This window comes from Bubalus kerabau, chromosome 1 (assembly GCF_029407905.1).
Source record: "Bubalus kerabau isolate K-KA32 ecotype Philippines breed swamp buffalo chromosome 1, PCC_UOA_SB_1v2, whole genome shotgun sequence".
In the NCBI taxonomy this organism is placed as follows: Eukaryota; Metazoa; Chordata; class Mammalia; order Artiodactyla; family Bovidae; genus Bubalus; species Bubalus kerabau.
The window spans coordinates 206,334,290-206,608,466 of NC_073624.1; the positions used below are offsets into that span (position 1 = coordinate 206,334,290).

At 39.0% G+C, this 274,177-nt stretch overlaps 2 protein-coding genes and 1 long non-coding RNA gene across 15 annotated transcripts; 1 reads left to right on the plus strand and 2 right to left on the minus strand.

Annotated features, from left to right (window-relative positions):
• Positions 1 to 22,784: 22,784 nt before the first annotated feature.
• On the minus strand, positions 22,785 to 214,283 carry COMMD10 (COMM domain containing 10). 6 transcript variants are annotated; one of them, XM_055550795.1, is made up of 7 exons: positions 214,129 to 214,282; positions 212,336 to 212,426; positions 204,212 to 204,322; positions 202,566 to 202,721; positions 181,933 to 182,043; positions 25,436 to 25,495; positions 22,785 to 24,687 (listed from the first exon to the last, which is right to left on the minus strand). In XM_055550795.1, the coding sequence occupies exons 1-7, from the start codon at positions 214,167 to 214,169 to the stop codon at positions 24,649 to 24,651; spliced, it is 609 nt and encodes a 202-aa protein (XP_055406770.1). In that variant the 5' UTR covers positions 214,170 to 214,282; the 3' UTR covers positions 22,785 to 24,648. The 6 variants fall into 6 exon arrangements, with proteins under 6 accessions (XP_055406770.1, XP_055406778.1, XP_055406784.1 ...); XM_055550803.1 differs by lacking the exons at positions 22,785 to 24,687; positions 25,436 to 25,495 and adding an exon at positions 59,396 to 59,534 and having other exon boundaries at positions 214,129 to 214,283; XM_055550809.1 differs by lacking the exons at positions 22,785 to 24,687; positions 25,436 to 25,495 and adding an exon at positions 145,857 to 146,489.
• A 2,527-nt stretch (positions 214,284 to 216,810) lies between these two features.
• Positions 216,811 to 240,531, minus strand: LOC129642124 (uncharacterized). 7 transcript variants are annotated; one of them, XR_008709545.1, is made up of 5 exons: positions 240,432 to 240,531; positions 239,420 to 239,525; positions 238,012 to 238,131; positions 222,307 to 222,424; positions 219,362 to 221,625 (listed from the first exon to the last, which is right to left on the minus strand). It is a non-coding gene; the product is annotated as an uncharacterized LOC129642124 (long non-coding RNA). The 7 variants fall into 7 exon arrangements; XR_008709550.1 differs by lacking the exons at positions 238,012 to 238,131; positions 239,420 to 239,525 and adding an exon at positions 216,811 to 217,723 and having other exon boundaries at positions 221,386 to 221,625; XR_008709546.1 differs by lacking the exon at positions 239,420 to 239,525.
• Positions 240,532 to 263,296: 22,765 nt separating this feature from the next.
• Positions 263,297 to 272,672, plus strand: ARL10 (ADP ribosylation factor like GTPase 10). Of its 2 annotated transcripts, none has more exons than XM_055550821.1 (4): positions 263,297 to 263,595; positions 264,227 to 264,428; positions 267,411 to 267,586; positions 269,226 to 272,672. In XM_055550821.1, the coding sequence occupies exons 1-4, from the start codon at positions 263,413 to 263,415 to the stop codon at positions 269,397 to 269,399; spliced, it is 735 nt and encodes a 244-aa protein (XP_055406796.1). In that variant the 5' UTR covers positions 263,297 to 263,412; the 3' UTR covers positions 269,400 to 272,672. The 2 variants fall into 2 exon arrangements, with proteins under 2 accessions (XP_055406796.1, XP_055406805.1); XM_055550830.1 differs by lacking the exon at positions 269,226 to 272,672 and adding an exon at positions 268,724 to 268,917.
• The last annotated feature ends 1,505 nt before the right edge of the window (positions 272,673 to 274,177 follow it).

Below are 274,177 nucleotides of genomic sequence, written 5' to 3' on the forward strand. Positions count from 1 at the left end.
TTTCCCACTGGCAGGTCCATCTTTTCAATTTTTCAAGTTGTAAGCAGCCTAGTTGAGGGTTTATACCTTCTCGACAATTTACTCCAATGGACAAGTATTTTCTATGCATAGCATGATGTGAAAAAAAGTTTGGGAGGCACTGAGGTGAGTAATGTATGACAATAGTAACACTTGGTAAAAAGTTAACATTTCCTTAGAGGCTATACTGAATTTTGCTCTAGCATGCTCTGATCAGGGGAAATTCTATAGTTCTGGGAAAAAAAAAAAAAAAAAAAAAACCTGATGCTGGGAAAAACTGAAGGTAGGAGGACAAGGGGACAACAGAGAGCAATGGTTGGATGGCATCACCGACTCAATGAACTTGAGTTTGAGAAAGCTCCAGGAGATGGTGAAAGACAGGGAAGCCTGGAGTGCTGCAGTCCATGGGGTCTCAAAGAGTTGCACATGACTGAGCAACTGAACAATGAAAAAACACTTCCTAATTAAACAGTTACAATAATGTAGAAAATGTTTTAATAATAGCTAATCTAATTCCTAAGGGGAGTCTGCTGCTGCTGCTGCTGCTGCTGCTAAGTTGCTTCAGTCGTGTCTGACTCTGTGCGACCCCATAGACGGCAGCCCACCAGGCTCCCCAGTCCCTGGGATTCTCCAGGCAAGAACACTGGAGTGGGTTGCCATTTTCTTCTCCAATGCATGAAAGTGAAAAGTGAAAGGGAAGTCGCCCTGTCGTGTCCGACCTTGTGCCTATTCAGCCACCACAACCGTAAAGATTCGGTGGGGACAGTCACTGATCCTAAAGCAGAGGAACTGTTAATAGGTTCTAGAAAGTTCGTCCCTATAACTAAGAAAGCTTTTAATGATGAAAAATGTCACTTAAGGAGAAAGGAAATCTTAACTGTACTTCTTAAATCCTCTAGTCACGCAGCCTTGTGTTTTGGACCCAAAGTGTCCCGACATTTGACTAAAAGGCCAGAGGGTGGGAGAGTCCTTTTATCTCTGAAGCCCCAGAACAGTGTCTAGAACCATGATGCTTGCAGAATCCTTTATCAAATCATAAACAGCTCTTTGGCTTTTTTTGTCCTGGGACTCACTTCCTGGATCGTTAAGGAGGTGGCTGTTTTCAGTTTCATATTGTTGGTTATCTCACCAGCACTGACACGTAAAAGGTGTTTGCTTTTTTTTTTTCCCCTCTTTGAATCTTTTCTAATGTAAAGAGTTAACAGGGGGAAAAATCATAGTGAGACTTACAGTGCTAAAGCACAACAGCCAAATAACAAGCAATTGCACATATTCCTGTTCAAAACATGACCTCCTGGGCTTTAGGGGGAGGAAAGTCACACAGGCCCTTCCCATCCCACCCTGTGATTCCCACATGTGGGGAGAGCCTGGAGACCTCATGAAGGTCAGAGAAAGGAGACACAAAGTGCTACCTTCAGGCTCATTTCTTCCTCCTCGTTCCCCTCACTGTTAGGAGCTGTGAAGATATTATCTGGAGCACTTTCTTCCACAGTGGTGCCTTTTCAAGCTTCAGATGCTTAGAAGTGTTCACAGAGCACTGGTTTCTTTATACACTCAAACAGTAAAGAATCTGCTTGAAACGCAGCAGACACTGAAGACCTGGGTTCCATCCCTGGGTTGGGGAGATTCCCCTGGAGGAGGAAATGGCAACCCACTCCAGTATTCTTGCCTGGAGATCACATGGACAGAGAAGCCTCACAGGCTACAGGCCATGGGTCACAAAGAGTCGGACACAACTGAAGTGACTGAGCAAACATTCTCAACTGTAGGAACTGGTTGGCCCTGGGTACCTTTTCTGTGGAGAACAGGCCTCAGAATCTTTCTGGCTGTATTCAAATGAGAGCTAATAGATAATCTTTAAAAACATTACTCTGTACCTAACTCAGCCTTCACTGACAGATTCTCAGAGGCAGTGAAATAAACCTTTATGAGGCCCCTCTGTGAAAAGTCAGTAAGGCATACTTTTCCTCAACTAAGAGCTCAGGTGGATTGTGTGCCTTACTGTTTTTTGTCAAAACCAGAAATTTTCAGAATTTTTTCATTTTAAAATCCCTCTGCTTTGATATTAGGCTTACTTATTTCAATGTAAATTATTAAAATTTCAGTATTTTCAGCCTCAGGATATAGAAAGCAAAAGTCCTTGAACTGGGTAGCCTAGTGAAGCACCTTCTTCAGGCACAAGTTTTATTAAGGGGATTCTGCAATCAAGGTACATAATATTACACTGCATTATTTTTTAAAACTAATGCAAAAATTTTATGATAAAATATCAGAATTTTAAATAAAGATCAGTAATAGTGCTATTCTGAGCTATACTAAAACCTGAAGCAAATGAAAAACTCAGCATACTTTGTTCATCATGAACACATGAGGTCTTTTTACAATGTACAAAGACATGAAGAAATGACTGAAACCAGACTCAAGTATGACACAGATGTAACTATAAGACAGGAAGTTTAAAGCATTTATGCTAGAGATGCAGATTCAATCCCTGGGTTGGGAAGATCCCCTGGAGTAGGAAATGGCAACCAACTCCAGGATTCCTACCTGAAAATTCCATGGACAGAGGAGCCTGGTGGGCTACAGTCAATGAGGTAGCAGAGTCAGACCCAACTGAGCACACACACATGATTGATACTGTTAGATGCCATAATAAAAAAGGTAGATATTATATAAGATCAGATAGACAATGCCAACAGAGAAATGGAAACTATAAGAAAAAATACATGGCAATGGAAGAATAAAAAACAGAATAACAGAGATGCAGAATGCCTCCAATAAACCCATCAGCAGACCTAAAAAAGTCAGTGAATTTGAAGATAAGTCAACAAGATTTATTCAAAGTGAAACACAAAGACACAAGAGCATGGGAAAGAAAAACATAATTAGACATCAAAGAGCTGCGAGACACTACTAAATGGCGCAAAATTAGAATTCCTCAAGAAGACGAGAATAGGTCAAAATACTTGAAGAAATAATGTCAGGATTTTTCAAAATTAGTGACAGACATCACACCCAGATCCAAGCAACTCAGAGAACATCAAGTAGGATTATAATAAAAACAGAAACCCAAAAACCTGGGCATATCAGTCAAACTTCTGAAAACCAAAGACCAAAGAGAAAATCTTAAAAGCAGCCAGAGGAAAAAAGACACACTGCCAATAAGGGGACAAAGGCAAGAGTTAGAGTCAATGTTTTGTGAGTAACAGGCAAGCAAGAAGACAATGGACTCACCAAGAAAGCTGTCAACTCACATACACTATGAATTAAGCACGATATACTAATCCTATACAATGCTGCTAACTCACTTCAGTCGTGTCCGACTCTATGTGACCCCATGGACTGCAGCCTACCAGGTTCCTCCTTCCATGGGACTTTCCAGGCAAGAGTACTGGAGTGGGGTGCCATCGCCTTCTCCATCCTATACAATACATAGTGACAAACCTGGGTTTGTCCCAGAAATGTACATTTGGCTAAACATTCAAAAATCAATGTAAATCAATGTAATCCATAATATCAGTAGAATAAGAAAGAAATAAGACATAATTTCCTCTTAATGAATGCAGAAAAAGTATAGGTCAAAATTGAACATTCATTCATGATAAAAATTCTCAACAAAGAACTTTCTCAGTCTCGTGAATGGCATATGCCAAAAACTTAAAGCTAACATCATAGTTAATGGTTGAAAGATAAGAAACAAGGCAATGTTGTTTGTTCTCATCATTTCTAGTTAATATTGTCCTGGAGCTCATAGTTAATACAAGAAAAAAAAACTGTAGAGATCGGAAAGGAAGAAGTAAAATTGTCATTCATTCTCCCCAGACTACATGATCACATGTGCAGAAAATACAAATGAATTCTCAAAAAGCTACTAGAACTAATAAGTGAGTTTATCAAGGTTATAAAATGTGAGACTGAAATAAAAATATCAGTTGTATTCTTACATATTAGCAGTGAACAATTAGAAACTGAAATACAAAAACACCATTTAATATAGGAATAAAGAACAAAATCCAAAGGGATAATTTTAATAAAACAAGTATAAAATGTGTACCTTGAAAATGACAAAACATTGTTGAGAGAAATTTAGGAACTGAATTTAGTATTGTTAAAATGTGATTTTCTTGCAAATTGATCTATAGATTAAATGCAATCTCAAAATCCACTGCTTTTTGTTTTCCTTTGAGCAATTAACAAGTTCATTCCAAAATTTAGAGACAAATATAGGGAACCTAGAATACTCTGAAATCTTGAAAAATTATAATTAAGTTTATTTCATGATTTATTCTATAGCTACAGTTATCAAGCAGTGTGGATTTGGAGGATAAACATGTACATGGGGCCAAACAGAGAGTCTAGAATAGATGATCATGATCAATGGTCAATGTGGAAAAGATATTCTTTTAAACAAATGATGCTGGCAAAACTGGATTTCTATTTATAGAAGAAATGAACTTTGGCCCTTACATCATTTATCAATATTATCTGAAGATGAATTATAGATTTAAACATAAACACTAAAATTACGAAACTTTTAAAAGAAAATACAGGAGAAAATATTTGTGAATTTGAGGAAGGCAAAGATTTCTTAGGACACAGAAAGCACAAACCATAATAGAAAAACATTAGTAAAGGTAGACTTTTTCAAAATTAAGCTCTCTGCTTTTGAAGGCAAGCCACGGACAGGGAGAAAATATCTTCAATAAATATATCCGACAAAAGAATTGTTTCCAGAAAATACAAAGAGCTCTTATTCAGAAGGCAACCTAATTTAAAAAAATGAGCAAAATATTTGAAAGGACAATTCTTAAAAGAATGACCGACAAGCACGTGAAAAATTGCTGAGTATCTTTGGTCATTATGGCAAATTAAAACCACTACACACCTAGGAAAGCTAAAATTAGAAAGACTGACAACACCAAGTGTTGGTGAGGATGTGACTTAATGACGGTCCTCATGGATGGATGGTGGGAATGTAACATGGTACAATTGTTTTGGAAAACAACTTGGCAATTTCTTATAAACACACACTTTCCATACTGTTTGTTAGTTCACAGGCATTTCCACCAGAAAAATGAAAACATGTGTGCTCCCAAAGACAGGCATAAATAGTCACAGCAGCTTTACTCATAATAACCCCAAATCGGAATTAATACAAATCCCATCATAAGGTAAACATTTTATGGCGTATCCATACAATGGGATACTCTTCAGCAATAAGAAGGAACAAACTTTGGACACATACATAGATAAATCTAAAAAAATGCTAAAAATAAATAAAATCAATAAAAGTAAAAAATATGCTGAATAAAAGAAGCTCGACACAAAAGAACACATACTGTATGCTTTCCATTTACATGAAATACTAGAACAGGCAAAACTAATCTACAATGACAGCAAAGAAATCAGTGTTGTCTGGGACTGCAGAGATTGACTGCAAAGGCGTCTTTTGGGGATGATAGATATATCTCTATCTATCTGTCTCTTGACTGGAATAGTGGTTACATTGTGTACACATTTGTCAAAATCTATTGAACTGTTCAATTAAAATGAGTGGATTTTACTGTATGTAAATCATTTGAAGGCAGGAGGAGAAGGGGATAACCGAGGATGAGATGGTTGGATAGCATCACCAACTTGAAGGACATGAGTCTGAGCAAGCTCTGGGAGTTGGTGATGGACAGGGAAGCCTGGCCTGCTGTGGTCCCTGGGGTCACAAAGAGTCGGACATGACTGAGCAATTGAACTGAACTTAAATCAAATTTCAAAAAATTTAACTAAAAATAAAAAATAAATCCTAGTTACTTTTATATTTAGTTTTTAGACAGAGGGATCTTAACATCCAAGATGATGTGCTGCATGAAACAAGCTAGGCCATTCTAAAGCCTAAGCTCTAGCCAGCTGCTGGATCATAGCCTTTCTTTCAAAAACATTAACACTCCGCGTCTAGAAGTCAACTTTTTGGAATGTCTCTGTTTACAGAATCCTATCCTAACTGTTAGGAAAGGGTGATGGGGACTTGGCTAACAAAGAAGTGCCATGAAAAGCTATTGTATTCCTAGAGCTTAGCACAGTGTCTCTTGATGGAATAAATAAGACAAAAGTAAAAGAATAAAGGCATACCTCATTTTATTGTGCTTTGCTTTACTGCGCTTCACAGAAACTGCTTTTTTTTTTTTTTTAACAAATTGAAGTTTTGTGGAACTCTGCATTGAGCAAGCCTGTTGGCACCATTTTCCCAATAGCATTATTTTAAAATTAAGTTACTTACATTTTTTAAAAACATAATGCAATTGCACACAATATAATACAGAACAGTGTGAACATAACTATTATATGCACTGGGAAACCAAAAAATGTGTGTGCTTTGCTTTATTTTGATATTCACTTTTTTGTGCTGATCTTCAAGTTAACCTGCAGTTTCTCTGTGGGATGCTTGTATTCCCAGAGACTCCTTAGATTTCTAGAGCAGTACATATGCAAGGACTGAGAGAGTCAGGGGTGGAGAGAGGGAAGAAAAACAGTGACCCTGAAGACAGATCACCAGGCCAGGAAATGCCTCATACTGGCTCTTAGAGCAAGCACAGGTTATGAAGTGCAAAATACAAGCATTTGCAAATCTGGGCAGTATCCTTCCTCACTGATCTCATGGGCCAGGTAAAAAGAGCCATCCTCACTGTAGCAGATTGTGTGTGTGTGTGTGTGTGTGTGTGTGTGTGTGCGCGCGCGCGCGCGCACGCAAAGTCGTGTCTCTCTTTGTGACTCCATGGACTACAGCCTTCCAGGCTCCTCTGTCCGTGGAATTTTCCAGGCAAGAATACTGGAGCATTGCAGATTCCCTAGTGAGGGAAATTTTATTTCCTGGGTACCTGTAACTCCCAATAAAATGCAGCTCCAGCCAGAGACAATGTACAAAGTACAACTTGCATTTCACCGTTACTCCTTGCAGAAAACCTGGCCTCTCTCAGGACACTCACAGGTGGGACTGTTTTCTCTGGACCCATGTTGTCTCTTGCTTCCCACCACAGAGGTGTATGCACATCTGAAATCAACTAACCAGCATGGGCTCCTTTTCAATGACAGCCAACAAAGACAGTCAATACGTGGCTTAACTCACACAGCTCTTGTTATGTCCACATTCCCCCTTGGTTCATATGTGACCCATCTGCTAATGAAATATTAATGACACACATGTGTCACATATGCCCATACACTCATTGTATTAATAGAATTCAAGCTAGAAATCATGCTTGGGGGAAAGCTGTAGAGGAGCATGTAGAACAGGATCTGATGGCGCTCCCCCCGCCCCTTAGTAAATACCTTGGCTCCCTGGATGAATACGTGATTAGAAATAGCTAAATGTCCTGCTAAGTAAACCAACACGTCAAAGGAAAATCGTTAGGACAATTAGGCAGCAGATGTTGGAAAGGAGTGATGGAGAGGCTTTCTGTGGGGGTGTAAGACCACCTCAGAAATATCAGTGATGTTTTGAGGAGGGTAGGACACGGAACATTTGGGTTTCCCCCAAATGCTCAGGAGGCTGTGAGTTAACAGGTGGACAATTACCTGGAAAGGTATCAAACCCTAAATTGAACGTATTTGATAGTCTGCTAGTTGCGTTCCAACAGGTAAAAGCATTAGCAGGGCAACTTCTTGGATCCTCCAAATCCAAGAAGTTAGTTGGAAGTTAGTTAGACTCTTTTGAACCAACCAGGTAAGGGACAATCATTTGGGGGGTATTTCCCCACATCCCCTGAGATGGCGGTGTATATCACCACTCCTTCTCACCTCACATGAAGAAGCAATGTGATGGCGAAGGACCATGAGACCTGCTTTCTGCTCTGGGCTCTACTGAGCAGGGGCCCCGTAACCTTAGGTATGTCACTTACCTTCTCAGAACCTCACAAGTGGTTAGACCACTTGGTATTTCCTTAGTTCCTCTGGGTCCTTCCATGTTGTTTTTGTTCATCTTCCAGAATGATCTTTAGCTTACCCTCCAGTAGCAGCCATTTCTTGGCCTCCCAGTTGAGGGTCAATGCTGCTTTTCTGACCTGCCCTTGGCGCCAATGCTGTTCCCAAACAACATCTGATCAAGTTCATTGAACAAACGAGTGAATAATCACATGCATAAACAAATTCATGACTCCTTCCTGCATATTAGCTCTCTCAGTGGACTGCTATTACTTCCATCAAACAGGGATGTTAAAATTAACTTAAAACGTGCTAGTTAATCAGTCCTTATGCAGGGTCTTCTATGCGTCAGGCATCAAAATAGGCACGTTTATAGTGATCAAAGACAGATGACAAGATCTGGCCCAAAAGAAACTTAAACTATTTCTTGGATCTTGTCTGTGGCTCTACAGCAACAGTTGGTGAGTGTATCAATCAGGAGAGAGAAACCACACAGTGATTTAAATTGGGTAAGATTAACATAAAGAATTACCAAGTTATAATAAAACAGTAACTCTAACATATAAGACAGGGCTTCCCTGGTGACTCAGTCAGTAAAGAACCCACCTGCCAATGCAGGAGACTAGGGTTTGATCCCTGGGTAGGGAAGATCTCCTGAAGAAGGAAATGGCAACCCACTCCAGTATTTTGGCCTGGGAAATCCCATGGACAGAGGAGCCTGGTAGGCTACAGTCCATGGTGTCACCAAGAGTCAGACACGAATTCACGACTAAACCACCACCAAGACATAAGAGAACTTTATAGGGTACCATAGGTTTGAGGATTTAGAAAAGGCAGAGGAACCAAAGATCAAATTGCCAACATCTACTGGATCATCCAAAAAGCAAGAGAATTCCAGAAAAAATATCTACTGCTTCATTGACTACACTAAAGCCTTTGATTGTGTGGATCACAACAAACTGGAAAATTCTTCAAGAGATGAGCCACCTTACCTGCCTCTTGAGAAATCTGTATTCAGGTCAACAAGCAACAGTTAGAACTGGATATGGAATGACAGACTGCTTCCAAGTTGGGAAAGGAGTATGTCAAGACTGTATATTATCACCTTATTTAACTTATATGCAGAGTACATTATGCGAAATGCTGGGCTGGATGAAGCACAAGCTGGGATCAAGATTGCAGGGAGAAATATCAATAACCTCAGATATGCAGATGACACCACCCTTATGGCAGAAAGTAAAGAGGAACGAAAGAGCCTCTTGATGAAAGTGAAAGAGGAGAGTGAAAAAGCTGGCTTAAAATTCAGCATTCAAAAAATGAAGATCATGGCATTCGGTCCCATTACTTTATGGCAAATAGATGGGGAAACAATTGAAACAGTGACAGACTTTATTTTGGGGGGCTCCAAAATCACTGCAGATGGTGACTGCAACCATGAAATCATAAGATGCTTGCTCCTTGGAAGAAAAGCTATGACCAACCTAGACAGCATATTAAAAAGCAGAGACATTACTTTACTGACAAAGGTCTGTCTAGTCAAAGCTATGTTTTTTCTAGCAGTCATGTATGGATATGAGAGTTCAACCATAAAGAAAGCTGAACGCCAAAGAACTGATGCTTTTGAACTGGTGTTGGAAAAGACTCTTGAGAGTCCCTTGGACTGCAAGGAGACCAAACCAGTCAATCCTAAAGGAAATCAGTCCTGAACATTCATTGGAAGGACTGATGCTGAAACTGAAGCTCCAATACTTTGGCCACCTGATGAGAAGAACTGACTCATTGGAAAAGACCCTGATGCTGGGAAAGATCGAAGGCAGGAGTAGAAGGGGATGACAGAAGATGAGATGGTTGGATGGCATCACCGACTCAATGGACACTAGTTTGAGCAAGCTCTGGGGGTCGGTGATGGACAGGGAAGCCTGGTATGCTGCAGTCCAAGGGGTCGCAAAGAGCCGGACACATGACTGAGCAACTGAACTGAACTGAACTAACAGGCTTGAGGGAGAGTTCAAGGAAGGATGAACTTGGAAGGGGAGGCCCCCATCCACCTCAAGGCTAAGGTTCATACCTTGGAGAAGGCAGCTGATGTCCATTGAATGGAAGAGAAATTTGTTATAGGCCAGAGCTTGTCTACAGTCACTGGGACAGCAGGAAGCTGCCCTCTGGGAAGTAAGCTACAGCCAGTGACCACATGTGTACAGCTGTAGAATGAACACCATTGTTTACAGGAGGCTTGGGACACGCAATGTCAGGAGGGCAAACTTAAGGGGCAGGGGGCCTTGGGTGAGTCATTGCCAGGGGACAGGTGAGCGGGCATGCAGAGGAGCTGGAGGTGATGCTGTGGGCCAGAAGCTTAGCGATGTAGTATTTTGTTGGGAGAGCCACAGGAGACAGGCTAGCCACAGGCTAGGCCAGGGCTGTAGGTGGCTGAAGGCCTGTGTGCTCTGCAGCCCTGACTGGGGCAGAGCACAGACCTCCAGAGACCCTCACACCCACATTGATGACCAGCGGGTCAGCTGGTGGAACCCGCAGAAGCCTTTTCTTCCCACCTAGTCCCTCTAGAGCCCTTCACTGAGAAAGCTGAACACAGTGCTCTCAGGAAAGGAGAAGAACTTAGAGGGATTCCAACCATTATTGCAGAGCAGGTACTGTAGGGGACATTTGGTGGTGAGAGGCAAAAATTGGTATCAAAAGAACCCCAAACCAGGTGTCAGAATTCTGAGCACAACGTATAATCTTGGACTAGTGACTTAGGTGTCTCAGTTTCAGTTTATTCATCTATAAAATGGAAATACCACTTGTCCAACTGACTAAATAAGAATACTGTGAGGATCAAATAAGATGAGGGGTATGAAGGACTTTGTCAACTGTAAGGCGCTGCACATTTCCAATGGGCATGGCTGTTAACTGTACTCAGTATTTCATGTGTTGTCCCACCAAGGGGCGATATTCCCCTGGTATTAAGGCCAAAGAGATGAGACCCTGTCTTGTTTCTTTTGAACTGGCACAAAGTAAGGAGTTAACTGAGGAACTGAAGCTGAAGGTAAAGCTGTGTCTGACCAAGCAAGGACCAACCTCAGCTCCTCAGAGTGGCCCCCACTGATATTTCCCCATCTTTCTTCCTATTGTCAGAAAGCTTCTGGAGCAGTCAGTAGGGAGAGCCTCTTTGCCCCCTCCCTGATCAGCCTCTTCCTGAGGTCCGGGGGTAATGCCTTTATGGTAGTATCAGCTCAAGGAGCTTCTAGAAAGACCTCACTTGCTGGCCTATTAAATAGATGGAGGATAACTAAAGACATAAATGAATGAATAAATAGGCAGAGTTGCCCAGCTAAGGTCTTGTCAGAATCCTACTTGAATATGATAACCATAGGGCCAGCAAAAGCCATTTTTCATTAAATACAACATCTTTAAATGCACATATGCACACAAGCCATTGTGCATTCCTTTCTCCATTACTTCCTTAAAAACATAAACAAATGAAGAAATTAGGCATATATGCATAGCAACTGCTAATTTACTCATTTATTTATTGTACTTTTGCAGCAGAAACCTCACAGCAGCACAGACCAGAGCTCTGTCTGGATACCATGGGCACTGTTGTCTGAGGTCTGAAGAGTCTCTGCATAAAGGGTCCGTTCCTGGTGGTCTGTGGCCCCCACCCCAGATCCTAAGACTGCTGTGGATTGACGTGGAGAGGAAGCTGGGAACAAGCTGGGAACAGCTGGAGGGGACGAAAACTGAGGACATGCTGACTGTTCTGGGAGACAACTTCCTGCCATCTGCCTCTCCTTCCCCACAATGGCAGGCCTGAAGAGGAAGAAAAAGCAAGCAAGTTTAATTATTCTGAACATATCCTGGGACATTTCAGAGTCCCCTACAAAGGAACTGAAATGTTGCATGCTCTTTAACGCTAAACGTCACTAATGAGAAATTGTTGTTGTTGTTGTTCTGCCTGTAAGACATTTTGTGGATGACGTCCGGCCAGTCAGCACTTTCACAGACGTGGGCATGTCAATGGTTAATTGTTTGAGGCAGAAACCACTCGGTGTTGCAAAATCAGTTTGCGCTGCTTTTGACACACACTGGTATGGGTTAGATACTTCAGGGTGAAACTAATACACGGAATAAGTCTTTAATTCAGTCATTCCCCCTACCTGAGGCAAATCCCATGGGTTTCATATGATGTGAATCATCCCCACTCAGAGATAACTAAACACATTAAGAAAAGGTAGCTCTGAAGTGGCTTGGACATCTGTTACTGGAGCACATAGGGTAACTTGATCAGTCAATTAATATCTCATAGCTCAGTTTCCTACTTAGCTGTGTTGCTTTGTCATCGCTTGGTCTGGAAAGAGAGGAGCCCTTTTCAATTGCTCTTTTTCCCTCCACAAATTCAGCAAATGGTCAAAAGACAAAATCATATCAGGCTATCAAAGGTACATTCCATACCTCTTTAGCTTCCTAGGGAGTTGCAAGGAGAGGCTGAGGTTCAAGTCTTTAGAAACACAGAGGAAGTCGTGAGTGTTGAGGTCAATTTCCATCCTTCAGTGAACTGGTTTCACTGTTCTATTGTGGCCTTTGAAACTGACTTAGCAATGTCTCCCCTGTTTTCAGAGACATGGGTATTTTATTAGGAATGTCAAGCTGGTCTTCTTCAGAGGGAGTCAGCTATTAACTTTAAAGCCTTCTCTCACTCAACGCCTACCTGAGAGTTAAGGTATGGATGATGCCTTTCGTATTTTGGTCCATAGCTCTCTACATATGTTTACCACTGAAAAATAAGACATTTGCTAAGAAGAGTTATAAGGGACAGAGGAGAAATTGTGATTGCATTTAGTGGTGCGCACACACACACAGAAAGACTGATAGCAAATGAGAAACAAAGAGACACTTTAGTATTACCTTTCAGAGCTTATTCAGACTGGGTTAGAGTACATGGTTCACTCTTAAGAACCCTCCCCACCTCCCCCCAACACCTCAGGTTCAGCTCAAATTCTGGACGATCACTAGTCCCTGCCCACCATATAGCACAAAACTACAGCAATGATGCTTTGTTGAGGCAGAGAAGCAAAGGCTAGGCCTTCTTTCTCCAGGTGCTGCTGGCAAGTCCAACCCACAAAGTGAAAGCAGGAAGTGCAAGAGAGGACCACCACCACACAAACATGGGCTTTTTATAGCAGCCTGCCCATCCGTAAACATCAGCCAGGATTTTACAGTTGACCAAACAGAATGGCAAATCCTTCACTCTTAAAGGCTGTGGGGGAGCTAGAAAGGGAGACAATAGCAAAGTAGGTAGAGAAACATTCCTTTCCCTATAAAACATTCACTCTCTACCCACAAACATGTTCTATTTGAAAACCTATACAAAGAAGCTTATGAAATAGAGGTGGCTTCTTTAGGAAAGCCTAACGCAGGTCAGGAAGCAACAGTTAGAACTGGACATGGAACAACAGACTGGTTCCAAATAGGAAAAGGAGTACGTCAAGGCTGTATATTGTCACCCTGCTTATTTAACTTCTATGCAGAGTACATTATGCAAAACACTGGGCTGGAAGAAGCACAAGGTGGAATCAAGATTGCCAGGAGAAGTATCAATAACCTCAGATATGCAGATGACACCACCCTTATGGCAGAAAGTGAAGAAGAACTAAAGAGCCTCTTAATGAAAGTGAAAGAGGAGAGTGAAAAAGTTGGCTTAAAGCTCAACATTCAGAAAACTAAGATCATGGTATCCAGTCCCATCACTTCATGGCAAATAGATGGGGAAACAGTGGAAACAGTGGCTGATTTTATTTTTCTGGGCTCCAAAATCACTACAGATGGTGACTGCAGCCATGAAATTAAAAGACACTTACTCCTTGTAAGGAAAGTTATGACCAATCTAGGCAGCATATTAAGAAACAGAGACATTACTTTGCCAACAAAGGTCAGTCTAGTCAAGGCTATGGTTTTTCCAGTGGTCATGTATGGATGTGAGAGTTGGACTATAAAGAAAGCTGAGCACTGAAGAATTGATGCTTTTGAACTGTGGGGTTGGAGAAGACTCTTGGGAGTCCCTTGGACTGCAAGGAGATCCAACCAGTCCATTCTGAAGGAGATCAGTCCTGGGTCTTCACGGGAAGGACTGATGTTGAAGCTGAAACTCCAATACTTTGGCCACCTGATGTGAAGAGCTGACTCATTGGAAAAGACCCTGATGCTGGGAAAGATTGAGGGCAGGAGGAGAAGGGCACGACAGAGGATGAGATGGTTGGATGGCATCACTGACTCAATGGACACAGGTTTGGGTGGACTCCAGGAGTTGGTGATGAACAGGGAGGCCTGGCATGCTGCTGTTCATGGGGTCGCAAAGAGACGGACACCACTGAGCAACTGAACTGAACTGAAAATACATGTAATTCAGTCTTAGGTGATAAAATAAGGAATAATCATTTAATTATAGGAGGATTTTTAACTTCTCAAAAAATATGATTCTGTGGAAAGAAAACGACTTTTTGAGGTCCAACATTTTCAAGTAGATACTTTTGTAACCCTAGACCCCCCAGCATAGACTACAAAGCTAATTATAAGAAATAATAAAAACATTTTTGAGACCACAATGATTATAAATTTAACTGAATGTAAAGCCCAAAGGAAAGGGATCCAAATGCATTTATGGAAATGGCATTAACTCAAGGAAAATAATCCAGGAAACTGAGACAGGAGGAGAGGTTCCCAGAAGCCAGTAGAAAAGAACCATAGCACTATAAAATCAGAACATGTGAGCAATTTCTCCCTGAGTGCCTAGAAGAATAACCCTACAGATGGTGGTCACACCCTGCTGACCCACCAGCCCAGGGCACCTACCAGTGCATCTGAGTCAGTCCAGAAGAACTTTATAAGACCGCTGACCCAAACATGTACTCAGTCAGTCATGTCCAACTCTCTGCGACCCCATGGGCTTTAGCCCACCAGGCTCTTCTGTCCATGGGATTCTCCAGGCAAGAATACTGCAGTGGGTTGCCATGTCCTCCTCCAGGGGATCTTCCCAACTCAGGGACTGAACCTACATCTCCTGTGCCTCCTGCATTGCAAACATACAAGGGAGGTTAATAGCACATCTGACAGCGGGGGCCACTCCCAGAGGCCTCAAGCCTGCTGAGTAGGGACTGCCTGTGTTGGGTGATTTTCAAGTCCAGAAAGTGGGTGCACCCAACCGGCTGATGATGTATCACCATCCTAGTTCTTCCAGGTCACACAAGTACAGGACATACTCTGTAGTAAAGAACACCAACATTCTGACACAGAGTCATGAGTCATTTCTCTGCCATGAGGTAGAAAAATCAGATGCTATAAATCATGACTCTATCAAGAAGAAACTGATCCCCCACACTGGGATTCTACATCTAAACACACAGTCTTGGAAACAAAGGGAAATTTTTAACTGAAGTGTTACTGAACAGCTTTCTACTGAAACTTGCTTGCCTTCTGCATTATCTATATGAACTTTTTCAGACTTCTGTTCTAAGTGATCACAAATACAAGCTGGACAATCTGTGTTGTGTAAGGGGAGATGCCTTTCTAAAACTTTGTCACTGAACTGCCCAGATCAGTGGGGAAAGCTTCTTTGTAAACAGGGTGCTTATATGTATCTTTAATCAAGACAACTTTTTCAATAGGAAACTGAAATCTGGGTAATGAGCTCACAAAATCTATACATACTTAACAAACATCTCAATGTCAGAATGTTGCCGATGTCTTTCTGGCATGCGCCATTTGACCCTGTCACATAAATCACCTCTGAATTTCATAGGAACATAATTGTTTCTCAGACTTTGTAGCAACAGTAGCAGAAGCATGTCTAAGTCAACTTCATGACCACCATAAATCTCGTCCCAGCAGCGGGAGAACTTGCTCCAGCATTCTGGACAGGAGAAATCTGGGTCTCTAGCAGGTTATCAGGCTTTTATTCTCTTCATATATATTTCCTGTGTGGTGAAGGAAAGAATCAGTGACTTTAGGCAACCCTCCCCAGAAGAGAAGTGGCTACTCCCTAAGCAGATAATCAATATATTTGGCTAAGGCTATTTGAAACCTACTTGTGTAAATCTGAGGTTTATGATGGTTTTGTTTGTTTTTAAGAATTCAGATAGCACAGTGCAAATAAGAGAAGCAGAGGGAGAAGAACTATTAGTGGACCCCATTTGTTCATTCAGCCAACCTGTCTTTAATACCCTGATGTTCACAGGACTACTTACATCAGCACATAATAGAGAGGCTGGAGTGCAAACCAGAGCACATGGTCTGGGATGCATGAGTCACTACTTTATCTGATCATTTGGAAAATTACTGTGCTCTGCTGCCAGAGCATAACAGCATTCCTGAAGGAGGAGAAACGCTGAACCTTCCAAAGTTGAAGTGTGCTACAGCAGCCTGTTCCTGGGGACAGCCTCTTGCTTTGTTCGTAGGTTGCCTGGTTGAACCTGTAGGAAGAATCTGAACTGTGGACTAGAAAGAGCACCAAGAACATCTGGTTATTCTAGAAGTAAAGAGACATGGGAAACAACCTTGAGATATCACTGAGCTCCACACTTCCCAGAAAATCTACATTAAAGATGAGAAAAACCCGTATCATTGACTTTTCCTTAAACAATTCAGGAAGGATGTATTGTATTATTCAAAATTTCAGAAATAAATTCAACTATTAAATTTACTGTTAAATGCTTTCCCCTTCTTTCCTTTACCTAGATTCCTTTGAAGAAAAAATTTTTTAAAATCCAAGTCATTTATAGAATGAGATTCTCATACTCATTAAAAGATGCTAAAAATGACTGAACTCTAGTTTTACTAAGGGAACATTATTATCTATTCATTATTTTTCCAGCTTTGGAGATTAAAACAGTTTCTCTAATCCTGTAACCTCCTCTTCCTTACAGATACACAGCCTGGACCTGCTTCAACTTTCTTGTCTTTGCAGACACTTCTTTTGAAATGAAAACTAATAACTTTCTATTTCAAATAAAACAAAGAAAGCAAGCAATGAAAACTCTCAGCACTCGGATTTGGATCATAGGTCTTGAATCAGCTAGTACAACCTTATTACACTTCAGACAAAAGCAAAAGACCTTTGATAAGATTCTAGAGTATGTTTGACAGGGGTAGCAGGGAGGGAGAAGGAAGGAAGCAATGAAAAAGCCTTGAAATTCTCCAAAATTATAAATCCCATTAAGCCTTACTATAAAGTCCCTCAAATTAATGTGCTCCTAATATTAGCATTAAATGAGGTTGGTGTATTGAGTAGAACTATTTGCATAATGATGACAAAAATCAAAGTTTTAGGGAAGCAAAATTGACTCATTTGAAACTTAAATTCTAATTCCTGAGCAGTTTCTGACTAATGAGCCTGAACAAGTCAGAACTGTCCTGGCCCTCTTCTTCAACAGTGGAAAACAGATTATGTAAAATGTTAGGGGAAATTTAGAACATACACCTATGGTTTCTTAAACTTTTCAAATAACCACACTAGGGAGGGATTCATATATCCTCCAGTAGTCCTAAGAGCTTAGCCTGAAGTTGCAGGCTGCGAGCACAAAGTTTTTTTGGAAATTTCCCATTTTCTCTGTAACTTTTTACGTACTTCCAACTAGACTGTTGTTGTTTAGTTGCTAAGCTGTGTCCGACTCTTTTATGACCCCATGAACTACAGTCCACCAGGCTTCTCTGTCCATGGGATTTCCCAGGCAACAATACTGGAATGGGTTGCCATTTCTTTCTCCAGGGGCTCTTCCCGACCCAGGGGTTGAACCCACGGTCTCCTGTGTTTCCTGCATTGGCAGGCAGATTCTTTACCACTGTGCCACCTGGGAAGAGCATTTCCAATTATATGCTATAAAATATTCATCTCTCTTTAAAAATACACAAGCTCTAAATTACTGGCTAATTAAAATCATGGTACCCCCATTTAAGCTACCAGCTAAGATGCTGTACTAAAATGACACCAAATACAGTTGTTAAAATGCTTCCCTCTCATGTAAGGGTCTGGAGGCAAAAGCTTGTCAAGGGCATATTAGTAGTACTGCCCCATAAACACATTTAGGGACTAGCCTCCTTCCATCTTGTTGCTCTCTATCCCTTTAGGCATCATCCTTATCTTCTCAGTTAAAACCGTGTGTGTGATAGTCACTAAGTCATGTCCAACTCTTTGTGATCCTATGGACTGTAGCCTGTCGGGCTCTTTGGTCCCTGGAATTCTCCAGGCAAGAATACTGGAGTGCGTTGCCATTCCCTTCTCCCATCAAATCTATGTTTTAGTCAGAATGGGCAAAGAAAAGTGAAGATGAGAGACCTAGTCACATGGCTGCAGTAGACACAGAGTGTGAAAAACCACAGTGTCTAATTGGATGGCCATGTGGCTGGCAAAAATGAAAATAAAAGTGATGCTACAGAAATCTGTCTTACAAATTTATGTACCTACCAACTGCAATATTCCTCTAGGGATACCTTGAAAATGTGTGATATATAAGAAATGGCTCTGTAACTGTTTCATGTAAAGAGCCAGGTAATAAATATTATGGGCTTCCCATGTGGTTCAGTGGTAAAGAATCCACCTGCCAAGCAGGAGATGTGGGTTCGATCCCTGGGTCGGGAAGATCCTTTGGAGAAGAAAATGGGAACCTACTCCAGTATTCTTGCCCGGGAAATTCCATGGGCAGAGGAGCCTGGTGGGCTGTAGTTCATGGGGTCGCAAAAGGAGTTGGACACAAGTTAGCAACTAAACAACAAGTAAATATTACAGTCTTCCTGGGTACATGCTCTCTGCTCCAACTACTTAACTCCACTACTGTATTGCAAAAGCAGCTATGGACTGTATGACTATATGTAAATGAAAGAACATGACTAGTTTTAGTCATCTATTACAACACAACAAATTACTATAACATTATAAGTTTAAATTGACATGCATTTATTACCTCACAATTACCATGGATCAGGTCCAGAGTCAGGGTCCTTCATATAGGCTCTCACAAGGCTGCAATCACAGTCAACTGGAGTATGCTCTCATCTGGAGGCTTGACTGGGAAAGAATCTACTTCCAACCCACTCCGGTTGTTGGAGGATTTATTTCCTTGTGGCCGCAAGACTGAGGGATTAGGGCCTCAGCTTCCTGGTGGCTGCTGGCTGCCCTTAGCATCTAGAGGTCACCTGTAGTTCCTTGCCATGTGGTTCTGTCCAGAGCCCCTCTTACAATATGGCAGCTGGTTTTTTCAAAGTCAAGAAGGGAGAAAGTCTCTAAATGAGTTTGGTATCATGACAGAATTTTATGTAATGTAACAGTCACAGGAGTGACATCCCATTACCTTTGTCATATTTTATCGGCTAGAAGCAAGTTAACAGGTGCTGCCCACACTCAAGGGGACAGGATTTGACCTAGGTATAAATATCAAAAGACAAGGATGACTCAGAGTTTGTCCACCAGAGCTGTGTTCCAATAAAACTTTATAAAAACAAGTGGTGGGGATTAGGCCCACAGGGCATAGTTTACAGACACCTGGTATAATAAATAAGGTGTAGAAGCCATTGTTTAAGGTGAGAAGAGGTAAGAATTCATTGAATAGAGTTAGAGAGGAAGAATCCTCAGAGCTAGGAGAGCTATGTAGAAAGATGGTACTATCTCATAACATACCTATTACCTCGTTATTAAAAAAAATTAAGAATGTGATAGATGGGCAATATGCTCAAATCTAGTTATCATAAGATAGAGTTGTTATTAGAACACTAATTAACTACAAAGTGAAGGGGCTTCATAGTAAGCTTTCTCCAGGTTTAATTCACACTTTACATGGAATAATTTCAACAGAAAGCCTAGTCATTTTCTTAGTGATTATGAAATGACAGCAAACACTTATATGATTATTGTAAATCAGGAATTATGATAAATGTTTAATTTGAAATATCTCATTTAATCTTCATAATAATTCCATGTAATTATTATTCCCATCACAAAGATTAGGAAACTGAGCTTAAGCAAATTAAGTAGCACAAAAGGCAATAAAACTAGTATATGACTCTTAGTCTGTCCTGAGGTTCTGAACACTCAAATTTTTCTTGGAAGTTTAATGGGAAGTCTTTGACGTTTTAATGCAGGAAGGTAGTGTAAATTAACATGGTTAATGTTTGTAGTGATAGGGATGGAGCCAGAGAGTCATACAAAGTGAAATGAGCCAGAAAGAGAAAAATATATATCATATATTAATGCATATATATGAAATCTAGAAAAATGGCACAGAGGAACCTACTGCAGAGCAGGACTAGAGACACAGACATGTGGACACAAGGGGGAAGGGGAGAGTGAACTGAACTGAGAGAGCTGCGCTGACATATATGCTGTACATACACAATGTCTGTGTACAACAGATAGCTAGTGGGAAGCTGCTATATGGCACAGGGGGCTCAGCTTGGTGCCCTGTGATGACCCAGAGGCATGGGACGGGGTCGGAGCAGGGGCAGGAGGGAGGTTCGAGAGGGAGGGGATATATGTATATGTATAACTGGTTCACTTTGTTGTACAGCAGAAACACAACACTGGAAAGCAATTATACTCGAGTAATAATAATAAGAACATTAGCTCCGTGTGGAGGCTGGACTAAAGTGGGGCTGGAGAAAGCAGGGTAGTCAGGGCAAAGATGATGGTAGCCTGCAGAAGGCAGTACCCTGGGGATACATGTGTAAGACATTAGGTGGCAGCTGTGGAAACAGTGGCTGACTTTCTTTTTCTGGGCTCCAAAATCACTGCAGATGGGGACTGCAGCCATGAAATTAAAGACGCTTGCTCCTTGGAAGGAAAGTTATGACCAACCTAGACAGCATATTGAAAAGCAGAGACATTACTTTGCCAACAAAGGTCCGTCTAGTCAAAGCTATGGTTTTTCCAGTGGTCGTGTATGGATGTGAGTTGGGACTATAAAGAAAGCTGAGCACAGAAGAACTGATGCTTTTGAACTGTGGTGTTGGAGAAGACTCTTTGAGAGTACCTTGGACTGCAAGGAGATCCAACCAGTCCATCCTAAAGGAAATCAGCCCTGAATATTCATTGGAAGGACTGATGCTGAAGCTGAAACTCCAATACTTTGGCCACCTGATGTGAAGAGCTGACTCACTGGAAAACACTCTGATGCTGGGAAAGATTGAGGGCAGGAGGAGAAGGGGACAGAGAATGAGATGGTTGGATGGCATCACCGACTCAATGGACATGGGTTTGGGTGGACTCTGGGAGTTGGTGATGGACAGGGAGACCTGGTGTGGTGCAGTTCATGGGGTCACAAAGAGTTGGACATGATTGAGCACCTGAACTGAACCGAAAACCACTCCACTATTCACTTGTCATGACACTCCAACCACACTGATCTTTGGTTCTTGGAATGTGCTGAGCCTTTTCCAGTCTTTGGGATTTTGCATCGGCCATTCTATCTACAATGCTTTTCACTCTATTCTGCTACGGCCTCATTCTAACTCATCCTACAGGACTCAACCCAAAACTCACTTCCTTTGAGAATCCTTCCCTGATGCCCCATATAAATTTGGTCCTATCTTTTATTTTCTCTTAAGAGAATTCAATTATTTTTCATCCCATACTTGCTCATAATTTATTACATTTTGCTTGTTTTTATACTGACTGTCTAACACACTACACTTCAAGAAGCCAGGAAGTGTATTCGTTTTGTTCATCATTGTTAGCACAGTACCTAGAGTACACACAGTTCCTGCCACCATAGGCAGTCATACAATATTTGTTGAGGAAGGAAATAAATAAATAAATGTCTGACTTCACTTAGCTACTGGGCAACTGTTTTTCACATTTCCTGATTTTAGAAGAAATTTTCCTCTTCTATTTCTCTGGAATTATCAACATAATATATGCCAAGTAATTAGTGACGCTCCAATATCCAACCCACTCTCACTCCACACTCTTCCCAAAACCCACCCCAAATTGAAAATAATGTTGAGAATGAAACGTACAGTAGGAAGAAGGGCTGATTAAGTTAGCTTGAGGCAGGTGAATTTCATTTATTGTTGGTATGAGCATAAACTGATATGAAAGTAATTTGGGAAAGTAATTTATCAGTATGCAAAAATGGCCTTAAAATAAATATAAATTAAAAAAACAAATACAAAGAGGGATGTGTGTTTACATTTACATGAGACATATGAAATGATAAAAACCAAATGTTTCCAATGAGTTAGGTGGGTACTCCTGGGGAGAGACCTTTTTTTACACATTTTAAAAAAAATAGGCAATTTTATATTTACAATAAAATTCCATTAAAAGTAAAAATAAAATCTTCATACCTTGGGCATAATAATCCCACTTCTAGGAATCTGTATTAATAATAAAATAATGAAAAAATGTGGTCTAGGGTTTATTTATAATGATCACCAGTGAGTTCTTTAGTATTTTTTAAAATTGAAAATCATCTAAATGGCCAACACTGATAGACTGGATAATAAATAATAATTACCCATTCAAATGAAGGACTACTTAATGATAGAGAAAGATATGTGAATAGGAAAAAAAAAAATAACCTTCAATAAAATGTACTAAAATGTCATTAATGGCCATTTCTGAAAAATTAGAGTATATAACTTTAGGCTACTCCTTTATGATTTTTTGGTGTTTCCCAATTAAAAAAATCAGATTTTCTAATCAAAGAATTCAAATATTATTTGCAATACTTCTTTCTAACAAGTAATTATATTTTTATTCAATCCTCATGACAAGCATTCACATAAAACATGTTTATCTGCTGAGAAAGAAGGTTTCGGTTTCCACTTATCACTCCACCCACCTTATTTCTGTGAAAAAATAACACACAATAATCTTTGGGAATGATCTTTTTTATTTGTGTATCATAACAATGGTAGTGGCTGAAGAAGTAAAATTATCTGCAATTAAATATGCTTCAAGAATAATTATGTTCTTAGCTGGAATTAGACCTCCAATGACCTATCCTTCCTTTAATGCCTTTGGTCAGACTTTCCTGAACTAAACTAATGGAGAGAAAACTATTTACCACTATTTTAAGCTACAATAGAAAATTTCATTATGAAGTGTCACATTTCACTTAGACACCTACACTGGGAATTAAGTCAGCATCATACCAATGAAAATGTCTACCTATTCATATGGTCACTGTCAGGAAGGCCTAACAAAGTCAGCTTGAAATGGTGGATGTCTATTTGTACGTAAGAAGAAGTCTGAAGGAATATTTACCAAAATGTTTATAGCAGTCAGGTACGTTCCTCTGGGGACCAGCAGAACAGTGCATAAAAATATAAGACAGGTCCTGCAAGCTATATATGGAAACAAATCCTGTTACATTATAAAAGTGTCTTCTAGATATGCTATCGATGGAAGTTTAACAACTTTTCAAATCAATCAACTATGGACAGCCACTATAATATTTACATTCTGAAATAATCCAAACACCCAATCCTTCTAAGCAACAACATACAAACACACATATAAATAAATAAGGGCATAAATTCCATATACTGAACATTTATTTGGGAGACATTTAACATTTGTATTACTCAGATACCTCATGTAAGGACTGTGATTTAAATCCAATGGTTCTGTTTAACCATAGGCTATTTCTGAAATCAAATTCTTTCATGTGAAGTCATATTTGAATCTCTCTGTTGTTCTTGCTTTCCCTCATTTTCTCCTTCTCTCCCATTTTCCTTCTTTCCTCCCTCCCTTGCTGTCTGCCTGTCTCCCTAGAAAAAATACAGTACAGACTTTTCATTCATAAAAACTTCAAGTGATTACTTTCTGCTGCCAACTATACTCATATGTATATATAGCCATAGCATAAAATACTGTGCACTTAAGTTCAACTAATTCTAAGACATAAAAATCTCATTGATTGAAATTAATTAACATATTTACAGAAAGAGAATATAAAAATGTTTTTAAAATTTAAGGATATTCATTTAGCACTCTTATCTTTTTATTCATGATCTGAATCTGTCTCCCATGCTATGAATTATTATTAATTTGCAGTACAAAAAAAATAAAAATAAAAAAATAAAAAGATCATCCATTCTAAAAGGCAAAAAAAAAAAAAAATTTGCAGTACAAAGAAGAGCACACAAAAACGTAAACTGTTATTAAATCATTAAACTCAGAGAAAAAAATTAAGCACACAGAGAGGCTCATTAGAGTTGACTTATAAACTAGTACTAGCTTTCTTTAAAATTTCAAAATATACTCGTTATATTAAAGGAAAAAAATGCCATAATGTATTTAATTGAATGTGGCTACTGTCTTATGTTTATTAATGTAATTAATGATATTATGTGTTCTAAGGTACACATTATATTGTATCCATGGATCCTCCTTAATACACCAAAGTATCATCAAGTATGTAAAAAATAAACAGGTCAGGCAATAAAGCAAAAATAAGCAGTAAAAACCACATGATAGCCACTTTTGTTTCCTTTAAAACAATGTTCTTAAACAACTGCTTGCTTTTGGCACACAGAACTAGAGAATGTATATTAGAACATCGGTACTCAGAACAATGATCTTCCTCGGCTGTTATTTGTCTAAGAAGCAATAAGCCATATAATTTACAAGGAGAAAGCGACTGAATCCTTCAGAAAACAGAACCTGGCAGTTAATCTTCAAAGCAAAATAAGGAGGTGGCAGAAGTGTGATAGAAAAACCAGTCTTCAAGAACATCATGTAAGGGAATCCAGCTGTGCTTGTATGGTCTCTAGCTGTTTACAGAGACAAAAAAAAAAGAGAGAGAGAGAGTTGGTGAAGGGAGAGAAACTCATATGAAGTGTTGTTTAGAAACATGCAAATGAAGGAAAAGAATGCAACTGGTAGCTCTGCATTTTAAATCCACTCACAGAGCAATAAATACACCACTTGGAAAATTTTTCTTTTTATATGAAGCTATTAGAATCCCAGTTTGTGAAGTTTCCAAATTTGTAAAGAAGGATTTCTAAATACTATTGTTTAAAATGCACCTAGCTGTTTTATTTTAAATGATCACTACATAAGATTTGTAAGGGGTTGGAGGAGAGGGTGGTAGATGGAACAGTGCATTTTCCTGGGTTACAAAAATCAGCATTTAAAAAGAAACATGAAATATCCTCAAAGATAAATCTTTACAGGCCTGGTTTGTTCCTTTTCCCTTGGGCCAAGAAATTAAAATATTTAACATTATCTAAGGGCCAGTGTGGCTAGATACTACACAGTTTATTACTTAATGCTTTACATTAAAACAACAATCCTATTGCTTTAATTACAACCATATCCATTTTCTTCCTGATTTAGTCTGTCAGATCTTCTTCATCTCAGCAATGCTTCCTACTGTGAAACATGAGGTATTCACAAGGGAAGTTTAAGGAACTCAAGCTCCATAGCTCCATAATAGGGCATTTAAAAATAAGAATTCATGAAATGGAGGAAACATTGTGAAAAACCCCCATATAGGAAATTATTGAAAAAAATATATACCTTGTTATAGAAATCAAACAATTCCTTGTGACTGAATTCCACAAGAACTTTCTGCAGGCTCTGTAAAGAAAAGAAAGGAAGGAAGGGAGAAAGAAAGAAAAAAATTTAGAAAAAAATTTAGTTTTATACAGTTTACACTGCATTTCTTTTCTCTCCAGCTAGCCTCAGAATATGCCATATTATTCTCTGAGTGGTTTAAAAAAGGAAAAAAAAAAAAACAAAAACCTTACCTGGTCTACTCAACCCCACTGTTCCAAGGACTCAAAAAATACATTTAATAACACTCCACTGTAACAAAAGGTTTCAACTCTACAGGGGTATCTGTTCTTTAAGTTGATTTCCACAAAGGTTAACAAAATACAGGCCAACAAGGGAACACTTTCATTATCTATTTTTTTCAAGACAGAGATAATACATGAGATTATATTTCATCTTTCTCAGCAGTCCATTTGAAATCTGGTAAATACCATTACACAAAGACACTGGCGGCAGCACATGTGATTGAACTCACCCAGCCATTAATGCCGCACACCAGCACAGCTGCTGCCTCCAAGCACCAACTCACGGTTACGATCTTAACCTGCTGAGATGGCTACCTTTTTAAATGCACAGACTCAGCACAAGTTAACAATCCACACAACAGCTTCAAAGCTGGGACTTAAACATGCTCCTTCCTTTCCCCTCATATGCAATAGAGAACTCTTTAAGGATGCTACAGATACTGAGAGATATTATGTATGTACACAAGATGGTGGAGTAGAGGGCAACATTTAACTCAACCCACCCCAGTCTGCTTGGGGTTGATTTTGTAAACTGAGGAAACAAACTAGTTTCTGAAAAGTGTTCCAACATGTTTATTTTACTCAAGGTACCTTTGGGAAGTGAAAATTAACGAGGAGAGAGCATCAGGAATGTGTTGCCTGCTCCGACCACGCTGTCGTGCTCATGTGACGTAAGAGGCACCATGAACTGAACAAGTGGAAAACTGCTGCCGACAGACGTTGATTCGTGTGCTTAACCGCCTACAGTCATTCCAACGTTATATTAATTCCAAGTTTCTAGGCTCACTGTTTTTTGGTTTTACTTGTTTTAATGATTTCCATTTCTATTTAGAAAGCCAACATTTTTCAAATCAGGTCTTCTCTAGCTAACTTCAGGAGAGTCAATGGGGCTCTGCTCAGAAATGGCACTTCCCTTTGTATGTAGCCCAAGCACACAGGCTCAAATTCCTTTCTTTGGTTTCTCTTACACACTCACATAAGTACTTAAGTTTTAAAATGAATGAAGCAGCATACTGGCTTTAAAGCTGTATCCTTTACAAATGATTTTTTTAAAACTATGACTTTTTCAATCCTATTAGAAAAATCAGTTGATTAATTGGCTCATAACATGAAACCTCCAAAGGCTGAATCAGCATTATCCAGCTATGCCATATTTCCTCCAGCAGTTAAAGAGATGATAAGCCTAGGTTTACCCTAGGGAAAAGTGAAGCAAGTTCATTTCTTTACCCCCACAGCCAAAAGTTAGGAGAGACTGAAGATTGAATCAGCGTGTAAACAACTGATTTGCTGTAACTTAGAGGTAGCAGCCAAGCTAGGCTCTTGTTTCCTCTATTTTGTTTTGCCATCTTTCAAGGTAGTATTTTCTAGTCATGTTACATTTAGGAAAGGAAAGGAAAGTAACTTAAAAAAAATACTTCTTAAAATAACAATATCTAAAACAATGTGTGTGTGTGTGCATGTGCGCACATGAGTGTGTGTATATATACAGAGATGTTTATTTTTATACACACACATCCATCCATAACAGTAGACTCTAGGTACCCTTGGGAGACTGGATCCAGGACTTGCTGTGTATACCAAATTTTGTGGATGAAGTCCCATAACTGCCCCTGCAGATCTGCGGCTCCCAATCTTAGATTCAAACAACTGCAGATGATGTAGTGCCACAGCATTTATTGAAAAAAGTCCACATGTAAGTGGATTACATGTGGATTTTTTTCATCTGCACAGTTCAAACCTGTATTGTTCAAAGGTCAACTAACTTGAGCATCTTGCCTTACTGAAATAGACCCAAGAAGGAAAAGAATTGATACCTTGATATAAAACTCCCTATGTTTGGCATAATAACTGGTAGCTATTAACTGTGATCATTTCCCATTAGACACACAATGACTTAGAGAAGACCATGAGAATATGAAAAAGTGAGGGAATGGTTTTGTTTCATGTCTATATGTAAGGAGGATTATCCTCGATTTTGAGAATCTGTGTTTACCAAAGGGGTAGCCAGGGGCAGTGGTTAAAAGTTTTAGGGAAATAAGGAAGGAGATGAGGTGTGTAGGATAAAAAGGAAAGGGGGGTGGGGCTGGTCAGGGTCCAATTTCCCACTATGTCATGTTCTATCTAACATGGAAGCCCACAGAGTCCAAGAAGATTAAATGCAAATCTGACCTTTCAGGACATTATAGAAGTACTTTACTGAGAAAAAAGTATAGATCACACTTCATTTAACAGTTTGGTAGCTTTATTTATGACTTTAAGTTTAGAATGAACGATGGCCTCCCTTTTTACTCTTCCTTCAGGTTCCACAAATATTATGAGTACACTTGATCAAAATCTTTCCTGGGATTATACCATTTTTAAGAAGAAAACACACACTTGAGCTTTCCTTGAGAATATAACCAGAAAGTCACAAATTTGCTTATCAAACGAGAATAAACTCTTTAATTTCATTGTTTACTCTTCAGAAAATGTACAGAAGGTTCAAATCATTATGTTGTACACCCAAAACCAATATTATGTTATGTAAATTATATCTCAATTAAAAAAAAAAAAAGTCACATGGGTGGTAGCATTTGGCTGGAGAGAAGGAGCAAATCATCAGGAGACCCTTAGAGGCCAAATTTGATTTAGCCAGTGTGAATGATATGAAAGCCTGGCCAGTGATGGAATGCAAGGACTGGGGGTGAGGGACAAATAATTAGGAACAGCCTTTTTCTTGGGAGGTTTCCTGGAAGTTCCCCTAGCTGAAAGGCTATTCATGGGCAGTCTGGACTGACAGGCTTGATCTGATTTTTTTTTTTTTTTTTTTAAAGAGCAACAAGAAGACTTGAATAGGCACTTGCCAGAAGAGGATATCCAAACAGAGAAAAACATGAAAATATATGTTGAAAGGGATAAAATTATATATAACTATCTTGCAAACTTGTCTGGAATTATTTACTAAAGCTGAATATTTATATACATCCTATGACCCAGAAATTCAGTCCTAAATGTTAATATTGAGCTCAATAGAAATATACACATTTGGGCACCATGAGATAGATGCAAGAATAGTGACAGCATCATGATTCAAAAGAACCAAAACTGGAAATAATAAAAATTTGTTTCAACAGAAGAATATATAAGTAAATTGTAGTACAGGAATACAATGGAATGTTATTCAAACAGATAACAAACTACAGCCAAATACAGGATCATTCATGACTCTAACAAAACCATGTTGAACATTAGGAGTGGGCACAGAAGAACATGTGTGACTAATTTCGTGCATAAGAAGATTCTAAAAAAAACAACAGAAAAGGTTTTAGAAACACTTAGGTGGTAAAACTGTAATGAAGCAACAAAAATATTATTGACGTATCACAACACTGATCACCTCTGGGTGACTCGACAGAGGAGGCAGTAACTAGGAGAAAGCATAAGGGAGGCTTCTCATTTCTTCTGATTATTATTATTACAAATTAGGCAATAAATATTTCTTGATCTTGGTGTTGGATATAAGGGTGTCTCCTTTTTTTGACAAATTACTGTGCTATTTTTCTGCATGTGTGCTATATTTTACCAATTAAAAAAAAAGCACTGTTATGTGTTAAATTCATGCATTTTTATTCAATAAGTTTTTATTAAAGGTGTAAAAAGTCTGTTCTAGGTACTACATAAATAGCAAGGAGCAACAGAAATCAAAATCCCTCACATTCTAGTTGAAGAAAGCAGACAATAAATAAGAAATGTAATAAAAAAACAATAACAACAACAATAACAAAACTATCACCATAATTCACAACATACATATAGAAATGTTTATTGATGACAAGTGCTGGGAAGAAAAAGCAAGAAGTAATGTGTGTTTGGGGGTAGGTAGGTAGAGATTCAAGGTTACGTGGTCAAAAAGGGTCTCAAAGGGATGATAACATTGAAGATTTAAGAGAAGATTCTATCCCATGGAATAGGAGAAAATATTTATGAATCATTATCTAATACGAATATGATACCCAGAATATATAAAGAAATCCTATAATTCAACAATAAAAAGAAAAACCCCTGTGGGTGGGTCCTAATCCAATATGACTCCTTTCCTTATAAGAAGAGATGAGGATACAGACACAGAAAGGAATGGCTCTATGAAGACAATGGAGGAAGGTGGCCGTCTATAAGGCAAAGAGTGAGGCCTTAGAAGAAATTAATCTTGAGGACACTTCGATCTCAAATTCTAGCCTCGAGAACTGTGGGGAAATAAACTTCTGTTATTATAAGCCACCCAGTCTATGGAACTGTTATGGCAGCCCTAGCAAACTAATACATCGTCTCTTCTGGGATAGAAAGAAGAGAAGATCTTTAGCCTAAGAGCAATGGAAAGTCGTTGGAGAATTTCAAGAATGATGTAACTGTATTTACATATTAGCAACTCACTTCAGCTTTTATTTGTAAATGGATTAGAGCTGGACAAACTAGATGTGGAGAATCAACTAGGAGGTTATACTGCATTCGTCTAGGCAAAGATAGCGACGGCAGCAGTGATAGAGAAAAGCGAAAAAATTTTTTTAATGGTTTAGAGGTAGAAGAGATAGCATTCCGGAACAGATCTGGGTTGGGGAAGGAGGTGAAGGAAGGAGGAGTCAGAATGACTCTCAGGTTTCCAGCAAGAGAAACTGGCGGATGCAACTGAGATAGGAAACTCTACAGAGGAGCAGATTTGAAGGGAGACTCAAAAGTGCAGTTTCAGACAGTTAGTCTGATAGTCTGTGATATTCCCCCAAAATATGTGAAATAAGCCTGGGAAGCCAGAAAAAGAAACTAGCTAAGAGATACACACTTGGGAGTTAATGATATATTGCTATTTAAACCAAAGAAGACTGCCAGGAGAAGAAAGCAGTGTGAACAGGGAGGGCAGCCTGGGACTGACCCCTTCAGAACACCGATATTTAGGGTAAGTAGGTGTTCCATAACTGATGATTATCACCAGGTTCATAAATGTTTTTTGCATGGCATGTGAAACTGGAGGTATTTATTACATCAATCCAAATAATTTAGTAAGTTGGCACACAGGCAATAAAACTGGGTGGCCTGCCTTCAATGTTCCAGTAAGACTCATTAAACTCACTAATACTGTTAACTAAATACATACAGACTAGAAGATTTACTCTCTTTCTTCTGCTTTATATATATGAGAATATAACCAAGAGCCCATTTAGGAAATGCATGACTTACATTGTCTACGCTGGTCTCATGCATTAATACCAAACAGACTTTCCGCACCCTATCTGAAAACACTGCAAAGTGAAAACAAAGGTGCAAAGACTGACATTCTGCCCATTCCTGAAAAGAGAAGGAAAATGTATTTGTTCACCTATTTCCTCTATTTTTAATTTGTAATCCTGTCTATGAGTACCTAGATAATGTTGCATATACCCATTAGCAAAATTCCCATGGAAATAAAATTTAGTAAGGTCTTCAGAGAGGTCTAACTTGATGGAAGCTGACAGGAAGAATATCATTTGCTTTCCCATTTGTTAGAAATTAGGAACATATACATATTTTTCAAGACAGAAATGCATTAGTCTTATCACAAATTATCTAATAATAAACTCTAAATAATACAGACATAAACTAGATAAGAATTAAACCAAATTTACATTGCTTAGCTTTTAAAGTTAAGTAGGACATCAGAATTAGAAACCATACAATTATATTTATACCTAGAAAATCAGGAGTAGAGGATTCCAGTAAAAGAAATACTACTAATCTCTTGTCTTAGTTAAACCTAAAAATAATTTCCTAGGTACTTAAAGAAATTTTCTTCTTCTCAGCTACAGAAATGGACAGATATAAAATTTAAATAATATTTTAAATTCCACTGAGCAGTTTATAAAACAAAAATCATTAGACACCACTTTTTAAATAAATATATCTATAAATTATACTCTATATAGTTACAGACCACTATAAAAATATTCCAGTGTCTCTTATTATTTGCTGACTATCTACACTATTACTGAATAGTCAGTGCCATTCTACTCATATATATGAGCATTAACCATTTCTACCACCTATAATATTCAGTAATTCAATACACATTTAAACAGTACTGATGCAGAAATGGATAAGCCATAGGAATGAGTACACTCTTGACCAAAGAAAGATCCTTTTCTAGGTAGGCAGGTTGTCCTTTATAGCTAAGCTTCCAACTATAAGAATGTACATAGAATAGTGAGAAGAAAAGGATTCCCTATCCATTATCAGATCAATGGAATTAATCCTGGCAACAAAAGGGGTACTAGATGTTATAATCAGCTTGATTCAGAGGATGCCAGCTTGAAAAGGTGTGAGTAAAACATTCTAGGTAGAATGAAAGAGCAAATTTCCATTTTTCTGCAAGGTGGTTGAACTATACAATTGCCCAAGGTTCTTATCAATTCTATGACTTAAGGATGCTGACAGGCAACCTCCATAAACAAAGTAAACTGGGGAACTGAGGTAGAGGACAACAAAATGTCAGTAAGAAAAAGCTTTAGCAGTAACCTAACTCAACTATCTTATTTAATAGATGAGAAAACTAGTCTCACAAAGTTGAAGTAACTCATGCAAAGTATACAGCACTGGAACTAGTCATTGTTCTTTCCATTACATTATTATGGTAACAAGATAAAATAGCACTTTCACCTATATATCAAGCTAACTTACAGAAAAAGATTTCTCCCCATGAATTTGCACAATTATTTCCCTTTTCTAATTCATTATATACAGAAATACATAAATGCTCTACTGAGGGTAAATAAATAGTTCAGTAAACATGGCTGATAAGGTGCCAAGTAAGAGATGTAAAATGTGAGGTTCAGTTCAGTTCAGTTGCTCAGTCGTGTCCAACTCTTTGTGACCCCATGAATCGCAGCACGCCAGGCCTCCCTGTCCATCACCAACTCCCAGAGTTCACCCAGACTCACGTCCATCAAGTCAGTGATGCCATCCAGCCATCTCGTCCTCTGTCGTCCCCTTCTCCTCCTGCCCCCAATCCCTCCCAGCATCAGAATCTTTTCCAACGAGTCAACTCTTCGCATGAGGTGGCCAAAGTACTGGAGTTTCAGCTTTAGCATCATTCTTTCCAAAGAAATTCCAGGGCTGATCTCCTTCAGAATGGACTAGTTGGATCTCCTTGCAGTCCAAATGTGAGGTTAAGATCTTAAATTTCTCAAAAATTTCCAGAAAAAAAAAAAAAAGCAACTCTTTGTCTCTGTTATATTATTTTTAAAAAAATCTACTGTGAAAATTTCACAAAGTTAACATAATTGCCATGTTTAAAATTCTAATTCCAAACATATAAACAATGTCGGTCCGAAACATACAAACAAACTATGTTAGCCTGACGAATATAATACGTCATACAGAGAAACACAGCAAGAAAAATTACTACTTTCACCTGCATATGGAGCTGATTTCTGTTGCTCCCTCAAGTCCTGTGATTCCAAAGTCTCTTCTTTACAATACTGCCCGGCCTAGCAGGATCCAAAATCTCACAGGCATTGGCCCCGCTGTTTGAGGAGGGCAGTGGGCAAACTGAAAACCCTGAGCTTGTATCCAAGTTTGACAGAAGTTACAAAAGGACAACTGCAACAAACACATGGAATCCAAGCCATGAACAGCATCTCCACAGGGTCAAACCAACCTAATTATAACTTGTCTTCTTCCAATCTTTGCAATGTAAGGTTTGACCAAATGCTTATCTGTTTAGGAATAATGGCAGTATATAAACAGCGAAAGCAAGTTTCAAGGTCATGAGCATGGCATTCAAGACTTCCACGACCTGACCCATGACTCCACCTCATGTCCTAACATCCTCCTCACGTACTGCATGCCCCAGCAGTAGCTGTAGCATTCTGCGTGCTTCAGGTCTTTGTTCATGTTGTCCCCTGTCTTCTCCCAGTAATGCTCCCAGTTGCTCTTGGGTGTGCATGTGGACATACATACATGGACATATACCAGCTATTTCATTTGGCTAGATTCTTTAATACTCAGCTCAGTTGACACTGCAGCACCCGATGTATATTTCTATCTTTCCCTTTCCCTATTTTATTTTAAAGGGTATCTCAGGTGGCTCAGTAGTAAAGAATCTACCCGCCAAAGCAGGAGATGTGGGTTTGATCTCTAGGCTGTGAAGATCCCCTGGAGAAGGGAATGGCAACCCACTCCAGTAATCTTGCCTGGGAAATCCCATGGACAGACGAGCCTGACGGGCTACAGTCCCTGGGGTCGCAAAAGAGTTGGATACAACTTAGCAACTGAAACAACTTTTTTAACTCTTTTATATTGTTTTGACGTACAGTCAATTAACAATGTTGTGACAGTTTCTGGTGGACAGCAAAGGGACTCAGCCCTACATATATATATGTATCTATCATTGTTGTTTAGTCGCTAAGTCATGTCCAACTCTTTTGCGACTCCATGCAGTGTAGCACACCAGGCTCCCCTGTCCATGGGATTTCCTAGGTGAGAAAATTAGAGTGGGTTGCCATTTCCTTCTCCAGGGGATCCGCCCAACCCAGGGACTGAACTCACATCTCGTGCCTGTCAGGCATATTCTTTACCACTGAGCCACCTGGGAAGCCCACACATGTATCTATTCTCCCACAAACTCCCTTCCCATTGTATGGAATTACTTACATTTATATTGGGTTGGCCAAAAAGTTTGTTCAGATTTTTCCGTTATCTTACAGGAAAACCTTTTGGCCAATCAAATACTGTTGATGGTATGCTGTTCAAGAGAGGGGCTTGCCCTTATTTGCATCTAACAGCTTAGTACAGTACTTGATCATAGTACTTAATAACTTAATAGATGTTTATTAAGCTTAATTTTAAGAAGGGGAGATTGCTAAATTTAAATATGTTCCCTTTCACCCACTGGGAATGGGAAATAATATATATGGAGAGTATCAGAATAAATGGATTTTGTCTAACTGACAACAACGTTTTCCAAGTATTCTACAGTGTTTGCCCCCTATGCTGAGAGTAGTCTTCCAGGTCTTATAACTCTCCCATACTCAGTAAATACGTGGACCAAGTAGTACAATAATTAAATTCTAAGAACTGATTCTCTACTTAGCTTGAAAAATGGCCTCTCATACTTGAAGGCCTCTTCCTCAAACAAGTGAAAGCTGAAGATAGGAGGTTCTGTAAATACAGACTTAGCTAAAAACACAGTAGTTGTGGCCCTCAACATAACAATGAACCATTTTTGGCCAGAAACTTTTATTCAATATAAAAATCATGTAAAATATATACGAAATATTGTCACTAAATGTTTAATCAGGGATATATACTGCAGCTTTTATAACATTTACTCTGTTATCTGTATATGCTTTCTTCATTCTGGCTAAAATATTACTTCATTCTTGTGTAGACAAAACAATATGCTTGGCAATCATATCATCACCATATTTTTTCTCCTCTTAAAAATTAACAATGTGCTATGCCTGAGCAGATCACAAACTTGGAACCAATCAAAATGTGGCTCCTATAGTATTCATTAACTATAATTTATTATGTGTATGCTGATATGTCACTATGATTTTCAGCTTTGGTATTGAAATATTTAGCTACGGTTGCTGAATATAATCAGCAAGATAAGAGGTTTTGAATATGATTACATGAAGCTTCTTAAATACAGTAAGAAATTATGTTAAAAAGAGCACTGATAGCAAAAAATGGAGCTTTTTTCCTGTAATAAATATTATAGGTGATGTTATCTTTTTCTGAAAATTATACTTTATTCTAATTATAAGTACTTATCTGATTACTAAAGCATTATCACTACAGATTTAGGAGTAGTGACATTACTTAATTTCTCAAAACATATGCTAGCATCCTAGCTGAGGGATTCCGGGTAAACTAGATACCAAATGGAAATCATATTATGTTTTCAATGTGTAGTTTTAAAGACTATGAGCTCAGTATCCAAGTCTGGGTTTCTCCTTTGTTCATAAAGTCACTTTACCATACTGAGAGTAAATTTACAGAAATTTGGATGGTGTGTGTGTACTTTCAGCAGCTACTGCACACTTTACATCTTAAATTAAGCAACCTAACGTAATTCACAGTGCTAAAAAAAAAAAAGGCAATTAAAAACATATGTTGGTTTAATTTTTTTTCCATCTCATACTGTCAGGTCAGTTGTCAAGGTTTTAAAAAAGAACCAACATGTGCACCTAAATGAGCATTAATTTCACAATTTAGTTACAATTTACAGTTCTTACCACCTAGCTGGAAGCTCTGTGTCTGCATACTAAAAAGTGTAAGTTCAACATTTGTTTCATGTTATGAATGGCATTGGATTCATCATTGGATTCATGTAAGGGGCATCTGAAAACCTATTGTTAACCTGCAGCATAATAATAGGAAACCCCTATTTCACCCTCAACACATGTGGGCCCCAAACCCTAAAGACAGGCAGGCACAGTAACTAATTTGATTATGAGGTTAATTTAAGGCAACAACCATCTAGAAGAAATTGTTAACTTGTAATCGTGTTGTTCCATTACAAATTTTTAACTTGTAATGCTGACAGATGAAGACTGAGCTGATTTTTTCCCATCCACATTAGTTCCCTGCTAACCTAATTACCTGATTATAATTTGCAAATTCCTTTTGGAATCATCAAATGAACTAATAATGCATATTCTAAAAACGAAATGGTTCTAACAAGCTGGTATTTTTCTATACTCCTAAGTATATCTGGAGTTCATAAATAAGATTTTCATTTTAAAATGTAGTGTCCGGGGGTTATTACTATGAATTCAAAATAGATAGCACTGGGAGATTGTTCAGTCTGTACTATGGTACTTGAGTAAAGGGTGGAATGTGAGCTTAATTTTTAACTTAGGAAAAATAACAACATTGGAGAATTTAACTTATAGTCTTTTAACAGCCTTATGGAGATGATCATACATCATTTTGTGTGTGTTCAGTCACCCAGTCATGTCCAACTTTTTGCAACCCCATGGACTGCAGCACTCCAGGCCTCCCTGTCCCTAATCATCTCCTGGAGTTTGCCCAAGTTCATGTCCATTGCATCAGTGATGGCATCCAGCCATCTAATGATGCCCTCTTCTCCTTCTGCCCTCAATCTTTCCCAGCATCAGGGACTTTTCCAATAAGTTGGCTGTTTGTTTCAGGTGACCAAAATACTGAAGCTTCAGCTTCAGCATCAGTCCTTTCAATGAGTATTCATGGTTGATTTCCTTTAAGATTGACTGGTTTGACCTCCTTGCTGTCCAAGAGACTCTCATACACCATTCAATGCACCCACTTAAAGTGTATAATTCATTGGTTTTTTAGTATATTCATAAAACTATGTAACTATCACCACAATTAATTTTAGAGCCTTTTCATCACCCCAAAAGGAAGCCATGGGCCCTTCGGCTATCATCTACCAACCCTCCCTCCTAACCCCTTGTCCCAACAGCAATCTACTCTCTGTGCCTACAGACTGCCTATTCTGGAAACAATATAAAATATAAACAAATCGATTCCTAATGCACGCTAATATTTAAGGAATTGGCTATTAAAAAAAAAAAGTAGAGCCTTGCAAAAACAAAACCTGACAAACGTCTTGAGAGGTAGGATAAAAACTCAAAAAGTGCTATCATGGACCCTAAAGAAAGATAAAAGAGTTTTAAGAAGGAGCAATTCAAGTGTCAAAGGCTCCCCAAACCCAACTGAGAAAAGGACTAGGAAGTTTTTATTTTAGACTCAGTGATAAGGAAGATGCTACTGACATTGGCCTAAGTATTTTTGGTGTTTTGGTAAGAAGAAGCCAACACCAGTGGATTAAAGAGGTGCATAGAAAATGAAGAATTCAAATGAATGTAGACCAGGGGTTGGTAAACTATAGTCCACAGGCTAAATGTGGCTTGTTGTCAGTGTTTATACATCAAGATTTACTGGAACACAGCCACACTCATTTGTTTATGTATGGTTTATGTACGGTCTGTGGTTGCTTTTGTGTTAAAAAAATATTTACTATTTGGCCCTTTGCAGAAAAGATGTTTGCCAATCCCTACTGTACACAAATGCCTCAAATTATTAGCTCTACTTAACAAAAGTGACCTAATAAGCATTCCTATTCCAAATTATGTTCACTACTACTAGTTTAAAAGGACCTGTTGTTTATATGCTAGAAGAAAGTAAAATCAGCTGTACTGAATAAAACATAAGTATTCATTCCAAGGATGAAATTTCAGGCCCTCTTCACTACCATTTGATACACTGCTGTTTTACAGGAAAAGCTAGAGACAGCTACAGACTGTTAGATCGTCTCTTCGGAATAAACAGAATATATCACTTAGCAGCTCCTATTTATATAAATTTTCAAACAACAGTAACATCTCATATCATGCAAACTTCTTTAAGAGAAGAAAAATGTGATTTTAAAATTGGTAGTTTTAAAAAAGTAAATTGTGCCTCCAGGTTTATCCTTTATCTAAATTTGATTAATAAAAAATGTTTTGAATGAGTATTTCCAAGCATTTTAATGAATTATATATTCATATAAAGTCTATAAAATATGCTTGTGTGTCAATTTTAAAACTCTATAGTTTATCTACAAAGAGAAATAAAAGCCAAAGGTTTGACTCAGAAACATTAACCCTGGACTGTTCGGCTCTCGCCTGTTACATGTGATGTCTGCCTGAAATGACTCATAACATAATAAAGCTATACAGTCTGGTTTAACATTTTGTATCTGTTGATGATTAGAGAAGCTATATGCCTCAGAAGCCTAGTCATTAATCTTAATGAGCTTTGTGACCTAGGCCAAGTCAATAAAACAAACCTTTAAATAACATATTAAAAAGTTCTCAATAGTAACTGTGAACCTGAAACCGTTTTATATAATTTCTAGCATTTCACAGTTCTAGAAAATAAACAGGGGTTTCAAAGACATTTCTTAACCTGGACGAGAAAAAAATGACAGAATGCTAAGAGTATCCATCAAATATCACTTTTTTTTTTTTTGACAGGTCACATACAGCTGCTTCAAAAATCACAGATTAATGGAACAGGGAATTAAGACACAGATTATTCCATAGGTGACTGGAATATAACTTTATTTAAGAACAGGTTAAATTTCGTGTAGCTCCAAAGTGATAAGGGCCTTAAGATAATGGGGCTTAAGAAGCATCACTATGAACAAAGCTAGTGGAGGTGATAAAATCTCAGTTGAGCTGCACTCAATATGCCAGCAAATTTGGAAAACTCAGCAGTGGCCACTGGACTGGCAAAGGTCAGTTTTCATTCCAATCCCAAAGAAAGGCAATGCCCAAGAATGCTCAAACTACTGCACAATTGCACTCATCTTACACACTAGCAAAGTAATACTCAAAATTCTCCAAGCCAGGCTTCAACAGTACATAAACCATGTACTTCCAGATGTTCAAGCTGGATTTAGAAAAGATAGAGGAACCAGAGATCAAATTGCTAACATCTGGTTAGATCATCAAAAAAGCAAGAGAGTTACAGGAAAACATCTACTCCTGCTTTATTGACTACACAAAAGCCTTTGACTGTGTGGATCACAACAAACTGTGGAAAATTCTTCAAGAGATGGGAATACCAGACCACCTTATGTGCCTCCTGAGAAATCTGTATGCAGGTCAAGAAGCAACAGTTAGAACTGGACATGGAATGACAAACTGGTTCCAAATTGGGAAAGGAGTACATCAAGGCTGTATATTGTCACCCTGCTTATTTAACTTATATGCAGAGTACATCATGAGAAATGCCTGGCTGGATGAAGCACAAGTGGGAATCAAGATTGCTGGGAGAAGTATCAGTAACCTCAGATACGCAGATAACACCACCCTTATGGCAGAAAGCGAAGAACTAGAGAGCCTCTTGATGAAAGTAAAAGAGGAGAGTGAAAAAGTAGGCTTAAAACTCAACATTCAAAAAAATAAGATCATGGCATCCAGTCCCATCACTTCATGGCAAATAGACAGGGAAACAATGAAAACAGAGAAAGACTTTATTTTGGGGGGCTGCAAATGGTCACCATTGTGACTGCAGCCATGAAATTTAAAAACGCCTGCTCCTTGGAAGAAAAGCTATGACCAACCTGCTGCTGCTGCTGCTAAATCGCTCCAGTCGTGTCCGACTCTGTGCAACCCCAGAGACGGCAGCCCACCAGGCTCCCCCGTCCCTGGGATTCTCCAGACAAGAACACTGGAGTGGGTTGCCATTTCCTTCTCCAATGCATGAAAGTGAAAAGTGAAAGTGAAGTCGCTCAGTCGTGTCCGACTCTAGAGACCCCATGGACTGTAGCCCACCAGGCTCCTCCGTCCATGGGATTTTCCAGGCATAAGTACTGGAGTGGGATGCCACTGCCTTCTTCTGACCAACCTAGACAGCATATTACAAAGTAGAGACATCACTTTGCCAACAAAGGTCTATCTAGTCAAAACTATGTTTTTTCCAGTAGCCACGTATGGATGTGAGAGTTGGACTATAAAGAAAACTGAACACCAAAGAATTGATGCTTTTGAACTGTGGTGTTAGAGAAGACTCTTGAGAGTCCCTTGGACTGCAAGGAGATCCAACCAGTCCATCTTAAAGGAGATCAGTCCTGAATATTCATTGGAAGGACTGATGATGAAGCTGAAACTCCAGTACTTTGGCCACCTGATACGAAGAACTGACTCATTGGAAAAGACCCTGATGCTGGAAAAGATTGAAGGCAGGAGGAGAAGGGGATGACAGAGGATGAGATGGTTGGATGGCATCACCGACTCAATGGATGTGAGTTTGAGCAAGCTCCGGGAGCTGGTGATGGACAGGGAGGCCTGGCGTGCTGCAGTTCATAGGGTCGCAAAGAGTCGAACATGACTGAGCAACTAAACTGAACTAAACTGAAAGTGATAACAAGTGATTTTCACTTTCAAGTCAGCTCTAACAAATATAAAATCAATAAGGCTGGTGGAATTTACCCAAGAGCTGTCAACAAAGACCGAGTTGTGTCATGTAGTTGGAAAAAGTTAATGATTTTGTAAAAATACAGATTATTTGTGTGGAGCAACGTTACCTAAGGTGGGGTGAAACAATCGTTTAAGAGTTTCTCTTTTAGACATTTATGAAGACACTGGCTTAAATAAAAGTTTGCAGAAACTTGTAGAAGTAGCCAAGGACAATGCTGCAAATCAGAACTCTTCCAAACAGACAAAGGCTCTTTCGAGATGGGCCAGACTAATTGGAAAGCATATTAATGGTAACAGAGCTAACTGATGCCCTTCATAAAAGATGATCTTTCACGTGGGTGGCTTAGGATTAAGAACCACATTACTGATCATGCTCTCAGTTTGGTCTTGGTTTGAAATGGAGAGCACTTACATTTATGCAGCAGGAACTAGATATGAGATAGGTTCTGAAGTATATGAAGTACATTAGGCAGGATTAGTAACACTTGCATTTGGGAATGCTTACCAACATTATTATATTAAAGAAAGCAGCAACCCTTCCCCTCTCCTTCCCATTCCACAAGCCACTACTTGGTCTAAACACCAATTTCTCAAAAATTAGAAAGCTGTATTTGCATTGCTTCTTGACCTTTTGGTTAAGATCAAGTGTAGAATGTTGAATTTGCATACATTTTTTTCTTCAATCTCATCATTCTCTAGATTATGCTAAATACAGATGCCATATTCAGTTTTTTAAAGTGCCACTTTTATCAAGTTGCTCTTCTAATAAAAATGGTCAGTATCTCCCTCATTACCAACACTTAAAGGTCTATCTTTTTTTGACTAGAAGTCAAAGCTCTCCATAAACTTCTCCCAGTATACCTTTTCCTTTCTAACTATGAAATATTTAAAATTTACAGGGACTAACAGAGCTGATATTCAAGTAATCCAACACCCAGATATAATTTAGGTTCCCACTCTAGTCAAGGCTATGGTTTTTCCTGTGGTCATGTATGGATGTGAGAGTTGGACTGTGAAGAAGGCTGAGCGCCGAAGAACTGATGCTTTTGAACTGTGGTGTTGGAGAAGACTCTTAAGAGTCCCTTGGACTGCAAGGAGATCCAACCAGTCCATTCTGAAGGAGATCCGCCCTGGGATTTCTTTGGAAGGAATGATGCTAAAGCTGAAACTCCAGGACTTTGGCCACCTCATGCGAAGAGTTGACTCATTGGAAAAGACTCTGATGCTGGGAGGGATTGGGGGAAGGAGGAGAAGGGGACGACAGAGGATGAGATGGCTGGATGGCATCACTGACTCGATGGACGTGAGTCTGGGCGAACTCCGGGAGTTGGTGATTGACAGGGAGGCCTGGCGTGCTGCGATTCATGGGGTCGCAGAGAGTCGGACATGACTGAGTGACTGAACTGACTGACTTTGCCCACAAAAAGAGTAAATAAAGAATACAATTAAATTTGCCATCAAGCATCTCATCTCTTTACCTTTAGAAGAAGGATAAAACTGGCAGAAACAAAAATACAAAGAAGGAAATGAGAAACAAACAAAAGACTTAAAAATGTAAAAATATAAATCTTAACTACATCAAGATTAGAAGAATGATTTTTTAAATGCCCTCTAGTTATTAACCTTAGATTAGAAAGTTGAAAATAAAGGGGAAAAATGGAAATTAATATCTTTTACCTTCACTTCAAATTTGTAATAGAGGTAAAATTAGACCTAGTATTTGGAGATGGGACTTGAATATACAGAAATGGAATAAAGAAGAGTATTCACTATTTCTCCCATTCCTGTTCCTTATTTCTCTAGGTAAAAAACTAACACTGGCAAGACACAGATCATTAGGGGTAGAAGATCATTATCTTCTTTAATAATCTATGTGTATATGAGCAAAGATGGATTACAATCTAAGGAACCAAAATAATTGTTAAAAAGCATTTCTCAGTACATAGCACATTCATGGAAAGTTGAGAGGGAGGTGCTTATTAGGAAGAGGCTAAAATAGCTGAAAAGAATCAACATACTGTATTTAGAGGTGCTTTTATAAAAAGATAAGGGACAAATCTAAAATTAAAAAGACATCATTTTATTACATAAAAATCATAAAAAGCAACATGAAAATGTCTGAAAAAAGATACTGGACAAAAATATGGTTCAAAATAATTCATTTTTTTCTAACTTAATCTAAGTAAGATGTTTTATTTGATTTACTGCCTGAAATCCAAAGGTCAACATAACCTATAAAGTAAAATGTGAAAATCATTAAGGAGAAATCACAGTCTGCATAATGACCTCAGTATAACTTGGTTCACAAAATGGGTTAGGAAATCACAAGTTTGGTGAGTGGCCCAAATTTCTCCAACTGTATCAGCCTTCCAACTGGCAAGCATGTAGGAAATCTTTCTTCTAGAAATACTATGTTCAGAGAACACTATTACACTGCTTAGGAGTACAGGATATTCACGTGTGACCACTCACATGCCTAAAAATGAAATTTTGTTCTGAGTACAACTCACTTTAATGATGTACTTTAAATGTTGTCAGGTTATAGAAAGAGATTTAAAGAGCATAATAGGAGTAGTTCTTTAGAAGGTAGATTTATTTCTGTTGCATCAACTCAGACCTATTTCTTCAGCTTAAAGGAGTATCTTCTAAGATAGATATAAAACACTAAAATCTATAAAATATTTTATAACATCATTATAAAAAAAAGAAATGTTAAATCTTGTTGAGATTTCATTTTGGATAATCACTTTCCATTCAAATAGTATCCTACAGTTAAAAAAGAAAATGTAACAATTCCATTTTTAAATACTCTATAATTAAAAAAAATAATCATCTATAATTTGAAGGTGGTTCAGGCAGTAAAGAATCCGCCTGCAATGCGGGAGGCCCTGGGTTCTATCCCTAGGTTAGGAGGATCCTCTGGAGAAGGAAATAGCTACCACCCCAGTATTCTTGCCTGGGTAATACCAATGGACAGAGGAGCCTGGCGGGCTACAGTCCATGGGGTCGCAAAAGCAGAACACAACTGAACAACTAACACTTAGACTTTTGACTGATATTTTGAATCTATAACTTAATACCAGAAAATTGAGTTTTCAAGTTTAAATGAAAATCTACGCATTTTATTTAAGGGTCTGTGTAAACACAAAGATTTTTATTTTCCACATATTCAATTTAACGATGGCCATCTTAAATTTTCATTTAGTTACAGAGTAAAAATATATTTTAAATATTCGATGCAATTACTAAATATGCTCTCTGCCCATGTTTCAATGTCTTATGGCCATTCTTCTCTTCCTCCTTCAAGCCATCCAATTCTGATCATGAACTTCTTTTCTAGAGTTTAGACCCTCCAAAGATTCTTCACTATTCGCAAAAGTTCAAATTTCCCAGGTTGCCACTTTAATCTTTATATAATGCAAGTTGAATCATCTTCTTCCTGCTCCCTCTGCAAGGATGCCATACAAATGTGCCAATTACTACCTCTGAACACCTGTGTATTTTCTCAAATCAATGCCTTTATCCCTACTTCCTCTTCAGTGAGAATGTACTTCTTTAACTTACACATGGCGAAATCCTGCCATTCTTCAAGGCTCAACTGAAGCCCCTCTTACATGAGGCCTTCCCCCAACTCCCAAACAGGTCTCCTTCTGAGTTCTTCCCACACTTCAGCTAGGGGTGCGGCACCTAACACATTCTACCGTGTACTGTACTTTCCCTGTGAATGTACCATCATTTGTCTAGCAGGACGAAAGTTGCTCTAGGATAGGATCTTAAGTGTGTGACCACTTAAGATCAAACTGCTTGTGTTTCAAAGCCATCTTCAGAAGTCACTATCTTGAACAAATTACGAAATGCTCTCTGCCTGTCTCCTCATTTGTAACATGGGGGTAGTAATAGCACCTACTTGATAGGGATTCAGTTCAGTTCAGTTATGTCTGACTCTTTGCAACCCCATGGACTGCAGCACACCAGGCCTCCCTGTCCATCACCAACTCCCGGAGTTCACTCAAACTAATGTCCATCGAGTCGGTGATGCCATCCAGCCATCTCATCCTCTGTCATCCCCTTCTCCTCCCATCTTCAATCTTTCCCAGCATCAGGGTCTTTTCCAGTGAGTCAGCTCTTTGCATTAGGTGACCAAATTATTAGAGTTTCAGCTTCAGCATCAGTCCTTCCAATGAATAGTCAAGACTGATTTCCTTTAGGATTGACTGGTTGGATCTCCTTGAAGTCCAAGGGACTCTCAAGAGTCTTCTCCAACACCACAGTTCAAAAGCATCAATTCTTCGGCACTCAGCTTTCTTTATAGTCCAACTCTCACATCCTTACATGACTACTGGAAAAACCATAGCTTTGATTAGATGGAACTTTGTTGGTAAAGTAATGCCTCTGCTTTTTAATATGCTGTCTAGGTTGGTCATAACTTTTCTTCCAAGGAGCAAGCATCTTTTAATTTCATGGCCACAGTCATAATCTGAAGTGATATTTGAGCTCCCCCCAAAATAAAGTCTGACACTGTTTCCATTGTTTCCCCATCTATTTGCCATGAAGTGATGGGACCAGATGCCACAATCTTAGTTTTCTGAATGTTGAGCTTTAAGCCAACTTTTCCACTCTTCTGTTTTACTTTCATCAAGAGGCTCTTTAGTTCTTCTTCACTTTCTGCCATAAGGGTGGTGTCATCTGCATATCTGAGGTTATTGAAATTTCTCCAGGCAATCTTGATTCCAGATTGTGCTGGACAGGGATATGAGGATGAAATACGTATTATGTATAGAAGCACTTAGGTCAGATGCCTGGCCTGGTATTCAGTAAGAAATCAATGATCCTTGTCATCACCATCACCCCATCATTTTTCATGTTCTACACATGGACCTAGCCCAGGACCTTGAATATAACAAATGTTTAATAAAATGCTTATTAAATTGAATGGAATCTTTTTTGTCTTTTCAAGTCAAGTGGGAAATAAAGCCATGTGGAATATACTGATCAGGGAAAACCAAAATCTCTCTTAAATGTAACATTTTCATGAGCAAGTATTAATAGTAGATTAATAATTAAATACTCAGAGTTATGTAAACATTGACAAGATAAACTGCATTTTCAGTAAGGGTGTAACAACCTTTAGATCTCACCTAAATGCGGGTTACAATTCTGACAGCTATTTTCATACCTGTGGGCTGTCAGAGAGGCCCTTTCCAGATACATTTACATATACATTAGTTGATCCTTCAAGGACTAGGATTTGAACTAAGCGGCTTCACTTAGACATGGAGTTTTTTCAATCACTATGTAGTCGGCCTCTCCATTGGAGGGTTTCTATCCATAGGTTCTGCACCCCGAGGGTTCAGCCAACTGCAGATGTGGAATCTGCAGATACTGAGAGCACACTGTGAGACTGGAGCATCCTCGGAGTTTGGGAGCCGCAGGGAATCCTGCAATCAATCCCCCATTGATACCAAGAGACAACTGTACTATAATGAAGGTCAATTTCAACAGTACTATCAGAACTGCATGAAAAATCCTGACTTTCCAAGAGAGTGATAAAAAGCCAGTAGGTAGAGAATCACATTTTAGGCAGGAGTATGTGGAGGATAGGTCTCCTTTCCCACATAACACTGAAAGTGAAAGTCATTCAGTCATGCCCAACTCTCTGAGACTCCATGGACTGCAGCCTGCCAAGCTCCTCTGCCTATGGAATTTTCCAGACAAGAATACTGGAGTGGGTAGCCATTCCCTTCTCCAGGGGATCTTCCCAACCCAGGGATTGAACCCAGGTTTTCCATATTGCAGGCAGATTCTTTACCATCTAAGCCACCAGGGAAGCCCAAGAATACTGGAGTGGGTAGCCTATCCCTTCTCCAGGGAATCTTCCTGACCCAGGAATCGAACTGGGGTCTCCTGCATTGCAGGCAGATTCTTTACCAGCTGAGCTACACATGATACTGGTTCACACTAAAACCGCATCTTCCAGTTATTCTTAGATGTAATGTCTTCTGTATACAGACTACCAAACAATGCAAAAGTGTGTTACTGTTTTGTGAAGTAGATAAAACGTCTTGAATAGGATGACTCTATTTAGATCCATTTTCACTGGTGACCTAATCCAGAGATTAAAACATAATGATAGTATAAGAAATATTTTCACTATGTGTTTTCATGAATATACGAAAACAAAATGAAATGCCAAATACTGTGAACATAGTATCTTAGGTTTTTAAGACATGAACTCATGTATGGTAAGCACTATGTGTCATTTACATAGTACAGACTTGCTTTCAGTTCAGTTCAATTCAGTTGCTCAGTCGTGTCCGACTCTTTGCGATCCCATGAATTGCAGCACACCAGGCCTCCCTGTCCATCACCAACTCCTGGAGTTCAAACTCATGTCCATCGAGTCAGTGATGCCATCCAGCCATCTCATCCTCTGTTGTCCCCTTCTCCTCCTGCCCCTAATCCCTCCCAGCATCAGAGTTTTTTCCAATGAGTCAACTCTTTGCATAAGGTGGCCAAAGTATTGGAGTTTCAGCTTCAGCCTCAATCCTTCCAATGAACACCCAGGACTGATCTCCTTTAGAATAGACTGGCTGGATCTCCTTGCAGTCCAAGGGACTCTCAAGAGTCTTCTCCAACACCACAGTTCAAAAGCATCAATTCTTCTGTGCTCAGCTTTCTTCACAGTCCAACTCTCACATCCATACATGACCACTGGAAAAACCATAGCCTTGACTAGATGGACCTTTGTTGGCAAAGTAATGTCTCTGCTTTTGAATATGCTATCTAGGTTGGTCATAACTTTCCTTCCAAGGAGTAAGCGTCTTTTAATTTCATGACTGCAATCACCATCTGCAATGATTTTGGAGCCCCCCAAAATAAAGTCTGACACTGCTTCCACTGTTTCCCCATCTACTTCCCATGAAGTGATGGGACCAGATGCCATGATCTTCATTTTCTGAATGTTGAGCTTTAAGCCAACTTTTTCACTCTCCTCTTTCACTTTCATCAAGAGGCTCTTTAGTTCCTCTTCACTTTCTGCCATAAGGGTGCTGTCATCTGCATATCTGAGATTATTGATATTTCTCCCGGCAATCTTGATTCCAGCTTGTGCTTCTTCCAGCCCAGCATTTCTCATGATGTACTCTGCATAGAAGTTAAATAAGCAGGGTGACAATATACAGCCTTGACGTACTCCTTTTCCTATTTGGGACCAGTCTGTTGTTCCATGTCCAGTTCTGTTGCTTCCTGACCTGCATATAGGTTTCTCAAGAGGCAGGTCAGGTGGTCTGGTATTCCCATCTCTTTCAGAATTTTCCACAGTTTATTGTGATCCACACAGTCAAAGGCTTTGGCATAGACTTGCTTTAAAGAAGTAAATATTCTTTACAATGGCAAGACAAATCATTCAACCAAGCCTTAGAGTAACAGGACTGACCGTGTTTTGCATTTAGATGACACATCTTCCAAGTTGCTGAAAACGTTTTGCAAAATCTCACAGAAATGTTCTCTCTCCCCACCAAGCTAACTAGGCAAAAAACATGCTAAGAAAAGCAAGTGAGAAATTAGCAATATGGTGCAAGGCCCAGACCCAAAAGTCATAAAGGAGATCATAATGCTGTGTCCTGTTTGCCAACAGGTGGGGCTCAAGATTGCAGGCTTGTATTTTCAAATTAAACTTTGATTTGTCTTTTACCTGGCACTGCAGCTAATGCCCTCTTCTCTCCTGATAAGACAGGAGACTGAGAATAGTAGAAAATCAAATCTTTGCATGCTAAGTGCTATGGTGGAGGTAACAGTGATGTGTGGTGCTGTGGAATGAATTGTAACATGACAGAGCTAGATTTTAATGAAGAAATATTCTGACTAGTGAACTTTCACTAAGCAGTAATTTTTTTAAATACTAAAAAGAATGAACTAGAATATTAAACAATATTATGGCTTCAAACATACATTCAAAATTTGACCTCAATTACTGTTGAATAAATCTGCAAAATAAAACCCTTCTTTTCCCCCAGCACCATGGCCTGCATTTTAATCACTAGGATTCATCCAAGGAAAACGTATACATGAGAAAGCAGAGCCAGAAGGATCCTAAATGCCAGCAAGTGGTTGGGACCTGAAACTGTTAATCTGATTTAGGGACCATGCTATTATTAGTTAAAGGCTCTGAAGGCGGTATTTGAAACACCAGGGTATAGGCTCACACTCTGGACAATGTCCAGCTCTCTCTACTCTTAATCGTCTCAAGGACTATTTTAAAGTAAGTCAAATATATCCAGTTTTTAAAACATGCTTTTAAAAGTCCTCAAAGAGCAAAGTAAGAACTACTCACTTTCTAAAACGTGTGTGTATATAAATAAAAGCCTGCTTATATATTACTAAATTTCTATAAAAACACAGAAATTTTTAGTCATGACAGCCAACTATGAAAGCTTATTTCAAGTTTTTTTTTCCTCGCTACATTAACTGTTCCTATTACAGTGACTAAAGAAATAATTTTCAAAGCACTGTTTATTAATTTTATACTCATTTTTTAAAAAGGAAACAATGGTTCCTGCTAATACATGGTACATTTTAAATGCAAGGTTGTAAAATATTTGACATAGAAATATTGCCAAATATTGTATAAATGGGCCTAACTCGTACCTCAAATTATTTTGGAAATAAGCACTGAAGTCATAAAAAATTATTTTCTTTCAGTTGGTGCAAAATGTAAAGAACAGAATTCATTGGCATTTTATCTTCAGCTCAGTTAAAGTAAAAGACATGGGGATGCAAAGCCAAGAACTTGACAACCAACATTTAGACAATCATCCATTTTATAATGAGTTGAGTTATGCACTCTCAAATAATTAACACTGAGAAATCTGGTCCTAAATTCAGTCTCCACAACTCTAAGAAGATAAAATTTTAACTGCTAATGATGAAATCTAAGCATAAAAATGTCTTGTTATAGTACTGGCAAATAGGAAACTGAAGAATTATGGAAATGATTAAAAAAAAAAACCTATAGAGGTCACTTCTGCATCCTTTTAGGTCTAACTTTGAACTCTTTAATGATTGCTCTCTTAAAATTTAATTTCAAAGGACAACAAAAATAAATTTTTCCATAACTCCAAGTGGGATGAAAACTCCATTAACTGCTTCTTGGACAGTTTTGAGGAATACAGAAATACTTAACATAATAGGTAAGAGTGGGAGAAATGAAACCATCAACACCCAGATTCAAACAGAAAAGATGAGAGGAAACACTGATTATGAAAGCAATGTAACATCTAGAAGTTGAAAGTATCAGCTCTTGAGTCAGACTGGCCTGTGTTCCAATCCTGGCTCCCTCACGTGTTAGTTGAATGGCTTCACCCTAAGTAATTAATCTCTCAGTTCCTCACTTTCCTTTTCTGTGGCTGGGAATAATAAGAGTAACTAATCTCAGGACTGCAGCAATGCTTATATGACATGAAAAATGCTTGGCATAGTGAACGACACAAACTAAGTGCTCAACAAATATTACCTAAAGTTATTATAAAACTATGGAAAAAAGAACATTTCTGAAGTCAAAACACTAAGAAAGACTGGCCAGAAATACCAGAGGTTGATGAGATATCAAGAAGATGCAGAACAGGAGTACTTGGTTTGCTGTAACTATAAATAAGAACAATTTAAGTTAATAAGTGAAGATAAAAGCCAGGCACTAAAAAATCCATGCTGGTTGATAAGAATGAAGAAGCCAGAGATATGGATGTATATAAAATATGTCCATATTTGTGGAAGTTAAAAATCAAAATAAAAATGAGAAAATAAAATAAAATGAGAAAAGGATACAAACAAAGAAAAGAAGAGGCCAGAGTCAAGTATTTTGGTCAATAATCAGAAAGATGGCAAATAAATGCAACGAAATGAAAAAACTTCTAGTCATGATAATGTATTTTTGGAAATACTCAGCTATAGGCTATACTGATCAATTTGATAAAAGAGTTTTACTAAGATATGATAAGAATACACTGAACATTACTCTAATCTTACTAAAATGATAAATGTTAAATAAAAGCACCACCATCCCCCTACCCCAACAAGAATATCCTCCCCAAACTTGTAAAAGAACCATTTATACTTGGTATTACCCTAGAAAGATTAGTAAAACCTTAAAAGGAAATAGCAATTGTCACATCAAGATTTTCAGATTCAGTATCTCCATAGGCAAACCTTTTATTTCTGATTGTATCCAGCTTTTCTGTTCAATAAACAGTTTTGAACATTGTAATCAACTTCTTTTTAATCAAAACCAGTCATATTGACAAATTAGGTAGTACTGAGAAATGTGATTCATTATGGCAGTTTTCTTTTTAAGTATGTTTTTAATCAGTTTTGGATGCAGGTGCACTTTCAAAAGAAAAGCAACAAATTTCTACAAGTTACTGAGGTCTCTAAAGTAGGAACTGGTTTTGCTAAAAAAGTGTAAAAGACAAAAATAAAATCATGAAATTCATATACAAAAGCAATCTTAATGATTTGTTAATAATTTCTAACTTTTAAAAGAGAACGCTACTCCACATCTTCCTATTTTTGAAGAATTTAATGAAAAAACATATAGTACATATACAATAAATAAAACACAACTATATAAATAAATTATGTTTATTCTCTTCTAAACACTTATTAGCAAACTTTGTTTCAAAAACAATTATGAAAAATATGACATTCAAGTCCTAATTTAAAATTACATTCATTTTCTAAAAAATGTGATTAGTTAAAATGAGGTTATAAAAATCAATCTTTCCATTTTAATAGGTAGTTAATTTACTTGTACAGATGGTTATTACTTTGTATGACTATTAATATAATACCTGATTTTTGTTTTTTACTGAATCTTGTCTAGGACAAAACAGTAAAGTTCTTTTATAATCCCCATTAAACTTCCTAAGGTTTACTTCTTTTAACATTGCTAAGTTAAAATTCATCAATAAAAATGCTGACAAGCCATCGACTTTTGAAAATAACATGTCTACTTAATAAAATGGGTCAATACTGAATATAGCAAAATGATCCATTTGTTACCATAATAAAAATACCACTTATGCAAGTTCCTCTTAAATAGGATGATGAACAATAAACATTGCCCAAGAAATTACTCCAAAGTCAGTAAGCTTTGATTTGTTTTCTGGGGGGAAGAAAAATGAACTCATGAAGAAGGTTAATGATAAATAAATGGCTTTTATAAACTCATTAAGTACTATAAACATTCAGTACATTTTCCTTCTTTTAAAATGTTGATTAGTCTCCATTAAATAGTTTTATTTTTTCAGTCTGTCTTCATTTTGAAATCTGTACTTTTAACAAAAAATAAGGACACATTTACCTCTTCCCCTTTCCTTCAAATTGTACACACACAAAAAATATTTTTTAAAGGAAGAAGCATTGATAGTGCAGTAAAACAAGAAAGAATACCACTGTAGGCCAGAAAATCTGAGGAAATTCTATCAACTAAAAAATCAGAGGAGATTTGATTAAAAGAAAAAAAAAATCAAATCAGCAAAACTAAATCTAAAACAAGCAAAAAAGAGTGTAGAGGCCCAGAGAAACATAGAGCTTATGGCCGACAAAAGCATGTGTGTCTTTTCTCAAATGTGATTTCTATCTGTGCAGAGTCCCAGAGTAGATGGTGGAATGAGAGAAACAAAGCAAATAAAGGCAAGCAATTTATGGGAAAACACTCCCAAACCTACAGGTCAAAATCCTGCAACGGGAACACCCTGCTCAGCAGTGCTTCCTCCTTTCGCCCTGCAGTCACTGGATGAAGGCTTCTGTAATAAGAATCTTATTACCCGCCCCCCGCGCCTACCCCACCCCCTGCGCCCACCCCCCCCTACCCCCCGCCACCCCAAGGGATGGAGTCTCATCTGGTTGAAGAGTATAAATATTCTGCAGCATGAAAACTCCTCCATCTATGCTTTCAACCATACATACTAATAACTAAGAATCACTAACCATTTAAAGAAAAATTAGCAACAAAGCCATTGAATTTAAAATGAGGAAATATCATTCAGGCGGAATAGAAGACACAGAAAACTTGAAATATAGTTGGCATTCTCAGTGGAATAAAAAGACTACATCAACAACAACAAAATAACAGGCTATTTTGAAAAAGAGTTATATGTAATTAAAAATGTGCCTGATAAAGCAATGATAAAACAAAGCCTAAAAAAACAGACTGATAATTTAAAGGGTTTAGCTAAAGGAAAAATTACTGCATTAGACAAGGACAAGAGATCCTCCATAACCAATGTAAAATGAAGAAAACATATAAAGAAAGAGAAATGGAAGGTAGATTTAGAAGCTCCAGTAGATTTAGAAACTCCAGTAAAATTACCTAGCAGAATGACAAAACAGAAAGAACTGGATGAAAAAGTACTCAGGGAAATAAAGGAAGAAAAGTTCTTCTTACCTAAAGATAGATTCAGGGGCAGAGGTATCTGAAGAACACTAACAATTAAAATTAATAACTACACTTAATCACATCCTAAGTGTACTATCAGGATGCTATGGATATAAATTTCAAAATCTTCAGTGGGGGGAATAGGCAGAAGGAAGGAGAAAATGGTTATTTACAAAAGTATAAAAATCATATTGCTATCAGAATTATTTCTAGCAAAATCAGGTAACAGAAGTCAATAAAAAGTGAAAGTGAAAAGTGAAGTCGCTCAGTCATGTCCGACTCTTTGCAACCCCATGGACTTTAGCCTACCACGCTCCTCTGTCCATGAGATTTTCCAGGCAAGAGTACTGGAGTGGGTTGCCATTTCCTTCTCCAGATGATATTCCTGACCCAGGAATTGAACCTGGGTCTTCCACATTGTAGGCAGACGTTTTATCATCTGAGCCACCAGGGAAGTCAGAAGTCAATACAGGAGTCTTCAATTCTCAGACAAAATTATTTATATGTAGAATTTGGTCAAGCCCTATTAGAAATCAAGCAAGAGATTAAATACACAGTTTTAGTCATGCAAAGACTCAGACCTCTCTGGTGGCTCAGCCAGTGAAGAGTCTGCCTGCAATCCAGGAGATATGGGTTCAGTCCCTGGGTTGGGAAGATCCCCTGGAGAAGGAAATGGCAACCAACTTCAGTATTCTTGCCTGGAAAAATCCCATGGACAGAGGAGCCTATCTTCATAGGAACTCTCCTATGACAGAGTTCATAGGGTCGAAGAGTTGGACATGACTGAGCGACTTCACTTTCTTTCTTTCTTTCAAAGACTCAGACTAGTTCAAAACCTTCAGGTACAATCTAAATGAATTATTGGAATCCCTTGGTGGTCCAGTGGTTGAGAGCCCGCCTGCCAGTGCGGACTCGATCCCTGCTCTGAGAAGATTCCACATGCTGTGGGGCAACTAAGCTATACACCACCGCTGCTGAGCCCACGCTCTAGAGCCTATGAGCTGCAACTACAGACGCCCACGCACCCTAGAGCCGGCACTCCGTAAGAGGAGTCACCACAACCAGAAGGGCACATACCACAATGAAGAGTGGCCCCGCTTTCCACAATTAGAGAAAGCCAGAGCACTGCAAATATTTATTCACTCAGCATGGCCACAAATAAATATTTTTTAATTGAAAAAAAAATTATTAAATAATCAATTCTAGAAAACCAAACAAAAAATGAGGAACATGTAAAAATATAAGAAACTGTAATGTCCCAAAGCAGTAAAACCAAATTTACTAAATCACTAAATTAAATTTTGTAAAACTAAATTTAAATCATAATGTTAAAAAGAAATAACAATCTGAAATTAAAGTACAAAAGTACTTTAGAATGACTGTCAGGGAGGAATACAAGCATATATATTAAAATTCCAGACATTTTTAGAAAAGAATAAGAATACAGAGTAAGAGAAAAGCTTTTGGATGTTCTCAAAATATTCCTTTTATTCATTTACACAAAGAGATACTTGACAATAGAAAAAAGGATCTAATTTCTATGCCTTTAGATTTAATATGAATTTGCTTTTCTTCACATATACCCATACTTGTACATCAATGAGCCCTTACTGGTGAGTAAACGTCACCATTGGACTGTTTCAAAAGGTTCTAAACCCTCTTTAAAACTAATTAGACCAAAATGGTTATATATGGCTTTGAATATCCTATATGGAATGGAACCATATAATGAAATCAGGTATATGAATTTCTAACTCAGAAAGTTTCAGTACTAATTCTTGGAAAATTACTTCCCCCAAAGTTCATATGACCACAGAAGCTTTATATTAGAGTTACATTATGTTGAAACAGTCCATATATGAGAATATTCAAACTATCTCTTAAAATTTTCCCATTAGAATTGACCTGAATCTACAATAGTTTTCATTTTGTTCAGTAAATAAATTTGATGTCTTATTTTTCTTCCTAAGAAATTTACCTAATTTTGAAAAGAACTGGTATTTACAAAAAAGAACCCGAAGACCTAAACTGGCACTGTGATCTCAGGCAGAGGGCCCACTGCTAAGAATGCTCATGAAAGTTAATTTTAAAGATCTAAACAAGCCTTCAATTTGCAATGTATTCATTAAGGGCAGGCCAAGTGTCAAAAGCTGTTTTGTCTTCTTTGTTTTGTAAATGTGCCCTCTTGTGCATTTTCCTTTCGTAAATTTCAGATGAAAATAGATAAATGTTTCTACAGCACAAGGCATCTGGAAATGGGTTGATACAGAAATTTTAAATATTAAATAGAAGAAAAAAGATCTTTCTACTCAGTAGACAATAACAAGCCATATTTTCAAGTATCTATTAAGGGTCTTCACAAGATCTAAAGAACTTGTTTGTATCTTGTTTCTAAAGTCAAAATAAGACAGAGGGGGGAAATGCCTATCCTCCAACTTCTTGAAACATAAAACTAAGGACCGTTTATTAAGACTTTTCAGATCTCAACTGTTGTGAGAATGCATAGGAATGGTAATTTCTATAGCACCCAAAGTACAGAATACAAAAGTCTATTACAGATTAAAACCAATATCGAAAATACACTTCAGCAAGATCATGTCCATGTTTACTGACCTTTAGGAACAACTATATTTTTCATACACTTAATAACTCCAAAATGAATAGAAGTTGCAAACTACCATATGAAGTTTCCACAAGTCTCCAAGGTCAGTCTCATTCAGTGATACAAGATCATTTTGGACTTTTATAACAGTATAATTTACTTTCTTTAAATTTTAGATTCTTTCTTCTGATCATATATCCATCCAGAAGCTAGGTACAACATTTAAATCAAGTAAAATATTATAGACTTAACCACCCTTGGGATATTTTTCCAATGCTTTTGGAAATTTTTATGGAAGGTAATTTCAGTCATGCATAGTTGGACTAATTTATTTAGCTGAAAATGAACACAAATATAAGTCCATATGCATAGCCACGAAAATTTAAGGAAATGAGAAAAATTAAGATTGAGTCTAACTGCAATTTTCTGAACACTACAAGTCAATTCACATTACTAAATGTTTTAAAGACAAGAAATATGTTCTTCTCTTCCACTTAAGGAGATCAACATTTTTCATTGCTTTAATAAAGCATTCTATATCTCTTATAGGCAAAAAAAATGATATAACCCAAGAGGCCAAATAAATCTGAATAATATGTGCACATAATTAAATATCAGTGTTAGCTTATGCTATCATTAAATTTAAGCTAAGATTATGAAATATAAAGACTAATTGTTCCTAAATCATATCCTACTAATATATTAGCAAAATTAAAACATCTTGGGAGGAAAAAGCAGTTTTTGGTAGCTTTCTAAGACTGAGTTACCAAAAGTGAGTTACTCTCGAAAAGAAAATCTGCTTCCATTTGTGAAAAATCTGTCACATTGCGGACAAATATTCAATGAACAATCAAAATGATGATAAGAACATAGAAATTTAAGTGCCTGTAATAATACAAGGGCTTCAGAGACAATAGACACATAATAATGAAAACAGATTTCATCTGTCTTCTTGCCTCCTTGGCAGCATTAACTTGAGCTCTGTATACATCAGCGTGTTTGGACATAGGCAAGCTTCACTCTAGAGCTACAGTGAGCGTGCAGGAAGCCAGCTGTGAGGTTGCAGTTCCTCAAAGGCCAGAATAATGCAGACTTACTTGTAGAGTGCCAAGATGCACAACAGAAACCTTACTCCTTCCCATATGGTTCACTGCCTTCCTTCTGAGATGAGGCTCTGGTTTCTGGCCTGGGGATGAGAAGTGCAGCAGGGGAGCCAACTGTTCTGGTTTCATGGACAGACCTTTGATTAATCCTCCTGTTTCAGCTCTATATCTTCTTCCTGCCCGACTTCATACTTGGCAGATTCTCAGTTCAGAGGCTCTTTCAGGCTCAGACAGGCTGGTCAGTTTCCTCTCACCTCCTCTGTAGCCTCCTCGCAGCTTGTTTCATCAGTCCTCTCACTCCCATCTTTCCTTCTCCCAGTCATTTGTTGAAAACTTAACAAGTACTAGTGAGTCTCTGATTTTCTTTGCTTCATCAATCTGTTCTTTCTGTGCTTCTACGCTTCTATTTTAGTGACGTCTCAGGAGGGACAGGAAAATCAACATGTGTGCTCAGGCCTCCATCTTACCCTACGTAGGACTACTTTTTAAACTTTTCAACGAGACTACTTCCATCTGGTGAATATAATTATACACAAAAACCTTACCTGTTCACTTGTATAAGAGAATAGCTAACTTTTCTGAAATCCACAAAAATTTTAAAATTTCACAGCATTTCAATTCAATATAAATTGTCTACAAATGGGAAATTAGGCATTTTATACCTGAAGGGTAAAAATTTACTATTATGATACTCAGTGCTTAATTAAGAAAACCTAATCCATGTACTGAATTTCAAAAAGACAGTTTCTGTTTCAAGTTCAAAGGATTCCTTACAAACTAAAAGATAAAATGCATTTTTTTCCCAATTATCGCAAGAACGGAATAATTATCAATAAGCTGCAAGATAATGAAAACTAGATGTCTGAAAGTAAAAATTATGCTTCCCCCACCAAAAGAAGGCATGAGTAAAAAGGATCAACTACAATTGCTTAGGGAAGTTTGGAGGAATATATAGTATCATTATTCATAAAATCAAATTTGAAAAAATAGCAATAGTACAATCCTTAAAAACTGTGGAAACATATTAACTTTATGACAAACATACCACTGAATAACAAATATGACTGTTAAGTGACTTATGTGAAGCACAATTAATTGAATCAATATGTTGATTTAAACTTTACTGCCGTTGTCTCATTGCTGGTTCATAAAATCAGATGTGGAACTGGTCTTAAGCCCAGAAACCACAAAGAAACAAAAATATAATAAGAAGCACAAGTCATCTAAAGGCAGCTTAAAATCTGCAGTGTATTAAACACTTTAAGATTTTAATTAAGTATAGAAAGAGAAAAACTGTTTTTTAAAATCACAAAATAATATAGTTTACTTGATGTAAATCCACAGACTGTCTCAGCCACACTGGAATATCTTTTAATCTTTAGAATTCAAATTTTATGCAGTGGAGAGGGAGGGAGGGCCATGGTGGGACTGGGGAGAGGGGATAAACTGACCTCAAGTATCTTCCTCATTCCAAAATTCTCTAGTCAACTTCACATTCTCAATTCTTTATTTACTAATACTTCAACAGTTTATTACCATTACAAATAAAAGTTACTTTTTACTTATATCATGGTAACTTCAAAATCCTACATCAGACAAATATGTTTAGATTTAAAACCCAATGTTAAGACAAATGAACACTAGAATATGAGACTCAGCAGTTCACCATGGCCAGGTCATCTGATCTACCCAGATGTCTGACAGATGAATGCCAGGGCACAGTAATCACTGGAATAATGTTTCGGAACCTACTTGTTGTCATAAGACAAAAAGTAAAGAATTTTTCAATAAAAAGGAAGGACCTGTAATCATTCATATATTTGACACAGCCCCAACCACACGAGTCCTGAATATACTAAAGTAAATAGAATAACATGGTAAGAATTTTGACTTTAAAGGAAGAAGATAATGAACTAACTAGTCTAATATTCCTTCACTACAAACAATAAAAATTGATAAAGACAGTATTACTGAAATTTACCACAACATAAAATTGTAATAATGAATATTGTACTATTTTTTAGTTTTTGTTTTAGTGTTGTTTTAAAAGATTGGTGGGAAAGTAAAAAAAAGAAAGATGACTTGCATAGCCATGCTACAACAGTTCTCAACTTCGACTCTAACAGAACCAAAAATTGTAATACAATTTTTCTGTCCTCCGAGCCACTCCCAAAGATGCTGTGAATCTTGAGGCCAGGGCAGATGTGTTAAGACAAAACAAAATTACATCGACAAAAAAAAAGCTGCAGAAGGCTATCCTGATGCCTATCTAGGAGCAGGCACACCTGGTCCAACTTATTTTCTCTTACCCAAGTCTTTGTTGTAAAAATCTCCATTCTGTGTCTGTCATCCAGTTTCCCTTCCTAACTTTCATGTTACATTTTTTCTAACTATTCCTCACAGAGGTGCCTTGCAGTTCATCTATACCAGAACTGAAACTTTCAGTGTTGCCCCAAAGCTACATGTTAGTCAATTTATGCACTCTAAACTTTTATTTATGGAGAATTCAAGGTCACAGAGGTATAACTGTTTAATGAATATTCTGATGTGAGCACAGGACATAGGGGTAAATACTCAGGTTTTGATCCTTTATTCATTGAAGAAAAGCAATACATGACAAAAAGCATGAAATTCTGGTGAAAAGTAGCGCAGGTGAATTCAAAGACAGATGGGTTTATACCTGGCAGATTTCAGTACCCCAAAATATACTGGTTTGAAACAATCTGAAGGAAAAAAAAAAAAAACACAATTTTTTTTTTTATCAAAAGCAATCTCTCAGTGATAAGAAGTCTTCATCAGTTATTACAGGAGATCTCTTACAGTGGCCTTTCATGAGCACCCCTCTTTGGAGTTAAAAAAATTACATGGTCTAGAAATGGCTAGATGCATTGTAGTTCAGTTTGAAATTCGTGTTTCCAATCTGTCTTTTACATTTTTGAGATACTTACAATGCTTTTCCAACAGATTTCATTTTACTTCAGTAATTCCTAATTTCTTACCTATTTTGCAATTAGTAAGCTCACTATCCTAATAACTGCTACTGCTCTTATGACACTAATACACACAATTTACCAACTTTCAGACGATGTATGAATATTAACAAAATATATTATACTCTAGAAGTTGCCTTTAGTACAATAAATTTTAACCATATCAAACTTTTGCCTTTGTTTTCCACTCTTTACATCCAAACTTAAAACTTTTTACTCCAGCTCAAATGCATTAAAATTGCACCTCCTCAGAATTCAATTTTTCTGATAACTGTGTAACCACTTTTAAAAACTAATGGCTAATATGGCAAAAATCATCACAATGATGTAAAGCAATTATTCTCCAATTAAAACAAACAAACAAAAAAAAACTAATGGCTACATAGTGGAGGTTATTAGGAAACCAGATGCTTGAATAATTCCAGGAAACCTATCTCATTCTTGATTGTTTTGAAACCTAATTGCTGCTAAGTCACTTCAGTCATGTCTGACTCCGTGAGACCCCATAGACGGCAGGCCACCAGGTTCCCCCATCCCTGGGATGCTCCAGGCAAGAACACTGGAGTGGGTTGCCATTTCCTTCTCCAATGCATGAAAAGGAAAAGTGAAAGTGAAGTTGCTTAGTCGTGTCCGACCCTCAGGGACCCCATGGACTGCAGTTTTCCAGGCTCCTCCGTTCATGGGATTTTCCAGGCAAGAGTACTGGAGTGGGGTGCCATTGCCTTCTCCGTGAAACCTAATTAATAGTAAGGTATTCTTCAAATTGTTTTTCTTGGGACCTTACATTCACATACAGGTTAAAGAAAAAGTTTATAAGACTTTATTTTTGATACAGAGGAATATTCTAACACTAAAAGGATAATAATTTAAGAAACAGAATAGCTCCTTATTTTCCTTTTTTTTTGCTGGGGGCAGGGAGGGAGGTAAAGATTTCAAATTAAGTTGTCAAGATATGTATAGATTAGAAGGTCGAATAAACAGGCAAATCTGAGTGTTTAGAGCTGCATTTCTTTTCTTTTAAAATATGTCAATTCTTGCAGAAAAAAATATGTGATCTAATTCTAAAACATAATTTAAACAGTCTAATATGGGGACTGCCAATCCCACATATAAGAAGCTTTGTGAGACAGAGAGAGAGAGTTGGAAGATATTTATTTGGCTTAGTGACTAAAGCCATCTTAAACCACAAACTTACATACTGAAAAATAGAACAATTTAAAAAAATTTTTTAAGTTATTAAATAAAAAAGATGGAAATCTGTGCAATTTGTATTCTTTAACTTTTTGTGATTAGTTTCTATCTGAGCAAATCTTATAAAAATAAGAAAACCTTTAGACAAATATTTAATGTAAGGAGATGTCTGTTAAATTCGAGAACTCAAAGCAGGGAAATAAAATGATTAAATCTACATTTTGGAAAAAAAAAATCAAGTATTTGCTGAGTCTGTCACATGCTTAACTAATTTGAGACCTAAATTATGGTGTGTGAAAATTGAGGAAATAAATGTTCTCTATAAGGCAGACAGCCTTATAGAAAACATGTTTTCTCAAATTTATATCAATTAAAAATTTCCAAATAAAGTATTCTGATTGGACTATCAACAGGTTAAGTTTCCTACTCAACAGTTTAAATAACTTACTTGATAACACTATTTGATTCTAAAAAGGCTGACATAAAATGTAGTGTGTATAAATCAGAAAAAGCATAATACTGGCTGTATCATAATACTAGAATGTGGAAAAAAGGACACAACTCCTTACGTACTTACCTAATTATTTTCTATTTTCTTTTTTTTGTTCCTCTTCTATGTAAAAGTGAGTATATTGTACACATATGATCCATATAAATAAATTACATGTATATAGAAGGGGGCATACACCTAAATTTTTATTTATATAATCAGGGAAGACTGGAGTAATACAATAAAATTTTCCAACTATAACATTGGAAAATATTCATGACAGAAGATTGTAATTACTTCTTAAATAGGGCACAGAAAGTAGGAGCCATGAAGGAAAAGATTGAGAAATACATCAGAGAAATAAGGTCATATTAAAATTAAAATTTTCTCTTCCTCAAAAAAATGCCTTAAGACAGAAAGCAAGCCACAAAGCATGAAACAATAATCTACAATCAACAATGGGGTAGTGTCTAGGATATCTACAAATGAATATGAAAAACAGACAACTTGATAGATAATAGACTTGAAAAAGCACTCTATATAAGTGGGTTTCTAAATGGTCAATATACATATCAAAAAGTGCTTAACTCACTAACAATCAGGAAAAGCAAATTGAAAGCTCATTGCAATGTCTCTCTACAAACTCACCAGAATGGCTGAAATTAAACACAGTGATAATATCAAGTTTTGGAGAAGAAATGTATCAACCACAGCTCTCATACACATCTGGTAATAAGCAAATTCGTATAGCAACTTTGGGAAACTTGATTATCTACTAAAATTGAACCCATGATCTAACAATTCACATCTAAGTATATGTTCAACAGAAATGCATGTGTATGTGCACCAATCATAGTACAAACTCAAATTTCCATCAATATGGAAAATGGTTACACACAGCATGGTATGGTCACACAATGGAACACTATGCAGCCAGGAGCGAAACTGGTGCTATACAAAGCATGGAGGGACTACACACATGCCATGCTGTGGGGAAAAAGTGCCCAGAGACAAAACAGGGAATTCTGACTCACTCAATTTATATAAAACTAATCCACGATATGAGGATAGATGGGAGAGTGATTAACTTTGGGAAGCAGGAAAGGGGCAGTGGTTAGGAATCAGTAAGAGGGCTTCCAGGCATGCAGATAACACTTTCCTTCTTCAGTGGTTGGTGGTTACACAGGAGTGTTCATTTTGTGATAACTTACTGAGCTGTATGTATGTTATACTTCCTTAAAACATACGGAGACCAAAAGCTAACTTTAGCAGCTTTACTCTGAAGATGAATTTATTATTTTCTTAAACATGGGCAAGTTTTTCTTCTAACTTTTCACAGAATCCTACCAAGAGGAAAGGCAAGAATTGTTTTAGTATAACAGCTAAAATGTCCTCATGCTTTAAAAATCATCATTAGCAAGTATAGTATTTATTTTACTATATAACTTAAAAAGTTTATATAAGTCTTTTTAAGTCTATATAACTTAAAAAGTTTCCAAAGAAATCAATTGGGAAATAACAGTTGAACCTGAATACTAGAATAATTACTTGAATATAATACAGAAACTAAAAAATAAAGACGATAAAAACGAAATGTTTTTAACAGAAAAGTTCAGTTGGAGATATACAGAACTGTTTGAGATATATAGAAAAATAATTTCTTCTAAACTGAAAGAAAGGCAATGCAAAAGAATGCTCAAACTACCGCACAATTGCACTCATCTCACACACTAGTAAACCAATGCTCAAAATTCTCCAAGCCAGGCTTCAGCAATACGTGAACTGCGAACTTCCAGATGTTCAAGCTGGTTTTAGAAAAAGCAGAGGAACCAGAGATCAAATTGTCAACATCAACTGGATCATAGAAAAAGCAAGAGAGTTCCAGAAAAACATCTATTTCTGCTTTATTGACTATGCCAAAGCCTTTGACTGTGTGGATCACAATAAACTTTGGAAAATTCTGAAAGAGATGGGAATACCAGACCACCTGACCTGCCTCTTGAGAAACCTATATGCAGGTCAGGAAGCAACAGTTAGAACTGGACATGGAACAACAGACTGGTTCCAAATAGGAAAGGGAGTATGTCAAGGATGTATATTGTCACCCTGCTTATTTAACTTATATGCAGACTATACCATGAGAAATGCTGAGCTGGAAGAAGCACAAGCTGGAATCAAGATTGCTGGGAGAAATATCAATAACCTCAGATATGCACCGCCCTTATGGCAGAAAGTGAAGAGGAACTAAAAAGCCTCTTGATGAAAGAGGAGAGTAAAAAGGTTGGCTTAAAGCTCAACATTCAGAAAACCAAGATCATGGCATCCGGTCTCATCACTTCACGGGAAATAGATGGGGAAACAGTGGTAACAGTGTCAGACTATTCTTTGGGGCTCCAAAATCACTGCAGATGGTGACTGCAGCCATGAAATTAAAAGACGCTTACTCCTTAGAAAGAAAGTTATGACCAACCTAGATAGCATATTGAAAAGCAGAGATATTACTTTGCCAACAAAGGTCCGTTTAGTCAAGGTTATGGTTTTTCCAGTGGTCATGTATGGATGTGAGAGTTGGACTGTGAAGAAAGCTGAGCGCCACAGAATTGATGCTTTAGAACTGTGGTGTTGGAGAAGACTCTTAAGAGTCCCTTGGACTGCAAGGAGATCCAACCAGTCCATCCTAAAGGAGATCAGTCCTGGGTGTTCATTGGAAGGACTGAGGCTGAAGCTGAAACTCCAATACTTTGGCTACCTCATGCGAAGAGTTGACTCATTGGAAAAGACTCTGATGCTGGGAGGGATTGGGGGCAGGAGGAGAAGGGGACGACAGAGGATGAGATGGCTGGATGGCATCACCGACTCTATGGACATGAGCTTGAGTGAACTCCGGGAGTTGGTGACGGACAGGAAGGCCTGGCGTGCTGTGATTCATGGGGTCGCAAGGAGTCAGACACGACTGAGCAACTGACCTGAACTGAACTGAAACTGAAGGACACTCCCTCCAATGCAAAGAGGTTATCTTAATCAGTGGTATACAACTGTGTCAAGCTAAAAAGCCCCTTCACACTGAACTGAATTGTATATGGGAGCTGGAGAACCACAGATTTCACTGCCACATTGCAAAGGTAGCAACCCTATTTCTGACATGACACAGCCCGTCAGGACTGTACATTATATTTCAGAAGTCCAGGTTATGTTTGCATATTTGTTTTGCTACCAGCAGCAAGTAAGTTTAACCTGCCCTTTGTGATATATCTGTTGTCATACTGGTTTGAACCAAACTGAGTCAAACCAAAGCAACTGTGATTAGAAACGAAGGGCTCTGAGGTATCACAAGTGGGGGCCCAGAAGCGGGTATATACTGAACATATACAAGTTGAATATCTCTGTTCTAAAAAAGCTTTTTATATTAAAGTATCAAAATCATGATTTAAAAATGGTATTTGTCTTTTTCCATCTAGTTAAAAAAAATTCAATCCCTGGTGTTGAGACTTCTCTCTTAAAACAGCCTTAGCGTAAATATTCAGAAATAACAATGCCAAGTAAGCTGAAAGAAAAGACAAAACCAACTTTGACGTTGTTGACCATTTCCTTAATATCAAATTATAGAGTACTGTGTGTGCTGTATACTATTAAAATTGCTTTACATACATTAATTCATTTCATCCTCAAGCAACCTATGAGATACAGAATGAGACAGAGAAATTAAGTACTTGTGCAAGGTAACAAAAATGACATTTGAACCCAGGCAATCTGATTGTAATTTCTGCTCATAACAGAAAAGACTGGTCAACTCTAGCTAAAATGTATATCCATATAAAATAGTGAACACAGGAGCATTTATAATATTCATTCATTCAACAAATACTTAACTGAGTGCTTAAGACAGGCCAGGCATTACTCTAGGTGTTTCCAATTCAACAGTTTATAAAACTAAAGTTCCCTGCTCCTGTGGAAGTTTTCATTTGGTGGAAGCTGACAATAAATAAGTAAAATACATAATCTGTGTAATAAAACGTATGGCTTGTCTGAAGCCATGGGGCATGAGATATACTGGGAATATGCTGCACTGTTATTCTCAGGGTGTAAAGAGAAGGTTTCGCTGATGAGGTGACATCTGAGTAAAGATCTGCAAGAAGTGAAAGGATAAACCATGAGAATATCTGGGAGTGGAACGTTCTAGACAGAAATATCAACAAGTACAATATTCCTGAGGAGAATGTGTGCATGGTATCTTCAAGAAACAACAAGGAGACAGGATGTCTGGAATACAGTTAAGTAAGAGGGAGGCGATGCGGTAAGAGGGAGAGGGAGAGGCTTTATTCACATAAAGGCACTGTGAGACTTTGGCTACTGTTTTCAGATAGGGAGCCATTTAAGGGATTTGCACAGACAACCAAGACTGAACTTGGGGCTTTCAGGGTTCTAGAAGAATCTGTGGTAACGGGAGAAATATTTTGCATTAACGTTAAGAGGTGAAAAGTAATGAACAAAAACAGAAGGGTCATAATCAGTGAGGTTAACATTTCTAAAGGGTCAGGGTCTTTACTAAAGATAGAGAGAAAGAGAGAGAGAAGAGGCTAAAATTTCCACCAGCACTGTGGCTGGGAAGAATCCAATCTGAATAACATCTGCTATGGAAGCCAAAGAGACAATGGAGGCAGACATGACAAAGGAAGATAGGGAAACTCCCAGCAGCATTAGAATCATGTAATGGGTTCCTCCTGGAAATACTTACAGGGAAAGACAGAGTGTGTCACTGAACAGCAATGCCAATCAACAAGGCAGCTTTGCTAGCTAACACTTGCAAGCCAGGCATTTATAAGACTTGCCTGCTTTAAAAACAGGCAAAAAGTCCTAGATAGCATGGAAAAGAATACAATTTCAATTTTGTAATAATCATTAAAAGAAGGTCACATAAAGAGAAAAAAATACCCTCAGTTCACATATAAATTCTCGAGGGAGTAATAATCTAATGCATATTGTTTTGAAGATGAGTAAAATTATTACTTTAATACCATAAAACGGATGAGTAAGGAATGATATAAGCTGCTTATGCAAATATATTTGAAATGAAGTAAAATTCGGTGTTCAAATGGAGAAGCTATTGAAGTGTCCAGTAATGATACATTTAAATAAGGCAATTTGGCTGGAAGTGCATTCATCTGTAAATAATTTACACACAGATCGAGTTATTAACTAGCTAAAAAAATAAAAAGTATGAGTTCTGAAAGCATACCCAAAAGGATAATTTCGGCTCTAAGGACAAAGAACGCAGATTTTAAAAGGGTCTTAGAGTTCCTTTCAAGAAGAGATTCTTTGAAGTATAAATGGCTGGTAGGGGCACAGGAAGAAGCTGACGTGGAGCCTTGGGAGTGCTGGGGAAGAGAGGACACAACTCTACTAACTCAGTCACTCAGCAAAGAGTCTGGGTCTCGGCCATCTCTGCAGGTCTGAGACTTATCATTTTGCTGGAAAACCCTCCCCTGGTCTAACCAACTAACCAACTGTCTACATCCCAACCGTGAACTTCCACCTTGAAGGTACTATTTTTGTAAGATGACACAGAGGTCAATCATTTCTATATTTCAGATCTGTGCTTTTTATACATATTTTGCAGTTTTCTCCGTTTGTGAAATGTGCCAAAATCTACTCATCTACTTAAAAAAAAAAGAAAAAGAAAAAAAAACACAGGTACAATGAAGAAGAGAGAGTATGAGCTAATAATAAGAAGCTCATCAGTTAAAAACATTAAATGGAGAACAGGCTGATAATGAATACTTTTAATTCCTTTGAGGAAGCTTTCTGGTTCTTCAGGATTCAGCATTATAAAAGCTGTAATTCCCTTTGACTGCTAATCATAGGATTGCTGCTTGTTTGTTAGATTTTGAGTTTCAATTCGAATCAGTTGCCTTCCTGGATAATAACTGCTTACCTGTCACTTACATTTTTGGGGAATTTCACTGTATACTCGGGCTAGAGTCACTGCTGCTTTCCTCTCCTCTTATCACCTACTATGTTTTATTGGAGATGCACTTTTAGAGTTCTTGCAAGTCTGCCTCATCTATCTTTGCTTTCACATTTCACAGACAGTTTAGCTCAGTATATAAACTCCTAGTTTCAAAATCATTCTCCTATAGCACCCTAACAACATTTTCTCCACTATGGCCTAGTATTCAGGGTTGCCACTGTGAAGTGTTAATAACTGTCTAATTCAGGGGTTTTTTGTTCGTAACTTATTTTTCTCTTCAGGGTCTCAGGACTTTCTTCTTCAGTGTCAGTAGACTAAAATGCCAAAAATATGCATTTATAAGGGAGTATTTTATATTCATTCATTCTGTTTGATACTCGCTCAGCCCTTCTATCTAAAGATTAATACCTGTCTTTAGGTCTTATGATTTTGTAATTATTATTTCCTTAACTTCCTCTCTGGATTTGACATACATTATTTGTGCCCATTCATTATCTTTGAATATGCTTCTGTGTTTTGTTCTATTTCACACTTTATGTTCTTTAAAAATAAGAAAATGTTACAGTTTGTTAGAAAGTGAGAGATGCTACTGAAATGAGAAAGTGGAGCAGAGTAAGTAAGTTCAGGTGCTGGAGGCAGTGGGAGAGTAAAGGTTGTGATTTTTGAACAGGAGGATCAAGGCAGGCCTGCCTAAGAAGCTGACGTGCAAGCACTGGGAAAAGGCTACATGGCTGTCTGATGGAAGAAGATTCCAGCGAGAGATGCAACTAGTACTAAGACTCTAAAGCAGAAAGTTCCTGGAAGGTTGGAGGAACTGTAAGACGACTAGCGCAACTGAAGTAAACTCAGTGAGGGAGACAGGGTGGTAGAAAACAAGACCAGAGAGAAAACCTCGAGGGGACCATGTCATTTAGGATTTTGTAGACTACTGCAGAGACCTCCCAGTATGTGAAAAAGGGACTTCCCTTGTGGCTCAGCTGGTAAAGAATCCGCCTGCAATGTGGGAGACCTGGGTTTGATCCCTGGGTTAGGAAGATCCCCTGGAGAAGGGGCCTGGGGAATTCCATAGACTGTGTAGTCCCTGGGGTTGCAAAGAGTCTGAAACGGCTGAACAACTCTCACTTTCACTGCATGGTAGAACAGTAATGGTTAAATTTGAGCATTTCCCCTTTGACTGGTAGTATTATTAAAAATAGATTTAATGTTCCAGTTATAAAAATTATGATTTATTTTTACTTTATTTCCACTGTAATTTCAGGAATTTTGGCAAAAAACAATACCCCATCATGCTTTTATTCTAAACTATAGATGTTACAAGAAAAAAAAATGTATGCAATATTTGAAACTTAACTACTCTGAGAAAATATTCCCTGCTTTTTATTACATGGTCAAATTATTATCTAGTAAAGTTCATTTGGTTATATTTATTTAGAAAAAAAGACACTTTGCATTTCTTGTAAATCAGCAGTGATGCTAAATCCTACATCTCTCGATTTGTACCAATACCATCATCTCCTACTGAAAAGAGAGGATAACAGGAGAAACCTTGGGAAAGATTAAATGACAGCAAAGCTAAGGGGTCAGAACAGAATATCTTAGTTGTTTCAAAGCAATTTTCTCGGTTGTAATCAAAATAAATTTAATAAAACTAAAAACAATCTGCCCCTAGAATGTTATATTCTCCTGTTTTGAATAAATTCATATTATCTGGAAATCAATATGGCTCATGTTGCACACAAACAAGGTCCGAAAATAGTAACACCCCAGAGCTCCAACAGGATGCCATATCCTTGAACTTTTTAGATCAAAATGAAAGGCTATTTCCTGGAAGAAGTGATGCTTCTGAGCAAGACATTTCTTAAAATACTACTTCCAGAATTACTTGCAACCACCATAATGAAACATTAAGTCATCAGCCTGATTGTTAACAGCACTGGTGACATAGAGAAACTGCTCATATTTACTGGACCACATGACAATTAAGAACAGAGCATTTTTATGATTAATAGTTTAAAAGGCAGGAGTTTTCAATGAACTAACTGGAGCAACTTTCAATTCTTTGATGATTGCCCTGACCAGTTTTAACTAGATTAAAGTAATTTGAAAATGTTTCTCTAAAAGTTACATCTGTTAATAGTTACAAACCAGCTTAAATTCCCATTAAGTTTTATTCAACAAATCTCAAGATTCTGCTCTGAGAACCTCGTAAGTACCCACTATTCTGTAACAGGATTAGCAGTGCATTTCCACATTATGTTGGTTTGGAAAAATTTTTTAATGTGTAGGCTCCCTAGGAGTTCATTTTCAACCAAACAATATCAACCCACTTAAGCCATAAAGACCCATTTCCACTGGCAACAATATGAAAACCAAAACGTATTACATGGGGCAACTCCCAGGGAATAAGCCCAGCAAAGCACAGAACCAGGATTGGGAGGGAGACTGAGCTTTAATAAAACACCACTAAATAATACTTAAACCAGAAATCATTTCTGTTGTTTACAAATACAGATCTGTTTAACGTCTTCAGTTGTTTAGGCTAACCATTTAGATGATCCTAAACTTGCTTGAAGCCTTTGCATTTAGCTTTCCAAGTATTTGGTTCTGGTTTTGCTTCAAGCTTAAAGTAATTCTAGCATCCTATAGCAACACACTGCAACAACAAGTTGATTTTTAACAATGTCTTCTATATAGAGATCTATGTTTTTAACTGTTGTCTCTTTAAGAGAAGGCAACAGTAAAGTGTGTCTTTAAATGTCACAAACATATTCTCAGTCTGTATGAATCATGGCTTTCAATCAAAAATGTGATACTAACATAACTCTTCATGCAAGGATCACAGTAGATTTTATATACTTGTAGTTAACAATTCTCACAAGATTTACAAAATTACATATTTGTGTAAAACAAACCTCTATTTCTCCCATCCAAACTTATTCCCCTTCAACTTTGTTTCATAAAAATGAGCACAAGGAAGGGCAGACAAACAAAAAGAGATCACTACATGAGACAGGGCATGTACGTTCTTACATTGTACAAAGGGAGGACAGAATGGCAAATGAATGAAGTACATCAATGTGAGAAAGGAGCTGAACAGAGGCGAATGCAGAAAAATAGGGGAGGAAATGGAAGAGGTAAAATGCAGAAAGAAAGATAGATAAGCGGAAAAAAAAACACGGGAAGAGAAAGGAGAAGTTAGTAGGGCAAAAAGAAAACAAAATGAAAAAGCGGAAAGAATGGAAAGCCTTCAGAAAATATTTGAAGGTCCATTTAAGGTGGACCTTAATAAGCTGAAAAAATTCTGATTAAGTTGAAGGAACTCACTGTGAGCCACATTTGATGAAACTGCTTGAATTTTCAAATACTAATTAAAATGTTTGTTCAAAAAAAAAATGTTTCCTTTAATCCTCTCATTAATGTTTATAAAATAATGCTATAGACAGGAATTAAGGACACAGCCAGCAGTGACTATGATATCCAAGAACTTTTGGGAAAAAAAAGAGAAAAAAACTTGTCATATTTTAAAATTATAATAAATACTAACCACACTCTGTATAAACTGAGAAAAGTGAAGTTGTAGCTACTATATCGGAGAAGGCGATAGCACTCTTGCCTGGAAAATCCCATGGATGGAGGAGCCTGGTAGGCTGCAGTCCATGAGGTCGCAAAGAGTCAGACACGACTGAGCGACTTCATTTTCACTTTTCACTTTCATGCATTGGAGAAGAAATGGCAACCCACTCCACCATTCTTGCCTGGAGAATCCCAGGACGGGGGAGCCTGGTGAGCTGCCGTCTATGGGGTCGCACAGAGTCGGACACGACTGGAGCGACTTAGCCGCAGCAGCTACTATATCCTGCAACACACAGTATCCTAGATATGATTTCGGAGCTTTTACGACTACTACACTAAGGCTTCCCTGGTGGCTCAGTTGATAACGAATCCACCTGCAATGCAGGAGACCCAGGTTCTATTCATGCGTCAGGAAGACCCCCTGGAGAACGGAAGAGCAATCCACTCCAATATTCTAGCCTGGGAAATCCCATGTGCAGAGGAACCTGGCAGGCTACAGTTTATAGGGTCAAAAGAGTCAGATATGACTTAGTGACTAAACCACCATACTACAGTTAGAAGAAAGCCAAAAACCATGTGATCAGGGAAAGCATAGTTAACAAAAACACAAATTTAAAATTTCACTCTTTTGAATTGAACTGGAGAATTTCTTATATTCACTGCCAAGAAAAACCACCTAAGAAGTGAAAACTTAGATACCTTCATTGCTGAAATACTGACTTTGAAGAAAATACAGTTCAAAACAATAAAACAGAAGAATTCCATTTGCCAGAGAGGGTATGATTCTCCAAATAATCTGATGTTTAAGAACTTAAGAAATACAGTTGGGCCAAAAATAAAGTAGCTGACACTAAAAAACTCTTATTATGAAAAACTGCAACAGAAAATTCCAGATGAACTAGCAATTAACTATTTCAATTATAGTTATTTCATGTCAATTATATTTAGCCAAAATTATAGCACTATATCTACCACGAATAGGCTGTGGAATCAGCTTGATCTTATTTTACGAGGCTCTAAGAGCTGGCTTAGAAAAGACCCTGCTGCTGGGAAAGACTGACAGCTGGAGGAGAAGGGGATGACAGAGGATGAGATGGTTGGATGGCATCACCAACTCGATGGACATGAGTTTGAGCAAGCTCCAGGAGTTGGTGATGGACAGGGAGGCCCGGAGAGCTGCAGTCCATGGTGTTGCAAAGAGTCAGACACAACTGAGCAACTGAACTGAACTGAAGAGCTGGCAAAACCATTTTTAAGAGTATGGAGTAATGGGGAGTACTATTCCAAGCCAGCCTCAGAAATTACCTTAAAAAAAAGGAATTAAGGACTAAAAAAAAATTTTTTTTAATGCAATTTAAAACCGTATCTGAAATCATTAAGTGGTAAACTGGGAGGAAGGCAATATCAGTTAAGACTTGAAAAGCTGTTTCTAATGAGGATGATATACCACACACATATTATACCTACATATCACATTGATATTTGAACTGATTCAAGTAACTTCAAGAACTGTTGATGGTGTGGAGAAATGAACAACACAGTTTTTCATATTAGTTTTCTTGGAGAAAATTATATGGTAGAGATGGGGCTGTAAAAGAGGTGGGCTTTTTATTTTTAACTTGTATACATCATTGGATCTTAAAGATCCATATCCACTGGACATTTAATGATAGGAATGTACCCCATGTTTACTGTAAGAACTAAATGCAATAACAGATGTTTCCAGTTCAGTTCAGTCGCTCAGCCGTGTCCGACTCTTCGCGACCCCATGAATCGCAGCACGCCAGGCCTCCCTGTCCATCACCAACTCCCGGAGTTCATTCAGACTCACATCCATCGAGTCAGTGATGCCATCCAGCCATCTCATCCTCAGTCATCCCCTCTTCCTCCTGCCCCCAATCCCTCCCAGCATCAAGGTCTTTTCCAATGAATCAACTCTTCGCATGAGGTGGCCAAAGTACTAGTATTCTAATAAATAACAAATTCATATATTTTATTCATCCTATAAGTGTTTAAGAGTCTACGATGTACTGAGAAATTAGTGAAGTTCTAGTGATATGGTAAAAAAAAAGTCAAGCTAATGAATCAGACAGATTAATTTATTAAAACATATTAAAATACAATGACATAAGATAAATGTCCAACAGGTCTGGAGGGACAATGGAGAAATACCTAATGAGAGGCACAGAAGAGAGAAAGCTTCCCAGTCAAAGCTGAGTCTTAAAAGTATCTTAAGAGCATACTAAAGGAAAAAGTAAAATTATCTGTTTCCAAATGACTAAACTCTAGAGACTGCACAAAAAAAACTGAAGAGAATAAAGAAATTGAATAAGACTGCAAGATTAAAAAAAAAAAAAACCAACATGCAAAAATCAGTCACATCTCCATACACTAAAAAGGAACTATCCAAAACAAAAACTAACAACAACAACAACAAAACATATATAATACCATCAAAAAGAATAAGATAGTTAGGAATAAATTTAACCAAAGAGGTAAAAGATTTGTATACTGAAAAGCACAAAGCATGATGAAACAAATTAAAGAAGATACGAATAAATGGAAAGACTTGGAACATTTAATATCATTAAAAGGTCTGTGCTACCCAAGGCGAGTCACAGATTCAATGGCATTTCAAAATACCAATGCAGTCTTAACCGAAATAGAACAAACAACCCTATAATTCGTATGGAAACACAAAAAACCCTGGAGGCCCAAAACAATCTTAAGAAAGAAGAACATGGCTGAAGGCATCACATTTCCTGATTTCATAATACATGATAAAGTTACAGTAACTGAAACAGCAAGGTACTAACATAAAGACACATATACAGACTGATGGAAGAGAACAGTGAGTCCAGAAATAAACCCATGTATATATGGTCAACCAATCTTCAACAAGGGTACTAAGGAGAAAAGGAGAGTCTCTTCAGTAAACTGTGTTAGGAAAACTGGATATCCAAATGCAAAAGAATAAAACTGAGTCCTTATCTTACACTGTACACAAAAATCAACCTGAAAGGAAGTAACGCTTTAATCATGAGACCGAAAAATGTAAAACTACTAAAAGAAAATTCAGGAAAAAAACGCTTCTTGGCAATAATTTCTTTAGGACACCCAGAAGACTGGTAACAAAAGCTAAAATGGACAAATGCGGCTACATCACACTAAAAAGCTTCTGTACAGTAAAGGGAGGAATTGAAAAGTGAAAACAGCAACTTACAGAATAGGAAAAAATATTTGCAGACCATGTATCTGATTGAGGAGTTAATATTCAAAATATAAAAGAAACTCTAACTTACTAGCAAAAACAATGAAACAGAAAACAGGACCCCAAAACCATAAATTACTAATTAAGAAAAAGGCAAAGGATCTGAATAGACATTTTTCTAAGGAATACTTACAAATGACATGGACGGACCTAGAGATTGCCATACTGAGTGAACCAAGTCAGACAGACAAGTATCACATATTACTTATATGTGGAATCTTAAAAAAAAAAAAAGGTACAAATGAACCTATTTGCAAAACAGAGTCAAAGGTGTGGAAAATATCTGTGGCGGGGGCGATAAACTGGGAGACTGAGATTGACATGTGCACACTACTATACATAAAATAGATAACTAATAAGAACCTACTATATAATAACACAAGGAACTGCACTCAACACACTGTAATAAACTATGTGAGATAGACTCTAAAAAAGAGTAAATCAATTTATATGTATAACTGATTCACTTTGCTGTAGCACAGAAACTAATACAACCCTGTAAATCAATTATATTCTAATAAAAATTTTTAAAAAGAATACTACAAATGGCCAATAGGTATATAAAAAGATGTTAAACATCACTAGTCATCAAGGAAATGCAAATCAAAACCATAATGAGATGGTTAACAATACTGTATTACACACTTAAAATTTGTTAAGAGAGTGGATCTCACGTTAACTGTTCTTACCATGATTATCAACAACAACAAAAATCTTCTAGACCATTACCACTGAGAAAGCAATAAAAAAATAACATAAACAGAACGTAATGAGGCTGCTTTGCTACATGGTCTCATTACACAAAGTTAAGCAGATGATTGTGCTCTTTGAGGCCTACTTTCTAAAAAATACGATCCAGAATACCTAGATATTGGAAAAATGAACTGCATTTAGAATATATAGAAGACTTAATGCAAAAATAGAGTGAATGAATTTTTAGGATATTAGAAGCAAAGAGAGAAGGCTATTTTACTTTATGTCACCACACAGAATTTCACATCATACAGGTATTTCTTTTCACATGCTGGACAAATAACTGTGCTTGTATTTTTGTTGCACAAACAAATCCACACGTGATTATATATTGTCATATTTTGTTGTCCAGCTGTTTCATATATGAATGACTTGTCTCCCAAATTACATGATAAACTTCTTTAGGGCAAATTATACTGTCTTTTCCTTTTGTGTCTATTAGCAGCTAACACTGTGTTGGGCTATAGAACTGCTCAATAAATGCTTGTTGAATTGAATGGTACCCTTAATCACTGCCATTTCTTTTCTCTGAAGTACAGTTGAATAGATTTAATGCTGTGGTGCTGTCAGCTTTTATACTTCATCCTGCTTCTGTGACTACCTTGCTAGGAAAAGGCAAATTCAATCTTCACATTTGTGCAATCAATGCTGCTCCTGCCAGGATTATCAACAACAATGACAATCAATGCTAAATCAAGCAGTGAGTTTTATTACACATGAATATCCATCACCTAGAGATTGAACCCAAAATATCTACGTTAGAGTCATTATTAGTCTGTACCTGATTCAAGACAAATGATCAATCTTAAATATAAGTTCACTACCTGTATCTCATTCTGTAAGTAGGAATAAAAAAAACAGTAAAAGGGGAAATAATAAAAATATTTTTTAAGTTAATAAATTATAAATGTCCTCTACATGCTAGCATTTTTATGCCTAAATTTGAAGACAAATTAGTTTCTTATAAAGTGAAATTCTTCTACTTTAAACTGCAACATCTATAAGTACACATTTATTTTATACTATTTCACAGGAAGATAAAACAATCAACCTTAATCCTATCAGAAGTTGGAAGTCAAAATCAAAAGTATGATTCTCAAGTTAAGTTAGTCTTCAAAATATAAGATATGTCTTCGCAAAGAGTCAGACACGACTGAGTGACTGGACTGAACTGAACTGAACTGAATGCTTATTTACTGCAGTGAAGAATTTTTTCTTTACAAATGCAAAGATTAAACTGAATTAAATAGTTAAAGCTTGTATATAATCAAGGCTAAGTTATAATATATAACCTGTAACTAACAAAGAGATAATCACAGTGATCCTAGAGGTCCTATTTTAATAAGCATGAATCAGAAAAGCAAAAGGAACAGAATCCAGACATAACTGTCATTCACAATCCTACAATTTATGACAAATCACAATTTATGCAACCATGAAAAGATTCATTTAAAATCATAGTGGGACTATATTATTTCCTCGGGTTTAATTGAAACTTTGAAGGAAAAAAAGAAGTATCGGCCTATTAAAGGTTCTTTGACAAATCTATTTTACTGAACCTTTTATATCTATAATTCTTTCTCTTGAAATAATGGGAAAAAATTACTATATATGAACATGAAAAATGAGGTATTTCCTTTCTTCATTACTTTGCCTAAATAATTTAAAATTAACATCTAGTTAGTGTTGTACAAAATCAACAACAATGAATAAAATTTTTTTTAAACTCTGGCCTAGAATATGAATAATGTTAATATAATATCAAGTGGTGGTTCTGTGGCTTACATTAGATCTCACTTCTCTTAACACAGTTTTTAAAGGTGAATTGGAAATGTATTTTTCTATCAAGCAACTACAATGATTTGGCTGAAAAACTCTTATCTATACTAACCTCCCATGGCAAAACTGAGAATTTCTTTCTAATTTAAGGTAACCAGGGATGAGGCCAAATTGAACAGTTAAGAAAAGAGTCACAGTGACAGTAACTATATTCATATTTATTGCTACAATGAAAAAAACACCCTTCTAATCCTGATTCCCATAAAAGATTTTAAGTTCCATTGAAATATAAGCACATGTGTATTATTCTGATGATATTTTATTCCCTCTCTCACTATGTTGACATTTATAACATGACCTAGTTGAGCTAAAATTACCACAGTAAAAAAGTAGCTGCATTGTGATAAGTGATTTTACCTAGACATGCTGTCTGGTTCCCACTGGTATACACACACTGACATCCTGGGGTGAGAAAGACTAATTCCTTCTACTTGTCTTTTTCATGACAAAAGGCACTGATAATGACTTTTAAAGTTTCTTGCTTACTAACTGAAAAGCTATGAATGTTCAGTATCACCAAGCAAATCAGAAAGCTAAGCCCTTCAGTACCACAAGATAAAAAAAAAAAAAAAAAAAATCCTGAGGCCAATACCTTGCAAAATGAAGATAAAAGAAATGAAATCACATAAGTGGGTGGTCTTAGTATTTCGGGTCACACTCCCTACTTCACAACAAGTAATAGTGGACCTGCGTCTGGGAGGCATATGACACAAAACATAAATATGGAATTTCTTTTCATTCCAACCCCAAAGAAAGGCAGTGCCAAAGAATGTTCAAACTACCACACAATTGCACTCATCTCACGTGCTAGCCAAGTAATAACTCAAAATTCTCCAAGCCAGGCTTCAACAGTACGTGAACCCAAAACTTCCAGATATTCAAGCTGGATTTAGAAAAGGCAGAGGAACCAGAGATCAAATTGCTAACATCTGCTGGATCATTGAAAAAGCAAGAAAGTTCCAGAGAAACATCTACTTCTGCTTTATTGACTACATCAAAGCCTTTGACTGTGTGGATCACAACAAACTGCGGAAAATTCTTCAAAGATGGGAATACCAGACTACCTGACCTGCCTCCTGAGAAATCTGTATGCAGGTCAAAAAGCAACAGTTAGAACCGTACATGGAACAACAGACTGGTTCCAGATTGGGAAAAGAGTATGTCAAGGCTGTATGTTGTCACCCTGCTTATATGCTGGGAGGGATTGGGGGCAGGAGGAGAAGGGGACGACAGAGGATGGGATGGCTGGATGGCATCACTGACTCGATGCACGTGAGTCTGAGTGAACTCTGGGAGTTGGTGATGGACAGGGAGGCCTGGCGTGCTGTGATTCATGGAGTCGCAAAGAGTCGGACACGACTGAGCGACTGATCTGATCTGATCTGATGCAGAGTACTTCGTGTGAAATGCAGGGCTGGATGAAGCACAAGCTGGAATCAAGATTGCCGGGAGAAATCAATAACCTCAACTATGCAGATGACACCATCCTTACGCAGAAAGTGAAGAAAAACTGAAGAGCTTCTTGGTGAAAGTGAAAGAGAAGAGTGAAAAAGCTGGCTTAAAAGTCAACATTCAAAAAACTAAGATCATGGCATCCAGTCCCATCACTTCATGGCAAATAGATGGGGAAACAATGGAAACAGTGACAGACTATTTTCTTGGGCTCAAAAATCACTGCAGATGGTGACTGCAGCCATGAAATTAAAACACGCTTGCTCCCTGGAAGAAAAGCTACAACCAATCTAGACAGCATATTAAAAAGCAGAGACATCACTTTGTCTAGTCAAAACTATAGTTTTTCCAGTAGTCATGTAAGGATGTGAGAGTTGGACCATAAAGAAAGCTGAGGACCAAAGAACTAATGCTTTTGAACTGTGGTGTTGAAGAAGACTCTAGAGAATCCCTTGGACTACAAGGAGACCAAACCAGTAAATCTTACAGGAAATCAGTCCTGAACATTCATTGGGAGGACTGATGCTGAAGCTGAACCTCCAATACTTTGGCCACCAGATGTAAAGAACTCACTCACTGGAAAAGACCCTGATGCTGGGAAAGATTAAAGGCAGAAGGAGAAGAGGATGACAGAGGATGCGATAGTTGGATAGCATCACCAACTCGATGGACAAGAGTTTGAGCAAGCTCCAGGAGCTGGTGATGGACAGGGAAGCCAGGCGTGCTGCAGTCCATGGGGTCGCAAAGAGTCAGACACAACTGAACAACTGAACTGACTGACTATTCTATGTTAAATTATCAGGGACTATGAACTGAACAACATTTCTGTGCTGATAGTACCAATTAAAGATATAAAATAAAGGAGTCTTTCAAAGATACTCTGAAATATAGAAAAAGGCAAACAGAAGAATATCTATAATGAACTGCTGGAGAATAAAGAGGATGAGTAATCACAATTTGCCAGAAAGTTATTAAAACTACTAGTAGGAATAATAATGTCTTCTCAAAGGAATCCAAGACATGTTGATTGAAAATGCAAAGCTCCATTAATGAGAAAATTAGGTAAGAGGCTCAGTGCCCTAAAATAAAGAGAAAACCTCTTCTGTCTGTGGACTGGATTCAGTACTTAAGTAAATACTTTTCAAGTATCATTCTAACTTATGCCAAGGATAAGTGAAACTGTAATACAGATATAAATGGATCCCGTTTACCACTGCTGTCAACTAGGAAGGCTTTTTAGAGTGAGAGGGAGGCAGATAGAGTATGCGTTAGAGCAGTAAATTTACCTGTACCTTGGCCTAGGGCACAGAAACAATGTGAATCTGTGTGCAACAGATGTGAAATTAGAGAAAAATCTGAAAATAGTGTTCAATGTTTAACTGTCAAAATCAGCAATGTGCCTATATGTAAAGCCCCTAATACCATATTAGGGATTATAATCAATCATACAACTACTATTCTCATGAACAGACACAGAATTTAAGTGCTAAAGTTACTTTAGAATTCAAAGGTACCTTGATGTCTATAGCAGGATAGTAGAGCTGGCGACATATATAAGCTGTGTGTACTGACCTGACTTGCACAGGGACCAGAAGCCTAAGGGAAGCAGACTTGACAGCAGGGTGGTAGGGGAGGGTAGAGAAAAGATAAGGCCGAACCTATGGGAATGTCTATGTCTACAGACTATGTTTATGTCTATGAATCTATAGCAAAAGTTGTTTTCAGAAAGGACTCTGTGAGACATGGAGTTCAAGCATAGTTATGATAAACTATGATAAATATAATGCCATTTTACATGCTCCAGAATTTATATCTGTGAGATTATCAAGAGACAGCATCTCTAATAAGAAAGCAGCTACACAGGGCATACAGAGGTGGTGGTGAGGGTGTGCCCTCACGCAACTGCAAGAGAAGACAAGAGTAAAGGAACGTGTGGAGCCTGTGTGCACTCGTGAGAGAGCCCTGGGGGCTATCAGAGTAAACTAGGGATACTTTACAGGAAGGCGGATGCCTTGCATCATTCATGCAGGACATGAGCCAATATAACTGAGTTATTACCATTAACATGACTGTGCATGGATCTCCAGAATGGTGAGGCATGGAGACACTGAGGTTGGGCATAATGTATGTCTTGAACCTCTGAGAATGTTCTAATCTGACAGATGTGACAAAGTTAAAAGGATGATTTATAAAAGAGTAGAAGTCAGGGAAGGAGTACATACCCTATAAGAGACGTATTATTCCAGAATGCTTAGAAAAGCAGTCTTCTCCTCTATGACCACTTGATAGCATCCTTAATGGTACTGGCGGTGGGGTGGGGGAGGTGGTGAGGAAGGGAATGGTTATCTTAATGATGATGACAGCCATAACAAATGATATGTGCCTAGTGCCAGCTGCTGTGAAAATTATTAATACTTTATTATTCATTAACTCAATGAATTCTCACAATAATGTTATGGTGTTGTTGGTGGTGCTATTATTAAACTTCCTTAATTAATAATGGAGCTGAGCTTAGAATTTACCTTACATAAAAGGTAGGTGGTGGTGACAGCAGCTTAGGGGCATTCTGGCAGGACCTCTGGCAACCCAGTCCAGTATTCTTGCCTGAAGAGCCCCACGGACAGAGGGGCATGGCGGGCTACAGTTCATGAGGTCGCAAAGAGTTGGACATGACTGAACAACAACAACAAGAGCCCCAGAAGCATTCTGTTCGGCAGCTTCTCTGAGAGTGCACAGAGGGGAAACCTGAGCATATCATCAGCCAAAGCTAGAAGCAGCAACAGAGCTATGAAATTAAACCGTGAACTGCAAGTGCCCTGCACAGAGCTGTGTAGTACCTAAAGTGTTTCTGCTATATGCTGCAATTTTCCAACTTTTCTACCCCATACCAAGAGGAGTCAGTACTTTTCAGAAAAAGGGCAGAAGATGAATTTGCTCAAATTCAAGTTACTCAGAGTGAGGGTAAGAAAGGAAGATCACTTATGTCTTATCGGGCTTACCTCTTGTTTCTCCTCAAACCTTAGGAACTCAACATTCCACATCTTGAATGAATGAATGAGAGGGTGGATCCCACAATTTCAAGATCCTCTCCACAACCAAATCACACTAATATACCCAACTGTCTGTATCCACTTCAAACCCAACCACTCCTCAGCTTCTAAAAAAGTGAAAGTTAGAAAATTATTTATCATTTGAATTATAAAAACTCTCTTAGTAGTCCACAGGAAACAGACTACACAACAGCCTCAAGATAAGTAATAAATGATAAGCATTCATGACACAAAATGCTACAAATGAGAAGATCAAATACAAAATGGTCAAGCTAATTTATGCACAATCATTTAAAAATGATAATTCTTTCACCTTTAAGCAACACAAAAATTTTTCAGTTGATAAGTAGTCTGGAACACTAGCACTTAAAGTTTTAAGACACATTTATAGTCTAATGTTACATTCTGAATGCCAAATTTAATAGTGGTAAAATTAATTTATGGCCACATCCAAAATATAAGACTAGATGATTAACTTTTATAGGTTCTTTCAATTAATTAATCATATTTTACAAATCCCCTCCCCCCCCACCACACACACATAGACTCTAGCTTAAGCTGAGCTACTTGTCCAAAAACTTTAACTTTCATTCAAGCAGTTGGTAAAAGCCGAATGCTTATCATGAAACTGACAGTGTGTTTAGGGTCTTTTACTCTCATGAAATTTGAATTTTAGAAAGACAAAAATACAAGGAAATAGGCAAAGTAAGTGCAAGCTGGTAAAAAAAAAAAAAAAAAAAAGAAGGAAACTAACAATGAACTTGGACAGGCATGGTGCTCAGGGTATGCCTCTTTAAGAATATAAGATCTGAGTTGAGAAAGTGAGAGAAGTAAACCATGTGCAAGGCCAGAAAAAGAGTTCCAGGCAGATGAAAAAGGATGTGAAATAAACTACAGAAGAAAAATACTACCATTTGAGGAACTACAAGGACATCAATGTGATTGTGGTCAATGAACAAGATCAGGCTAGGGAGCTAGAGAATTGGGCTCAATCATAAGCCACAGAAAAGAATCCAGTTATACTAAAGACAATACAGAGTTATTGAAAAGTGTTCTATGCAGGGAGTAATGTGATTCAAATAACATTTTAAGAAAGTCAACTTTAAACTGTGTATAAACTGTGTATAAACAGATTAGAGGGGCTCCAGTAGGAGTCAATGGCACCCCACTCCAGTACTCTTGCCTGGAAAATCCCATGGACAGAGGAGCCTGGAAGGCTGCAGTCCATGGGGTCGCCAAGGGTTGGACACCACTGAGCGACTTCACTTTCACCTTTCACTTTCCTGCATTGGAGAAGGAAATGGCAACCCACTCCAGTGTTCTTGCCTGGAGAATCCCAGGGACGGGAGAGCCTGGTGGGCTGCCGTCTATGGGATCGCACAGAGTCGGACACGACTGAAGTGACTTAGTAGTAGTAGGAGGAGGAGTCAGGAAAGTTAAACGATGATACTTTGAAATAGGTGTTAGGACATACAAAAAGATAAGAGTAGATTCAAGACAAAATTTGAAGAAAGAAGAAATAAAGCTAAAAAATGAATAGAGATACAGAAAAAAGGACATAAGGAATAAATCCTACTTTTTTGCCTTGAGTAATTTTAAGGTAATATTATACCAAAAGTTCTTGAAGACAAATATCCAAGTCCTAACACACTCAAAGTGTCATTTAGGAAAAGAAATAAGATTTAGAACAAGTATTTTAAATAACCCACTAATTAAATAAATAAGGATGAAAGGAAGGAGGAGGAGGAAAGGAAGGGGACAAAAGGAGGCAGGAAAGGAGGGAGGAAGGGAAAGAAAGAAGGAGGGAGAGCGAGTGGAATCCCTCCATCATTTGGGGAATTTCAATGTCCCCACCATATCTCACAATCATGTCTAAGCTGATTCCTGTTACTTACTTGCTCATCTCCATATTTATTTTCCATTTACAGATAATTTACATAAAGTAAGCATGCTCTAAAATGAAAATTAATGTTGGAATTAATTTCTTCTACAGTTGTTAGAAAAACCACAAACTTACTGACGTTTCATTCTAAGTAAAAGTTTAAAATATGAACTTGCAGGATTTCCCTGGTGGTACAGTGGTTAAGAATCCACCTGCCAGTGCAGGGGATAGGAGTTCAATCCCTGGACTGAAAAGATTCCACAGACTGCGGGGAGAAGGGGTAAACTAAGCTTGTGCCCGCCTGCCACAACTACTGAGCCCACACACCTACAGCCCATGCTCCACAACAAGAGAAGCCGCCGCAATAAGAAGCCCATGCCCCACAACTAGAAAATAGCTCCTGCTTGCCACAACCAAAGAAAGCCAGTATGCAGCAAGAGACTCAGCAAAGCCAAAAACAAATAAGTAAAATGAATAAATTAAAAAAATATGAATTTCCAGCTTATAAATACTCTGAAACCTGAGAGAAAGGGAGAGAAAAAAAGGAGCTATATGTGCTAATCAAATCTAAGTAAGAAAATATTTTAATTGTGGGTGAGATGGTTTCTTGAAATGGACATGAAAGTTTCTTAAAAGTGACAGTGTTATAAGTTTCTTGAGGATGGAGTAGAATTAGATGTAGTAGAACAGTTAATGAAGCAAGGTTCAGGAGACTTGGGCTCAAGAATTAGTTCTAATACTGTATATTAATATTAATATTTAAACAAACAAAGTATTATTTAACTTGCTTGTACTTTAGTTTTTCACCAATAAAGTAAGGAGGCTGTAGTAGTAATTATTTGTTTTTCTTCCAGCACTGAATCCAACACTTTTTATGAAACTACATTAACCGAGGTAACATGTTAGACAAGCTGAAGAGACAAAAGGCCCACTTTCATCAGAAAAGCACATTCCCACATGTTAATGGGGGATTAATCTACATCAAATACTAAGGATAGTAACACACTGTTTACTGATTTAAACTGGGAGTAATTCAATAAATTGATTGCATATTAGTAGGTACAAGGCTAACCCTAGAGAAAATATAAAAATGGTTTTGAACTCTGGTGTTGGAGAAGACTGTTGAGAGTCCCTTGGACTGCAAGGAGATCCAACCAGGCCATCCTAGAGATCAGTCCTGGGTGTTCTTTGGAAGGACTACGTTCAAGCTGAAACTCCAATACTTTGGCCACCTAGTGGAGAGTGAAAAAGTTGGCTTAAAGCTTAACATTCAGAAAACAAAGATCATGGCATCTGGTCCCATCACTTCATGGGAAATAGATGGGGAAACAGTGGAAACAGTGTCAGACTTTATTTTTTTGGGCTCCAAAATCACTGCAGATGGTGATTGCAGCCATGAAATTAAAAGATGCTTACTCCTTGGAAGGAAAGTTATTACCAACCTAGATAGCATATTGAAAAGCAGAGACATTCCTTTGCCAACAAAGGTCCATCTAGTCAAGGCTATGGTTTTTCCTGTGGTCATGTATGGTTGTGAGAGTTGGACTGTGAAGAAGGCTGAGCGCCGAAGAATTGATGCTTTTGAACTGTGGTGTTGGAGAAGACTCTTGAGAGTCCCTTGGACTGCAAGGAGATCCAACCAGTCCATTCTGAAGATCAGCTCTGGGATTACTTTGGAGGGAATGATGCTGAAGCTGAAACTCCAGTACTTTGGTCACCTCATGCGAAGAGTTGACTCATTGGAAAAGACTCTGATGCTGGGAGGGATTGGGGGCAGGAGGAGAAGGGGACGACAGAGGCTGAGATAGTTGGATGGCATCACTGACTCGATGGATGTGAGTCTGAGTGAACTCCGGGAGTTGGTGATGGACAGGGAGGCCTGGCGTGCTGCGATTCATGGGGTAGCAAAGAGTCGGACACAACTGAGCGACTGAACTGAACTGAACTGATGCGAAGAGCTGACTCATTTGAAAAGACCCTGATGCTGGGAAAGCTTGACAGCAGGAGAAGAAGGGGACGACAGAGGATGAGATGGTTGAATGGCATCACCGACTCAATGGACATGGGTTTGGGTGGACTCTGGGAGTTGGTGATGGACACGGAGGCCTGGCATGCTGTGGTTCATGGGGTCGAAAAGAGTTGGACACAACTGAGCAACTGAACTGAATTGATAATAGAAGAAAGTGTCCAACAACACAGTGTGACACAACATGTTCCTTTAGGAATAAGAATATTTTCACTGTTTTTTAACTCCCCCAATTAATATCACCAAGACCAATGCCAAGCAACTTTGCAATCAAATGCCTAGAAATCTGACAGAGGTGAAGAATGAACAATGACCTTAATTAATTAGACTATTAAACACACATGCACACACCTGAACATGCAAACAAACACACACATACAGACACACCTTACAGAAACTTAAGAGTCTACCAGCTAAAATACAAATTTGCTGTCCCTTAAAAGTATATAAACTGTCAACACGAACCTGGGAGAACTGAGGTGTAAATGAATATTTAAAAATGTCACTCAAAGTTCACTGAATGTTTAGCAGCTTTAAAAAAAAAAGTATCATTAAAAGCAATAGAGATTAATATGTTCAACTTCTGGTCACACTAAGTGCCAGAGATAACACTGATAAAATATAAGATTAATACAAACAAACAAACTACATTAAGATGCTGGAAAGTATTCAGAAGCATATATAAGGCTGAAGACCGTTCATTTTAATTTTGAAAAATGAAAGGAGAATGGTTAAGAGTTCATGGCTTACTGGTTCCCAGGCACTGATCAAGCTTCACAGCTACAACTATAGTTGCAGAAAATGGAGGGGAAAAGGCAGCCACTCTCGCTAAACATGTTAGAAATTAAGAGTTTAGGGCTGGAAAAGCAACCGAAAATTTAAAGAGGAAATCCTGACAGAAAGTCAACCTCAGACCCAAATTCAGAACGTAAGCTACACAAATTCCTGGCTGGTATCAAAATTACACATGAACATAGCAGGCCCGTGAAGCCTGATAAAAAGAAGGAAGAGAAAAAAGTCAGATTTTTCTTTGTAATGATACTATTAACCGAGTTAATTCATCAGTTATTTGTAGTCCGAGTGTGAGAAAGATGACTCTGGACAGACTTAACTATCAGAGGAGAGAGCCCAAAGTCATCGCAGCTACTATCATTTAGGAGGGAACCCTTAGAAGCAAAGAAACAATACAAATGATGAGCACCATTTTAGCCCAAATCTTGGGGCTAATGGCCAAAGTCTGTAGTCACAAGAGAGACCTACAAGGGTTTGGGGTATTTAAAAACAACAACACCACCACCAACAGGAAGCTGTAAAATGCACAGAAGACAATATTTGCAATTTCAATTCAAGCAAGCCTGCATGCTTAGTTGCTCAGTCATGTCCAGCTCTTTGTGAGCCCAGGCTCCTCTGTCCATGGGATTCTCTGGCAAAAACACTAGAGTGGGATGCCATTTCCTACTCCATCAAGCAAGCCTACTGGTTCAAAAAATCAAGGTCCTCTAAAGAATATGACAGAAGGCAGAGTTACTTCAACATAGAACCTACAATATCCAGTTTACGAGCAAGAATTTCCAGACATGCAAATTAATACTCAGCAAAAATGTATACCCTGGTCTCAGATGGTGAATTTAGCAGATAAGTAATTCAAAGAAGTTATGATCAAGAAATTTAAGGAAAACACGCTATTAGTGAGTGAATACAGAGGAAATCTCAAGGGGAAAAGGGAAACCAAGAAAAAAGAGAGAGAGACTCCAGACCTGAAAAGTATAGTAACTGAAATAAAACACTCCCAAATGAGCACCACAACAAAGTGGAGATGGTAGGGGAAGAGTCAGTAAAACTGAAGTTGGAGTGATAGAAATTACCCAAGCCAAAGGTAAAAGAGAAGAAAAGACTGAAGTAAAATGATCAGAACATCAGAGGCCTATGAGATAGTACGAAATGATCCAATACATGTAACTGGAATCTCAGCAGGACAGGTGATAAAAAGAGAAAAAAAAAAAATCCAGAGATATAATGGATGGAAAATTACCAAATTTGATGGAAAATATAGTAGGCTAAGGTAAACACAAGGAAAATTTTTACTAAAAATAACACAGTCAAACTGCTGAAATGCAAAGATAAAAAACAAATCTTGAAAGGGGCCAGAGAAATTCCATAAATGGGAAAGTGATAAGACTGACAGCTGAATTCTCTTCAGAAACTATGGAGCCAAAGATACTGCAACAACATAGTCAAAGTACAGAAACCAAGAATTCTATTTCCAGGAAGTCCAATCCTTCAATAATAAAAATAAAATAAGTACATGTTCAGACAAAAACAGAGAATATGTTGTCAGCAGGCCTGAATAACAAGAAACACTAAAAGAAATTCTTCAGTCTGAATGACTGAAGGCAACTCAGGTCTACAGAAAAGACAGGTATGAGTAAATATATAGATAAAAATAAAAGAGTATGCCAAAATTTTCTTTTCTTCTCTTAATTTAAAGAAAATATATGATTATTTAAAGCAAAAGTTACATCACTGTATGGAGTTTATGTTAATAATAAAGTTTTAATATTGGTTCATCAGTTGAATCAAATGCACTCACTAAAGCAAGATATTAAAATAGGAGAAACTATTCAGGGAGAGAGGGAATAGATGGAAACTCTACTTTCTGTTCAGTTTTTTGATAAACCTAAAATTGCTCTAAAAATAAAGTCTATAAAAATTTAATTACTGACATAAGGTAATATAATGGTGATTATATCATGACTCCAATTTTTAAAAACCTGGTGCAACAGCAATCCTAACATTAAGCAAAATCATCTTTAAAACAACAACAATAAAATGTCTGTATTCTCAGACATATGTAAAAACTCCTAAGAAAGTTTCAAAACCAAACACTAGAACCAGTAAATGCATTTAGCAAAGTCACAGGCTACAGGGTCAATATTGAAGTACAAACTGGGAGAATGGGATTGACATATACACACTGCTATAGAGATAATAAATAACTGAGAAGAAACTACCATATAGCACAGGGAACCCTACTCAATACTTGGTAATAATCTATTCGGAAATAGAATAAAAAAGAGTAGATATATGTGTATGTATAATTGATTCACTTTGCTCTATGGCAGAAACTAACACAACATTGTAAATCAACTATACTCCAATAAAAATTAAAAAGTAAATTATAGTGCTATATACTACCAACAATTCAGAAGTGATATTAAGAAAATAATTCCACTCACAGGAGCTTTAAAAAAATTCCTTAGCTATAAATTTAGCCACAAAGGCACAAGATCTACACACTAGGAACTACCAAACATGATTAAGAGAATTTAAAGAAAATGAAAATACCTACATTCCATGAAAATAGCTACATTCCATATTTATACACTGAAAGACTCAATATTGTTAAAGTGGAAAATTTCCCCACTTCATCTGATAAAATGCAATCTCTAACAAAATCACAATAAGTATTTTTTGTAGAAATTGATAAGCTGGTCCTAATTTATATATGGAAATGCTAAAAATGTAAAGCAGGCAAAATAATTTTGAAAAAGAAGAACAAAGTCAAAGGAATTACACAACTCAATTGAAGAAACTTGCTATAAAGTTACAATAATCAGAATAGTGTGGAACTGGTCTAAAGATGAACTTCTACATCAATGCAGCAGAAGAGAAAGTCCAGAAACAAACTCTTTCATTTATGTCAAATTGATTTTAGACAAAGGTGAAACCCAAAATCATCTGGAGATAAGGTTAATTCATGTAAACATCTAACTGTTCCAACATTCCCTGTTGAAAGACTACCTTTTCCTCTATAAAACATCTAGAAGAAAATATACATACAAGAAAATCTTTTCGATCTTGAGCTAGGCAAAAGTTTTCTAGATATGACGCTAAAAACAATCATATAAAAGAAAAATTTGATAAACTGGACTATCAAAGTTAAAAACTTCCGCTTTTGAAAAAGACATCACAAAGAAAGCGAAAAGACACACCACTGACTGGGAGAAAATATTTGCAAATCTGATAAAGTACTTGTATCCAGAATATGTAAAGAACTGTAATAATTCATTAATAAGAAGACAGTGCGAGAAAAAGTTAATTCCAATACTCAAAACTAACTTTTTTAAGATCCACATAAGCTGTCTTACTATTTATTCTTTACAACTTTGGGAATATTTTCACGAGAACAAAGAGGTTTCAATTGGACTTAACTATCACTAGAGAGTAAGTCATCATAATTTCTTAATTGTGCTCTATGCCCTCCTCAGTATCCCAGGGAACATTAACATTTTCCTTCTCCCTTTCACCATCTCTCTCTTTGGAATTATCACACACTTATCAGTGCTGGCTGATGCACTGAGGCTTGCCCACATTCACCTTCTCGCTAAAGGGCAAGCACAGATCAACGGACTCAGTACATCTTCTCACAAATCCGCTACACAATTTTTTTTTTTTTTTTTTTGGAGAGGGGTTGAACTGTCTTCCTGTCTAGTTATTTTCTCTCTGGTAAGAAAAACTCTGAAAAATAAACAAAAGACTCCAAAAATTCACCCTTATTTGCTTCTTGACTTGCTATCCATTTAAACAAAGAATGGTGCCCAGAACTAAAACATTACATCCAAAACAATCAGCTGGACCATCTCAAAGAGTTTACTAAACTGAAAGTATGAAAAAAAATTAAGAATAATTTTATAAAAGCAGAAGATATGTCATTAACTTTCAAAATGCAGCAATATAAAATTCACTATGCACAGCCCAAGGTCAAAAGATGCAGATATCCTTACTTTTTCAGTTAAAGACTAATAATTAGTACTACAAATCTAGGAACGCTTCTTCATAAAACTTTTAAGGAATCTTGAACACAGAGGCTCTGACCAGGAGTTTGACTGACTAGCAGTGTAAACAAGAGTGACAGCCTAACCATGAACATCCTCAACAGTAAGATAAAGCAACTGGTGTTTAATTAGAAGACAGTCCCTTTAAAACAAACCAAAAATTTACAAACTATCATGGGATAGTAGGCAGGTTAATGGTGCTTCAAAACATTAACAACCAAACATACCACAAATTTTAAAAATATAATTTTTCACTTGATGATACAGATTTTTTAATGAAATAATTTTGCATATTTGAAAATCTGGACTAACAGGTGAATGTTAATATTATTTTTTTAGTGTTGAGATAAATGCTTGGGAGAAGGGGATGGCAGAGGATGAGATGGTTGGATGGCATCACCAACTCGATGGACATGAGTTTGAGTAAGCTCTGGGAGTTGGTGATGGACAGGGAAGCCCAGCATGCTGCAGTCCATGGGGTCTTAAAGAGTTGGACACAACTGAGCAACTGAACCGAACTGAAGGCTTGGGTTACATATGGATCCATGGATCCTCAGTAATATCTCTCTCTTGCTTTTCTCACAGAATCCAAGGCCACAGTTCAGAAACTCTGATCTACACAGACATTTTTGTATCATCCCCTAACATTCCCAAAGTTTATGACTCTATAATGCCTATAATTCCTATGATTCTCTCCAAAAACAAAAGGGAAAAAAAAGAATCAAAAGGCAAAGATAAGTACGGTCACCTTGCAGTCATTCACTCTTAAGTGGCTTAGAATTCCTTGGCTTCCCAATTGAATGTTTCAAAACCCATGTAAGTCTCCTAAAGAACATGAACACAGTGGAATATGTTCAAGAAACTCAGTTCCTGGGTTTCTTATATGAGACTGTAATACTTGACTCTTGTTTCATAGATAACTATAGACAACTATTAAGTGCACTGTTATGTCTTATTTTCTAAACTACCCCTTTCATGAGGCTTCTACTGATTAAGAACCAACAATAGCTCTCACAATTGCCTATATCAGAAGATTCAGCTTTGATGTCTGGCTTTCAAAATTAGGATAATCTGGATTCTAGCCACACATTCAACAAATTTGAGATAACCTTAAGACCAAAACTTGACAAAAAACAGTATAAAAAAGGAAAAATAGAGACTAATTTCATTCCTTAATTAAAAAAAATTCTAAGTAAACTAACACATGTATACCTCTGGTGGATTCAGTTTGATATTTGGCAAAACTAATACAATTATGTAAAGTTTAAAAAAAAAATAAAATTTAAAAAAAATAAATAAATAAATAATCAGAAATATAAATTGAGTTTACCCAAGAATACGATGATGGCTCAACAAGAGAAAAATAACCAACATAATTCCCTACTTCAGAAAATAAGAAGCAAATATCACAGGGCACAAAATCCTAAGACTGCTTCAACAGATGCTAAAAATTATTTAGTATTTTTACTAGCTATTTGTTTTAGTTTCCTATGGCTGCTGTAAAAAATTACCACAAACTTGATGGCTAAAAACAACAGGAATTTATTCACTCACAAAACTTGTAAACAGTGACACGGAGCCAACATCGAGGTGTCGGGGGGCTATGCTCCCTCCAGGAATCTATTTCTTGCCTCTTTCGGCTTCTACTGACGGACAGTATTCCTTGACTTGTGGCCACCATCACTCTGGTCTCTACCTGAGGGACACCACCAGCTTCTCTTATGTCTGCTTGTGTCAAATCTCCCTCAGCCTCTCTTATAAGGACATTTTTTTACTGTATTTAGGGCCTATCCAGACGATCCAGAATAATCTATCTCCAGACATTTAACTTAACACTACAAAGATCTTTTTTCCTTATAACATTACAGGGTCCACAGATTAGCAACTAATCTCTTTGGGGACCCATTATTCTTTAAAAAGAAAAGAAAAAGCAGTTTTACTCTCTATTAGTTGGTTAGGGCTATCATAACAAACTACTGCAGATTGGGTGGCCTGAACAACAGACATTTACTTTCTCACAGTTCTAGAAGCTCAAGATGTAGGTGCCAGCATGGTTGGTTTCTATTGAGGCCTCTCTACTTGCCTTGCAGACAGCTGTCTTCTAGCTTGGTCTTTTCTCTGTCACATGCATGATCTCTTCTCTGTGTGCATGCAATCCTGGTGTCTCTTCCTCTTCTTATAAGGACACCTCTTATATTGGTTCAGGGACTCACCCTTACAACCTCATTTAACCCTTTAAAGCCCCTTCCTATCTTCAAATACAATCATATTAGAGGCTATGGCTTCAGCGTATAAATTTGGAGGGAAAAGAATTCAGTCCACAAAGCTCTCTAAGAAGGTTCACATCAGGGAGGAGTCAAGGACCTACTCAAGGCTAGCTAAAATTTTCTAACCACAAAAGAATGAATGGAAGTTCTATTTGAGTCTTTATTACTTTACTACCCAAGATTGGGCCTAATGGGTTCTTACGGTATCTATTCCTTCTTCTATCCTTGTCTCATTAAGATACTGCTTCCTGGAAATATGGTTCCACTTTTCCTGTTTTCTGAAAATGTTTCCCAAACCTCAATCAGAAAAACTCCTTCCTAAAGCTAGCCCATATTCTGTTCATGAACTTTCAAATACAAATACTGTAGGTTTTGTCTACCAAGTTGGGTCAATTTATTTAGAAAACTGTGTTATGTTGTCATTAGCAAGTATCTTCAGAAACTGTGTAAAGCAAAACCATTTTTGTGAAAATTTATAAACAACCCAAATCTACATAGGAATCAAAATCTGTAAGTTCACTGTTAAGCAGTTGATTTTGGGTGGTAGAATCAGAGTGGATTTTTTTTTCTTTTATATCTCAGAATTTAAAAACTCTTTCATAAAAATATACACATCTTTGGGTTTTTTACATGGCTATTTAATGACTATATTTACTCAAAAGGACCTTCAAAAGGATCTATTAAAATCTATCGTCTGCACCCCCTCTGCATCTTTCTGAATCTTAGTCCTAATTTAAATGTTCATCTTTTTTGTACTAAAGATACAGCACAGAAATTATAAGCTATAATAAAAACTTAAATAAAATATAGAGCTGCTATATTTAATTTATATCCACTTTAGAAAGTTCTATCTGGACATGTATAAAATTTACTGGTGATTATGAAGTTTGTAATAATTTTGGTGAAAATACAAGTCTTAATTAAAAACACAACCTAATATTTTGGAAATTGTTTCAATGAGAACATGAGATTTGTCTTATGTTTCTACTGAAAGCATAAGAACAAAACTTTCTGGTTCATATAAATATTATATACATGCTATGTGTATTTTATGTGATCAGCCTTTCCTCACTCTTGTAGAGTATATCATTCAGAAATAAAAAATTTCCTGAATCAACAGAAAATCTTACTAACAAATACTACAAAATTTACACTAAAAATTCAAATTTTCCCCTCAATGTAAAATCTTCTGATCAGTTTGCTATCTATTCCTTTTCCAACAATAAAAACTTTTACATAATGGCTAAAAATATAAATCTAAGGAAAAAGAATTGCCTTAAAAAATGCTTCTTCTATATGCAAAAACCTTGTATCAAAAATACTGGACACTGTGTTCTTTTATGATTAAACCTCTAATCTAACTGGGAAAAGTTATCAATGCTACAATGGTCTGGGTCGCCTCACTTTGAAACAACTGTCCCTGTGGCATCAATTTTGTAAATGATAAGGCTTCTCCTTCCCCAGGGGCAACTTCAGGACTGACTTTTCCAGGCTAAGCTCTATATTAAACAAGAAAAAGACTGTTTTTCTTCTATATACTCAGTGTACCTTCTAATACTCAACCAAAATTTCCTTCACAAAGGAAATCTTCATTTGAAATAAAAAAAGATCAATCTATACACTAGATTGACCTAAACAATTAGGCCATATTAAAATAGTGATTATAAGGAAATGAGAATAAGGAAAAAAGCCATTTATTTTTAAATACAGCACCAGCACTACATCTGCATAGGCTTCCCTGGTGGCTCAGATGGTAAAGAATCCACCTGCAGTGCGGAAGACCTGGGTTCAATCCCTGGGTTGGGAAGATCCCCTGGAGGAGGGCATGCAACCCACTCCAGTACTCTTGCCTGGAGAATCCCCATGGACAGAAGAGCCTGGAAGGCTACAGTCCATGAGGTCACAAAGAGTCGGACACAACTGAGCAACTAAGCACACACCTGCATAAACAAAATATGGTATCTTCACAAACTTTTAAAAACTGCTCCCTTCTATAAAAGTTAGATGGAGTAGGGTATCACTTAATAGTATTTTCTATCATATTCCCTTCAACTAAATGAACTTTGACTATAAGGCACTAATACTAGCTATAACATTTAAAATATGCTGAGGTATTATCTATTATATAAACTTTCTTCATAGGCTTAGATCTTTATAAAATGCTCATTATACAACATTTTCATTTCTTTTTCTCATATTCCACAACACACAAATTTGATATCACTCACAGAATTAACTAACCACTATTTTAAAATGAGGTTACAGCAAAATGAGAGAGTGCAAAAGTAAAATTACAGTATATCTACAAAATATACTCTCTCCAAAGAAACCAAACCAAGTAAAAACTATATTACAGATGGCTTAACTACCCAAATTATTAAGAAAAATAAGGAACCATCTCTAGTGACAAAAAAAAAGCTATATAGAAAAGACCTTCAGTATTTCAACCAATTTTCAGTCTAGTAATTGGTGATGAATAAGAAGAAACAGAGGTATAAGAAATCTACTGCACTCACTTTTTACACAGAGTTATGTAACAACAGACTGGTTCCAAATAGGAAAAGGAGTACGTCAAGGCTGTATATTGTCACCCTGCTTATTTAACTTCTATGCAGAGTACATCATGAGAAACGCTGTGCTGGAAGAAGCACAAGCTGGAATCAAGATTGCCGGGAGAAATATCAATAACCTCAGATATGCAGATGACACCACCCTTATGGCAGAAAGTGAAGAGGAACTCAAAAGCCTCTTGATGAAAGTGAAAGAGGAGAGTGAAAAAGTTGGCTTAAAGCTCAACATTCAGAAAACTAAGATCATGGCATCCAGTCCCATCACTTCATGGGAAATAGATGGGGAAACAGTGGAAACAGTGTCAGACTTTATTTTGGGGGGCTCCAAAATCACTGCAGATGGTGATTGCAGCCATGAAATTAAAAGACGCTTACTCCTTGGAAGGAAAGTTATGACCAACCTAGACAGCATATTGAAAAGCAGAGACATTACTTTGCCAACAAAGGTCCGTCTAGTCAAAGGTTATGGTTTTTCCAGTGGTCATGTATGGATGTGAGAGTTGGACTGTGAAGAAGGCTGAGTGCCAAAGAATTGATGCTTTTGAACTGTGGTGTTGGAGAAGACTCTTGAGAGTCCCTTAGACTGCAAGGAGATCCAACCAGTCCATTCGGAAGGAGATCAGCCCTGGGATTTCTTTGGAGGGAATGATGCTGAAGCTGAAACTCCAGTACTTTGGCCACCTCATGCGAAGAGCTGACTCATTGGAAAAGACTCTGATGCTGGGAGGGATTGGGGGCAGGAGGAGAAGGGGACGACAGAGGATGAGATGGCTGGATGGCATCACTGACTCGATGGACCTGAGTCTGAGTGAACTCCAGGAGTTTGTGAGGGACAGAGAGGCCTGACGTGCTGCAATTCATGGGGTCGCAAAGAGTCGGACACGACTGAGCAACTGAACTGAACTAATGTAATATAGATCACATTTCTCCCAAATGATAGAAAAGCTTGCTGACAGGGTGGCACGTATTTCACTGGGAACATTTCTGTGTTATATATATCAAGGCCTGGGATCCTAGACCTTGATTTAACCACAGATAAATGGAGAAATGGAAACACTGAAAGGGGAAGGGATCAGAGATTCACAGATACCACTGCAGTTCAACTTAACAAATACTGAGCACCTATTACTGCCTGGTTTTAAAGGTCTCAAAGAACACCTTGAACAAGCTACTCTGTTTCAATTTCCTCATCAAAATGGCAGTATTATTTATCTCAAATGAAGTGATACATAAAAGTGCCAGTAACAAGTCAACACCCCTACTAATTCTAGTATTTTCACTAATTAACATAACCATTGTGCTCTCTTTGGTGACAGAATAAAAATTTATTGTCTTTAAAATTTTAATTCCTAAGTCAGCAAAATAACTCCACATTTGCTCATTAATGTAGTGATAAATTTTATGACCTTGGGTGTTGGAATTTTGAAATAAATTACTCATTGTCTAATTAAAAATATTAATTAATGTCAGATCATAATTACATCTTCTAATCTTGTTCATCTTCAACTCTAGAGTTCCACTTTCTAGGAAGTTTGTTTCCCTTTAGGCAACACAAAGATCCAAGGAGCAACAGCTAAGTTTTAAAGAATTCTGATTCTATCACCAAGTCCAGTTCAAATAGGACAAAACATTCACATACCCTCATAATAATCAACCATGGTTTAGTCTATATATGATACTACCATTTTCTGTATGATAAGATCCTATTTCTACAGAATGTGTTAGGGTTTAGTACTTCCATAAAAGCCAGTATTTTCTTTATAAAAAAAAAAAAGATAGGTATTTTCTGAATATGAAAATTTTACACAGTCCAAAACTTTTTTAAAATTGTTCTACTCCATGAAAAAACTACATGTAAAATATGATAAATTCCTTCTTTCCCCCTTTAATAATGAACTCAGGTACATAAATAATAAAACTATGCAAAGCATCATTCACATTTTATCAATCACATTCACTCAGTGACACTGTATTTGCATTAAAATATGAATTCACATAAAAAGAAATACCACTATATTATGAAAAGGCCACAAATTTTCTGGACTGTAAAATTAAAATAAGATTGATAAATAAACACACGTGGTATCCTCATTTCTCCAGAGGTACATGCTGTATATCAAGGAAATGAGATGGCAAACGTTTACTCTATGTAAGACACTTCTGAAAAGGTTTCAAAATGAACCCACTGGTACTTAACCCTTCTTTAGTTACAGACTTGATAGTACTCATAAATGATACAGACATCTTCTCAGAAAAAAAATGTATATGTGCACATACACAAAATGTAGCAATTTCAGGACTTCCACAGACCTTCTGGAGACAGAACCCATACAGATTAAATATCCTTACACAGACCTTTGATATTCAGTGAGTATTTTCACAGTGAGCCAAAGGGTCAAGGCCTGTGGTAACTGGCCATTTTGTAGAGGCCCACATTTGAATCAAACTAAAATAAAGCTGGAAATGGATATGAAATAGCAAATCACCCAGCTAGTGAAGGAGCCTGGCATTCACCTCTCAGTTTGACTCTGGCATCTTTACAACTCATTATTAGTAGAATAAATATCAAGGAGTGCTTGGTGCTAATCATTAATATATTCAGAAGGTCTTTGAACTTCTCACAATAAAAAGAGTACACTGTGCTTTCATATCCTAAGCCTCCTTGGCAAGTAATATCACGACGAGTCTCTAAAAGATAACAAGAAATAAAGTATACGATCTCCATAGATAGCTATTTGTTAACATATTTATTAAATTCACATCCTCTAGAAGGAACTTTAATCATAGTGTAATTTATAGAGATAAAAGATACAAACCCAATCTTCTAAGAGAAATCAATATGATACACCAAGTTTATTCCTGAAAACACTGACCACAAAGAACTGTGTGACGGATATTTTATTATAGACACCCTAAAACAATTTAAATGTCAGATATATTTACACAATTCTTTATTTCTTATAAAGTTCTAATTGGGTTTACTGATAGCCTTCAATGTCTGTTCTAACTTACACAACAATTTCACATTAAAGCAATTAGAAATCCATTTAATTTTCTTAAAGAAGATTGGGATGAGAAAATGTGATATGCTGTACCGTGCTTAGTCATTCAGTCATGTCCAACTCTTTGCAACGCCATGGATTGTAGCCCACCAGGCTCCTCTGTCCATGGGGATTCTCCAGGCAAGAATAGTGCCTGGAGTGAGTTGCCATGCCCTCCTCCAGGGGAGTCTTCCTGACCTAGGGATCAAATCCAGGTCTCCCACACTGCAGGTGGATTCTTTACCATCTGAGCCACCAGGGAAGTCCAAAATGTGATATATTCATTATCTATCATAATTTCAACAAAATACCAAGAGTATTTCTTGAAACAGTGTACAGTTGGAATGATTATTTTTTAAAAATTAGAACTTCTATTACACCTATAACCCTGGCCTACCATTTTATATCTTCCATTACTCACCTCCCTACCCCAAGATCCTTTCCGCCAGGACAACATGGTACTTCAGTGCCTCCTGTCACTGGAACCTCTTTTTTTAATCTTCATTCCTCTTATAAGCCCCATGTTGCAAAAAGCCCCAGCCCCAAGCAAAAAGAGCCACCAGCAGAGGCTTAGATATGTGGGTATATTCATTCTTACTCCTCACAAGATAGAAGGGTGCCTGGGGAGAGGATTATCACTTTTACTCCTAGAACTTTAAGAGGGGAAAGTACAGTTGATCCTCCATATCAGCAGGTTCTGCATCTGTGGGTTCAATCAACTCCAGATCAAAACACTTGTAAAAAAAATTACAGAGAGTTCCAAAAAACAAAACTTGAATTTGCCATGCACCAGCAACTATTCACATAGCATTTACATTGTATTCATAACCATTTACATAGCATTTGCATTCTATTAGGTATTAAAAGTAATCTAGAGATGATTTAAAGTGTATGGGAGGAAGAGTGTACGATACATGAAATACCACACCTTTTTATACAGTGGACTTGAGCATCCGCAGATTTTGAAATCCACAGTAAGTCTGGTAACCAAAGGACAAAGTTTAGGGCTTTTCAAATTGAAACTCTAGCTATATTTTTCCATCAAACCACTGCTACAGATGCTTGTTTCACTCCAGGTACTATTTATATTACTCTGAGTTACATTATGAATCTCATCAACTTTGAGAGCTAAATCAGAAACTCAAATCATATTTATCTAATTGTTTTTCAGGAGAAAGAAGTTAGAATTAAAATATCGATGTCTTCCTGAGTATGCTGTGTAACTGTACTAAGTAGTTTACCCAAAATCTCATTTAATCAACAAAATGAAGTAGAAATTATCTCTATTTAACGAGACCTAAGAAAACCAAGGCTTAAATGGGTAAGTTATAACAACTTGCCAGGGCTAGAATTCAAATGCAGTTCAAATCTGTGCTCTTAGCCACTACACTTCATTATCTTATATGTATATTTAAAGTTTCAAATATCACTGTATAATATAATCTTATATCATGAATTGTTGCATGCAAGTGTGTATATAAAATGCAGTTACAAACAGATATGCATCTAACTTTTCTGACCTTCAAAATCGATGTATTTTAAAATTTCCACATATTTGAAAAGCAACTGAAAAACTTCATCTATGTATGTGATTTGAACCTCACTAGAAATTCCTTTACACAAATTTATATTAATACACTAATGAATAAAAATAGCAAGCTAAATAATCATTACCAAGCTCTTTCACATAACATGATTTCCTGGTAATGTCCAGTTCAGTTCAGTTGCTCGGCCGTGTCCAAGTCTTTGCGACCCCATGAACTGCAACACACCAGGCCTCCCTGTCCATCACCAACTCCCGGAGTCCACCCAAACCCATGTCCATTGAGTCGGAGATGCCATCCAACTATCTCATCCTCTGTCATCCCCTTCTCCTCCTGCCAGCATCAGGGTCTTTTCCAATGAGTCAGCTCTTCATATCAGATGGCCAAAGTATTGGAGTTTCAGTGTCAACATCAGTCCTCCCAGTGAACATTCAGGACTGATCTCCTTTAGGATGGACTAGTTGGACCTCCTTGCAGTGCAAGGGACTCTCAAGAGTCTTCTCCAACACCACAGTTCAAAAGCATCAATTCTTCAGCGCTCAGCTTTCTTTATAGTCCAACTCTCACATCCATACATGACCACTGGAAAAACCATAGCCTTGACTAGATGGACCTTTGTTGACAAAGTAATGTCTCCGCTTTTGAATATGCTATCTAGTTTGGTCATAACTTTCCTTCCAAGGAGTAAGCGTCTTTTAATTTCATGGCTGCAATCACCATCTGCAGTGATTTTGGAGCCCCCAAAAATTAAGTCTGACACTGTTTCCACTGTTTCCCCATCTATTTCCCATGAAGTGATGGGACCAGATGCCATGATCTTCGTTTTCTGAATGTTGAGTTTTAAGCCAACTTTTTCACTCTCCTCTTTCACTTTCATCAAGAGGCTCTTTAGTTCTTCTTCAGTTTCTGCCGTAAAGGTGGTGTCATCTGCATATCTGACATTATTGATATTTCTCCCGGCAATCTTGATTCCAGCTTGTGCTTCTTCCAGCCCAGCGTTTCTCATGATGTACTCTGCATAGAAGTTAAATAAGCAGGGTGACAATATACAGCCTTGACGTACTCCTTTTCCTATTTGGAACCAGTCTGTTCTTCCCTACCCAGTTCTAACTGTTGCTTCCTGACCTGCATACAAGTTTCTCAAGAGGCAGGTCGGGTGGTCTGGTATTCCCATCTCTTTCAGAATTTCCCAGTTTATTGTGATCCACATGGTCAAAGGCTTTGGTATAGTCAATAAAGCAGAAATAGATGTTTTTCTGGAACTCTCCTGCTTTTTTGATGATCCAGAGGATGTTGGCAATTTGAGCTCTGGTTCCTCTGCCTTTTCTAAAACCAGCTTGAACATCTGGAAGTTCATGGTTCACGTATTGCTGTAGCCTGGCTTGGAGAATTTTGAGCATTACTTTACTAGCATGTGAGATGAGTGCAATTGTGTGGTAGTTTGAGCATTCTTTGGCATTGCCTTTCTTTGGGATTGGAATGAAAACTGACCTTTTCCAGTCCTGTGGCCACTGCTGAGTTTTCTTGGTAATGTATCAGGCATTAAAACTGAAATTTTGCTTAGTTAATGGCAATTTCAAATAACATAAACTTTTATACTTCACTTTATTTCCCCAAATCTCCAGTTATACTCTTGCAGAAGAAAGAAACTGTAGTACGGTATTTTCTCAGTAGAGATACTTTATAAGGTATGAGAATATTTTAGTCTTTATACTTTCATTGAAGGCAAAAAAAGAGGATGGCAGAGGTTCAGATGGTTAGATAACATCACCAACTTTGAGCAAACTCTAGGAGACAGTGAAGGACAGGGAAGCCTGGTGTGCTGCAGTCCATGGGGTTACAAAGAGTTGGACATAACTTAGCAAATATTTTCATTACATTAAAAATGATTACTACTGTTATAAATTTTTACACAATTTTTGTTTCTTTGCAATTTTTCTTTTTAATATGCACTGATTTTTGAAATTTATTAATCTTGGCAAGATGGAACTGTCATGTTACCATTCTGATTGTTATATGATGTCAACTTTTAAAGAAACCTACTTAACCAGCTAGAATAGGCCATAATACAGTTTCACTTTGTCACTATTGCAAATATAACAATCATCCTATTATTACTGAACTCAGGTTCAGCTGCTCACTGCTCAAAAGCCAATAGTGGAGAGGCAAATGTTGGCAGAAAGGAAAGTTACTTTAATCAGAAAGCCTACCAACTAAGGAGACGGTGGACTCATGTCCCCAAAACCAACTCTAAAGATTCTGCTCAGCTATGTGATTTTTAAAGGGAAAAGGGGGAAGTGATCTCAGTTAATCATTGAAGCAGATGGTTAGGTTCTGCATCATTTTCCATTGCGTGCAGGATGGCTGACAGTTAACTATCTTTCTTCAGATGTTATCATGCCCATGTGGTCTGCCTGCAGGATTGCTAAGGGGGCTGCTGGAGTTAGAGAGCGAGTCATTCTTTAATTACTTAATTCTTCACTCCTACTTCTTTCAGTCGAGGGAAAGAATCAACAGGTTAGGCAAGATATTGTGTGCATTTAGTAGAATGTAAATCAGGAGTTAGGTTAAATGTTACCTAGTGATCTCATTTTTATACTTCAGGCTTAACAGGGACAAAAACAGACAAACAGGAAAGGGGCAAAGAGCTACTTACAAATCCCTACTTGTCAGACATCATTTCATTTCTATGGGATTAGGGGAAAAAGTCCATCTTCCATAATTTCTTCACACTGACATATGATGTTGTATAACTAGAGTGGAAGACAGGTCTGTGGTGCCTCTTTGCTCACAATTTTAGTTGCCTTCTTATATATACAGGCAAAACAAGGTATAATTATTTTGATGCCCATTAACATATAGATTATTAAGAGCAATTGTGTTAATTCCATTCTCTGAAGATCAGTTCTTCAAACAGTGCTAGCTGTAGATTCAGTACTGCTCACGATGGAGCAGCTTATGTTACGGTTACAGTTTGGTCATGGTGCAGTTAGCTTTTTTCATCTGATGGTGGTGATAGCATTTTTAAAACAACTAAGGAATGTGCATCAGACACTGAGTCTGTTACTCTATTGTCCCAACCATTAACTGCTCAAGCCCGCTCTTTTGTGACTCAGGGATGACTGAGAGATTTCTGTTTCTCTACAAACAAGAGGCCAGGGACAAACCGAAGCCTTTGTACTTTGGGGAGTCCTGCAGGGTTCTGCTCAGTCCCACCATACATGTACAATATTTGCTCAGGTTGACATCTGGAAGGATAACCTGCTGGGCCATAGGGTTTGTGCATCTTCAAACTTACTAGGCATCATACAGCTGCTTTTCAAAGAGGGCTGTACCAATTTACATTGACACCAGCAATGTATACAAGTTCTAATTTCCCTCCATAAGTATTTGGCAAATATCAGACCTTCACATCGGAGAAGGAAATGGCAACCCACTCCATTATTCTTGCCTAGAAAAACCCGTGGACAGAGGAGCCTGGTGGGCTGCTATCCATAGGGTCGCACAGAGTCGGACATTATTGAAGCTAATTAGCATGTGTGCATGCCTTGGAGAAGGAAATGGCAACCCACTCCAGTACCCTTGCCTAGAGAATCCCATGGATAGTGGAGCCTGGTGGGCTGCCATCTATGGGATTGCACAGAGTCAGACACAATTGAAGCAACTTAGCAGCAGCAGCAGCAGACCTTCACATCTCTGTCAATATGATGGTTGTGCCAACACTATCTCATCCATGTTTGTCACCCGACATTCCATTGGTTCATCAATGATATTTATTATTGATATAAAATTTTATTTTTCTTAGTGCTGACACTATTGTAATAGTGTTTACATTTTTTATTGATCACTTCCAACTTGCTGTGATTCAAAAACATTTAAAAACTCAGTTTGTAACTTTTGAAATAAAATTTCTCTCTCTTAAGGAATGTTCTAGTTTGCCATAAGTTATGACAATATCTGTTAAAAAGAGTTTATAACCTCTTCGTCATTAAATTACCTGGTTTTTGAGAAAACTATTAAATAAAAAGAAATTATTTCATCCTCTGCTCATTCAAAGCAGTTTACACATCAGTTATTTTACTTAGCCTAATGTTAGCTGCTCCTTCATTAAGTTAATTCTTTTAAGGCTAGGACTGTCATGTTGCACTAATGGCATGTTGTACTATCTTTAAGATATAAAACGCCAGAGCACCCTAAAAGTCCCTCCTCAGTCCCCTTCCAGTGCCATCCTTTCAAGGATAAACACTATCCTGACATCTAAAAACAGATCTGAACTTTATATAAGTAAAATTATATAATATGTGTTATTTTGCCTCTGGCTTCTTTCAGTCAACATTATATTTATACAATTCATTCACAGTCTAACAATACTATACTTCATATATTCTCAACGATGTACAGTATTTTGTTATATGACCATACTACAATTTATCCATTCTACTGTTTATATGGGCAGTTTCTACACTTGCGCTCTCGTGAATGGCATTGCTATGGACACTGTCATTCATGGCTTTTGGTGAATACATATTTGCATTTCAGTTGGGTATATACCTAGAAGTGGAATTTCTGAGTTACATGGTATATGTATGTTCAATTTTAGTAGATAATGACAAATAATTTTTCCGAAGTGGACTACCAAAGCCTAATTTTTGAGTTCATTCATTCACTCATTCCCTAATTTAAAAAAATATGTTAAGTAGAAAATTGTTAGATGGCTCACATCAAGTTTCTGTGTCTCCACAGCACTTGTTCCTTCCTGTATTCATTTTCTTAAATACCTAAGGTGTGCCAAGCACTGTTCTACATTTAGTGACCACTGGATTTATAAGACAGATTCCTCACCCTCATGGTACTTACATTCTAATGGGGAACAAACAATAAATCACAGGTGATAAATAAGTTTTTTAAAAAAGATATAATATCAAAAAGTGGAAAGCTCTACTAAAAAAAATAAAATGGAATAAGGGGAAAGAATGTAGAGATGGGAAACAGGGTCCCAATTTTGATAAAATGTATCAGGTATCTCTAAAAAAAAGTGAAATCTGAGTTGAAGTAGGTGGTAGTGAGAATAATTACATTTAGCACATATTCTGAAAGTAAGGTAACAGGATTTGTTGACAGATTTGATATGGGTATGGTGTGTGAATACAATAATTATGATAGTTATTCATACATGTTTGGATGAATAACTCTAATAATAAGTCTGTAGTATGAATACATGCCATCAGATACACACTCATTTATTAGGTGGTTTTTAGACAGTTGTTAAAGTACTGAGTATATCTTCTATAGTAATACTTAGAATGTATTTCAAATCTTCCTCTGTTGTCATTCCAACAATCAGTCAACAATAACTCTGTAAAAAAATATTCTTCTTCTTAGAGGAAAAAATTTACAAATAACACAAATAAACATAGACCCCACTCCAGTACTCTTGCCTGGAAAATCCCATGGACAGAGGAGCCTGGTAGGCTGCAGTCCATGGGGTCGCTAAGAGTCGGACACGACTGAGCGACTTCACTTTCACTTTTCACTTTCATGCATTGGAGAAGGAAATGGCAACCCACTGTTCTTGCCTGGAGAATCCCAGGTACAGGGGAGCCTGGTGGGCTGCCGTCTATGGGTCGCACAGAATCGGACACGACTGAAGCAACTTAGCAGCAGCAGCATGTCTGTATGTATTTACATATATATGTGCGTGTATATATGTATGTGTGTGTGTATATAAAGATTATATACCTATAATCTTAATAACATCAAATGCTTAGAAGGTTTCTTTGTTTTGTTTTTTTTTGGCAGTGCCACATGGCATGCAGGATCTTAGTTCCCTGACCAGGGATCGAACCCATGCTCCCTGCAGTGGAAGTGCGGATTCTCTCTTTTTTTAATGTTGATAGTCATTTTACTTATAATTGCCAAAATCTAGGCTAGGCTTCAAAAATACATGAACCAAGAACTTCCAGATAATCCAGCATATTAATCCACGCTGGATTAAGAAAAGGCAGAGGAACCAGAGATCCAACATCCACTGGATCATAGAAAAAGCAAGGGAATTCAAGAAAAACATCTACCTCTCCTTCATTGACTACACTAAAGCTTTTGACTGTGTGGATCACAACAAACTGTGGAAAATTCTTCAAGAGATGGGAATACCAGACCACCTTACCTGCCTCCTGAGAAACCTGTATGCAGGTCAAGAAGCAACAGTTAGTATCGGATATGGAACAACGGACTGGTTCCAAATTGGGAAAGGAGTGTGTCAGGGCTGCGTATTGTCACCCTGCTTATTTAACTCATATGCAAAGTACACCATGTGAAATGCCAGGCTGGATGAAGCACAAGCTGGAATCAAGATTTCAGGGAGAAATATTAATAATCTCAGCTAGTGCAGATGACACTACCCTTATGGCAGGAAGTGAAGAGGAAGTAAAGAGCCTTGATGAGGGTGAAAGAGGAGAGTGAAAAGGCTAGCTTAAAACTCAACATTCAAAAAACTAAGATCATGGCATCCGGTCCCATCACTTCATGGCAAACAGATGGGGAGACAATGGAAACAGTGATAGACTTTATTTTCTTGGACCCCAAAATCACTGCAGATGGTGACTGCAGCCATGAAATTAAAATATGCTTGTTCCTTGGAAGAAAAGCCATGACAAACCAAGAAAGCATATTAAAAAGCAAAGACATCACTTTGCCAATAAAGGTCCATCTAGTCAAAGCTATGGTTTTTCCAGTGGTCATGTATGGAGGTGAGAGTTGGACCATAAAGAAGGCTGAGTGCCAAAGAACTAATAATGCTTTTGAACTGTAGTGCTGGTGAAGATTCTTGAGAATCCTCTGGACTGCAAGGAGATCAAACCAATCAATCCTAAGAGAAATCAACCCTGAATATTCATTGGAAGGACTAATGCTGAAGCTGAAGCTCCAATAGTTTTGCTGCCTGATGCCAAGAGCTGACTCACTGGAAAAGATCCTAGAAAAGACTGAAGGCAGGAGGAGAAGGGGATGACAGAGGATGACATGGTTGGATGGCATCACCAACTCAATGGACATAAGTTTGAGCAAGCTCCAGGAGATGGTGGAAGACAGTGAAGCCTGGCATGCCATAGTCCATGGAGTTGCAAAGAGTTGGACACGACTGAGCAACTGAACAACAAAAAGGAAAACAAGTATCCTTCAACAGGTGAATAAACAAATGGGTACATTTATAAAATGGAATACTTTCAGCAACAAAAAAGCAACAAACTACTGATTTATGTAATGTCTGGAATGAATATCAAGAACAATACACTGGAAGTGTGGATTCTTAACCACTGGACTACAAGGGAAGTCCCCGAGAAGTTACAAGGGAAGTCCCCGAGAAGTTATTTTTTTAATTAATATGTCACTATTTCAATGAATGAGTAGCTAACAAAGACTGACAAACAGATCGATCAATAAAAAAAAATTTTTTTTAAGTACAAAATTACAAATCCTTTAAGAGGTACCTTGAGGAAGTTAAAATTTTAAATGTCTTAATGAGCATACTATGACTTAAGGTAAAATTTCACTCCCTGTGCTAATTACCAATTGCCTCTGTATTTTTAATGTTAACTTTTTCTCTTAGTGTTTTTATTTGAATTCATAACAATCCAACAGGAGATAAGAAATTTGGGTTGAGATTCAATAATACCAACACATAGTAGCCTATATTAACCATATGAATGGAGAAATAACACATAAGTCTTTTTAATTATCCTAGTCTATTTTTTGCTCTTAAAAATGAGAATTGTCTCGCATGCTACATCCTAAGAACTAAAAATGGCACAGAGTGCTCTATACTTGGTTTTGTGTTGCCAGGAAATACTAAGTGGAAAATCAGTCTTAACAGACAGATTTGTCACATCAAACTGGCATCTTATATGATTGGTAATCAGTTGACAACCTTTTGCTCTTTAAAAAAAAAAAAAAGCAATGAAAATATTAAGGGCCAAGTCAATGGCACCCCACTCTAGTACTCTTGCCTGGAAAATCCCATGGACGGAGGAGCCTGGTGGGCTGCAGTTCATGGGGTTGCTAAGAGTCGGACACGACTGAGCGACTTCACTTTTACTTTTCACTTTCATGCACTGGAGAAGGAAATGGCAACCCACTCCAGTGTTCTTGCCTGGAGAATCCCAGGGACAGGGGAGCCTGGTGGGCTGCCGTCTATGGGGTCGCACAGAGTCGGACACGACTGAAGCAACTTAGCAGCAGCAGCAGCATACAAAGTCTTATGGGCTTCCCCAGTGGCTCAGCGGTAAAGGATCTGCCTGCAATGCAGGAGATGCAGGTTTGATCCTTGGATTGGGAAGATCCCCTGGAGGAGGACATAGCAACCCACTCCAGTATTCTTGCCTGGAGAATCCCCGTGGACAGAAAGCCTGGTAGGCTACAGTCCACAGAGTTGCAAAGAGTCGGGCAAGACTGAAGCAACTGAGTATACATGCACACACATACAAAACCTCAGGATGTACTTATTTGGAAAGTTTTACACTTGATCTCCAGTTTTTGTACAGGAAGAAAAATAAATGAAAATGAAATTTTCCATACAGAATTATAAGCAGGAGACTTAATCATTTATTAAATGAGTCAAAATAAAGCATATAATATATAAATTGCAAATAAAAAGGAAAAAAGAAAATATGGCTTAATTATAGGATGGTCAATAAATGTAATCTAATTGTAGAGCTTCAAAAGGCTTCAGAGTAAGACTTGGAAGAAAGCAAGGGGCTATGGGAAAGAAGTCAAAAATGAGCATGCTAACATCACAGAAAACAGAATCAAAAAGCAAAACAAAAGCAAAAAATTTAGAAAAGAAATTCACAAAGTTTAATCCAACAAATGAGCTACACTGGAGAAACAGTACACAGTTGAAACTGTAAAATACAGTCTAAACTGTGGACGCTTAAGAATGAAAGAGGTTAATTCATTTTACAAAGGGTTCAGTTGAACTTGGTACACCCCTGCATCTAAAGGCTAAGACAGTAGAACAATTCTGATAGTCCTATTCTCAACCACACAGCCTGGTGAAAGAAAGCTATATTCTCCTCTACTGAGAATGGAAATTGTTTCAACTTATTTCAGTTATTAAATGTCTACTGTGCAGACTGCTATGGTTTCCTCCCTTCAAGGTATTTACAACAAGAAACAGATAATAAATAACTGAAAAAGATACCCAGGAGTCACACTTCAAATAAGCAAATGAACAATCCAAAGAAGCAACATGTCAAGGAAGAAGTAACTGTACATCACTGCCAGCATGTGACAAGGGTCATGAGTGTTACATGGATAGAAATGTCTGGCCAAGACATGTTAAATGAGGAAGCTTCCAAGACATGATAGACTTTCAGGAGCTTTTTGAAACAGAAAAGTTGACCAGAGTATATTTCAGAGGGCACTACACTGGGAAAAGGCTCTAAAAGTGAAATAGAAACATTATAACCAAATAAATAAAGCTAGTCAAATCACTTTTTTAAACAGGGTTAGAGATAGTGAACTGTAAGTTTCCTCTCCTAACATCTGTGCTAAATGTTTTACATGCATTACCTCATTTAATCCACACATTTTTCTCATTTAGAGCTGTTATATTCGTTTTAGCAAGAAGGAAATCGAAACCAACGATGAAGAGACTTGTCCAACATTACCAGGAAGTGGTGCAACCAAGAGTAAAACCCAGGCAGTGGGACTCAGGAATCCTGATTTATGGACCTTCTCTACTAATGGTCCATAATGGCTAAAATAATTAAGGTCACTTATTGTCAGAGCTTTGTATAATGTCTGGGTCACAGTAGGTCCCTGATAAATAATGGCCAAAAGAAAGAACGGGAATGATAAAGGTGGACAATGTGATACAGAAAAACTACTGATTTCCCTCTCTCTCTCTCTCTGATAATGCAATGTTCCAAAAATCAATGAAGAAAACCTGATGAATAAAACACCTGTATTATCTTTATGCAATCTCTTGAAAGACTATAAGAAGGATCAAGGAAGTCAAGAAATCTCTAATCTTACTGATGTCCTTTCCTGATATAGAGGATTATTCATTTCAGTGGACTGACTTGGATATACAGATATATCTAAACTATTAGTAAAAATAAAATAAAATACAATTCACATAATTAAAAATACAGTTATTGTTATTTGTAATGGCTAAAAATGAAATGTTTATTCCAAGATTACAGGAGTAAAAAGACCAAGTATTCTAGACTGCATATAATACAACAGACATGGCAATGCAATAATTGCATCTAATTCGAGTAACTCAACTGAAAGTCAAAAAAAACTGGAAAAGTACTTTTAGATTCTCAAGTTTGCTAACTTCAATTCGACAGCAAAAGAGATACTGATGTATAGAACAGTCTTATGGACTCTGTGAGAGAGGGAGAGGGTGGGAAGATTTGGGAGAATGGCATTGAAACATGTAAAATATCATGTATGAAACGAGTTGCCAGTCCAGGTTCGATGCACGATACTGGATGCTTGGGGCTGGTGCACTGGGACGACCCAGAGGGATGGAATGGGGAGGGAGGAGGGAGGAGGGTTCAGGATGGGGAACACATGTATACCTGTGGTGGATTCATTTTGATATTTGGCAAAACTAATACAATTATGTAAAGTTTAAAAATAAAATAAAATTTTAAAAAAAAAGCATATTAAAATAGGAAAAGGGAGAAGCTAGATTGTATCTCTGCAGTTATTTGGACACATTTCTATTTATAATTTGGGGGAAAGGAAGGGAGAGGAGAGGGTGATTGCGTCCTCATGCCTGCCAGCCCAACACCACAGGTTTCCTCTGCTTTTCAAAGAAAAGTCAAACTAAATACTCTACTGTGGTTGGACTAAATCCCTGATTCAAACATCCACCAAAGAGGTTAGTTTGCTTTTGACAGTCTATCTCCCTTAGGGTGAATATAAATTTTTATTTCACCAATTCTGCTTTCAGAAAAGCTCTCCCCAAATATTCTCCCTCCTTCGAATACAGAGCAAACATCCACTTTCTACATTTTTCCAGTGCTAGAGATCAATGATAAATGTATGCGTGGGTTCATTTACCCATATGGGAAATGGAAACTGCTGTTGTGACTCTAAGACTACTCCATGGAACAAATGGATTAGGAAGTTTAGACAGTTCCACTGACCATAAATTCATGATAAATCTGTAGAAAATGCCCTATTGAATTCTGCGAAATACGCAACCATAAGCCCACCAGAACTCAATGTGAAGTGTCTGGTGACTGACATCCTGAATACCTGACATGCAGATAACTGGGCAAGAAATAATAACCTCAGTAAACAATCTCCAGAATTAAGAACAATAAAATGTTATTCAACTTTATGTCTAAATTGCTTTTTGTCTTTTAGATACTACCTTGTAAGTGATGTACATAAACAACGGAGGGAAAAGAATCAGTGGAGGGGGAAATCAAAGTGTTTTAGAGAAATAAAAAACCCTGAGAATAACAGGAAGCAAATATGTAATTGAGCAGGTCAATAAAACAAAATAAAAAACAAATAGATGCTAAAAATTTTTTAAACCAAATTAAAAGTCCTCAAGTTTTCTTAGTATCTGTGATGTTAAAGGCAAAAAAAAAAAAAAAAAAAAGTGGTTAAACAACTTAATTTATCTTCACCTTATTTTTTTTGGTTATTTATATTTTCCAAGGTATGAAACAGAATAGTATTTGGAAAGGAATATTAAGTATATACATACAAACAAAACACACACATATGCATGTGTGTATATATACATATATGTGCATATACAAATACACACATATCCAAATGTATATGTATACATATGTGTATTTTCTCAACAAATCATCTTAACTGAATATGTAACTTTTTCCCCAACAGTAGTACGGCTAATTAAGATTTAATGTCCTTTCTGCTTCAACAATTAAATGAGAGGAACTGCAGGGAATTGTTTTGTACTGCTAGGAAAACCATACAATGGTCAGAAATGTGAAAATAAATTTCCACGAAAAATTCTGTTTTCTTTCATAAGTTTGAGGAACATTTTCACTTATGAATAATCCTCCTCCTCCCTTTAATTTGGAATTTAAAACTTATGTTGTAGATTTGAGTGTTTCAGAGAAAGAAGATTCTGGACACACCAGATGTATGACCATCTAGGAAACTGATTATTTAATGGAATAAAAAGAAGAACTACAGAAGCTAGGCAGCCATTTTATTAACATCTGATTTAGCAGCATCTAACAAAGATGACAAGTTTTATCATGCATTTTTAACCACTAAATTCACAAAACAAACAGAAGGTTTACATGGGAGGTACAGAGTGATCAGACTATATCCTCTAGTTGTTACTCTTCCAGTAAAACAGCATGTGTTGTCTAAAATTGCTATGGGAACGTGGGAGCTCATAAGAAAAATGAAGTTTTAGTCGAATGTCTTCTTTAATATCCTATACTACGACCTCTATAGTAAATGAAAAGTTTACATACAAACAACCATTATGAGTAAGATCAAATATTAACATTAAGATGGAGTACAATGATGTTCAATTTTGCAACTATGGTGTTGAATCTTTATTAAGCATGTAAGCAGTTTCACCGCATGAGGGTTCTGTTTGCATGTTACAATTGACTTAACATATTCTGTTATTCAAATGAATTTAAGAGGGAAAACATTTATGTTCCAACTCTCCTTCTGATTATAATATAGAGAATGATGGCAGAGATTTCTCTAAATAATCAACATAATCAGGAATAAGATCCAAAAGAAAACTTAAAGCAGAAGGTACAGAAAAGAAGGGATGAGAAAACATCTAAGTGAATATGAGATAAGAAACAATAACTTAAGACTCATTGTAAATTTACCTAATATGAACCATTCATATTACTGGTAGCTCAGACGGTAAAGTGTCTGTCTACAATGCGGGAGACCCGGGTTCGATCCCTGGGTTGGGAAGATCCCCTGGAGAAGGAAATGGCAATCCACTCCAGGATTATTGCCTGGAAAAATCCCATGGACAGAGGAGCCTGGCAGGCTACAGTCCAAAGAGTCAGACACAACTGAGCAACTTCACTTTCACTTTCAAGAAAGTGAATTTAGTGCAGTAGAAAGAGAATTTGATTGAGAATGCAAAAGTTAAGTTCCAGTCCCATCTCTGTTACTTACAGGCAGGGTAACTTTGTTGCTGTTGTTCAGTTGCTCACTAGTATCCAACACTGCTTTGGGACTCCACTGACTGCAGCATACCAGGCTTCCCTGTCCTTCACAATCTCCCTGTTTGTGAAAACAGGAGTTTGCTCAAACTCATGTCCATTGAGTTGGTGATGCCATCCAACCGTCTCATCCTCTGTCATCCCATTCTTCTCCTGCCTTCAATCTTTCCCAGCATCAGGGTCATTGCCAATGAGTCGGCTCTTCCCATCAGGGAGCCAAAGTATTGGAGCTTCAGCTTCAGCATCAGTCCTTCCAGAGAATATTCAGGGCTGATTTCCTTTAGGATTCACTGGTTTGATCCCCATGCTGTCCAAGAGACTCTCGAGAGTCTTCTTCAACACCACAGTTCAAAAGCATCAATTCTTCGGTGCTCAGCCTTCTTTATGGTCCGACTCTCACATCCACACATGACTACTGGAAAAATCATAACTCTGACTATATGGACCTCTGTTGTCAATGTGATATATCTACTTTTTAATACACTCTCTAGGTCTGTGACAGCTTTTCTTCCAAGGAGCAAGTGTCTTTTAATTTCATGGCTACAGTCACCATCTGCAGTGAATTTGGAGCCCAAGAAAATACAGTCTGTCACTGTTTCCATTGTTACCCCCATCTATCTGCCATGAAGTGATGGGATCAGATGCCATGATCTTAGTTTTTTGAATGTTGAGTTTCAAGCCAGTTTTTTCACTCTACTCTCTCATCTTCATCAAGAGGCTCTTTTTTGTTCCTCTTTGCTTTTGCCATAAAGGTGTTGTCATCTGGTTATCTGAGGTTATTGATATTTCTCCCGGCAATCCTGATTCCAGCTTGAGCTTCATCCAGCCCAGAATTTTGCATGATCTACTCTGCATAGAAGTTAAATAAGCAGGGTGACAATACACAGCCTTGACTTACTCCTTTCTCAATTTGGAACCAATCTGTTGTTTCACGTCTGATTCTAACTGTTACTTCTTGACCTGCATACAGATTTCTCAGGAGGCAGGTAAGGAGGTATGGTATTTCCATCCCTTTAAGAATTTCCTAGTTTTTCATGATCCATACAGTCAAAGGCTTTAGCATAGTCAATGAAGCAGAAGTAGATATTTTTCTGGAATTCCCTTGTTTTTTCTATTATCCAGTGGATGTTGGCAATTTGATCTCTGGTTCCTCTGCCTTTTCTAAATCCATGTTGTACATTTGAGTGTCTCGGTTCACGTACTGTTGAAGCCTAGCTTGAAGGATTTTGAGCATTACCTTGCTAGCATGTGAAGTGTTGCAACTGTGCGGTAGTTTGACCATTCTTTGGCGCTGCCCTTCTTTGGAACTGGAATGAAAACTGACCTTTTACACTCCTGTGGCCACTGCTGAGCTTTCCAAATTTGCTGGCATGTTGACTGCAGCACTTTAGCAGCAGCATCTTTTAGGATTTGAAATAGCTCAGCTGGAATTCCATCACCTCTACTTACTTTGTGGAGTATAGTGATACTTTCTAAGGCCCATTTGACTTTGCACTCCAGGATGTCTGGCTCTAGGTGAGTGATCACACCATCACATGGTTATCCAGGTCATTAAGACCTTTCTTTGTATAGTGCTGTGTATTCTTGCCACCTCTTCTTCACATCTTCTGCTTCTGTTAGGTCCATACCATTTCTGTCCTTTATCGACCCATCTTTGTATGAAATGTTCCCTTGGTATCTCTAATCTTCTTGAAGAGATCTCTAGTCTTTCCCATTCTATTGTTTCCCTCTATTTCTTTGCATTGTTCACTTAAGAAGGCTTTCTTATCTCTCCCTGCTATTCTCTGGAACTCTGCATTCAGTTAGGTATATCTTTCCTTTCCTTCTTTGCCTTTCGCTTCTCTTCTTTTCTCAGCTATTTGTAAGGCCTCCTCCTAGAGCTATCTGTAAGACAACCAGTTTGCTGTTTTGCATTTCTTTTCCTTGGGAATAGTCTTGATCCCTGCCTTCTGTGCAGTGTCATGAACCTGCTTCCATAGTTCTTCAGGCACTCTGTCTATCAGATCTAATCCCTTGAATCTATTTCTCACTTCTACTGTGTAATCATAAGGGATTTGATTTAGGTCATACCTGACTGGCCTAGTGGTTTACCCTACTTTCTTCAATTTAGGTCGGAATCTTGCAACAAGGAGTTCATGATCTGAGCCACAGGCAGCTCCTGGTCTTGTTTTTGCTGACTGTATAGAGCTTCTCCATCTTTGGCTGTAAAGAATATAATCAATCTGATTTCAGTATTGACTATCTGGTGATGTCCACATGTAGAGTCATCTCTTGTGTTTTTGGAAGAGGGTATTTACTTTGACCAATGCATTCTCTTGGTAAAACTCTGTTAGCCTTTGCCCTGCTTCATTTTGTACTCCAAAGCCAAATTTGCCTGTTAATCCAGGTATCTCTTGACTTTCTACTTTTGCATTCCAGCCTCCTATGATGAGAAGGATATCTTTTTTTGGTGCTAGTTTTAGAAGGTCTTGTAGGTCTTCACAGAACCATTCAACTTCAGCTTCTTCAGCATTAGTGGTTGGGACATAGACTTGAATTACTGTCATACTGAATGTGTAACTCTGTGTAAACCAAAAACCTTCCTGGCGATTGCTTTAAAGACTTAAAACCAAACAGCAAGCTGTCATTCTTCTCACTTAATTCTGCAGTGTAGTCAGAGTGTCAGTTCATGACATTAAAATGATTTCCACAGCCAATCAGTGTCAACACAGTGTATTTACAATTCTTTATATTCAGTCAAAGGCAAGAGACTGACTTCTAAAGGTAATCACCTACTAAAAGCATACACCTCTAATATACAGCAAGGAAAATACCAAAATGTACTTGAAATTACCCTGCTCCTTCTATGTTCCTCTTATCTCTCCAGCTACGACTAGTATTAATGTCTTTCTCTTTAAGACAAGCAATGGACATTTCTGAGGATAACTTGACTTAAGGCTGTGAAACGAAGTTTAAAAAAAAACTCATCAAAACTGTAAAAGGTAATGCATATATGTGGTTGCAAATATATACATATATACATATGTATGTCTCAAGCTAAGACTATGCGTATGAGAGAGAAGAGAAGGTTAGAGAAGAGAAGCAAAGAGATCCATCTGAGACAACTCTCTTTACATCTCTGGTAATCAAGCCTTTCACACAATAACCACCAGGAAAGCATCCATGGCTCTGGCTCTGAGCTGAACTGACTTGGGGATTAGAGTCTATGATAATGGAGCAGGACCTTATGCGGCGTTCCCAAGACAGAACCTCACCCTTATCCTCTGCTCTCGTTACTCTTTGAAGTACCTAGATAAGAGTATCTGATGCACATTTTCTGAGTTGTTTGACAAATGCTAAAACCACCACGAAAAGAAGTAAGAACCACTTGATGATCATGACCACAAAGCTCCTCGCGCGCCACCCCTCCTCAGATCTATCCGTGCCTAAGGGCTAATAATGCTAACCCCTGTGATAGCACCCCTTTTACCTCACAATTATCCAATCAGAGAATTGTGCACGAGATGACCACAGACCCTGGGATGCCCCTCCTTCACTTCACCTTTAAAAATACTTTGCTGAAACTCCTGGGGAGTTTGGGTGTCTTTAGCCTAGCTGTCCTGACCTCCTTGCCCGGAGCCCTGCAATAAAGGCTGCACTTCGCCACAACCCAGGGTCCACAGATTGGCCTTAGTGCAAGCAGACCCAAGTTTGGTTCCAGCACACAACTATTTCAATTCTACTCTACTACTAGTTCAATATATAACACAGGCAAATCATGTAATCTCTTTGTGCTTCAGTATCTGAACTGGATTCTACTCAAAGGCTGACTGGCTCTTTCCATAGGTGCCTACATTTGAATGCACTTTTAGAAAAGATAGGAAAAGTAGCAGAGTTCTTTCACAGATTTTTCTATTTCTATAAAAATAAAATTTATAATTCTTATTGGCAAGAAAGACCAAAAACAAAAAACTGTGTACATGAAATCAAATGACACTTTAGAAAGTAAAAAAATGTTGCCTAAGGTGTTAATTTCATATTAAACTGCAAAGTACATTACCATCAAGTGGAAGGGGATGAATGGAATGACCTTTTATGGTCTCTTCTAAAACTGAAGACTATGATTGTGAACTAGACTCTGCAAAATGTGGCAAACAACCCCACATATTAAAAATACCACAAGTGTTTGGACCTCCCTGGTAGCTCAGACAGTAAAGAATCTGCCTGCAATGCAGGAGACCTGGGTTCAATCCATGGGTCAGGAAGATAACCCTGGAGAAGGAAATGGCAACCCACTCCAGTATTCTGGCCTGGTGAATTCCATGGACAGAGGAGCTTGTCAGGCTACACTCGATGGGGTCGCAAAGAGTCAGACATGACTGAGGGACTAACACTTTGACAAGTGTTTACTGCAAGAAAGATTTAAAAAGGATAGATATTTATTTGGCAGAAACAATTATCCTCCCTTAATTATCAACTTCTGGTATAAATTACTGACAATCTATAAAAAGAAAACTTCTATTATCAAGATCTTATTTTTGCACATATTGAAAGAACAGGTATAGCAGTGTTTCTAAGCTTTATTTAGAAAATCATATGTCACACAAACAATATCCATTATTTCTTAGGTTTTGCTTAGCGTCTCCTTTTCCCTGGTAAATTTGAAAATCTATCCTTTTATATATATAGAAAAGGTATCCTTTATATATAAAGATAAAAATTAATCACCATTTAGAGTATATTACTATTTTTCTGATCATTATATTAGGTCGTGAGAAGCCATCCACAGAGATATAGTATTTCTGTAATTAATAATAGCAGGAAGGATCCTTGAACAAAAGTATGCCATGTACTGTCCATAGCCATAAATAAAATATCTTTCTTACAAGTAAGCCAGTACAATATCAACTCCATAACTCTGACTTCTTAATATCGTGTGATAATCACATACATTAACTAAAGCAGAGATGGGAATGTTGGCTATTAAGATAGAGTTGGCTACTAAGTTGGCTATTGAGAGTTGGCTATTAAGTTTTTTATACTAGAAAATCATCATTTTAGCTATGTGTGTCTTAGATTATTCATCTATGAATTTATTCTCATTAATAACAAAGCAGTTGAATTCTCTGCCTGCTTACTGTAACCACTTTTCCTCATGAGTCAATCACCCCATCACTGTAAAGGGCCACAAGTTATGACAGGACTTTTAAAGCCAAATGTTAAACACCTGACTACAAAAACAAAACAAAAAGCCTTGAAATTTCATCTGTGACTTAATTAGGCTCCAGATCAAGCAACACCTCCACAAACAAGTCACATGGCTATGATACAACTTCTTACGGCCATCAACAGTCTCTGCAAATATATTTCATTCTGCTAGGTACACTTTAATTCTAGTATTTTATGAAATAGATTCTGATCCTTACTTATTTGTCTGGCCCTCATAAAGGGAAAAACTAAATATAAACAACAACAACAGAGCAAAGAGAAGCAAATTCCTCTGAAGAATGACTTATACAAAATATTTTTTCTTCAAGTTCAAGACAATTTTCCCCATAGAACCAATATTATGAACAGCAGTTAGACTTTCTGACTCATTTGTAAAATCTGATGTGAACCTTAATGTAAGTGAACTACAGAACCTTTTCAAACTCTTAATCCTAGGTAGCTGGGAACCATTTGAGAACAAGGGTGGCCAAGGACAGTATTTATTACTATTGTTACTACTAGTGGGAATCATAATATCCAGGAAGCTATCACTTACCAAGTACCACTATGTGCTAGGTATTGTGTTAAATGCTTTACTTGCCTCATTTAATTTTCATAGCTACTCTATGATATATGTATTATTTTTATCCTATGGTTTAAAAAAAATGAGGATTTGAAAAATTAAGTGACTTGCCTAAGGGCACATAGTTAGGAAGTTGCAAAGTCATACCCAGGTCCACATGGCTTCCATGCTGTCTACCACTTTGCAATATTGCTAAGTTTCAAAATACTTACTTTCTTTTTCAGAGTCAAAATTTCCAGTCCTTCAGAATAGGTGATACCAGCTACACACTATAAGAAACCTTTCTGATCTAATTTGCACTGGATATAAATAACCAAATCCTACCAGAAGTAGCATTTTCATCTTTTCAGAAGGAGGCAATTTAATTCAACTGAACTTAAAAATGGTTATGTTAGATAGTGAAACAAGAGTAACCAGAATAGCTTGCAATGGGAAGCAGATGAACCCTTCTGGAAGAGGACATCCATACTTGTCTCACTAGTATCTTTTCTTTTTGGGAAATATTACAATTCCATTCAGTGCGATACTGACAAAGCCATCAGTCATGGGGCCTTCCATCCCCTAAACCTGGTGGCCATGAGAACTAAGCAAGGTCAATAGTTATTTGGGTCCCCACCCCCACATATTTAATTGTCACGGGGGAAAACAATAGTCATTCACATTCATCTGAAGCCTGGAACTGTAAGAATGACAGACATTAGGACACACACAGTCCACAGGGAGCAGTTGCCAGAAAATAAAGTCATCACACAGGAAAGCAAAATTGAACAATGTGGAGACGAAGCCCTGGTGATATCGCTTGAACCCCTGCATCCCGCCATGATTAGATTAGAGGTTCACCTCTTGTTTCCTAGTAGCTATTTGAGCCAGTAAATTTTGATTAAGTTAATTTGTGTCAGATCTCTGACACACAAACCCAAAACAATCTCTACTAACATGGGTTTCTGAGAATTTGCTCTTGAGGTCATCTTCCTCCTGGAGTGCTTTCATTAGTTCTCTTTATCCATTCCAAGCAAGAAGGAAATGAAGAAAATCACTTTCAATTTCAGATCAAGGATGATTAGCAAAGGGAAAATACAAGGATACTGAATACAGTTTGGACTGTTAAAGGCAATATTAATATATACATTTTCCTATTTAAAATATTTATGTACAAAAATCTGGAAATAGCCATGACTCTCATCCATAAGCTCATATTTTCAGTCATGATGTTTGACAGAAAACCACAATGTTATAATGTCAAAACTTTAGAAAGTTATATGAAAGGCAATAATAGAGCATAAAATGTAGCAAAGTGCTTATCACAAATCAAATTCAGCAAATGTTTGAAATGTGTTTAATTTGACTTTTTAAAATATACATTTTATAGGACTTAAATATTCTTTTTAAGTTTTTGTCTCTCAACTTGTATTTTACAAGGAAGTCATACAGAAAGCAAAAATGCAGCTATCTCAAAGTTTTCTAGAATTTAAGGTTTGAATTTTCATGCTCATTTCTTTCTGGATTAGTTCTTCACCTTCAAGTATTAGCTGCTTTTCCTTATTAATAGTTCATGTACCAAAGGTATACACAACTTATAAATAAAAAGTTAACCTTAAAAATATGGTGGCAAAAATCCATGATGCCAATTCAAGATAATTTAGCATCTACATTCCTAAGAAACTAGGGCTCTTGGTTGCCAAGGACAGATACCTACCCCCTAAACTAGTATAAGCAAAAAAAGGTAATGTACTGGCTCAAAGGATTAAAAGTGTAGAAATGGGAATGGCTTCAGGCATAGCTGCATTTAGGCTTCAAGATATATCATCAGGACTCCACAATGTTCGATTTTGCTTTCCTTCATGATGACTTTATTCTCCAGCAAGTACTCCCTATAGACTACATATGTCCCACATGGCTCTCTCTCCCCATCCTCTCAGTTCTACTTTCTGATATGTTGGCCTCCTTCTCTAATTGTATGTGACGTGTGAGGCTGTAGTACTTGAAGCTGCTACAGCCATCTTTCAATGCACACTGATATATACTCATCCAATCAGCCCTCAGTGCCTGTAACGAGACACAGTGTGCTGACTGCTTAGGTGTAGGTCACACACACCATGTCTGAGTCAGCTGGTGGGTGTGGCCTTACCCTTAAGAGCAAGGAAAGGGTGGATTCTTCAAAGGAAAATCAAAGGGACATTTTTCAGAATGCCAGAAATACATCCCCAATACAAATTACCTCTTTGCAAAATAAAAATCATGCGAACAAAAATAACAACTACAAAAACAATGCGAAGGTTTTTAGAGTGCTGAAATATATGCACAATTTCTTGGGAAGTATTCTTAATTAGATGCTCATTGTTTCCTTCTGATATCACTACTGAAATAATTAAAACTTATATTTTCCCCCTTTCAAATTCCCTTTTATTGTGTTAACTGAAACTCAGGGTTTTGACAGCTGTGGCTACCAAAACAAACGAAATGTATTTCCAAATAGTTAAAGATTAAGCCCAATTATTGCCACTAATAATTGTACCAGAGTTCTTGGCTGCAAGAACAGTGCAATTTCTGTTAAGTTAAGCAGAAAAGGACACATAAACAAGCTGAAGAAATAGACTTGGGAAACAAGCTGGAACTAAAGAGCACTAGGAGGCTAGAACTGCCACCAAAATCCACGCTGAAGGAAAGAAAAGTTGGCTTAGGAAGCCTCTGCCGAGAATGTTGGCACCACTCCCACTGCTGGTCCCAGTGCTTCATCTGTAACTGTCCCCTGTTTCTTTGTATTGCTTTTTTCAGATGTGAAGTTTCATGCAGAGTTTTCTAGCCATCTGAGCATAAATCATGTGCCATAACTCTAGCCGTATCAAGAGCTATGAGAGGGATGATCTGTAGCATTTTGGCTTTCACAGTAGAAGTAAGACTTTAGGCACTTAGAATAAACCCTAACATATAAACAGCCCTTGATAAATGTGATTTATTATTCTCATAAAAGCATGGCTTAAATCACTATGTGGCAAATAATGTTTTTAACATGACTATATGATTGATAGATCATCTTCATTAAAAACAACAACAAACTTATTTCCCAAATCACATAATTATTGGTAAAAAACAGGTAAAAACTGGACTTCCATGATGGCACACTCCCAATGCAGGGGGCCTAGGTTCAACCCCTGGTTACGGAAGATCCCGCATGCCACATGGCATGGCCAAAAAAAAAAAAAAAATAGGCAAGAATTGATTATTCTGAATCAACTCTTGGCTCCAATGCCAGTAGAAAGAATTCCTGAAAAATAAATTCAATCTCCTTCCCCTCCAAACATATTCTGCCTCTACAACATAATTAAGTCAAATAAGCTTAATAAAGGATTTTCCTGGTGGCTAAGATGGTAAAGAGTTCACCTGTAATGTAGGAGACCTGGTTCGATCTCTGGATTGGGCAAACAATAAGCAGGAGACAATCAAAATTTGACCTTCTGGGGTAGATTATGGCAGGTTGTGGACAAGTTATTAATATTTCTTTCTCCACCATGAGTATAATGGGGAGGTCAAGTAGCCAGTCACTTACTGCAAATTAAGTACCAATGTTCATCTAGGTTAGTTTCCATTACAGCTACTGGAAACTGACCGAGTCAACATTCTGTTGTAATCTGACAAAAAGATGTATCTCACTCGTAAAGAAACCCATCCAGAATATGGATCTATACACTTAGAGGGAAAAGCTGTCACTTGGCTCCTATATTACCACACTACTTTTTTTTATTATTACAGGATAAGAGTCTATTATTATTTTCTTAGAATTTCACCCAAGACATGGAGCTATAATCTAAAGAAAATAAAGTATAAGATATAAAGGAAATATTTAAGAGGAAAAATTGACTTACAATATACAGTCGTTTTAAAGTACTTGGAAGCCAGCAATTTAACTTACAGAAAAGCTATGTTTTAAAAAAAAAAAGACAGAATTTAATTACTACAGTATGTTTTCTCAACTCAGTTAAATAAACTACATTCATTTCTACATTTCTATTGTGAGTTTGAATTACAATATGCTAGGAATATAGTTACATGTAAATATCAATACATGAAGTAATTAGAGATCATTTAGTCTACTTTGCGGTGATAGTTCAAATTCTGTCACTCTTCTTTGTCACAGTCATATGTACATAGGTTGATAGCGAGTATTTTTACAGCAATAAGGTAGCTGTGGAAATAATATAATGGTTACTTTTAAACACTAAATATCTTCAGAATTTCACCTGACACTATTTACTAATCCATAATACATGGACGCAATCTCTGTACCTATGTGAATATTCAATGGTACTTAACTGCACATACTATTATCATTTTGGGTAGAAATGAGAAATTTACAAAATGAGTACAACGTCACTGCTATCCACTCCATTATATACTCATTAATTTATCTTACATACTTTTGGCTATACTTTCAGCTGTCAAATAGTTATTCATTACAAAAGTTCTATAACATTTTATTTACTAGAGTATTAGGGGCTGAAAAAGTCTAATAAAAGTCTAAAATATAGGAAGAAAACAGAATTACTGTTGTCTCTTTTGGATATATACATTTCTTAACTGCTTTTAAAGTATATTTTATTTTTAGGGAAAAAATTTTAAATAGATAAAAATCTTCTATCTATATGTTAGCTTTTCATTTAGGGGCGTACACTTAAATTGCAGTCAATAAACACATGATTTAATTTAAAAGTAACAAAATACTCGGCTTCCTAATAAAAAAGTTGGAAATTATTACATATTTCTAGCTTTTTAAAAAGCAAAAAGCAGGAGAGGATGGTAAAGAAAAAATGTATATGCTATGCAGCCATTATGCACTACTGAGTACACTGCTTAGTAACTCCAGTAGAGGAGCTAACTTTTGAACTTCCACTTAAAACCTATTATGCTGTCAATAAAAAGAAGTTCTTAATGTCAGAGACCTTCTGATCTACAGAGCTATGGAGAAATAAAGTTGTTCACTTATTCAGTCATTTCTTCAACAAATATTTCTAGAGCTCCTTACAAATATCAGGCTCCATAACCAATGAAATACCTACTCTGTAGAAGCTAAGATTAAAAGATATAGAAAGAAAGAAATTAAATAAATTACTAGAATTGTGACAAGGACTACAAAGAGAAAGGTATAAAGTAGGAGGACTACATCAGGTCAGATCTGATCACGGAAAATCGCTTAAGAAATGCTATTTGATAACTGAACAGCATGCTCAAGGACTTGGGGAAGTCAAGGAGAGAGTCTTCTAGGTAGAAGAAACAGAACCTGTAAAACCCAGAGAGGCAAGAAAAAATTTAGGTATGTCTGATGAAGTGAAGGAAGTACATATAACGAGAAAAGAGGAAACAGAATGATATGAATATAACACTGGGGATATGAGACTCTCATAAAGTAAAGATAAAGTTGTTAAACACTATTAAGCAGGAAGGTAAAATAAATTTACAAAGCAGAAACAGCACTGGAATGGTCTAAAGACCATGAAAATAAACATCGTGTTGAAAAAGTTTGTGAGAATATGAGAAAGAGGGTGGGATCTCAAATAGCAGATGGATTCATTATTTCCATTTGATGCCTGGATTCATTTGAACATGCTTAAATGTCGATGGTATGACGCCAACAGAGAGAACAATGAAGGAGAGGGAAGTAACTGGCAGAGAAGGAACTCAGAGCTCAAGAAATTATTAGGCAACTCATCATCATTAGTCAGTGTGTTATCTTCTCCAACACTTAATGCCTGATGGCAGAGTAAAGTCAGATAGATTTATTCAGAAGCAGAATTCTTGCTGGTTGAGTTCAGGGAAGACTAGGACACTGAAAAGAGAATAAGTGATGGATTTGAGTCTTAGATAAAGAAGAAAATGAAAACAGTAAAGGTCAATTCAAGCGTTCGCTTCTGCTTCATGGGGCTTCCCTGGTGCCTCAGATGGTAAAGAATCCACCTGCAATGTGGGGGACCTGGGTTTGATCTCTGAATTGGGAAAAGCCCCTAGAGGAGGGTATGGCAACCTACTCCAGTATTCTTGACTGGAGAATCCCCAAGGACAAGAGGAGCCTGGCAGGCCTTACTATGCTAAAGCCTTTCACTGTGTGGATTACAACAAACTATGGAAAATTCTTAAAGAGATGGAAATACCAGACCACCTTACCTGCTTCCTGAGAAACCTGTATGCAGAACAAGGAGCAACAATTAGAACCAGACATGGACAATGGACCAGTTCCAAATTGGGAAAGGAGTATGTCAAGGCTGTATATTGTCACCCTGCTTATTTAACTTACATGCAGAGTACATCATGTGAAATGCCGGGCTGGATGAAGCAAAAGCTGGAATCAAGATTATAGGGAGAAATATCAGTATCCTCAGATATGCAGATGACACCACCCTTATGGCAGAAAGTGAAGAGGAACAAAAAAGAGCCTCTTGAAGAAGATGAAAGAGTAGAGTGAAAAAACTAGCTTGAAACTCAACACTCAAACAACGAAGATCATGGCATCCGGTCCCATCACTTCATGGCAAAGAGATGGGGAAACAATGGAAACAGTGACAGGCTTCATTTTCTTGGGCTCCAAAGTCACTGCAGCCATGAAATTAAAAGACGCCTGCTCCTTGGAAGAAAAGCTATGACAAACCTAGACAACATATTAAAAAGTAGAGACATCACGTTGCCAACAAAGGTCCATATAGCCAAAGCTATGGTTTTTCCAGTAGTCATGTATGGATGTGAGAGCTGTACCATAAAGAAGGCTGAGTCCCAAAGAACTGAGGTTTTTGAACTGTGGTGCTGGAGAAGACTCTTGAGAGTTCAGTGGACAGCAAGGAGATCAAACCAGTGAATCCTAAAGGAAATCAACCCTGAGTATTCCTTGGAAGGACTGATGTTGAAGCTGAAGCTCCAATTCTTTGGCTGCTGCTGCTGCTGCTGCTGCTGCTGCATCGCTTCAGTCATGCCCAACTCTGTGCAGCATGCCCAACTCATAGACGGCAGCCCACCAGGCTCCCCCACCCCTGGGATTCTCCAAGGAAGAACACTGGAGTGGGTTGCCATTTCCTTCTCCAATTCTTTGGCTACCTGATGCAAAGAAGTGACTCATTGGAAAAGACCCTGATGCTGAGAAAGACTGAGGGCAGGAAGCAAAGGGAACGACAGAGGAAGAGATAGCTGGAGGGCATCACTGATTCAATGAGCGTGAGTTTGAGCAAACTCTGGGAGATAGTGAACAACTGGGAAGCCTGGTGTGCTACACTCCACGGGGTCGCAAAGAGCTGGATACAACTAAGCAACTAAACAACAACAGAGTTCTCAAGAAGGGCAATTAGGAGAAAGTAATCAGAGGCAAGATGTCTGTTTTAGTTATCTCAAAGTTGGAAAATTTCTGATGATGGCCCACAATGTGCCTCTGCATGTGTGGAGATCAGTCCCAGAGCTAAGCAGGTCAAGGAACTTTTCCACCAGGAGTGCCCTCTTTGCATAGGAACCTTCTTCTATGATGGCTTGTTGGCTGAGAGCTAAACCAAGAAGACAGCCTGGGAAACTCCTCCTTCCTCCTTGCTACCAAGGCTAAGGAGAAAACAGAGTAGCACCTGAAAGAAAGGGAAGTCAAGGAATAGTGTGCTTGAGTCTGTTCTTGTTTTTCCAAACTTTTTTGAAAAACACTGATTCTTTTGTGATCTAGAGATCTCTTCAAGAAAATCAGAGATACCAAGGGAACATTTCATGCAAAGATGGGCTCGATAAAGGACAGAAATGGTATGGACCTAACAAAAGCAGAAGATATTAAGAAAAGGTGGCAAGAATACACAGAAGAACTGTACCAAAAAAAGCTTCATGACCCAGATAATCACAATGGTGTGATCATTCACCTAGAGCCAGACATCCTGGAATGTGAAGTCAAGTGGGCCTTAGAAAGCATCACTATGAACAAAGCTAGTGGAGGTGATGGAATTCCAGTTGAGCTATTTCAAATCCTGAAAGATGATGCTGTGAAAGTGCTGCACTCAATATGCCAGCAAATTTGGAAAACTCACCAGTGGCCACAGGACTGGAAAAGGTCAGTTTTCATTCCAATCCCAAAGAAGGGCAATGCCAAAGAATGCTCAAACTACTGCACAATTGCACTCATCTCACACGCTAGTACAGTAATGCTCAAAATTCTCCAAGCCAGGCTTCAGCAATACGTGAACCGTGAACTTCCAGATGTTCAAGCTGGTTTTAGAAAAGGCAGAGGAACCAGAGAACAAATTCCCAACATCCACTCGATCACTGAAAGAGCAAGAGAGTTCCAGAAAAGCATCTATTTCTGCTTTATTGACTATGCCAAAGCCTTTGACTGTGTGGATCACAATAAACTGTGGAAAATTCTGAAAGAGATTGGAATACCAGACCACCTGACCTGCCTCTTGTGAAACCTACATGCAGGTCAGGAAGCAACAGTTAGAACTGGACATGGAACAGGACATAGGAAAAGGAGTACGTCAAGGCTGTATATTGTCACCCTGCTTATTTAACTTATACACAGAGGACATCATGAGAAACATCATCAGAGTATATCATTCTTCCAGCTGGGCTGGAAGAAGCACAAGCTGGAATCAAGATTGCCAGGAGAAATACCAATAACCTCAGATATGCAGATGATACCACCCTTATGGCAGAAAGTGAAGAGAACTAAAAAGCTTCTTGATGAAAGTGAAAAAGGAGAGTGAAAAAGTTGGCTTAAAGCTCAACATTCAGAAAACTAAGATCATGGCATCTGGCCCCATCACTTCATGGGAAATAGACGGGGAAACAGTTTCAGACTTTATTTATGGGGGCTCCAAAATCACTGAAGGTGGTGATTGCAGCCATGAAATTAAAAGACGCTTACTCCTTGGAAGAAAAGTTATGACCAACCTTGATAGCATATTGAAAAGCAGAGACATTACTTTGCCAACAAAGGTCCGTCTAGTCAAGGCTATGGTTTTTCCAGTGGTCATGTATGGATGTGAGAGTTGGATTGTGACGAAAGCTGAGTGCCAAAGAATTGATGCTTTAGAACTGTGGTGTTGGAGAAGACTCTTGAGAGTCCCTTGGACTGCAAGGAGATCCAACCAGTCCATCCTAAAGGAGATCAGTCCTGGGTGTTCATTGGAAGGACTGATGCTAAAGCTGAAACTTGAATACTTTGGCCACCTCATGCGAAGAGTTGATTCATTGGAAAAGACCCTGATGCTGGGAGGGATTGGGGGCAGGAGGAGAAGGGGACGACAGAGGATGAGATGGCTGGATGGCATCACCGACTAGATGGACATGAGTTTGAGTGAACTCGGGAGTTGGTGATGGACATGAGGCCTGGCGTGCTATGATTCATGGGGTCGCGAAGAGTCGGACATAACTGAGCGACTGAACTGAACTGAACTGATTCTTTTGTTCAAACAATATCTTCTACAGAAATACAAAAGGTAAAACAGAAAAATGAAGGTGGAAGTGGAACCAGGGGCCCATTAAACTCCCACTGCCCATCCTCCATTTTTCCCAGCGACCTTAGAGCACAAATTGACTTTCTGTTCAAAGTGAACAAAAGAGTAAAAATTCCACACCTTCTTAAAACACACTTCCTTGTTGGAGTCATTATGGATCATTAGGTTAAGATAGTATAGAGATCTATGAGCATAAACCTCTAGTAAATCATGAAGAAGTATTTTCACATCTCCCTTTCTATACTTACCAATAGGATCTATTTGTCTTTGCAGAAAAATCTGTATGTGCCCAAAGTTTCATTAGGCATTTTATGTATATACTTGCATTTAATTATCTCAAGATTCTGGTAAATAAATATTATTTCCATTTTGCAAAACAAGAAGTTGAGGTCCAACGAGGTCAAGTAACTGGCCCATAGTTACAAAGCTATTAAGTGAAAGGGTCAGGACTCAAAGCATCTGATCCCAAAGCCCCAGAGTCCATTACATCAGACTGCCTCCAAGTTCATAAATGTTACACTGTTCCTCTATTACCATTTATATATAAACTTCCCTGGCTAAAAGCCCGTAAAATGTTTTCTCATTAAAAAACATTAAAAGCAGCTCAATCCTTGAGAATTATCATGTAACTTTTAAAATCTAATAATAGCACAAAACATCGTCTTTCTAACAGATCTCTGCTCAATCTATTTTCTTTTGGTAAATAATGATTCTCTTCACTGCTGCTAGAATAAAAGTTGATGCTGCTAAACACTAAAAGAGTGTTCTTTATGTACTGTTCTACATCTACATGATTATGAGGTTCTATCCCAGAGGTGAGGGTAAACCAGCAACATTAATCCAGAAAGGTTGGCTGGAGGTGAAATGACAACCAGTAAAATATGGCTATATAAAACTAACAAAATTCATGGAAACAAATTTTGAGAAATAATCACTAAAAAACAAGATCATGAGAAAAAGGAGCCCAAGTTAACTTGAATTATTCTAGAGGAAAGTTGATTTTAATCAAGAGCTTCAAGGGGAAAAAAGTCAGATACATAACTAAGCAAAATAAAGGAAGTATGGATACATAACTAGGAAGTAAACACAAAAGAACTAACATGCTAGGTTTTTTTTTAATGTAGAACTATGGACCAGGTAGGAATAGCTGTCATTTTTTTACACGTGACTAGAGTAATAAGTACATCTACTGAACCCTCAAAAATAATTCAAGTAAAATGAGGTCCTGGGCTATCTCATTATCCATATAACTATTTCCAATAGTATTTCTTCTCAAAAGCATCATGAATTTAATCTTTTCATATTTGGAACATAGGAACAAGACAGTCAACTATATATTATTAGCTGTAAATAGGAGACTGATCAAAATAATTAAAATTTATACAAATTCTAAAAGGAATTTACATTTGGTTTGAAATAAGACCAGTCTCCTCTGTAATGCATGGAAATACAATCTCAAAAATGTTCTACCCCATTTCTGATCAACACTAATACTATTTAGGTATAGCACCAAAAGTGAAAGTGTTAGTCGCTTGGTTATGTCTGACTTTGCGACGCTGTGGACTGTAGCCCAACAGGCTCCACTGTATATGAAATTCTCCAGGCAAGAATTACTAGAGTAGGTTGTCATGCTCTCCTCTTGAGGATCTTCCCAACCCAGGAATCGAACCCAGGTCTCCTGCATTGCAGGAGGATTCTTCACCATCTGAGCCACCAGGGAAGCCTAGGTATAGCCCTACTACTGTACAATACTTGACCACACTAAAGGGAAAGAGATCTCCTCACATACCACAAATGAACTGCTTTGTAGATTATCAGCTTTCCACAAAGTCCAAAACTGAATGAATTAAAATTTATATTTATTCATTCACTTATCATTCAACTATAGACAAAATGTTTACTATGTGTTCTGGCATTGTGGTTCAGTTCAGTTCAGTTCAGTTCAGTCGCTCAGTTGTGTCCGACTCTTTGCGATCCCATGAATCGCAGCATGCCAGCCTCCCTGTCCATCACCAACTCCCGGAGTTCACTCAGACTCATGTCCATCGAGTCAGTGATGTCATCCAGCCATCTCATCCTCTGTCGTCCCCTTCTCCTCCTGCCCCTAATCCCTCCCAGCATCAGAGTTTTTTCCAATGAGTCAACTCTTCGCATGAGGTGGCCAAAGTACTGGAGTTTCAGCTTCAGCATCAGTCCTTCCAAAGAAATCCCAGGGCTGATCTCCTTCAGAATGGACTGGTTGGATCTCTTTGCAGTCCAAGAGACTCTCAAGAGTCTTCTCCAACACCACAGTTCAAAAGCATCAATTCTTCGGCACTCAGCCTCCTTCACAGTCCAACTCTCACATCCATACATGACTACTGGAAAAACCATAGCCTTGACTAGACGGACCTTTGTTGGCAAAGTATTGTCTCTGCTTTTGAATATGCTATCTAGGTTGGTCATAACTTTCCTTCCAAGGAGTAAGCGTCTTTTAATTTCATGGCATTGTGGTTAAGTATGATGAATACATACTCTTGTGAACAAAACACCAATGTCTATTTCTTTTAAATGTAAACAGTGTTCTCTCGGAACAGAGCTTTCTTCTGCAAGAAAGTCACAAGTTTAAATTGAACTTGTGAGTTTAAAGACTACTTGGAAAGTCTTTACCCTTATTAAATTCAAGGATGCCTATAATTCACTTTCATAAGGATATGTATTATTTAAATCCTTCGATGGTCCCTTGGAGATGTGGGAAATATCACATGAAAAATAAAAACAAGACTGATTTTCATTTTAATGAGTAGTCACTGAAATTCTAGAGCATTGAGCTAGCTAAACCAAGATTTTAAAAAGTATTTTAGGCATTTACATTTTATTCTCAAGGAGTCTGCTAAGATTTTTAGGTCATAGAAACTGCTTTTCCCTTTCAATTCTGACACTGTCCCTTTAGTATCCTCTATGAATACTAACATTTCATATTTTAACTATCATGTTAGATATTCTGTATCTATGGTAATTATTTTCTATACTCTCTGAAGAGCCAAAGGCCTCTCTTACCAACAATCTATGTGATTACATATTATTTTATATTATCACTTACCTTCTGGACAATCTGCCTTTTTTCCATTTGATTAAGAATTTTAATCTTTTACTTGACTTTTAAACTTTTTAATCTTTGTGGGTACCAATATTGCTTTAAACACCCCCAAAATCTTAATCTTCCTAGCAATCATGAAAGCCCTTTCTGTGTAATCTTACTGCATAATCTGACTTTATTGTAGCAATTATTTTAATTACCTTAACTGACTGCTTCTTTGACCAAAGTTTCAAAACACAGCTGAGCTCTCCCTGACCCTACACACACACACACACACACACACACACACACTTCTCATTTCCATAAACAAGACCACCATTCAATCCATTTATATAAACCAGAAAGCCAAGGATTGCCCTTAATTTCTCTCCTCTTTCTGCCTTACCTCTTCCCCAAATTTACAAGCGGGCTAGTCTACTTTCAGTTCCTAGAATAAAGATTTTCATCTTGCCTTAGGGTCTATAAATATTTAACTGTGTCTACTAAAATAATACCCCGCTCCTATCAGTAAACCTACTTCCTTCTCTTCTGAAGTTTCAACTTCAATGTCATCTCTTCAGAGACCACCATACCTAGGAGTCTGGTCTCTGACTCTCAGTCTTCTTCCCCTTGTTTGTGCCCTTCATAGACACACTTCGACTGGCAACTACATCATTTGCCTGATTCCCTATTTATCTATATATGGCCCCCAGGAGAATGTAAGCTCCATGACAGCAAGAGCTATGTGAGCTATGTCTGTCTTACTCTTTATCTCCAGTTCTAAATATGCCTAGCCCTTATTCAATATTCAGTGAACATTTACTGAATAAATGAACAAAGAATAGAAAGTTTAGATGAAAACATACTGAGATGGTGGCCAGGTTCATAACACAATACCATTGTGGTAAACAAGACCATGCATGCCCAGAAAGTCGAAGATCACTTTCTTAAGTTAAAAAGCCTCCCTTCTCATTCTCATCTGGATAACTTCAAATGGGTCTGTCAAGATCTGTAACAGTGGTCCTCAAAGTATGTTCCTGGATCAGCAGTATCAGGATCACAGTGCTTTTCCAGAATGATAGTTCTCTAAAAATGTTTGTTGAATTCAACTGAACAGACCTCCTATTATTATTTCCTTCTTTCTTTATGTGGATTTTCATGATTAACGGTGCTCTATGCCTTTAAAATTCGTGACTCAGAAGTCATACACACTGTACGTATGTGTGTGTTAGTTGCTCTGCATAGGTTTACACTATCGTGACTTCTACTAATTTCTTTCACATTAGTTACAAATTACTAGCTTAGTTCTAATTCCCTTTATTTTGCTGTTTCATACAATCTCAAAACATGAAAAAGACAAAACACAATCTTGGTCTGTAAAAAGGCCATATTTTTAAAGATCTCAATTTATCTAACAAAGAAGTAAAATTGAGAAATAAAATTAATTTGTGATTAAAATAGATGAATGGCAAGAATAATAAGGATGTTTAAACAAACATTTCTCCATTTTCTCCTCAAAATAACAACAAAAAATTCCCTTTTATATGACAATAAAAACGCAGTCAGCCAATAGGATATTACAAGATACATAATCCCCCTGCTGCTGCTGCTAAGTCACTTCAGTCATGTCCGACTCTATGCGACCCCATAGACGGCAGCCCATCAGGCTCCCCCATCCCTGGGATTCTCCAGGCAAGAACACTGGAGTGGGTTGCCATTTCCTTCTCCAATGCATGAAAGTGAAAAGTGAAAGTGAAGTCGCTCAGTCGTGTCTGACTCTCCGCGACCCCATGGACTGCAGCCTACCAGGTTCCTCCATCCGTGGGATTTTCCAGGCAAGAGTACTGGAGTGGGGTGCCACTGCCTTCTCCAAATCCCCCTAAATGTCCCAAATCAAAAGGACTGACTTTATGAAAATAGTTTTTAAAAACTCACTGTTTTTTAGTCAGGAAAATTTCTCTTTTTTGTTTTATTTTTACTATGTTTATTTTTCAAACAAATTGTATGATTAGATGCCACAAAAAGATAAAAAGCTCATGATTTCTGAAACATTTATGAAAGAATTACTAATAGAAAATGTCACAAGTTGTAATCTCATTTAGGTAATATTATTAACAATGTGAGGAACCACCAGAGTCTACTGTGAAAAAGTTAATCCATATATTCCAGAAAATATAGGATAAAAATGGAACTGGAAAAAAATGTCCATTTCTCCTATTTCACTCACCTCTATTCCAGTGGAATTTGGTGCTAAAAATTCATTCTAAGCAATAGAGCCCTGACAATTACAAATTCAGCTATATTATGGCTATTAAGGGCTTCCCTCGTAGCTCAGTCAGTACAGAATCCACCTGCAATGGGGGAGACCAGGGTTCAATTCCTGGGTCACGAAGATCCTCTGGAGAAGGAAATGGCAACCCACTCCAGTATTCTTGCCTGGAAAATCCTGTGGACAGAGAAGCCTGGCGGGCTACAGCCCATGGGGTCAAAAGAATCGGACACAATTTAGCGACTAAACCACCACCATTGCTATTAAATTTAAATCATACTCCATACCACTTTTTATAAACCTCAGTATAAGTAGCCTTCCACTCAAAAACATTTATTTGTATAACTTAAAAATGTACACAGATAACCTGTCAGTTTCTAAGTGTACACAGCTGGTACAAATGATTATTAACCCTGAATTAGAACAACAACAAAAAAAACTTCATTACTGATTGTCCAAAGATTAAAGAAAACTCTCAAATGAAAACCTAAAACCATATTTTAGATTAAATGTTAATACATTTACAGTAAGCCTTCATTAGCACTCAGCATTAATCTTTTTAATATCAAGAAAACAAACAAATAAGAAAAGCTTCCTTGGTCCTTATTCTTTGATTCAAAATATACTTAATTATACTTCAAAGCTGACTTACCACTATACAACCTACATAGAAATGTGCTATAACTATACTATGACTCTATTATACTGCTTTATCCAAAATTCACCTTTTAGCTGAATTATGTTAGTCTCTTTTTTATTTTTCAGACCCAGTGGCATTCCTTTATTCTTTGAAGATTCTTTATAAGGTAGATTCTACCTTATAAGGTTTATTGACTATACCTGAGTGTCAAGCACTGAACTAAGCTCTTTATTGACTTTATTTAATGATCACAGTAATTCTTACCTAAAAAGGTAGGTACTATTACTATTTCATTTTACATAAGAAAAAAACTGAGTCTATAAGATTCTTTACTCAATATAAAGGATGGTAAAGGATGGACTTCAACCTAGGTCTATGTGGGACCAAAGTCGATGGTGCTCTTAACTATTTTCCCTCCACATTTTCTGTCTCCTTTTTAGTTGCTTTACTTCTCCCTCGCCCCTTCAATATCTTCTACTGTTTATTTCTATCCGTTTCTTTAGTAAGCTCATACATCTTAACAATTTCAACATGATCATACAGACAAGATTCTAAAAATCTATACTTTGGTCCTTTCAATTTACTGCTATATTTCTAATTCCCAAAGGAATATATTCACCTATATAACCTAATATTACCTTCAAATTCAGCAGAGATGATTTCCAAAGTCCTTTACAACTTAATTTCACACACACACACACAAAAACAATTCATCTTAGTCCTCATCCAAGTGATTGTTTCTGTCCATGGAAATACTATTCCTCTATGTTCTTCTTCCCTTCATTCTCTGTATTAAACTAAAATCTATTGCTTTTCCCCCAGGTATGTCTTGTGGATTTGAATTTTCTATTTCATTCCTACTATCACAACCTCATAACTCAACCTACCCTGACTTTCTGCCCCCTTCATGCTCACCATCACAGAAGGATCTTCCCCAAATACAATTTGTATCAAGTCATTCTGTTTGAGAAATCTATATAGGCACTCCAGTGTCTACAGCATAAAAACAACATGGTTTTCAAGGATCTCCTTAATCCAACCCCAGGTTACTAACAATTACTACTACGTGCCTTCCACTCTCATTAGGCTGCTCTCTTTATTCTTCCCAAATATCCTAAGCTCTCTGCCTTAGGGAATACTCCACCACCTACCAATTCCCTTCAGCATCTCACTTTTTCCACATGTCTTGAATGTAGCCCACTCCACATAGCCTCACAGGTGTTTCCAAACAGAAAACACTCAGCTACAGTCAGGAAATGTGGGTTCCAACCCTGGTTCTGACATGACCCAGGAGTGTGACTCTGGGCAGATTTTTGAGGTAACTAGTCCAGACTGCTATTTCTTCATCAGTAAAATGAGAAGCTGAATTAAATTATAAAATCTTTTTTGGTTTAAAAAATTTTTAACTCCAACAATATTCACTGTCTTACTATTTTAATGCTTAATAATATATTAAAGGTGTTATTTATATTTAATCTTCCTTACTAGATTATAAACTTCCCAAGGATAAAAATCATGTATTCTATGTTTTTGCAAACTCAACAAGACACAGTATAGTGTTGATAAATAGATCCTTAATAAATACTTGTGACTAATTAACTCTTTTAGGGTAACTAATACCCTTTTAAGTAATAAAACCTTAAAATAATTTCATAATTTTCAAAATCATGTAATCAGGGTATGAGGAGGGGTTTATATTTTTCCTTTCCTTTTCTTCTGTTTTCTTCAATTAATTTAAGAAGCAAAAGATAAAACAGGATCTGAGAATTTCTTTTTTAGGAAGCCCATAGTAATGTATTTGCTAATGCTTAATTATAACCAGTATTTCAGATAATAACTCTGTGGAAAGAGAGGCAAACTGTAGCTCAGCTTTTTTAGGAATTTCTATAGCAAAACACTGTTCTTTATATATTGGTTCCTTTCAATTATTTTGTCTCTGGGATTATAAAATTACGCATATAAACATGGAGACAAGATTATTTTTTAAAACTTGGTTACTTTGTATCCCTTTAACATAGAATATCTGAAATCCATATGTCTCTGGTCTAGGTGCCTTATAGAATACCATGCAACTGAAGGATTAAGACATACAATATTATGTTTTTGAACTCTTAGGAAAGGGAGATATTTCTCTGAATACATTCTGGTGACTGCTTTCATCAATTAACTGTACCTGACCCCCCCTGAGAAAAAGTCAGGGCATCAAATTTTGTGTTAAAATCCTATTATCAAACCAGTTCTCCTTAAGGTTACTAGAAAAAGCAGAACCAACTACAAAAAGCCTTATCTAGGCTAGAAAGCACACTGTTCTAGTGGCTCAGGTGGTAAAGAATTTGTCTGCAATGCTGGAGATCCAGGTTTGATCCTTGGGTTGTGAAAATCCCTAGAGAAGGGAATGGCCATCCACTCCAGTATTTTTGCCTAGAGAATTCCACAGACTGGCATGCTACAGTCCCTGGGAGTCAGACACTACTGAGACAGACACTACTGAGACACTTCCAGCACTTTCAGCAGGCTAGAAAACAAACTTTGCCATAGAGGCTGTATTTCCTGGTACCATAATTTCAAGTGCTTCTTAGGAATTAGAATGTACAATATTTTCAGAGACAGGAACTCAAAAAAAAGGCACCATTATCCATATTATGTTGTTCAGTCATTCACTCACATCTGACTGTTTGCAACTGCATGGACTGCAGCATGCCAGGATTCCCCGTCCTTCCCATCTCCTGGAGCTTGCTCAAACTCATGTCCATCAAGTCAGTGACGCCATCCAACTATCTTACCCTCTGTCGTCCCCTTCTCCTCCTGACCATAATCTTTCCTAGCATCAGGGTCTTTTCCAATGAGTCAGTTCTTCCCATCAGGTGGCCCAAGTGTTGCAGCTTCAGCTTCAGCATCAGTCCTTCTAGTGAATATTCAGGATTGACTTCCTTTAGAATTGACTGGTCTGATCTCCCTGCTGTCCAAGGGATTCTCAAGTGTCTTGTCCAGCACCACAATTTGAAAGCATCAATTCTTCAGCACTCAGCCTTCTTTGTGGTCCAACTCTCATAACCGTACATATACTGGAAAAACCACAGCTTTGACTACACGGACTTTGTTGGTAAAGTGACGTCTCTGCTTTTTAATATGCTGTCTACATTTGTCTTAGCTTTACTTCCAAGGGGCAAACTTTACATACTAATTTCAAAAATCATAAATTTATTTGCCAATTTAGGAAATCATTTAGGCCGCAAAGAGTCAGACAGACATGACTGAGCAACTGAACAGAAATAGGAAATCATAAATATGCACTCATAAGTGAATAAATGTGCATATGCAAACATATAAACAAACATTTGGGGATATCTTCAGGATATCTGTGCTGTAGCACCGAGTTCACTGTATATTATAAAACTTTACTGTATTTTATTTTACTGTATTTATATAACTTCATATATATATTATATAACTTTACTGTATTTAATTTAATATGTGATACTTTTACAATAATTTTATAAGTAATTCAAACATTTGATATAACCACCTACTTTAGAATAATATTTAAATACGTTTTCTTTATTTTCAATATTACTAAGTAATGACAGAATCTTAGATGTGGAAGAGAACCTAGAGTCACAGATCTAAGAAACCATCACATAATAAGACCTAAGACTCTTGAGAGTCCCTTGGACTGCAAGGAGATCCAACCAGTCCATTCTGAAGGAGATCAGCCCTGGGATTTCTTTGGAGGGAATGAAGCTGAAGCTGAAACTCCAGTACTTTGGCCACCTCATGTGAAGAGTTGACTCATTGGAAAAGACTCTGATGCTGGGAGGGACTGGGGGCAGGAGGAGAAGGGGATGACAGAGGATGAGATGGCTGGATGGCATCACTGACTCGATGGACCTGAGTCTGGGTGAACTCCGGGTGTTGGTGATGGACAGGGAGGCCTGGCGTGCTGCGATTCATGGGGTTGCAAAGAGTCGGACATGACTGAGCGACTGAACTGAACTGAACTGACTTGATTTTTAGTACTGGAACGAGTAAAGGAAGATAATCCAAAAAGAGGTGGTTTCCAATTTCAACTCCACCATTTCACTTAAGCAGTTGTCTCCTTTTCACCTCATTTTCCTCACTTCTAACTTGCTCTCCCTATCGCATAGTAATAATATACATTTAAATATTAGGGAAATAGAAGAACTAGAGAATTAAGTGGACTTCCCTCATAGCTCAGTTGGTAGAGAATCCACCTGCAGTGCAGGAGACCCCAGTTTGATTCCTGGGTCGGGAAGACCCCCTGGAGAAGGGATAGGCTACCCACTCCAGTACTCCTGGGCTTCCCTTGTGGCTCAGCTGATAAAGAATCTGCCTGCAATGCGGGAAACCTGGGTTCAATCCCTGGGTTGGGAAGATCCCCTGGAGAAGGGAAAGGCTACCCAATCCAGTATTCTGGCCTGAAGAATTCCATCGACTGTATAGTCTAGTCCATGGTAGACTTGACTGAGTGACTTTCACTTTCACAGAAATTAAGGTATTATTTCTTTACAGGTATAAACAAATGGAACTCAAATACTTCTCAATTATAGGGTGTATTCTTCTGAATTTTAAGTTATGAAAATGAAAGTGAAGTTTGCTCAGTTGTATCCAACTCTTTGCGACCCCATGGACCATACAGTCCATAGAATTCTCCAGGCCAGAATACTGGAGTGGGTAGCCTTTCCCTTCTCCAGGGGATCTTCCAAAGCCAGGGATCAAACCCAGGTCTCCCACACTGCAGGTGGATTCTTTACCAGCTGAGCCACCAGGGAAGCCCATTTCAATTTTAAGTTATGGCAAGTGAGTATTTAAAGCTAAGTGTGCAGAGATAGAGTTTATTTATTCATCCAACAAAGTAAAGCTTTTCTCCAAATGGGAACTCAGCTCTGTTTCCTAAGGCATTACCCTAAAACTGTAGGACTGAAGAAAAAGCACTTAAATATTTTCTACCTAGGACAGATACCATGAAGTAGTCAGTCTGAGCAAATATGTCAAATTTGAGGGAAGCCCTATGCTTCTGTAGAACCAAAAAGCTAAAAAGGCCTTATAATACAAGGTAGCAAGTTTAGAGAAAGGAAAAAAAGGCAGCATCAACATTCCTGCAAAATATAACTAGCATCAAAATAGAATTTTTCCTCATATAATCTCTCTCCCTCTCCCTACCTTGCTCACTCTTGCTATCACTGAGGTAGTTAAATAATATGCTTCCTACTCCTGTAATAATCAAAAGCTTTTCTCTACTTTTCTCCCCACTTCTATCCAGCCTGAGATATTAACTTAAATCAGATTTCTCTCTATAAAAGTGCCAGTTAGTAAGCCAATACGGGATATTGCCTTAACATTTTACAGACTTCTCAATGCAATATATAAAGTGGCTGGGCTAAGAGAGGCTTTTTTCCAGTCTTGGATTATTCTTCTATAAGCTCTAGACATATCATTACTATTTTGAGCACTAATCACCAGCAGCTGAATTTAGATAAAATTCACAAAACAAAGCACAGCATTTTGGCTTATTTGCATGAGATGGTATAAACAAAATTAAAGGGGACTTTCCCCAGATGAACTGGCCATAGAGAATTACAATTATTTCTGGGGAAACAGGCATATTTGATCACTTATAGAGTTCTACTCTTGGAATTAGGAGGCCTGGGTTCAAGTCCTTAAGTCTACAAATAATAAGAAAATAACACTGCCCATCTTTACAAAAAAAACCTCATCTTTGCATCTTACTTTACAGTTTTTAACATATTTTCCTCTTAAAGAATCATGACCAATAAAAACAGACTCAAGTTCATAGAGCTACAGGTTCTAGAGTCAAACCTGAAGCAGAAATATTTTAATGTGCTGGCTTTTTCAGCCATACAGTATGTAAGTATGACACAAGTGATGCAGAATAGCTTCCAAAAAGCAAAAAAGCGATATGCATAGCCACCAGAGTTTGCCACTCTTAGCAGTGGAAGTCCCCAAACCTAATTTGATTAAAAACAAACAAAAAAAAACTATAAGGGCGGGTCATCTCTCTGGGATGGATACATGGTAACCAAGCGTTACAGACTAAATGTTTATGCCCCCCAAATTCACATACTGAAGCCCCACCCCAGTGTGGCTGTAGTTGGATGAGACCCCTACAGAAGTAATTAAAGTTAAATGGGGCCATAAAGGTGGGGCCATAATCTGAAAGAATGAGCGTCCTTTTAAGAGGCACCAGAGAGCTACCCTGCTCTCTCTGAGCACATACACTGAGAAAAGTCCACGCAGGACCTAGTGAGAAAGCAGATGTATACAAGCCAGGAAGAGCCCTCTGTGATGCTGTTCAGTCACTAAGTCATGTTTGACTCTGCGACCCCACAAACTGCAGCACGCCAGGCTTCCCTGTCCTTCACCATCTCCCGGGGCTTGCTCAAACTCATGTCCATCAAGTCGATGATGTCATCCAACCATCTCATCCTCTATTGCCACTTTCTCCTCCTGCCTTCAATCTTTCCCAGCATCAGGGACTTTTCCAATGAGTCAGTTCTTCCCATCAGGTGGCCAAAGTATTGGAGCTTCAGCTTCAGCATCAGTCCTTCCAGTGAATATTCAGGACTGATTTCCTTTAGGATTGACTGGTTTGATCTCCTCGCGGACTCTTACCAGAAACTAAATTTACTGGCACCTTCATCTCGAACTTCCCAGTCTCCAGAACTACTAGAAATAAATATCTGTTGCTTCAGCCACCTACTCTGGGCTATTTGTAATGGCAGCTTTAGTAAACTAATATATATGTACATAAGACCTATAAGAATAGCTAATTAGTAATAAGAGGCACTTCATGGCAAATAGTGGAGAAGGCAATGGCACCCAACTCCAGTACTGTTGCATGGGAAATCCCATGGATGGAGGAGCCTGGTGGGCTGCAGTCCATGGGGTCGCACAGAGTTGGACACGACTGAGCAACTTCACTTTTACTTTTCACTTTCGTGCACTGGAGAAGGAAATGGCAACCCACTCCAGTATTTTTGCCTGGAGAATCCCAGGGATGGGGGAGCCTGGTGGGCTGCCGTCTATGGGGTCACACAGAGTTGGACACGACTGACGCGACTTAGCAGCAACAGCATGGCAAATAGATGGGGAAACAGTGGAAACAGTGACAAACTTTATTTTCTTGGGCTCCAAAATCACTGCAGATGGTGACTGCAGCCATGAAATTAAAAGACGCTTACTCCTTGGAAGAAAAGTTATGACTAACCTAGACAGCATATTAAAAAGCAGAGACATTACTTTGCCAACAAAGGTTCGTCTAGTCAGAGCTATGGTTTTTCCAGTGGTCATGTATGGATGTGAGAGTTGGACTATAAAGAAAGCTGAGTGCTGAAGAATCGATGCTTTTGAACTGTGGTGTTGGAGAAGACTCTTGAGAGTCCCTTGGACTGCAAGGAGATCCAACCAGTCCATCCTAAAGGAAATCAGTCCTGAATATTCACTGGAAGGACAGATGCTGAAGCTGAAGCTCCAATACTTTGGCCACCTGATGCAAAGAACTGACTCATTTGAAAAGACCCTGATGCTGGGAAAGATTGAAGGTGGTAGGAGAAGGGGACGACAGAGGATGAGATGGTTGGATGGCATTACCAACTTGATGGACATGAGTTTTAGTAAACTCCGGGAGTTGGTGATGGACAGGGAGGCCTGGCGTGCTGCAGTCCATGGGGTCACAAAGAGTCGGACATGACTGAGCGACTGAACTGAACTGAACTGAACATTTACCAAAACTATGATATGGTCAACTGTATTCCTAGTGAAGACTGTCCTTAGAGCCAAGAAACAAAACCTGGGGAGCTTGATGAACAGGGTATTTTAATGGCCTGAAATATCCTTCTCACCACAGGCAACTCCCTCAACAATGGAAGAAGATTATTCAGACTTTCCTGAGTTAAATTCCCTCTCCTCATGCACTGACAATTATAGTTCTTGTCTCAGAAATCTCTCTGAGCTTCAGCAGAACAAAGCCACTTCATCAGCTTCAAAGGAGCACATACTTCTTTAAATATGTTGATAAACTGAAGAAGTTAGAAGCTACAGACTAAGATAAATATTGACTTTATCAGTGACTTTCCATATTTTAGCCATGATTCATTTTGTGTACACAGAAGATAACTCTCAGAAGTATCTTCTTCATTTCCAAGTTTGTAAGGGGTGCTTCAGTCTAGCCTCCAAGAACTTTAAAGATTCCAGCGTTCAGACTGCAACTATTGTTCATTCTAGTTTACCAAGAGTATGTTATAGCTTATTAAGTGGTTGTATAATATGTAAAACATTGTATTTGATCTGTACAACATAACCCCTTCTAAGAAGGTATATACTTTTCCCCCACAAAATTATAAAACTGAGTTTCTTAGTAAGCGGTAAAGCCCAGAAAAACACTCTTTTTTCCTTTTTTTTTTTTTTACTACTTTATATATTATGAGAAAATAAATGAAGCATCCCAAAATTTCCTTGAAATAAAGATATCTGTGGTCATTTGTAAACAATGACAGTTAGCTTTTATAATCAAAGTTTTAAAAGCTAGACAGGTACTAGTTAACTTACTGTTTTCATTTAATTAGCAGTGATGACATGAAGATTTTATAACCTGGGTATGCTCATTAGGACTTTTTCTAAATTAATGAAATTTCATCACAGATCTACCCAAAGCTTTGTACAAACCGTTATCTATTACCCACACTTACTTGGAGGTAGAGGGAAACTTAATCAGTAATTTAAAATACAGACTAACCCACGGTTTGTTTCTATTAGTGAGGGAAAATAGAGTAATCTCAATCAGCCCTTGTGTAGCTATAAATCCATTACTTCAGTGGGAGGAGTCATTGACTCACATACAAGACATAACCAAAAACTTAAACATAAATTTCATTCAAACAGAAACTGGGTGGGTTTTTTTCTTTGCACATCATTTAGTTTCTGAATTAAAATAAATACATCATTTAATCTATCTTAGAAAACACAGAAAGTATTCTATACCAAAAAAAAAATGGTTTTAAAAGTAAAATAGCAGTATTTGGTGAAAGTACTCTCTAGTTCAAGAATGTAATGTCACAAAATAAACCCAACCATAAACTACAAATTATTCACAAAATAATTAAGACCTTCTCCTCACATTGGTTCAAGAGTTTTTTGTTTAGAGTGTGTGTGTGTATTTATTATAAGATGCTTTCAAGAAGACAAAAACAACATTTAAAAAATAAAACTTAGGAAGATACTTTAAGAAGATCTAAGCAGACCACTAGATAAGATGTTCTAACAGATATGTTCTATCTTTTGACATTAAAAGCATTTGTATATATCTTAATTGCTGTATTATTTCAAAATTTCTCACTGACGTAAATAATTATTTCCCTTTAACTGATTCTTTAAGTAAAAAGATTCCTCTTTTCTTATCTGAACCTCTGAAGAAGTAGTAAGGAGTCCCAACGGTGGCAGAGATTTCTAGGAATTAAGGGAGGAATATAAACTGGCCAGAGTAGAACATGACTGAGTGACTAAGCAGGAAACGCAGGTTTGATCTCTGGGTAGGGAAGAGCCCCTGGAGTAGGAACTGGCAATCCACTCCAGTATTCCTGCCTGGAAAATCCCATGGACAGAGGAGCCTGGCAGGCTACAGTCCATGGGGTCTTAAAGAGTTGGATACAATTTAGCAATTCAGCAACAACATGAACAGGCCAAATTACCATCAGTTGCCTGGCCCCCTCACTCCAACATTTGCTCAATTTTTGTCACACACGCACACACACACACACACGGAAGGGGCGCGAAGCGGGGGAAGATGAATGACTATTGGAGACAAGGTGCTGCATCTAAAATAGATGCTCCAAATTAGATCCTACACGGTGTCCTCCATGTGATAATTAAACACTGATCAGGACACGCACTAGTATCTCTTCCCAAAGACGTATGCTTCTTAAATCTCAGACAGATTTGATGAGAGCGTACAAACTGTCCTTTCAGATACCAAGGTGCACATTTTTGCTGCTCATTATACTGCTGTGATATCCATACTTTAAAGTCTTTAACCAAAATTAGTTCTAAATTAACCAACTTAAATTATGGAGAATGATGAATATACATAATCCATCCAGCTGGGCTTGGGCATGGTTACTCTCCACCTCCAACAAATACATTCTTTCTTAGAGCAAAGAAATTTACCAAAAAAGCTACTAGGTTAGATCACAGCCTATGCTGCTGCTGCTGCTAAGTTGCTTCAGTCGTGTCCAACTCTGTGCGACCCCATAGACAGCAGCCCACCAGGCTCCCCCGTCCCTGGGATTCTCCAGGCAAGAACACTGGGGTGGGTTGCCATATAGAGACAATGGCTACCAAAGCTCAATTGAATTGTAAACATACCTACTACAGGTATGTATTGCTATTGCTAAGTCGCTTCAGTCATGTCCGACTCTGTGCGACCCCATAGATGGCAGCCCACCAGGCTTCCCCATCCCTGGGATTCTCTAGGCAAGAACACTGGAGTGTGTTGCCATTTCCTTCTCCAATGCATGAAAGTGAAAAGTGAAAGTGAAGTCGCTCAGTCATGTTCGACCCTCAGCGACCCCATGGACTGCAGCCTTCCAGGCTCCTCCATCCATGGGATTTTTCAGGCAAGAGTACTAGAGTGGGGTGCCATTGCCTTCTCCAATATGTATGTAAGATACATATATATCTTACATACAAGATACAGTTGACACTATATATACATATTTATATCTATATGTATGTCACTAAATGAGAGCTACTTTGCATATGTTTGGTCCAGGTAAATTATTTTACACAGAAATTTCCGGGTGTTTAAAGCAATTTGAAAATGTTCTCTAAAATAATCAAGAAACACAATTGCTCATAAACCTGAAAAAGGGTATCTAGGTCATCTATTTCAACTGTCTACACCAAGGAACATTTCCTTTGACTGATTTTATCCAACTGCCATGGCATCAACTGTTGTCACTGCAACTCAGTGCAAACAGGGACTTCAGCGGTTAGATATACTCTGCGTCAGAATTATAAGGTCATTAATGTGACCCTGGGGAAATCATACTTTTTTTTTTATCAGACTCTGAATTTATAAAATAAGGATTAAAATGTTCCATAGAAGACAAAGAGAAAATAAAATAGTTAAAATGCACTGGGTCCTCATAAAGTTGTCTTTGTCATAATAATAGCAACAAAAATGAAAGACAATGATATTAGCTATCTTAGCATTTGGTTCTGATTATCACTTTCTAACCATGACTAACTATGCTAGTCACTTAACCATCTTTCAGCTTTCTCTCATCTATTAATCTTAATAAAGTATTAACATTCATAGTACATACATAGTTAGAAACATCAATGGTAATAATATGTGAAACTACTTTAAAACAAAAAAAAAAAGGTTCGATGCATGATACAGGATGCTCGGGGCTGGTGCACTGGCATGACCCATGACCCAGAGGGATGGTATGGGGAGAGAGGGGGGAGGGGGGTTCAGGATGGGGAACACGTGTGCACCCATGGCCGATTCATGTTGATGTATGGCAAAACCCATACAATATTGTAAAGTAATTAGCCTCCAATTAAAATAAATAAATGTGTATTAAAAAAAAAAGAATCACAGATATAGGAAACAAACTTCTGGTTACCAAAGGGGAGAGGGAAGGGGAGGGACAAATTAGGAGTATGGGATTAACAGATACAAACTACTATATATAAAATAGATGAACAACAAAGATATACAGCATAGCATGGGGAATTGATTATACCCAATATCTTATAATAACCTGTAATGGAATATAATCTGCAAAAATACTGAATCACAGTGCAAAAAAATAAATAAATAAAACAAAAAAGAATACATATGTGAATTACTATAAGTTATTGTTATAAGTATAATAATGAGATTGGAAATTTTTGTAATACTTTCCTAAAATGTATAATATAAATGGGGCTTCCCAGGTGGCACTGGTGGTAAAGATTACACCTGCCAAGGCAGGAGATGTAAGAGACGTGGGTTTGATCCCTGCGTCGGGCAGATCCCCTGGAGTAGGAAATGCCACCCCACTTCAGTATTCTTGCCTGGAAAGCTCCTTGGGCAGAGGAGCCCGGCAGGCTACAGTCCATGGGGTCACAAAGAGTTGGACGCGACTGAGAGACTGAGCACAGCAATATAAACGATGGGTTCTTCACCACAGTGTTTTGACCACTGCCTGATTCACTTCACTACAACAATAAAATTTTAAATCTTCCAACTTTTCTCAAAATTGGATTTTTCTTTATGACTCAAACATTTATTAACTCCACTATTCAACATTTTAAAATCAATACATATGTATTAAACTCCAAATATGTACAAGGTACCATCACATACCCATTTACTAAGAGGCTCATCAAACTGTGGAATGCCAAGGCTTTTTCCTTTCTTCATTTTTTTCCTCTTGGATTTACATTCAATTTAAGTGGTAACTTTACTTGAGATTCCCTCTACCCCCAACCACTTAAGAAAGAAGAAACTAAAAAAAAAAAAAAAGAAAGAAGAAACTAAATTTATTCAGCTCCTATTATTCACTTGGCACTACATTTACATTTATATTATCTCATACAATCCTCACAACAACCATAGGAAACAGGTATTCACATCCCATTTTAGAAATAAAAAAAGATAACAACCATAGCAGAGAAAAAATTTAAACCAGGTTTGCTGAATGCAAAGCCTACGATCTTCCTACTAAGTTAGCACTTTCCGGATTTTCAGATTTCATAAACCAGAACAACACACACACATACACATACACACACACCACCGGTGGTCCTCATGTGGCTAGCAACATTTTACTTTCTAAGAATTTATATGTATTTTAAGTCCTACTATCTACCATCAGCATTACTGTATAAAAGAGAAGGATATTAACATTTAACAAAAAGGAAAAGAAAGACAATCTCAAAATAAGATGCAAGCCTTCTGAAGAAAGAACAGTTGACAATCTTACAGATATTTTCACCACACAATGGACCCTCCGACTGGCAAGTGAGAACAAATGCACTAAAGGAAGCTGCTTCCCATGGGAGTGAAGCAGAACCTTAAACAGTGCCCTACTCACTTTCCTGAACTTCAGCACAAAGTGAAAAGAACACGTTTCCTTGACTAAAGCCATGGGCTTTCACAAGGTTCTTATGCTCCAAGACCCTGAGGACAAAGACAATTTCAGAGGCTTAAAAGTAAGTTAAAGAAGCTTCTGATATCAAGAGATCAACATCTGCAGTATTATTATGTATTTTCACAGAGAGCAGTCCTTCTTACAGGTTTTTTCCTTCAAACAAAATCTTTATATCTGAAGCAATTGAAAGAGTGGTTAAAGAATACAGATCTATTACCTCACACTTACTAAGAGACTCATTCATCTTCAGGCACTTTCCTGTCTTTCCAGCCTTATCTACCACACTTAATTAAAGAGTGCAAGGACCTTGTCTTTCTCATGTTTTGAGGCAGGATCTGATATTAGGATGCTAAGTTACCATTTGAGGGTCAGTATACAATGAATTGACTAGCTCAAGGCCAGAAAAAGTATGAAATATAAATAAGTGAATTTAAACTAAATTTTCATAATAAATTTACATTTTAAAAAAATTCATAGTTTGTCCTTCAACAGTGACCAACAGGAAAAATCAAAATAAATCTGAGACACATATAACCTAAGTACTATAATCTCTTTCATACTCTCTTTTTTAGTTTTTTTTTTTTTAATTGGAGGCTAATTACTTTACAATATTGTAGTGGTTTTTGCCATACATTCACATGAATCAGCCATGAGTGTACATGTGTTCCCCATTCTGGCCCTCCCACCCACCTCCTTCCCCATCCCATCCCTCAGGGTCATCCCAGTGCACCAGCCCTGAACACCCTGCCCCATCTCTTCCATACTCTATTTCTAATTCATGTACTCACTAGGCAGAGGATAGGATCAAGAGTCTACGGTGGGAAGCAGAACAGACAGAGGAAGATAACTTGCTATTTGCTGTCCAGTGGCACGTGGAACTGACTTATATAATTCATTACCATTTAAGAGCAAAGTTGGACCATAAAGAAAGCTGAGCGCCAAAGAATTGATGCTTTTGAACTGTGGTGTTGGAGAAGACTCTTGAGAGTCCCTTGCAAAACAAGGAGATCAAACCAGCCAATTCTAAAGGAAATCAGTCCTGAGTATTCAGTGGAAGGACTGATGCTGAAGTTGAAGCTCCAATATGTTGGCTACCTGATATGAAGAACTGACTCACTGGAAAAGACCCTGATGCTGGGAAAGGTTGAAGACAGGAGGAGAAGGGGACAACAGAGGATGAGATGGTTGGATGACGTCACCGATTGGAAGGACATGAATTTGAGTAAGCTCCAAGAGTTGGTGATGGCCAAGGAAGCCTAGTGTGATGCAGTCCATGGGGTCGCAAAGAGTTGGACCCTACTGAGCGACTGAACTGAACTGAATCTATCAGACATCACATTAGGTACTTTACAGCCTCCAATCCCTGCTCCATCATTATTCTATCCTGAATTGTCCTAAAAGTCTTAAGAAAGGAGCATACTCACTAGACACCTGAAAATTCTAAATGATCACTTGGCAATAAAGTTCAAAGTTTTATGAAATAATTCTTTTAGGCCAACAATATTAGGCAAATCCTCTCTTTCAGGGATTAAAGAGCATCCTGACTGCTTTACTACATTTTATATGTGCAATTGGGTTACGCATCTACATTTCTCAAAGCAATCTACATTTCTGCCTACAGTAGGCATCTACATTTCTCAAATTTTATACATATATATAATATCCTGATTTTGTCAGTGATTCCCTTTAAGGTCATAATACAATGTTATTGAAATAATATACTCATACAGAAAATGAAATGCCTTCTAACTGGTTGGGTTTTTAGTTTAAGCTACACGGGAGGTAAATCTTTGTGGGCAACAGATATAGGTTTTCATCTTACTGAAATTTAGTCACTGGATATAGTCTTCCCCAACTCAGACTATCTGTTTCTTTTTTCACTCACATTTTAAGGCCTAATTCAAATATATACTCCACAGCAGACACGTCCCTATGAATCTATATAAAATCAGTACCACACATGGTATATCAGACTGCACTATGAATAAACCTCCCTAATTCAACACTTATTTGTAAGTTTCTAGTAGGGGCACCCCACTCCAGTACTCTTGCCTGGAAAATCCCATGGACGGAGGAGCCTGGTAGGCTGCAGTCCATGGGGTCGCGAAGAGTCGGACACGACTGAGCGACTTCATTTTCACTTTTCACTTTCTTGCATTGGAGAAGGAAATGGCAACCCACTCCAGTGTTCTTGCCTGGAGAATCCCAGGGATGGGGGAGCCTGGTGGGCTGCCGTCTCTGGGGTCGCACAGAGTCGGACACGACTGAAGCGACTTAGCAGCAGTACCAGCAGCAGCAGTATGTCAGGCACCATTTTAGGTGTTTAACATATTTTCCAATTAAGTGTATTGTTTCCAAGCCTTTATCTATTATATCCAAAAGAAAAATTTGAGTCTATCCAAAAGAGAAACTTGAATATACATTTCTATCCACTCAGCACCTATCACAGGGCTTGGTACATAATGCTTTTTGAACAAACATTCATACTTTATTAAGAATATAGATTTTAGGAATACTAGTCATTAAAAAAAAAAAGAATGAAATACTACCATTTGCAGCAGTCTGGATAGACCTAGAGAATATTATGCTCAGTAAAAGAAGCTGCAAAGAGTTGGACATGACGAGGAGGCTGAACAACAACAACAAAAATGAGTCAGACAGAGAAAAACAAACACTGTATAATATCACTTATACATGGAATCTAAAAAATAATACAAATGAATGTATATGCAAAACACAAACTGACTCACAGATACAGAAAACAAACTTGTGGTTACCAAAGGGGAGGGAAAAGTGACGAGGGACAAATTAGGGGTTTGGGATTAACTAATACAAACTACTTTATGTAAAACAGATAAGCAACAAGGATATACTGTATACACAGGGAATTATACCCATTGTCTTCTGATAACCTAAAATGGAGTATAGTCTGCAAAAATATTGAATGACTATGTTATACAACTGAAACTAATATTGTAAATCAACTATACTTCAGTTAAAAAAAAAAAAAAGACTACACATTTTGTTCACAGAAATATATAATTGTATTCATCTAAAATATAAAGACTATAATTTGAACAGAATCTTCAACTTTTATTATTTTAAAGCAAAATTTGGTTCTTGATTTTCTTCAAAAAATGAAATTTATATAAATATTTGCTTAGCTTCAACATGTTTTCTATATGTCATATCCTCATTTCTGACCTTTTTCCCATTTTATATAGAAAATCAATTGCTGAAATAATTTTGTCTCTAAATCAGAGATCCTGCTCAGTTTCCTCATTTATAGAATGGAGATAATATCTATTTCACAGAGTTAATGGGAAGAGTAAATCAGATGAAATATTTTAAGCAAGGGCACATAGTAAACATTCAGGAAATAGGCAGCTGTTGTTGCTATGATATAGATTTGTCCCTAACTCAGCAATGATTACAGTCTTACTTTAAACCAGTGGTACTCAAACAGATGTGTCTAACAAAGAACACAAAAAATACTTGTACAACTTATAAAAATACAACCTATATCCCATACCTCATTCTGAGATTTGTTGTTTGTAGAAGAAGAGAGGAAGTAAGGTATAGGCACACAGAGTTAGAAAACGACCCTTCAATGACTTTGAAAACACTATTTTAAATATTAAATTTATTAAACCTTTCATATGAGTCCATCCGCAACTCCATTTATTAATAATCAAAATGTTTGATTTGTTAACATGCAAAATTTGAATTTTCTATTTACCATTAGACATATTTTGTTCAATAAAATAGCTGTTTATACAACAAGCTCTCTTAATAGTAACTGCTTAATTAAAATAACTGTATTGCTTTTAAATCCACACATAAGATTAACTGAAGGTCTACTGTGTGGCTGACATTGTTTTAGGCATGTCCCTGCTCTCATGGAGTTTACTTTCTAAGACAGGGGAACAGAAAATAAAAGTAGTAATAAATAGTTATGTTAGGAGATGACAGTAATGTAAAGAAAAATAGAGTGAGTTAAGGGGGATAAAGAGTGATAGGAGAGATGCTGCAATTATTTGTAAAGTGTTTGGGGAAGGTTTCTCTCTAGAAAGATATCTACTGCTGCTGCTAAGTCACTTGAGTCGTGTCCGACTCTGTGCGACCCCAGAGACGGCAGCCCACCAGACTCCTCCATTCCTGGGATTCTCCAGACAAGAACACTGGAGTGGGTTGCCATTTCCTTCTCCAATGCATGAAAGTGAAAAGTGAAAGTGAAGTTGCTCAGTCGTGTCTGACTCTCAGCGACCCCATGGACTGCAGCCCACCAGGCTCCTCCTTCCATGGGATTTTCCAGGCAAGAGTACTGAAGTGGGGTGCCATTGCCTTCTTCAAGAAAAATATCTAAGTAGAGACCTAAGAGAGGGGAAATAGCAATCCATGTAGCTAACAAAGGAAGAAGCATTCTAAAAGAGGAAATAGAAAGTGCAAAGGCCATGAAGTGTACCAGGAAAAACAAGGCAACTTCTGTGCATAGAGCAGAAGGAAGAGACAGGAAAGGTATCAGATGAAGTTAATTAAACAGGCAGCATGGGGTCATGAGGGCTTTCCCTGTGGCTCAGCAGCAACGTGGGAGACCCGGGTTCAATCCCTGGGTCAAAAAGATCCCTAGGAGGAAGGCATGGCAACCCACTCCAGTATTCTTGCCTGGAGAATCCCCATGGACAGAAGAGCCTGTCCTCTGTGGGCTACAGTCCATAGGGTTGCAAAGAGTTGGACACAACTGAGGCGAGTTAGCACGCATGGGGTTATATCTGATAGGATCTTATAGGCTATGCTAAGGCCTTTGGGTCTTTGAGTTAAGAGAAGCCCTTAGAGTATACTAAGCAGAGATATAACATAATCTGAATTACGTTTAAAAATTCTGACTGCCACATGAAAAATAAACTACACAGAACAAAGGTAGAAGTGAGGAAGCTAGAGGCACAAAAGACAGACTCATGTCAAACGTAAATGATTAGCCGCAGGAGAAATAAAATTTCCTGGACTTAATTAATGAACATAGTGACCTAGACCCTCTATTCCCAGAGACAAGATTGCAAAAGACGTTAGCACCTATTACATGTCAAACACAACAAAACTGTTTGCCAACAAATCAGTCAGGCCTCAGGGGATAAAAAAAAAATCACTGCTTGCAAGGCAAATGATACCTCACTTACAAAAGGTCTTTCCGTAATGTACATTAACCCTTAAAACTTTAGATGTGCACCCCCAATTCTCCCAGATTCATCAAAGTCAAAACTCCAAAGACATAGGAATACAAACATTCTACTTCCAGGAATGGGAGACTCAGACTAACCCTCCCACTAAGGATTAACTAAGAAAATTTATCAAAAGATAATTAAAAGCAAAAATTTTAAAACATTTCCTTGAAGGCACTGGAGGGCTAACAGCGAAGTAATGATTTACAGTCGAGGATCCAGGAGCAGCCTAGAAATAAACTCAGCCTTTGGAGGCACTTCTCCCCTCCCCTTTAAAACAAGTAGATACTCAAATGGCCAATAAAAGGGGGAAAAAAGGAAAACCATCTTATTAGAAATTCAAGTAAAGAAATATTAAGACCACAATAAAATACCACTGGACAATCACCAAAATAGCTAAAAGTAACAAAGATGCATTACTAAGTTCTGATGACCATGTAGAATACAACTTTTACACACTGTTAATATGAGTATAAACTACAACTACTTTAAAATTAAACATGTATATGCTTTGGAAGATTGCAAAGATGACTCCAATTCTCCACCCTTTACTACAGACATTATTGCTAAAATGTGACTCTACAGCATCTCCCATCAACAATTAGAATCTATTTCCCTACTCCTTAGATTTGGCCTGTAGGTGTGACTGACTTTGGCCAATAGAGTATGTTGAGAATAACAGTGTGCTGGTTCAGCCCCAAGGTTTCAAGAGGCCTTGTGCCGGTTCACGCTCCCTGTGAATCAAGCGAACAAGCCTTGTGCCGGTTCATGCTCCCTGTGAATCAAGCGAACAAGCCTTGTGCCGGTTCACGCTCCCTGTGAATCAAGCGAACAAGCCCAGGCTAACCTGCCAAATGGTGGAAGACGTGAAGCACGGTCACCTGAGTCAGCACGGTGACTAAAGCCATCGTAAACTAGCCTGCTGCCAGCAAACTGCTGACACATGAGCAAGCCCAGCTTCAAACTACCTTGCCGACACATAGACCCATGAACAGTAATAAGTGGGTACCGTTTTAAACCACTGTTTTGGAGTGGTTCCTTCTGCAGCAATAGCTAACTGATGGTACCAGAAAGAGGTACAGCAATAATTTTAAACATAAAGTATATAATACTGTTTTTGAAATCAATCAGTGGCCTAAGGCTTAAAAAATGGTGAGCAAACTCTTAGCAAAAGCTGAAAAAGGTTAAGAAAATTTTCACAAAAGCTGAAAAAGGTTAAGAAAATTTTCGCTGGAGGCTGAAAAAAATGGAAACTTATGCTATGTAGTAACAAAATAAATGGCAAAAACTGTGTTGCCTATAGTACTCCGAAGATGAAGAAGTTACTTAATAAACATTTAGATTTGTCTCAGATCTCCAGGCAAGTGTTAAAAGTCAGGTGGTTGTTCCCAGCTGTGTATGATAAGGTAACAGGGCAAAAAAGAGATGAGCTAAAGAAAAATTGATCAACTCACAAGCAAAATTTAGAAGGAATAAAGAGGGGCCAGGATTTGTTGGGTTGAAAAATAACAACTGCTTCTTACCTCCAGTCTCTCAGCTGGCAAAACATTCTCCAAACGTATAGTCTGGAACTGCAGGCCAAATCAAAATGTAAAAACCCCTTGTAAATGTCTCTAAGAGAATAATGAAGGGGCCTATAAGACCCTCTCAGCTAAATAAAAAGCTTTCTATAGTCTTAAAGGAGTTGTCTCACAGTCTGACAAACCCAAAACATGTCTAGAGAAAGAAATGTTGTCTCAAAACAATTTTAAGTGTGACTTTGGCATATATCATAACACTCAGCAATTCCACTCCCAGGCAGATACCAACAGAAACAGACGCTCCTATGCAACAAAAGGCATGTATCAGAATGTTCATAGCAGCAGTACTCATAATAGCTAAAAACTGGCAACAACCCAAATGCCTATCAACAATGTAATGAATATAAAATTTTTTAATTGTAATGAATAAATAAAATGTGATCTATTCATATAATAATATGCTATACAGCAATGAAAATGAACAAACTGTATACATAGCAATAAGAATAAATATCAAAAACATAATTTTGAAGCAAGCCAACACAAGAAAATAATGTAATACCTTTTAAATAATGTCAAAAATAAAACAGTCAATAAAAACAAACAATATTATAGAAGGTACACTACGTAAGAGGGAAAAAGAAGAGGAAACTATATAGGACAGGCCAAGAAAACTTCAGGAAAGCTGGCAATAAGTTATATCTGGAATGGAGCTGGATGGTAGTTACACAGATGTCAGCTTTGTGATTAACTGTAAATTTGCATTTTATGCGCTTTTCTGTACATACATAATTCAGCATGCATAAAAGACGTGCATCAGAGAGGCCACAGGATAGACTGCGACAGCCAAAGAACTAGGAATGTGTCCAGGTCCGAGAGCACGTTAGACAGAACTATTCTGTTTAAATGACATGCTCTGCAGAGATTTTATTTAATTCATGTAATCAAAGCAACACTGATTCATTCTGTCAGCCTGTTTAAGACTGAAGGTGCAAAGAGGATTCCCTGTGTTTGCTTAACGATTCAGTAAAATCTAGCAGGCACTATAATATGAGATGAACTGTCACTGTCTCTCATCAGGAGCACCATTCACTTTCAGTAATAGTTTTTTTTAAGATGTGTGTTCAACAGTGATTCAAAAACTCCTGCTAAATATTATTCCTCCATCATTTATCTACTTTTTCTTCAGAAGTTCCTTGTGAAATCTTACTGTGATGAGAAACATTTGAGCAGAATTGCCTCCTAGGCCCACTAGAGCTGAAAGCAAAAGTCCTAGACTTTTTTGGCCAGGGAAAGCCCAGAAACGAGAGAAGCCACAAGAGATTGAGAGAACCTTCCCTCAAGGTTTCAGTAGGTACCACAGCCGACAATCAGCCTGACTTTGGTGAGAAGAGATATGTGTAATACAAAATAATAATAAGCTACACTTAGAACCTTCTCTTAAAGAAAAAGGCACCATTGTGAAAAAAAAAAAGCTGAAAAATCATACATCAGAACTTGTATTTGTTCAGTTCATATTCTACAGTTTTTGAAATCTGTAACACAAAGTATAAAAGAGGTACAGATTGACTCAGTTAAGAGAATACTTTTCTTTAAAAATCTAAACTCATTAAACAAGAAAAAATCAGCTTGAGCTCAGTTCAGTTCAGTCACTCAGTCGTGTCCGACTCTTTGTCACCCCATGGATTGCATGGATTGCACCCTATGGATGGATAGGGAGGATTGCCAGGCCTCCCTATCCATCACCAACTCCCAGAGCTGCTCAAACTCAAGTCCATCAAGTCAGTGATGCCATCCAACCATCTATCTCATCCTCTGTCGTCCCCTTCTCTTCCTGCCTTCAATCTTTCCAGCTTGAGGGTCTTTTCCAATGAGCCAGTTCTTCGCATCAGGTGGCCAAAGTATTGGAACTTCAGCATCAGTCCTTCCAATGAATATTCAGGATTGATTTCCTTTAAGATTGACTGGTTTGATCTCCCTGCAGTCCAAGGGACTCTCAAGAGTCTTCTCCAACACCACAGTTCAAAAGTATCAATTCTTCAGTGCTCAGCTTTCTTTATGGTTCAACTCTCACATCTATACATGATTACTGGAAAAACCATAGCTTTGACTAATTTCAGCTTGAATTACCAGATAATAACTTTAATTAAATTTAATTTTTAATTTTTTAATTAAAGAATGTACCAGTTAGCTGATGTCAGTATTGGATATACTATAAGACTATTATAAATAAAACTTTAGATTTCCCTATAAATCTTTAATTGTGAAATGGGCTACAGGGTTGGTAGCATTATATTTTGAAAGACCATTACAAATCAAATAAAATGCAATTTTAAAATGCAAGCTAAAATGCTGAGCTCTGTGGTAGATTTAATTCTCCAAATATAACACAGTATCTTTTACCCAACAAGTCCCTTTTTCAATATGACCTCAACGCTTCACCCGTACAGAAGTGTGGTCAGTTCCCCTCCCCGCTGAACCTGGCAGACCTTGTGATTGCTTCAACCAGTAGAGAACAACAGAAATTATGCTTATGTGACTTCTGTGTCAAGGTCATAAAAATGTCACGCACTTCTACCTTCAGATGCTTGCTCTTGAATTGAGGTGGAGACTGAGTTAAAGCCTTAAGGGCACTGAGTACAGTGTTAGTGGGAACCTCAAAGGCCAAGAAGGCTTCCTTCGTGGCCAGGGATAAAACATCCACCTGCCAACTCAGGAGACCCAGGTTCGATGCCTGGGTCAGGAAGATTCCCTGGAGAAGAAAATGGCAGCCCACTCCAGTGTTCTTGCCTGGAGAACCCCATGGACACAAGAGACTGGCAGGCTACAGTCCACGGGGTTGCAAGAGAGTCAGACACGATTGAGCGACTAAACAACAACAACAACAGAAAAGGCCCAGAAGGGGTTGTTGGTGAGGATTTAAAAGTCCTAAAATGTGATTGGAAGCTGCAAGAAAGAGGTTCCTTGTTTTGTTTTGGAGAGAAGTTTAGAAATACTGTTGTTCGAAAGTGGGAAATGTTCCTAATTAACTCAATGACTAAAAGTGCCACTGGGCTTCTCGTTGCATATAACACATGAGAGGAAAGAGATGAACTAAAGAATGAACTTTTAGAGCTTCCCTGGTGGTCTAGTGGTTAAGACTCTGTCTGCCAATGCAGGGGACATGGGTTCGATCCCTGGTCTGGGAAGATCCCACATGCTTAGGAGCAAATAAGCCTGCGTGCTGCAACTGTTGTAAGCCCATGTGCCTAGAGCCTGTGCTCCACAACGAGAGAAGCCACTGCAATGAGAAGCCCACACACCACAACTAGAGGGTGGCCCCGGCTCGCCACAACTAGAGCAAGCCCTTGCACAGCAATGAAGACCCAGCACAGCCAAAAATAAATAAAATAAATCTTTAAAAAAAAAAAAGAATGAACTATTAGCTCCAAAAGAGTGAGGACTTGGGTTAAACAATAAAGCTATGCCAAGTTACAAGCGCCTCCAGGTGACAAAACTATTCTCAAATAATGAAATTGCTTTCAGGTAAAGATCAAATCCAGAGTAGGGCTGTATGCTATGTTAAGACTTCTGAAACAGCTAAGACAGAGCCTCATAGAAATGTTCAGACTGACAAAAGACCTTATAAAGTATATTTGTTTTTCTTTTTTGCTATATAACTAATTACCACAAACTGAGCGGCTTAAAACAAGATGCAGTTACTAGTTCATAGTTCTACAGGTCGGTAGTTGAGACAGGCTTGGCTGGCCTCTCACTGGGTATAATCAGGTGTCAGGCAGGTAGGGCCTTTACCGGGAGGCTCCAAGAAAGAATGTGCTTCCACGCTCATTCAGGTTGATGGTGGAACCTAGCTCTTGTAGCTAATGGTCTGTGTTCCCTGTTTCCTTGCCGTCAACCAGAAAACACTCTCTTCTCCTAGGGGCTGCCCTCATTCTTTCTCACCAGTGTCTCCATCCTCAAACCAGCAACACACAGAGTCCTTCATACACCTCAGATCTTTCTGATTTCTCTTTGGCTACCAGCCAGAGGAGGTTTTCTGCTTTTAAAGTGAACAGCTGATTGGGCCAGGCCCACCCAGAAAAAATCTCCATAGCTTAAATCAACTGACTTGGGACTTTAAATTTCTGTAGAAGACAATTATTTGTTTTAACAAACATATTAGTATAGTGAAAGGCCTATAACATATTTAATAAAAATGTATGATAATAAAAGCAAAAGGCTAGGGGTTGAGGGAAATGGGTGTATTGCGAAGTTCTTATCAGTTCCCGGAACTTGAGGCTAAAAGAAAAATGTGTCCCCTATTCTCACGTTTTAGTGTATATTTTAAGGGTTAGTATTTCTGCAGAACATTATTGACAAATTGAAATTTACATTTTAAGTTTAAATATTTTCTTTATACCAACCACAGAACATTACAATTTTACTCTCCTGGTTTTATGGAAGCAAATTCACCAATAATATTTTTAAAATCTACTTCTTAGCTTATGTTATTTTCAATTGAGGGAAATGCCATGTTAAACAATTTCTCTTGACTAAGTGACAATCATAAGTAATTTTAAATTAATTGCAGTTTACTAAAACTTCTTTCACAGAACACTACTGTGACTGGTATTGGCTCTCAAGGTCACTAACGTAACCGGGTAAAACCGCACAAGCAAATTTCAAACCAATTTTAGAAGAGCCAAACGTCATGCTGACTTCACATGATAATTACTGACACTGCATGCTGCTAAAACTATTTCAGATGAAATTCTTACGGGACTTAATCTAAATTTTTTAGAAGCAAGTCAGTGGCTGTTTTTTGTAAATAAAAGTAGTCACAGAAAATAACTTTTCTCTGGTTAAAAATACAAAACTGGAAGATACTTTCACTTAATTTTTTATATCTTCATTATAGATGTAACATTAGGCTGACCATAACCTTCTAATTTCTATTTTATACACACTTTCCCATAATAATTTATACTCTTACCTGGTGATCTGTACATTTTGAACTTTTTTATTTTAAAATTGAACAGGTAAAGTCACAAGTCTTAGGAAAGTTCTCCATTCATCAAACATTCAAAGTTATATTCTCCCACTTAAAAGCAAAGGCGCAGGCTTTCTATTAAGTATGCAGCTTTATTTTTAGTCAGAGTTTTACTGTACAGCTTTATTAACCTTTTTTACTTGGTTCAAACTGCTAGCGAAAGGTCACCAGCACCAAAGAACAAAATTCAGTAAGGTCTTCTAATAGACCTAATCTTCCCTTAAACATTTTCTCCCTAAATTTATCCAAAAGATAAAAAGAATATTAAAAAAAAAAAAAGGATAAGAAGGAATTATTTTCTTTATGCTTTCTACTTTCACAACTAGTTCCACTTTTGGCAAAACTTAACAATAAAAAGGCCTTATAAACAGCTTATAAAGGCCTTATAAAGAGCTAGGCATTTTGATTCTCCTGCCCTAAACTGGAAAGATCTCTTTAAGAAATGAAGATATCAATGTGCTATACTGTAATAGATGCTTTTACACTTCCTACCATATTTAAGGGGTTCCCAGGTGGTGCAGCAGAGAAGGCAATGGCACCCCACTCCAGTACTCTTGCCTGGAAGATCCCATGGATGGAGGAGCCTGGTAGGCTGCAGTCCATGGGGTCTCGAAGAGTCGGACACGACTGAGCGACTTCACTTTCACTTTTCACTTTCATGCATTGGAGAAGGAAATGGCAACCCACTCCAGTGTTCTTGCCTGGAGAATCCCAGGGACGGGGAAGCCCGGTGGGCTGCCGTCTATGGGGTCGCAGAGAGTCAGACACGACTGAAGCGACTTAGCAGCAGTAGCAGCAGGTGGTGCAGTGGTAAAGAATCCACCTGCCAAAGCCGGAGACAAAGGAGAGGCAGATTTGATCCCTGGGTTGAGAAGATCTCTTGGAGAAGAAAATGGCTACCCATTCCAGTATGCTTGCCTGGGAAATCCCATGGACAGAGGAGCCTGGCTAGCTACAGTCCATGGGGTCACAAAGGAGCACACGACTGAGCGCACATACACTGTATTTAATTCCAGAAAAACCTTGGGAGGTTGCTATTACTGTCCAAACTTTCAGACCAGAACTTAAGTTTCAATCAAGTAAGTAACCTGCCCAAGATTCTTCAACTAGTCCCCAAAAGGTAAAGAATGTGATCCCAAAGTCTGTGATCTTTTTACTACATGTCAATGCCAACTCCCAAGTCCTCCACCTTATTCTCTATTATCTATCAAATGTAATAGTTTTTAGCTGGATGGTAGAAATCACTGGGATCCAGAAAAATGTCTTGTCTCAGGACACACACTGATTTAATAAGGTGTGTATTTAGTAACAAAGACTAAACCTCCCTACAACAATATTAACAAGGGGACAAAATTAAAATTAAAATCTTCAGTCAGACCTTTTTAAATAAAAGAAATTAAATACCACAATTGTTCTCAAATCTTTTGGTCCTTAAGTTAGGAGGATAATTGATTTTCTAATTATGATACTAATGAATGTGACATGTTTTAATGACCTAAAATGAAAAATTAATAGGTGATTAATACTATGAATATAAATAAAGGCAAGCCCCTACTGTACAAAGCAGTATAAGCAGAGCCTACAAGAACAGAAGCCATGGGAGATAGTCATGCCTGAATCTAAATCCAATTAAAACAACTTGGCTTGCAGCAACAGAACCCTACTCAATACAACTTGAAGGAAAACAGGGAATCATACTAGAATTCTTCAAATTGGCACCAAGTAGGCCAATACAGTCACATGCCTCCCAGTCAATTTTAAAGTTAGCGCCTATCATCTATACTATCTTATCCCTTCCATTTTTCATTTGGACACACTGAATATTTGTTTACCTACAAGATTTTTATAAGACTATACTTACTTGACAAATATAGATTATCAGTGAATTTATGTTTAAGAAACTTTTCTCTAACAGGCTCTAATCCTATAAATCAGTAAGAGATTGGTAACAGGCAGGTGACCTTCTTTAATGTACACAGTAGTACTTTTAAATTCTAAGACAAGAGAACCTGAAGAATCTGCATGCGTGAGTAAAACATAAAAGGGACAAAGCACACACGAGTCATCAGTTAATACAACACAATGACATATTTATGTGAATTTAACCACAATTCACTTACATAACTTCAACTATACACTTTGCAAAAGGAGATAGAATACTAATTTTAAAATGCAAGCAATTAGGTCCACCATTCCTTGAACAAGGGGAAGTCCTGGAGTCAGTGTGAGTGTGAGATGGAAAATGTGAATCTTGTTTTCTCAGTCAATGCTAGCTGACATCTCATGTGTGCTAAGGTGACTAGGGCTAAAAGACAAAAATGCACTCCAAATCTAAATGACCAACTAAAGAAACAGCCAACAGTTCCAACAAACTTCTGAAGAAAAATAATATGACTGAAACTGACTTACTAAGAAATGTTATGTTGACAGCCCATGTGGTACTTTCCTAAGGAATTTCCTCTCCCTCCTCAAATTAGAGTCTTATTTCTATGAGATCATCACCTTCTCTACTGACCTTAGAGACCATAAAATCCATCTCTCCATAAGACTCTGTATATGTAAAAGAAAAAAAAACAAAAAAACAAAGAAACCATCCATCACTCTTTTTAACATTAATATGCAAAAAAGAAAAATAAGTTTTATAGGGGAACCTGATAGAAATGAGAATTAGGAGAAACTACGTGGGTTAATAAAGGCACTCTTTGAATGTAAAGACTTGGGCCAACCTGAATTACGAATTGCTTAACATAAATTAATCATAAACTATCTGAAAGAATTTTTATGTCACAGAGTTTCAATAATTAGCTAAAACTATTTATAAACCAAACTTCCCCAAAAAGAAAACTGGAGGTGAAAATCATTCTCAAGTAAACAGGTCAAGTTTGTACTCCATCAACTGACACAAATGATTGGTAAACACAATCTGGTTAGGAAATGTTTATACTTTTATGCAAAGTGGCTACCATTAAGCTGCTAAGTATAAGGTTCAAGCTCTAAATTCAATATCTCATCAGCAATTAAATAGGAGAGAATTATATATTAAAAACAGATAAAATATTATATAATTTCTACTGCTTCACATTTCTGAAACAGTTTCCTGAGGCCTAACTCACATTCCAGCACTGACAAAAAATGATGATGTTTACAGTTCTTTGTTGTTATTGTTCAGTCACTAGGTCACGTCCAAGTCCTTGTGATACCAGGCTCCTCTGTCCTCCATTATCTCCCAGAGCTGGCTCAAATTCCTGTCTATTGAGTCAGTGAGATCTACTAACCGTCTCATCCTCTGTCGTCCCCTTCTCTTTTTGCCTTCAATCTTTCTCAGCATCAGGGTCTTTTCCAATGAGCTGGCCCTATACATCAGGTGGCCAAAGTATTGGAGCTTCAGCACAGTCCTTCCAATGAATATTCAAGGTTAATTTCCTTTAGGATTGACTCGTTTGATCTCCTTGCAGTCCAAGGGACTCTCAAGAGTCTTCTCCACCACCACAATTCAAAAACATCAAATCTTCAGCAGTCAGCCTTCATAAAGAAGGCTTTATAGTCCAACTCTCACATCCATGCTGACTACTGGAAAAAAACACAGCTTTGACTATATGCACCTTTGCCAGCAAAGTGATGTCTCTGTTTTTTATACACTGTCTAGGTTTGTCATAGCTTTCTTACCAAGGAGTATGCATCTTTTAATTTCATGGCTGGAGTCACCATCTGCAGTGATTTTGGAGCCCAGGAAAATAAACTGTCACTGCTTCCACTTTTTCCCCTTCTATTTGCCATGAAGTGACAGGACCAGATGCCATGATCTTAGTTTTTTGAAGGCTGAGTTTCAAACCAGCTTTTTCACTCTCCTCTTTTATCCTCATCAAGAGACTCTTTGATCCTCTTCACTTTCTGCCATTATAGTGGTATTATCTGCACATCTTAGATTGCTATTATTTCTCCCAGCAATCTTGATTCCAGCTTGTTAGTCACCCAGCCCAGCATTTCACATGATGTACTCTGCACATATGTTAAATAAACAAGGTGACAATATACAGCCTTATCATACTCCTCTTCCAATTTTGAACCAGTCAGTTGTTCTATGTTCGGTTCTAATGGCTGCTTCTTGACCCACATACAGGTTTCTCATTGTATTCTACAATGTGGTTAACCAACAAGGCAGCTTGAGGTTAGGTGACAGGCTAAGGCCTCCAGGTCCCCCACACACTGCTTGACTGCCCCTAGAGAGAAGAGGTCAATCAATACATCAGCTAACCTGTTACCTACTCGCACTTCAACTGAGCAGTTATAATCTAGAAAAATCCAGTACAGATTCTATTTTACTACCAGCAATGCCCTGATTCCCGAGTACTATGAGTACTTCACCCAGACAGCCCTGCCAGAAAAGAACAGGAACAACTCTCAATGCAATCCTGTATCAAGGTCATTCTCTCACCTCTCACACTTGGCAAATGGAGATAAATCACCTACCCTCAGGAGAGTTTCATGACTATCAAAACAAAATGTTTAAGAACAAGATAAAACCATAATGACTATGAGAATAGGCACTACTCATGGACCTCATTAAAGACAGATGGCAAAGTAATCACTGTGGAAGCAGAGTGGCTACTTTATTAAACTGTACATTATTTTCAGTCCTTCTGAGCAAATTTAAAAACGTGACTTATTGTTTATTAATTTCAAGGGTCCAATGAGACAAAGTATAAAAGCACATAGGATACCTGGCATATATTAAATGGTCAATAAATGTTATCTATTATCATTATCTTCTTAACTGTTTAAATGTGGTACTACCAGACACAGTGCTTACTCTCTATGCACTGCAGCCATCAAGACACTAAGCTTTGATGAGCTCCATCTACCTAGAACGTCTAGAATTCAGAAAAATATAAAGTGGCAGCACTTACAAAAGAGACAATAAGATATCTTGGCCACTTGCAAATTTCATATAATTTCATAAAGAAATTAGTTGTCCTCTCATAAGAACTGACCCAAGGCAACTTATGAGTTTACTTCTTAAATAAACAAAATTTCCTTATGAGAAATCTTTATTTTTTTTTTTTTAGGAATTACCATTAATTAGATCCCATTTTAAAACATATTTTTAAACTTGTTCTTTTTTTTTTTTTTTTAAACTTGTTCTTATTCTATGTAATAGTCCTATGCTGCTGCTAAGTCACGTCAGTCGTGTCCAACTCTGTGCAACCCCATAGATGGCAGCCCACCAGGCTCCTCCGTCCATGGGATTTTCCAGGCAAGAGTATTGGACTGGGTTGCCATTGCCTTTTCTGAATAGTCCTATAGGTAGTACTTAATTCATAAAGAACATGTGTACCATAAAAGAGAAGTGTAAATACACTTAATGGCAGCAGTCTTATTATATTATTAGTCATTAGCATGCCAACCTAAAATACCTAAGGACTTGACTATAACTAACTCACAAGTGAATACACAATACCCATCTCAAAGCTAAGAAATGTACAAGTTATATCTAAATATAAATTTGTCAATAAATCTATAAATTACTTACCTGTCTACAGCAAAATATTTGATAAATCTAAATCATTCAATCAAACTACTTTAGGTTCATGCTTACAGTGTTCATATTTTCTTGCACTTTAGAGTCAAAGAAAGTCAACATACAGTACAATCAGTTGAAAAGTAGAGAAAATACCCAAACAAATAAAATGTGGAAAAATCTAAACATTATTTACATAAGGAAGAAGAAATTTTCATTTGTTAAAAATAAGACTATCCTATAACTGCTTCCCTGGTGGCTCAGTGGTAAAGAATCCACCTGAAAATGTAGAAGATGTGGGTTAGATCCCTGGGTTGGGAAGATCCCCTGGAGAAGGAAATGGCAACCCACTCCAGTACTGACTGGGAAATTTCACGGAGAGAAGAGCCTGGCAGGCTACACTCTATGGGGCTGCAAAAGAGCCAGATACGACTTAGTGACTGAACAACAAATCCTATAACCAGTGACAGATTTTTAGTAGATTATTTCTTCTGTTACTGAAGCATTCACAAATAATATCCTCCTCTTTTCTTAACTAAAAAGGATGATTATAGTATGCCTACCTCACTGGAGTGCTTTGAGTCTCTCTAGAGTTTTGAGACTCATAGCTAAAAGCTACCAAGTAAATACAAAGTATTATAATTGAGACTAGTGATATAAAAGCAAAGATGGTTTAATATAATAGAAAATTACATTTGTAATTGGCACAATGCCATACTATCCCTGTGGGCTTGTTCTTTCAGAGCACATACTCTATAAAAGGTCACTGTGGGTGAAAAAAAAAGTCCCACAGGGAGTTCCAGTAGACTATAACGTAATATTAGTAATTAAGGAAGTGGCATTCTTCCTCTATATTCATTCGGGAATCTTTTCTACTAATTAAAAGAAACAGTAATTTGTTAAAAAAAAAAAATGATGGCTACAGATAATTCAATCTCAATTCCAACGGCCTGGTTACAAAGGACAATATTGTAACACTTAACAATTTTTTAAGTAAGAGCAGAATACTATATAAGCCATCAAGCCAGTACTCAACTGTCTTCTAAAGTAATCTTTTCCTAAAAATATTTTCCAGAATAACTTATGTTCTTACACAATGTTAAACTATAGCACTTCAAATTCAAATTCAATTACACTAAGTTCCTACTATGTGTTAGCCATTCTAATAGGCATTTCAAAGATATCTCATGCAATTCTATCAATAATCTTAAGAGGCAGGTATTATCAACCACATGTTCAAATTGAGAAATTTACTGCAAAAAAACTCGGACTTTTTACCACAGTCTAAGAATTTAAACTCAATCATCTCACTTTAAATCTTATGTTCCAAAAAAAATAAAAAATAAAAAATAAATCTTATGTTCCGCCCCCCAATTCTGTCAGACTAGGGTCTCATCTGGCTATGCCACTAATCAAGTGATAAATCATTTAACCTCATTGGGTCTGAGTCTTATCAGTAAACTGAGAGGGTTAAACTATTCCTAGTCAGCCTCTGTCTCTCTAAAATGTACTAATTTAATCCTTTTAAAGTATACAAGTCAGTGGCTTTTCTTCCCCTAAGAAAAAGATTTTTAAGGTACATATATATATATATATATATATATATATATGCCAAAGCCTTTGACTGTGTGGATCACAATAAACTGTGGAAAATTCTGAAAGAGATGGGAATACCAGACCACCTGACCTGCCTCTTGTGAAACCTATATGCAGGTCAGGAAGAAACAGTTAGAACTGGACATGGAACAACAGACTGGTTCCAAATAGGAAAAGGAGTATGTCAAGGCTGTATATTGTCACCCTGCTTATTTAACTTCTATGCAGAGTACATCATGAGAAACGCCGGGCTGGAAGAAGCACAAGCTGGAATCAAGATTGCCAGAAGAAATATCAATAACCTCAGATATGCAGATGACACCACCTTTATGGCATAAAGTGAAGAGGAACTAAAAAGCCTCTTGATGAAAGTGAAAGAGGAGAGTGAAAAAGTTGGCTTAAAGCTCAACATTCAGAAAACGAAGATCATGGCATCTGGTCCCATCACTTCATGGGAAATAGATGGGAAACAGTGGAAACACTGTCAGCCTTTATTTTTTGGGGCTCCAAAATCACTGCAGATGTTGCCTGCAGCCATGAAATTAAAAGACGCTTACTCCTTGGAAAGAAAGTTATGACCAACCTAGATAGCATATTCAAAAGCAGAGATATTACTTTGCCAACAGAGGTCCGTCTAGTCAAGGCTATGGTTTTTCCTGTGGTCATGTATGGATGTGAGAGTTGGACTGTGAAGAAGGCTGAGCGCCGAAGAATTGATGCTTTTGAACTGTAGTGTTGGAGAAGACTCTTGAGAGTCCCTTGGACTGCAAGGAGGTCCAACCAGTCCATCCTAAAGGAGATCAGTCCTGGGTGTTCATTGGAAGGACAGATGCTAAAGCTGAAACTCCAATACTTTGGCCACCTCATGCAAAGAGTTGAGTCTTTGGAAAAGACTCTGATGCTGGGAGGGATTGGGGGCAGGAGAAGAAGGGGACGACAGAGGATGAGATGGCTGGATGGCATCACTAACTCGATGGACACGAGTCTGAGTGAACTCCGGGAGTTGGTGATGTACTGGGAGGCCTGGCGTGCTGTGATTCATGGGGTCGCGAAGAGTCGGACACGACTGAGCGACTGAACTGAATATATTGTAGCATGAATCAGGACATCATTTCTTTTTATGGCTAATAATACTCCATTTATGTATATCAGATCAGATACTACCTGTTTATTCATTCATCCATTGATGGGCATATTTAAGCTGTTTCCACCTTTTGGGCTGCTATTATGTACTACTATAAACATGCACATAGATGTACTTATTTGAATCTTGTTTTCACTTCTTCTGGGTATATATCTAGGAGTGAAGCTGCTGAGTCATTAGATAATTCTATATTTAAACTTCTGAGGAAGTAGCAAATGACTTGCCATAGTGGCTGCACCACTTTACATTTCCACCAGGGATATATGAGGGCCCTAATTTCTCCATATCATCACCAACACTTATTTTATTTTTTTAGTTATAGCCATCCTAATGGGTGTCAAGTGATATATCAATGTTTTGTGTATCCCTAGTGACTAACGATGTTGAGTATCTTTTCATGTGCATGTTGGCAATTAGTATACCTATTTTAGAGAAATGTCTGTGCAAGTCCTTTGCCCATTCTTTGAGCTGTTTATCTTTTTGTTGGTGAGTTTTAGGAGTTCTTCACATATTCTAGATAGAAATTCCTTATCAGATATATAATTTGCAAATATTTTATCTCATTCTTTAGGTTATCTTTCCTTTTTCTTCATAATGTCCTTTGATGCACAAATTTTTAATTCTGATGAAATCCAATTTATCTATTTTGTTGTGCTTTGGGGATTATATCTAAGAATCCATTGCCAAATCCACTTAAGATCTCTTTTTTGCTGGAAAATTCCATCAGCTTTTGCTCATTCTATAAATACAGTTGCATATGAATAATTCTATTTGTTTTATTGCTGATAGTTATTAAAGGGTGATTTTCGGAGCTTTTATTATATTGCCCTTACCAAAGAAGTGGCAGTATTTTACGTTTGGATAAAATTGCCCTTTAAAGATGGATAGGTTGGAACTCCTTGAGATAAAATGGAGTAACTCTGAAAGAAACTGCACTTTTGCTTGTTTATTAAAAAGAAAGAAAGAAGGGGAAAGAGGAGAAAAGAAAGGAAAGGAGGGAACAAATTCTCTTCATCTGAGAACATCATCAGTTAGTAACCACACACAGACAATTTTAAAAGGCACCTTAAACTATATGTTGAAACATGATTATTAGAAAAAAGTTTATCCTGCAATAAAAAGTAAATACTGCAGCAGCTATCAAAATGGTCTCTAATACATGGATAGCATTTCTGTGATCTAGTTCCCTCACTTCAGCCAATATATTAGTATCTGTCAACTGGCTTAAACATGGCTTTAAAGCAAATATACTGCTAAAGAATTACTAGACAAAATAAACCATATTTACCAAAAAATAGAATATTCCACAGCCATTTAAAACTTCATCTACTGACAAAGATATTTATAATGTAATATTCCATGAGGGGATGGGAAATACTTTATAATTGATAGATTTGGAAAGCTATATGCCAATTAAGTATGTCATTCAAAATTATTATCTTTAGATAGAATTATAGACGAATTTTATTTTCTTACATTTTCTGATTTTTCTACAATGTAAATTACTCAAGTAAATCTAGCAAAATACAAAGGAATAAAAAAAGAGATAAAACTAAAATTCCCTAAAATAAGTTTGGGTAAATTGCCCTTTAAAGATGAAATTAATAAGTAAGAATTTCTGTCTACACATTTACTTGTTATTACATTTCATCTTCACCCATTATGTGTAATTTGTCAGCCATATGTTTTGGTTAACTAATCACAACAATAACAACAAATGTACAGAGTTTCACTGAAGTTTTAACAGCACAGTTACAGAATATACGTAAAGTTTACATAAAGTCCAGAGAACACCAACAAAAGAATTTTTAAAAGCTTAATATGATGTTTTAAAAACTGTGTATGATATGTTACCTCATTAATTAGACATGGGGATCAAAACCTTCCTGAAACAAGCAAATTATCAAGGTTTGTAAAAATTAGATTATATTAATTCTCTCTGTTTTTGCTAGCAGCAGGAGGTGAGATAAGTGACACAATAATTGCTCTACCAACCCTATTCCATCTATGGCCCTAGTTATGTTCCCACTGCCTATGGATACCATTCTCCATTAAATGATATGGTGATTGAAATTGGCTATTTTCTGTGCACTAACTGAACAACTATCTTCAGATCCTCAAAAACACCATTCAGCTCTAGAATTAAAACACAGAACTAATGATGCTGAGTTAATGTTAATGAATTTAGCGTAATGGGGGTCACTGGTGATCACCATGTGGGGCAGGAGAAGGAGGTGTTTCAAGATGGAGGGCGGTGTTGAATGCTATTCAGAGGTCTAAAGATTCAAACAAAAAATTCCTGTGTGATCCTGGAACTAAGGTGTCTAAGGGTCCTCTGTACCCCAAATGACTCTAACGAGGGTGCGGCAAGGGTTCCAGTTCTATCATCAGGCAATTTCTCACTCACCATCATGCCACCCCCAACATACACCAAATCCTCACTTTCCAACTGACCCGATTTAGAATCTATGGTCCATCACCAAAATCACTCCCTTATATGCAAAGTCAATCCTTTGTGCCTTTCTCTCTTCATCCGATATACTTGGCAAAGATGAAACCCTGATTAAACCTAAGTATCTACCTACTTCACACATGCACTAGAGCAACTAAAAATGGATGAAGGAAAATGTATACCCTTTCAACAGTTCTCATTTCAAATTCGTGGTCACAAAGCTCAAATGAGCAATGAGCACTGGTAGGTAACAGTGAAACAGTCTAAAATAACTATCCCAATATCCAAAATAACTACTTCATACTTTTTCCTCTGTTCTCAAAACTCCAAGACCTATCCACTCCCCCAACAAATAACTACATTCAGAAAACAGAAGCAATCAGTTACAGCTTTCTCTCCTACCACCAAAACGACCTACCTGGTCCATTCTCTTTGTTTTTTCTGTTACAACAAATAGTATGTTCCTACTCTCATCACAGTCCAACCGTTCCATTTGTGCTCTAGCTCACTTCTCACTTTCTTAAGGAACTCATACCCTTCTCTGTCCAGCAGCATCAATTTTTCCCCCCATAGATGTGGCACTGGCATACAAACCTTCTCTAATATCTTCTGCCACTGAATCCACATTCCTCTGCATTGACTATTCTATTTTGCTTTCACTTTCTTACCTCATTTTCTTTCCTCAATTTATTCCAGTCAGGATTCTTTTCCCTCTCAATTGTTACTGAGATTACAATTGTCAAGGTTATCAGCGAAGTCCATCTAACCAAATCCAATAGTCATGTAGATGTCTGCTCTTCTTTTCTGACCTCTGAATAGTATTCAATACCGCCCTCCATCTTGAAACACCTCCTTCTCCTGCCCCACACGGTGATCAACAGTGACCCCCATGGCGCTAAATTCATTTTTTTTTTAACTGCTATGTAGTGACTGTAAATTCAGGCTATTGTGGCAGATGAACCTAAGTTCAAATCTTACCTACATCACTTTTTAAAATCCAATCTGAAAGTGAAAGAGTCAGTTGCTCAGTCATGTCCGACTCTTTGTGACCCTGTGGACTGTAGCCTGCCATGCTCCTCTGTCCATGGAATTCTTCAGGGAAGGATATTGGAGTGGGTAGCCATTCCCTTCACCAGGGCATATTCCCAACTCAGGGATTGAACCTGGGTCTCCAATCTAGGGAAAGATATTTAACCACTGAGACTAGGTTCTCAATCTACAAACTAGGAAAAATATTAGTACCTAATTCCCAGCTGTGAGGGTTAAATTAGTAACTTTCATTCTCTCTTTTACCTATTACAGCATGTAAAGTAATTCGCCCTCCAAGAACTGCTCTCTCCCTTCAGTTGTTGGCTGCTCCTCTCCCAATCACTGTGAAAAGCTCCTCCAGCTCTATTTGCCTTTTAAATTTGGGAATTCATAAGGTTCTATACTCCTTCCCTAAGCAACTAAGCTCTTCCATCTCATAACTGAAATTATAATCAAAACCTCAATGATTTCCAAGGTTCAATTTCTGATGTATCACCCGCCCCCTACCTCACCAACTGCCATGCAAAAATCTCTACCTGCATCTCTCAGCTATCTCATACTCAACAAGCCCAAAAAACAAGGCTCTCTCCTTTTTCATGTGTTCTTCCTCCACCTCAAACTCCCCTTTCTGTTGCAGTCTCCAACTCCTTGCTGTCAGTTTCCACAGTTTCAGTATTTCCTCTTTGTAACAGTCACTAAACTTACATTCACAGGCTTAGAATATGTACTCCCTTTTAGACCGTAAGCCCCACGATGGAAAGTAAATCTGTCTATATCAAAAATACCTTGCCTAGTATCCCATGCATGCGTGTGTACGTGTTCAGGTGCTCAGTCGTGTCCAGCTCTTTGCGACACTATGGGCTCCAGGACACCAGGCTCCTTTATCCATGGGATTTCCCAGGCAAGAATACTGGAGCGGGTTACCATTTCCTCCTCCAGGGATCTTTCCAACCCAGGAATCAAACCCATGTCTCCTGCTTTCTCCTGCATTGGCAGGCAGATTCTTTACCACTAGGCCCATCCCATGAATAATAAATGTGTTTAATAGTGTTTCTTGAATTGAATTTGAGATATTTTAGAAGTTTGCTTATTTAACTTACTGAACTTACCAGCATTTTATTTGTTTAGATGTCTAATTCATTGTTAACACTTTTATTTCAAAATACTTGAGCCACTCATTTACATTAGTATTATTTCTAACCCACAAAATATTTTAAAGAAAATTTAAAGGTACTCAAACATACTATATTTGAGGAATTCTACAATTATCAATTGCCACTGGATTTCAAAAAATAAAGAGGTTCAGAAGCTAGGAAAGGCAAGTGAGGGTAATACTATTTGTTTCCCTACTTTGGAATTTCACAAAATTTTTGAAAAGAATTTCAGTAAAAAGATGATTTTTTTTAAAATTATGAAATGCAGAGGATGGTAAACTTCCAAACTCATTCTATGAGGCCACCATCACCCTAATACCAAAACCTGACAAAGATCCCACAAAAAAAAAAAAAAAAAAAAAAACTACAGGCCAATATCACTGATGAACATAGATGCAAAAATCCTTAACAAAATTCTAGCAATCAGAATCCAACAACACATTAAAAAGATCATACATCATGACCAAGTGGGCTTTATCCCAGGGATGCAAGGATTCTTCAATATCCGCAAATCAATCAATGTAATACACCACATTAACAAATTGAAAAATAAAAACCATATGATTATCTCAATAGATGTAGAGAAAGCCTTTGACAAAATTCAACATCCATTTATGATAAAAACTCTCCAGAAAGCAGGAATAGAAGGAACATACCTCAACATAATAAAAGCTATATATGACAAACCCACAGCAAACGTTATCCTCAATGGTGAAAAATTGAAAGCATTTCCTCTGAAGTCAGGAACAAGACAAGGGTGCCCACTTTCACCATTACTATTCAACATAGTTTTGGAAGTTTTGGCCACAGCAATCAGAGCAGAAAAAGAAATAAAAGGAATCCAAATTGGAAAAGAAGAAGTAAAGCTCTCACTGTTTGCAGATGACATGATTCTCTACATAGAAAACCCTAAAGACTCCACCAGAAAATTACTAGAACTAATCAATGACTATAGTAAAGTTGCAGGATATAAAATCAACACACAGAAATCCCTTGCATTCCTATACACTGATAATGAGAAAACAGAAAGAGAAATTAAGGAAACAATTCCATTCACCATTGCAACGGAAAGAATAAAATACTTAGGAATATATCTACCTAAAGAAACTAAAGACCTATATATAGAAAACTGTAAAACACTGGTGAAAGAAATCAAAGAGGACACTAACAGATGGAGAAATATACCATGTTCATGGATTGGAAGAATCAATATAGTGAAAATGAGTATACTACCCAAAGCAATCTATAGATTCAATGCAATCCCTATCAAGCTACCAACAGTATTCTTCACAGAGTTAGAACAAATAATTTCCCAATTTGTATGGAAATACAAAAAACCTCGAATAGCCAAAGCGATCTTGAGAAAGAAGAATGGAACTGGAGGAATCAACCTACCTGACTTCAGGCTCTACTACAAAGCCACAGTTATCAAGACAGTATGGTACTGGCACAAAGACAGAAATATAGATCAATGGAACAAAATAGAAAGCCCAGAGATTAATTCACGCACATATGGACACCTTATCTTTGACAAAGGAGGCAAGAATATACAATGAATTAAAGACAATCTCTTTAACAAGTGGTGCTGGGAAAATTGGTCAACCACTTGTAAAAGAATGAAACTAGAGCACTTTCTAACACCATACACAAAAATAAACTCAAAATGGATTAAAGATCTAAACGTAAGACCAGAAACTATAAAACTCCTAGAGGAGAACATAGGCAAAACACTCTCTGACATACATCACAGCAGGATCCTCTATGACCCACCTCCCAGAATATTGGAAATAAAAGCAAAAATAAACAAATGGGACCTAATTAACCTTAAAAGCTTCTGCACATCAAAGGAAACTATTAGCAAGGTGAAAAGACAGCCTTCAGAATGGGAGAAGATAATAGCAAATGAAGCAACTGACAAACAACTAATCTCGAGAATATACAAGCAACTCCTACAGCTCAACTCCAGAAAAATAAATGACCCAATCAAAAAATGGGCCAAAGAACTAAATAGACATTTCTCCAAAGAAGACATACAGATGGCTAACAAACACATGAAAAGATGCTCAACATCACTCATTATCAGAGAAATGCAAATCAAAACCACTATGAGGTACCATTTCACACCAGTCAGAATGGCTGTGATCCAAAAGTCTACAAGTAATAAATGCTGGAGAGGGTGTGGAGAAAAGGGAACCCTCTTACACTGTTGGTGGGAATGCACACTAGTACAGCCACTATGGAGAACAGTGTGGCGATTCCTTAAAAAACTGGAAATAGAACTGCCTTATGATCCAGCAATCCCACTGCTGGGCATACACACTGAGGAAACCAGAAGGGAAAGAGACACGTGTACCCCAATGTTCATCGCAGCACTGTTTATAATAGCCAGGACATGGAAGCAACCTAGATGTCCATCAGCAGATGAATGGATAAGAAAGCTGTGATACATATACACAATGGAGTATTACTCAGCCATTAAAAAGAATACATTTGAATCAGTTCTAATGAGGTGGATGAAACTGGAGCCTATTACACAGAGTGAAGTAAGCCAGAAAGAAAAACACCAATACAGTATACTAACGCATATATATGGAATTTAGAAAGATGGTAACAATAACCCTGTGTACGAGACAGCAAAAGAGACTCTGATGTATAGAACAGTCTTATGGACTCTGAGAGAGAGGGAGAGGGTGGGAAGATTTGGGAGAATGGCATTGAAACATGTAAAATATCATGTATGAAACGAGTTGCCAGTCCAGGTTCGATGCACGATACTGGATGCTTGGGGCTGGTGCACTGGGACGACCCAGAGGGATGGAATGGGGAGGGAGGAGGGAGGAGGGTTCAGGATGGGGAACACATGTATACCTGTGGCGGATTCATTTTGATATTTGGCAAAACTAATACAATTATGTAAAGTTTAAAAAAATAAAATTAAATTAAAAAATAAAAAAATAAAATAAAATAAAATTATGAAATGCATGAACGGGGTATTCTTTTTTTAAAAGGATTTACTCCTACAAGACATTTTTATCTAACTATCATCGTACACTTTGTATTAATACTTTGTTTTCACTCAAAGATATATAGTGTCTAAAACAATATTTTTGCTAGCTTAGAAAGTCTTATTATGGATAAATATGGACTTTCCATGAGGCAGCCTAAAATACAGATAAAGGGTTACACATACACACTCTTCACACACATACAAAGGGGTTCATTTTGTGATATCAAGGAGTTGTACACATATAATGTGAATACTTCAATATACTTGAATACTTGAGATCTTTTAGAAAGTCACATTATCAGGAAATTTAAAAATAAGCCAAAAAAAAACAAAACACTAAATTGAGGAAAGACATCTCTGTATTGCTCTCATTTAGAAAACATGACACCTTAAAGGATACTATCACTGAGAAATTCATCACAATGAAAAAGGATAGAAAACAAAACTAGGAATCAGAAAACTAGAGCCACAAAGTCTTAGAAATATTTAAATAAGTAAACATGATTCCAAAGAATCAAGCTTTTTTTTTTTTCAAAGTATATGTTCAATTGTCTACCAAACAGGGGCTGTTTTATTTTCTCTAATTCTGCTAGATTATTTCTAGCAGAAATATTCTGCTAGAATATTTCATAAGATTGCTTCCACATGTTCTTTAATAATATAGAACACATATAACAAAAGCTGGTTTAATGTGTATACTATTGGAATAAAGAAATTATAAATGAAAGGGCTCTATAATATTATAAAAATACCTGGGCTTTCACTGGTCTCCTAAAATTATCCAAAGTATAATAATTAACTAGTTATCAAAGAACTTCTTTTTGAGATAGTAATGTTATACCTTTCTCTAGAAAATTTTAAATCTCTCAAAGGCAACCTAAAATGTTCCTAAAATGATTATGAAAAGCCTATTATCTAATTATAGTCAGATCTTTTTTACACCCTTCACCCAGCAATTATACTCCTGAAGAATAACCATAAATTCCAAAGATACTTTATTCATTCATTCATTCATTTGAATATGGAAAAGATCTGTTACAGAGTTAAGTGAAAAAAGCAGAATAGAAAATCAAAGAAGACTTGCAAAAGAAAGTATCTATTGAACAAAAACTGAAATAAAAGATGTCTGCATAGTCGTGGTAAATCTGAGTTTTTCTTTCTATATCTCTAAAATTTTCACAATAAACAATTACAACTTAGGTAATTAAAAAAGACCCCAAAAAATCTTTTAAAAAGATAAGCAATATTCATCAATCATTTCATGTCAAAAGTAAAACCACCGACCAATCTCAAAATTTTTCTGAACCCTGAATAAAAACCATCCCAAATGACACAAATAAAAGTTAGTATCTTGATACAAACCTGCTCATTAGACAAAGCTCATTTTATAAATTTCTGGTCAAAATCAGTGAGTAAAATACCCAAGACTTTACAGAGTAACTTTTCAGATCGTAAGATAGTATACTGTGTAAAAGGGGAAAAAATTCTGACTGAGGAAAGAGACTATCTTCTCATACCACATCTAGTATTGAATAGTAACAACAAAACTTCAATTCTTTTTCCCAAACCAAAAGAAAGCATCACTATTTTTTTAAAAAATCACTCATAACAAAGGTACAAGAAAAAGCAACTGGAAGGTCATACAGCAAAACATAACAAGCCTATGGGTGAAAAGTGAAGTGGGTTCTAGAATTATACATGATTTTAACTGGCTTTTTCCCTATATTTTCCAAAATGTCCATTATAAATATATGTACATCTACTGTAACAGAAAAAAATGAACTTAAATTATCAAGAGAATATGTTGAAACATATTCACTATACAGATATTAATAAAAATACAGCATTTGTAAAATTTAGACCTGCTCGTCAAAGCAGCTCAGAAAAATTTGAAGGTCCTTCAAAATCAGTCACTATGAACACTGTCCTTAAGGAAATCAAAATAAACTTCTAATACAAAGAGCTCATGATTTGAACCACATATGCTTTTCTCTTACTGAAAAACCTGTTATGTACACAGCTAAGGATGTGTTTTTAATGATATACCCTATTTCTCTGTTCATAACACATCAACATCAATGATGTCACACAGCCCTTACAGTAAGGTCTGTCTATACCTACAGCCTCTACTGACTGGGATAACATCAAAACATACAACCTTACTTACTATATAATGGAATATATTAGTGTCTTTCACTGACTTAAGTGTAAGATTGTTTCAACTTAATCAAATAAAAAGAAAATGCAAAGGAAATTTAGAATCCACATAACTATAGTTTCATGAAGAACAACAATAAAAAAACAATCATTGCATTTTAGAAAAGCCCTCAACACCCTGAAACATATACACATATTACAAGATAAGTGTTAAATTATTAAATAAGCAAAATGATACAGTATCCTAGCAATAAGTATAGCATAAGACTCAGAAATAAAACTGCCTGACTTCCAATCCCAACTTTGTTTATTGTGTGTTAGTCGCTCTGTCATGTCCCCACTCTTTGTGATCCCGTGGACTAGAGCCTGCCAGGCTCCTCTGTCCATGAAATTTCCCAGGCAAGGATACTGAAGTAAGTTGCCATTTCCTTCTCCAGGGGATCTTCCTGACCCAGGGATTTAACCCAGGTCTCCTGCATTGCAGGTGTATACTTTACCAACTGAGCTACTAGGGAAGCCTTGTTTATTAGTTAGGATTAATCTAGGAAAATAAATTAATTATACATGTCTCCATTTCTCCATCTATCTATAAAATACAGATAATAATAAGAATTTATTCGTGGAAGACATGTTTTAAATATTAAAAGAGGCAAGCCCACATCTACATAGAGTAACCACTAAAAAAAGGCTTTTCCCCCTTTTCTCAGTCTAAATAGAATTTGTCATACATTTTGCAAATAAGAATGAAGACCTCTAATTTTTAAAATTAGTATTAAAAGTCCTAAGTTCACTGGAGATCATAATTAACCTTCTACAATGTGAGCACAATCCAACTGAACAGTTAGATAAAAGTCTAGAAAGCTTTCTTGTCAATATGATTTTATCTCAGCTGTTTCAAAATAAAGAAGAAAAAAAGAATGAAACACAAGGATTCTTTCTTAAAAGATGTACAGAAAGAATTTAGAATTGCTGTATTAACAAAATATGATTGTTCTCAACAGCAAATTTACTGAGGAAAATGAAAGATTAACAATAAAATTCAAATATTTTAGTGTTTTTAGGATATTCAAAGTTAAAGTGTTGATGCCATTCAAAATTACCAGATCTGTTACGTATAAATTGCTACTCTCTATAAACGAAGAGATTTCAACTGTCTATGACTAGTCTGGAATTAGTTATACTCTAATACAGCCATTCAACTATCTTTGGGAATATTGTATTCTCTTCTCTCATAAAGAAATTAATACAAGTGACAGAAGGTAACCAAAAAATCAACAGTGTGGAAGGCTTTTTAATAAATTTCATTTTGGCAAATGATCATATATAAATTAGCAAACATTGAAATCATAATGATTTCATTTATTTGTTCTGTACATATCTGATTAACAGGCACTAATTTTGTTGATGGAAACAAGAGAACTCTATTGTTATATACAGATTAGAAATGTAAACACTTAGCATTTCCCACAACTACTGACTTCACAAATTACTTTGAATGTTATTTCAAATAACATTTTGAGTGCCAGAGATTAGGTAAGCAAAGAGCTCTACTGCCCCCTAATGAAATAAACCAAAAAAAAAAAAGCCAAAAAACTCAGAAAACTTGTTTTGAGCTATGTGTGGAACAGGAAAATAATCTTACTTTGCTAAATGCAATAGATAAACACTATGAAAATTAACTGAAAATGACTAGAATATCTATCAACATACTATAAGAAAAGCTAGGATCATCCAGTTTCCATGATAAAATTAGTAGCAAAACAGGAAAGCCTTGAGACAGAAATGTTCTAAGAGAAAGGAGGTCAGTACAACAATGTTATCTAAAGTGATAGCAATTAAAACTTCACTGCAGGCTACCCTTTTCATGTGTATGTTGGAAGGGAAGAAGAGAGAGATTCTTAGAAACCACACTTTACATTGAATTACAGTAAGTTTTCAGTTTAGCAGCTTAAAAGTAAATACTACCAAAATATTCTCTTATAATTTGCACTGATTCTAATCCTCTCAGATTTTAATAATGTGTACTTTCAAAATAACTACACTATAAAGCATACATATGAAAGAATTTTACCTGTTTCCTGTTTTAAAAAAAATGACCATTTCTTAAGCACGACAACTTTGTCCTTCATGATACTCTGCATCATACACTAACCAATGATAACTTTCAATATTCCTTTTAATAAAAGTTCTCCCTTCCTTTAACCAATCTGGTATTTAAAACACATTCCATACTCGTGTTCCTTTAACCTAATATTCTAACCTGTCTAGAATTTCCGAATTCTCATTTCAGAAGAGAAACAAGAACAGAATGAGAGATCATAAAAACATGGAGAAAAAGTAAAGCCTCCCAGCATCGGTTCATGGAGGGCACCGTGGTGTGGTAGCTCACGGTCCCTTTAGAGACGGGGCACACATCACGTGGAGAGGGCATGTTTCCATCTAGGTTGATCATAACCGTACCTTCCATTACATGTCTACTGTTTCCAAGGTATAAGGAATAGGGGCCAAATCCATAAAAATGCCACAGGAGAGACAGGCAATACAGACAAGGACGTTCACTTAAATCTGCATACAAAAAGAAAATATCTTGTATATTTGAGTGCTGCAGCTCCCTTCCCAAGCGCCTGTTAATGAAAATCGTTCTCGAGCTGTACAAGTCATGCATGTGTGTGAGGGCTAAGTCGCTTCAGTCGTGTTCGACTCTTTGTGACCCTATGGACTGTAGCCCACCAGGCTCCATGGGATTCTCCAGGCAGGAATACTGGAGTGGGTTGCCATGCCCTCCTCCAGGGGATCTTCCAGACCCAGGGATCAAACCAGCATCTCTTAGGTCTCCTGCACTGGCAGGAGGGTTCTTTACAACTTAGCCTAAGGGTAATCAAATGTCTGTTCAAAATTTTAAAACAGCAACAAACAGAAAAATACAAATGTACTCAAGCCTATGTCTCAAATGAGTTGGATCTCACATATGTAGAAATTTCCTGAATAATATGAATTAAAAACTTGACTCTCTTACTTGAAGCATTACTCATTCATGCCTACTGCCTAAAAATGTAACTGACACAGACACATTTTGAAGACATAATAAAGAAGCTGGGAGGACTCAAGCAATCCAAAGTCAAGCATCCCAAAGTCCATCACTGCCAAAGTGATGATGTTTAAGATATCCAATAGAGGGGTCAAAGACAGTACCCTTCCAACCTATAAATTCCAAATAGCTACTCAGATTTCACATACAAGAGTCATGAGAAATAAAGTGAAGGTACATTGGAGAACACATACATGTGTGTGTGACTGTATAGGTGCGTGTCTTCCCTCATGGAGCAGTCCCAGTCCATACCAGTGAGCTCCAGATTAGTACCCTAAACCTAAAGGAATGTTTTCCTTAGTTCACAGGGGAAAAAAAAAATAAAGGACTTCCCAGGCTATCCTTTACCTCCCTGTGCCCACTAAGCACACATATGAAAAACATGATCAAGAAATAAAAGGGAGAAAGATTGAAAGAAAAGAGGAAAGGTTAATTTCCTTAAGAAATAAAGTTGATAACAGCTTTGGTTTAAAACAAAGAGATTTATTTATTCATTAGCCCATAAAAACTTTTAGTGATGATGATGATGAAGATGGCAGCGGCCAGCATTTATAGAACATGATGTACTTCACAAACAATGAGTATTTGATCTTCCTTAGAGCTCTGTGAGGCAGAAAATACTATTCCTATTTTACAGATGAAGAAACTAAAATTCATAAGGATTAGGTAACTTGCCCAAGGTTAGACAGCTACTAAATTGCAGAGCATATTTAAGATACCACTCAATTCAACACTTAATTGTTACGTTTATGTTCTTTTCTGGTGAAAATGTGTGAAATGAAATGACTCTTTGGAAACACTGTAATAAATTAACAAATTTTATATATGTATGTGCTTGTGTGTGTTAAGATCCAACTCAAATGCCTCAAAATTCTGTTGACATGTAACTAGAGATAGGCACTTATGCCAGTTCTTATGAAAGAGAGAAACATACAATCCATAATAGTGGGTTGGCCAAAAAGTTCATCTGGGAAAATCCAAACGAAGTTTCTGGGCAACCCAATAAACCGTGAAAGTGCTAACAAATAAATAATAATATACACACCCTTCAATGCCCATTATTTCAATAAATAATATTTCTTTCATTATTCTCCGATCACATACTGTCATAATAATCTCTTCTTCAGATCTTCCTAACTCATTCTCACCTCTATTTCACTTGTCTTAAAATGAACATTTTCATTTATTTGAGGAAAAAAGGTCACTCTCTCTTCTCGCTACTAAGGATACTCAATTATAGTAAAAAATATATGTATGTAAAAAATAGCTCTGGTTGACATGTGAAATATACATTTCTTTAAATGCTGTAACAATAAAAACTATTCCATAGCAACTCTTTAACCTCTGATAACATGTTGAAGTTTTCTGAAATTAATACTAAGGAAGAAATCACCATGCAGTATAAAACTAATCCAAAATTCTATTTTGTAAGAGCTGAGATCTAAACATAGCCACAAACATACTATACATACACAAACACAATTCAAGTCACCTTCATATTCCAGGCATTGGCTGGACAACAATACTCCCTCTGCAGGTTAAAACACAAAACCAGAAATATTCACAAATACCTAAAACATTAAAATTGTAATTTTATTATGACTACCACCAATTTTCTCCCATTGCAGAATTCAAAAGAATATGTTATAACATGTTCTTACAAGAACGCCACCTTGTAAGCGAATCTGGTTTCTCAAATAAAAAAAGTGAAGTGTAAATCTGACATCAAAACTTGCACAAATAAAGATCTGTCATTTTGTTAATCCTTGTCTAATTTTAATTAAATTATTTTTTAATTTTCAATCCAGAGAGCAAAGACCCTGCCAACAATAAAGTACAAGACGTAGGAAACAAAATACATCATTTCAATGGGATACTTTCTCACCTTTGAATCTTCATTGCTCACTCCGAGCTGTAACACAGCTTGAGGAGATTTTAGTTTTGCTTCGGCAGAGTGAGCCATCTGAAGGTTAAGCTGCCATCCAACCGTCTCGAGCTACAAAAGACAAGTGTAGATTGGAATCAGATGGTACAGAAGGAAGAAAACACTCAACTTTAAGCAAATCTCCAGTCAGCAGGAATGAACATGGATAGCCTGGACTTTGTGGAAAGTCAGTTCCTGGGCTCCTTCAACCTGCACACTCTGCACATTCTCCCTTTGGGCTTATTAGATTGGCCTCATGCCATGCCTGTCAAATTCAAGCCTAAAACTGGTCTTTAAATACATTCTGTTCTAAAAATAAAAGTTCTGAGACTAGGCAATGAAATACACTAAAGGAGTCAATGGTTTTTAAACAGTAAATTACTATTTTAAAACAGTATATTTTAAAGCCAATGGTACTTATATAGTTATAAATTGTAACTAGTAAATAGCATATATATGTGATAACTACTCTAAATGACCTCCCATTATCTTTCAAAACTCTTTGCAATAAGTAGAACAAGGTAAAACTTTTTTTTTTTTTAATTTAGTGGGAAACTGAAGTGCCCAGATGGTAAGAGGTTCACACATTTAGACACAGAGAGACTGGAAAAGAGCCAGAAAAAGAATTGATATCTACTTACTAGTGAGCAGGTGTTATCATGCTTTCCAAAGTATTCTAACCTACTATGGTTCCCAGTTACGACAGAAACTAATTAGAATACTTCCTTTGAATTTATTAATTAACACAACAGCAAAATTTAATCAGGAAGGCAAAGACAGCAAAGAGACTAAAGCAGTTTAAGTTTCAAAATATTAAGCAACATAAATGCAGCTTTACTGAACATGACAGATTACTGATTTTTCTAACCTCAAAACTGTAAGTATAAAGTTTTAAATCTAATTTCCAGTAAATCCAAAGTATCAATATTTAGGGTAGTTTTGTGACATGAAATTGTCATATACCTCTGACAACTCGACTCTAGTCGTTGATTTACTGAAACTACCTCAGCTACACTGGTAAGAATGGCAGACTCAAAACAATTTTTACTTAACTGGAATACTAATTGCTAACTTGAAAGACTGTTCAACAGCTAGAATCACAGCAATGACTCAAAGCCAAATTGGAAAGAGAGCAATGAAAGTATTATCTATTCAAGAGAGGATGTGATGAGAAAATAAAGATACAGTTCTGTTCTTCCTGGCACTGAACCTTTAAGAGGTTATGGGTAAAAAGAGCGAAGATACTGCAGAGACATAATCCATAATACCACAAGTAAAAAAATCAATGTAATGGTACACATGAAGCAAAGATCTGTAATGTACTGATTTTTAATACTAATTATACTCTTGATGAAAGTGAAAGTGGAGAGTGAAAAAGTTGGCTTAGAGCTCAACATTCAGAAAACGAAGATCATGGCATCTGGTCCCATCACTTCATGGGAAATAGATGGGGAAACAGTGGAAACAGTGTCAGACTTTATTTTTCTGGGCTCCAAAATCACTGCAGATGGTGACTGCAGCCATGAAATTAAAAGATGCTTACTCCTTGGAAGGAAAGTTATGACCAACCTAGATAGCATATTCAAAAGCAAAGACATCACTTTGCCAACAAAGGTCCATCTAGTCAAGGCTATGGTTTTTCCTGTGGTCATGTATGGATGTGAAAGTTGGACTGTGAAGAAGGCTGAGCGCTGAAGAATTGATGCTTTTGAACTGTGGTGTTGGAGAAGACTCTTGAGAGTCCCTTGGACTGCAAGGAGATCCAACCAGTCCATTCTGAAGGAGATCAGCCCTGGGATTTCTTTGGAAGGAATGATGCTAAAGCTGAAACTCCAGTACTTTGGCCACCTCATGCGAAGAGTTGATTCATTAGAAAAGACCCTGATGCTGGGAGGGATTGGGGGCAGGAGAAGAAGGGGACGACAGAGGATGAGATGGCTGGATGGCATCACTGACTTGATGGACGTGAGTGTGAATGAACTCCAGGAGTTGGTGATGGACAGGACTGGTGTGCTGCGATTCATGGGGTCGCAAAGAGTCGGACACAACTGAGCGACTGATCTGATCTGATCTGATCTGATAGTAAAACAGTCTCTAACACCAGCTCACTACTATTATCAACAGTCCACGGGGTAAACAAAGACTCAGATACGACCTAGCAGACTGAACAACAATTATTTTCAACAGAATCTACAGGCAATAGATTCTCCAACATAACAGGAAAAAACACGACACAACTACTCTCATATATCCAAGCATTTTGATACATAGTCTTAATTGAAAAACATCCTGTACATATTCATATGAACCTATAAGACACTGTTTTGATCTCATTTAATCGTATACCTGTCCTTTAAGCACTTAAGATAAACAACAAAGATAAATATTAAGTGAATAAATTAAAATATGGTCCCACTATGGTCAGGTCTTTGCACAAATGAATGTATACTTAGTCATTGCACAGAGGTGGAATGGGGCAATTAAGATCACTGAACTTAAAGCTTATGCTTTAGTTCATACTTAAGCCACTACTCACTACCTGCTACTGCTAAGTCACTTCAGTCATGTCCGACTCTGTGCGACCCCATAGACGGAAGCCCACCAGGCTCCCCAGTCCCTGGGATTCTCCAGGCAAGAACACTGGAGTAGGTTGCCATTTCCTTCTCCAATGCATGAAAGTGAAAAGTGAAAGTGAAGTCGCTCAGTCGAGTCCGACTCTCAGAGACCCCATGGACTGCATCCTACCAGGCTCCTCCATCCATGGGATTTTCAAGGCAAAAATATTGGAGTGGGGTGCCATTGCCTTCTCCACTCACTACCTAGGTGGCCCTAATAATTAAGTCACAATCTTTCAAGATCTCAATTTCCTCATAGGAAGTGGAAATAAATCTATCTGAATTATCTGCTTTTTTCCTGAGTTATTGGCAATACTAAATAAGAAAATGCATATTCAAACTGTTTTGGAAACTCCAAAGCATTATAAATATAAGGCCTTTTGATTACCTAATTTTTCCTATAGTATTTTTTAATAGTATCTTTTAAATAGAGTAGACACTCTATATGTTGAATTGAACTGAAGCAAATAAAAAATACAAGCAAAGGTAATTTTAAAAGCATCATAACATGGGAGAGGGAGAAGGTGGGATGATTTGGGAGAATGGCATTGAAACATGTATAATATCATATAAGAAACGAATCGCCAGTCCAGGTTCAATGCAAGATACAGGAAGCTTGGGGCTGGTGCACTGGGATGACCCAGAGGGATGGTATGGGGAGGGAGGTGGGAGGGGGGTTCAGGATGGGGAACACGTGTACACCCATGGTGGATTCATGTTGATGTATGGCAAAACCAATACAATATTGTAAAGTAATTAGCCCCCAATTAAAATAAATAAATTTATATTTTTAAAAATAATTTTAAAAAAAATCATTTGGTTTTTTGTTACTTGTATTTATTCCTGTGCATGTCTTGTATCTATTGGTCATTAAATGCTATATTTTTTTCCAAAAAAAACAAATAAAAGCATAACTACAAACATTGTTGACTGACTTTCTTAAATTTTAGAGCCTTTTCTATTGTTTTGTGATTTAAAAGCATTCATCCCATGCCCACAAGAAACAGTAACTTAAAAAGTTAAAAAAAAGAAACACGTAGTTGTTGTTGTTCAGCCACTAAGCCGCTCATATGTAGACATATGCACATACACACACCCATACATAAAATCTCATATAAGAAGAGCAGTATCCAGAAACCTCAAATGCAGAGGGAATAAAGGAGAACTTCAATTATTTTTTTTTTTAATATTTTACAGTTACACAGAGCAATAAGAAAAACAAACCTAACAAAATCTTTCCAGTGAAACTAGGAGAGAATACCAGCACTACTCTTATTATCCCCATTTTACAGATAAATGTGTAAAAGTAAACAACTGGGGAAGAGAAGAGTAGATGGAGGCTCCTTATGCTTGTTACTATTGCCACTTTTCTCTAAGTCGGAAATTACATCAAAATCAAAAGTTACAAAAATTAATTCTAGTAAAAATCATCAATGGATACTAAATTTAAGTGGAGAAGGTCTGATTTGAAATGAATAGTCACAAAGCTTCTTGCCCACAATTGCTTTTTAGGTACAAAAGAAAAAAATAATTATGCAGTAGAAAAAAAAAGCAAAACGTCTTAACCAAGAGATCAAAATTAAAATCACCAAGCAGCGGCAAACGGACAAGCTGCACCTGCAGGTACGATATCCTGCAAACACCATTCACATTTTTAGCCAAATCATAACTAAATTTCATCCTGAAGAAACTAACAGAAAATATAAACACAAGAGGAATGTACACTTGAAAAACATCAATGTCCTAAAAGACAAAAAAAAAGTTGAAGAAAGAAGAAATTTCTTAAACTGGTTAAAACATGTATTATTTTCTGGATCTATAATAGACACTGGTGATATAAATATGAATAAAACAAAAGCCTTTTATCAAGGTGAAAATATAATAGTATACTCTAAGTATTCATCTGAGACTCATAACTATGAAACAAATACGAAAGTCATCAATATTTTAATTACATAGGAAACAAAATCTAGATTGAATTTTTACTTAAGTTAGCTAAACTACATTGCTTCTATTTAAAAGAAAATTCTGTATTGTGTATATCGAACATATGTACATTAAAATACCAGGAATCATTTGAATATAATTAGACATCTCACATCCAAATTTAAATCTGAGGGTCTTTCCACCTTAATCAACATTATACATTGAAATGTCACCAACATAACATAAAACACAAGGAAAATGAGCCACTAATATTTTTAATGTTTTCTAACCCATGCCAAAACTGTTTAAATGATAGTTCTTAGGCATCTTGCTTACATTACTTATTATCTGACAATGTTACTAAGATGTCAGTTCAAAATAGGTATAAAGACTTCATTCTCCCTCTAACATCCAGGTAACAACTCCAAGCTTAACTTCTGGTAATTGCTTTGTAAATCACAAGTCCAAGCACATACAAAATCAGTCAAAATTACAATAATACTAACTCTCTTAAAATGAAAATGAAAATGTAAAGTTAATCACCATACTTTAACTACTGGCTTCCTATAATAGTAGCCTCTGCTTGGATCATATCACATAGTAAGAAATACTTTTTTATGTTGCAAATTGATATAAATATACAAAAGCGTCACAAGACAATTTTTCACCCAGAGCAATGATACATATATTCTGTTAAATTTCACTTTTAAAATACTAATTCAAAAACCCTCCATATTGATTTTATTACCCACTAAACCTCTAACAGGTCAGGCCATCTAAAGTAGGAAAAACATTGCTCAGAAATACTGAAATGAGTTTTAGGAATTATGTGTGTGTGTATTCATGAAACAATTACTGTTTACTATAATAAATCATGAAAATACATAAAAATAGAACTGTAACTGCGAAAAGAGAAAGCACTATCTATATTCTGTTGCTATAATCCATATTTATAACTAGTAAATACTATAAGCAGATATTCCATATACAATATATATATGGTTTATTACAGAAACTATACATTATTATTTATACTTATGAAATGTAAAAACTGGAAGTTGACTAAACATTTAATACAAGAACATTAACCTATTTTTTAAGCTTAGCTAAATACTTATTCCCCAATTTCCTCGACCACTTCTCTTAACCTCAGTGATTTCTTCCTATACAATCTACTGACTAATTATAGGAAATTCCCCACTTAAAAAAAATTCTAGTTGGTTTATTCTGTGTTTTCTAAAATTAAACACATTGAATGAAACATAAAATAAGAACTTTTTCTAAATCTTTCATACAGGGGAGAAGGGCATTTTTCAGTTCAATGTAATCTGCTTAATAAGGTTAGCTTTTAGAAGCATTTCTCATTATAAACCTGTATCACCAAGAAAGCAATACCTGCTGGGAAAATCAATTTATGAATGTATAAGAGGTCATAATTATGATCCCTCAATAATGGCATGTGTATATGAATGTGTATATAATTAAACCTTTAAAATAACAGATTCAGAGTACTTTTACATTTGTCTAAAATAGAGAAGTTTCTAGTATTTCCATTACAATCAATAAGAGATTTATTTTTTTAAGCAATATATGTGCCTACAGAGTCTGCCAAAGGACACAAGACGACAGCATCAATTTAGAAGTACATTTTATTGGAAACGTTCTATTACTATAAACCAGTGAACAATAGGGGCACTGATGTTTATACCTCAAATTTTTACCTTTTTCCTTCAAAAGAAAATGCTGTAGAAGAAATGAAGAAGGGTATTTATAATCCACTCAAATAGGTCCATTAATCAAATCAGGAAAATTTTAAACAACCTGTCACTAGCAGGCCCTCCAGGAGATGCCAAGTTTTACTCCCCATCTTTAAGCTGGCAACGCCCAATTTACAAAGTCAGATTCCAAAAAAAAAAATCTATTTGCTTAGAACTTAGAACAAATTTGCAAATACAATGAAATTGTAAATGGGGATTAAATTACCAAGTAATTTAACAGAAGGAATAGAAGTGCTTCCCTCCTTTTGTTCTAACCAGAGGAATATCTAAAATTCAAAAACTAATGAAGTAAATTCCAATCTCTAATGGCTAAAAATAAATAATACCTTGGCATTAAGAAAAATCAATCTCCAGCATTTTATACATGTGGTTTTCTTAACTATTATCTACATCAGATATCAGCCTTAACTCAACAAGCATACAGTTTGACAAAAAGCTTGTCGCTTTCAGAAGATTCCCATCTTTATGTGAATTCTGTAAGTTGATGAAACCTATGCTTCTTTTCAGTAGAATCATACTTTCATCCTGGTTTTCTATCCATTTTTAAATAATAATGGCAAAATTAGATCATTTTGACCTGTGCAAATTAAAAAAAAAAAAAAAAACTTAACCATTACCTGAGACGGGAAAACTACAGGAACAGTTTCAAGAGGAACGCTCCAAAGAGCAAATTATTTTTTAAAAGTTAAGTTTGAGATGCCTATTCTACATCCAATGAAATTATCAAATAGGCTAGAGAAAAAAATGTTTTATTAGAAAATAGTTTTTAAACTCAGAAGCCTGAATGTGATTGCCAGGCAAGTACAAAAGAATAAGAGAAGAGCACTGGGGACTGAGTCCTCGCATAATACACAATTTAGAGGTTGTGGAAATGAGAAGACAGTAATGAATATGACTGACTAAAAGATGCAGCCAGAAAGGAGAAAATCAGAAGAGCATGAACCTGACCTTTATACCATCACAGATGCTGGGGACATAAAAATCATCAAACTAAAATCTCTGCTCCAAGCCACGTGATGAAGACAAGCATATGCAAAAACAACTTTGCCATAACATGTACATAAAAAATCTTAGGTAATCTGCAAAAAAGCTACTAAAACTAATGGCTGATTTCAAGAAAGTTATGGCAAAAGATCAATATAAAACATCAGCAGTTTTCAACATACTAGAAACAAACAACTGGAAATTACAAAAACGCAATTCTATCTATAGTAGCAACCAAAATCAGGCAAATACACAGTGTCTTAGTCTGTTCAGGCCACTAAAACAAAATACCACAGACAGTATAGCTTAATAATAACAAGCATTTATTTCCCACAGTTGTGGAGCCTGGAAGTCTAAGATAAGGGTGCCAGCAAGGTTGGGTGAGGGCCCCTCTTCCAGACTGCAGACTTCTTGTTGTAGCCTCACAAGACAGAAGGAGGCAAGGGAGTTCTCTCTTTATAAGGGCATTAATCTCCCTGATTAGTCCCTTCCGTATTAACTAATTAATTCCCAAAAGCCCCACCTTCTAATACTATCACGTTGGGGGTGAGGTTTCAATATATGAAATTTGAAGAGATGCATTCAGTCTATATCATAAGGACAACTTTAACAAAATTTGTGAAAATTCTGGTCATTAGAAAAGTACAAACATTGCTTGAATAAATTAAAGAAGATATCAATAAATGGAGAGATATACCATGTTCATGAATTTAATGATTCAATATTGCTAAGATGTCAGTTCTTCCAAAAGTGATCTACAGATTTAGGGCAATCCAATTAAATTCCCAGCAGGAATTTTTTTTTTTAATAGAAACTGACAAGTTGATTCTAAATTTTAAATGGAAATGTAAATGACCTAAAAGAGTTAAACCACTTTTTTTCAAAGACTTGGAGGAATCATATTACCTAACTTGAAGAATATAAAGCTACAGCAATAAAGACAAAGGCAAAGGATAGACCTAAAGACTCACAAAGTGACTTCTAATGAAAGCACCAAGGTAAATGATGCTGGAACAACTAGATATCTGCAAGGAAACAAAACAAAAAACAACCTCTACCTAACAAATGGGCTTCCCTGGTGGCTCAGACGGTAAAGAATCTGCCTGGAGTGTGGGAGACCCAGGCTTGATCCCTGGGTGGGGAAGATCTCCTGGAGAAGGGAATGGCAACCCAATCCAGTATTCTTACCTAAAGAATTCCATGGACAAAGGAGCCTGGTGGGATCACAAAAGTCGGACATGACTGAGCAACTAACACCTAACAAACACCACACACAAAAATGAACTCAAAATGGATCACAGACCTAAATGCAAATGCCAAAACCATCAAACTTCTGGAAGAAAACATGAAAAGAAAACCTTTGTGATCTTAGGACAGGCAAAGATTTTAGAGACAGCCATAGAAGAATGACGGAGAAGGCAATGGCACCCTACTCCAGTACTCTTGCCTGGAAAATCCCATGGATGGAGGGGCCTGGTAGGCTGCAATCCATGGGGTCGCTAGAGTCAGACACGACTGAGCAACTTCACTTTCACTTTTCACTTTCATGCATTGGAGAAGGAAATGGCAACCCACTCCAGTGTTCTTGCCTGGAGAATCCCAGGGACGGGGGAGCCTGGTGGGCTGCCGTCTATAGGGTCGCACAGAGTCGGACACAACTGAAGCGACTTAGCAGCAGCATAGAAGAATGAACCATAAAAGAAAAAGGCTATAAACTGGACTTCATCAAAACTAAAAATTCTGTTCTTCAAAAGTCACCATTAAGAAAAAGGTAAGCCACAGACTAATAAAATATTCACAACACATATATATACCTGACAAAGGACTTGTATTCAAAGTATATAAAGAATTCTTACCACAATAAGACAAAAAAAAAAATCTCTACAAAAACAGGCAAAGATTGGAATACATAATTCACAAAAGAAAACAAATAAACCAATAAACACATAAACACAATAAACAAATTAAAAGATATTCAATCTCCTTATACCATTAAAATGTTAAAATTTGAAAGAATGGCAATACCAAGTGTTGGCCAGGATGTGAAAAATTGCTGGCTGGAATGTAAAATAGCATAACTTCTCTGGAAAACTCTTTAGCAGTCTCCTCATAGTTAAATACACACTGACCCTACAACTCAGTCAATCCATCCCTAAGAAATCACTCAGGCAAAGTGAAAATATATGCCCATAAAAAGGTATGAGAATATTAACAGATTTATTCAAAATAACCCCAAACTGAAAACAGTACAAATACCATCAACAGGTGAATGGATAACAAATTGTGATATATTCATATAATAGAATACCATGCAATAAAAAATACCAACCCATGATTTAAAAAAAAGAACAAACTATTAACACATTCAACAACAAGAATGAACCTCAAAATCATACTCAGTGGAAAAAGCCAGAGAGAAGTACATGTATATGATTCCATGGATTAAAAATCCAACAAACATCACCAAGCAAATCAGTGGTTTCCTGGGGCCAGGGTTAGAGGAAGAAAGAACTGCCAAGGAGCATGAAGTAACTTTTGAGAATGATGAAAAAGCTCTGCCTTTTGATTATGACAATGATATCATAGATATACCTCTATCAAAATTCACTGAACAGTACAATTAAAAGGATATAGATTTTACTTTGTAAATTATAATTTATTACTGCAAGGAGATCAAACCAGTCAATCCTAAAGGAAATCAGTCCTGAATATTCATTGGAAGGGCTGACACTGAAGCTGAAACTCCAATACTTTGGCCACCTGATGGGAAGAACTGACTCACTGGAAAAGACCCTGATGCTGGGAAAGATTGAAGGCAAAAGGGGAAGGGGACAACAGAGGACAAGATGGCTGGATGGCATCACCGACTCAATGGACATGAGTTTGAGCAAACTCCAGGAGATGGAGTAGGACAGGGAAGCCTGGCGTGTTGCAGTCCATGGGGTCACAAAGAGTCAGACACGACTGAGCAACTGAACAACAACACGCAACATTATTTCTTAACAGACAGATGAAATATACGAAAAGCTGTAACAGAGGACCGTATAGGTGCATTCAGAGAACATCTTCAATCTCCTTGCCATACTTTAGTCATTGGCAAGAAGGGAAGGCAATAAGCTTCAAAGAAGCCCCACTACTACTAGCCTCCCTGAGAAAGAATTCCACACTGTAACATCCATAAGCATACAAAGACAAGGTCAGGATCTCAGAGATGACCACTGTGCAGTTCAGTATTGACATCATAAGAGGTATAAATGCTTCATTACAAACATCGCAACGTAGGGATACTCTGTAACCTATACCCTCAAGTTTAGATGCTCCCGAAGTCAACACAGCATCACTGCTAGGGTGGTATGAAACTTACAACTATATTCCTTGACTCACAGACTTGGCCAAAATACCTAACTGGTCATCATATCCAAGTTACCAAAGTCAACATAGCATCACTGCTAGGGTGGTATGAAACTAAAATTATATTCCTTGACTCACAGACTTGGCCAAAATACCTTAACTGGTCATCATATCCAAGTTATAAGGTGATGAGGGAAAACATCAATGAATTATCTTTCAGCCTGTTTTCCACCTCTGCATACCATGGATATATGAACACAACAGTACAAGATTGAGGACACTGAAATGTCATTCAACTAAAGCTCTCACTATTGGCACACTCTGAAAAAGTACATCAATTCTATTTAGCAAGTGCACATCTTTGAATACTATGACATAAGAGTAATTTTGCTAATAGCCCAGTTCTTTGGCATTAGTAAAATCTTTATTTAATTTGTTAATGGCTCTGGTTTTAGTCAATTATTTATAAAGCACAGAACACATTTCTGTTTCAAATTAGACTGATTAAGGGTCTTTTAGATCTAAAGTTCTTTAAACTGATTGCTGCAGCAACAGCTAATGACATCACCTTTTTTCCCTGGAGAATTTTCATTCCAAGCTAAAGCAATTCTTATTATACACATTCCCACTTTTAAAGAGGAAAAATACAAATGACTAAATATAGTTTCCAGTGAAACTCAAGAGTCATGAGATAAATGAACCACAAAAAGTTTCAAGTACAACCGAAATCAAAGCACAAAAGAGCACTGCTGCTGCTGCTGCTGCTGCTGCTAAGTCGCTTCAGTCGTGTCCGACTCTGTGCGACCCCATAGACGGCAGCCCACCAGGCTCCCCCGTCCCTGGAATTCTCCAGGCAAGAACACTGGAGTGGGTTGCCATTTCCTTCTCCAATGCATGAAAGTGAAAAGTGAAAGTGAAGTCGCTCAGTCATGTCTGACTCTAGCGACCCCATGGACTGCCTACCAGGCCCCTCCATCCATGGGATTTTTCAGGCAAGAGTACTGGAGTGGGGTGCTATTGTCTTCTCCAAAAGAGCACTAGGAAACACAAAATATAATCCATACCCTTCTCTCTTTACTGTTCTTTCCTCCACCTATAAACACAGATATTCCTCTTTAAGAGAAAACCTTATACACAGAACCTCAAAATAGCACAATTTGTAAAAGCAGGGATACTATCCATTTATTCAGTCAACAACCAATTTCTGAGAACCAAGTCCCAAGGGTCATTTAAAGTAGTGAAAATACAGTAGTGAACAAAACAGACAAAAATTCCTGTCCTTCAGGGATTTATAGTTTAGTAGTAGAGATTGACAATAAAAAAAAATAATATAAAGTAAGTACAATGCATAGTGGGTCAGATAAGAATAATAAGTATGGTAGAAAAAAAATGAAGTAAGAGATTACCATAAAGGTAGAAGCACTTTTCACTATGATGATTACAAGAAGGCTCACTGATAAACATGAAATTTGAGCACAGGGCTGAAAAAGATAAGGAAGCCAACCACATGAACACCCAAGAGCTTCTGAGGTAAAAAGAATAAAATTATCCCAAGTGAGCCAGGTGAAGGTCAACAAGATAGCAGACCAAGAGGGGGTTCCTGATCATGTAGGGTCTTAAAGGCAATTGTAAGAACTTTGACTCCTATCATAAGCAACATGGGAAGACTGGTGGATGTGGAACAGAGGAGGGACAGAATAAGACTTACAATTTAAAAGAAGCATTTCTGGAGTTCCTAATCTGATAATGGTAGGAAATAGTTTATATGACATAAACTTCCCTTGCAAATACAAAGTACAACCTCTAAACAAGCTAGCTTAAAAAGAGATTTGAAGGCACTGGAGGATAACTAAAAAGCAAGCAGAAGTTAACAGGAAGGGCTCCACACAACATGACAGATTCAATTTCTTTGCCTTTTTATATTTTTATGACTCTTCCCAATCCATGCAGCATGGGGTGGCTGAAATTCATATAGAAAGCCTTAGATTTGGCTAAAGGGGTCAATCACCCCCTTCCTAGACATTTACTCAAGGGAAATGAAAACATATGTCCACAAAAAGACTTGTACACAAATGTTAAGTGTTAGTCACTCAGTCATGTCTGACTCTTTGTGACCCCATGGACTGTAGCCCACCAGGCTCCCCTGGCCATGGGATTTTCCAGGCAGGAATACTGGAGTGGGTTGCCATTTGTTAACAGTACTCTTATTCATAATAGCCAGAAGCTGGAAACAATCCAAATGTCCATCAACAGGAGTACAGATAAACAAATTGTTTTCATACAAGGAAATATTACTCAGCAACAAAAGAATTACTGATACAACTAACAACACAAATGAATCCAAAAAAACATTATGTTGAGAGATACTATACAGACACATTTATTTAAATTCATTTATACTATTAATAAGACTAAGAACATAAAAAAAAATTTTTTTGCGATGGAAAGTGAGTATGAAGGTGGAGAGAATTAAAATTGGACCCGTTTCAGGTGATGAAAATTTTCTCCTCTTTTGTTAAGAATAATGACTAAAAGGGCATATATAATTTATGAAATTCATCAAACTAAACATTTAAATTATCTGCATTTTTTGCAGGTAAATTATATTTCAATAAAAAACAGCAAATGAATATAGGAGCATTTAAACCTCACAAACATTGACGTTCAGTCAATTCCAGCACATGGAAAAACTATGGCTTTCTTTTGATTCTTAACATGTCAACAACTAAAGTAACAAAGAGGGAGAAATCTGACTTGTATATGGATATAATTACAACAAAATACCTCTCCTATAAATGCAGATGATAATGTTAAGAAGCATTTAAATCTTGAAAAAGGAGACTTCCCTGATGGTCCAGTGGTTAAAAACCTGCCTTCTGGTTAAGGGGTGCCTGTATGTTTAGTCACTCAGTCGTGCCCAACTCTTTGCAACACAATGGACAGTAGCCATTCAGGCTTCTCTGTCCATGGGATTTTTTCAGGCAAGAATACTGAAGTGAGTTGCCATTTCCTACTCCAGGGGATCTTTCTTCCTGACCCAGGGATCAAACCATGTCTTCTGTATCTCCTGCACTGGCAGGTGGACTTTGGATGCGGGTTCAATTCCTGGTCTGGGAATTAAGAGAACACATGCCACAGAGCAACTAAGCCAGTGCACCACAGCTACTGAGCCCGTGTGCTGCAACTAAGATCCAATGTAGCCAATAAATACATAAATCTTGAAAAGAGCACTCAGATATGCATTCATAGCTATATATTTAGATTTAGCTCTACGAAGTATGCTTTTTCTGTTCTCTTTATAGTAAAGCCCTTCATCCATTCTTAGAATTCCAAAAGAAATGAAACAAGAATACTAAAGAATATAAAAAAACTAAAAGAATGCATCAAATTTTTAAAAGGTCAAATCGAAATTTCTAATTTCTTATATTGCATTTAAAAAACAGATAGTTAACAGTTAATAAAGCAAACAATTAGTTGCTAAACTTAACAGTGAAGTAAATCTTACTACAATGGCTTAAAGAGAATTTTTTAAAAGACTATTTAGAATATTATTATCTTAAGAACATTACCCATCCATTTTTAAATGCAGATTTCTCAAGAACATGAAAGAAGACATGATGAATTTTCACTATATAATGAGATGAGTAAATATTATAAATAAATTTTTCATATAATTGGTAAAGTTAAGAACACTATTAACAGGAGGAGAAAATCACATTACACACATTTTGAGCATTCAAAGCAAATACAACTGTCAAATATATCTTTAAAAACTCCCTAATAAATATACAACTGCATTTTAAGAAAAAGAATCGGTATATGTAGGCTTTAAAAAGCAGGCTACTCACAGTGCTAAAAATATGCCTTAAATATATTTCTCATTATCAAATCTATTACTAAGGAACAGGTGAACTCTAATACAAAAATATTTTTTTAAAAATCATAAAACAACTCAATTATTTTCCTTAAGGTCTCAGAAAAAAAAAGAGATGTGTCTCAATAATATTTGACATATAGGTTACATTTTGTATAGTAGGAATATACATAAAGAAACTCTTACCAGAATTTTAGGACTAAAATTAAACACAGTATTCAAGTTCTGTCTGAAAGAGTATTCATAATTTAATAAATTTGTTATCACACAGGCATTGTAACAAAAATCAAACAGAAAACCCTGGTAGAAGGACACTGCTAACATAATCAACACTGGTGAAAGAGGGAAGAATACAAATTTCAATATAAGCTGTGGTAACATTTCAGTCTCTGAAGGGTTAAGACAAAGTGTATTAAAAAAAAAAAAAAGGAGATGGGATAAAATTAAAAATCCTTTCAATCATATCCTGCAAAAAGCTATCAGATTAATTTTTAATCAGCTTCTCACTTATCAGATTTAAGTAACAGAAGATGAAAGAGGTGTTTTAAAAAATTGAATTAAAAATAAGCTCTTTTTGATTTTTTAGCTTGTTATTTAATTGAATCTGACTCTCTCTGAATTGATAATTACTTACATAGATGTTCCACTGCAAGCATGGCACAGACAGTTCATGAGACCCTCTAAATTACTGTAAAACAACAATCAGTCTCTGTAAATACAACCTTTGCCCATTGTAAACTACTGCCATATATTTTTGTTATAATTTAATATATGACATGATTTATTTTCATCTATAGCTATTTTAGTCATCATATCCTAAATAGTCATCAGGGCAAAAAAAAAAAAAAGAAAGATAACCTTATAGCTGCAAGAGATGCCATGACATAAAAGGAACAAGGCTTAATTAAGAAAGGGGCCAATCTGACTACCATCTCAGCTTCACCACGGACCACTTGGGTTAACACAGTTAAGGCACACTTTCAAGTTTTATTTCTTTTTCAAAAATACAAAACACACACCTACTGTGTAAACCACTGTGCATAATGCCTGACAGAAAAATTCTGCTGCTAACATCTAGGTGGGAGAGCAACACGGTGGTTTAGAAATGTTAACTACTTTGTCAAATCCCAACTCCACCACTTATTTAGCAGCATGACCATGGATCAGTTATTTAAGTCTCAGTTTAATTTTAAATATAAACTAGAACTATTAATGAGTCTTACAAGCTATTACTATAAAGCACTGAGTAGAATATTTGGCCCACAATAAACACAAGAGATGTTTGCTATTATTATACAATCTTAATTAAGCATTGAAGGCATTAAAATAATGCACTGATATTAGCTATCCTCTCATATACTCTGCATTGGCAAAAGGTAAATTTCTACCTTCTCAGGGACCAATGTACAATTAATCACACTCTTCCAACTATTTTTTTGCATAATTTGTATGACAACTGATCAAACCACTTCTTAAGACAGAAGTTAATGTAATACAACATAACACAGGGAAGAAATATTATTCTTTAAAGAGTAACAAACTATCATCCAGAAGATATTAAACAATGACTGACTATTGGAAGTGAAAAAAAAGAGTCCTAAGATGAGCTCAGGGAGGACAGAAGCCTCCCATGGAGAAGAAGGGCAAGAGCTCGCTTGATCTTGATTTTCAGTATGAATAAAGACTCTGAAAGCAGAGCTTCACATCCTTCTGACCTTTGGGGTTTTGAGCAGGAAGTGTCAGAAAAGTTAACACAGGGATAACTGGCTTGCAGTGGCCTAAGCATTCACAGCAACGTCGCTTTTTGATCCTTCTTTGTCAGCTCTTCCTATCACTGAGAGGCAGGATTCACCAAGTGTTGGATTGTTCACTCACTAATATGAAACGTGAGTTGGGCTTAGGCTGTTATGAGATAGGTAAATTTTACTCTACTAATGATGTGCTGTTGCCATGGTAACCCTGCTCTGTAGGAGAGGAACCACAGGTTCAGACATTTGGCGTATGTGCTTGGCTGAAGAGCCAATAGGGGGAAGCCACCATCTGTAGCATTATGATCACTTCTAGGTCAGAATCCGACCCCAGGTCAATTGATATGGCTGCACCCCGGGAGCCTCAGTCATCCTAAGCAAGCCGGTCTCCACACCCAGCATCCCTCGGGGCACAGTGTGCCACACCACACGTTGGGACTGGGGTCTGGTGTGGACAGCCCTTCACCGTGGGACACACAGCATGGCCAGAAAGGTGGCCACCCCCATGCGTTCATGGGCAACTTGGTGCTAAACCATCTGTAGCTGACCTGCTTCTAGGTCAGGGTTTCATACCTAGGACAGCAGCTCCCTCATTGTGATCTATTTAAAGTCAGCCCTTGACACAAGGTTTTGTAAAAAATAAAAACAAAAAATAAGCAAAAAAGAAGTGGGAAAAAAACCCACTTTTAACTATACAAGTATACTGTACTTATATAAATACAAGAAAGAAAAACAGAAGAAAATGATATAAATATAAAACAGGAAAATATTCAAAGGCAAATGGAGATTTTTTTTTCTTAATGAAGATGTTTAAAAAAAATTTCAGGAACAAAGAATGGAAAACAAAATCTGGATAAACCTTTAAAATAGGATAGGAGAAAGCAGAAATTTAAATGATGAAAAATGAAGCAGTGATATGGAGCTTCACATCCTTCTTGAGAGCTCTTGAATGCAGAAGTCAACAAAAAGAAAAGGAAAGGAATGAAAACAACACAGGGGCATTTTGTAAAAACCCACAGCCAGCGTCTTACTTAGGGTGACACACTGAATGCCTTCTCTCTAAAACTAGAAACAAAGCACAACAAAGTTCAAAGTTACCAATCCTATTCAACATCGTGCCAGAAGTCCTCCTCAGTGCAATAAGGGAAGGAAAACAAAAGCTGAGCAAACAGGAAAGGAAGAAAGAAAACTCTCTCTTCATGGACAATCTGACTGTAGAGAAAATCACAAGGAAAACAACAAAAAAAACTGCTATAACTAAATAGTAAGTTTACCAAGGTCTTGAATACAATAACAATAAACAAAAATCAATTGTGTTTCTATATACTAGCAGTAAACAATGGAAACCCAAATTTTTAAATCAGTACCATTTACAACAACTCCAAAGGGGGAAAAAAAATGGTTAAGAGTGTTCAACCCTAACAAAAATGGAGATATACTCAATACTCTTAAGAAGTCATTTCTCTACAAAGTGACCTATAATTAAACATCAGTTCAGTTCAGTCACTCAGTCATGTCCAACTCTTTGTGACCCCATGAATCACAGCATGCCAGGCCTCCCAGTCCATCACCAACTCCCGGAGTTTACCCAAACTCATGCCCATCGAGTCAGTGATGCCATCCAGCCATCTCATCCTCTGTCGTCCCCTTCTCCTCCTGCCCCTAATCCCTCCAAGCATCAGGGTCTTTTCCAACGAGTCAGCTCTTTGCATGAGGTGGCCAAAGCACTGGAGTTTCAGCTTCAACATCAGTCCTTCCAATGAACACCCAGGACTGATCTCCTTTAGAATGGGCTGGTTGGATCTCCTTGCAGTCCAAGGGTCTCTCAGGAGTCTTCTCCAACACCATAGTTCAAAAGCATCAATTCCTCGGCACTCAGCTTTCTTCACAGTCCAACTCTCACATCCATACATGACCACTGGAAAAACCATAGCCTTGACTAGAAGGACCTTTGTTGACAAAGTAATGTCTTTGCTTTTGAATATGCTATCTAGATTTGTCATAACTTTCCTTCCAAGGAGTGTCTTTTAATTTCATGGCTGCAATCACCATCTGTAGTTCTCAATCAAAATTCCAGAAGGTTTTTTGCAGATTTTTTTTTAAAGGTTTTCATTAAAAGGTAAAGAAACTAGAATACCCAAAACAATTATTAAAAGGAACAAAGTTAGCAGATTAACAATACTTGATTTTAAGACTTACAACAAAGCTATAGTAATTACGGCAGCATGATACCAGAAATAAAGACAGACAAATAGATCAATGAAACCAAAAAGAGAGTCCAGAAAGAGACACATAAATATGTCAAATGATTTTTGACAAAGGAGTTAAGGCAATTCAGTAACAAAAGGATGTTATCAATAATTGCACTGAAACAAATGAAACATTAACATCAGAAAAAATATAAGAACTTGGACCTATACCTCATATCCTACATAAAACTAACTCAAAATGGATATTAGACTTGAATGTAAAACACAAAACACTTAGAAGAAACACTTAGAAACACTATAAAACACTTAGAAGAAAAAAAACAAGAGAAAATTTTTGTGGCACTGCATTACGCTACAAATTCTTAGATCAAAAACCAGAAGCAGTATTAATAAAAGAAAAAAATGATAAATCAAACTTCATCAGATTTTAAAGCTTCTACTTTGCAAAAGATACTATTAGAAACTTAAAAGGAAAGCTACAGACTAGGAGAAAAAACTGCAAATTATGTATCTGACAGAGGACTTAAAAATTCACAAAACTCAACAGAAAGAAACCAAACACCCTCTACAAATTGTAACACCCAAAAAACCAAGAACAAAACCAAAACCCATGCATTTTGATATGCTGGGATTTACACTTACAATTGTCCTTTATATTTATATTACTATGATTCTTAATCTGTCATAATGTAGAAATACAGTTACATAAAAGGTCTGAACAGACACTTTACCAAAGAAGCTCTATGGATGACAAGTAAGTACATAAAAAGATGGTCATAATTTGTTACTAGGGATATGTAAATTAAAAACACAAGATACTATTACAAACCTAATTGAATAGCTTTAATACAAACTGATGATATCAAATGCTGACAAGGATTTGGAACTACTGGAACTCTCATATAATGTTGGTGAAAATGCAAACTAATACCAAACCTTCACAAATAATTCCAGAAAATAAAAGAGGAGAGGGGAACTCACTTTGTAACCAGATGCCAAAAAAGACATCACAGGAAAACTACAGACCAATATCCTGCATGAACATAGATCTTTACCAAAATATTAGTAAAGCAAATACAGCAATATACAACCAAGATTATATACCAGAACCAAGTTAAATTTATCCCAAAAATACAAAGATGGTTGAAAATCTGAAAATCAATTATGTAAAACAACATATTAATAGAAAAAGGGGCAAAATTTATGTGATCATCTTAATCTCCATCAAGAGTAACCTGGAGTTTCCCAGGTGGTGCTAGTGGGAAAGAGCCCGCCTGCCAATGCAAGAGACTTAAGAGATGCTGGTTTGATTCCAGGGTCGGGAAGATCCCCTAGAGGAGTAATGGCAATGCAATCTAGTATTCTTGCCTGAAGAATCCCATGGACAGAGGAGGCTGGTAGGCTATGGTCCATAGGGTCACAAAAAGTCAGACACGACTGAAGCGACTTAGCATGCACACACATGCAGAGGTTATTAAGGAGCTTTGTGATACTGCTATTATTTTATATTTTCCCCAAAGAGTTCATTTTGCTTACTATTTGCTATTCAACAAATGCTGAGCACTTGCTGCATACAAGGCATTCTGCTAAGCCCTAATACCAACACACAAAAACAAATAAGCATGTGATTCAGTAATAATATGTCTGGGACTTCCCTGGTGGTCCAGAGGCTAAGACTCTAAGCCCTCAACTAAGGGGGCCCTGGTATGATGCCTGGTCTGGGAACTAGATCCCACAACTAAGAGTCTGCATGCTGCAACTAAGACCTGGTACAGTCGAATAAATAAATAAATACTTTTAAAAATTATAATAAGTCTTATACATAAGATACACAGTTAACAGAATAACCAACTCTGACCAAGGGCTCGGAAGGAAAAAAGGTCTCATTCCTATCCTAAAGTTACAGAAGCATATTTGAAATTGGCAATTAAAATTAAATCACATTGTGGTAGCAAATATGCATGGAAACACTTTTACAGGAATATCATATACATACTTTCTATTGCCTGATTTACCTCTTTACAAAAATTATCACTTTAAAAACTTTAGGTATAATAATTTATGCCATACATTACTTTAAAATATCCTTTGAATAATATACTCTGTACCTTGTGGGGAGCAAGAATCCTCTGCCTGAATTTTTCAATTGTTTCTTGACCCATAGAAGACCATGCACTGGCAAAAGCTTCTGCTTTGTCTTGTCTAAGATGAATGCTCTCTAACTGCTGCTGCAAAGCGGCCGGCTTCACGTTGTGATACACTGCCTGGTAAGGAGGAAAAAAGCTACATATATCCCTAATGTTCACACAGAGATCTTGAGCTATAATTAAATACAACATTACTTCAAATGATTTAAATTTTTAAAAATTTTATATTTCTATTGCATAAATTTTTTAATATTTTACAAATAACAATATACACAACCAAGGGTGGAAAATTCAGAATTAAAGGGCCCAAATTAGTCATGCTAAACTTCATTTTTGCCTGTGGTTTAAGTAATACTAAATCTACTTATCAGAAAACCTTCTTTGCTCCAGTTATGTAAATGGTATCCTAGTTAAAATTTAATTTCCTTATTTCACTTAATTATTTCAAATAAGTACACAGTGGTTTTGTTTCCCAACCAACACAATTTTTCCAAGAAACACTTTCTCAAAACCATCTTCATCTACCAATTTCCTAGGTAAATACATAATAAAAAATTGAAAACTTTTTTCACAGTAATACCTGTTCTATTTTTTACATTATGATGAAACAATTTTCTCATAAACCCCATGCTGCTCTGTCCTGTCTGGTTATCCTTTTCTTCTACGGAAGGTCCACTGAGGACAAGAACATAGTCATCTTTATGATCTGTAATCTGTGTAAGTCTGCATGTAGTAGAGCCTAGCATTTTGTCCTCAACTGTATCTGTTCACTAGAATGCCCCAAAGCTGCAGTACTGTTTAAATTTTTATTTCACAAGTATTCTTCTACTTAATCAAGCAACAGGAATTTATTAAGAATCTACTTTTAGATTCTTAATAGATTTAGCCTAGCAATGTGCTACAATGCACCAAAAACGTGATCCTAGCCCCCTACAAATTCAAAACCTAGTGAAGGAGATGTAACTGACATACATGAACTCATGAAAAGACTAACAATGGGCTCAACCATGATGAGCCAAGCATAAAAGGAATCAAAATAACAGGAGGACTGCGAGGATAAGGGGTCCAGGCTGCAGTGGGAGGAGATGTGATCTGAAGGGAACTTAAACAATGAACTGAATTTAGATGTAAAGAAGGGATGCAGAAGGGCAGCTCAGTAGGAAGAAATACTATATAACAAAACGTCCTTTGACAACTATTTCTTTTCTAAATGTTTTATTTATCATCCTAGTCAAATAAATTCTCAGAATCAATTATTAAATTTCTTAAATAAAATGTGTGCATTTTTGCAAATTACTATACCAAGTAACAATAAATTTAAATCTTTTTCAACTCTCTCAGGTCAGTGAAGTCTTGATTTACAATGTCAAATATTAATACTTTACTCATGCTATTCAACACTAAGACTGTGTTGTAGAATGCAATCCCATGAGAAAAAAACACACGTTCAAATACTTTTTTACCACATCAAAATTTTTGATAAAACAGATTCACAGCTTTTACCTGTACACTTTAGAAAAATAAGCTAAAATGCTATAGATGTCACAGCAATGCAAACATGTAGTAAATAAAAATCATGGTTAGGCCTTTGGGGGCAATAAAAATACCTGTTCTAAAATGAATGATATTGTTTCAAGAACTAGGTGAAGATCTTGCTTCTCTAGAGAAAATGCAACTTGAAGTTTTTCTTCCTCTTCTTCACTGAAACTACTTTCAGCCTACAACACAAAAAGCAACCTATTAGCATACATTCAGGTATTCAAAATGCAGATACTCAACAGCCAATTCATTTATTCATATGAAAATGAGAACTTGAAAGAAAAAAGTAAATCCACCATTGAAATAAACTGATGTGTCTGTAAATTTCAATATCTTAAAATCACAGAACAGTTCGTTATTTGGATCTTGCCAAACAAATTTCATTTGTTTAAAAAAATCTTAAGTTCTATGATGTATAGGAGGTGGAAAATAATAACATGAAAAATAGACATTTAGAAAACACAATACTACAAAGTAAAGCCCTAAAATGTTCTTCAGTGGCTAAGTCATGTCCAACTCTGCCACCACATGGACTGCAGCATGCCAGGCTTGGCTAAGTCATGTCCAACTCTGCCACCACATGGACTGCAGCATGCCAGGCTTCTCTGACCTTCACCATTTCCCGGAGTTTGCCCAAACTCACGTCCAATGAGTCAATGATGCCATCCAACCATCTCATCCTCCATCACCCCCTTCTCCTCCTGCCTTCAGTCTTTCCCAGCATCAGGGTCTTCCCCAATGAGTCAGCTCTTCATATCAGGTAGCCAAAGTATTGGAGTTTCAGCTTCAGCATCAGTCCTTCCAATCAATATTCAGGACTGATTTCCTTTAGGATTGACTGCTTTGATCGCCTTGCTATCCAAAGGACTCTCAAGAGTCTTCTCCAGCACCACACTTCAAAAGCATCAACTCTTCAGCGCTCAGCCTTCTTTATGGTCCAACTCTCACATCCGTACATGACTACTGGACTACTGGAAAAACTATAGCTTTGACTAGATGAACTCCCATCACTTCATGGGAAATAGATGAGGGAACAGTGGAAATAGTGTCAGACTTTATTTTGGGGGGCTCCAAATCACTGCAGATGGTGACTGCAGCCATGAAATTAAAAGACGCTTACTCCTTGGAAGGAAAGTTATGACCAACCTAGATAGCATATTCAAAAGCAGAGACATTACTTTGCCAACAAAGGTCCGTCTAGTCAAGGCTATGGTTTTTCCAGTGGTCATGTATGGATGTGAGAGTTGGACTGTGAAGAAAGCTGAGCACCAAAGAATTGATGCTTTTGAACTGTGGTGTTGGAGAAGACTCCTGAGAGACCCTTGGACTGCAAGGAGATCCAACCAGCCCATTCTAAAGGAGATCAGTCCTGGGTGTTCATTGGAAGGACTGATGTTGAAGCTGAAACTCCAGTGCTTTGGCCACCTCATGCGAAGAGCTGACTCATTGGAAAAGACCCTGATGCTTGGAGGGATTAGGGGCAGGAGGAGAAGGGGACGACAGAGGATGAGATGGCTGGATGACATCACCGACTCGATGGACATTGAGTTTGAGTGAACTCCGGGAGTTGGTGATGGACAGGGAGGCCTGGCGTACTGTGATTCATGGGGTCGCAAAGAGTCGGACACGACTGAGCAACTGAACTGAACTGAACTGAACTGAGATGGACTTTTGTCAGCAAAGTGATGACTCTGCTTTTTAATATCCTATCTAAGTTGGTCATAGCTTTTCTTCCAAGGAGCAACAGTCTTTCAATTTCATGGCTGCAGTCACCATCTGCAGTGATTTTGGAGCCCAAGAAAATAAAGTCTGTCACTATTCTCATTTTTTCCCCATCTATTTGCCGTGAAGTGATGGGACTGGATGCCATGATCTCAGTTTTTTGAATGCTGAGTTTTAAGCCAGCTTTTTCACTCTTCTCTTTCACCTTCATCATTCACTTGTAACACTATAAATCAACTATACTCCAATATAAAATAAAATCTTTAAAAAAATAAATAAAACATTGTGGGGGAGAGCACCTTCTCTGTACTAATACTAACCAATTATAATGGGTCCCAGCAACTTTTCTAAGAGCCCAAGCAAAATCTTCATTTAAGCGAATAGCATTTTAAGATAGAAAATACCTGGGAGTTCCTTTCCCTTGTTAGCTCTTTCTTTCCTCCCCTGAACACACCCCAAAACCTCTCCCAATATATGACCTTACCCAGCATTAAGCCCCTGTCAGCATTTATAAGAGGCAGGATTAAAGAGATAAAATCTGTTAACCTTAAGAACCTTTATCTACATCCTCCGTTACCTAGCACCAAGATTCCCATCAGATAGAGAGGTGGCAACTAGTTTGAGCCTTAGTATTATTTTGTTAAGTCAGTGGATTAAGGGATGCAGCAAAAGCAGTTCTTAGATAGAAGTTCACAGTGATACAGGCCTTCTTAAGAAACAATAAAACTTTCAAATAAACAATGTAACCCACCACCTAAAAGAATTAGAAAAAGAAGAACAAAATGCAAAGTCAGCAGAAGGAAGGAGCTAATAAAGATCAGACAGAATAAGAATTTTTTTTAATAGAAAAAAAAATCAATAAAACCAAGAGTTGGTTCTTTGAAAGGGTAAACAAGATTTACAAACCTCTGGCCAGGCTCATCAAGAACAGAGAGAAGACCCAAATAAACAACATAAGAAATCAAAGAGAGAAATCACAACTGTTACTGCAGAAATACAAACAAGTAAAACAATCAATCAGGACAGGGAAGCCTGGCGTGCCAAAGTCCATGGGGTCGCATAGCTGGACATGACTTAGCAACTGAACAACAAAACACATTTACTGAGTATTTTCTATGCACTACACAGATGGTTCGTGTCCTCAGGTGTACTATGCTCTAGTTAGAAAGACCTTACAAACAACTATTCCACTAATCTCCATTTTAATGAGTTCTGCAAAAGTATGGGTTACTACAAGAGTACATATAAATCAAGAAATCTTTTTGATAATTTTAATATTTTCCAAAACTTACACATTACACACATTACTTTCATAAGCAATATGTGAAAAACAGAAGTGAGGCATCTGAGTACAACCTCATGGCTAGTCTTTCTTCCATTTCCAAAATCATCTCCTTGATCCAAAGACTGGTTTTTCACACATGAAAAATGTACACTATTAGAACTGCTTTCAAATAAAAATACTTTATCCCCACATACCAAAAACAACTTTCCTAGTTGCTGCCTCTCCCCAACAGCTTCATGGAGAAGTTTCAGAAGTATCATGAGTCCCTGCCTTGATGGCTTAGGATGAGATACAATTTTACAACTGCATTCTTGTAGTGAAGCAACAATGAGGTGAAGCTTAGAACTCTTAGAAGTGCAGCTCTGAACTGTCACATTTTTGGTTTGGGGAGGTCAGTCACCGGAACTCCAGTCTCTTCTACCTATTTTCTGACTAAGAAAAGCATGAACCCAATTTGGCTAAAATGTCAGTCACTTACCTCAAGACCAATGTTTTGATTTTAAAGTTCCAGAGTTTCTGTGACTACCACATACCTTCTTGAAATAATGACCTACAGTACCAGAGTTTTATCAATATAAGGAACAGAATAACAGTATTACTCGCATATAATCACTGAACCACATGTTGCATTAAATTCAGTGGATATGTACAATCTAACTTCCAAGTGTGTCAAACTGATTCCTTTTAACATACACCAAATGAGGTGTTTTTGACAAAATAAAGACAGTGACTGGGCACACAGAAAAATAAACTTCAGTGCCCTCAATATGTACAAGAAAGGCAGATTTTTTAAAAAGAGAGCAAAAAAAGGGACAGTCTCAAGATCTCCAGGAGCATTATATTAATAAAGTGGTTTGGAATTAAGGAGAACAAGGGAACATTTATCTCCCCTCAACCACTAGTACATGAGATATGCACCCTTAAAATAAGATGGAGCTTAAAATACGTGAACAGAACAACAAATGCAGAATACAGCTACAAAACAAAGTTCCAAACACATATTCAACATCTTGATCTAACAACAACCCTGGGCAGATAAAAATTAAATGTAAGTCATGGTATTTGCTTCCAAACAGCAGCAGGTTAACTTCTTCCTCTATACCAAAAGTAACCCACACATATCTGGGCACTGAAAAAGTTAGAGAGATATATTCATTTTTATGCTCTCAATGGGAGAAAAATTTAAGGCCCAGGTTTATAAAATCAGAGATCAAGGGTCCAAAAAAATTAAATTTTTTTTTCATGCCATATATACTTTTATTTCTTTTCCTTTTTTTTTTAATTTTATTTTTTAACTTTACAATATTGTATTGGTTTTGCCATATATCGAAGTGAATCCGCCACAGGTATACATGTGTTCCCCATCCCGAACCCTCCTCCCTCCTCCCTCCCCATACCATCCCTCTGGGTCATCCCAGTGCACCAGCCCCAAGCATCCAGTATCATGCATCGAACCTGGACTGGCGACCCGTTTCATATATGATATTATACATATTTCAATGCCATTCACCCAAATCATCCCACCCTCTCCCTCTCCCACAGAGTCCAAAAGACTGTTCTATACATCAGTGTCTCTTTTGCTGTCTCATATACAGGGTTATTGTTACCATCTTTCTAAATTCCACATATATGCATTAGTATACTGTATTGGTGTTTTTCTTTCTGGCTTACTTCACTCTGTATAATAGGCTCCAGTTTCATCCACCTCATTAGAACTGATTCAAAAAACTTAAATTATTAATGGAAAATGGATGTTAATTTTCTATATATGTAAAAAGCATACGCCATAAACACAGAACATAGAACTTCCCTGTAGCTCATACGGTAGAGAATCTGCTTGCAATGCGAGAGACCTGGGTTTGATCCCTGGGTTGGGAAGATCCTCTGGAGAAGGGAATGGCAACCCACTCCAGTATTCTTGCCTGGAGAATCCCATGAACAGAGGAGCCTGCTGGGCTACAGTTGGTGGGGTTGCAAAGAGTCGAACACAACTGAGCGACCAAGCACAGCACACATAAACATATATATATACAGGTAAAAAGGAAAACCAATACTTAAAAAGAATAAGCACTATATGGACTGACAAGGAAAGATTTCTGGTAAAAGTGATAAGTGGAAAAGGTAAACGGCAGGGCAATACACACAGTACAATGACACTTATGAAAACATTTATTTACAAACCAAGCAGTTCTATGTGTATATGCATACACATAGATGGGCACATCTGTATTTATTAATACTTGAAAAAAGACCTGGAAAGATAAAAATCAAATTGACAACAAAGACATCTTCGAGGGAGGTGTGATGGTTTTCTCACGTCTGCAGATTCTTTAGCTCACCTCCATTCAAAAGATGGGAGTTCCTCTTAAGTTTCTCTTCCTTGAATGAGTCAGACTGACTGACTGACTTTTAAGAAGAAGAATAAAGTAAAAATGAAGTTATGTGATATTCAAGGTTAGGTCATAAAAAGGACAGCACCATCCTCTCCTGGACCACTCATTCTAGAAGAAGCCAACCTCCACCCATGCCAGGAACAAAGGCCCACGTGACAAGCAACCACAGCTGCCGCCAGCTAGCCATATTAGAAGGAAATCCTCCAAGCCCAGTCGACACTTCAGGTAACAACTGCCTCCACCAGAAGCTGGGAGCAATTTCATGAGAACCCCAAGTCAGAAACGCCCGGCCAAGCCACTGCTAAATTCTTTACTTAGAGGAAGTGTGAGAGACAATAAATGATTATTGTGTTTTAAGCTGCTAAATTTGGGGGAAATTTGCAATTCAGCAATAGATAACTAACACAGGAAAGAACTAAGGTGGAGAAAGAAGCAAGAGTTAACCAAGGGGGCATTTCAGTTCATCCACACTGTTTAGATGTCTTAAAACAAACATTCATAAACTGTGAAATAGTTTATGTTATTAAAACATAAATGTTATTAAAACAATTTAAGCACTCTATTTTGAACTTCAAAGGCACAAAAAGAGCAAATCAAAAAATCCATGCTTTCAACATTTCTTTTTCTTTTTTTTTTGAAGAATTCATTTTCTTAACATGCATGATGAGTGAACTAATCTCAGTTCCACACATAGTTAAAATCAGGTCATATTCCTCAGAAGGTTATAGAGAATTTCTACTCTATGAAGGCAGAATATTATCGAAATAATTATAAAGGCAATTGCTTCCCTGGTGGCTCAGCTGGTAAAAAATTCGCCTGCAATGAGGGAGACCTGGGTTCGATCCCTGGGTTGGGAAGATCTCCTGGAGAAGGGAGGGCTACCCACTCCAGTATTCTGACCTGGAGAATTCCATGGGGTCGCAAAGAGTGAGACGCGACTGAGCGACTTTCACTTTCATTTTCAACTCAGAGCATGGCTTTAGAGAGAGGAGAAGCCTTTGGTCCAAAATTCAAGCTCTGACTTTCATACACAGGATACACACACACCACCACCGAGGAAGAACATACGGTACTAGTAGTCTGCATACGCCATAATTTAAAGTGTACATATATAATTTTAACCTGATAAACTTAAGTTGTAAGAAGTCCTCCAGCTTATACTAAGTACAAAATAAATGCATTTTCAGAGATAAGCTACCCTTTTTCTTTTTTTGTTCAGAGATGGGGTGAATTCTTTGTTCAGGACTGTGCTTCACATTATTAACACGTTTAACGTCCCAGGGCATTAAATGCCAGCAGCACCCTAAACACATTGTAACAACAACAAAAATCCTCACGCATTTCTATATGCTGGGGTTTATACCTGTGATTGTCCTTTATGTTAATATAACAAGACCTCTCTATCATAATGCGGAAATACAGTGGTACCCACGAGTCAATCTATCAAATAACTTTAAGTTTTAAAACATTTCTGAAATGTATGGCACCCATTCCAGACTTTTGTAAACAAAGTATACTGGATTACACTGTGTGTTAGTTGCTCAGTCGTGTCCAACTCTGCGACCGCACAGACTAGCCCACCAGTCTCCTCTGGCCACAGGATTCTCCAGGCAAGAACACTGGAGTAGATTGCCATAACCCTCTCCAGAGGATCTTCCTGACCCAGGGATCGAACCCTGGTCTCCTGCATTGCAGGCAGATTCTTTACCATTTGAGCTACAGGGAAGCCCTATGTTTTTGAAACAGTTTTAAGGAAAAATATACCAAGACACAGAAAAAAAAAACTTACAGTTACCAAATGGGGATGTGGAGGGAGATAAATTAGGATTTGGGGATTAACATACACACACTACTATATATAAAATAGATAAACAAGGACCTACTGCATAGCACAAAGAACTATACTCAACATCTTATGATAACCTATAATAAAAAAGAATCTGAAAAACAATACATATATATATCAATATCTTTGCCTTACACTTGAAATATAACATTGTAGATTAACTATATTTTAATTTAAAAAAAGGACATATCAATAGTCTTTAACTTTTTTCTTCTCCATTGCCAATAAACTTGGGTATAAGTAGGTATAAGTTTCATTGTGATGTTCCAAATACACCAAACTCCAGAGGCTACAGGTTTTATCTCTCTGAATGAATAGTTATATTTCAAAGATTCATTTGGATTAGTTTCTTGTAATGAATCAAGTATTTATGTCTGATTTTCATAATTCTTCTAGAAACTGATAAAGAAGTTAACTAAGATTGGTGACCAAGTAGTGAATTACTAATCATCAATATTTTCAAGATAACCACATCCTTGAAATAAAAGTGGAAGAGAAAGATTATATACTGGTTGACAGCAAGACTACAGAATTATTTTTAAGAGGAAGAATGAAATCGTGATATCAGAATTTTCCCAAAGCATGTTCCAGAGTCTTAATCCCAAAATAAATACCATGATAAAACAATTCCATGGTCAAATACATATGGGAAAAAAATACATATGGAAAATTCTGCACACAATAGTCACCCTTAAATATTTACTATTAATGCTACCATAAAATATACTCTGATAAGTTCCATAATATTAAAAAAAAATTGTTTTGAATGAAAACAGAACTTCCCAAACTTTTGACCATAGGATATTCATCAAATTTTCTGGAGACTCAGTGTTCTCCAGTATTTCTGGAGAAAAACACCATGCAAAAAGTTATTCAAGTGGAAACCTGGATTTGCAGTAGAATCATAAGAACAAATTATAAGCGATAATATTGCAAACATACAAACCTTCAGGTGAAGTTTTTGAAGAATTCGGGTGAGCAGTCGTGGAAATCTTCCTATATCTATTTCATTTATCAGGGACACTGCTTTTTTCATGCTAAAGAAATTCATAAAACAAAGTTTTAAAATATGTTTTCCTCAAGTGGTACTGTCATTGCTCTAAGTACAGCTGACTGTAAATTTTCATTTCAACAACTGATTGCTATTAAGCTAAGTCTGAGTGAAATAAAAACAGATGATGGCCAGCGAAGAAGACAGGACATTTCCAAAAGATACCCCATAAGTATCTCTGTTGAAAAGGTCTATTTGGCAAATTCTCTCTTTCTTCTGGGCCAGGCACACTACTTGGGAAAACCTGCACTCTGGGGGGAACAATATCAGTTTAGGAGTGGGAGTTTATGTATCCATGTAACTCAAAACAGAACTCTGAGAAGAGTAGGGGGAGGGAAGTGGCAGTTACACCAAAAACAGATAAAAAGACTGATGTTTTGCAGACAAGGGAATTAAAAAACAAACATTAACATACAATATAATTCGGGGTCACTAAGTGCACAGTTGTTTTAAAACCCTGCTTAAACTGTTCGTTAAGTTGCTCAGTCGTGTCCGACTCTTGGCAACCCCATGAACTGTAGCCCATCAGGCTCCTCCATCCATGGGATTCTCCAGGCAAGAATACTGGAGTGGGTTGCCATTTCCTTCTCCAGGGAATGCTTAAACTGTAATCAACTTTAAATTATGTAATAAGAACAATTCTACTGCACCACACTGGATATGGTTTACTGATGTGGTGTGACACTGGTGTGAGAAAAGGAATTGGCTGTCAGAACGCAATCAAAGAAGGAAAAACTTCAAAATGACAACTCTCTTCAAAAAGTCTTGTCCCGTCACAAGATGGGCTTCCCTGCTGGCTCAGACCGTAAAGAATCTGCCAGCAATGCAGGAGACCCAGGTTCAATCCCTGGGTTGGGAAGATCCCAAGAGAAAGGAATGGCAACCTACTCCAGTATTACTGCCTGGAGAATTCCATGGACAGAGGAGGCTGGTGGGCTACAATCCATGGGGTGCAAAGAGTCGGACACGACTGAACAACTAACACTATGCACAAAGAAGTTATTCTCCAGATTCAGTGATACTTCTGCACTTTTCTGCATCCACACACCACATGCATTATTATTTATCTTTCATTACACGGAATCATTTTTGCCTAATTTTAAAACAGAACTTTATATCACCACTATAGACCACCGACATTACCTACCATGAATAGATATGAACTAAATATATAAATGAACAAAAGGTAAATAAAGGGGAAACAAAAGCAATGTTACCAAATTCTGGTCAAATGCTGTTACCAGCCAAAAAACTCCTGGCCTGGGGCCTATTCGATCTTGATTGAAAAGGTGTATTAACACGTGTTAAGTATTAATGACCACTCAGGACCAATGGGAGTCTTTCTCGTATTCAGAAAGTCTGAAAAGTATTGAAAAAGGAAAGGGAACACCTCTTCACGTGATTTCAGAACTACTCCAGGATGGCTTGGGTACCAGTGATACCAGCCTCGGGGAACAGTGACAGTGACCAGACACTGACGCACTGACTTCAGCTGTCGGACGGATTGTAAGCCCACGCAAGTGAACCACGGTGCAGGCGGAGACGCCCAGGGTCCCGCATTGCCGCGGGGCCCGCACAGCTACTCCGCCGGCCCGGCGCGCCGACGACCGACAGCAGCAGCATCCTCCGGCCGGCCCTGCCCGCGCCACCCCGGTGACAGCTGTCCCCCCGCGCCCAGCCGGGGCTACCTGGGGCTCTCCCGCAAGATCAGCGCCGCGGACGCCGCCATCCTTGAAGCTCCCTGGCCCCGCCGCCCGTGTCAGATGCCTGGAGCCCAACCAATGGCGGAGGCGGCGGCGGACGGCAAGCCGGAAGGGCCAAGCCTCGCCCGGGCCGCGCCGCTCCGCTCCGCTCCTGCAGTCCTGGAGGGGCGAAGGGGTGTTCTCAGCAGTCGTACTCCGCGCCACTCTCGCAGTTCCGAGTTAAGGCTGTACACATATTAATTTACTTGTAGATATATATTTACCTATTTTATATATACACATACCTGGATATGGAGTGTGAATATTTTTAGGTATTGATGTAGATAATGTGTGTAAACATATATTTAGGAGTGCGTACTGCAGGAGTTGGTGATGGACAGGGAGGCCTGGCGTGCTGCAGTTCATGGGGTCGCAAAGAGTCGGACACGACTGAGCGACTGAACTGAACATATACAAATAAATTTTTTTGGTGGGGGAGGAAAAGTTTAAGCACCGCCTGCAGTGTCTGGCCTGCGCTGCAGCTGGGCAAGCGGTGGAACATGGGGTCACAAAGAGTTGGACATGACTGAGCGACTGAAATGAACTGAGGGAGGAGGGCTATTTCATGTTCCCTGTTTCCCCTTGTCTCACATTCAAGCCATTTATCTCCAAAAGCAGTAGCTTCCGCCAAAACTCAAGCTCTTGAGTCAGGAGTCAGCATCTGTCCCAAGACATTCACCTCCAAGTAAGCTCATAAAGTTAGTCCTGTAAAGGCTTCTATGTACTTGTTGGATCTTTTAGATAGTTTGACCAGAATTGGTACTGTTTGAATTTCTACCAAGACTGAGGCAACCCTTCCTGGAAAGGTGTCCTGACTCTCAGCCTGTTCAATTGCAAGCCCCAGATCCAGGGGCAAAGTAAGAGAAGAGGAGGGTGCTGAAGGTTTCACACCCAAATCTGTACTCTTAGGACATAAGCCTGGCATGTCTCACAGAGAGATAAAGAGAAACATATATGTCACTTCTACCCATTTCTCTTGCTTTTTACAGAACCGATCTAATTGTAAAACAGTATTATAGTTGAAACCCTTCAACAGATCAACGTTCCCCATCTTCCAAAGAATACTGTGCCCATTCAGTATCACAGAAGAAGATCAGATGTGTGTTTTTAAACTCTGGGCATCAAATTTGTCCCAGTTTTTTAAAATAAATTTTAAAGAAGTGGTTCTGGAACTGCTAGCTCCAATCTGTAAGAGAGAAAAAAGCGGCATCCACAAGCCGTGGCTTCTTTCCACCAGAGGCATCCCTTCCTGGTCTAGATGGGGGTGTGGACAGACTTTCCACTGAAGATTTCCTTCCCTTGTTGGACTTAGTCTGTTGCTTACCAACGCAGGTGCCTTACTCATCCCTCCCGGTTGAGGTGTGGTGGAGATGCACCAAGGGTAGACCTGATGGCATGCCAAATTGATTTAGTTCCTTACCACCAAGACCTTTGTTTGATATGCCCTTTTGTTCTAATGTCACCTGGGGTAGAGCAGAGTAGCTTTCCCAGAATATTTTCCAAGGGACTACTGGGGGAAGCTTCCATCTTACATGTGCCTGTGTGCATTCCTGAGTACAGTCCTGACCATAGTAGAAGCAGTGAGTCATAAAGAAGTGAACAACAACCAGGATATCTCCTCTGAGTGTTGCCACATCACTGTATGTGAGAGCAAAAGGGTTGGCCAGCGAAGAAAAAGTGATTTTTGTCCTCAAGCTATTAGGGCCAATCCTTCCAATTCATTTCCACAGATTCTACAGAAAGAATATCTAAGGAGTTGAGACAAAAGCCACCAGAGAGCCTCCTCTGGCCCACTAAGAGCTAGTGCTACCAAAGGAAGAAACCCCTTGCACTTCCAATCTGACCAGATTCTGCAATTCCCGATCTGTGTCCTCAAAAACCTCGTGGTCGCCAGCAGGGCTTTTATCCACATAGATCGGAGGCACAGCTGTGAAAAAGTCTCACTTTCAGGTCACTGGCCCTTGAGGCAGGCAGCCAAGAGAGTGACCTCTACCCAGAGAGAAGTTCCTGGAGCTAGAGCTCCACCTCGCTCCCAGAAGTGCTCTTGTAACTTTTGGCTTCTAGGAAGGCTAGGCACTTCCATACATGGAGTCTAAGTAAAAGTACAGAGTAACAACATGGATCACAAGTCCCTTGAAAGTCTATGATCTGACAGATTAGGTTAGTAGTTCTAATTCCCCAAGCAATTACGAAATGGTCAAAGAGACCAGGAAAAGGTGACCAAGAAAGGAAAGTTCGGTCCACACTCTTCGTCCATTTCTGGCTGCTCCCCTCGCAGGGACGTTGGGTGTCTCTTGGCATTGGCAGGTCGGTGTAAACCCCTGACAAGTCTCCCCTTTTTGGGACTGCATTCAGCCACTCAAGAGCTTTCTCTGTCCCTTTCATACTTTAATAAGACTCTGCTACACAAAAGCTCTTTACCTGGTCCCTGGTCCTGAAGCTAAATCTTCTTTGGAGATCATGAATCTGATATTGTTCACCATAAGCTATCAAGACTTCGATTAATATTGATGCATATATGTGGAATCTAGAAAAATGGTACAGATGAACCTATCTGCAAAGCAGAAATGAAGAGACAGCTGTAGAGAACAAATGTATGGACACCAAGAGAGGAAGGGGGGCGGGGGGTTGGGATGAATTAGAGGATTGAGGTAGACATGTATACACTACTATGTAAAAAAGTAGATAACAAGTGAGAACCTGCTGTATAGCACAGGGAACACTACTCGATGCTCTGCGGTGGCAAAGAGGTGATCCATGTCTATACATAGCTGATTCACTTTGCTGTACAGCAGAAAGTAACACTGTAAAGCAACTAAACTTCAAAAAATAATAATTTTTAATAAGATAAAAAGAACTCACGGGAGAGTAGAAAGACAGCACGACTTCAGGAATAACTTAGTCTCCCTTAGAGGAAAATACCAAGTGCATTATGAGGATTCAGAGGTGGGAAGAGTGATAAGACATCCCCGAGGTATGATCAGGAAAGCTTCCTGGGGCAGGTAGCGTGAAGAAGCCTTAAATATTAGGTTGTGGCATGTATATTCAATCTGATGAGAAATGGGGAGCCTTAAGTGTTTTCAAGCAAAGCAAGTTTTGTGATGAGAGCTGCATTTGTTTGTTTATTGAAGATCACTGTCAGCAGAATGGTTGTTGGACAGGGAAGAGGTAAGCAGGGATGCCAGATAGGGAACTATTGCAATAACCTATGGAAAGCAGTAAAATTCACTGTAGCAAAATGGCATTGGAGAATGAAAAGACAGTGGATGAATTAGAGTTACATTTCAGCTGCAGAATCTTCAGGAGCTGAGAAAAGATTGAATTTAATTTCCGTACCTAATTATGTTTTACTTAAATTATTTAAATTAGTTGGCATTCCTAGAGCAGCCCTGAAACATCCTAACTGAAAGGAGAAGCCAGATTGCAAATTAAAAGTGAATAATCCCCACATGGATAATTGAGTCAATTATACAGCGTGTTGAACACATACAAATACATTTGGTTCCACAACACTCCACACACTTCCCAATTCATGCAGTATCTGAAAAAAAAAAAAAAGTACATGTGAATCTACATAAATTATAGGTCTCTGATACAAACATAGATTACCTTACCTGACACCATTTTAATAGAGTTCCAGTTCCCTCAGCTTTTGAATCATTTCCCTTATGTCTTGATTTATTGCCTGAAATAGAGATGCTAACAGCAAACTATTTTGAATCTCTAGGAGGAAGAGGTGAAGTTTATCTCCTCCTCAGTTCCCATCAAAACTATAGCTGGGATTTTCAGCCAAGGAGCATCAGGGTGGTTTTGAGAGTCAATTCGAAGGCAGGCTGATAAGTCTGGGGTCTCTGAGAAGGGGAGAGAGGGGTCTGGAATTCTCAAGGAGGAGAAAAGGACAAACATCTTTTTTTCCCTCTACATTCCTTAGTCTTAGTTACATAAAACGTTTTTTTCTTTAAGCCCAGGACTGATGCTTACACAACAAATAACTGTTTAAACTCTGTACTAAGGATTATATAACAACAATGTATCCTGCTTGAGGACATGTTTCTCCTTCCTAAAAACCTTCTGGTTAATCCCGTAATCTTAAAATGTAAATTACGGGAGTGGGTCTAGTAAAATCTTTACAACCTTGAGACATCCTTTGGATTTATTGTAATAACCAATTTAAAAAGTATATAACTCCCTTGCTTAGACTAGGGAGGGGGGCACTCTCCATCCCCCTTCTGATGTCTATGTCAGAAGCTTTCTCCCTTTTCATACTTTAATAAAACTCAGCTACACAAAAGCTCTTGAGTGATCAAGCCTGGTCCCTGGTCCTGAAGCTAATTCTTCTTCGGAGATCATGAATCCAACATCGTCTGGGCACTGAATTCATGTAACCTGGAACAAAACAGTTGACTGCACCAATTTCCTTTTATTGATCTGCAAAATGGAGGTGAGAATAATGTTTGCTCCCCTGGGCTGTGGTGAGAATTAAACAGCCTGATTTGTATGTGCAAGAATCACTCTACTTTCCCTCATAAAACAAAGTACAGACTTCCAAGGTTTTAGCAAAATAGTGTCTAGTGGATGCAGAAAGCCCTCTCATTATTTTTCTTCATATTCACTGATTGCAGTGATCACTTCTTATCACTACTTTTTCCTATAAAGGCTTGATGCAGTGAATAATTCCACCCCCTAAATGAGACTGTCAGCCAAAATATTTCTGTAATCTCTGGAGTGTGTGTGTGTTAGTCGTTCGGTCATATCTGACTCTTCGTGACCCCATGGGCTATAACCCACCAGGCTCCTCTGTCCATGGAATTCTCCAGGCAAGAATACTGAAGTGGATTGCCATTCCCTTCTCCAGGGGATCTTCCCAACCCAGGGACTGAATCCAGCTCTCCCACATTGCAGACAGATTCTTTACCATCTGAGCCACCAGAGAAGCCCCAGTCTCTGGAGTATAGGCATACATATCCAAAACTACATGGACAAGCCCTCGTAGTTGTCTTCCTGTTGCTACATGCTAGAGAACAGGATATGTACCTCTTGGAGCGTAATTCCATAACCACACTTTATTCCTAACCCTCAAACTTGTCAACCCATCTTTAGAATGGATCCAGAGCCTAGATTGTTGTGGAATGTGAAGTTGCAAAACACACCTCGGAGGACACTCAAGGCGGTGGAGTACAGTTTATTATGCCAGAGGGTCCAAGGGGAATCAGTTCCCAATAAGGACCCTGATGTTTCTGAGAGGCCCAGTTTTATACCCCCTGCTATGTGACAGGTTACATGTTAGCAACCTCTCTGTTGTATATGACTGAGTTTTACAACAAATAGGTGCTAGGAGAACAAACAGTTAAGGTTAAAGGGGGGAAACAATGATTATCCATCAAGGGGGGATGTCTCCTTGGTTAATCTAACAGGGGCAGCCTGAGCTCAACTACAATGTCCGTCTGTCATCTGTAGGGAGGGATGTCTCCAGGAGACCTGGTTTTCATTAGCAACTGTTTCCTCACTCTTGGGCAAAGTTCATGCCCATTTCACATCTTGTCTTTAGGATGGATGACAGGCTTCAAGATGGAGTCTCTCTTGCTTCTCCCACACTGGCCCTAACATTCCCCCCTCCTGATGCTCATCTTATCTTTAATGATGGGGATCAGTCTTGGGTATGTGTTGTACACAGAGACTACATAACTGCAGCAGGGCTGTCAGTCTGGAGGTTACACATTGAGCTATACACTGGAGAATACAAGGCCCAAAAATTAATATAATGATTAACAAAATAGTTACAAAAAGATTTTTCCATCAATCACCTTTGATCCAAGAAAATACTGATGTCCAAAAAGGAGGATTATCATTAGACATAGCTTTTACCTGGTTTTTCATGTCATCTAGAGTGGCTGATACATTGCCAGATAAATCAGGAATATATACACAACATTCAACTTTAATTATAGCATAAGTCCCTCCTTGGGCAGCTGTAAGTATGTCTAAAGCCATCCGATTTTGAATCACTGCCTTTCTCATTTGTATTTGTTCTTCATTTAAAGCTTGGATTGCCTTTGCATAATTGCCTTTGCCTTGGATTGCCTTTGTGTGTTTCATAAAGTTAGTTAGAGCTTCTACTTTAATCATAATATCTGTTGTTCTTATAGATGGTACGAACAAGACAGCTATGTAATCATACCATTGAAACATGAACCTTGCCCACCATGCATGCAAATAAGGCAAAGTTACCACGGCTTGTTGTAAGGATGGCTTAATATGTTCATGAGCAAAGGCAAATCCTAAAGTGCAGCGGCTGACCCAACCAACTGGAAGCCAAGGTCATAAATTCGATCCACACAGCCATTAGGTGCCTTTAGGGGCCACCCATCGGATCCCAGGGTTGTTCCTCCAGTCTGAGCCAGGCCAGTGAGCTGGTAAATCTGGGCAATAGGTGACCTCTAATATTTGTTTACATATTCCAAGGTTTTAGCAAAATAGTGTCCAGTGGATGCAGAAAGGCCTCTTATTATTTTTCTTCATATTCACTGATTGCAGTGATCACTTCTTATCACTACTTTTTCCTATAAAGGCTTGATGCAGTGAATAATTCCACCCCCTAAATGAGACTGTCAGCCAAAATATTTCTGTAATCTCTGGAGTGTGTGTGTGTTAGTCGCTCAGTCATGTCTGACTCTTCGTGACCACATGGGCTGAGAACAAGTATCCCACATATTTTAATTATTTTGGACCTATGGGACAGTCACCAAATCCAATAGTCTGTCCCTTTGCTCCCAACAGATAGGGGCAGGGACAATAGTCTGGCCTTTTTCTGGAGTCATCCAAAAATACTCATCCCATATCTGGTAAAATTGTTCAAAGTACCTGATGGATTGGTCCTTTTTACTGGCCATAGAGTTCTTACCTTTTTTTTTTTTTTAAGTGAAAAGTATAGGCTTTTGTTACTTTATAAAGCTTGCATTTACTTCAGATGTCACCCCATGGCTTTGATCAATCAGATTAGAGTCCAGTTTGCACCAAGAAAGAAGTGACAGGTTATGAGTTACCAAAGAAAGAAACGTTTCTCGTTGTTGTCTCAAAAAGGAACAGAGGGGGCAAAAGTCCCCTCTGCGGAGGGGAGACTCCCACCAAGGAAGTCCAACCATCACTGACAAAGGCATGGCCCCACAAACCCAACAGTTAGAAGTGTTATGGAAGTTCGCATACGAGTGGGCCCAGGACAGGAACACATTATCCTGAGTTTGCAGTCCCGGTAGGGTGGTCATGCTAATCAGGAACAGCAGAATCATCTGCAGTGGTTCCATCCTGGATCTGTAGTCGTCAACAGAAGATGAGTCGGATCTTCAGTGGTTCCTCTGGGTTAGTATGACTGGTCCAGTGTCCTTTTTCCTCCGCTGCTATCTTGAGCTGAGTATGGTAAATCCATGGACTTACCTGCAACTTTAACTGCAGTGGGAGTGGTTAGTACAATAGCGTATGGCCCTTTCCAGGTGGGAGATAACATCTGCCGTTTCCAATCCTTTACCCATACTAAATATCCTGATGAGTATGGGTGTGAAATAGTAACTAAAGAAAAGGGAATTCTTTCTTGAACATAAGGGGTGATATCATGGATTACCTTCCCCAACTGTTCCAGTTGCTGCCACACCTCCACCCTTCCTCCTTGTAATAAATTTCCCTTTTCTTCCCAAATAAGTGGGGGAGGCCTCCCAAACATTATCTCATAGGGAGAACACCCGTGTGACCGGGGGGTCATTCTGATCCTCATTAACACAATGGCAGCACGTCCATCCAGGGGGCGCCAGTTTCTTACACCTATTTTGCCAAAGTCACCTAGATGGTCCAGTTCATTCTCTCAACCATTCCTAAGCTTTGTGGCCTATACGCTGTATGTAGCTTCCATTTAATATTTACTGCTTTGCAGACCAGTTGGAGTAAGTCAGCCACAAATGCGGGCCCATTATCTGATCCTATACTCAGAGGGAACCCAAACCTAGGAATAATGTCTGTCAGCAAGAATCGGGCCACTTCCTTCGCTTTTTCAGTCTTGGTGGGGTAAGCGTCTACCCATCCCGTAAAAGTACATATCATCACCAGTAAATATTTGTATCCTCAGCATGGCTTTACCTCAGTGAAGTCCACTTCTAGATGTTCAAATGGAGCGGTCCCCTTTAACTGTATTCCAGTTGGCGCTGTCTCTTTGGGGGCTGGGTTATTCTTGGCCCAGGTCACCCATCGGCAGCATCTGCATACAAGGCTATTAGATGTGGCATGACAAAATAGAGGGCTAAAATCTCACAAGTCTTTGTTTTCCCTAAATGGGTGGATTGATGGAAATCTGTAACCAGTTGAAATGCCAACCTAGAGGGGACGAAGAGTCTCCCATCTGAGAGTTCCCACCATCGTCCTCCCGCACTGTTCCCTGCTCAGTTTGTGCCCAGATGGTTTCTTCCTTGTCATAGACGCAGACTGCTTGGGCAGTTAGTAGGCTAGACACCACAGGTGTCACCAGAAGTTTGGTTGCTATATTGTCTTGGGCGGCTGCTTCCTGTGCCAGTTGGTCAGCCAGATGGTTCTCTTTCGCCTAAGGTGTGTTCACCCTCTGGTGGCCCCACCAGCGGGTACATTACTGCCACTGCAGCAGGTTCCCATACTGCTGCCAACAGCAGCAGAAGTTCCTCTTTATTTTTTGTATTTATTTTCCAGTTGTAGTTAATAGCCCCCTTTCTTTATATATGGCCCCCTGTACTTGTAAGGTAGCAAAGGCACAGCGTGAATCACACTTTACTCCTAACCCCCAAACTTGTCAACCCATCTTTAGAATGGATCCAGAGCCTAGATCTGCTGCCTCTGATCTATTATGTCTACTAAACCTGCCCAGAGCCCCAAAGTTTCTTCCATACTCTTGATTCTATTGCAAACTTCTGCCAAATTCACCTTTGTTTTTATATTATTATAATATAAATAAAATATATTTATAGAACAAAGTATATTTTGTTTTATATTCTATATATTTGTTTTATAAAACATAAAATTATATTTTGTATTATAACTCAGCATGTAACAGACTGAGCTACATGCTAGTGTTTCCCTAGGGGCTGTAATTGTAGGGAAGTAGGAACAAGTGTCCTTTCCGTCATAGAGGCTTCCCTCATAGCTCAGTTGGTAAAGAATCCACCTGCAGTGCAGGAGACCCAGGTTTGATTCCTGGGTCGGGAAGATCCCCTGGAAAAGGGATAGGCTACCCACTTCAGTATTCTTGGACTTCCCTTGTGGCTCAGCTGATAAAGAATAGACCTGCAATGCGGGAGACCTGGGTTTGATCCCTGGGTTGGGAAGATCCCCTGGAGAAGGAAACAGGTACCCACTCTAGTACTCTGGCCTGGAGAGTTCCATGGACTGTATAGTCCATCGAGTCGCAGAATCAGACACCATTGAGCCACTTTCACTTTCAGGAACAAGGGTAGAGGAAGGAAGGAGGGAAGCAAATACAAGGTGCCATGTTATCCAGCTTATTACAGCTTCAAAACCTAGTTTATTTCTGAGAGAAACTATTTCAAGGTACTGTATCTTGCAATAGCCAAAAGATAGCAGTGGAGAGGAAATTTTTGTCTGCAAACTCTTTCTAATTTGCCATCTTATTTTGGTCCAAATTTGTCCAATGGCTCACGCCACCCTTGAACTCCTGAGGTATGTCACCTGGAGCCTCTAGACAGTCACTGGAAAATCCAGAGCTTCCACAAGTTGGGTAGGAACTGTCCTAGGGCCCACGGCCCAATCCCTGCCCACACTCACCTTGAAGATCTCCCCAGCCCCTGCCCTACCAAGGCTGGAAGCAAGTGGCAGGGGCTTTAAGATCACAGGAATAATTCAGTATTCCCATGGGTCACATTATTGAGAAAGTCAGCAACAGCCTGAAGCCTGGGACACAGTGGGCTGAATGTATCTGTGGAGGTATATAGCTGGAAGACAGTTTTACTCCCCGAGTGGACTCTCAACACAAGAATTGGCTTGGGCCCTGAGTGCTTCAGCTCTTAATTGATGCAGCTTTTTCAATTCATGTACGCCTAGCTGTTTTACCAAAATATCAGAACATAGGTTGGAGTGAGGTTGGTTACACCACTGCCCTGTGTTCTGAGAACTAGGTATGACCTTTGTCCCATTTGGAGCCCTCCCCCTTTTTTTGGCTGTGCTGCACAATGTGTGGGATCTTAGTTCCATAACCAGGGATGGAATCCTCATCCACTGCACTGGAAGTGCAAAGTCTTAACCACTGGACAGCCAGGGAAGACCCTGGAGCCCCTCCTTTTTGATGATTTCCTTCTCAACGGCCCATGGCAGTGTCCTGCAATGTAACCTCAGTCTGCCCACTAGGCATGACCTATATCTTCTCACTCAATGAAGCAGAGCCAAAATATGCGCCTTTTTTCCCCAGAAGTCTTCTCCAACTTATGTAAACCCTGAGTACATCAAGGAATCCAGCCCAAAACCATTCCAGCCAGAAATGTGAACAATTATCTTTGGAGGAAGGGTAACACCTACTCAACCGTTAGAACAGCATCTGAGCCCAAGGAGTCCAGTCTAGCTGAAATGACCTTTTAAGCAAGCTCTTGATCTATATTATCAAACTGAGGGGTACAGACATTTTGTTACAACCTCAGATTATTCTGGCAATGGCTTAGCTAAGGATCTGGCCCAGGTCCTTAACTATGTAAAAGCCTGTAATCCTACAACTCACCTTGAGTTTCTCAGGTAACCATCAAAGGTTGTTTAGAGTCGCATCAATGAAGAGGACAAGAACTGCCTGCCACCCATGCCCCATCCCCAGGTGACGAGCAAATACAAAAGCCACATTCAGCTGCTTGGAACAGGCACTTGCAGCAGCCACTGGCCCAGTTTTCCTCCTTCCTGCCACCTCCCCATTCCCACACCAGCCTCAGTGCCACTTTCTAGCCCTATTTTTAGCTCTGTTTTCAGCACTTGCCTCATAAGTGTAAGTGAATTAGTTGGGGTATAAGGGACAAACAGCCTTCTAGATGGTAAACATGTAATGTTTCCACATTTTCTCCCCAGCTTCTCAGGGGAATGAAGTTTTAAAGTCCCATATTCCAATTTATGAGTTGGTTATGTGACTGTTCCTATTTAATGTAAGATAAGTTAGGAATCAATAAAGCATAAATGTAAACTATTGCCTGAGTATTTGCATACCAGGCTGTGGTGTAGAAGGAAGCAAGAAGCTTAGGGGAAAAAGAGAAAAGAAGGAATAGTATCAGACTTCCTTGGTGGTACAGTGGATAGCACATCCCCACCAATTCAGGGGATGGGGTTTGATTCCTGGTCTGGGAAGATTTCACTTCCTGCAGAGCAACTAAGCCCGTATACCACAACTGCTGAGGCCACACGCCACAACTACTGAGCCAGTGAACCTACAGCCCATGCTCTGCAACAAGAGAAACCACCGCAAGGAGAAGGCTGCGCACTGCAATGAAGAGTAGCCCCCACTCATTGCCACTAGGGAAAGCCCACACGCAGCAACAAGGACCTACTGCAGCCATAAAGAAATCAATTTAATTACAATTTTTTTTTCATTTACCTTTGCATTAGCTCTTTTTTTTTTAAATTTTATTTTATTTTTAAACTTTACATAATTGTATTAGTTTTGCCAAATATCAAAATGAATCCGCCACAGGTATACATGTGTTCTGCATCCTGAACCCTCCTCCCTCCCCATTAATTACAATTTTTTAAAAAGAAGTAATAGTATCCAGGGTGCAGGCCACATTTGTTCACACAAACAGTATTTATTTTCACCCACCCTTAACTGGAGACTGGGGAAGGGAATGGGAAGGAAACTTTTTTTAAAAAGTAATAAAAATATACTTTGTGATATACGAACAGTTCCCCTTCCTAATCTGTTCTCAAGCTTAAAGTTGAAAATCATCTGAAATTATCACCCCTCCATTTTCATTTGCACCTAATTTCTTCTCTCAACCTCTCAGAGACCTGTGCCATTCACAGGATTGATATTTACACATAGGATGTGTGAAACATTGAGTGGTTTCTTCAGTAATTTTCACCAGTGAGCACAGTTTGAAAAGAATTAGATGGTGCTTCCCATATAGACACATCCACCGAGGCACAACTGCAGACTCCCCTTTACTCAGTGACTAGTAAAGGAAATAAAAACAGTAACCACCACAATTAGGCAACAGGAAAAAAAATCCACCCATCAACAGCAAGCAAACAGGGAAACATCAGGCAGCATTTAATAACATACTTGAAAGAAGCGTCTGCCAAGACAAGAAAGGGCGTCTGTATTGCCTAACATGCATCCTAGAGGTGATCCCCAAACTGCTGAAACAGTGCTAGGGAAAGAAGACATCTACAAGCCAGGAGAATCCTCCTAATAACCCCCAATTTGGGGAGGAAGAGAAGTTGGGGAGCTGTGTAAATTGCCAGCCAAAGAGAATCATGGGACATCCTTAGAGAATATGTATCTGTGAAGACAGACGCAGGATGCTATGGGGGATGGAGGAACATCCAGGAACTAGTCTTCTGGTGCCCCTGGGGGAGGGGAAAGTAGAACAATAAGGCAGAAAAAACAGAAATATATGGCATACAAGAAACAGATGAAAAGTTCAGTCTAGAATAAGATATAACGGAATAGAAGAAAATGCCATCTGCCATGTAATTGCTCAAGATAGAACTTACTACGAAAATAAATTCAGTGGAACAAGAGCTAAAAGACAAACTTGATGAAACAGCACAGTTAGATGTAAAATACATTGCAAAAGCAAAGAAAGAAATTGAGGACTAAAAGTGCATCATTTCCTAATACATAAATAAGAAGCTGAAAGAAACAGAGTAGGCACAATTGCAAATTGAATTATTGACAGAAAGGAAGGGCTAACCATAGCAAATGCAAAGGAGAAAGACAAACACAAAGTAGATGCTGAGAGCAAAGAAAAGTCAACCTGAAAATAACTGCGTCCCTAAAGCAAGACTGAGGACAATAGCAGGGGGCGACAGAGGAGACGATGGTAGGATGGCATCACCCACTCAATGGACATGAATTTGAGCAAGCTCTGGGAGATTGTGGGGGACAGGAAAGCCTGGTGCGTTTCAGTTCACGGGGTTGCAAAGAGCTGGACACGACTTAGCAACTGAAAAGCAACAACGAACAAAAACAGACACAAAGATACATTCAATCACTGTAATAAGGAGTCTGACAAGTCTGACTCCTTTTTTTATGTGACTGCTGACAGCTTTCAAGCCCTCTTCCCTTCTGACCCACATCTGGGCAAACTGATGAAGATGGCCCATCACTCCCTCCTTTGGCTCTGGCAGGACATTCAAACCACGCAAGACCCCAACCGTGTGGGAGAACTGTCCTCCTGCACCCCCATCCCAAACACAATAAAACTCCAAGCCAGCCACCTTCCCTGCTCCCTCCAGACATTGCTGGACCTGTTGGGAGCCTGTCCCGCTCACCCCAAAAAGCCACATGATGTGAGTAACAAACTTTTTCATGTCTTTTTAGAGTGTGTGTATGATACCATCAGTCTCAACAGCAAATGAAAACTGGGTTGAAGAGTCTATCTCTCTTCTGTAAAATGGTCACAACAGATATACACTAGAAGACAATTTCCCTATCATGTGGGGGAAACTGACTCTTTACTTTGAAAAAGAGTAAAATTTTTATCAGGAAGAACCTGCTATAGAATGATGATACTGGGGGGGGCGGGAATTCTGGTGAAATTATCACACTCGGAGTATAAAGGAGACATTCTTCAGTAATCTAGGTGAGAAAAGTAAATCACAAGAGAAAAGAAATCAACAAGTCTCAGACTGCTCCACAGCAATGTCTATCAAGTCTTGATAAAGGTGTATTATGTTCAGCCATGATGCTATTCAATTATTAAAGCAAAAGTCAGATATTCTCAGATATGATTGTATTTGTAATTCTCAGAGTTCTTTTGGAAAAGCAGATAGTTAAAAACAAGCCAACCTAACGATTAACAAAATAAAGAACACAGGAATGAATATGCGACAACATGTAGTGAACATTAAATCCATTTAGAAATAAGGGTTAAAATGGGAATTATGTTTACAAAATTAAATCTAAATATTTTAATGTTTGAAAATGTAAAATTAATATATAGCTAAGAGAACTAATTTATGTAATGCACATGATAAGTGAAATAAAATTTTAGGAGTATAGATTTCTTAATCTTTCATGGCATGGTATCAATCAATTCTATCTTAAGTGAACTATATCACTTAAAAAATAAATTAACTGTAACTTCTTAATCTTTTTTTAATTTTTGCAAGGGTAACAACCTAGAGAGCTGTCATCTGAATATGGCTAATGGACTATGAAAATATTTTGCTCCCTCATTTTCTTTGACCTACTCAGTGATGACATAGGCAATGTAATCAGAGAGATTTTTATTTTTAAAACAATACTAGCAATTTAATATCCATTGCTTGCTTCACAAGTCATATTACCACTGCTTCTAAAGCCACTTGAGTTTGTGACCTCTTCCTGAGAAGAATATTTTAGGAATACACATAGCTTTGTTAAAGAAACAACTTTTTAAAAAGAGCAATTTCTTCCATTTCTTTTCCTTCCTTATCCACTTTGATAAAGATTCTGTACAGCCATATATAGCTTTCAAACACTGCATATAGATTGAGATCTAGAAAAATATCCATCTAGAGGTTACTGGAATTTGGTTCAGCTAATGTTTACAGTATTATTTCTGGTTGGTAAGAGTTTCTATAATTTTTTACCTTCTACTTTGTACTCCATACTGCTTGAATTTCTAATCAATATAAAAATAAGAAAGTTGTTCTTCAAAATATAATGAAAACAAAGTGAATTTGTTGTGCATTCAGATTATTTTTTAATATATTACTAAAAGAGGTCACATATAAATAAAAGTTCTTTGAGTGACCCAAGTATTAACACCATTCTCACGGTAATTTGTAAGTAGTATTAATTTATTAATTATTATCAAAATTTACTTAAGATTTTGTGTTCAAGGAAAGGTCCAAAATAAATGATGAATACTACTTGAATTGAAAAGAATGCAATTGTACATCTCTTCAGTATAACTACCTGCTTTTTACACAAGATTTTAAAAGCTTTCTCTATACTGTTTAGATTAGTAAACTGACCAGGCGGCATAGTTGCTATCCCCCAGAACAGTCAGCATAGTATTATTAAAGACAAAGCAGAGCTTCTAACCAGCCACATAGCCAGAGAGGGCCCAACCTGCCTGCTTAGAGTCACATGTAACAGTAAGGGGTTTGTCTGACTCTTCGCCCAGTTTCCTCATTGGTCCAACCACACACGTGTCCATTCTCAGTTCTATATCTAGAATTAAGTAGTTTCTCCTTTGCAATCTGAATAAAGTATGGATTTTAGTTAATAGTAATGTATCAGTATTGCCTCATTAACTGTAATAAATATGCTATATTAACCTAAGATGTTAATAACTGGGGAAGTTGGGTGTTAGGTACATGGGAACTCTTTGTAATGTCCTTGCAATTTTTCTGTTTTCTAAAACTCTTTTAGGAAAAAATTATTTTTAAAAAACCTATTAACTATTTGCAACTTTTTGAATTATAAAGGAAACACTGCTGTCAAAATGACACATATAAAACTTAGAAACATCATCATCTCCTTGTGCTTTCTCAGAGCAGCATCACTAGAGCACCGGGATTGTTGGGGGTGATGTGCTGTGTAACCCATTTCCTTCCCCAGGAAGGTGGGCTGTATCCCCTTCCTGGGATAGCTGCTGGGAAGGTTGCTATTGCTCTAAGCTGTCAGCCTTCTCCAGAGATCTCCTCTCCTAAAGAGCCCCATTCAGCTTAAGGTCACATCCATTCCTCAGGGCAGCCTGTCTCCAATTTCTATTAGGTAAATGCTCCTACCATGGCCCATTTCAAACCAAAGTCTTCTCAATGACTGCACATCTGCAATGTCTCCTCTCCTGCTCCGGGACACCTCTGTGTCTCCCTGAGGTCAAACGGGGACAAGGTCAGAGCACCATTTCCGCTCCAGAGCTTCCTGGGGCCCGCTGGGTGCTTGGTCTGCCTGCATCACGGTCCTCCCTCTCCCTCCAGCTAGTCCTGCTTTCTTCCCACCCCTTTCCAGGTGCTGAACTCAATAGCCTTTCTTAACCAACTTCCTACATACCAACTGAAGCTCAAATTCTACTTCCCGGGGAACCCAATTGCAGCAGAGATTCTTATTGAACAAATTTTCAAGATTATTATTCAGTGGTTGCATCAGGCACTTGAAGACAATACTGATGGTGAAGATGGTGGTAGTAGTGATTATGGTGATGGGAAGACAAAGGAAAGGAAAAGTTTTTGTCTGATAGATTCTTGAATTTTATTTGAACAAGGGTTTGGGATATTTGTCAGGTGGGACTGAAAAAATTAAATGATAGCCAAGCATTTTAATGAAAAGAATTTATGTTACTCTCTAGGAAATCCAGAGGACCTTTCCTAACCATGCCAACTTTACTTTCATATTCCCCTTAATACATAATCCATGGTGTCTATCACCTTCATCCAACGTGCATTTATGCAGCATCTTCTTTGTGCTAAGCTCTGTGCTAAGGCTCTGGTGTCCAAAAAGCACAGTCCCAACTTCCCTATGCAGATTACATCATGTAAAATGATGGCCTTGATGAAGCTCAAGCTGGAATCAAGATTGCCGGGAGAAATATCAATAACCTCAGATATGCAGATGATACCACCCTCATGGCAGAAAGCAAAGAAGAACTAAAGAGGCTCTTGATGAAAGTGAAAGAGGAGACTGAAAAAGCTGGCTTAAAACTCAACGTTCAAAAAACGAAGATCATGGCATCTGGTCCCATCACTTCATGGCAAATAGATGGGGAAATAATGGAAACAGTGAGACACTTATTTTCTTGGGCTCCAAAATCACTGCAGATGGTGACTGCAGCCATGAAATTAAAAGACGCTTGTGTCTTGGAAGAAAAGCTATGCCCAACCTAGACAGCATATTCAAAAGTAGAGACATCACTTTGCCAATAAAGGCCTGTCTAGTCAAAGCTATGGCTTTTCCAGTAGTCCTGTATGGATGTGAGAGTTGGACTGTAAAGAAAGCTGAGCACCAAAGAATTGACGCTTTTGAATGGTGGTGTTGGAGAAGACTCTTGAGAGTCCCTTGGACTACAAGGAGATCAAACCTAAAAGTCAATCCTAAAGAAAATCAGTCCTGAATATTCATTGGAAGAATAGGTGCTGAAGCTGAAACTCCAACACTTTGGCCACCTGATGCAAAGAACAACTCACTGGAAAAGACCGTGATGCTGGGAAAGATTGAAAGTAGGAGGAAAAGGGGACGACAGAGGATGAGATGGTTGGATGGCATCACGGACTCAATGGACAAGAGTTTGAGCAAGCTCCAAGAGTTGGTGATGGACAGAGAAGCCTGGCGTGCTGCAGTTCATTGGGTCACAAAGAGTTGGACACAACTGAGTGACTAAACTGAACTGAACTGACTTCCCTAGTGGTCCAGTGGTTGTGACTCTTTGTTTCCAGTGCAGTGGGCACAGGTATGATCCCTGGCTGGGGAAATGAGGTCCCACATACCAAAAATAAAATAAATAAATAACTAAAAAAAAAACACTGTCCTCCTGATAAGGAAGTTACAAACTGATGTAATGAATGTGAGGTCTAAAAAAAGACAATACAAAGAAAGAAGTACCATGATTGATGTGAGCATGGGGCAGGGTGGATGTTCTGAATACACAATGATAGCCACCATTTATCAAGCTACACTTACTGTGTGCCCAGCATTGTTTTGAATGCCTTGCGAGCATTGTTTGATTAAATCCCACAACAACCCTGTTGGCAGGTCCACTCTCAGATAAGGAAACTCACAATGAGAGTCTGAGTGGTTTTCCCACCGTGATTCAGTAAGCTGTGGGTCGAGCCAGGACTTGGATCCCACGTGCTAATTCAAGACCTAGGACTCCTAACCTTGGTCCTGCTGAGAGATGGAGAATGACTGAATCTAACAAGGAGTATGCAAGTGGGCTGAAGACAGAAACGCTGTGATGAAAGAATAACAAAAAGACCACAAAAGAGACTAGGAAATAACCATCGAGAGGAAGGAAGGGAAATAAACAAAGGTAGAGGTGGTTCAAAGGCAGAACAGAGCCAGTAGAGTCAAATACCAGAATAAAAGATTTAAAGGTCCTGGTGGCTCAAACAGTAAAGCGTCTGTCTACAATGCAGGAGACCTAGGTTCGATCCCTGGGTCGGGAAGATTCCCTGGAGAAGGAAATGGCAACCTACTCCAGTACTCTTGCCTAGAATATCCCATGGACAGAGGAGCCTGGTGCAGGCTACTGTCTGTGGGGTCACAGAGTCGGACATGACTGATCGGCTTCACTTCACTTCAAAGGTCCATGGACTTTAACCACAGTGCTGTCCTTGGGGATTTTGGTTGACTAGGGGGAAGGCAGAACTGATTTCAGATAGTGAGTTGAGAAATGAGTAAATAAGTGACTGGGAAATGGACACCGTGAGTGTTGAATATTATTTCTAACAAATACATAAAAACAAAAATTAGAAATCTAGAGTAGAGTTTGGAATTTCAAAAAAGCGATGTTAATGAAAAGGAGAAGGAAAAGAAAGAGAGAAAAAACGAACAAAGAAAAACAAACAAGGTCGTGAAAGTAATAAAGAAACTACAGGTACAAAATTGATAACTAATACCAAACAGCAAAAATTAAAAATCTAGAGTAGAGTTTGGAATTTCAACAATACAACGTTAAAAAAAAAAAAGAAGAAGAAGAAAAATAAAGAGAGAAAACAAACAAACCAACAAAAACAATGTCGCAAAAATTATAAAGAAAATACAGGTACAAAATTGATATCAAATACCAAAAAGCATAAATTAAAAATCTTGAGTAGAGTTTGGAATTGCAGATATACGATGTTATATAAAAGAAGAAGAGAAAGAAACAGAGGAAAAAAAAGTCACAGCAATTATGAAAAAAACTATAGGTACAAAATTGATAACATATATCAAAAGGCTAAAATTAAAAATCTCCTTTCGAAGAGTTGGGCTGCTTTTCTGGGTGCCTGATGTCCTCTGCCGGCATTCAGAAGTTGTTTTGTGGAATTTACTCGACGTTTAAATGCTCTTTTGATGAATTTGTGGGGGAGAAAGTGTTCTCCCCGTCCTACTCCTCCGCCATCTTGGCTCCTCCTCCTGAATATTATTTCTAGAAGCTCAGTTTTGGGGAAAAGGGGAGGGGTCAATAGACAGGATCAGAGATTTTTCTATAACAAGTTTTGCTTTGGTTTTTCTAAGAAGGGAGAGACTTGAACATGGGTAGTGTGATGACACTGAGTTAACCTGCCTCGCTTCTCTTTCACCTTTTTTTGCAACAGCCCCTGATTTTATCTGAGCTAATCCCCTTCTCCCACTCTATGCTGTTTGATGGGACTGCTGTACTGGGTAGGTTCTGACCCCAGGGACTAACTGACACCAGGACCAAAAAACAAAAATACTTAGAGTTGATTCTCCCCAACAATGATGAGGAGTCCAGCTCCTGTTTGAAAAAAAAACCTACATGTGACTTTTCAGGCCTGACCATGAGTAATTACAAGAGCTCTCCCTGGGTGCCTCACGGGGAAGGCCGCCCTCCCTGCCCTCCTGGCCTGGGTACACAGTCAGTTCAGTTCAGTTCAGTCGTTCAGTTGTGTCCAACTCTTTGTGACCCCATGGACTGCAGCACGCCAGGCTTCCCTGTCCATCACCAACTCCCCGAGCTTACTCAAATTCATGTCCATTGAGTCGGTGATGCCATCCAACCATCTCATCCTCTGTGGTTCCCTTCTCCTCCTGCCTACCATCTTTCCCAGCATCAGGGTCTTTTCCAATGAGTCAGTTCTTCGTATCAGGTGGCCAAAGTACTGGAGTTTCAGCTTCAGCATCAGTTCTTCCAATGAATATTCAGGACTGATTTTCTTTAGGATGGACTAGTTTGATCTTCTTGCAGTCCAAGAGACTCTCAAGAGTCTTCTCCAACACCAAAGTTCAAAGGCATCAATTCTTCGGTGCTCAGCTTTCTTTATAGTCCAACTCTCACATCCATACATGACTACTGGAAAACCATAGCCTTGACTAGATGGACCTTTGTTGACAAAGTAATGTCTCTGCTTTTGAATATGCTGTCTAGGTTGGTCATAACTTTCCTTCCAAGGAGCAAACATCTTTTAATTTCATGGCTACAGTCACCACCTGCAGTGATTTTGGAGTCCAAGAAAATAAAGTCTCTCACTGTTTCCATTTTTTCCCCATCTATTTGCCAGGAAGTAATAAGACCAGATGCTATAATCTCAATTTTCTGAATGTTGAGTTTTAAGCCAACTTTTTCACTATCCTCTTTCACTTTCATCAAAAGACTGTTGAGTTCTTCTTTACTTTCTGCCGTAAGAGTGGTGTCATCTGCATATCTGAGGTTATTGATATTTCTCCCAGCAATCTTGATTCCAGCTTGTGCTTCATCCACCCTGGCATTTCACATGATGTACTCTGCATATAAGTTAAATAAGCAGGGTGACAATATGCAGCCTTGTTCATACTCCTTTCCCGATGTGGAACCAGTCTGTTGTTCCATGTCCAGTTCTAACTGTTGTTTCTGGACCTGCATACAGATTTCTCAGGAGGCAAATCAGGTGGTCTGGTATTCCCATCTCTTTAAGAATTTTCCATAGTTTGTTGTGATCCACACAGTCAAAGGTTTGGGCATAGTCAATAAAGCAGAAGTAGATGTTTTTCTGGAACTGTCTTGCTTTATCGATGATCCAATGGATGTTGGCAGTTTTGTTCCTCTGCCTTTTCTAAATTCAACTTGAACATCTGGAAGTTCATGGTTCACATACTATTGAAGCCTGGCTTGGAGAATTGGGTTTTGGAGTCAGGGCCTCTCAGACCTTGTGCTTTGCACATTTGCATTCCTAGCCCCAGGGCCTTCAATCCTTAGTCTCTTTATCTGAGGCCTTGAGCAGACCTCTGCCAAACTCTCTTTACTGGGAGGAGGAGGGAATCCTGAAGATAGATTTCCCCACTCTGGCTCAATACCCAGTATTCGTCCACTCCTAATCCTCACCCACTATCCCCTACCCAACCCAGGGTCCATAAAGCTGTAGGAGCCTCTTGTTCAGGATTTGTGGACAGTAAAATGCCCCCCAAGACTGCCCAGATCCACCTAATCCTCCACAGTGGGGAAAAGAGAATGGGGTGGCAGGAGGCTGGTGCTTTCTTTGGTTTTAGCCCCTTGCATATGACCGTACAAGGGAACATACCCCTTGCATATTCCCTTGTAGCTCAGTTGGTAAAGAATCTGCCTGCAATAATGCAGGAGACCTGAGTTCAATTCCTGGGTCAGGAAGATCCACTGGAGAAAGAAATGGCAACCTTCTCCAGTATTCTTGCCTGGAAAATCCCATGGACAGAGTAGCCTGGCGGGCTACAGTCCATGGGGTTCAAGAGTCGGACACAACTTAGCGACTAAACAACCACCACCACCATTTTACCATCACAGTAAGTGATAATGACTTAACTCTTTGCTTTTTGGCTCCTGAATCGGCTGCTCTGACTCCTGACAACTCAGCTGTCTCTCCCAGCTCAGTGAGCTCCTAACAGTTTGTCCCGAGGACACTGTCCTCTGTGCACTGCTCCCCAGCTCCACAGAGCACCTGCTCTTTCCAAGGCAGGCTCTTGTTCAGTTCATTACCTCACATGTGGTGGGCCCTTTTCTGGCCTAAATTAGCCAGAACTGTTTGCAATTGAAAACCATAGCTGACGTACGCACGTCTAAATGCTGATCATGAAAAGCCAACAAAGACTAAGCGTGCAGAGATACAGAAAAGAAAGAGAAATCACAAAGATTAATACACTGGGGCTCCAGATGAATCAGGGGAAACTGGATCCAGAGGTCATTCCAAGTGACTGGACTTTGGTAGGAGAGAACATAGAGAAGTGGGGGCAAGAAGAAAATAGAGATTTTTATGAAGATTTGAGACACGGAAGATAATCAGGATTGTCAAAGATATCTGTGTTGGGAGACCTCTATCCTTTCTAAGAAAGATGAAACATTGCTTAGATGATGAAGAGGTGGTGAGTTTAGATAGCTAAAGCTTACATGGTTGCCATGTGAATGACTAAGGAGCTTGTTGGGCCAAAGGAGGTATTGCCATGGGAACAGGCAACAGCATCAGTCTGCATAACTGGTACCTTCACCACAGACCGCTTGAGAAAGAGACATATATGGAGTCACACATTTTATTTGAAATATTTTCTAAACTTGATATTTTTGCTAAATGTAGCCTTTGTTTTCAGGCTGCCCAGATGGCGCTTGTGATAAACAACACACCTGCCAATGCAAGAGATGTAAGAGATGTGGATTCAATCCCTGGGTCAGGAAGATCCCCTGGAGGGAGGGCATGGTAATCCACTCCAGTATTCTTGCTTGGAGAATCTCATGGACAGAGGAGCCTGGCGGGCTAGAGTCCAAGGGGTTGCAAAGAGTCGGACACGACTGAAACGACTTAGCACAGCACAGCCTTTGTTTTCAGTTATAACTTTGAAGCAAAAGTAAACACCAGAATAAAAATGTGTTTACCAAACTGAAAGGCTGTCATAAATTTGGAAACATTAAATGGAGAAATTGCAATAAACTTTGCGGGGAGGGGGAAACCCCAAATCTGTTTCAATAGTGGTGTCTCAGTTTTGTTCTCTGCATAAAACTTAAAGTACATATTACTGGCCACCAGAGGGAGCCAAAACCAAGCATACAACTTTTTCTACAAAGCTTTTTAGCAAAGTGAATTATTAAAAACTGCAAAATGCAAATGAACCTCATCTTCCAAGAATATATGCAAAAGTTGTAGAAATCATACAATTTAATGCTACTCTGATGCCAAATACATTAGAAAAAATTTCAAACTAGAAGAGAATTCTGAATCTCAAGTAGATCAAAAAAGCGGCATTCTTCCCTGCCTCCCTCCCTGTCTCTTTTTCTCTCTCCTCTCTCCGGGGCTGGGCTGTAGTAACTCCCCAAAGCTAGGTCATTTGTATTCCATTTCAGTGAAAACATTCTGTGAGTTGTATCAACACGTTCTCAGCCACTACAGGGAGCATACCTGGTTAGAGGTATGTTGACAAGAAACAGGTCTGACTCAGACCTCTTAATTCAGGCTTCAGGTACAACTTGGGAAAGAGAGGGGAAACATTTCTAGTGGAAGTTTGGTTTTTAAAAAATTGCTGCCATTAAATAGACATCTTTCCATTTTCTGCATAGTATGTGCATTAGTTAGGATAGTTTGTTTATAAGCAAGAAAATCCTCCTTTGGCTAACTTAGAGGGGAATGGAGTTTACTGAAAGGATATTGGTTTCTACTATCCTTTGAACAGTTTATAACTAAAATCTGGGAAATATTTTATACTGAAAACGATAATTAGAGTTTATTTTGAACTAACTTATGTTCACAAATTTGAAAATATGGATTAAGCGGATAAATCCTAGAAAAATAAAACTCTCCAAAATTGGCATTAAGATAGAATAAAATAGAATATAACTGTTTTTATAAATGCATATATTCTTAAATACCTTCTTATCAAAACCAACCAACCAGCCAACCTCAGATCCAATGGCTTCACTGGTAAGTTCCAGCAAATATTTAAGGAAACCACAGTCATCTGAAACAAAGCCTTCCAGAGAAGAAAAAATGGATAGGAATCCACAATTCCTTTTGTGAGATGAACATTACCTCCATATCGAAGACCACAAGGGACTTCCACTTCCAGAGAGATGAGTAGGACTTCTTTCTGTTTCTCTCAATAAGTACAGGTTAAAAGACTGGACATGATAAATGAAACAAAGGATGACTCTGAAAAATTGACAGAGGTAGACAGGCTGAATAGGGACCTTGGATCCGAGAAATGACACAGTTTAAGTAGCCTGAGTTTTCTTTCTACTTCACATATCCCAGGTTGAAGAAATTTTTTCTTATTCCTTTTATCTTTAGCACCTAGTAAAGTAACTGGCAGATAGGTACTTGATGAACGAACAAATGAATGGTCACTAAGTAGTATATCTATTAAGCACTCAGGGCCATTGAATTCACTGTCAAAGGAAAAACAATTAAAATCAGTCCCTGATCTCTTTGAATTTACTATAACTGATTTAAGCATTGGCCAATTTTAAAAGAACCATAGAGAGTGAGGAGGGAAATGCTGCCAAAACTACAAACTATAAACACAAAATAAGCTCTTTGTTAGACATGAACAGTGAAGATAAAACAGTCATATTCCTTCCACAGAGTGGAAAAAAAATTATTATGGAAAAAGCAAAATTTTAGTAAATCTGTGAATATGAAAAAGAATTTCCCATATCTAGGATTAAAGCATAGATTATGAAAAAGAAAGTATGAAAACTGGTTTGGCAACATAATATATTTGGAGTACTGTTCAAACTAACCTGGAAATTGTAGTATGTCATTAGAGACACCACACAGAATGAAGGAAAAGAAACAGTAGAAGGGGGAAAAGCAAGAAGTAGAGATGTTTTTAACTATTTCATACAAAGTGAATTATTATTTTAATTATTTTATACAGTCCATGCGACCCCATGGACTGTAGCCCGCCAGGCTCCTCTGTCCATGGAATTCTCCAGGCAAGAATACTGGAGTGGATTGCCATTTCCTCCTCCAGGGGATCTTCCTGATCTGGGGATCAAACCCGGGTCTCCCGCATTGCAAGCAGACTCTCTACCATCTGAGCCACTAGGGAATCCTGTTTTATACAGGATATATGCTAATGGAAGGCACTCAATGCTGAGAACATACCAAATGTCCATAAGTACTAGACAATCAAGAAAGTCACACATCAAGGGCACCTGCTATAATAGAAGAGCCGCTTTACTGTGCTCCCAGGGGAGTGGTGGCAGTGTCGTCCACATGAAAGGCACCCCTGGACAAAGCAGCCGATTGTTTGCGTGGCCAAACACTGCAGTCCTGCCCACATAAGTGTTTACATTTCCAATGCGTAATAGAACTACAATCCATGATAGCCACAAAATGTCCAAGTTGGCATTGTTCATTTTCCAGGACAAGCAAATAAATACATAAAGGAGAGCTTACGGGATTTTTCTATGAGTTCACATCCCAAGGTTCATACCTGCAAGAGATCCAGGATACTGGATTTTGGGGTTGGGGTTGGGTGTGGATGGATTGTCTCAGATGCTGTATGGATTCTCTTACAAATTAGATACAGGTAGACTATTCTGCAAATCAATGAGATATGACATTCTATTTGCATTGGAATAAATCCTTGTGTAAAGGAGTACTAAGTGACTTTAAATCCCTTGGTTAATATTTTAATCAACATGTGGAACCACACTCCTTACAATTTCTATACATATTCATGAAGACACACAGTCAACACTGAAAGATCACCAAGCAGAAAGAGAAAAAATCCTATTACACTGACATGACAATTTCCTTAATGTAATCAAATGGTACAGCTCTATTCCTTGTTAATCTGAATTCAGTTCAGAGAACTAAAGAGATTTGTTCACTCTGGGATAGAACTAGACACTTACAAAATAAGTTTCTGACAATTCACATCAATTTATTTTTGCAATAATCATTTAGTGCAAGAGGCTTTAAAAAAATGCATTGAATTAGCATTAGATCAAGATGAAATAAACTGATTCACACACACAAAAAAAGGACTTCACCAAAGGTTTTACTAGGCTTCCTTAACAGCAGTATGAGATGTCTGCTTAATAAATATGTGCATTTATTTATTTTTTGCTTTACTTGGAAAACTTACCAATGTAATTTGCCAACACATGTTTTAAACCAGATCCTCTCATCTAATGTTTAAGACAGTAGAACAAGAGGAGACAAAAAGGAAGGGCAGTTTAATGTTCATTTGCCCGATTATTTTTTAATATGAAAATGAGTTTTCACTGGACAAGATACAGATATAGATTGAATGGTGAGGTTAATATGAACCAGTTCAGTATCTATTCCCCCATTTCAAAAGTTTATCACTGAAAAGTAGTTTACTATGTTTATGCTAATTCTAAGTGTTCTAGATTTGAAGCAACCAAATACATGTATGTTAATAAAAATATTTTTAAATTAAAAAAATATATATAATAAGGCAGTTTTCTCAAACTTACCTGATCTTGAGACCTACTTGGGGGTGCTGGTTTTAAAGTATGGATTTCCGGGCCTCCTCCCTAAAGATTCTGATTCCCAAAGTACAGGGTGGGCCTAAAGAAAGCACATTATTAGAAGCACCTGGATGAGCTTTACAATCAGGTCCATTAGGGACCTATGTGGTGTCATGACAACAACTGACCTAGTCTTAGGATTCAAAACCCTAGGGTTGCCAGGGCTTCTGTTAGTCCTTAACTGAGTTATTTTAATCTGAGTCTAAATCGCCTCAATTGTTTAAAAAAAAAAAAAAAGGAAGACTGTTTTCAGTGTATAGACTCTGAGGACAGGACCAGCTGAGTTCTACTCACAGCTCCCTCCCCATGCCTGGCACAGAACAACCTCTTGGTTATTACCTGTTGACAAATCCCTAGTTAAAGACAACACGTAAGTTTCCTTTTCGACTTTAAAATTACATAATTCTAAAATAAATAAGGAAACAATTCACTTGGTCAGTCATTTACAAAATAACAATTATTCTCAAAACAAAACATAATATAAACCAAAAAAAATGCCCCCATTTCATTGGACTGGTCTCAGGGCTGTATGTTCCTGATGGGCATTTCAAAGGACCTGACTAGGGTGATTTGATTTCTTCCTCCCAGGACTGTGATGGTTAAAGGCAGTGAATTGGGAGCACAGAGTACAAAGTTGAGTCTAGAAAATCCAGTAAATTCTGTGAAAAACAGAGTCAGTTCTCCTGCTGCACACATAGGAACACTGGCGTCACAGCATAACTTGCAGGATTTTTGTTACTTTAGTCCCAAAACATACTGTTAAGTAACAAGTCCAGAATTATCATGAACCTTCCCTGGCATGTGGATTGTACGGTAATAAGTACTTTTGAAAATGATTAAACAGGAAAAATAAACTCTGGGAACTATATGTTTCCAGTCTCCACACAGCAGCATCAACCCCACCTGGGGAATGCAAATTCTTGAGCTCTGCCCCAGACCTAACAAATGAGAAACTCTGGGGGTGGGGCAGAAAAATCTAGCATGTTACCAGCCTCCCAGGTGACTCTGATGTACACTGAAGGATGAGAACCACTGAGTTAAACAGGACTCATAAAAACAAATGCAAAGTAAGCTGAGTACAAGTTTCTATAAAGCTCCAACAACAAATCAGAATTGAAAAAAAATCACATCATGTATCCACTCAGTTGGGTATCAATACACTCAGTCAACACACAACAACATGCCTCCACAGAATAATTTAAGTTTCCTCCTTTTGGAAAAAAAAAAATTCTGAAATACTGATCCTGAAATGAAAAAACAATGTAAACCAATGACCTTTAGGATATTCAAGTCTTAATATTTCCATGTTACAAGTAAAACACAAATTTTTAATAAAAATGTTGCCAAGTATTACCAAATTTCATTTTTAAATTATTAAAATAATAATGATAATAAATGAAACTATGGGTATACAGTGCCAAGTCAATCCAAATAGCAATTCTGATTTAAAACTGGTGATATGTGAGATTCTAAGGGTAACTAGCTATTAGAAATGTCTGAATCTATGTTCTTCTATGTCAAGACAAGCTCCCAGCTACAGAATTCTGAAAATCCTCAAACTCCACCTCCTAAGGTACCAGCAAAGAGGAAAGAGATTTTTAATCTGAGAGCAGGGTAGCAATGGAGGTGCTGGTGCTGAGATCCATCCATGTGCACGCTCTTGAGTTACCAGGGGGAGGAATTTCAGACATCACAACAGGAAGGTTAGAGAAGACTGGCGCATTCTGTGTAGGTCTATGGCTTTGGAGAACACAAGTCTTAAGTGTGTTTTTTAAAACGTTTTCTCCCAGCCCTAAAATTCACCTAGGAGAAAGAGGCTGGCTTCAATGCAAAAAAGAAAAAACCTATCCGCCCCAAGGGCAGCTCCTAGTCGGGGACATCGAATGGCAGCATGCTGATGACCTCCCCAGACTCGGTGACGATGGCGCTGCTGGAGCGGCACTCAGGCCACGCTTGTTGGAGTTACGTTTGGGGGCAGGGGTAGAAGCAGCCCAGGCAGTCCACAGGTCCGCGTTGTTGCAGATAAGCCTGCCGCTTTTGTCATACTTCTCCATGACTCCGCAAAGAAGAAGAACGACGCTAACAGGACACTGGGCTTCCCTTTGTAGCTCAGTTGGTAAAGAATCTGTCGGCAATGCAGGAGACTCAGGCTTGATTTCTGGGTCGGGAAGATCCCCTGGAGAAGGAAATGGCAACCCACTCCAGTATTCTTGCCTGGAAAATTCCATGGACAGAGGAGACTGGCAGGCTACAGTCCACGGGGTGGCAAGAGTCAGACCCGACTTAGCAACTAAACCACCAACCACCACCACCAACAGGCCGGTGCATTCAGAATGGATTTTTGTTTGGCAATCTTCCTAAATAAACTCCCTTTACTCTGAAGAAGCAGCACCCTAAAAATGACCCTGCAGTACTTCAGAACATTATAAGGCAATGTGTCCTGGGAAATTCAGGCAACATGTACCCTTACCAGGGCAGTCAGGCTTGTCACGGAGAATAAGGCTCCATTCTTCCAGCATTCTGGGTAATGTAATATCCAACCTAAGCCAGTTTTGAGGAACAGTTGATTGAAAGCTATTAAAAACTTCCTTCTACAAAAATTTTACTTAAAAATGTAACCATTCTTAATGGAATTTTTCCTAATACATTACATTCCCTTTTTTTTTTTCTTAAGAAAAAGCTGCTGCTGCTGTTGCTGCTAAGTCACATCAGTCATGTCCGACTCTGTGTGACCCTATAGGCGGCAGCCCACCAGGCTCCCCCATCCCTGGGATTTTCCAGGCAAGAACACTGGAGTGGGTTGCCATTTCCTTCTCCAATGCATGAAAGTGAAAAGTGAAAGTGAAGTCGCTCAGTCGTGTCCGACTCTTCACGACCCCATGGACTGCAGCCCACCAGGCTCCTCCGTCCATGGGAGTTTCCAGGCAAGAGTACCGGAGTGGGGTGCCATCACCTTCTCCATAAGAAAAAGCACTGGTGGTTAAGTCACCAAGTCTTGTCTGACTCTTTGCGATCTCATGGACTGTAGCCTGCAAGTCTCCTCTGTATGGGATTCTCCAGGCAAGATTACCGGAGTGGGTTGCCATTTCCTTCTCCATATACCTAAAACTGGGCTTCCCTGGTGGCTCAGTGGTAAAGAATCTGCTTGCCATAACTACTGAAGCTAGACAAGGCTGTGAAATTATGACCTTCTGCACCCTTGGTCCCTAAGCAGGCATAATACCTCCTTCCCTTCCTGTTAGGTAATGCTGTTCCACGAGGCCCAAGAAAGGTACTTTCAGAGCTGTTTGATCTCAAGGCCATTTTTCTCAGCTCCTGGGGTGGATTTCTTGTGGCAACAGATGTTCCCCTCCACTGCCTTTTCTGTTCTGACTCCAGTTGTGGTTCTCAGCCAAGCCTATTTTTAAATTCTGTCATGGCCACTTCATTTCCCCAAGGGTGGCAGCATTGTTGGCAAGCTGGTCTTCGAGGTCTGACTACTGGTTCTCATCTGGGGGCAGAGAACAGTCGAGGGTCTCTCTGTGTGGCTCATCAGGGAATCTGGTTGCCTTTTTAAGTATGTTTACAACATACACTTAGCAAGAAACTAATTTTTCTAAATACTTTCAACTCAGAACTTTCTTTTGCACCTCCTTGGGCATTTCATACTGTAATAAACTCGGAACCCCAGAAATTGAAATTGAAACCAGAATCTCTCTTATACCCAGCCAGGATGCCCCCAAATCGTCCTGCATTCCTACTTCACAGAAGAAGGGCAGAGGGTGGGAACAGACTCTGCCCACCTGTCTCCCTCTGGACATCTGCTCTCTCTGGGCAGTCCAAGCACTCAGATAGGTCCAACCCCAGATAGACTTGCCAGCATTTTCACCACCCATCAGCAGACTGAAACTTGGCCCCTGGGATGGCAGCAAATGGGGCATTCTCATTCCTAGGGTCTCTATCCTGGAAACTCTATATGGAAACCTGCCCCCTATAACATCATGGATGAGGCATGCCACCTAGCACTGCCCAGGAATTTGTCCATTTTCATTGCCCATTCAGCAGCAGAGGAAACTAACACTCTCGAAGGGACTTCGGAAAAGATACCTCAGCCAGGAAGTGGCAGAGTTGAAATTCAAGCCCAGGGCTGAACGCCCAGCTGATATTCGGGAGGCTGGCTGTCCTTGACCTCAGCATCTTCACTTTGAGGTCGCTTGTGCAAGACAGTTGAAGGCACTGTCCCAAGGCAGAAACGATAAGAAATAACACTGCCCTCTAGTGGTGACTGGGGAAAGATTCCACTGAAGAAATTAAGAATGTTTGGTCAACTGTCAGATTATCCTTCGAAACCCCCTTCGGCCACCAGATATCATAGATAATGCAACTAAGGTGAAGAGAACAGAAGGAACCCAGGAACTGTCACACAGCTAGTCCTGGGCAGTTGGTTAGATAGAAATGTGTTCTTGTGTCTTACTTTGTGTCAGCTGCTATGCATGGTACTCTGGATACACTGGGGAGACAGATACAGTCCCTAGCTGTTATAGGCTGAATGGTGTCTGCCCAAAATTCATCTGATGAAGTCCCAAACCCCAGTGCCTCAGAACTAACATATTTATAGATAAGGTCTGTAAAGGGGTGATTAGGTTCAAATAAGGCTGGTGTCCTTTTAAGAGGCCCTAGGGTTACAGAAGCACAGGGTAAAGGCCACGTGAGGTCACAGTGAAAATGAGGCAGTCTGCAAGCCAAGGAGAGAGGCTGCAAAAGAAATCACACCTGCCAGCATCTTGAGCTTGCACTTCTAGTCTCCAGAACTGTGAGAAAAGCAATTTCTGTTGTTGAAGCCACCTAGTCTGTGATACTTTATTAGGGCAGCCCTACCAAACTAATGGGCTTCCCTGGTAGCTCAGCTGGTAAAGAAGCCACCTGCAATGCAGGAGACCTCGATTCAATTCCTGGATCAGGAAGATCCCCTGGAGAAGGAATAGGTTGGTTACCCACTCCAGTATTCTTGGGCTTCCCTGGTGGCTCAGACAGTAAAGAATCTGCCTGCAATGCGAAAGACCTTCATTCAGTCCCTGGGTTGGGAAGATCCCCTGGAGGAGGGCATGGCAACCCACTCCAGTATTCTTGCCTGAAGAATCCTGTGGACAGAAAAGCCTGGTGGGCTGTAGTCCATAGGGTCGCAAAGAATTGAACACGACTGAGCACACAGCACAGAGCCAATATGAGGAAAGAAACAATGAATGAAGGATTATAAATAATGAAGAGTCAAACATCATGAAGCAATAGCAACAGATAGTCTGACTTTGAAACCCCAGGGGAGGGTGCCCAGAGGAATATGAGCTACAGAGGTGAGGAAGTGAGTGGAAGAGGGTGCTACACATAGGGCACCAAAGCAAGGGCAAAGACCTCTGAAAGCAGGAGAAAGCTCGTGTCTGAGAAACTCAGAGGAGGTAGAATTGGGGGGTGGGAAACAATTGGCAGAGTCCTTGAGGTTGGCAGAGTCCCCACCAGCTCAAGGTTTATACATCAAGGTATGGGTCTGGTAAAACCCTGAGAGCAATGGGGGTGAGGGGCCATCTGGAAGTGGATATAGTGTAAGCAACACTGTAGTCAGCTTGAGCGGGGAGGTAAGGTAGAGTTAGAAAGGTTAGTTGCAGTGGGCCCTGGCGTGACTTTGTTGCTGCTGCTGCTGCTAAGTCGCTTCAGTCATGTCCGACTCTGTGCAACCCCAGAGACGGCAGCCCACCAGGCTCCCCTGTCCCTGGGATTCTCCAGGCAAAAACACTGGAGTGGGTTGCCATTTCCTTCTCCAATGTGTGAAAGTGATAAGTGAAAGTGAAGTCGCTCAGTCCTGTCCGACTCCTAGTGACCCCATGGACTGCAGCCTACCAGGCTCCTCTGTCCATGGGATTTGCCAGGCGTGACTTTGTTAGGCCAGGTTTTATTAGAGTTGGTTGGGGTTTATCTTGATGGCAGTTTGAACACAATTAAATGCATTTGGGAAGAAATGCTAAGAAGAAAGTGTGAAAGATGCAGGTGAGTAAGGGGTTGAGACCCAGGAAGGGGCACCTGGCATTTGATCCATTACCTAGAGCCTGCAGGCTTTTCAGGGACTCACAAAAAAAAAAAAAAAAATCTTTGAGCACTAAAAGTTAAAGGATTGGCTCAAAAAAATTTTTTTAACTGCAGAATCAAAATATGTTTAATTAAATGTATGTACAACGGAGTATTATGTCAACTTCCTTTTGATAATATTTAACTTTCATAAAGATGGCATTGTATTTAAAAAAAATTTGGGAGTTAGATTTTTCTCATCTTGAAAAATACTCCCAAAGACCATCTTTGTTTAGTTGCTAAGTCGTGTCCGACTCTTTTGTGACCCTATAGACTGTAGCCCAGCAGGCTCCTCTGTCCATGGGGATTCTCCAGGCAAGAATACTGGAGTGGGTTGCCATTCCCTTCTCGCGGGTATCTTCCCTACCCAGGGATCAAATATGTGTCTTCTGCATTGGCAGGCAGATTCTTTACCACCTGAGCCACTGAGGGAAGCCTGATGAGCATTTTAGTGCTCCAAAAAAAAAACACACACACACAGTCAATCACAAATTAGACAAGTTATTTGTAGTTAAGTAATTTTTAAAGAAAAACTTTCTTAAATTGCTTTAAAGCTTTACAGCAAACATGTATGTATGTGTGTGGTGTTTTATATGGAAAGTAAACACATTTGAATATATTTGGTACAGTCTGTAGTGGAATGTCCTAAAGAACATACAAAGGCCAGGGGAGACCTAAAAAACAGCCTGCAGTAGGCAGAGCATGTGACATGTGAGGGGCCAGCCTGAGAGAAGAGGAAGTTTTCAAGGGGATTGGTGGAAAAGATCGGCAAGCCCGCCTCTGCTGGCTCTTTTGTTCTCTATAAGATAGGAGATGAGTTGTTTCTTCTGTCTGTGAACCAAGAAGGGGAGGGGAAGTGAAGGGCAAAGAGAGAGGAACATCAAGATTTGAAATTGCCATTTCAGAGAGAGGAGGAGGGAGACTGACTGGAAAGCAGGGAGCGCCCAGGTAAGCACCCAGGTCACCAGGAGTAAGTGGCTGTGCCAGTCTGCCTAGTGGCGTGTCTTCAGGAGCACAATCAGTCTGGAAGCTGGAACAGAAAGTACTTTCTTGGATTCACTAGGGCTTGGGGTTCAGTAGTGATAGCTTACGGTGAACAGGGTCGAATATGTGATCTCTGAAGATTTAGCTTCAAGACCAGGGACCTGGCTTGATCACTCAAGAGCTTTTGTATAGCACAGTTTTATTAGAGTATGAAAGGGACAGAGAAAACTTCTGACACAGACATGAAAGGGGGACGAAGAATGCCCCCGTTGCTAGTGTTAGCAAGGGAGTTATACACTTTTTAATTAATTATTACAATAAATCAAAAGAATGTCTCAAGGTTGTAAAATTTTACCAGACCCACTCCCATAGTATACATTCTAAGATATCGGATTAGTCAGAAAGTTTTCAGGAAGGAGAAGCTGTCCTCAAGCAGGATACATTGTTGTTGTATAATCCCTAGTACAGAGTTTAAACTGAGTTGTTTGTTGTGTAATCATCAGTTCCAGGCTTGAAGAAAAAAGTTTTTATGTGACTAAGACTAAGGAATGTAGAGAAAAAGAAAAAAAAAAAGTTTGTCCTTTCCTCTCCTTGAGAATTCCGGACCCCTATCTCCTCCTTGAGAACCCCAGACCCCTCTCTCCTTGGGGACACCTGGACTTCTTATCAATCTGACTAGGAATTGACTCTCTCAGTAGGACGGGCAGGATGAAGGATCAAAGGTGGTGAGGAAGTTAACATCAATTGAATGCCTACATCACGCACAAGAATAGACACTCTTACATACAATGCCTCATCCAGAAGCATCATTATATTGGTTACAACACGTTTGGCTGCAATCAAGAGAAAAACTCAACTAACAATGGCCGAAAGGTATTCGTTGTTTACTCACCAAAGAATCTAGGAAATTAGACCTAGAATTGGTTTGGAAGCTCCATGATATCCTCAGAGACTTGGGTTTTCCTTCCCACTCATGCCTTCCCTCAGCAAGAGTTTCATTTGTAGGCTTGGAGCTAATGTGTGCACTGTGGTTGCCCCAGCTCACAAAGCATACCTTCCTCACATGACAGCACTCTCTGTGGGAAAGGAAAAGGATACTACTTCCTAGAAGGCTAGCAGTCTTCTACCTGCATCCCCTGGGCCAGAACTGAGCTGGGTGCTCACCTCTAACTGACACTGATCAACAGGAATTGGAAGGCTCCAGTTTAGTTTTAAATCATGACTCCTCTTGAGGCTGGTCACATACCAAGAATAGAGTTGGGATTCTGTTAGCAAGAAAAACAGAGGAATGGCTGTTGGGTAGGCCACCAGCATTGTCTGCCACAATCACTATCTTCATTTTGCAGTTGAAGAAACAGGTTCAGGGAGGTTATGTGGCACGAGGAAGGCCATCGGGGGTCTAGAAATTGAGGTATTTTTTTTTTTTTGCTTTGTTTTCTACTTTTTAGCCACACCATGCACCGTGTTGGATCTTAGTTCCCCAAGCAGGGATCAAACCCACACCCTCTGCAGTGGAAGAGCAGAATCTTAACCTCTGGACCACCAGGGAAGCCCCATGGGTCCAGAAACTGAACCCAGATCTTTCTGATACCACTATGCTTTGCTTTATCAAGTCTTGCTGACTCCAAGACCAATTTTCTTTGCACAAACAATGGTTCCCAACCAGGATTTGAGGACACCAGGGGTCAGTATAACCAGTAATGAGGTCAAAGTTAAGTAGAAGAGGGAACCTTCTGGGCATTTATTTCCAGTGTAAAAAATTAATAAACAGAAATCTCAAATAAATAGTCAGGAGACCAAACACAGGAGACTCTCACACTGTGTTGATGATGATAGCAGAGCCCAACGGGAAGAAGAAAGATTCCTCTTCCTTCCTGACAAAGACTTACCCAATGAAAAGCCATGGACTCTGTTTACTGTAGCATCCCAGCCTCCTTTTCCCCTTTATAAAAGAGTTCTTCTTCCCTTGCAATGCAAGGACTTGTACATGGCTTCCCACAGTAAATTCCCACAGGCCCCAAACTGCAATTCTCTGCTGATCCTGAATAAGCCCACCTTGGCTGGAGAAATATCTGGCAGTCTATTTGCTTTAAGTCAACATTTTGGTGGCCCATAGAGGGGCCAGAGATGACCCCTGCTGACTCTGAGACTGGGGAGCAAACAGGTGCAGCACCCACAATTGAGCCCACTGCCACTTGCTGTCTTTCTCACCAACCCTGGATTTGAAAGGTATATCTTTCTCCTGGATCAAGCTGACAACCTCTTTGCCTTTGACACTCTTCAGGCTTTGGAGTGGGGGTCTACTTAAAGCTTTCGTTTTTGCGGTTAAGGTCTTGTTTCTGTATGTGAGTCCTTGCTTGGCCCTTTGGTCTGACTTTTGAGATCAGAGTGTTTCAGTTGAAGCTGGCTGAGAGGCTGTGGGCCCTTTCCTTTGGGAACAGAAGCTGCTTCACTGAAACTGCCAGTTCCACTGTCAGCATATTCTTTAGGAACAGGGGCACTTCTCCGGAAACTCAGAATGTCTCTGGCCTGGCTTCTCTGGGACCAAGGTATTTCCTTAGAATTGGATGATATCATCTTGCAAGTTGTTTGAACTGAGTTGTTCGAACTGTTTTGAAATTGTCCCTTTACAGAAAAACCTGTGAGTTATTCTCAGCTATCAGTTACCTGAATATTATGAGGGTGAAGAAGGCTGAGCGCCGAAGAATTGATGCTTTTGAACTGTGGTGTTGGAGAAGACTCTTGAGAGTCCCTTCGACTGCAAGGAGATCCAACCAGTCCATTCTGAAGGAGATCAGCCCTGGGATTTCTTTGGAAGGAATGATGCTAAAGCTGAAACTCCAGTACTTTGGCCACCTCATGCGAAGAGTTGACTCACTGGAAAAGACTCTGATGCTGGGAGGGATTGGGGGCAGGAGGAGAAGGGGACGACAGAGGATGAGATGGCTGGATGGCATCACTGACTCAATGGACGTGAGTCTGAGTGAACTCCAGGAGTTGGTGATGGACAGGGAGGCCTGGCGTGCTGCGATTCATGGGGTCGCAAAGAGTTGGACACGACTGAGCGACTGATCTGATCTGATCCTCACTATAGGGACTCTGGATGATTTTATGTTTAAAAACTGAATCATCCTTGGGATTTCCCTGGTGGTTCAGTGGCTAAGACTCTGCACTCCCAATGCAGGGGGCCTAGGTTTGATCCCTGGTTGGGAAACTCATTCCCACATGCCACAACGAAGAGTTTGTATGCCACAACTGAAGATTATGCATGCATGCTGCAACTAAGACCCGGTGCAGCCAAGTAAATAATAAATTAATTAATTACAATATTTTTTAAAGTAATAAAAATAAATAAAAACTGGATAATTCTTCATCCTCATTTCAAAAATGGAACAACCTGACCAAAGGCAATTTAGAGTATCAATGACCATTTAGAGGAACTTTTGAAATCCTCAGACTTAATTTCCTTAAAACCAAATTGGACTACAATAGCTTAAAAAATTTCCAGAACTGAGTAGTAGGTCTATTTTGAGGGTTCCCAGTGTTACCAGGAGTCTGAAATTACCTCTGTGCAATATAAGATTTTAAGATTAACTGAGGCAAACAAAGAAAAACAGAATGTTTCCAAAAGCCTGGGATTCTTCTTCCTTGGTTCGTCTCCCATTCTGCCTCTGGCACCATGCTCTCTCTCTCCATTGGTTCCATTCCTGTCCTGCCAGGCTCCTCTGTCCATGGAATTCTCCAGGCAAGAATACTAGAGTGGGTAGCCATTCCCTTCTCTAGGGGACAGCCTAGGGATCGAACCCAGGTCTTCCTGTGTTTCAGGAAAATTCTTTACTGTCTGACCACCAGGGAAGCCCAGTACTGGAGTGGGTAGCCTTTCCTTTCTCAGGGGATCTTCCCAACCCAGTAGTTTCTGCTATTATTGCAAAGAGCCAGGACACTGAGAAAGAGGTTGTTACAGACAAACCGGAAGGAATTCACCTGCAATGCTGTAGATCCCGATTCAATTCCCGGACTGGATACGACCAAGCGAGTTTCACTTTTCACAGACTCAAACATGGCAGACAACATCAGCCCTCTAAACAGCCTTTCCAACTTTCTCCCAACTGTTAATGATGGGGCTCCAAGGAAGTACAAGGGCTCTTCCCAACCCTCCCTCTCCCAGCTTGGAAAAACATTCCTCCAGACTTGGGATGGATCTCTTCTAGTTCAGTTGACATAGGAGAAGTGCCCAACCCCACTACTATAAAGCAGACCGTGCCTTGGAGGACCGCTGCTGCTAAGTCACTTCAGTCGTGTTCGACTCTGTTTGACCCCGTAGACAGCAGCCCATCAGGCTCCCCCGTCCCTGGGATTCTCCAGGCAAGAACACTGGAGTGGGTTGCCATTTCTTCTCCAATGCATGAAAGTGAAGACTGAAAGTGAAGTTGCTCAGTCGTGTCAGACTCTTCACAACCCCATGGACTGCAGCCTACCAGGCTCCTCCATCCATGGGATTTTCCAGGTAAGAGTACTGGAGTCGGGTGACATTGCCTTCTCCGCCTTCGAGGACTAATACAGTTCAAATAGTGCAGATCTAATGAACATCAACAGCTTCCTGTCCTTTAAACTACTCTTTTTTTGTCTAAGTCCTTTGAAAGATGTACATCCTTTTCTTCATAGCTCCTCCACTCACCCATTTATTAGGCCTAGACTTCTTACAGAAGTATCATGCCAGAATTTCTTTCTGCCCAAAAATGGAAATAATTCTAGAGTTTGAGAGTAGTCATCAAAGTCACCCATCCGGTGAAGTAAATAATCCTTTGATATCTTTTATCTGTTCCATTTCTGATAGAATTATAACTTCTTCTAGAAACATTGATCATTTGTCTCTATTGAATCAGCTACCATCCTCTTTATGCAAAATCTCCAACTAATGTTTGCAAAATCCGCAGTACACTTCCCTTCAAGATTCATATAGACCTCTCAAAACCTCTCCCCAGAACTAATTAATACCCTGTAAGAAATTCTTCAAGGCTTAAGGCCCATAATAGTTGCAAGGCTCAAAGCCTTATTAGCCCTTGCATTAGCCCTGTAACACTCCCATTTTATCAGTGGGAAAACCTAAGGGTCAAGGGTGGAGGTTTGTGCAGGATCTCAGAGCAACAAACACCCTATTGTTCCTAACCCCCATATGTTACTAATATCCATCCCCACCAGATGCAAATTTTTTACTGTAATTGATTTATCCGGTGCATTCTTTAGTACTCAAGTGGATGAAGCTAGCTAACACTACCTCCTTGCTTTCACTTGGGAAGAAAAACAATTCACCTGGAGAGCAATGTCTCAAGGTTTTACTGAGTCCTTATTTCTTGCAAATCCTAAAGGCTGATCTGGATGGTATAAAGTTCCCTAGATGTTCTACCTTGTTGAAATGTATAGATGATTTGCTTCTTTTTTCTCTTTCTCAAGCTTTCTCACAGAAATAAAACACCCACTTGTGAAAGCTTTTATGTATTTACTTTTAATTTTTTCTGGTTTTTGTTTGTTTGGTTTTTGTTTTTATTTATTTATTTTTGGCTGTGCTGGATCTTTGTTGCTGTTCTGGGCCTCCTCTAGTGGCGGCGAGCGGGGCTATTCTTCACTGCAGTCTGTGCAAGGACTTATTGTGGTGGCTTCTCTAGTTGCAGAGCACAGCTCTAGGCATGCAGGCTTCAGTAGTTGTGGCTCACAGGCTTAGTTGTTCCTCTGCATGTGGAATCTCTATAGACCTGGATCGTCCTCTGCATTAGCAGGTGGATTCTTATCCACTGTGCCACCAGGGAAGTCCTGCTAAAGATTTTAACCTCAAAGGGACTGAAGGTCACCAAAGAAAAATTGTAGTTTGTCCAAACCCAGGTTCGATATTTAGGACATCTGATACCAAACAAGGGCTACACTCAGGTCCAGATAGACTTCATGGTGTCCCAAGTTTCCCCAAATCAAATGCCAGCTGGGAGGTTTTCTTGGGCCAGTTGGTTATTGCCAAAATTGGATAACCAATTTCTTAAGGCCAAACCTCTGTAATATCTTACTAAACAATAACAACCTGGACCCAATTTTATGAGAAGAATCAGACACCATAGTTTCCAAGGCCTTAAAGCAGAACCTGATGAACCCACCTGCTCTTGGACATTGCAATTACCAGATTCCCTCTTCTCTTTTTGTAATATAAAAAGGAGAATGCCCTGGGGATATTCACCCAAAAACATGCAACCACAATTGACCCTCAGGGTATTATAGCCAGTAACTGGATCCCATGGCATGGAGTACTCTCCTTGGCATTGGAGCCATTACAGTCGCTGCCCTTTTGGTTAAGAGCACCAAGAAAATTACTGTGAGATTCCCCTTTAACAATTTTTGTCCCCTAGACAGTAGAAGCCCTCCTGAATTCTCATCACACTCAGCATTTCTCAGTCAGCTGCCTCCCCTCCTATGAAGTCGTTTTGTTAACTGCTCCTTACATAACTCTGTTATGCTCTAATAACTTTTAACCCTGCTACTCTTCTCCCTTCCGACACACGAGAGACTTCAAACTGTGAGTTTCGCTTCTTTTTCAGAAGAAAAGTCTGATAAAATGAGTGGACCTAGGCTCCAGCAACTATAAGGGAGGATCTAGGATATTTAAAGCATGGGTTTGAAATCACACAGACCCGGTGCAAACCCCAGCTGCATCCTTTATGGACTATACAATGTTGGGGGAGTCACTTCCTCTCTCCAGGCTTGTTTTCTTTAAGGAGGTAGAAGTAAGTTGACAAGTTGGTAGATAGCGGAATCCAGTCCTAGGTCAGGAGGATACCTGAGAGTCACAAGGAAGTTGGCAGATCTGAGAAACTAGCTCTGTGATTACCTGAAGAGGGCCAGGCTAGGGTGTGGATGATGGTAGCCCAGAAGCAGAACCCAGAGGCCTATCAGAGTTTTCAGATAGATATACCTTTGTTTTCCCCACCTTGCCTGGGACAGACCTTGACCAGCCCCATAGCTATCACCATATCATGACTGCAGGCTGAGAAGGTACTGGCTGGTTGTGGGCAGCTTCAAGCTTCAGGAGGTTGGGGGGTATGCGTGTCAAAAACAACTGCAGGGCAGCGGCTGGCCTGTGCCTTAGCCTCTCTCCACCACACTTTCTCCCCTCCCAATACCCTAGGTACCAGGTTACAGCAGCCGTGAGTGGCAGCTTTTCTAGGAAGAATCTTATCTGGACAGAGAGAGGTACAGGGAAGTTTTCCGGAGATGCTCAGGACCAAATAGACCAGACTACACCAACATTTCCCCAACTCACCAAAATAAGTTCAAGCTACACTTGGGCTTTGCTGCCTCCCTCAGGCACTCAGTTCTGACCCCAAAGAAATAGAAGCCACAGGCCAGATAAGAGACACAGCTGAGGGACACACACCCAGCCAGAGAAAGACAACACACAGGGAAAGCTTATCTACAAACAGCAGAGTTAACCGACTAGGCAGGGCAGGAAATGAAAATACACATTTTAAGTATTATTCTAATCTAAAAGGCATTAAAAAGGACAAAACAATGCCATTTGCAGCAACATGGATGGACCTAGAGACTGAAGTAAGTCAGACACAGAAAGACAAATATCCTATGATGTCACTTACATCTGAAATCTAAAAAGAAAAAGGTACAAATAAACTTATCGATAAAACAGAAATAGAGTTACAGATGTAGAAAACAAACTTACGGTCACCAGTGGGTAAAGGGAAGAGGGATAAATTGGGAGACTGGGACTGACATACACATGCTACTATATATAAAATAGGTAGCTAATGAGAACCTACTGTATAGCACAGGGAACTCTACGCAATACTCTGCAATGGGAAAAGAATCTAGAGAAAGAGTGGATATATTATTATGTATATGTATAACTGATTCACTTTGCTGTACACCTGAAACTAACACATTGTAAATCAACTCTACTCCAGTAAAATGTTTAAAAATAAATAAATAAGAAAGAAAAGAGTGGATTGGGGGAATATGAAGGAGGAACAAGAATCACGCAGAAGAACAAACTATAGAATCAGACGTGAAAAATATCCTAGATGAAATAAAGACTTCAAAGAGTGGAGTAAATAGTAGAGCAGATACAGCCAAAGACCAAACAAGCAAGTATGAGGACCACATTGAGAAAATTTCCTAAAAAGCATGAAGAAGATATAGACGTCTATTTTTAATATATATAGATATAGATTTGGTACCTCAGCACACACACACACACACACACTTAATACAAAAGTTTAAAATCTATATTTTTAAAACATCTATATTTCTATATCTAAATTTTTAATATCTATCATGTTAAAAATACCTATATCTTCTTCATGCTTTTTAGGAAATTTTCTCAATGTGATCCTCATACTTACTTATTTGCCCTTTGGCTATACCCACTCTGCCATAAATTGATTTCACAATTCACTAATGGCCTTAAACTACAGTTTGAAACACAGGACTGGAGACATACTCTTAGGTTCCCCTGCTAAGCCTTATTCACTTCTCCCCAGAGGAGTCATTTGTTTGAAAGGGGTTTGGGAGAAAGCAGTAGGTATGCTCAATCCAGAAGCTTTTGGGCTCTTCTGCCCTGCCCATCTGTAGGTGGGTCATGATGCTCTCCCTCTGCTGGGGAAGAGACTGGCCCTGTAAGGTTCCTAGAAAGTTTTTATTCTCATATCAGTGCCTATCCCTTTTCTTTGGTGCCTCTGCCATCTTGGCTGTTAATATTCTTAATATTCTCCTGCCCTTGTTTGATGTGCTATGTCATTAATCTGGTGGGTAATCCATCTGTTTCATGGAAAAGGATTAGCAAGTCTATTTTAACCCCACATCTAAGCCACTTTCTCCAATCCAGCCTTTACTGACAACAAAGATGACATTTTTTCTCTCCATTTGAACATCTTCTTTGTCTTCTCCATAGTTCTAAACTTGGAGACCAGAAACATTCTTTATTAACCAGGTGTTAAGGACTGAATGGATGTATCCCCTGAAAAAGGATTTGTTGATGCCTTAACTCCCAATGTGATCCACACAGTCAAAGGCTTTGGCTTAGTCACAATAAACTGTGGAAAATTCTTCAAGAGATGGGAATACCAGACCACCTGACCTCCCTTTTGAGAAATCTATATGCAGGTCAGGAAGCAACAGTTAGAACTGGACATGTAACAACAGACTGGTTCCAAATAGGAAAAGGAGTACGTCAAGGCTATATATTGTCACCCTGCTTATTTAACTTCTATGCAGAGTACATCATGAGAAACACTGGGCTGGAGGAAGCACAAGCTGGAATCAAGATTGCCGGGAGAAATATCAATAACCTCAGATATGCAGATGACACCACCCTTATGGCAGAAAGTGAAGAGGAACTAAAAAGCCTCTTGATGAAAGTGAAAGTGGAGAATGAAAAAGTTGGCTTAAAGCTCAACATTCAGAAAACAAAGATCATGGTATCTGGTCCCATCACTTCATGGGAAATAGATGGGGAAACAGTGGAAACAGTGTCAGCCTTTATTTTTCTTGGGCTCCAAAATCACTACAGATGGTGACTGCAGCCATGAAATTAAAAAACGCTTACTCCTTGGAAGGAAAGTTATGACCAACCTAGATAGCATATTCAAAAGCAGAGACATTACTTTGCCAACAAAGGTCCGTCTAGTCAAGGCTATGGTTTTTCCTGTGGTCACATATGGATGTGAGAGTTGGACTGTGAAGAAGGCTGAGCGCCGAAGAATTGATGCTTTTGAACTGTGGTGTTGGAGAGGACTCTTGAGAGTCCCTTGGACTGCAAGGAGATCCAACCAGTCCATTCTGAAGGAGATCGGCCCTGGGATTTCTTTGGAGGAGTGATGCTGAAGCTGAAACTCCAGTACTTTGGCCACCTCATGCGAAGAGTTGACTCATTGGAAAAGACTCTGATGCTGGGAGGGACTGGGGGCAGGAGGAGAAGGGGATGACAGAGGATGAGATGGCTGGATGGCATCACTGACTCGATGGACATGAGTCTGAGTAAACTCCGGGAGATGGTGATGGACAGGGAGGCCTGGCGTGCTGCGATTCATGGGGTCGCAAAGAGTCAGACACGACTGAGTAACTGAACTGAACTGAACTGACTGAACTCCCAATGTACAAAGGCTAACAGAGGTTTGCCAAGAGAACACACCGGTCATAGCAGACACCCTTTTTCAATAACACAAGAGATGACTCTACGCATGACATCACCAAATGGTCAGTACTGAAATCAAATTGATTACATTCTCTGCAATTGAAAATGGAGAAGCTCTATACAGTGGGCAAAAAAAGACCTGGAGCTGACTGTTGCTCAGATCATCAGCTCCTTATTGTAAAATTCAGGCTTAAATTGAAGAAATCCAGTAGGCCAATCAGGTATGACATAAATCAAATCTCTTATGATTATACAGTGGAGGTGATGAATAGATTCAAGGGATTATATCTGGTAGACAGAGTGCCTGAAGAACTATGGACAGAGGGTCACAACATTGTACAAGTGGTGACCAAAACCACCCCAAAGAAAAAGAAATGCAAGAGGCAAAGTGGTTGTCTGAGGAAGCTTTACAAATAGCTGAGGAAAGAAGAGAAGCAAAAAGCAAGGGAGAAAGGGAAAGAGATACACTACTGAAGGCAGAGTTCCAAAGAATAGCAAGGGGAGATAAGACGGCCTTCTTCAAGGAACAATGCAAAGAAATAGGAGAAAACAATAGAATGGGAAAGACTTAAGAGGTCTCTTCAAGAAAATTGGAGATACCAAAGGCACATTTCATGCAAGGTTGGGTACAATAAAGGACAGAAATTTTAAGGACCTAACAGAGGCAGAAGATATTGAGAAGAGGTGGCAAAAATACACAGAAAAACTATACAAAAAGGTCTTAATGACCCAGAAAATCACAATAGTGTGATCACTCACCTGGGGCCAGACATCCTGGGGTGTGAAGTCAAGTGGGCCTTAGGAGGCATTACTACCAACAAAGCTAGTGTAGGTGGATGGAGTTCCACCTGAGCTGTTTCAAATCCTAAAACATGATGCTGTTAAAGTGCTGCACTCAAATGTGTCAGCAAATGTGGAACTCAGCAGTGGCCACAGGACTGGAAAAGGTTAGTTTTCATCCCAATCCCAAAGATGGATAGTGCTGAAGAATGTTCAAATTACCAGACAGTTGTGCTCATTTCCCATGCCAGTAAGGTTATGCTCAAAACCCTTCAAGCTAGGCTTCAGCAGAACTTGAATCAAGAACTTCCAGAGTACAAGTTGGGTTTAGAAAAAGCAGAGGAACCAGAGATCAAATTGCCAACTTCCGTTGGGTCATAGAGAAAGCAAGGGAATTCTAGAAAAACATCCACTTCTTCATTGACTGCACTAAAGCCTTTGACTGTGTGGATCACACCAAACTATGGAAAATTCTTAAAGAGAAGGGAATACCAAACCCTCTGGTATTGTTTGTCTCCTGAGAAACCTGTATGTGGGTCAAGAGTAACAATTAGAACTGGACATGGAACAACAGACTGGTCCCAAATTGGAAAAGGAGTACATCAAGCTTGTATATTGTCACCCTGTTTATTTCACTGATATACAGAGTACATCATGCAAAATTCTGGGCTGGATGAAGCACAAACTGGAATCAAGATTGCCAGGAGAAATAACAATCTCAGATACGCAGATGATACCACTCTAATGGCAGAAACGAAGAGAACTAAAGAGCCTCTCAATGAAGGTGAAAGAGGAGAGCAAAAAGTTGGCTTGAAACCCAGCATTTAAAAAACTAAGATCATGGCATCTGGTCCCATCACTTCATGGTAAATAGAAGGGGGGAAATGTGGAAGCAGTGACAGATTTTCTCTTCTTGGGCCCCAAAATCACTGCAGATGGTGACTGCAGCCATGAAATCAGAAGATGACTGCTTCTTGGAAGGAAAACTATGACAAACCTAGACAGCATATAAAAAGCAAAGACATCACTTTGCCGACAAAGGTCTGTATAGTCAAAGCTATGGTCTTTCCATTACTCATGTACTGATGCCAGAGCTGGACTAGAAAGAAGGCTGAGCACTGAGGAATTACTTTTGAAGACGCTTGAGAGTCCCTTGTATAGCAAGGAGATCCAACCAGTCAATCCTAAAGGAAATCCATCCTGAATATTCATTGGAAGTATTGATGCTGAAGCTGAAGTTCCAATACTTCCGCCATCTGATGTGAAGAGCTGACTCACTGGAAAAGACCTTGATGCTGGGAAAGATTGAAGGCAGGAGGAGTAGGGGATGACAAAGGATGAGATGGTTGGATGGCATCATCGACCTAATGGACATGAGTTTGAGCAAACTCTGGGAGATGGTGAAGAACAGGGAGGACTGGGGTGTTGCAGTTCATGGGGTCACAAAGTCAGACATGACTAGTGAGTGAATAACAACAACAACCCCCAGTGATATATTAGTGATATTATTGGAGGTGGGGCTCTTGGGAGGTAATTAAATTTGGATGAGGTCAAGAGGGTGAGGCCCTATCATGGGATTAGCATCCATATTAGAGAGAGAGAGCAGGACTTGCTCTCTGCCACGTGAGGACATAGTGAGAAGGTGGCTGCTAGCAAGCCAAGAGGACTCTAGCAGGGAACTGAATCTGCTGACCCCTTGATCTCGGATTTCCTAGCCTCCAGAACTGTGAGAAATAAATTCCTGTTATCACCTCACCCCTCTATGGTATATTGTTATGATAGCCCAAGAAGACTAAGACATCTGCTAAGATTTAACACTATTAAATGGTTCCAGGAAGTCAAGCAAGTTAAGAACTAAGATTTTTGTTGTTGCTAGTGAATTTAAGGTTCTTCTTCCTTGTGAAAGAATTTGGAGACGAAGTGAAAGGTAAGAAGTGAATTTATTTAGGCAGAAACACATCCACAGACAGAGTGTGGGCCATCTGGGAAGGCAAGAGAGGAAGAGAAGGAGAAGGGGAGGGAGAGTCCTGAACTATTGATGCCAAAAGCTCAACTTCTCTGTACACTGGTGCTGAATCAAATCACAGAGATTTTGGGGTGAAGTAGAAAAGAGAAAATCACTCAGCTGTGTCCGACGCTTTGTGACCCCATCGACTGTATAGCCCATGGAACTCTCCAGGACAAAATACTGGAGTGGGTAGCCATTCCCTTCTCCAGGGGATCTTCCCAACTCAGGAATCGAACCCAGGTCTCCTACATTGCAGGAAGATTCTTTACCTGTTGAGCCACCAGGAAAGTTGCAGCTCAGTTGGTAAAGAGTCTGCCTGCAATGCAGGAGACCTGGGTTCGATCTTGGGTCGGGAAGATACCCTGGAGAAGGAAATAGCAACCCACTCCAGTATTCTTGCCTGGAGAATCCCACGGACAGAGCTTGGCAGGCTACAGTCCATGGGGTCGCGAGAGTCGGACACGACTTAGCGACTAAACCACCACCACCAGAAAAGAGAAGCTATATTATTTTGCCAGGAAAAGGGGGGCACAGTGGGCTAATGCCCTCAAATCTATGTGTTTCACCTTAGGGAAAGTAAAAGTTTTATAGTAATTGTTTAAAGAGCATGGACATTCTTCTGATAGGTTCATGGTGAAGTAAGTTGGAGTCAGCAGCATCAACCTCCACGGCCAACTGATGCTGAGCAGGGCCCTGTGGGGCTCCTGGGCATGAAGGTCCTTTTGTCCCCCATATCCTATAGGCAAGACTCCAGCCTTCATGACCTTCTCTCAGTTCCAAACAGCAGAACAGTTGCTAATCAAAGGATAAAGCAACAAAACCACCTGATGCAAGATTAAAGGACCAGAAAGGCTCCTCAAGATTAGGAGACTAGACCACCTAAGACCCTGCACACACCCTAATCTTGTCAGCAAACCCACCCTTTTGAAACTTTGCAGAAGAAAGAATAGACTATTACTGCCTTGATCCTTATCACATACTCCTGCCGACTATATAACCTTTTCCTACTCACCAGGATGGGGTACAGTTCTTGAGTCCCTAGCCTACTGTGTTCCCCCTTTGCCTAGCAAAGTAATGGAGCCATCCTTTCTTTCTCCTCCGTAATTGTGATAATTGTGTCTCCATATTTCTGTTTGGCATTGGTGCACATAGAGCCAAGATTTTGGCAACACAACTGGTCTTGGGGTCTACATCCTTGTAGGCAGCACACCATGTTAATCTTACTTACATTTTCCCACCTTGAGGGGGTTTCATTATCTGCAAAATACCTCAAAGATAGGGTTGTGTGTATCCTTTGATAGGGAAACAGGACCTTGCCATAAGGCTGCTCTTGACTGTTTGTTTCTCCCTGGTATCGAAACCCCTCCCTTCTCTAGTTAACAACTGCTTGAATCTGCCCATTGGAACTCAGGGAGGGTCATGGAGGCTGAATGAAGGCTGTTTCCTATAATCAAAGAAGTGGGGGACACAGAACAGTCTTGTGCCCAGGAGCCCCACTGGCCCCTGCATGGTATCAGTATTAGTTTTTATGGGCTTAGTAATTTCATAGGCTAATGAGTGGAAGGGTTATTCCAGTTTTCGGAGGGAAGGGGCAGGCATTTCCAGGAATCAAGCCACTATCCACTTTTTGGCCTTTTATGGGTAGCCTCAGAACTGTCATGGTACTGGTGGGTATATCATTTAGCATATGCTAACGTATGGCTGAGCATATGGTGAGGCTCAAGGTCTACTGGAAATCGACTCTTCCACCATCTTGGACCTAGCTGGTTCTAACCAGTCTTTGTCATGTCTTACGGCTAATGGACTACAGTCCATGGGGTCCTAAGGGTGGGACACCACCTGGCAACTAAACCACCAACACTGGCAACATCTCTTCTCCCCTCTTATTTCACTACCAAGGGATTTAATGAGTTTGTTAGAGACCCTGTTAAGAATAGTTTCTCTGGATTGGTGGGAGTGAGTAATAGAAAATGCACATTATCCAGAAGTGGGTCTGAAATGGAAAGGAGAGGCAGAGGAAACAGGAGAGATCTGAGCATACCTGTGGGTGACTAGAAAAAAGCCCAGAATGCACCCTGGTCTATAAAATGGCTTGAAGCGATTTACAATAAAAATAAACCCATTCACCCCAGAGTTTCTCATGGGGTTCCTCCTCTTGAGTACTCCGGGCCCGTTTCTCCTGCTTTTCCTCCTTGTGCTACACCCTGGAAACTTTGGCAGTCACTGGGGGTCACGGGACAAAGTGGTGAGGTCTAAACACTGATTCCCTGCCCCGGCTGGCTTCATCAGGACGCTTCATCAAGAGACTCCAAGAGAGCAGAACCCCTGGGAGCCAGGCAGCAGCCAACAGAAGGTAGACAGTACTAAAAGTCAGGGACCTGGGTTCCAATCCGGCCCCTGCCACTCCATAACCTGCCATCCCACTGCAATTCCTCTTGGAGATCATGAGGGATGCCCAGGAAGCATACTACTTGTGGTTGAATGCAGGCTACAACCCACACACGAAGGTGCGACTAGGGCCTGTTTTCCCTAACAAGGGGCACTGTTTTAAGGGGTAACCTAAAACGTCTTGGGCTAATCCCCTAACAGTAAGTGCTCGCTAGATGCCAATGTAACCACGTCTTGTCCTGCCTAGGCACAGCCTCTCGCTCCACACCGCACCTAGCGGAGTGGGCGGGAGGACCCGGCTCTCCGGGCTGCGCCCCCAGCTCCCGCCGCCTGTCGCGACAGCGGCGGTGCATTGTGGGGCTTGTAGTGCGGGGCTGGGTTGGTTGGGTGGGTGGGCGCGGCCGAGGCAGTCGCAGCGGGGCCATCTTCTTCAGGCCGGCTGGTTCGGCCTGTGCAACCCGCACTTGCGCTCCTCGCCCGCCCCGATGGCGCCGCGGCCGCTGAGCCCCTTGGTGCTGGCGCTGGGTGGCGCGGCGGCCGTGCTCGGTTCGGTGCTCTTCATCCTCTGGAAGACCTACTTCGGCAGCGGACGGGAGCGGCGCTGGGACGGAGGCGAGGCCTGGTGGGGTGCTGAGCCTGCCGGCCTTCCACAGTGGGACGAGTGGGACGTGAGTGCCCGAGGAGGCTCGGCGCCTCCGCGCGTGCAGCCGAGGGGGTGTGACCGCCGCCCTGCGAGTTGAGAGCTTGGCGCCGCAGGCGTCACGCTGGTGGGCGCGTGGCGGGCTACTGGGAGTCCCGGAACCCTGGAACCGCTGGGCGTTTGGGGGCGTGTGCTGTGCTGCGCCGCGCCGCTGTAGGCCTCCGGCTTACTCGCCGCGGCCGGGGCGCGAGCGCGCGGTCGGGGAGCGCTGTCCAGCCAGCGCCGGGTGCAGCTGGCGCCCGGCTGGCGCCTGCGCTGTGCGTCCAGCCCGGGATGCCCTCCGGCCCCTCCCGCCGGCCCGCCGCTGTTTCGCTTGTTGCCGGGATTCGGCGCTTCTTGCCTCCATGGAGTGAGGAGGGATTGTCAGTCTAGGGAGGCTGAGGCTCCGCGAAGCGGAGGAATTTGCATGAGGTCACCCAGGGAAGGCTAGAACGGCTTTTGGGAATTCAGGACTGTTGGCAGCGCTCGTGTGCACCAGAGCGGGCCTGGCAGTCCCTTGATGGTGGGAGGGCGGGGATGTGCGCTTTGGGCTTTCGGTCTTCCCTGGGGGAAGGGTGAGGCCGGAGGGTGCCGATCGCAGCCTGACCCGTGCTCCGCAGCCCGAGGACGAGGAGGACGTGGAGCCGGCGCTGGAGGAGCTGGAGCAGCGCGAGGTGTTGGTGTTGGGGCTGGACGGCTCCGGGAAAAGCACATTCCTGCGCGTGCTGGCGGGAAAGCCACCGCTGGAAGGCCACATCCCCACCTGGGGCTTCAACTCCGTGCGACTGCCCACCAGGGACTTCGAGGTGGACCTGCTGGAGAGTGAGCAGACACCCCCTCCCCCCGCGCCCGTCTCCCCCATCATCTCAGCTGGACCCAAGTTGGGGCTTGTTATCTAAGCAGGACACGCCCTTGTAGAAAATCTTTCCCATGTGTCCCTGGGGTACAGGATGGAGTCCAACACTGCTCTGTTCTCTGGTTTGGTCGCCCCCTGTCCCTCACCCTTACTGCAGCCCACGTGCCTAACCCTGATAGACTCACAGCTAAAGTTTTCTGTATGCCAAGCACTTGACAGACAGCACTTTAAAAAGCCCTGCCAACAGCTCCATAAAACTGGAAAGAGTTATTACGTTCATTATATATGTCTTGCATGAGGCAGTGAGGCCCAGAAAGTTAAATAATTTATCCAAGCTCAGGCAGCTTGCTAGTCTGTTAATGCTGTCTAGCTTGGGCTCTCGATATTAAGCACCCTGTACATTGCTTGTTTCTGAAATGAGTGATAGTCACCCAGTCGTGTCCAACTCTTTAGACCTCATGGACGGTGTAGCCTGTCAGCCTTCTCAATCCATGGAGTTCTCCAGGGTTTCTGAAGGGTGCTTGCTTTTTTCTTTCTTATCATCTGTGCTTTGCATGCACTGTTCTCCCAGTCTGGAAAACCCTTCTTCCCTTTATGAACTGCTGTTCATCCTTCAAGGTTCAGGTCAAAGGTGATATCCCATGAAGCCTTATCTGACCCCCAGGCTAGCTTAAGAGTTCTTGCTCTGGGCTCCCCTTCTGCTACTGTGTTTTCCACATACCTCCCTGTGTCCCTGACTGCGCATCTAGGGCACAGATAAATCTGATCCAGCTCTGGCCCCTAGGGCCCAGCCCCAATCAGGTACCTGGAAGATCACTTGTTGAGTGAGTGATCAAAGGAGGATCTGAATAGCCTCCTGCCCTCAATGTTAGGCTTCCTGGGATCTCAGGAGTGGCTAGGAGAGAGGGTATTGAGAGGCCAGCAGTACTTTACCCCTGTGTCCAGTCACAGACTCAGTGGAAAGGAACAGGTGGATTTCTGTCAGCCATATTACTCAGACCATAAAGACTCAGTGGGTTTAGTTAAGTGCCAAAGTGGTGGGATCAGACTCAAGGCCTGGCCATTGGCCTCAATGGGCCCAGTTCCTCTGGTCTCAGGGCCTTGCCTGCTAGCCTGCCCTGGCTACATCTTTCTTCCCTGATCGTAGCAAACATTGATATTCACCTGAGATTCAGGCCTTTTAGCATGCTTTCTGTGTCTCCATCTCTCGTGCCCAGGACACAGAAAATTCAGATGGGGGTTCTGCAGTTGAGGCCCACTCTGTCTGGCAGAGACAGTATCCAGGCTCAATAAGGTCACTCAACCTGGATTCAAACCCAGATCTCCCATTCATGTCCGGGGCCTTTCCCCTGCCACACCACTCACTTTGCTGTGGTCACCTACAGTGCTTGGCCTGGAGCCCAGCTGAGAATGAGCCCCTTGTGGATCTTTGACTTTTCCCTCCCCTTCCCACCCCCACCTCGTATATCCATTTTATTAACTAGTTCTGTCAGCTTTATCCTCCAGTAGAGTTTGCATCTGTCTGTTTCTCCCCACCTCCATCTTTGCCTGCTTGTCCCCATCCATGGTCACCTGTCAGTACTGCAGCAGTCTCCTTGCTGGTCTTCCTGATTCCACTTCTGTCCTCAATGTTGACCAGCAGCATCTTTCAGAAATCCATATCACTTCATGTCGTTCTTGCTTAAAATGCTTTTGGGGCTCCCAAAGCCTCTCTGTGGCCTTACAGGCCCTGTGTGGTCCAGCCCTGGCCAGCCCTGCTGGTCGTGGCTCCTTCTCCCCCTCTGGCAGCGCCTCAGCCACCTTGAATGCCTTCTGTTTCTTGAACACATGGATCTTGCCCTGTCCGGTGCCTATAACACTTTTCTCTGCCTCTTCTCATGACCAGCTCCTTGTCATCATCCCAGAATCAGCTCATGTGCCACCTCCTTAGGCCACCTTCTCAGACCACCCAATCCAAAGCCACCAGCAGACACTACCCCCACCCCACCCCGCCACTTTGACTTTTTCTGTTTTATTTCCTTCCCTTGTGGAATGTGTTTTTGTGTTACTGCTGTGTTGGTCCTGGTTACAGAGGGAGCTCCTTGAGAGCAGGGCCCCCCTGCCTGCCTTGCTGACCTCTGTGTCCCCAGCACCCAGATCAGTGCTTGGCACCTAGTAAGTACTCAGTATATACTTGTTGAGTGCCTGCTATGTGCCAGGCATTGTGCTGAGGGCTTTGGGGGGATCCAGAGATACATAGCTCTAACTCTCAAAGAGCTGAGAGTCCACAAGTGTCAGAAGTCTAATCAGAAACACTAGGATGCAGGGGTGACCATTGAGGACTTTGCAGAGGGACACAGAGGAACAGGAATGCAACCCAGGTTGGGGGAGGTGCTACTTGGACAGCCACACGGTGGCAGGATTGAGTATGGCTTTTCCAATGGAAGAAAATGGGGCAACCAGACTGAACAAGAAAAACTGAATGGAGAATGGCTGTTCTCAGGCAGCACAGGGGGTCCTGGCTGCTGACGACAGCCACTGACCTGGGAGGAAGCTAGGGATTGGGAGGAGGCAGGACAGGCCAGGACAAAGAACCAGAGTACTGTGTTTTGAGGACATCTTATACCCCAGTTCTGTGAAAGGTACATTGTGTACAGTACTTTGGGGTTTTGCTACAACCTGTTAGGTAAGTTGAGTGAGGAAGAGACTGATGCTCAGAGGTGTCGACCTGCTCAGGGAGATATAGCTGTCAGAGCTAGAGCTGCACCCAGGTCCGATTGGCTCAGAAACCCGTGGACTTTCCCTTGCTAGAGCTGCACCCAGGTCCAATTGGCTCAGGAACCCATGGACTTTCCCTTGCTCCATTGGCCAGTGGAGCCTTGGGAGGCTGGAAGTGATGTGGGGGTGGGCTGTAAGTAGAGAGCCCGGGGCCCAGGGAGGCTCTGAGCTGGCCCCTGGCCTCTCCTCAGTCGGCGGCAGCCAGAATCTGCGCTTCTACTGGAAGGAGTTTGTGAATGAAGTGGACGTGCTGGTGTTCATGGTGGACTCGGCTGACCGGCTGCGGCTGCCGTGGGCCCGACAGGAGCTGCACAAGCTGCTGGACAAGGACCCTGACCTGCCTGTTGTGGTGGTGGCCAACAAGCAGGTGAGGGCCATGGGAGGCTGGCTACGGCCAGCTGGGCCGGATCCACGATGCCTAGGGCAGGGAGCACCGGAGAGGGACTCGGGCCTAGACCCATGACCTGCAGCACACAGCTGATACTGTCACCCCCTCTGCTACCTGTGCTGTGTCCTCATTCCTCATCCCTCGTCCTCTCTGCCTCCCTCTCTGCCTCCCTGTCATTTGTCATCCTGGAAGAATGAGAAAAATAATTTCTCTGTGTCCACTGTGTCTGAGGTGTGGTTTCGAATAATATTTCATATGATGTTTCTATTCACTCTGTAAGCTATAGGATACTGTTTTCATTTTACATACAGGGAATCTGAAGCTCAGAGAGATTTTGTATACCTTGAAAATAGTAAATTGGAAAGTTTTACTTTAATTGCACCTTTTCCACTCTGCTATATCCTTAATGATCTCTGACTCTAGATCAGAGAGCTATAGCTGGGAAGTGGTAAGAAGTTAACAAGTTAAATACTAATAACATGATAACACTGTAATCATGACCTCACTATAGGCCTTGACGTTAGCCCAAAGTTACAGCTGCTATGTGGCAAAGCCAGGTCTTGAGCTCAGATCCTCCTCAAATTTCCTGCTCTTCACTCTATGCTACATACGTCTCCTGGCCCAGTAACTCTTGGCATCACATACTTACGGTGCCATTCTCTGCTGCAGTACAGAGTCCTGTTGTGTTTCAGGTGGTGTGGGCCCATGGCCCTGAGAGCTGTGGGACATGTTTCCAGCCTGGCTTGGAGACATGCTGTCTGTCTTAGACCTCAGGTTTCCTCTGCCTATCAAGAAGTATCTGGCATGGTTATAAATAGGGTAACCTTATGTTCTGGTCTGCCTGCGACAGGCCCCAGCTATGCCTGTTGCTCTGATATAACTATACTAGTTCCCACTTTGAGTCTCAAAAGTAACCCAGTTTGGACAATGAATCATGTCATCTTATATATAAACTATGGTTTATAGTGATTTTAAACTTTACAGAAGACAGCACCTAAGGTCCCATCATTCTATGAACTGCTTCAAGAAGAAACCTTTTAATCTTGGGCCAGGCTTGAAATTAAATGCACCATCAGCAGCCATGTTGAGTAGTGGCCTCTGTTTTTTCCTCAACAGGTTTGTAGGAGTCTAGGGGAGGTGAAGCCTTTGTCTGAAAGTGACCTTACCATAAGATCTCTCCACCATTGAATTTAGGAAACTGAGCTAAGATTTCTGTAAAGGTCATAAACTTGGTCATCAAACCAACCTGGCTTTAAAACCTGGCTCTGCCACGTATCACTGTTTCCTTCGCTAAATGATACCACTTCCCTGAGCTGATTTCCCCATCAGTTGAGTATGGACAGTGAGTTAAATGAGATGAGTACCTATCACAATGCCTGACTTAGAGGACGTGCTGTTTCTTAGCACAGTGGCTATGAGTGAGAATGAGGGGGTGGAAAGAAGTTGATACCAAGGAAAGTCAGAGATGAGGAAGTGAGTTTAGACCAACTGGCCAAGAGAGAACTTAGGCCCCAGTGTCCCCCCCCAGGGAGCTGATGAACAGTTTATTTCACAGATGACAAGGGTGGGTTGTTGGGACACACTCTCAATCCAGCCTGACGTCTCCGTTTCATCCCAGGACCTGAGCGAAGCCATGAGTATGGTGGAGCTGCAACAGGAGCTGGGCCTGCAGGCTGTCGATAGCCAGCGGGAAGTTTTCCTCTTGGCAGCCAGCATTGCCCCTGCAGGAACCAGCTTTGAAAATCCTGGCACCGTGCACATCTGGAAACTGCTCCTGGAGCTTCTCTCCTAGGCTGGTGCCCACCCGCTCACTAGCCAGCCCTGGAGACTTCAGTTCTGCTCCTCCTGCTTCTTCATCTCCAGCTTGGGCCTGGGGCACGGGCTACATAACATCTCCTCCCTTCTTCCCTCCTCACCCTCAAGAGCAGGGCCTGGGTGAGGCCAGGAACCACACAGAGGCCTCCCAGTGAGCTAGCCATGAGGCTGAAGCAGGGAGGCAGTTGAGGCCAAGGGTGGGAGAGGACAGTGTCTTGCTCATTCTGAGCAGCAAGTGGATCCCACTTTCACCAGGGAAGGCAGCCTCATCCTCTGACCTGTACAGCGAGCTGCCCAGCAGGCTCAGTTCTCCCCGCCCTGCTGGTCCCAAGGGGTGAGGACTGGTGTAGGTGTCCGAAGTATGCCCTAATCCTAGACTGATCCCTTCTGGTGATTTTGCACCCTCTCATGTGCACAGGTTCTGGGCCGTAAGCCACGAGCTCAGACTCCCTGTCCTGCCTTATGCTCCAACCCCAGCTGGCTCATGGCCTTGTGCAATCCCTGCCTCTCTGGGCCATCCCTATTAAAGAGAGGTGATTTAGGTGGTGGCTTTCTAACCAACCCATGAAGATAGGAAGCTTGAGGAGGAATCTAGAGATCCTGGCAAGGAGCTTCCTGAAACCTCCCTGCTTTCCCAAGGTTGAGGTCCAGCCTGCTAACCTCTTAAATAGAATAAGTGGTCTTCACCCCCTAATCAGAAACTGAAACCCACACCCACCCCAATCTGGAGTCAGAAGCTGCTACTCTTACACTTACCTGTGCCAATGCCCATGTTTACATAAGTCTGGGGAAGGAAGGAGCCTGCCTGTGTTCCTGGGAAGACTTGTCAGGGGAGCAGGATGTTGGCCTCCAGACTGCATTTAATTATTTATTTATTTATAAAAGGAACAGGCCCAAGTTTTAGGCTCTGTTTCTAGGTGCTGTTATCCAAACCCTAGATGACTGTCATGGAAAATTTGGATCTTTGAGGAAAATAGCTGGAATCATGAATGACAGTGTGGTAAGCTACATGTGTCAATGGAGACAGAGCTCTTCCTCCCCCAACCCTTTGTGGCTGTACTTAATGTCATAGAATTTCACCATGACCCATATGAACTTGAACTCCAATACTTGGCCTAATACGTCAAAGGGACACAAACTCTGTAGAGGTAACAAATGAGTCTGGGAGAGGCAATTTCATCATAGTTACTCTTACAAAGAAATTAGAATTAGCAGACCAACCAGTGGGTAGCCTTGAGTATATCGCACAGCCTTCCTGGACCTGCTGATTGTGCAGCTAAGGCAAAGCTGGACAGAATAGCTGGTGTCCTCTCCAGAACACATTCCGTGATTCTCCTGTTTCCAGTGACCAGCCAGTTTAAAGACTGTCTCTGTACTGACTCTTCAGTGCAGGCAGAAGGAACCTTTTGTCTGTCAAGAGGCCACTGAACAGTCGACAGCCACAAATGGGCCTTTTTTTTGAGGAGGTAACCAACTCAGTTTGCTTTTTAATTGAGAATAGAGATTATGTGCCTTTGTTTCATTTGACATTTACTCAGCGTGCTACAGTTTCATACTGTGGCGGGTGCAAGAAGGGTGGGCCGGGAAGGTGTCTCAGAATAGAATCACTTTTCTTTGAAATTCAGATTAACTTTCTGTCTTAAGTGATTTGACTGATTTTATTTTAAATATTTTGGGAATGACTTGGGTTTTAGAGTAGCCTTTGAAACTCTGCTGACACTTCATTTTGCTGGCAGAAAGTAAGGAGACTTGACTTCTCTGTTCTGTGAACTTCACCTTGTCCTCTAGCGTTAATACTTGAAAGTTACCCTTGGAGCCAACATTTTGGAGAGGGGCGCCCTTTTCTACTAATTGAGCTCTGCCTTTGGTCTAGTGCATATCACTATGTAGTACAGTTTTTAAAAGTCCCCACTGTCAGGAGGTGAGAATAGTTAGGTACTTGAGCAGCTTTCAAAGGCCAGTGTCAGAGCCAACAGGTCCCGGGGGCACACGAGAAGACACCACCGAGGAGCACTGAAGGTCCCGGGCAGTGGCCCTCGGTGCCTGTACAGGCCGTATGGACGTCCTGTCGGCCTGTGGGTGTGTGCGTGTCTGTGGCTGACGGCAGCACTCCTCTGCTGGCCTGTCCTCCAGGTGGGGAGCCAGACAGTGCTTGTGTCCCGGTTCCTACCAGAACCAGGCTGGGCAGAGTCGGGGAAGGGCCTTTTTTCAGAACTGCTGACTGCCTTGCGCTCTTATGTAGTTGTTCCTGAATGTGACTTTGGCTCAAGAGCCTAGGTGGCTGCTTTGGGGAACCTGTTCATCTCAAGTGCAGCTCCTGACTAACCGGGATGACAGCATGTTTCCCCCTCCGCCCCACCTGAGCTTGGGACTAGCAAATGGACGGCCGGGCAGCTCTCGCACTCTCATGAAGACCATACAGTGCCCACTTCACGCTTGGGAAGGCAGCTCATGCATCTGTGTGCCGGTTGAACCTGTGAATCATGCACCCTGACACTGGGGGCTTCTGCTCTTGAGGTTATTTGAATGAAATCATGGCTTCTGACCTGCTGCTGTCCTTCTGAAGAGAAGTCAGCCTGGCCCAGAGCCTGGACACGTGGATGGTCTAGGCAAGAGGACTCTTGAGGCTACTGGGACCACCACCTTGGACCAGCTGCCTATCCCAAAAAGCCTCCTCTGGCACCTCCTGGTGTTTGGAACCATCCATTGTAAGCTTGTGCCAACACAGTGGTATCCAGCTGTGAGGACTGGAGAGGAGGTGAAGTTGGTCCCTCCGGGCCTCCGGACCCTCCTCAGAAGTGCTGGTGAAAAATTTCACAGCTCTAGCATGTCTGAATGTGACCTCCGATTCTCCAGAAAAATGTTTCCACTTGCCTTTGGAAAATATTTTGTTCTTAGGCTAGGTTAGTAGCAACTGCCAGCATCTCAAACCAGCCACTGAAACTCGTCTGTGGCGTCTATCCTTGTCCTCTCACAGCTGCCCCAGACCTCAGACCTGCACAGTCAGCAGTCTGCCTCACCCCTGCCAACTGCTGTCACCTCCAAGTCTTCTCTAGTAACTCTTTAAAGGGAAACCTCCAGCTTTCCCTGCTGCCTCCTGGAGATGGGCCCATAAAGGGACAAGGGAAAGATTGCCATCAGATCTGAAGTAAAGGAGCCTTGCTGTCCCAGCCCATGCCCTGTGAACCCAGGCCCACAAACTGCATAAAATGGAGTGTTGGTGGCTGTGTACAATAAATGCCAAAAATTTGGTGGTGGTTTCATATAAATTCTGATTTTGAGGAACAAACATGCTTGGTGCTTAACAGTCCCAGGGAGGGACAGCTCTGGAGGGTGGTCCCAGAACACATCCCACAGCAAATCCCAATCCCTTCAGTCCACGCTGGGGTGGGTGGGTACATCAGCTTTGGCCTAACAGTACTTTTGGGGAGATACCCAAACCCTTGTAGTTCTAGCTGACAAGGCCAGAGCTAGGCATGAAAATGGAAGTGAGAACTTTTTTTTTTAATTTTAGCAATGCTGTTTTGTTTTTTAATTGGAGAATAATTGCTTTACAGAATTGGAGAACGGCTTTGACTGCCTCCACACCAGAGGTCAGAATGGAGGTGGCGCCATTCCACAAGTGTCCCCCTAACACCTGCCCTTGGGCTGGGCTCTGTGGTTCCCTCACAAGGTCGCTGCATTCAAACCCAGTCTGGTAGGGGATGTCCAACCAGACTAAAAGGCAGTTACTGGCACTGGCTACAGAAGTTGGGGCTGGGGGACTCCAGGACACTGACAGCCTGGGCGCAGAGGAAGGTGGCATGGAAGGCTTCCGCAACGCCCTGTGGTATGGCAGCTGAACTGGGTGAAGAAACAAGGTTAAGGGCCTGGCCCGGTCACAGGCCTGATTTCAGAATGCTCTGAAGGACTTCTGCATTCCTTAAGCTTTCATTCCCAAAGCCTTCGCTCACGGTGACGGTCACTGCTGGAGTCTAGCAAGCCGAGTCCAAAAGGCAGGTTTCTGTCCAGTTTCCAGCCCGCCTTAACGGTGTGAGATGGTGGGCTGCTTTCAGTGGCCGAAGAGAAGGCCAGCAAGCAAAAGTCTAGGCGTAGTCATTGGACAGACTAACTTCAAACCCCATGTTAATGCCTCTCAAGCCTGCTTCCTTACCTGTGAGAAGATAAAACCACACAACTGTGTGGGTTTTTTGTGAAATGTTTTATGTAAAAACACTTAACTCCTTTTCTAGAGCAGTGAGGGGAGACAAATTTTATGTGACTTAAGGAGAAACCTCAGGAACAGGTTTTTATATTATTGATACCTGACAATAATGAATCAAAATGCCCAGCACCCACCTCACTATACTATAATCCTGCTACATACCAATCATGCCACCAGATTACACAGGCCAGGCCCAAAGGAATGCCATGCAGTGTGTAGCCCAGGACTTGGAACACAGCAGAGTTGCACTCAGCAGTCCCACAGACATCTCAGAAAGCAGGTTTGGGGACTTCAGACTCAAAAGACAAGCAGCAAAGGCAGGTCACTTGAAGGCAGATCAGGAGGCAGCTGTATAGCATCTTATCCACTGGCACTCGAGCCACAACTGGCTTCAGACCAGGGCCACAGAAAACCCGTTCACCAGCCCCCAGCCTGGGGTGGGGCCAGCACTGGAGGCCCCTCCCAAGCAGCCCAGTCTTCCATAGAAGTATTAGTTAGCTCAGATGGTAAAGAATCTGCCTGCAGTGCAGGAGACCCAGGGTCTATCCCTG

Coding starts and splice junctions, on each gene's coding strand:
- COMMD10 (XM_055550792.1), bottom strand. CDS start 214,169: ATGGCGGCGTCCGCGGCGCTGATCTTGCGGGAGAGCCCCAG. Junction 202,722..204,211: donor TATCATTCATTTTAGAACAG/GTATTTTTATTG, acceptor CCTCCTTACCAG/GCAGTGTATCACAACGTGAA. Junction 182,044..202,565: donor GGATTCTTGCTCCCCACAAG/GTACAGAGTATA, acceptor TGTCTTTTGTAG/CTCGAGACGGTTGGATGGCA.
- ARL10 (XM_055550821.1), top strand. CDS start 263,413: ATGGCGCCGCGGCCGCTGAGCCCCTTGGTGCTGGCGCTGGGTGGCGCG. Junction 263,596..264,226: donor CACAGTGGGACGAGTGGGAC/GTGAGTGCCCGA, acceptor CGTGCTCCGCAG/CCCGAGGACGAGGAGGACGT. Junction 264,429..267,410: donor CGAGGTGGACCTGCTGGAGA/GTGAGCAGACAC, acceptor GCCTCTCCTCAG/TCGGCGGCAGCCAGAATCTG.